General features: G+C 48.7%; 15 protein-coding genes, 1 long non-coding RNA gene and 4 other non-coding genes across 48 annotated transcripts in view; 14 read left to right on the forward strand and 6 right to left on the reverse strand.

The window, feature by feature from the left end:
* Positions 1-8,622, forward strand: part of NDRG4 (NDRG family member 4) — a 25,319-nt gene extending 16,697 nt beyond the window's left edge. For 4 of the 7 annotated variants that reach the window (XM_068693189.1, XM_068693191.1, XM_068693188.1 and 1 more), the window contains 14 exons: positions 1,154-1,259; positions 1,660-1,780; positions 1,967-2,029; positions 2,217-2,277; positions 2,624-2,710; positions 2,841-2,897; positions 3,230-3,333; positions 3,614-3,670; positions 3,758-3,809; positions 4,388-4,435; positions 4,670-4,705; positions 4,900-4,951; positions 5,395-5,433; positions 6,161-8,622. In XM_068693189.1, the coding sequence (XP_068549290.1) occupies positions 1,154-1,259; positions 1,660-1,780; positions 1,967-2,029; positions 2,217-2,277; positions 2,624-2,710; positions 2,841-2,897; positions 3,230-3,333; positions 3,614-3,670; positions 3,758-3,809; positions 4,388-4,435; positions 4,670-4,705; positions 4,900-4,951; positions 5,395-5,433; positions 6,161-6,315 (1,038 nt within the window). In that variant the 3' untranslated portion in view covers positions 6,316-8,622. Of the gene's footprint in view, positions 1-1,153; positions 1,260-1,659; positions 1,781-1,966; positions 2,030-2,216; positions 2,278-2,623; positions 2,711-2,840; positions 2,898-3,229; positions 3,334-3,613; positions 3,671-3,757; positions 3,810-4,387; positions 4,436-4,669; positions 4,706-4,899; positions 4,952-5,394; positions 5,434-6,160 lie in introns of those variants that run through there. The other 3 variants (XM_068693190.1, XM_068693193.1, XR_011099816.1) reach the window with 2 other exon arrangements.
* A 4,091-nt stretch (positions 8,623-12,713) lies between these two features.
* LOC137861750 (uncharacterized) lies at positions 12,714-16,558 on the reverse strand. Of its 2 annotated transcripts, XM_068693194.1 has the most exons (6): positions 16,341-16,557; positions 15,011-15,298; positions 14,455-14,508; positions 13,944-14,048; positions 13,744-13,790; positions 12,714-13,534 (listed from the first exon to the last, which is right to left on the reverse strand). In XM_068693194.1, the coding sequence occupies exons 1-6, from the start codon at positions 16,399-16,401 to the stop codon at positions 13,424-13,426; spliced, it is 666 nt and encodes a 221-aa protein (XP_068549295.1). In that variant the 5' UTR covers positions 16,402-16,557; the 3' UTR covers positions 12,714-13,423. The 2 variants fall into 2 exon arrangements, with proteins under 2 accessions (XP_068549295.1, XP_068549296.1); XM_068693195.1 differs by lacking the exon at positions 13,944-14,048 and having other exon boundaries at positions 16,341-16,558.
* A 1,575-nt stretch (positions 16,559-18,133) lies between these two features.
* On the forward strand, positions 18,134-29,439 carry GFOD2 (Gfo/Idh/MocA-like oxidoreductase domain containing 2). 5 transcript variants are annotated; one of them, XM_068693389.1, is made up of 3 exons: positions 18,134-18,291; positions 21,181-21,524; positions 27,174-29,439. In XM_068693389.1, the coding sequence occupies exons 2-3, from the start codon at positions 21,266-21,268 to the stop codon at positions 28,070-28,072; spliced, it is 1,158 nt and encodes a 385-aa protein (XP_068549490.1). In that variant the 5' UTR covers positions 18,134-18,291; positions 21,181-21,265; the 3' UTR covers positions 28,073-29,439. The 5 variants fall into 5 exon arrangements, with proteins under 5 accessions (XP_068549490.1, XP_068549492.1, XP_068549494.1 ...); XM_068693391.1 differs by lacking the exon at positions 18,134-18,291 and having other exon boundaries at positions 21,330-21,469; XM_068693393.1 differs by lacking the exons at positions 18,134-18,291; positions 21,181-21,524 and adding an exon at positions 21,552-21,671.
* Positions 29,440-30,637: 1,198 nt separating this feature from the next.
* On the reverse strand, positions 30,638-33,087 carry LOC137861844 (uncharacterized). Its single transcript, XR_011099886.1, has 4 exons — positions 32,872-33,087; positions 32,248-32,391; positions 31,747-31,854; positions 30,638-31,273 (listed from the first exon to the last, which is right to left on the reverse strand). It is a non-coding gene; the product is annotated as an uncharacterized lncRNA (long non-coding RNA).
* Positions 33,088-34,116: 1,029 nt separating this feature from the next.
* On the forward strand, positions 34,117-43,094 carry ENKD1 (enkurin domain containing 1). 6 transcript variants are annotated; one of them, XM_068693333.1, is made up of 11 exons: positions 34,117-34,233; positions 35,141-35,203; positions 35,742-35,861; positions 36,400-36,447; positions 37,640-37,740; positions 38,053-38,277; positions 39,157-39,329; positions 40,130-40,282; positions 40,622-40,791; positions 41,567-41,703; positions 42,214-43,094. In XM_068693333.1, exons 5-11 carry the CDS (start codon positions 37,656-37,658, stop codon positions 42,372-42,374), a joined length of 1,104 nt encoding a protein of 367 aa, XP_068549434.1. In that variant the 5' UTR covers positions 34,117-34,233; positions 35,141-35,203; positions 35,742-35,861; positions 36,400-36,447; positions 37,640-37,655; the 3' UTR covers positions 42,375-43,094. The 6 variants fall into 6 exon arrangements, with proteins under 6 accessions (XP_068549434.1, XP_068549431.1, XP_068549435.1 ...); XM_068693334.1 differs by having other exon boundaries at positions 34,191-34,289; XM_068693335.1 differs by lacking the exon at positions 34,117-34,233 and adding an exon at positions 34,351-34,929.
* A 508-nt stretch (positions 43,095-43,602) lies between these two features.
* On the reverse strand, positions 43,603-48,987 carry PARD6A (par-6 family cell polarity regulator alpha). The gene is made up of 3 exons (XM_068693336.1): positions 48,640-48,987; positions 47,879-48,101; positions 43,603-45,261 (listed from the first exon to the last, which is right to left on the reverse strand). Exons 1-3 carry the CDS (start codon positions 48,700-48,702, stop codon positions 44,474-44,476), a joined length of 1,074 nt encoding a protein of 357 aa, XP_068549437.1. The 5' UTR covers positions 48,703-48,987; the 3' UTR covers positions 43,603-44,473.
* Positions 48,988-49,710: 723 nt separating this feature from the next.
* Positions 49,711-55,656, forward strand: HERPUD1 (homocysteine inducible ER protein with ubiquitin like domain 1). 2 transcript variants are annotated; one of them, XM_068693327.1, is made up of 8 exons: positions 49,711-49,871; positions 50,082-50,159; positions 50,245-50,319; positions 51,312-51,433; positions 51,762-51,884; positions 52,505-52,852; positions 53,957-54,062; positions 54,642-55,656. In XM_068693327.1, the coding sequence occupies exons 1-8, from the start codon at positions 49,734-49,736 to the stop codon at positions 54,810-54,812; spliced, it is 1,161 nt and encodes a 386-aa protein (XP_068549428.1). In that variant the 5' UTR covers positions 49,711-49,733; the 3' UTR covers positions 54,813-55,656. The 2 variants fall into 2 exon arrangements, with proteins under 2 accessions (XP_068549428.1, XP_068549429.1); XM_068693328.1 differs by having other exon boundaries at positions 54,645-55,656.
* A 4,667-nt stretch (positions 55,657-60,323) lies between these two features.
* Positions 60,324-69,895, forward strand: CETP (cholesteryl ester transfer protein). 2 transcript variants are annotated; one of them, XM_068693605.1, is made up of 17 exons: positions 60,324-60,551; positions 61,335-61,449; positions 62,190-62,324; positions 62,850-62,920; positions 63,912-63,999; positions 64,100-64,169; positions 64,419-64,479; positions 65,121-65,212; positions 65,381-65,560; positions 65,993-66,043; positions 66,400-66,567; positions 67,441-67,508; positions 67,612-67,654; positions 67,740-67,809; positions 68,160-68,245; positions 68,362-68,459; positions 68,557-69,895. In XM_068693605.1, exons 1-16 carry the CDS (start codon positions 60,332-60,334, stop codon positions 68,434-68,436), a joined length of 1,593 nt encoding a protein of 530 aa, XP_068549706.1. In that variant the 5' UTR covers positions 60,324-60,331; the 3' UTR covers positions 68,437-68,459; positions 68,557-69,895. The 2 variants fall into 2 exon arrangements, with proteins under 2 accessions (XP_068549706.1, XP_068549705.1); XM_068693604.1 differs by lacking the exon at positions 68,557-69,895 and having other exon boundaries at positions 68,362-68,521.
* Positions 69,896-70,672: 777 nt separating this feature from the next.
* On the forward strand, positions 70,673-116,606 carry NLRC5 (NLR family CARD domain containing 5). 2 transcript variants are annotated; one of them, XM_068693371.1, is made up of 48 exons: positions 70,673-70,825; positions 75,243-75,433; positions 75,907-76,207; positions 77,212-77,274; positions 80,188-80,253; positions 81,286-83,041; positions 84,993-85,076; positions 85,399-85,482; positions 85,563-85,646; positions 86,408-86,497; positions 87,350-87,400; positions 88,333-88,398; positions 89,454-89,537; positions 90,486-90,569; positions 90,971-91,060; positions 91,361-91,423; positions 92,260-92,337; positions 93,540-93,623; positions 94,439-94,522; positions 95,743-95,832; positions 95,959-96,006; positions 96,308-96,382; positions 97,287-97,370; positions 98,347-98,430; positions 98,996-99,085; positions 99,195-99,257; positions 100,014-100,097; positions 100,575-100,658; positions 101,226-101,315; positions 102,053-102,118; positions 102,739-102,822; positions 102,907-102,990; positions 103,607-103,693; positions 104,315-104,395; positions 104,959-105,042; positions 105,438-105,521; positions 106,195-106,278; positions 106,902-106,985; positions 107,078-107,161; positions 107,858-107,941; positions 108,679-108,762; positions 109,806-109,889; positions 110,047-110,130; positions 111,063-111,146; positions 111,302-111,385; positions 112,590-112,673; positions 113,329-113,412; positions 114,330-116,606. In XM_068693371.1, exons 2-48 carry the CDS (start codon positions 75,428-75,430, stop codon positions 114,409-114,411), a joined length of 5,586 nt encoding a protein of 1,861 aa, XP_068549472.1. In that variant the 5' UTR covers positions 70,673-70,825; positions 75,243-75,427; the 3' UTR covers positions 114,412-116,606. The 2 variants fall into 2 exon arrangements, with proteins under 2 accessions (XP_068549472.1, XP_068549473.1); XM_068693372.1 differs by lacking the exon at positions 70,673-70,825 and adding an exon at positions 72,183-72,332.
* Positions 116,607-119,048: 2,442 nt separating this feature from the next.
* Positions 119,049-169,290, forward strand: CPNE2 (copine 2). Of its 2 annotated transcripts, none has more exons than XM_068693754.1 (16): positions 119,049-119,209; positions 130,919-131,115; positions 137,420-137,599; positions 141,068-141,142; positions 144,140-144,211; positions 148,715-148,798; positions 150,694-150,783; positions 151,127-151,225; positions 153,974-154,060; positions 154,331-154,390; positions 156,556-156,689; positions 157,231-157,285; positions 161,896-161,947; positions 163,339-163,472; positions 167,835-168,071; positions 168,689-169,290. In XM_068693754.1, exons 2-16 carry the CDS (start codon positions 130,948-130,950, stop codon positions 168,794-168,796), a joined length of 1,635 nt encoding a protein of 544 aa, XP_068549855.1. In that variant the 5' UTR covers positions 119,049-119,209; positions 130,919-130,947; the 3' UTR covers positions 168,797-169,290. The 2 variants fall into 2 exon arrangements, with proteins under 2 accessions (XP_068549855.1, XP_068549854.1); XM_068693753.1 differs by lacking the exon at positions 119,049-119,209 and adding an exon at positions 120,183-120,203.
* Positions 169,291-172,425: 3,135 nt separating this feature from the next.
* On the reverse strand, positions 172,426-186,004 carry PSME3IP1 (proteasome activator subunit 3 interacting protein 1). 5 transcript variants are annotated; one of them, XM_068693757.1, is made up of 7 exons: positions 185,856-186,004; positions 183,429-183,574; positions 183,150-183,248; positions 180,164-180,286; positions 176,418-176,550; positions 174,345-174,409; positions 172,426-173,194 (listed from the first exon to the last, which is right to left on the reverse strand). In XM_068693757.1, the coding sequence occupies exons 2-7, from the start codon at positions 183,556-183,558 to the stop codon at positions 172,977-172,979; spliced, it is 768 nt and encodes a 255-aa protein (XP_068549858.1). In that variant the 5' UTR covers positions 183,559-183,574; positions 185,856-186,004; the 3' UTR covers positions 172,426-172,976. The 5 variants fall into 5 exon arrangements, with proteins under 5 accessions (XP_068549858.1, XP_068549860.1, XP_068549857.1 ...); XM_068693759.1 differs by having other exon boundaries at positions 183,429-183,569; positions 185,856-185,936; XM_068693756.1 differs by lacking the exon at positions 185,856-186,004 and adding an exon at positions 185,426-185,504 and having other exon boundaries at positions 176,418-176,546; positions 180,160-180,286.
* Positions 186,005-186,065: 61 nt separating this feature from the next.
* RSPRY1 (ring finger and SPRY domain containing 1) lies at positions 186,066-222,393 on the forward strand. Of its 5 annotated transcripts, XM_068693764.1 has the most exons (17): positions 186,066-186,209; positions 196,532-196,718; positions 197,061-197,105; positions 198,864-199,357; positions 203,189-203,241; positions 204,691-204,803; positions 207,481-207,607; positions 209,011-209,069; positions 210,133-210,199; positions 210,887-211,018; positions 211,896-212,011; positions 212,592-212,735; positions 213,773-213,884; positions 214,855-214,957; positions 216,467-216,619; positions 218,973-219,077; positions 220,024-222,393. In XM_068693764.1, exons 4-17 carry the CDS (start codon positions 199,011-199,013, stop codon positions 220,118-220,120), a joined length of 1,728 nt encoding a protein of 575 aa, XP_068549865.1. In that variant the 5' UTR covers positions 186,066-186,209; positions 196,532-196,718; positions 197,061-197,105; positions 198,864-199,010; the 3' UTR covers positions 220,121-222,393. The 5 variants fall into 5 exon arrangements, with proteins under 5 accessions (XP_068549865.1, XP_068549861.1, XP_068549863.1 ...); XM_068693760.1 differs by lacking the exon at positions 197,061-197,105; XM_068693762.1 differs by lacking the exon at positions 197,061-197,105 and having other exon boundaries at positions 186,097-186,243.
* Positions 222,394-222,684: 291 nt separating this feature from the next.
* Positions 222,685-231,168, forward strand: ARL2BP (ARF like GTPase 2 binding protein). The gene is made up of 7 exons (XM_068693765.1): positions 222,685-222,964; positions 223,052-223,170; positions 225,024-225,085; positions 226,275-226,381; positions 226,753-226,838; positions 227,733-227,829; positions 229,031-231,168. The coding sequence occupies exons 2-7, from the start codon at positions 223,130-223,132 to the stop codon at positions 229,109-229,111; spliced, it is 474 nt and encodes a 157-aa protein (XP_068549866.1). The 5' UTR covers positions 222,685-222,964; positions 223,052-223,129; the 3' UTR covers positions 229,112-231,168.
* Positions 231,169-233,073: 1,905 nt separating this feature from the next.
* Positions 233,074-236,539, reverse strand: PLLP (plasmolipin). Its single transcript, XM_068693671.1, has 4 exons — positions 236,291-236,539; positions 234,117-234,290; positions 233,807-233,926; positions 233,074-233,731 (listed from the first exon to the last, which is right to left on the reverse strand). The coding sequence occupies exons 1-4, from the start codon at positions 236,426-236,428 to the stop codon at positions 233,618-233,620; spliced, it is 546 nt and encodes a 181-aa protein (XP_068549772.1). The 5' UTR covers positions 236,429-236,539; the 3' UTR covers positions 233,074-233,617.
* Positions 236,540-236,947: 408 nt separating this feature from the next.
* On the forward strand, positions 236,948-237,030 carry TRNAL-CAG (transfer RNA leucine (anticodon CAG)). The gene has a single exon. It is a non-coding gene; the product is annotated as a tRNA-Leu (tRNA).
* Positions 237,031-237,166: 136 nt separating this feature from the next.
* On the reverse strand, positions 237,167-237,249 carry TRNAL-CAG (transfer RNA leucine (anticodon CAG)). Its single transcript has one exon. It is a non-coding gene; the product is annotated as a tRNA-Leu (tRNA).
* Positions 237,250-247,277: 10,028 nt separating this feature from the next.
* Positions 247,278-254,980, forward strand: LOC137861924 (fractalkine-like). Its single transcript, XM_068693546.1, has 3 exons — positions 247,278-247,651; positions 250,800-250,920; positions 251,803-254,980. Exons 1-3 carry the CDS (start codon positions 247,486-247,488, stop codon positions 252,995-252,997), a joined length of 1,482 nt encoding a protein of 493 aa, XP_068549647.1. The 5' UTR covers positions 247,278-247,485; the 3' UTR covers positions 252,998-254,980.
* Positions 254,981-262,788: 7,808 nt separating this feature from the next.
* Positions 262,789-264,221, forward strand: LOC137861866 (C-C motif chemokine 14-like). The gene is made up of 3 exons (XM_068693435.1): positions 262,789-263,046; positions 263,416-263,527; positions 263,894-264,221. The coding sequence occupies exons 1-3, from the start codon at positions 262,980-262,982 to the stop codon at positions 263,997-263,999; spliced, it is 285 nt and encodes a 94-aa protein (XP_068549536.1). The 5' UTR covers positions 262,789-262,979; the 3' UTR covers positions 264,000-264,221.
* A 4,338-nt stretch (positions 264,222-268,559) lies between these two features.
* Positions 268,560-268,631, forward strand: TRNAH-GUG (transfer RNA histidin (anticodon GUG)). Its single transcript has one exon. It is a non-coding gene; the product is annotated as a tRNA-His (tRNA).
* A 2,064-nt stretch (positions 268,632-270,695) lies between these two features.
* TRNAH-GUG (transfer RNA histidin (anticodon GUG)) lies at positions 270,696-270,767 on the forward strand. Its single transcript has one exon. It is a non-coding gene; the product is annotated as a tRNA-His (tRNA).
* Positions 270,768-273,750: the final 2,983 nt, after the last annotated feature.

A 273,750-nucleotide genomic window follows, 5' to 3' on the forward strand; every position in this document is an offset into this window, starting at 1 on the left:
TGGTCCCTGTATGGGGCACAGCCGTTTCAGACCGATGGGTTCTGAGGTTATTTTCGCTGTCATTTGCAGCTCAGGATGCGTCATTTCCTCGGGCGGTGTGTGAGGTCTGCCCTCAGCCTGTTTGCGCCATGCACGGTGAATCCAGGCCAGCTGGGCCGTGCTGCTCTCTCTCATCCTGTTGCCAAAACCCTCCTGGTCTCAGGTCCTCTAAGACCTCCTGTCCCACCCTGTGAGCCCATCCCATCCCAAACCTCAATCTCTTGACACCATCCTGTGCTCCCACACCATGATACACCTCTCAAACCCTAAATCTTCCATCCTAAATTCCCATCCCAAGCACGCCATTTTTACTCCGTGTTCCCACACCACCCCAAACCTCCCTTCCCATCCTGCGATCCCTCTGTCCCACCTCAACCCTCCTGTGCCATCCCTGATGCCCCAACTTTCTCAGATCCCCTTTCTGGGGCATGGCAGCACCTTTGCCAGCCGCTGGCTCCTGGGCAGTGTCCCGTGCCTCAGTTTCCCTGTTGGAAGGGGTTTGTGTGGTTTGCACGGGCTGTTCACAGCCACTGCCATGTCGGGGGATCCCGAGCTATCTACGTGAGTGAGATCTGCTTACGACCACACTGAAGGCAAGGGTGTAGCTGGCACATGGGTCCCATGGGAAGCCACAAAGAGGTGTTTGAGTCTGCAGAGTGACCATCCAAGGGCTGCTATTAAATATGCAGATGCCATTAAATGGATATAGTTGCATCCAGCCTGGGAAAATCCCACCCTGGGGCGAGTCGGTGGAGGCTGGGAGTGTTTACAGGGGCTTGCTTGCTCTGCCCTCTGCTGCCAGCCAGGACATGAGGCTGCCTGGAGCTTGGGGCTTTCCCGAGGCAGCTGCTCCCCTGCCTCCTGCGCACCCAGGGGCCCATCCTGTGCCAGGTCCCAGCCTGGGGGCTCTCAGCCCTGCTTGCTGCGGGCATGGGGCTGTGGGGCTGCATTGGAGGCATCGCTTCTCAGCCTTTTGGCTAAGATCAAGGGCAGTGTGCAGTGTATGGGGCTGTGTGTAGTGTATGGGGCTGTGTGTAGTGTAGGCAGGGATGGTGGGACAGGAGGAGGTGTCTGGGGCAGGGCCAGCGTCACCCCATCTCTCCTTGTCCCCCAGGAACATGACATTGAGACACCCTACGGGCTGCTGCACGTGGTCATTCGGGGCTCACCCAAGGGGAACCGCCCGGCCATCCTGACATACCACGACGTGGGCCTCAACCGTGAGTGCTGGCCTCCAGGAGGGTGGGGAGCAGGGCAGGGTGGGGGCAAACCGGCGGCTGGGACATCAGCCAAGGGTCCTGGCTTGGCATCGAGGTGCCGAGGGCTCCCTCACGATGCGGAGGGTTTCTGTGGCATCCAAGAAAGCCGGGAGGCAAGTCCCAAACTTCTCATCCTCCTGGCTGCACCCGTCCCTCCCCATGTCTCCCATCCCCATAAGGGTCACAATCCTTGCTAACAGCGGCCACGGTCTCTGTGGAAGGGTACGGAAGGGCTTTGGTGGCACATCAGCTCCGGGATTAGGGGCAGTGGGACAGCAGCGACCCCTCTCCATGCTCCCCTGGCCCACCAGGCCCTCGTGCCGGGGTGCTTGGTCTCTGATCGCTGCCTGCCCTTTGACAGACAAGCTCTGCTTCAACACCTTCTTCAACTACGAGGACATGCAGGAGATCACAAAGCACTTTGTGGTGTGCCACGTGGATGCGCCAGGACAACAGGCAGGAGCCTCGCAGTTCCCGCAGGGGTAGGTGCCAGCCCTGGGGACATCCTGATGGGATGTCACCTCCCTGCCCACCGGGATGTCACTGCCCGGGCCATCAGCTACCTGTGGGCCCCTTGAAGCCGTGTCAAAGCCCGGGGCTGGTGGGTGAGCAGGCGGGTGGTGTTTCCCTGCCCCACATCCACCTCCCCGTGCCTCCCCATGCTGCAGGTACCAGTACCCATCCATGGACCAGCTGGCTGCCATGTTACCCAGCGTGGTGCAGCATTTCGGGTGAGTCAGCTCTCCTCCGAGGGGCTGGGAAGGACCTGGGGCTGGGACTGGGGCTGGAGGACTCACCCCGGGTACTTGGCACCCTGTATGGCCTTTTGGGCCCCATCCTGGTTGAAGGCAGAGGGGTGCCCCGGGGAAGGTGTGCTGGAGCCCACCGTTTCCCCATCCGCGCCTCTCTGCTCTCCAGGTTCAAGTACGTGATCGGGATCGGCGTTGGGGCAGGAGCCTACGTGCTGGCCAAGTTTGCGGTGAGCCTGGGGCCGGGATGGAGTCACCTGTGCCTCCTGCCAGCCTGGGGCCTGGGGCAGAGCAGGAGCTGATGGCCTGGGCACGCCGTGCCACTGCTAAGGCTCCTGGAGAGAGGGGCAGGCCAGGATGGCCGTGCTGTGGTCATGGGGCTGGGCAGTCCCGTGCCTGCTGCAGCTGAGCCGGGTGTCCCGTCCCACCACGTTGGCCCCCTTTGCCCTGTGCTGCCCCGATCCCAGGGCTCCCGGGGATGTCCCTGGCCTGGCTGTGGTGCCCACGCAGTGGGCAGTGGTGCTGGTGGGCGCGTTGCCCCTTCCCGCTGAGCATCACCCCTCTTGCTTGGTGCAGCTCATCTTCCCTGACCTGGTTGAAGGGCTGGTCCTCATGAACATCGACCCCAACGGCAAAGGCTGGATTGACTGGGCAGCTGCCAAGGTGGGCACGGCCCCAAACCCCTCCAAGCCCTGGCGGCTCCTTGGGGCTCGGGGTCCCCATCCTGTGCCGCCCTGCGGGGCCAGGGCAGGAGCCAGCCACGGTGGGACAACAACTCGTGTTCCCTCCACAGCTCTCAGGACTCACCAGCACGCTGCCGGACACAGTCCTGTCGCACCTCTTCAGCCAGGTAAGGGCTGCCCACCCTGCCCTGTCCCCCACCGTGCCCCCTGCCCAGCATCCTGGCCAGGTGGCTGTGCCCTGTCCCCTGTGCTGGGTGCTGTGGTGCCACCAGACCCGGGGATGAGGTTGGAGAAGTCCTGCTCGCATGCGTCCTGCTTGATCCAGGGCTCAGCCCCAGCTGATGCCATGTCTGACCTGTGTCCTGCCCAGGCACGCTGCCCACAGCATCCTCTTGCTCTGCTCCATCAGCGGGCAAGGCACGGGCAGGCCTGGGAGAGCAGAAGGGCTCCACAGCACCTAGCGGCCTCTGCCCTGATTTTCTGTCCCCTGTTGGCGCAGGAGGAGCTGGTGAACAACACAGAGCTGGTGCAGAGTTACCGGCAGCAGATCGGCAGTGTGGTCAACCAATTCAACCTCCAGCTATTCCTCAACATGTACAACAGGTGAGTGGCACCAGGCAGCGTGGCTGCCTTTGCCATGCTGATGAACTGCAGCAGCGGTGTGCCTGTGGAGGGAGTTGCTGCTCCGCTGAGTGCTGCATCCCATGGCGTGGGCTCTGCTCAGGGCTCGGGGGTGCAGCAGGGATCGCAGGGTGCTGGGATGCTGGGGCTGAGAGACACTTTCCAGAGCCATTCCCAGAGTGGTTCCCCCTCTCTGTGCTATGATGTCCGTGGCAGTGCCTGCCTAAGGGCTCACACTGGCTCTCTCCTTCTTCTCTGCCAGCCGCAGGGACCTGGACATCAACCGGCCTGGGACTGTGCCCAACGCCAAGACTCTGCGGTAAGAGTCGCTCTGGCACAGCGCGGGGGATGCAAGGTGGCAGAGCCCTGCACCAGCCCTGACCGTGCCCTTTCCTCTCATTTCCAGCTGCCCCGTGATGCTGGTGGTGGGGGACAACGCGCCTGCTGAAGAAGGGGTGGTGAGTAAGGGCGTGGGGCTGTGGTGCCTGCAGGGTGGCGCAGGGATGGTGGCCCTGTGTGGGTACGCTCCTGTGCACTGCTCAGACATGGAAACTGCCATGTGCAGGAGCACTCCGTGCACCCAAAATGCTGCTTGCACACGTGTGTGCTTGCACGTGCCTGCATGGTCAACATTTGCACAACCAGCTGCAGGTACTGTGCAGGTGGCCCTGCTTGTACACGTGTGTAACTGTGTGTGCACACTCCCTTCCAGCACATCTACGTGTGTGTATGTGCTTGTAGACACGTGGGCACACACGGGTGCCTCACAAGACACCCCTCCCTCTCCAGCCCCTCACCTTGAGGTGGGGATGGTCCATCCTGCCCAGACACTGTGGAAGTGGAAGGTCCCTTACGTCCCACAGCAGGTGGTGGTGGTGCAGGGGGCTCAGGGAGCCTAGTCCTAGATGTGGTGTCCTGGATGTGCCAGTCCTGGATGTGCCACTCACAGTGTCAGGGATCAGTGGTGGTATCCACGGGCAACTTCTGCCAGGCTCAGGGCACCCCAGGGTGCTCATACCGTCCCTCTCACCCGCAGGTGGACTGTAACTCCAAGCTGGATCCCACCAACACCACCTTCCTGAAGGTAAGCGGGTGGCAGGGGGGCAGCAGGGTGGCTCCCGCTGCATGTGCAGTGCCCTGTCACCCTGAGCCCCAGCACTGCGGGGTGTCCCTGTCTCCCTGTCACAGGTTTGTCCTGGCTGTGGGGCTGGGGTGAGTGGGGAGAGCGGGGTGGCCTTGGCAGTAGCAAGTGGTTACCAGAGGATAGGGTGGGGGGAAGAGGCATCCCCCCAAACTAACCAGCGCCTTCTCTCTGCAGATGGCAGATTCTGGTGGGCTGCCCCAGGTCACACAGGTGAGCCTCCCCAGTTTCCTCAGTCAGCTGCGTGTACTGGGCCCTGAGGCACGGACTGGTGCTGTCCCTGGCTAGCAGGGAATGGGCTGATGTGGGCACAGGAGTCCTGCGTGGGGGATAGAGGAGGTGGCTTGGGCCTGGGTGGGGATCTCAGCCCTGCTGCTGCCTCAGCTCCTCCTGCTCTCTCCCCGCAGCCCGGCAAGCTGACTGAAGCCTTCAAGTACTTCCTGCAAGGCATGGGCTACAGTGAGTGCCAGGGCTGGGCACAGGGCTGGCCTGGGCGTGTGCGTGCACATGCGTGTGCGTGTGTGTGCAGCCCCTGCCGCAGAAGAGCCTGGCACCCGCGTGTGCCCTGCCGGAGGGCTGCGCGTGCATCGGTAGCGTTACCACGTGTGGCTGCACAAGGTGCCCGTGCGTGTGCCAGGGCTGTGTGTGTGTGTGTAGGTGTGTGAGCAGGGTCTCTATGGATGTGTTCCTACATGTGTGTGTGGATGCGTGAGCAGGGGCTGTGTTTGCACAAGGATGTGGAGAGTTCCTGTGTGTGTGTGTGTGTGTGCAGGTCCATGTGCACACCTACAGGTCTGTGTGCACACATTTGTGGGGCCAGGCGGGGACTCCTGGCCCCACGGAGCCACCGGCATGGCTGACGTTCTTTCTCTGCCCTCCCTGCCCCTGTCCTGCCCCGCCAGTCGCCCACCTGAAGGATCGGAGGCTGAGTGGAGGCACAGGTACCGCTCAGTGCTGCTCAGCCCGTGCCCACCACTGCATGGTGCCCTCCTGGCCCTGAGCCCCCCGTGGCAGGACACTCCTGCTGGCCGGCGTCCCCAAAGCTGCCCGGGCACCTTTGGGAGCAGTCTGGGTACAGAGCTGGCCCTTCCCAGCCAGGCATCTTCTGTCTCGCTCTGCTTTGCTCGAGATGATGGGCTGTCCCCACGCTCTGCCTCACACCCTGAGCCGGGGCTGAGAGCTGAGAACTGGCATTCAGAGAAGTATCCCCATGCAGGCACGGTCTCAGCAGCATGCCCACCGTGCCCTCTTCCAGCTGGACAGGAGCTGGGCCACCCTGCCTGGAGGAGGGCCTCACCTCCCCCAGCCACCCTGGGCAGCCAGGAGAGCTCCCATCCCCACTTACACCCTCCCTGGAGCATTGAGGCCTCTTGGGGCTTCCTCTGGCCTCCTTCCCGGTGGCCACCCGCCCAGGAGCTTTACCAGCTGTGCCTGGTATGCAGCCTGCCCCAGGGCTCCCCATCCTGCCCCCCGTCCTGTCGTCAGCCTGGAGCTTCTCCTGTTGTAGCACTGCATGCCGCGAGCTTGTGCCGGGGGCCGTTTGCATTGGGGAGCGGGACCTGCGTCCCCACCAGCGGCTTTGCTTGCGTGAGGTAATGTCAGCTCTGTTTCCTTCTGGACCTCGGAGCGAGCCGAGCACCCAGGCCCTTTCTCTCTGTGCCCGTGCAGTGCCGTCCGCCAGCATGACCCGCCTGGCACGCTCCCGCACAGCCTCCCTCACCAGCGCCAGCTCGGTGGATGGCGCCCGCCCACGTGCCTGTACCCACTCGGAGAGCACCGAGGCCATGGGGCAGATCAACCACACCATGGAGGTATCGTGCTGAGGCCCACGGCCGCCGCCGCCGTTTCCTCCAGAGCCATCTCCCATCCGTCAGCATCCCGCCAGCACTCACCCGCCCCGCAGACGACCTCTGCCAGGGCCCTCACTCCCTTGGGGTGGATTCATCTTCTTTGCTGTTGGCCTCCCCCCACATCGCTGGGCACCAGAGAAGGAGAGGGGCTTCGCCTTGTCACCTCCAAGCTCTGGGTCCTGGCTTTGCCCAGCAGTCCCACGTGGCTCTGCCTCAGTCCTCACCCTCCCCAGCACCGGCTTGGCCCTGGCTTGGGAGGGAGGGTGGTGGAGGGATGTGGCCGGGCTGGGTGAGCAGGGTCGGGGTGGTGGGATGGGGGCAGGATGGTGGGATGGAACAGGACAGCCATATGTGGGCAGAACGGTGGGACACGGAGAGCACCCTGGAGGTAGGTTGGTGTGCCAAGGTGATCTGATGGCTGGCCAGGCTGGAAGAAAGCCAGAGGCTGGGAATGGCACTGGCTCTGCCTGCAGCATGCCTGGGCGCTTGATGGGGGGGTGGATTTGTCGGGTGCCTGCAGGGATATCACTGCCCTTCCTGGAGCAGTGGCTCCCATTTGTTTCCCTGCTGCTATTCCTTGGGGACCACATGGGATTCCCTGGCACAGACAAGCCCTGGCACAAGGTGGCCGTCATGAGAAATCACACACCACACCGTACCCTCACCCTGGCCACGCATCCCGAGGGCTGCCCCAGAGCAGGGGGAGAGGCCCTGTCTTGCTCTGCTCCAGGAGCCATCGGGGCAGAAGGGGGGTCATGGGCATCCCTTCCCCAGTCCTGCTGTTGTTACAAGAATGACGATCACTGCCTGTCACCAAAATCACACCCAGGGGCAGGTAATCCCTGCACCTTGGCTTGCCCATTCCCTGCCACTCTGGCAGTCTCACTTTAGCTTGGGCTGAGGCCACCAGGGCTCGGAGGCTGCTGTGTCTGGGGACATTGTGAGGCAAAAGATCCCGGAATCCCTCCTCCAGTTTCACCGCAGCCCACAGGTGTCCCTGCAGCAGAGCCATTAGCAATAAGATGAGACACCCCTCGCCCCAGGAAGCCCCCAGCACCCTCTGCCCTGCAGGGCGCCCCAGCCTCAGCATGCGGCGTGACCCACGGGACATGAGGAGCATCCCCGTGTCTGGCTTTGTCCACAGGGGTGCACAGAGCAGGCCAGTCCACCCCACACGCCCCCATAGCCACTACAGTTCCTCCCACACTCTACCTGTGCACTGAGCAGGCCATCTCTCAAGGGCTTGGCTCCCCACGAGCTGCAGGGCCCCATCCAGCCACCGGCTGCGGGTGGATTTGACCTTGCTCTCGGCACGGAGAGCCCCGTCATCGTGTAACCCTGCCCTCGGCTGCTGCCCCCAGCCCATCCCGGGCAGCAGAGCCCAGCTCTTCTTGTACGCAGGGTGAGGGAGCTCCCCGTTCTGGCAAGAGGGGTTTGGGACTGTTTGGGTAGCCCCTGTGCAGGGTGGCAGCAGAAACCCATTGAGGATCCACCAGGGGCCATCACCTGGGCGAGCAGCACCCCAGTGGGTGCAGGGACAGCGGCGTTGGGCTGTGCAGCCCCACGGGGAGCAGGTCCCACACAGCACCCTTGAAGCAGTCCCCCTGCAGGCCCTGGCCCCACACCTTGTTCCCCCTCCATCAAGGGCCTCCAGGGCTCCCAGCCGGTGTTCAGGGGCTCCTGGCCCTGAGGCCTGAACCCTGGTCAGCACCCCTATAACGAACGGCCACCCTGAACGTGGCCAGTGTCCCCATTTTCCCCCCATTTGTTCTGCCGTGTGCTTCCTTCTCGGTGTGACTCTGAAAGCTAAGTAGATCCTTTTTACTGTAGATACCGCTGTGATCACCTGTTTTCTCAGCGTGTCCTTCCAGATGATATATATATAAATGCCTATACATATTATATATATGGGATTATCCGGTCCCGGACCTTTTGGGTTTGTTCTCCACGTTTTCTCGTACAAGCGGTGCCGTGTGGTTCCCTTTGAGGTGGTCTGGTCATGCTTGCCTTTGGTTTCCCACCTGGGTTTTGTTGGTTGGTTCAGTTTTCCCTGTGGTTCGTTCCTTTGAGTTTGGTTGGTTTTCCTCTTTTCCTGGTCACAGCAGAATTTAATGGATTTCCCCCTTTCTCTGTCTGAGCGCAACCTGGTTTTGTCACAGTGGTGTCGAGGCCACAGTACTCACACAAGATGGCAATATGTAAACCAGATTTAACTAACCTGTCACTGTAGAGAGGATTTACTGTATCAAAATAATAATAATAAAGACAGCAAGAACCTGCTGTGCTCTTGTCATATGCTGGCCTAACAGCAGGGGGAAACATGTCCAAGCTCTTCCCAGCCCAGCCTGTGGAGATGGGGTGTGCAAGGAGGACAAGACGACCACCATGGCCACCGACCTGCACCCAGGTGGTCCACCACTGTGGTAGGGGCACGTTTGGGCTGGGGGCTGCACAACTGGGCTAGGGGAGCCAGGGAGCACACGGAGGGGAACTGAGGACTCCAGGGTGCACGTGGAGGGGAGCAGTGGGGTGCTTTGGCATCAGGGCAACGGTAGGCCCCATATTTTTGGGGTGGATGGAGACTAAAAGTCACCAGCTGTGACCCGACAAAACTGGATCCAAGGAGTGCCCACTGGGGAAGTGAAGACCCATGGCTGCGTGAGTCTGGAGATGGGTCACTAGGGATCCACAGGACAGCCATCCTCCCTGTCCTGCTCCAGACCCCATCAAGATCTGAACATCCCAGGCCTCCCCCTGCCCACGTGCATGACCCTCTCCTGGGGAAGGATCCCCTCCCTGTGTCCCAGCCTTCATCTCTGCTCCAGGGAGCCAGTGTCTGCTTTGTATTAAGCTTATCCAGACTGGTCCCAGACCCAGAGCATGGTCCACTGCATGGTCCGTGGTTGCCTGGGGTGCAGGAAGAAGAACCCAAACATGTGGGGTGGGAATCCAAAGCCATGGGACAAAGCTGAGATCTGAGCCAGCAGCCTGGGAGCCTTTCTTGGCTGGCTGGGATGGAGGTGTCTGCTCATCTCCCTGCTTTTGGTTCTGCTTTGGGCCACCTCCAGCCTTGGGTCTTCCCCCTTGCTGCTCTCTCTTGCACATGAAGCTCCGCTTGGGAATTTCTGGACTTCTGGATTAAGATTAAAAAGACGAGAGGTAAAGGAGGTATAGGGGACCTTATAGGGGGTGTCTGCTGCACGCCACCACACCAGGCAGAACGAGCAGATGAGGCCCTCTACAGACAGACAGAAGCAGCATTACATTCGCAGGCCCTGGACCTCATGGGGGGCTTGAACCACCCTGAGATCTGTTGGAGGGACAAGACACCAGGACATAAGCAATCGAGGAAGCTCCTGGAATGCGTTGATGAGAGCTTCCTTCTCCAAGTGACAGAAGAGCCCGTGAGGAGAGGTGGTCTGCTGGACCTCATGCTCACCAAAAATGAAGGGGTTGATGGCAGTCTGAAGGTATGACACACCAGGACAGGGTTGTCCAGGGTTTCTTTCAGATTTGGGGACTAACCAAGCAATTGACCAAGGGAAGCATAAATCAAGTTCAAAACGGGGAGGAAAAAATGTTGCCGGTAAAGGAAAAGGGGATGGAAAACAAGAGTTGTGAGGAGCCACTGAGGGCACTGGGGTTGCTTAATCTGGAGAAGAGGAGGTTGAGGGGAGACCTCATGGCTCTCTGCAACTCCCTGGAAGGAGGTTGCAGCGAGGAGGGCTTCAGTCTCTTTTCTCGGGTACAAGTGACAGGACATGAGGGAACGGTCTCAAGTTGTGCCAGGGAAGGTTTAGATTGGACATTAGGAAGAATTTCTTCACAGAGAGGGCAGTCAAGGATTGGAACGGGCTTCCCAGGGAAGTGGTGGTTTTCCCATCCCAGGAGGTATTTAAGAGACACGTGGACATGGCATCAAGGGATGTGGTATAGTGATGGGACTTGGTAGGTCAGGTTGGCTGTTGGACGTGATGACCTTGAAGGTCTTTTCCAACCTAGAGGATTCTATGATACTATGAAAGTGAGTTGGTAGCTTCCTTGGCCTGGGTAATTTTTCTCCCTCTTCCCCTTCTTCTGAACCTTCTGGTGTCTCCTCTTCTCTTTCTTCACTACACCTTCATCCACTTCTCTTTGATCTTCTTCCCCTAATTCTCTTCTGTTTTCTCTCTTCTCTTATGTGCTAGCCTTTCTCTTCTTATTCTTGCCAGCCATGTGTACTGATGTCCTCCCACTCCTCACCACATCTTCTACCCTCGCTCTTCTCCATCCTTTTCTGTTTCTCCTCTTTTTATTTTCTTTTTCCCTTTGCTTTTTTTCTGGATTCTCTCACTGCAGTTTGGGTCCCTTCCCCTGCTTTATCCCATGTGGTCTCCTACTGCCTTTCCTATTCCTGGTAATGGAGAGTTTGCAGAGGCCAAGCCTCCATTGTGTCTTCTTCAGGCCCCAAGGGGTGTGTTTTGTGGTTGGGGATGAGGAAAGTGACTGGTTCTTGTGGAGCAGCTGATGGGAATGTCGGTCCTCATAGCCTGGGTTATGGTCTCCCTAACGCCCCCACCACCGGTATGGCTGGGGTGTAGGTTTGGGAGAGACCTTTAGTTGCATCTCACGCATCCAGCATGACTACAGCTTTGCTCAAGACCTTGTATCCTGCAGAACTCTTTCTGCTGGAGATTTTACTGAGGAAAGTGTAGTAACCATGGTTACAGCAACTGCAAAGCTGAGTAATACCAGGGTGAACCAGTTCAGCGGTGCCCATGTGCCCAAAATCACCATTGCCAGCTGCAGATGTGATGAAGGACCCCATGCGTTAGGGATTAAAAACTGTTAGCTTGATCCAGTGCGAAACAGGCATTGTTGTAAGACTAGCAAGGTGCAGCTCTGACCTTGCAATGACACATACTGCTTGTTCAGCAATATGTGGAATCTAACTGGAACACCCCAAACCCAAGTGCTGATCTTTACAAAACAACCTTCACCAATGATGGTGGAAGCTGAGTGGCTCCTCTGTCACCAGGGTCCCCAGACACTCACTGGTACAATTCTGACTGAAAAATAATGGGAGAAGTAGCACTTTCAGATCCCTTTCCCAGTGTGACTCTAGCTCCCTCTGTGCAGGGAGCAAAGACAGCGGTGCAAGGAGGAAGTCCTCCTGCTCCTGGTCCTGAAACCCGGCCTACTAAGCACAGATGTCTCACCCACCAGGCTTGAGAGTACATGGCCATGACTTGGATGTGGGTCCCAGGGAGCCAGAGGGAACCATGGGGCAGGCTCCCAGACACCAACAAGCATGAGGGGACAGGGAGGCAGCAATTACGTGCATGGGGAACATTGCATTTGTTACCACTTGGTCTCTACACAGGCACTTGTGCACTTGCTAAATCACCTGTGATAACATCTTTCTGAGAACTGAAATTCTGGCACTCAGCTCCGGACGTGCATACTTCACATCTCCAAAAATAGCCAATCTACAAAGACGTTTCCCCACGCTTCCTGTACGCCCTTGCAAAAGACCCAAAGATCTCAAGAAATTATCTCAGCCAGTTCCTAACGTGCTCATGGGTAACTTCATCTCTTGCTCACTACTCTCATTGTTTCTTTTCTGGTTCTGGCTTGCTCCTGGGTGTCCTTCCTAAAAACAGTGTAACAGCTCTGATCCCACTAACCTCAGGTGTGGGGCAGGATGCAAAGATAGTGCTGTGAATGCTTCCACTTCCCTCTGGTTGTGTGTTTATGATTTCTTCTTCTTGGTGAAACAACAAACCAAACCTTTCCTCTTCCTTCCTCTTGTGTCTTTTATGCAGTGACACAAATACAGAGCCTTTTGCACCACTTGTTATTTCTAACTCATTTTGTACCTTAGCTTTCTGATTCTACCTCAACCATTTAGCTGTTGTGTTATTCTGCCCACGTCATTGGTATTTCTCCTGTCTTTGTGGCCATTTTGTTCATCTGTGGGATGTTAAGGAGGTCCTCTGCAGCCCTTTTTGCCTCCTCTGAAGCCTCCCCACTTGCCTCTCCAACATGGCCAGTAGACCCCTCGCTGTCCTCTTGCTGGGCTTCAGCCCCTCCAGGCTCCCTGCCTGCCCCAGCAGGAGGGAGCAGGGTGGCTGGTGCTGCATTTCGTACCTCCCCACGTAATTTCTGCCTTCTCCTCAAGCTGCAGCACTCCCAGCAATCCTCCTCTTCCTCCAGGTCTATGAGTGTCCAGGAGGAGGCTGGTGAGGAAGTTCTGCGGTTGGTGGAGCCTATTTGTGCCCCTCATTCCCTGGCTACCTCAATGCCTTTATTAGTGTCACTCCCCACGCCCTGGCAATTCTTCCAGTGCTTCAGCTCAGTCCCCACCAGCAGCAGTAGGTAAATGGCAACACTGACAGCAAAAAACTTCACCTTTTATTTTTATTTTTTCAGATTAAAGACAGTATTGACAAACATACATGTGTCAATTCCTGGTATAAAGCAAATCACTTCAGCTATAGCCACATTGGACCTCTGCAAAGCAAACTATTCCTTTCTGTCCCTGCTTCTTGTGTTGCAAGTGAGTGAATCAGACAAGGGTGAAATTTGTCACAGAAGATGCCTGCTCTGGACATAGCAAGGAAATCCAGAAAACTGCTTCAGGGCTTTTCACAGCGCATACATCACCCAGTGCTGGCAGGAGAGCTTCCTAGAGGGCCACTTGCTCCAGCACTACTGGGACACTGAGTGCTTCCCAGGCTGGGGCAGCCACACGGTGCCTGCTGCTGCTACTGAGGCACGGCACAAGTTGCTAGAAGCAGTCACCAGCAAAAAGCTGCTGCGGCCTTTCCGCGGGAACACAAGGGGGACCTGTCCCAGCTGGAGAGCTGGCTTCTACCTGGGAATGTAAAGTACCACCTGGGGGTAAACAGAAGGTTTTGTTGGCCAAGATGGCACTGCCTTAGAGCAGTGGTTTCAGATTGTGAAAACCAGATCCCTTGTTTTCAGGGGTCGCAGCTGTGGCAAGCATGTGACAAGCTGTTTGTCCCTCCCTTCGCTCTCACTTGCCCTGTCCCCAGCAGAACCTTCCCTTTGCATCAGCAGCACCGGCATTTTCAGCTCTCTACTTCTGTTGTGATTTTATCTCAGCGTAAACAACTTCTGAGGCAGCAGCAGGTTTTGTCTCCGTCTTTTCAAACTTCAGCTTCGCGTACATCACCTCCTCGTTTTGAGGCTGCAGAGGAAGACAGCAGTGAGCAGGCCTTTGGCTGTCAGTTCTGTACATATCCAGATACTGGCACAAGTTATTTCCCACTGACCAAACACTGTACGGGAGGCCCTGGCTTGCTCAGAAACCGTTGCTCTGAAGCCCTTTAAAGGGGCATTCAACTGCTTTTTGTTAGAGAGAACAGAGCAACGCATGAAAAGCTCTCCCCGGCTTACCGTGCTGAGCTGACTCATCTCTTCCACATGCTTGCTTTCAGATTTTCCTGAAAAAGAAAATGTCGTTGACTATCATTAATTTTAATGCAGAAAACACCTGCACAGCAGGCGTCTCACACGTCTCAGTCCATCCAGAGGTTGTGAGACAGCGCTCACCAGCTCCCACTGGAGACAGTGGTGTAGCCCAGGCTCAGCCTTACCTTTAGCATTCCTTTGGTTCCTTCTGCACAAACACATCAGAACACAAATCAGGAAGAAAATCAACAAAACCAGCGACCCAGGGATGATATACGTGTGGATGATTCCTGTGTTGCACAGCAAGCACAGAATGCACATGAGCTGCTGTCCCCACACCGCAGCTTGCAGCCCTGCAGCAGGAGAGCTCCCAGAGCACCCCGCTGGCTCATGGTCTGCACCCCAAAACACCCACCACCCTTACTGACAAAGCCCTGCTGGGGAAGGTCCCCAGAACCTCATCTAAAAGGCTCTGCCAGCTGGGGGCTGTGCGCGGCAGCAGCTTCCCCGCATTGCTGGTGCTCATGGCCTGTGACTGGCTGGTGCCCACACCAATTTGCCAGCAGCTCAGACAGGAGAGAACAGCAGGAGCCATTCCCCCCCTTTCTGCCCCTCTTTCTCCCTAAGAACTCCTACAACCCCCTCATAGCTGCGGGCAGTTCAGGCTCCAGCACCTTCAGGGCCATGGTGCCTCACCTTCATAGGTCTTACACTCAGGGCTGCTGGTCGGAGACATCTCAGGGCCCAATTCTGGAAGGCAGAGACACAAGTGAACGCCCACGTGGAGGCAGCAGGTGCTATGCTCATTGCTCTGCTTTCGGCGGGGACACCTGCAGTGTCAGATCAAAAACTGCAGAGGACTTGGGGAGACACCTGCTCCTCCTGCAGCCTAGGCAGAAGGGTGTGCAGGAACCCGCAGCAGGAGGTGCTGCCAAAGCCCTGGGCTCAGTCCCCGTTGTTTCCCAGAGCCACGTGCATTGGGACCGAGGGCTGGCTGTAGGGAAGCTGTCAGCCATAGGGAAGCAGAGATAATGTAGTAGTTGTCCCGTCCCGTCCCCCCCCAAGCCTCTATGGCTTCCTTCCATCCCCCAAAGCTCACTCTGGCAAGGAGCTTCTGGAGTAGCTTAAAAATTGCTCCTGAACCTCAGAGCTGAAGTCACTTCCCACCTACCAAGCGAGGCCCCCTCTCTGTCTCTGCCTCACCCCTTCCCCTCTGTGCTGCCGTGGGTGTTGGTGGCCTTGTGGCTCTTACCATGCTGGGTCTTGTTGGTTTCATCTTTCACCCCAGTTGTGTTGCTCATCTCACACGTGCATGTTGCTGTTTTTGTTTCATTCATACTTCCAACAGCAGAAGGTTTTTCCTCATATGAAATACGAATCTCAACTATCTCTTCCTTCTTCTCCATCATGTTTTTGATCTGGTCTACAAACTGTTTCACTGTCTGGTCAGTGCAGTTTGACACCATCTGGAACAGACACTGCAAGCTGAGCTCTGACACATTGATTTTCATTGAGGGGACTGAATGCTGTTGAGTGAGTCCTGCAGAAAAAGAAACATGGAGGGCTGGCTTTGTGTTAAGAAATACCCACTTCCTGCATATGAAGCCCTGAGGATGCCAGCTGACCCCCTTCCCAGGCATCAGGCTTAGGGACATCTCCAATTCTTTCTTCCCCTGCCTGTTTTCACAGAACAGGATCACAGAATCGCTTTGGGTTGGAAGAGACCTTAAAGACCATCCAGTTCCAACCCCCTGTCGTGGGCAGGGATGCCACCCACTAGATCAGGTTGCCCAGGGCCTCGTCCAGCCTGGTGTTGAAAACCACCAGGGATGGGAAAAAAAAAAAAAAAGCACCAAGTACCTCAGCCTTTTCCATATCCTTTTCACTGTGTCCTCTGCCTCTCTCTCACGAGTTAACTCATAATCCTTAGCTTTACTTTTGCCCTCAATGTACTTACAGAAACCATTCTCTCTGCCTCTTCATGTTCCTCACAAGGTGGAACTCCAGGTGGCATTTGGCTTTTCTAACACTACCTGGGTGTGTTCAGGCAGTGTGTCTGCGTTCCCCCAGGCAGTCTGTCCTTGTTTCCACCTTTGGTGGACTCTATGTGTGTTTGGGATGAGTTACGAGCACACTGTTTATCCATGCTGATATCTTCTGCGTTATGTAAGGTGTTTCCTACTTGAAAGAGCTTTCAATTTCCTGCTCTGAAGATGAGGCTGTTCTGAAGCCTGGCGACCAAAACTGGGGCCCTGCAGGCAGCTCCTGGAGCCTGTGCCCAGGCAATGGCGGGGGGGGCACTGCCAGGCACCTGCGGAGGTGCTGGTGCAAAAGGGGTGGTAGATGCTGCAGGAAGAGCAGAGCCCAGAGCAGATGGCAAAGCTCTGTCCCAAACCTCTTGCAGGTGTATCACCCACACACAGGGTTCAGAGAGCGGGCAACTTTCCTGCAGGCACTGGGAGGGACTGGTGACAGCCCTGCGATGCCCTCCAGCTGCCTGCAGGCCACGGTCCCCAGTGCTGGTACTGCCCCTCATCCTCATCCTCCTCATCCTCACACCCCTCCCCAAAGCGAGGACTCACCTGCAGGCAGCCAGGCGAGGAGCAGCAGGGGCAGAAAGGCTCTCAGCAGCAGGGTGCTCATGTCTCCTTCCTCAGGCAGCTCTCCAGAAAGCCTCCCAGCGCTCGGGGCGGAGGGGCTGGGGCCACGTCTTTTCCTGCGGCACCGGGGCGGTTGCTCTGCACCGCTCACCCGTGCTGTGCAGGCAGTTCCTCTTGCACACCAGGGCTTACCCTCTCCTCAGTTCCCTCACTTCAGGCTGACGTTATCTCCTCTCTTTGCTGCTTGATTCCATCTCAGCTCAGCCACGCGCTCTGGGCTCTGACACAGCACCACACCCATGTGTGTTGGTGCTTCCATGCTCTTTCCTATCCCAGCCTGCTGGCTCGCTGTCACCAGCACAGGTGGGTGAAGTGCGTGCCCCATGGGTCCAGGGGAAAGGGCTTCCCAATTTCCCTTGCCCCTGGAGCCCTTTTCACAGTGGGGGACAGACCCCTCTGAGGAAGGAGTGCTCCTGCTGCTGGGGGACCAGGCGTGTGTTGGCCCTGCCAACCCCAAAACACCGCGGCCACTCTGTGCGTGGTTTGACACGGGGTCACCAGGTTGACCAGGTGTCACCAGCTGCCCACACATGGGCTGCCAGCACAAGCTTCTGCTTGGCCAGGACAATGCTTTCTGGGTGGCCTCTCATGCAACCCGGCTGCCTCTGGCTGCAGGGATGCCAGGACAAGATCCCCGGGGCACCACGATTGCCCCTCTCCTCCCCAGAGCTGCTCCCTGCTCCCGAGTGCCAAGGAAGCCTGCAGCTGCAGAAGAGCAAGAGCAGGCACTGCCAAGTGGCCATGAGGAAGAGTATCCACAGCACAGGTATCCTGCACAGCCCAGCTGCCTTTTGGGGTGTGTTGCTGAGAATCCCAGCTGGGTCTTGGGAGAAATCATTGGCATGGATGCTGGAGCAGCCTGCCTTGCCTCTCGACATGAAGTGGTCGGGGCTGGATCTCTCCGCACCCATAGCATTTTTTGTGACCCTTGGGTCCTGACTGATGCTCAGTGCTGCTGCAAAAGCGGACGCCAGCGACTCGGTGTCCGTACGGCTCAGACAGCCCTTGCTGGACCTCTGTAAAGGGCTGTGCAGGGTCTGCAGTCTCTGGAATTGTTAGCACTGCCTGGAGGGCCAGGGTCACGGTCAGCTAGAGGATGTCTGGATGTAGACATGCCTGAAGGCACGGATCTGCCATCGGGTCTGTACCCAGCAGGTGAGGTACAACGACCCCAAAAAGCGGATCCCCCGGCTGCCTTTCTGAATTTCGGAGCGCTGTGTGTTTGCTCCACTCTCTCCATTTCTGTTCCCATAATAACTTTTGTGTTGGAGTTAATATCATCGTCACCACTTGTCACACATCACAGGAGGTTAGAAGCTCATGGCATTCTCCAGCAGGGACCGTGTAAACGGGGCTGACAACCCATAAGCGGTCACCGCCTTATGTAGTTCTTTAATAAGATCCCAATTAAAGGCTTTCCAGCCATTTTGCCCACGATCCCCAACTTGGACTGGGAAATCGAGCCCTGTGGGCCCCCTCCCTCTTTTATTGCTTCTGTCTGAAGTTGTTTCCAACGATCCCGGGGCTCAAAGGGACGCGGCCTGGCCGGGCAGCGCCCAGCCTCGCTGCCTTCACCCCTGTGCCCGCCCACCCTCAGCCCAGCCGCCGCGCCGCCCTTCGATTGGCTAGAAGCGCTGCCCGTCAGCAGAAGACCCTCCCCCTCCCTCGAATCCCGCCTCACGATTGGCTGCGCCTCCCTCAACCTCCGAAGGCGCTCAGGGCGCCGCCATTTCAAGCGCCCGTGCCCGCCCCGGCTGCTGAGGAGGCGGTGGGGCCGCTCAGGGCGTCGCCGGCGCCGGGAGCGAGCAGCGGCCGCCGCCGGGATGGAGGCGAGGCGGAGCCGCCGGGCCCCTCGGCGAACCTCCGGCGGCAGGTAAGGGCTGGGGGGGACTCTCCGGGGCTGGGAGCCGCGGTGCCCGTCGCATTTTCCGTCCCGGAGCGCCGGGGCCTCGGGCACGCCGCGGGGCTGAGCGGGGCCGTGAGGTGCTGAGGGGCGGTGAGGGGCGGCGAGGGGCGGCTCGCCTCAGCCGGGCTGTGCCTCTTGTTGCAGTCCGGCTGCCCCTCGTTTCTATGTGAGGGCTCTCAGGAAAGCGTTGCCCAGCCCTGTGACTGGGGATACTGGTGAGCGATGGCTCTCCTTTCCAGAAAGACTGGCCTCTAAAAGGCTTTTTACGATTTTAATGACTGATCCCCACAGGCTCCTTAGAAGCTTTCAGGCTTGCTGTGACCTGGTGTAAATGGCACCCGGCTTCTGGATGGAGCTGAGGGTGCTGCTCGCAGTCAGGCCTCTTTCCTGCGGCCAGGAGTGCTGCCACACGCTCCGGCTGCAGGCTGCTGTCAGGATGGGACCAGCGGACCTCCTGGGGACACCCGGCCCCGTGTGCCCCCTCGTGCCACTGCCACTCTGCGTGCCCAGACCTCAGCGAGACCCTCGGAGAGACCACTCAGGCTTCCCAGGCCTCCAGTCAGCACGTGCTGGCCTCCGCTCCAAGTCACGTTTCCAGATCAGTCAAGCTACAGAGGGACACCACCGTGTTTTCCCTCTCCAAACAGCATGGCCAGACCGTGCTGGCCACGAGCCTGAGGAGGAGGGTGCAAAGAACAGGACGAGGACGTGCTGAAGCCCCTCTCCATCTCTTGTGCTCTACCAGCTCTGCTACTTACTGCACTTGGTATGACCTGTGCGTATTTCACACCCCTTGAGGCGTGCCTTGAGCTTGCTTAGCCTCCCTTTGACTTCTCATTAATGGTTAATCATGGCTTTATTACCCTCCATGACATCCTGCAGCGATGTCTTTTTCGGGTTGAGGAATCTTTGCTTGCTGAGGTCTTCCTTGCATAGATGTTGCGTGCTTTTTGTCACCTTTTTCTGAGTCTTTTCAGATCTGCTTTTTTTTCCTCTTGGATGAGAAGCATCAGAGAGGTTTGCAGTGTTTCCAAGAAAGGTGCTTTGGGGACTTCTGCAGGGTGACAGCGCTGTTCTCCTGGAGCTTCTCTGTGTTCTTAGTGGATGTAATGACAGCTGCCTCTTGCGGCAGCAGTGGCTGCATCCTGACGCAGTGGGGTTTGGACTCCGCTCCAGCTGTGCAAGCCACATCTTCACGTGCTGGGAGTGTGGCTGCATTGTGACAAGTCACTGCTGAGGCTGGGTTTGCTAAACATTGATGACACAGGGCTTTTGTCGTGGTGCTAGTGGTGAGCAGGTGTCCTTGTCTGGTACCATCCAGAGCTGTATCTGTGGAGGTAAAGCAGTGGGATTTGTGGTTGTGCCAGTATCTGTTAGCAACAGTGATGCAGCAGCGCATTTTGGGAATACAAAATTTCCAAAATCAGAAAATGAATTCCACCTCCCTGAGATTTTAAAGAGGTAGTTGGATGGGAAACAGGAAAAAAATAAAGCTTAGAATAAGCAAGTGTTACGGAAGTCAGCTTATCTGTTGGGTGTGTTACGTGCTGCAATGTGCTCTTAATAGCATTCTCAAAGATTTCGTCCTCTCCTAAAGTCTTGCCGTGCTGTGTAAATTTGCCATTGCTGAGCGTGGCTGTACAACCTGGTGTGAGCATGCACGTACCTGGTCTGTGTTCTGCATTGTTCAGTTGATGTCTGTTCAAAAGAATGTGGTGCTCACTGTGAGTGGTTTTTCTTCTGGCCTGTAAACCCCCAAATCTGTATGTGGGGGGCTTCAACGTGTATCTTTGCATTTTGACCGGTGGCAGGATCTTATTCTTCTTCACATTATTTATAAAAGCCTGACTAGAAGCTGTATTTCCTGTCAGTACGTTACTATTTCATGCAGAACGATAAAGATTGTCTAGATCGTCTTGGTACCGTCCCTATTTGTGTGTGCCTCTAAGTGTTGAATAACAGGGAATTAATTTCAAATAGCAGGCAAGAATGGTATGACAAACCTAACATCACACTGAACATGGGAAAAAACATACAGAATTAATTCAGTGAATATTTCATGAGATGTTTTACAGCATCTGTAAATATTTGTCATGAATATAAAATCAAGCAAACTTTCCTTAGAAGAAATGGCTCACCGCCGGGGTGCAGGAGGTAGGGTTCCCAAAGGCATGACACGTTGAGGGCCTCTGACATCCTGGGGTTAGCGCCACAACCATGCGAGGAAATCCAGCCAGATGTGGCCAGTGCAGTCCTGAGACACTGGCAAGCAAGGATCAGAGGGGATTTATTTACCAGGAAATACTTGCAAGAACAAAAGTGTGACTTAACCAAATGAACGCGAGCTTTCCTCACAGGACGTGTTTTCTAGATATCCTCTGTAGTGGCTTAACTACCTGCCGTAAGTTTAAGGTCCCAGTAGCTGCTTTCAGTTTTTATATTTGGGTAGGAATAAAGACGTGTGCACCCACAAGCTTGCTACGTTTTTTCTCAGTATCTGTTTGTCTAACAGAAGGTACTACCTCATCTCACAATCCTTTATCTCATTTAGGGGCTTGCATCATCACGATGTGTGCTCCTTTGTGAGCATTTCCTGCATTTCGAGGCTCGAGAGGGCCCCGTGACTTGTCAGGCTGCTTGCTATCCATCCTTCCTGCCTTCTGCAACAGGGCTCTCTGGCTTGTCCCTTAAAACTATTTCTCCAAATATTACAAGGTGTTTTTTTCATATAATTTTTTTTCTTCAGGAGAATCTTTGAAACTTTTGAAGGATAAATGCTAGCAGTCAGGCTATAGATGCCTTTGACTTCAAAATACAGTTTTTGTTTGCATTGACTTGTAACTTTCTGTGTTTTAGGAACTGTGGATGGAGCGGAAAGCTGAGGAGCTGAGCACTTCCTTGGAGGCCCACATGTTGACCCTGATGCTTGAATGAACGCAGAATGAAAATGCTTCCCGGAGTGGGTGTGTTTGGGACTGGCAGCACCGCCCGGGTCCTGGTCCCCTTGCTGCGAGCAGAAGGCTTCTCTATTGAAGCGCTCTGGGGAAAGACTGAAGAGGAGGCGAAGCAGCTGGCAGAAGAAATGAATATCTCCTTCTACACGAGTCGGACTGATGATGTCTTGCTGCACCAGGACGTAGATTTGGTTTGCATCAATATCCCTCCACCCCTAACCCGGCAAATTGCTGTGAAAGCTCTAGGTACCTTTTCGTTTTTAGAGTTGGACCAAAAATTCATAACTAATTGGCAGATTGAAATCTGAAGCTCTGCACGATTCTGGTTGTAGCAGGGTGCAAGTACGGTACTAAAGGTTTTGCTTGGAATTCGTAGCACCATTTGCAAGAAAGGTTACCTAGATTTTTATTTCTTTTTAGAATTATAGCATTGAAAATCTTGAATCAATTGGGCTAAAATTTTCCATGTATTCTTCAGGCTGAACTTGCAGTGGGGAGATTTTTAGTAAAGTAAGCTACTTCCAAAAACATGCTGAAGTAGAAAAATCTTTTGTTCCCATTTGGGGAACAAAAACCAAAACAACACTAACCTTGTAGTTTAATTCATTTCAGATCTTCCCATGCCTTGGAATGGGAACCTGAAATTTGTTGTGGGGAGAGGGGGAAGGGAGGGGAGATTTTCATCTCTGCTTGTTCCTCCACAGAACCAAACTTGAAAGGTAAAAGCCTTTGAATAAAAAATGTGTGTACGTGTTCAGTAGGACTGTGTGAGTTAAGACCCAAATCCTCTGCGGATGCTGTTCTCAGCATGCGTGCCGTGCCCCTTGCCACCTCTTGGTGATGATTTTCTCAGTGTCTGTGACAGGCTGCTGTTTCCCAGGGTGCAGACTTGCTGGAGGAATCCTTCACCTGGCGTGGAGGAGAGGGTAGGTGACAGCTGGGGACAGCAGGTGGAATGCAGCCAGGTGAGCTGGGCGAGAGCGGCTGCGAGAGAAGGGAGAACGGGCAGGAGGCAGCCGCCCGGGCACCCCGGCGTTCCTGGTTCTGCAGGGCACAGCTTTGTAGTGCTAATGTGCCTTCACCTCACCCAGCGTGGGGTGTGCTTGTGTGTAATTCCGTAAATAAGGAGTGTGAGATTTTTATTGTGTTTACAGCAGATCCCTGTGAGATAATTTCAGGATGGGTAATGTCTCAAACCATGCAGGCGAGGGCGGTTTGTTGTTCTTAGCCTCTTTGCTCTGCAGTAATTTGTTTTGGAAGTAAACAACTCCTTACACATTTGCAATGCCATAACGCTGCTTAGATATGCAGAGAGAGATCTTAGGTTTTTTTGAGTGTTAGATTTCTTTCTTTACAAAGAACTACTGTTCTCTGAATATAAGGTATTTTAATTTTTGAACACTTGAACTGTAAGTTAGAATTTATCTTTAAATATGCTAGAAATTCCTTTAAATGATAGTAAGTATTTCAGTAGTTCTCTTGGCTCTTGATGGTCAAGCATGAAGTGTGCTAGAAGGAGAGGATGGCACCTTCTCTGGTGGATTTTTAACTAAAATGAATAGTCTTTGAAAGCTGACATTGAACGGTGGAGGCAAGGTGGTTAAAGCTGCTGCAGAAGTACAGAGGTGAGGTGTGTGTGCTTGACTGCAAGTATAGAGAAGTTGGAAAGTTGAAAAAGCAAGGGAAATCGCTGGGTGAAGTTGTAAAGGGCTATTTATTCTTTGCTTCTGTTTCCCAAAATATTCTGATCTGCGAAGTGATGCAGGCAGCTCAGAGCAGTATGATTCTGGCCAAGTCTTTCAGCTTTCCCGGGAGGTTAGTGGCAGCAGTGTTTGTGTACCTGCTACCAAGGATGTTGTGCAGTATCTTAAGCCCATATTGGATAGCTTGCTATAATTCAGTGCTCTGGAGGAACAAAAAGTGAGGGGAGTGCAGGTGGCAAGTGTGTTTTTTTTTTTTTTTTTGAACATTCAGGTTGATGCAGTCATATTTGCAATTGGAAAATCCTTGGCTGCAAATTGTGATAATAGATGAATAGCTTGGTGTATCACTAGCTGTGACTGGGCTTTGGGAGAGATCAGATGTGGTACAGTGGTAAGTCTTTTATTCAAAAGAGGAAAAGAATGTACACTTTTATTACTTATTCTTATACTTCTGTTTAAAAATGTGCTTAGTTTTTTAGTACTAGCAGAATGGAGAGAGAGAGACCCGGTGTTTCCTGCCTGTGCTATTTGTTTAAGTTCCTTACTGACAGGCATCCAGAAAGAAGCCTTGGCATGACAGAGATGAAGTTGTAACGCTGGATTGAGTTCATGAACCAGACATAACAGATCAAAGCCTAGAGCATAATTCAAATTAAGATGAGTGTAATCTTAGGGTTTATCTCACTAACAGGTAAAGCAAGAAGCTATTCTAAAATTTGTGCTTCCTTTGATCTCAGAGGAACTAAATTAACTTCACAAAATGCCTGTTCTGTGGTTGATGTCCCACAGCTGACATGCATCCACCTCTGTGTGAGGTGCGCCCGGCGCCGAGTTACTGGCTGGCTCAGGCTGTGGAGCGTGTGAGGTGTGAGTGAAGCAGAGACTGGGGAGGCAGAGCACTTGAAGTCCTTAGAGGAGGATTTCCTTAAGACTTTAAAGGTGATGCTGCTGCACGTACTGAGCCCAGCCTTCAAGCAGATGTCTTGCGGAGTGGCGACAGAGGAACTTCTTACTAGTTCAAGGAAGCTTTCCAAAGTAGCTTGCTTGGCCCCCTGATTTTGCAGAGTCCATACAAATTACAGCATGTGTATGTTAATTGTGGAGGAAGGAGTTGGAAAGGGCTCTATCACGGCCTTGTGTTGTGACAAATGCAGATTTCCTGCTCTTGAACAGGATAAACAAGCGTGCTGTGAGGGCTCTTTGCATATTGTGCTTCCCATGTTTGTAAGGAGTTAGCAGGGAGGTCCTCTCCAGCCATATGCAAACGGGACGTGAAATGAAGGAATGCATTTGGGAGTGAGCATCCATTCACTGGGAGGCTCCTGAAGCCAACAAGTTTGAACCAGATGGTTATTTGTGAAGAATCCTCAGACGCTCCCAGCTGCTTGTGATGGACACAGGTGATCTGGTATGCTTCAGCAGTGTTTAGGTGTACGTGGTCCTAGGTGCAACCTCAGGTTTCTTACATTATGCAGGGAAATCGAGAGCTAGGGCTTCTGTTTGGTGGAACGGATACAGTTACACGAGCTAAGTAGGTTTAGTAGTTTGAATCAATGCTGTAATTCATCTGGAGACAGGTGGGGCTGAGGACTGCAGGTGTTGGATGGGCAGTGGTGAATACAGCAGCCAGGCAATAAGCTAGGAAGCAGAGCTGCAGAGTAGTGGCTGTCATCGTGAGGCTGCTGCCCCAGCCCAGGCACACTGCAGGGATGCTGCCCTGCACGGGTGCCCCTCCTTGTCACGTTCCTGGGGACGCAAAGGGCCTTCTCAGTGGGGTGTGCTGGGCCACTGTGTTGAGTGTCCTTCTCCTGAGTTCAATGTCAGGCTGCAGCCCCCTCCAGAGCTGCCTCTTTAAGGTTTGTGTTTCACTTCTCCCATTTTTAATAAATATTCCCCTCCAAGGGGTTGTCCTCCCTCCCTCTTGGCCTGACTGCCACCCGCCCTGCTAGGGCACCCTGGTGTTGCTATCCCCTGCTCCTGCTCATGGCTCTGGGCAGCCTCGATCAGACAGAGTGGGTTTTCTGTGCTTGTGCTTTATTATTCCCAGCTGTAAAATACTTTGAGTATGGCAGGTTTTGGGTCTGGTATGGCTAACCAGCTGCTAGAGAAGCAGAGACCCTGTGGCTGATGGGCTGTGTGGATCTGGCTAGAGATGTAAGATTGCTTTAGGAGGCAATGTTCTATTTTATTCTGCTGTCCAGGAAGTGTCCCACCAAGAAATGCTTTCTGAGGAAGCTTACAGGGCTCGCGGAGGCACGGAGCTGGTAACGCAGGGAGCACTGGCTGAGAAACGGCTTCCAGGACACAAAGGAGCACTGGATTCTTTCAGTGGAGCAGGACAGGGCAGAAGTGAAGAGCAAGAACTAGAAGAAAGGCCCTGCTGCAAAGAGGGTGGAGAAGTGAAAGTTTCAACGTTCACTTGGTTTTGCAGCCTGAGTTGGCTGCTGCATTCAATTATGTGCCAGAGGGTGGAGGGTTTGCACAAGGGGGAGCAGCACTGGCTGCAGCGCTGTACCCCCAGCATATGCAGCTTGAAAGTCGCTTCCATTGTCCATTTCCTTTGAGAATTACATGATTTGTGTAGGATGCTGTCAAGATCATCTTACTTTTACTTTTTTCATCTGTATCTTGATGTAACCTGGCTTGAGATGAATGCCATTTAAAGGTACAGCATAATGAGAAGGCAGCTAACCCCAGCACTGAAATATCTCAAGAGGAGCTCAGCCAGCCCTGGGGAACATTGAACAGAGAGCAGTGCAGGGACTGGTACAGGAGAGTCAGAAGTGATTCCTGAAATGGGTTTGCTGGTGGGCAGCCAGGAGCATTTGGCAGGCTGAGAGGCAGCATCAGGGGAGTGTGACCCTGCCCTTCTCTGCCCATTAAAGCTTCTGCTGACTCGTATGTGTTCAGGTGCTTTCTTTGGAAGAGGCCACTTAAAAATTGTAGTTCTGTTTTCTGAGTGGATTTTGATTTTATTTACTACAAAGGCATGTTCAGAGCTTCCTTTCCCACTAGTTGTCCCAGGCTGAGCAGGGCAGCAAGCTGCGTTGCAGGAGCTTGCTGGCCCCTGGACCACTTGGCTGTTCCTGCATCAAGTCTTGCTTGGTGCAGCCAGGAGGTGGAGTGCTCAGTGCAGCAGCTGCTGCTGTGCGGAATCTGGCTTCCCCCAGTAGGCAGGAGTCTGATTTAAACACTTGTGCTGCTGTCACCTCACCCTGCAGATGACAGAAGCAAGGAGCGTGGTCCAGGAGGAGCTTTGAGTGAGGCACCTGCTGTCGTGTTCCCTGTGAGAAACTGCAGTATGACTAGGCTGAGCTTCAGACCTGACATCCTGAGTTAATGTCTGGAAACTTCTAGGTGTGTCCCTAGGTACTACATTGAAAAATGCTGTGAAGCATTTTATCAGGCATATAGGGAAAAGTAAAGCCATGCTGTGAGCGAAGAGTGAGAATGGGGGAAGAGGGAGTACCAACAGAACACTGGGTGTAGGCGTTTGGTTGAATCTTCCATTGAGATGCTCTTTTGGATCATCAGCTTATTTATACCTTGTATCTAAAATAAAGACTATCCACACTGATTCAGGCTGGGCACAAAATAAAGCACTTTACTAATAACCAAAACCACAGCAGGTCATCTTGCGAGTGCTGCTCCACTTGGGTAACTCGTGCAGTCGCCTTTGCAGTCTAATTGTACATGTAGCTTGTATGTGCAGACAAAAATGTTTCACTTTACAAAACCTTATTTCAATTTTTTTTATGCTGTACACAGGCCACCAGGTACCTTGTATTTCTATCAATCTATTACAAATAATAAATTTGTAGTGATGATGAAATTCAAAATCAAATCTCCTTCACTCACTTTTTCCCTGCAGAGTGCATAGATCTCCGCGATTTTTTCCCTTCTGGCTGTACAGGCATTCAAATAGTTGTATAGCTACAACACTCAATTGGCATGAAAACATGACATGGTTCATCTCTCATGATGTGGAAATGCTCTGTATTTATTTAGAGCTGCTCTCTGTGGGAGTTTGTCAGCTCTGCGACGAAAGCATCTTGGAAGGATTCTTATTTTAGTTCCTGAACCTTTGCCTTTGAAAGCCTGACTCTTAAAAGCTCTACTGATAAACGCTGGGACCTTGCATCATGTTTTGCTCATGAGTGCTATGTTATTTTTTGGTGTGTTTGTGCTGCAGGAATAGGGAAGAACGTGATCTGTGAGAAAGCTGCTACCTCTGTGGATGCCTTCAGGATGGTCACAGCTGCCAGATACTACCCCAAGCTGATGAGCATCGTGGGCAACGTCCTCCGTTTCTTGCCTGTCTTTGTGAAGATGAAGCAGTTGATAGAAGAACACTACGTGGGCAGCGTGATGATCTGTGATGTACGAGTCTACGGGGGGAGCCTGCTCAGCCACAAGTACAACTGGATCTGTGATGAGCTAATGGGAGGAGGCGGTCTGCATACAATGGGGACGTACATCATTGACCTTCTGACCCACCTCATCAACAGGCGAGCAGAGAAAGTCCACGGTCTGCTCAAGACTTTTGTCAAGCAGAACACGGCTATCAGTGGGATCCGCCATGTTACTAGTGATGACTTCTGCTTCTTCCAGATGCTGATGAGTGAGGGTGTCTGTTGTACTGTGACTCTCAACTTCAACATGCCCGGCTCCTTCATTCATGAAGTCATGGTTGTTGGGTCCGCAGGTCGCCTCATAGCTCGTGGCACGGACTTGTATGGGCAGAAGAACACTGCACTCCAAGAGGAATTACTGTTTACGGACTCTCTGACTGTCAACAAAGGCCTTTTGGACAAGGGGTTTAAAGACATCCCGCTGCTCTACCTAAAAGGAATGGTATACATGGTGCAAGCCTTGCGCAAGTCTTTCCAAGACCAGGAGGATCGTCGGACGTGGGATCACAAACCTGTCTCGATGGCAGCCTCTTTCGAAGACGGTCTCTACATGCAAAGTGTCGTAGAGGCCATCAAGAAATCCAGCAGGTCAGGGGAGTGGGAGGCTGTGGAGGTCATGACCGAGGAGCCAGATGCCAATCAGAACCTTTGCGAGGCGCTTCAGAGGAATAACTTATGAACATTCCTGCTTTGGAAAATAGGACAATTGATACTTCGGGCTGTAACTGTACAAATTCTCCCTGTTTTTAAGATATGTAGATTCTTATTTAATAACGGTTCTTGTTTTTTTTCTTTAAACATGTAAAATATGCCATGTTCCGATAGAAACGGTTCTGATTTAAATTGTTTAAAGAGTTTTAAATATTTCCGTTTTTTGTAAACGTTTAATTTTTGTCTTGGAGACTTAGAAAAACTTGAATTGCCCTTTGCACTTGCAGTAGCTGAAGTGAAGCATGGATCTCTGCCATTGCATGGCTTGGAAGTGGGACACAACCCCTCTTGCACAGGTCGCTTATTTTAACAGTTTTAACAGGAGATTAAGTAGAGCAAGATCAGGGAGCATCTGTTGTTTAGATGCCTTTGCCTTCTCTTGGAGATGGATTTAGTTTCACTCCTCAGTTGGTAAAATTTTATTAAAGAGTTTAGTGATGTAACACGTCTCTAAACTCACATAGGACAGAGTAGAAGAACAGAATAAAGCTTGTAAAATAAGGATCAGCCTTTGGCTTTCTGCACATGTCAAATGTTTTTCAAAGTAATTTAAGCTGGTATTTTATTTAAATAATGCAATGATGCTATGAATTCCCTGTTGACGGTGTCTTGGCAGTTATGAGGAAAATCTTTGGGAAGTCTGCGATGATACGTGTTATTCTTCCATATCTGCAAACATTTTCTTTCTACTCAAGAGACTGACTGCATCCAGCAGTTTTTTGGTTTTTTTTTGGCATAAGCTCTATTTCCATCAGTTGTGTTTACTACCCAGCAGCACCAGGACCATGACTGTGGGGCCACATTCTGATTTCTGCGACTGTTATTAAATGCCTCACAGGCAAGGCACCTTTCCACAACCTTCCAGGGATCTGCAGATGGAAGTAAGGAGGTATTGCCTACCTCTTGCAGCTCCTCTGTGTGCTGACTAGGAAACTGTCACACTACACACACGCTGATACCTGAAGAGAATGGGGACTTAACTGTCATGAGCAAGTCTGCTTTGAATCTCAAACACTGGATATTAACTCTCTGGTCCTGCCCACCCTCACACCCTCCTGCAGCTTGTGCCCAGTGGAGATATCTGTTGGCAGATCATGGGTGGAAGTTCATTCCATTTGAGAAGTATTTTTTCTCCAAAGCAGGTATGTGGAAGGAATAGTCCATTTTTACTACATTTATTTTGTGTACTTGAAAGCTTTTTTAATGTATTATTTCCCACTAAGTTGTAACTGTGTATTTATGTATGTTAACATGCAAACCACTGTTTCATAAGCTGGTCCTTCCTGAAAAGAATCTTACTTGTTTTCTACAAAAATAAAAAGTTGTTTGAGGGCATTCTTCAGGCAGCTGTGTGCTTGTGTTCGATTTGGACAATCTGAAATCATCACAGTAAATGTCACAGCTGGGGCTAATTACCTGTTGAGTCATTCCCTGCCCCTGTGCTGCCAGCTGGGCAACCTGGGTGTGATAGAGTAGGAGATAACTCTGTGCTGTCCTTGCCAAGGTACTTGTCATCCATTTATCACCAAGGGAAAGTAAGTCCTACCAGAAAGTCTGTTTTCCACCTCCTTGCTATTTTCTTCAGACTACGGCTGTTGAGTAGTTGATTTTGGAGATACTCCTGTTTATCTTAGGTTTCCCACGTCAACTTTTGTGATTAATGGGATCTTTATTTTCTGCCTAACTGGTTCTAGGAAGTTCTGGAAGATGCAAACTAAGAAGCAAAATCCCCATGGTAAGGATAGAACCGTTCTCTAGCCAGTGTATAAATGAGGTACTTACCTTCAACTATTTACTTTCAACACACTTTAAAATGATGTATCAGTCACTTCTAAAGGTTAGGAACTTGGCTGGTTCTGTGCTCTGAACAATCTCATCTCTGCTCTAAGATGGATGAAGAAAGTGGCGCTGTTTTCAGCTCTAGCAGGTGGGCCAGTGAACGCTGTGTCTCCCCACAAACCTTCCTTTCCTGCTAGAAGGCTGTTCTGCCATAGCTCTGAGCATCTACTGTCTGTGCACTATGTAAAGCAGGTGAGTAATGTCTCCTGAGCTCACCTGGGACAGTCACTACACGCATTCAGATAGAAAGCTCTGGCTTCGTTCATGCCAGTTCTGGATCTGTTCTAAAGCTGTTGTCCCTGAATTGAGCAGCTTCCTTTGTGCTACTGTCAAGCATCTGCCCAGGGCAGAAAATCCTAAAGTATGACTCCTGTAGGAGAAGAAAGCACTGAGTATGTCCTGTTAGGCCTTGATCCCAGTGGAGGAAGGGGGATGCCAAGGCTCCTGGGTGAGCAGGAGCACATCTTACAGCCTGGCTAGAGCCTGCAAGAAGCCGTCCTGCACAAGGGGGGAATGGTGCCAACGGAGCACTGCTTTGGCTAGGGTGGGTTCCTGCTGTGAAGTCTAGATTCTCCTATGCAATCCTTCTTTGTCCAAGGCAGAGGTGGTGGAAACACCTGCTAATTAACACTGCGCACAGAGCTAATGCCTATTCAAGAGGCTTTAGAGGCTTTAGCTGGCCAGCATGAGCGATGCTTCCTGCTGTTGCCCCTTAGCATCTACCTGGGTCTGCTGCAATGCAAGCACATCGCGTTTCTCAGCTGGATCTGAAGGGTGAGGCTGTGCTAGATGTTGCCCTGGGCTTACATGAAGCCTGTTGCCACGATGCTCTGAGTTTCTGGACAGCTCATGCCCTAACTTTTCATCTTGAAAATCAGTGCAAGGGGTGCGGTGGGATGGGGCCGTGTTCTGCTGTCTGCTGGGGTGAGAAGTGGTGGCGCAGGGTGATCGCCAACTATGGGACACGGCTGGCCCCTGGCTCCTGCTTTTCATAAGTAAGGAAGAAATTATGACACGTGCATCCTAACAGCAAGCAGGTATATTTTATAATAAAAATTGTGGTGTTGTCCCCCCACTCCTCAGGTAAATCATCTTCTCTGCAACCAGGAAAAAAAAAAAAAGCAAACCAAACATGGGTGAGGTGCTGATCACCACCATCCAAGCCAGGCTGTAGTGGTAACACAGGAGGCAGACAGCTTGTGAGGATATCTAATGACGAGTGGTGACACCAGGTAGGCCGTGCAGCCGAGCGTCGTCTCATTATCAACCTGCCTGGGTTTGTCATCCAGTGCTGGGGCTGGGACCTCCAGAGCGCTGCTGGCCCAGGTCCCTGCAAGAGGAGGGAGTGGATCAAAAGCCTGGCCACTTCTTTCAAATAAAGCAGATGGCCTGAATCACACCAGCTCTTCTCCCTCTCTTTTCCTTATTTATAGCTGGTCACTGACAGCCCAGAGCAGCAGGACTGCAGAGCCTGGCTGCTGCTGGGTCTGCGAGCAGCAGCGTAACTGAGGTTAGGAAGGACTGAGTATTTGGGGATTTATAGGAGAGTTGTGTCTGACCCTGCTGCTTTGGGTCTCTGGGAAGCCCCAGAGTGGCACATGCAAGGACAAAGCCCCCATTTCAGGGGAGGTGAGCTGTGGGGACCTGCAGGTCTCCGGTCACTGGCAGGACAAGGCCAGCTCCCCTCTCCCAGGCCTTCTCAGCCTTTCACCCTCTCCCTGCCTCTCTGTCTGACCTGCCAGCAGGTCGTTCCCTTCCTTGGTGGCCTGCTTGGCTTGGGGTCCGCGTTGCCTGGCGCTGTACCTTGTGGGTTACACATGAGAGAGGCCGCAAAAGGGCTGTCAGTAAGATGAGTTCTCAATCCTTGGCTCAGCCAGTTTGTTAGTGGCAGATGATGTTGGGAGCCAAATGCTGCAGAACAATGAACAGAAAGCTCATTTTGGTAATTACCCCATTCTGGTGCTTTCTCCTGCATCCGTGGAAGGCCTACAGCTGCTTAGTAGTGCTGCAGAGCAGCATGGGCTTTGGAGAGGGAGCAAGCTGATGGGTCCAACTTGTGCTAACAAAAGTCCCCAGGCAGGAGCTGTGCACCAAGGGGGAGGCAATGCCCTGTAACATCTCAGCAGTGTGCAGACTGTGACCTGCAGCAGGCTGTGCTGTGTTGCCCAAAGCTGGGGATCAACAGCAGAGCAGCAGCCTCTCCTTTGCAGCTATTTGAGCTCACACGAGCACTCTGCCACAAGGAGCAGGCATACGAGCTGCTAACCCAGTGGGACTCCAAATAACCCAACAAGCACACTGAACCTTGTGGGAGCTCTCCTTCCAGCTCCGGACCAGTTGCTGTCCCTGCCGGCCCTAGGGTTTCCTCTTTTTCTTCTGATGGGCACATCAGCTCCGGCATGTCGAAGTTGATGTACTGGTACAAGGGCCGCAGGCGAGGCAGTCGTCCTGGAGAGGTACAAGAAGAGGCCAGTGCTGACAACTGCTCCCTGACAGGGCTTTGCTGTAGCTCAGGGGTAGCACTAGTCCTGGGAGGAGAGGGAAGATGATTGCCCCTGCCAGGACAGGAGCCAGGGACTGCAGGGGAAGGCATATGCCTTCTAGCCAGGGCTGCCTGATGGTGTAAAAGCCAGGGATCTGTGGCCACATCCCAGGGACAAAATAGCAGCTGGAGGGAAGAGTGAGGGCAAGTCCGCCTGAGCATCACAGTGCCCAGCTGAAAATTCACCAGTGGCAGAGCCCCTGTCATCACCTGGCCCACAGGGACGTTTCCAGCTCTGGGAGCAGCAGACAGGCTGGGGGCCATGCTGACCTACTAAGGACTAAGCCTTAGCAGAGCATTCATCCTGAGACAACTCGGTTAAAATCACCTAAAGCACGTGGGCTGCCAGCCCAGACCACACGGACACAGATACCCACTGTGCTCACCCAGCGCGTCCCGGGATGCGACCTTTCTGCACGGCTGCAGGCTGCTCCTGCTTTTCCTTTTCTTGCTTTTCTTCTGCTTGGCAGAGGGGCTGGCATTACCCGGGGGGGCGCCCGGCTCCATGGCAGTGGGATTCACCCTCTGGAAATCGGCGTGCTGCAGCACAAGGGCAAAGGCTCTGCACCAGGGGACAAAGGTTGCTCCTGTGTCAAACATGTCATTGCCCTCACCTCCAAGGCTTTGATGTCCAGGCTCTCCAGGACTGCTGACAGCTCAGCTGGGATGCGCCCAGGCTTACAGCCTCTGCTCTGCTGCCCCGCAGGGCTGCCCACCGCGGCTGGAGGCTCCATCACAGACACCGACCAGCATCTGTGTGGAGACCAACGTCTGTAAAAACTCACCCCAATCTGTGGTGCTCTGTGGTGCCCGCCACACAGGCCTCTTGTAGGGATGAGCTGGATGTCCTGACGCATTAAGGACCATCACTTTCTTCTCTAGCCTCCTTCCTGAATTAACTCCTGGTTTACGTTTCAAACAGCCAGACAAACTCCGTTTTGTCATTTCCACGGACTGTCCGTGACCCTGAGAGGCAGCAGGCGCTGATCACCCGCCCTGATGAGCAGTGCACCTCAACAGTGCCCCTCACTCCTGCTCCTACCCGCTCCCTCTGCCATTTCCAGCCACAAAATCCCACATGAGCGGCCCCACGCCCAGAAGGCAGCACAGGGAGGAGCAGTGTGCGTGATGGCTGGGACCTCAGAAAGCAGCAGAAGCCAGCCGTTGGTGTTTTAGGCCATGGTAACCCATGAGCAGTGGTAATTGAGGCCCATCCTTCTTCTGAAGTCTCACCTGAGCCCTGGGCTTGGCTTGGCTCTGGATTTGGTTTTGAAGGTGCCAGTTGGGAAAGAGATTCTGGAAGGCACCGGGGGGGCCGTTACACCCTGCAGGGACACAACAGCTGCCCGCATAAACCAAGAGGTGGAAAAAACGGATGGGGATGAGGCAGGGCTGGGCTGACCAGGCTGGCTGCGGCAGTCCCAGGTGGCAGAACAAGAGATGGCGTCGGGATTTGTGTGTTGGGAGGTTCGGGGCCCCAGGGACACTGCAGGGCTGGGAGGTGGGGGTCTGCGACACCCCCAAGCTGGGCTCCACCGAGCCTGAACACATCAGCAGCAAAACCATGGAAGGGAAGCTCTCCAGCCACCAAAAAGCACGGGGAAGCTGTGGTTATGGGCGAGCACATCCCCGCCACACCGCCTGCCCTCCTGAGGCACCAAAGCCGCCCCCGGGCCCGTCCCGGCCCGCCCCTGCCGGCGGAAGCGGCCGTTGCCGGGATGGCGGCGGCTCCGTGCGGCCCGGGCCGGGTGCGTGCGGCCGGGAGGGGCCCGGGGGCGGCGGGGAGAGGCCCCGGGGCCTCGGGGTGGGTGTGCAGCCGGGGAGCAGCTCGGCTGAGGCACCGGGAGCGGCTCCGGGGAAGCCCCCGGGGGGCTCCTGGCGGCCCCGGGGCGCTGCGGGTTTGCCACGCTCCGGGGGTGGGTGCTGGGGCTGCGCGGTTCCCGCTGAGCTCTGCCCTCCTGTGTGGGGCCAAAAAGGGCCAAAAAGTGGATTTCTGGGCCGCCCAGGTGTTGTGCGGCGGAGATTGGTGTCATGGCATGAGGCCCCCGTGGCATGGCGAGTGGCAGTACCTGTGTTGGGAATAGCATTAAAAGGGGAGAATTAATCTCTCCCCTTGCAATTGGCAGCGAGTAGCAAGGGGAAGGTGTTGGCACAGACCTGGGTAGGCTTACGGTGCATAAATGTACATTAAGCATTGTCTGGACTCCAGGGGTGGGGGAAGCTGCCCAGTTCAACCCTGCCCTTCTCTTCTGTCTTCGTTTCCCTTTTTCCCCTTCATGTCAAATACGTTCGTGCTGGGTGCTGGACCTGCTCATCCTGGAAGCAAGGAAAGGTTTCAGCCCTTGGCTGAAGGAGGGGCAAATTCAGTCCCTCTTGTTCTGAAGTGTTTGCTCCTGTGACCGCTTTTCCAGACCCCTGGTTTTACCTTGGAGTTCCTGTGCCAGGTATCTGCTCAGAGCTGTGTGCCACTGGTTTTAGCACAGCCTCGGGGCCCGGAGGTCATTCCAGTGTTTCTGTCCATTTCAGCCAGAAGTGGAGGGAGAAAATAAACAGCCAAGAGCAGCTGAATTGAGATTAGCCCTTTGATTTATTTCTGACGAATTGCTCTGCTTATCACAGTTCATTGAGGGATTTTTCTTTCTGTCCTTTTTGCAGAGGTGACTTGTAGAAGCACCAAGCTTGTTTCAGCTCTGCGTGTGGCAGGAGCTGCCTGGCCAGGTGAGTATCCACTGAGCTCTTGAACACTCTGAGAAGATTTAGGGCTGGAGACTGCATTTTCCTGACTCCCAGGTCAGGATTAAGTTGTAGTCCTGGAGGGAAAGGGAGGGAAGCCAGCTGGGCTCAGACAGGATGAGTAAGGAATGCTGTATTCGCTTGGTTACTTTGGAGACTGGTGACACCTCCTCTGTAGCCATGCTGACTTCAGGTGAGCCCTGTGGCTAGGAGCGGCGTTGCTGCTTCCCTGGCTTGCTCTGCAGTCTGGCACCGGGTTAAGAAGTTGCACTCACGAATTTGTTTACCTGGACTTAATTGGACTGAGTTTGTGGAGTCTGCCTACATTCCCGAGAGGCCCTAGCCTGTGTAGAGGCTCTAAATAGTGTCTTTCTAGTGGCAACAGGTCAGATATTTTTGCTGTTTCAGTTTCTAACACACTGATAGGGATGCTTTTCTGCGTACAAATCAGTTTGGCTGAGCCAGCTGTCAGGTCACAGCTGAAAAGGACTGGTCCTGTTTCATCCTCTGTGTTCATACGTAGATGTTCCTGCTGCTTCCCTTGTGCTTGCCCCAGTGCTTCTCTGATCCTCTTGTGGAGCCAACAGCCAGGTTACATTTGGGAAGAACATTAAACAGGCTGAAAACTAAAACAACAAAAGAAGTGAGTTGTTTTTGCAGGTGTAGTGAGTTAAGTTGGCTCAGATCAGGACCGTCTCAGCTACAAGAGATGAAGCAAAAGGGTGGGAGCAGCAGTGGAGGAGGTCTGCACATCCATGCAGAGGGAGCTGCTTGGTTCTCAGCTCTGTTCAAATGCACCCGTGGTCAGCAGGAGCAGAGCAGCCACCTAGAAAGTCTGTGCTTGGGAGCTGGAGGCTTGGCTGCTTCGTCCTGGGGCCAGGTGACATGGATGCTGGTGGCTTGTGTCCTGCATGGGTGGGTGCGCTGGAGGTGCCTGGATGGGCAAAACACTTGCTATTGTAATAAGGCTGTCTGATCTTGCAAGATCCAAATCCAGAGGCGATGTGACTTGCAAATCAGGGAGTGGGTGTCATTTGCAAATTCCCTGCAGCAGGGCAGGGTGCTGTTGGGATGTGAAATGTGACTTGTTTTAAGGTATAAATGAGCCTTCCATCCCCCACCTCCCATCAGCTTGCCTTTCCTCCTTCAATCCCCCGCACTAATTGTCTGCTCTGTTACAGGTCCTGCTTCCAGTCTGTCATTCTGTGTGTAAATCACTGTGTTTGAAGGTGAGTTCAGATCGAGATCAGATGTGAGTGTCAAGGCCAGTAGTTATTCTGGAGTAATCTCTTGGTAAACAGATCCTCTAGAATGAGAGAGCCTGTTCTGGCTTAGTTGGATTCATTTTAAAGGATATTAAACAATCAGAAAACAATTTTTTATTGCAGTCTGAGAGTCTGTGTCTGAAGCTCTTCAGAAATAGCTTTTCCAGCGTAGCTGGGCACAAACAAGCCACTGGACATGCTTACTGGTGTGCAGTACTCAGCATTGCTTACATTGCCTCTGCAGTTGTGTCTGGCAGATAAGTAATAGCTTTTTGCTAATGGGTCTCATGTCAACAAGGGTGATTTAACAGGGAAGACGGCAGTGCATTAGTTGCTATGACTCAGGCTCACTCAGCCTTGTACTGATCATTTATTGGTTTATAAATTAAACTGAAGATGCTGTGTCCCATCAGTGCTGGCATGCTGAGGATACTAAAAAGGGGCTCTTTCAGCGGAGTTGTCTCTGAAATCTTTAAATTACTGTCTCAGGAGTCAGGCTGTGCAGGCTGTAACCCCAGCTCTTACAGCAATGACTCCAGTCAAGCTGCCATGGCTCCTGTCAAAATTGTGGCATGACTCCAATGACTTATTGAGCTCTAGTGGCATCATCCAAAACACCATCAGCCCGTGCCTGTCCGTGCAGCATCTCAATTTGAATCCTCATATTCTGAGCAAGGAGCAAGTCCCTCAAGTTTATCTGCTACAGGGAAAAGGAGCTATCTGAAAGATCTCAGTGGGCAAGGAAATAGGTGTTGGCTGCTGCCTGCCAATTTACCTTGTTTTTTGTGTGCACTAAAGGCACACAGGGCAGTTAGAAGAGCTTGGCTCATGCTTGTGTATGTATATCAAATTGTCCTGTGTAGAAGAGCAGAGTCAGGAGAGATTTTCCATGCTGAAGATACCGGTATTACAATAACCACAGACATTTCAGGATCAATGCTGGTTGGTCCCACGATAGTGACAGTGCTGCTCTATCCCTTGCCTCACCTGCATGGAGTCCGTTTGGGGTTGTTTTCTACTTGCAGGTCATCTGTGCAGCTGGGTTTGAGCTGTCTAAGGAAGGTCAGAAATTCACATATAGACCAAATGCAGCTTTGCTGTGGCTCCATGAGCCCTGTTCAGATCCATTCTCAGTGACAGTTGGTTTCTGTTGCAGAGACAGAGAGAGCAGAATGTGCGAAGGGCCATCCAAGATTTCTGGGCCCATTCCTCCAGACCCTACGCTCTTTCCAAACTGCTATAGACGCCCTTTCTCAGGTGAGTCCTCGAGTGCTGTGTTATGGATGTGCATTTTTGGACTTCAGCGTGATGCAGCTTGCCCATTTTCTGTCCTTATTCTTTGTTGTGCTCAGTAGTCTTGGCCTGTAACCCACACCAATGCAGGGTGCTTCTGCTGCCTCACCAGTGAAAGTGAGGTGCTCTGTACAGCTGGTTGAGAGATGGGAAAACATGAGGCAGGGGTGGAGGGGGACCTTCAGCATTGCTTGCAGGCTGCAGTTGAAGAAAAACATGAGGTAAAATCCTGATAATCTGCTTCTCTCCTTCCCTCTCCTCCTTCTTTCTGTGTAGCTCGAGGGAGGCTGGAAGGAAATGCTCAGAAACTGGATTTTAACTCTGCCCCCCTGGACCTAGCTCCCAATTCACATCATGCTTTGAGCAGTGCCCGCCAGCTCCAGCCAGCCCCTCGCATTCGGCCCAGTGGAAAGGACTTTCTGGAGAAGGGGCAGAAGGGGACGCTCAGCCTCCTGCTGCAGCTCGAGGGGCTCTCTCTTGGTGGGGGGCTGCCAGTGAAGAGTAAGTACAGCAGAGCCCTTGCTGGCATGACCTGCACTTGGAGCCAGGGATGATGCACCAGGGATTTGGGTGGATTCCTCAGCTCTGCTGCCCAAGGAGAGCTCGAGCTTCACAGGGCCAGTCACCTTATCTCCTGCTACCCCTGGGCCATTGCCTGTGCTGCTGTGGCCTCCCTCGGTCCAGTCTGGCCAAGGTCTGCAGTGGGAAGAAGGACTGCAGACAGACACTTTAATTTGGAGTGAGCAGCCAGTCGTAGATGAGAGACTGTTGAGAGATGCTAGAAACAAATCCATACTTCCTTGTTTGTTACTAGTGAACTTTGCTGCTAGTTTGCTACGAGTTGGTTTTGAAATCTCAATGTATGAAGCATGTTTAACCCAGGGAATTCCTTGTTACTGAAGCCAGGCAGGATTCAGGAAGATGGCTCATACATGTGGCTACTGAGGACGCCTTTGCAAAAGGTGTTCCCTTCTTCAGCGAAAACACCTAGAGTAAATTCAGAGGTCCAGAAAGGAGGTAGAGCTGAGCACTGGCTGTCACTTAATTGGCTTCATGTCCTGGTGCTGCCCCAAGCTCTACCTGGTGCGAGCGTGGTGTTTGCCAGCTGGTGGCTACCACAAGTGCTGTGCCAAAACAGGAGGGGAATGCAAGAGGATTTGTTTGGGCCAGTTGAGATCTTCCCAGAATAGGGTCAGCACAGGAGCTGTGTCTGACACTGGAAAAATGCACAGATTGTCTAGTCTGCAGGAAAGGGGAGAGCTTGTTGTTTCTGTGGGCAGCTTTGGAGATGGAGCTGTCAGCTCTGGTGCCATGCTCGAAGAGTCCATATCCACTGGCAGTGTTTGAGGGCTGAAGGCTGCATCTCCCCTTGCTGTGCAGGGAAGGAGTCCAAGGACCATGAGAAGGAAAATGTGAGGCGAATAAAGGAGATTCAGAAGAAGTGCAAAGAGAAGGAGCGAGCCCGGGAGCACAGCCAGCCCAAGCCTGTGAAAGCTCTGTGGAAATCCCAGAAATACGAGAATGTGGAGTCAAAGGTGAAGGCCAGACTGCAGGTGGGTACCCACTGAGCTCTTTTTATGGAGGTGGGATGTTGTCTTCTGGGAGTACAAGTTCTCTACTGCTGCCAACAAGGGAGACTGGCGTGTCTCTCTCTCATGGTTTTGGCTGGGATAGAGTTGATTTTCTTCATAGAGGCTTGTATGATGCTGTGTTTTGGATCTTTGGTGAAAACAGTGGTGATAACACACCAATGCTTTTAGCTATTGCTGAGCAGTGCTTATACAGAGACTTTTCTGCTTCTTGTGCTGCCTGGCCAGCGAGGGGGCTGGGAGTGCACAAAAAGCTGAGAGGGGACACAGCCAGGACAGCTGACCCCAGCTGGCCAAAGGGATGCCCCACACCATGTGGCATCACAATCAGCAATAAAAGCTGGGATAAAGGCAGGGAGGGAGTGATGGTGTTTTTTTTTTCCAATAAAAGAAAATATCTGATGATCCCTGCTTTACTGGAAGTGGCTGAACACCTGCCTGCCGATGGGAAGTAGCAAATTAATTCCTTGTTTTGCTTTGCTTGCGTGTGTGGCTTTTGCTTCACCTAGTGAAATGTCTTTATCTCAACACATGAGTTCTTGCACTTCTACCATTCTGGATTTGTTGCCATAAGCAGCCTGGGTTGGCCTTTGCTGGCTGTGATTCGTGTACGGATTGCCTTTTCCCAAGAGCTTCTGCCAAATTGTGGAAGGAAGAGCATGTTATCAGTTGTCAGCCGGAAAGTCATGGCTGAGCTTGTGGTTGACCACAGCAACTTTGCTCCAGCCTCCCTCCAGTAGCCTGTCTCTTCTCGCCTTTCCCAGGAGAGTTCCCCGCCTCCAAATCCAGAGGCTTTGAAGTTCCTGAGGGCGTATTCTCGCTGTGGCCCTGGGATCAAGCCATGCAGACCACTTTCCGCAGACCTTGCCAGAATGAAAGCAGGTGCAGGCACAGAGGCACTCTGTGCTGAAACCAAGGTGAGTTGCGAGCTACCTATGGGCTCCCAGGGGTTTCTGTCACTTGTGCATTGCTCCTGCTTTGTACACTTCATGTGGGGTCAGCTTTAGGACTTCAAAAAGGCGTTGTTTAGGTTTTGGGGTTTTTTTGGTGCCTGCCTTCTCAAACCATGGCCATAGCTACTGCCTGTCCAGGGCTCTGCCTCCTGAGATGGCACAGACAGGGTGCGTCCATCCTGTAGTTTAGCATCGCATGCAAGTTATTCTGTGATACCCGTTTGCTTTCTCCCTTACGGGGACAAGGGCAGCTCCCTGTGTGTGCTGAGCCAGCTCCTGCTGCCTCCCCCTTTCTCCTTTCAGCTGCAGGTGGAGGGCAGCAGCATCGACTTCATTAAGCACAACGCCCGCAATGCCAAGCGGGCCCCGCTGCGGCGCTCCCAGTCCCTGCAGGCGATGGCTGAGCTGCTGGAACAGAGGCACCGGGAGCAGGAGGAGTACAACGCCAAGCAAAAGGGCCACGTCCCCCAGTAGTATGTATGCCCCTGGATCCATGAGACTTCCTGCCATGAGCCCACCTCCCAACTTCTGCGTGACAGAGGCCTGGGGACCAGGGACCAGTCTCTCGCCATATGCTGGCAGTGTGATTGATTATGGCCTGGGGGAATAAATGCAAAACTTGCTGAATTCTTCATTTAACAAGTATCCCATGGCCGATGTGAATGGGCTTGGAAAGAATTGTGTCTCCTTCCTTGCTAGCCACTTGCTGGCCACTGGTACAATGATGCTGACTTGGATGCTCTGTGTGCTCTGAGAAATGTGCTCCTGCCCCTTTGCAGGCCTTGCTTCATGTCATCTTCAGTGTTAAAAGGGTTGTTTTCAGAGGCAGATAGTTTGGTTTGCTTTGCAAGCATTCAGCCTGCCTTGGACCCGGAGTCTAAGGAGCACCCAACTAGTGACCTTCAGTTCTGGGGCCCCCAATAGCTCCTGGGTGACCCTTTTCTAGGACTGGCCCCTGTATGAGCCCTATGGTTGTTGGCTGTATCTGCCCTTCTCCGCCAGCATCCACTTTGTCCAACTTCATTCCATCATTGGCCCATAGGTGTTTTGAGAGGACTCCATGTTCGGGACCAGGAGCGAGGAGCAGAAGCCCTGAGCATGTTCCAGCAGAGGGGTGGGGGTGCTGCCAGCCTTGGCTTCGGTAGTCCTCTGGCAGCAACACGGAGACCAGCGGGGTTCAAAGGGCTCGATCCTTGGGCAGTCGTTCTTGCCAGATGTGCTGACGTGGGCTTTCATTTGCCTTGGCAGCCTGCTGGAGAGGAAGGAGCTGTGGCGCAGACAGATGGAGGAGCAGCTGCGAAGCCAGCCGGATCCTGACACGCCACCTGGCCACACCATGATGCCGGAGGGCCAGCGGCTGGAGACGCTCAGCAATCTGAAGCAGAGTAAGAGGAAAAGAAGCGGGGATTCCAGCTCAGGAAAATAGTTAGGATTAGGGGAAAGCAGAGTTGTGGGGCACTGGCTTGCCACCTGATTTCCTGCCAGTTGGAGAGATGCTGAAATAAGGCACGTTTCTGGGGTTGATCTGTGTGTGTGGAAGGAGCCATCTCCTTCAGCTTGGTGGGAAGAGCAGGTTACAAGGCTGGCTGCCTGGAGCAGGCCTGGCCCAGGGGACCTGAGCGTAGGGTTACTATTGCTGTTAAAATGAAAGAACGGTTTTGTTGGAAGGGACCTTCAGAGGTCTCTAGGCCAACCCTTGCTCAAAGCAGAGGTTTCTCAGAACTGTGGCTTTGGTCCTCATCTGGTTGTTTTTTGAAGCCAGGGATGGGTGTTCTCTCAAGGTCTTTGTTCCACTGCTGCCACCGTTTCATGACTGAAAATGAGGGTATAGCATTAGGAAAAAGACAAATTCCTTTCCTCTTCCACTCATCCAGATTTATTTTTTCTCCTTCCAGGCCAGGAGCAGCTGATAAAGGACCTGGTGATGCTGCCAGTGCGTGCAGACACCCTCAGCATTCAGAAGAGGCGGGTAGAGCTTGAGAGGAAGCTCTCCCAGATAGAGGAGGCCCTCAAAATTTTTTCAAGGCCCAAGGTCTTCATCAAGCTGGACTCCTGAGCTGTTGGGGCTCGGTGTGTTGTGCTGCTCTGTGCAAGCATCCTTCATCCCTGGGACTCCCCTGAGAGTTTGGGAGGGAAGGAGAAAAACACAGGTTCAGGACTTTGGGCCCATGGGGGTGCCCATCTGTGTTGAACTGTGGTTGGCACCTCTTGCTCTTGCTTCCAGAGCTGTGTCTCAGCCAGGAAAAGGGAGGGAGATGAGCTCATTTGCTCTGTTGTGCAGCGTGGAGGAACAGTTGCCTCTGTGCTGCTTGACTTCTCACAGAGATCAGCTGTCTGCTCTGAAGCCGTGGCACAGATCTCATCACCTCTTCTTTTCCCATCTCTATAAACTCATAGGAGGTCTCCCATGCTCTGCAATTTCTTGTCCCTCTCTTCCTCCGAGGTCATGGCTCATTCTGGGCACTTGCAGACTTGGCTGCACAGAGCAGCCCGACCAGCAGCCGTGCAGAGCCTTGCACTGTGTGGCTGCCACGTGTGCCCAGAGCCTCTGCACTGACCCATCCCCAGCACGCAGCCCGTGCCTCTGCACCCTCTGACCTGCTGGATGCGCTCAGCAGCTCGAGGACAGCCAAGAGGAACAGAACTCCAGTCCCTCTTACCCATGAAGAGCTGGAGTGGCAGCAGGACGATCTGGTAGGGTATCTGGAGAGGTTTTTGCTGTCTGTGGGTGAAAAGGAGGTAAGGATGCGCTCCAATAAAGCATTGGTTTCCCTCCGCTGGTGTGTGTGCAGCTCCCAGTGGGCTCAGCAGAGCCTGAGGGGTGGTGATGGGTGGCAGAAACCAGCAGCATGGATGTGGTAAAATCAGGGGGAGGCCTCCTCACCTTCACCATCCACTGCCCCATGGGGAGATCAGCAGGCCTATGCGGGGATCCTGCTGCACAAAGCGTAGGAAGATTTGGGGTAGAAGGGATTGCTGGAGGGCTCTAGTCCACCTCCTTCCCCAGGAAAGGACAGCTCCAAGGGTGCGGGCCTTGTCCAGCTGGGTTTGGAACATCCCCAGTCATGGGGTTTCCACCACCACTGCACGGGGTGGGGAGTGAATGCTGTATGCAGCTGCCTTGTTGCAGGGGGTGGCTCGATCCCTGAGCAGGATTTGGGGCTTGCTGGGGCAGTGGGATGTTGCAGGGCAGCCTCGCCCCGTGTCCGCAGCCCTGCAGTGCCCTGGGCTGTCGGGGCTGTTGCTTCTGCCAAGCCCCAAGGAAGCTTTCAGCGCTCGGGGGCTGGAGGGGGCAAGGTGCCAGCTGGAAAATGGCCTCATGCTCCCATGGGGCGGCTCCTCAGGGCATCGCTGCCGCGAGGCTGAGCTGGCTGGATGAGGGCTGTGCTTAGAGCAGCCCTGGCCCTGCTGTGGGTAGCCTAGGGGCTGTGTGTGCCAGTCCCTGTGCACTTCCCTGCTGTAAACAAGCCCGGCCTAACCAGCTCTGCTGTCTGGTTTGCTGTCTTGCCCGTCTAGGGCCTTGCTCAGTGGCCACAGGGAGCTGCTTCCAGCTCAGCCCTCCTAATCCCAGGGGGCTGAAGGTCCTCCTCCTCCTCCTCTTTCTCCTCCTCCTCCTCCTCCCTAGCTGCTGCTAGACCAACGCAGACTAGGGAGGACCAGGTGAGGAGGACCAGCGGGACAGAGAGACGCAGGGAGGCGATGTGCCCCAGCATCCTTCCAAAACTCCCCACCATGGCCCTTACCGGGGCCACCCCAAGCAGCAGCAATGCCACAGCGCATGAGGGGGGTTCTGTAGGGTTATTGCTGTCCTGGAGGGGGGAGCAGCACCTCAGGGTGTTTGGGGCCTGGTGCTGACCCCTGCGGAGACGCCAACGATGGACAAGTGGGGTGCTTTCTATAAAAGGTTTTACTGTCCATTGCAATATATTACTCAGTGATGCGTATTCTGATAAAACAATTAAAAAACCCACTCGTTCAGAAGAAGTGGGGTGGGAGGCGGGGTGCTCAGGTAGGGAGCACCCAGCGGGAGCAGCTGCTGCCGTGGGGACCCAGGGCAGGGGCAGAGGACGGGGGCAGCCCCGCTGGGCCCCCGCCATCCCCCAGGTGCCCACAACCAGTCCGGCCGTGCCAAAACCCGGCCGGCTGTGTAAGTGGCTATAGGGTGAGCAGGGTGCCGTCCTCCCGCACGCTGCCCCGGCCGGGGCTGCCATCGTGGCTGCCCAGGGACTGCAGGGAGCCCCGCGAGCTGTGCGGGGATGGGCTGGGCAGCAGGGGTCCGTCCGTGGGGCCCCCGTTGGGGCAGCCCCCAGGGATGTAGTGTGGCGCGCTGTCGCTCTCGATGACCAGGTCTCCCTCCTCGTCACTTTCGGCCGTGCTGTAGTTGCTCAGGTACTGCGAGGCCGGGCTGGGGGTTTGCTGGCTGGGGGTGCTGTCCGTCGACATGCCCGAGCTGCCCGAGGCCTTGCTGCTGCGGATGACGTTGTTGCGCTGGTTGGCCGGCTTGACGGTGATGATGAGGTTGTGGCTGTTGGCCACCATCATGTCCGTCACCTGGTCCAGGGACTTGCCGGCCACATCGATGCCGTTGACCTCCAGGATCTCGTCGCTCACCGCCAGCAGCCCCGTGCTCTCCGCCAGGCCGCCCTTCACCAGGCGGGAGATGAAGATGCCGGGCACCTTCTCCACCCCTTGCGGGGCCACGCGCACGCTGACGCCGTCGCGGATGTAGAAGCCCAGCGGCTTGTCGGAGCCGTGCTTGTGGAGCCGCACGCGGCGGTGGGTCTCCGGCAGGATGTCCACGTCGATGATGGAGGAGATCTGACGGAAATCCTGGGGCATGCCGATGAGGAGGTGAGGCTTGGCCCGGTAGTGCGCGGGGCGCAGCAGGCCCTTCTTCTTCCGCTGCAAGGAGTTGGAGGCGAAGACGCCGGCATCGGACTCCGCTGTGGGAAACAAAGGGGACGTAGTAAGGCAGTGCCCGGCCAGCTGGCACCGTGACCTCCTGGGGACACGGGTAACCGCATGTCCTTGGCCCCAGGTGCCAGAGGAACGGGCAGGAGAAGCTCCCTGCTCCCCTCTCACCAGTTTTTCCCCCCCTGATCATTGCCCCCGGCTCTTCCCACAGCTCGTCTCCTCCAGGCCCATCTCCTGTCCCAGGATTACCCAGCGTACACACAGCCGGGATTAGTGGGATAGAGGCAGTGATTCAGCCTTAATCACGCTTTAAGCCAAACTCTGCAGCTTAACGCTGGAGCTGCTGGCTCTAACAGCCCAGGAGCTGGTGCCCTGCCCTGGTTTGGCTTTGGGGAGAGGGAATCCAGGCGTCAGCTCTCCCAGTATGACCGGGGGATGTGACAGCACCCAAGTCCCCTGTCCTTGTTGGAGCCGCACCTCTCTCTCTTGTTTAATCACCACCAGACAGGGGTTGGCTCCATCCTCCTCAACCGTGCCCTGGGTGACCTCCCTGTGGGTCCCAGCTCCACCACATCCCCCCTTGGCCATGCCCATGGGTGCCAGGGAACATCCCCTAGGCCCTGTTTGTTTTTTCCCCATCCGTTTTCATGGGGGAAGCCCAGATCCGCACACTGCGTTGCCAGCACATCCCTCCAGTTCTGCTCAGGGGGTGACAGCATCCTCAAGCTGCTGGCCGCGCTCTTCCTCCTCGCCAGGCCCATGAAACGCTTCATTTGCCAGGAGAGCACTTGCTGGCTTGGGTTCAGCCTGGCCCCAGCAGTACCCACCCCAGCCAAGCAGCCCCAGCCCATGGCCAGCACTGCAGCAAAGCACCCTGCTCCAAAACCATCTCCAGAAGGTGCTAATGGGAATGGAGAGCCTGGCCCCGGTGACACAGCAAGGGGAAGGGAGCAGAAACCCCGTGCCACCCAGGTGCAGCACCCACGGAGGGGGTACCGTGCTCCAGGTGCCCCCCAGCAGCACCCAGACCCCGTTCCAGCCACAGGGGCACCGGGGACACCCCACACCCAGGGGACACGGGGTTTCTCCCAGGACAAGCCAGCCTGCCAGGGCTCCTGGGTTATAAATATCTCACTGCCTGGCTTATTTTTAGCTCGGGGAAGGGCGGCGGAGGCTTTCCCACAGCTATTTCAGCATGCAGCTCCTCTCCGAGGGGTGCGGAGCAGCCACACCGGGCAGGTCAGCACCCTGCAGGCAAGCCCTGGGGACGCGCTGGGCTGTGTCCTGCCCTTCCAGCCCGCCCCGGGCCATGCCCAGCCGGGGAGGGGAGCTGTCCCCAGCCAGGCTGACGGCACTGCTGGGACATCTCCACCACCTCTGCGCGTGAGTCTGGCCCAGGAGGCACCCGAAGGGGTGACGGCTCTCTCGCAGCATTTGCTTTTTGAGCCCCTGCTGCAGGACCGGCTGCTCCCGAGCCCCCCAGCGTGCACACACACACATGTATGTGCACACGCGTGTGCGTACTTCCCACACTCAACATGTGAAAGAGGCTCTGCAGCCGCCTTCCCCACCAACCTGGACTGGTTTGACTACAGCCCAGCCCTGGGATGACCTGGATCCATTTTAAATCAGCTGTGACTCACCCGGGGCTTGCTCCCAGCCTCTCCACAGCCCCTCTGCCGCGGGCACAGCCGGGAGCCACTGCTTGTGGCACTGCCTGCCTGCCCTCCTCATCGCACTGCCCGTGGTGCATGGCCACGGACACCCTCTCCCCGCACTGTGCCAGCTCAGCACGCTCACCCACGGACCCTCACAGACTTTTCCCAGCAGGAGAGGCAGCTCTGGAAGAGGAGCGATGCTCCCACGGAGCACCCCATGGGCTCTGCTCCAACCCAGTCACCAGCCTGGATGGCCTCTGCTGGCTGCGTGCCATATTGCCATGTGGGAAACAAGTTTAGGGCATCCACCACCAGCAAGGGGCCAGGAAAACCCGGCTCAGCGGCAGGGGCAGGCTGCTGAGACCCAGCACAGCGTCACCCCTCGCCCAGGGGCTTTGCACCAACAGCATGAGTGAGAGCCGGCGGGGTGCTCCAGGCGCTGCGCCAGGGACACGGGGACTTTTGGAGCAGGCTCCACCTTCGTGCACTTCTGCTTAATGCTAAAAAGCCTCGGTGCTATTAACTGAGCAGGAGGGGACCTCGCAAGGAGGGCTTGTGTCCATCTCCCCGGCAAAGAGGTGACATACCCAAGGCATTTGTCACCGGGAGGCTCTCCAGGTGTGCACTCCTGCAGCCAGGAAGGGGGCGAGCCCCTTCCCCTTGCAAAGCCCCCGGTGCTGCCCCAAGAGCCCTGACAGCGCGGTGGCTTCCCCACCTTGGGGCAGGGAGATGGATGGGCTCCGGCAGCAGCTGCTGTGTTTTTGGGGAGCCCGCATGAGCCCAGCTGGAAATGCAACCTCAAAGGGGCAAAGCACGAGGATCCCTTTGCTGTCCGGGCTGGGTGGCAGCGGTGTCACCTCCTCCCGAGTGGCAGGAGGGAACAGAGCCAGCCCCGCGGCCAACCCAAGAGCCATGGGCTGCTTTTTGCCCTGCTCATCTCTTTTCACGGAGGGGACGGATCCAGCGCCCTTCTCCGGCTGCTACTGACCCTTTTTCTGGATGATGACCCTGAGCAGGGGGTTGGCGGAGGACAGGGCCTTGTGGTAGTTGTCGTCGTTGTTGATGGGCAGCAGGTCGCCGTGCACGTCCGTGTAGCCCAGCAGCACGTCCACGCGCGGGATCTGGTGCACGCTCTGCAGCAGGCGGTAGAAGTCCTGGAAGGTGCCCACGCTGGAGCGCTTGATGGCGAAACGGCGAAACTCGGCATCGAACTGCGGGGCAGGGGGAGGAAGAGGAGGGAAAGGCGCTGGAGGAAGGCTCAGTGGGACCTGTCATTAACGGGGCGCTAATTTGGGGACAGGGCAGGGGCTGAGCCCCCATCCCCACGGGGGGACCGGGACACCGGGAGGCCGTGCCGGTGACATGCGTGCTGCCGTAGCACACGGCGAGCAGCAGCGCTAATTACAGCGCTAATTAATTACCGCCTCCTTCGGTCACGACAAACGCGAAGCCGATTAATGACGGGAGGCAGCGGGAGGGACGGCCCCGCACCTGCGGGACGGGGGCACGCGGGGGAAGAGAGCACCGGGGCTGCGGGACCGGGCGCGTCCCGGCGCTGCTCCCACCGCCTGCACCGGCGGCTCCGGCCCCGCGCGGGGATTCTGCGGCGGCCGCGCCGGGCTCGGGGCAGCGCCGCTGCAGCACCGGGAGCATCAGCGACACCCAACGCGCGGCACCGGTACCGGCACCGGCAGCAGCAGCGGCAGCAGCAGCAGCGGTCCCAGTCCCGGTGCCGGTGCCGGCGCTTACCTTGCTCTTGACCTCAATGACGGGCTCGGCGGAGCGCGCCGGGGTGCGGTGGTGCTTGGCCATGCTGCGCCGCCAGCGCTCCCGCGGCCACCGGGGGCTTTTCAGCGGCCGTGACGTCACCGGCAGCCGGCCCGGCGGCGCCGCGCCATTGGCCCGGGCGGGGCGCGGGGGCGGGGCGAGGCGCGAGGCCGGGGCGGGGGGAGCGGGGCGCTGACAACGTCGCCATGGCAACGGCACCGCCAGCGGGGCGAGGCCCGGGCACCGGCACGGACCCGGCACCGGGGAGAGGGGATCCGGGGCTGGGGCGGGGGGGGGGGTCCCGGCCCCGTGCCCCCCCCCAGAGCTGCCCCCGGTTGATCTTCGCCTCCCGCACAGCCCCCTCCGGTAATTAACGGGAGATTTTAGCCCCCGGTTTAACTCTGAAATTGTCTTTTTATTTATTAATTCCTTTATTTATTAATTTATTTATTAATTTATTCACTTATTTATTCACTTATTTATCCATTTATTTATTTATTTCATTCTCAGGCTCCCCGCGCTGAGGCCAGGCCGCTAATCCCGCTGACCTCAGGGCTGACGTTCACGCAGCCGCCCGGTGACGGAGGCCGCCCGGCCGCCCTCCAGCTCGGATTTAGGGCTAAACCGGGAGCTAATTACCGGGGGTTAATTGCGGTAAGGGCCGCGCTCCCGCCCCGAGCGCTGCCCCCGCACCCGCGGCCGCGGAGCAAGCCCCGAGATGAGGCGGCAGGGCCGGGCCGGTGCTCGTTGGCGCTCCGGGAGCTGTGAGCCGCCGCCTTTCCCCCCCTGGGCGGCGCACGGAGCCCCCCGGCCCCGCTCCGTGCCCCCGGGGCCCCCGCCCCGGCCTCGCCCCCACGGCCCCGCACGGGCGGGGAGGGGAGGGGGGGGCGGGAGGAGCGGTCGCCATGGCAACGCGGAGCCCCGCCCCCTCCCCTCCCTCCCATTGGCCCACGTGTCCTCCTCTCCCCTCTTCTCAGCCAATCGGCTGCGGCCAACGAGCCGGGGCGGGAGGGCGGGGCGAGGCGGGGGGGTATAAAAGGGGCGGGCGGCGGCGGGCGCCGCCTCAGGTGCGCGTCATGGCGGAGCGGCTGCGGGTCTCGCTGCTGGTGCGCAGCCCCGCGCGGCGCCACCCCGACCTGCGCCTCAGCGCCCAGCCCGCATGGACCGTGCGGCGCCTCAAGGCCGAGCTGCGCCGCATCGTGCCCGGGGAGCCGGTGAGGGTCTGAGGGTCGCTGGGAGGCGGGGGGGGGGGGGGGCACTCGGCTGACGCAAGGCCCGGGCGCGGTTGCGGCGGGCCCTGCTCCCGTCAGGGCCCTGCGGTGACCGGGGCCGGCCCCTGGTAAACGGTAACGCCGCGGGGGTGCTGCTGGCCTGGGGCTGCGGCCGAGCAAAAAAATAATCCTGTGTTTCCTTCTCCTTCCAAGCCCGAGGAGGAGCAGAAGCTGATTTATTGCGGGAAGCTGCTGCTCGATCACCAGCATCTCGAGGACTTCCTGCCACAGGTACAAAAATATTTTATTTTTTGTTGTGCTGAGGTGTGCCAAGTGTGTCACGAGAGATTCAATTTTCCGTGTACTTATTTTTTAGCAGGAGGAGTTGCATGCTCTTCATTTGGTGTACAACCTCAAGGCTCCTGTGAATGTGCAAGAAACCAGCTCAGAGGTACTAAGCTAATGCCCTGCTTTGAGTCTTCGGGCTGTAGAAGTTTGTTGATGTTGCAGGTGTTTCCTGCTAATGCATTGGCAGTATTGCTGGTGATTAGATGGGTTTCGAGTGTGAGAACGTATTTGGATCAAGCTCAAAAATAACTTGTGGTTTGTTGGTAAAGATCAGGATTGCACCTGTTAAGAAATGTCTCAATTGTAGTCTAGCTGTAACAATAGTGCTTAGAGGGAAACTGCTTTTTGGTAAACTGTTTTGTTATGTAGAATGTGACCTGTCATATCCTGGGCTCTTTTGTAAGGAGGCTTTTTGTGGGCAGAAGATATAGTTAATAGAAATAGAATTAATAGAAACAGAAAATGGTTCTGATTGCTCTATCAGTGTGTGGGGAAGGAAGACTGTTGGTTGAAGACACTCTTAACTGTTCATGACTCTTCCTTTAGAGGAAGCTCAAGATAAACATTCGTAATTGATCTGAGTACTTAGAGTCTTAAGTGCAAATGTAGAAACTCATTTTTATTTTCAAGTATCTTGAAGTGTTTGTTGCCCAATATAGACATTTGAACTTATCTTACCCATGTTTGGAGCTTGCCAGTTGTGAGTCACCCTTTGTCTGAATATTACACAGATGTATCACTGCAGAACAGCTCTTGAATTACATCTGTGTACAGCAAATGTGTAAGCAAGCAGAAAATCTAGTAGCTAAAATTGAAGTGCACTTCTTCAGTGCACTTCTGACGTTTTTTTTCCAGTTCTTTAATCCCCAGAGGGGACTTGACTGTTGGCAAAAACTGAAAATACACAGTAATACGCAGTAAATACAGTATTGCAATGGCACCTGGAGGCACCTGGTGCAGAAAGTGCATGAACTGCGTAACGGTGCTTCTAAATTAAGAGCCATGTTCAGTGTGAGGTAGCCTTTTTGCATAAGACGTTAATAGTAATTCATCACTAGAATAGTAATTCGTCACTAACTGTGTTGATGTCTCTAGGTTAAAACTGGTCAGCCAAGGCTCATGTCAGAAGCTAGTCAAGAACCAGCTGCATCTTCCTCAGATGGCGGAAGACTGAGATGTTCTTCGGGTGGACAGACTTCAGCGGAAGCCAATACTAGGTGAATACATCACTAAGATCTTTAAAATATGGACCTTTCTGGGGCAGACTAGCCCCTTATGCCATGTCTCAAGACAAGGACAATGCAATATAGGCCAAAGGTCATAAGGGTGTATGAGCTTTAGTGGGCATGGAAGAATTCAAAGGAAAATGCCCTACTGTTAGAGGAACATCTTCCTTTTATTCATTTGGGTAGAGAGAGATGGCTATAATGGAAAGAAAGAATTCATTTTGTTTCAGTGCATGAAATGGTAAAAGCTATTTACACATGTCCTGTAATAAGTAACTGTCTCGTGCAGTATTTGTTAACAAGTGTTTATTTTGAACAGACCTGAAACAGCTCCAAATCCTTTCCAGACTGTGGCCCCAGGGTTTTCTGCTTATACGACCTATAGCATGCTTCAGATGTCCTGGCTTCAGCAGATATACGCAAGACAATATTACATGCAATAGTAAGTCTTTGTGAAGCTACTGGTAAAAAGCAGAAACTGTAATACAAGGAAATGGAGAACTTCTTGTAGTCCTTCCTCTTTTGGTTTAGTGTGGTCAGACTTTTTCTGTTGGACTTTGCACTCTGTGGTGTGGAAATGCAGCTCTGTCATCTGGTGTTTGGCTTACTCTTTAGGCTAGTGATTTGAATCTTGCAAATGGCAGATCTCTGCCTGCCTTCACTGGGGGCAGGCATCTCTAGAGTAAATCTAATTCTGCAGATAAGCCTTAGCTCCTTACAAACTTTTTTGACGTTTTAAATTATCCTCCAAACTGGAAATCCTTGGCACATGTAAGACAATCGTGGCAGCCTTCCAGAATACTTTAGATTGCTCCAGAAAATTTTCTTATGAAGTGTTGAAGTTGCTAAAGTGAAGGCGTGTGGTTTGATTTGAAGTTGTCTTGTAACTGTTTGTCATAGGCAGAGCCCAAACTCATATCTTTAACCCATGGAGTCTCTGTACTTATTTACCACTTGTATGTGACCTGACTTTGTAGTTCTGTACTCTGAAGATGGACAAGCTTTTGGTGTCTGTTCCCCATGATGGGATTTGAGTTAAGCCTTACTCTTTCTGCTTTTCAGCTTGGCCTCTACTGCTGCATCTGCTGACCAGTCTCACCCACGACGTTCTCAGGAGATACCAGTGGCACAAGTGACACCCCCGGCTCCTCTCCCAGATCCGTTTCCTGCACAAAATCCACCTGGAAACCAGAATGCTGCTCCACAGGTTAATGCAGCAGCCAACCAGAACTTAAGGATGAATGCCCAAGGGGGGCCCCTCATGGAAGAAGAGGAGGAGGGTGGCAATCGGGATTGGTTGGACTGGCTCTACTCTGCAACGCTGTTCTATGTTTTTGTCAACATCATCTATTTCTACTCCAGTATCAGCAGATTCCTCCTGGTTATGGGCGGCACTGTTCTGATGTATCTGTAAGTGCATGGTGTTGATCTCTAGCATTGTCAGAAATGTTTCATAGAAGTGCTGTGCTCTGCAGGGTGGTGTGAGCTTTCTGGTCTTTGAGCTTAGAGAACTCTTACACCTAGAGAAGATGAACTGCATGTCTCATCCTGGTGTTTAGCAAAAATATAACGTTGGCCTATGGGTTCCAAGAAGAATGAATAGGTGATAGTGGAGCCTCTCGCCCCTTGTACTATAGCTGTTGTAGTTGACTTGCCTTTTTAGAAAACCGTTAGAAACAAAGAAAAGGCTTTTCTGGTGTGTTGCCTTTCAGGAGAAAAGACAAAAGCAAATGAAATTCAGTGCCCTAAGTTGCTTTTGAGCCTCTAGAGGGGGAAGAAAGTTGGGATAAATCTTTTACAAGTAAAATAAAGATAACAGGCCCTCTGAAATGTTTGGGATGTCTCAGAGATGATCTGTCCGCCTTGTAAATTTTTACCACCAGTGAGACAAGCGATCTAGACCTACAGACAGGAATTCAGAGGCCTATCAGTTGAGACTGGAGCAGCTTAAATGCTCAGCTCTTCCAATCTCTATGCAGATTTGGAGGGGTAAGATGAATCGCAGCATTACAAGTCCTTAAATTTACTGTCGATAATCCTAAAATGCAACTTTAAACAACTTAGTTTGGGTTACAAGCTGTAGGCACTGTAGAGATGCTAACTTTCTAAGTGGGTCTGCATGGCCTGCTGTGTTTTGGTTACATGGTGCCATTTCTCCTGTTCTTTGTGCCCTTTAGGATCAGAGAAGGTATCAAGGGGTAACATGGTTAAGATGCGGGTTCCAGTTCTGTACCTGTAGCAGCATTTTCCAGCAGCCTTCGTCCTGATTAAACAGTTATGAACCTAGGTGCAGTGCTGCTTATTTTGAATACTAGCAAGTGTTTAGCTGTGTCATCCTATTCCATGGTTTGCCTGCTATTAGGAGACTTCAAAATACGTCCCCCAGGTCAGGGCAAAAATGTTGAATTTGCTGTCTGCTGTGATTAGAGCAGTCAGGTGTTACTGAACTGTCCTGATGTAACAGGAAGGAGTAGTGGTTAGCCACTATTAATACAAATATGTTGGCTTCCCCAGGCATCACGTTGGATGGTTTCCATTTAGACAGCGACCGGTTCAGCCCCTCCCAGATAACGTTCCTCCTCAAGCTGCTGTAAACCAGGACCAGAACAATAACTTACAGGTATCGTCTTCTGCTTTTTTTTCTAAAATAGCAACATGGAAACCTTGTGAAGTTTCACTTCTAGTTTTGTAATTACAATTTAGCACTAAAAATGACTAACTTTTGTGGAGAAGCATCTTCTGTGGCTGAATAATTGTCAGCATGCTGCTTTTGGTGTAGTTCATTCTACAGAATATTGCAGGCTGAATGCTGTTTTCTAGTTATTTGTTTTTTGGGGTGTTATGGTGGAAAATGGTCTGCCAAAGACCATGCAAATTCTGTAACTGAAGACGGATGGCATATGAGTCCTGCATTTACAGTTGACACTTGTGGCTGATGTCACTGTTCACTAAGATGTAAATGCTTACATAGTTCACCTGATCTGGTGCTTGTATCTGTCCCAAGCAGTCCTCCTGGACATACAGCATGAGTTAGCCACAACATAGTGTGCGACTTGCTCTTCTCACTTTGTGGTTGTTGGGAGATACTTTGGTGCAGGAGTACCACATGGGTTTCATATTCTGACAGTGAAATTCAAGTAATAATAATGCTGGTTACGGGATTCTTCTACAACGACTCACTGAATATTCTCTATTTCAGCAGGGAGGAAATGTGGACAGAGCAGATGACAATGAAGCAGCACCTGATGAGGGACAAGCTTTACCAGAACTGCAGCAGGCCAACCCTTCGTTTATGAGCACAGCATGGGTTTTTTTCAAGACTTTCTTTGCATCCCTCCTTCCAGAAGGGCCTAGGGTGACCCGCAATTGACACCGGTCAGCTTGTCTGAAATGTCGTTGGGCTTTAGTCTCCCTGAGTGAAATGGATAAGAACTCCGGCACAAGTGCAAATGTGTGGCATTTCTCTGGCCTTCACTGAATCAAACTTCTCCAAACTTCTCCAAGAAGCCTTAAGTTGTGGCACAGAGACGAGATGATTCTTCTCATTCCAAAGAACTTTCTGTAGCATTTAGTAGAAACCTACATAGAAGCTTGGCATTGTAAACTTGTGCACTAAATGCACAGGCTCTAAGCAGGTGTGCGAAAATGTTAGGGAAGCAAATTGCTTCTTCTGTGCAATGTGATTCCTGTTGGAATGTTTCAAATGCTATTTAAATTACACTGAGTGTAGTATCTTGAAACAAATTGCTAGATATGCATTAGCAGGTTTTTAGGAAGAATCTATTGTTAAATTGCTTCAACAATATTTTAAACTTCATGTAAATATTTTCCTATGAAAGATGTATTGTGCAATTTCCTTGGCGAAGTGGGGGGACTGTGAGACAGTGACCTCCTGATAAGCAATTATTTCAGTGGAGTTGCAGTCTAAATACTAAGCTGCCAAATTCAGATACTTTAATCTTGAGACGTAATTATCCCCTACTTCCAAATCATGGGAGAAGAGTAAGTGCATTCAACTTTATTTAGCAAGAACTTATGCAAGATGTAAGCGTACCATTTTCAGATGTAAAGTTAAAGCAGTCTAAAACCTATATTCAACTTAGTTGGCTCTGGAGTGAAAGATGAATCTATTTTGTATTTGATTTTCCTTTTGATTTCTGATATGGTTAAGGGCTTTGATTCAATAAAAAATTGCAGGCATGTCTGTACTTGTATATGCTCATCATGGGCTCTTTTTATTTAGAAATGATAAATGAGGGTAAAAAGATGCTTGCAGAAATATCAACTCAACTCTTTAGCTAACTGTTTTCAGCAGCTTTCAGTACTCAGTGCCTTGGCTCGCTCACTTGCTGGTTGGAAGCTGTTGGCACAAAGGCATCTTGAAGCGGGCAGGACTGTGGGTGTCTGGAAAGTCTGGTGTCTGACCTCTCGAGTCCGGTGGGTGACTGGTGTCTTTGCAATGTGTGATTTTGGTTCAGGGATTTAACTCCTCAAGGTGTGCTGTGTCCAGGGACAGTATTCATGCAGCTTCATGTTTTTCCTTGGAGCAAGTTGGCAGAACTGTTTAAGGCTAAAGTGTCAGGATTCGTGTGCATGAGTTTGTGCAAATAGCCTAGCAACCTGGAAAGCTCCATCTTCCCCTTCAGACCATCCTGGTGTTAGGCACAGTTTGGAGTCACCAGCTGTATCCAGTTGAATGTTAGCAGCAGTTTTTTGGCTTGGAAAGAAAACCTGTTCAAAGCCTTATCAAGTAGTTTTTTTGCCACTGGAGACATGGGTGGGGAGGAAGGGTAGCACCAGGTGCTAAAAATTAGCAATAAAGCTGCCTGTACATACTTAGTTCTAAGTAATTTGAGAACTGAGTTTTGTTACTTAAGGTGTATATTCTTGCATAAGCCTTTGAGGCAAGCGTCCTCTCTTTCTTTCTCCACTTGTGGTGAATTGACCTGTGCTCAGCACTTCTTTTTTTTGCATATTATGGATTTTTTTCTGCTAGATTTATCTTAATCATCATTTGAGTATCTCCAAGTGCCTAAATCAACTGAGATGTTGATTTTAGTGTTGATCTTAGGGCCTAAACTCAAAAGAAAAGGCTACTTCTTGGCAATGAAACTGTTCTGGTAGTGGTGTAGGCAAGCCTTGAGTGCTGGATTACTTCTGAAACACCTAATACAACGATTTTCAGAGGTATAGCAGGGCCACAAACATTGAGATCTGTAAGCAGTGACTGCAAGGAGGAGGATATGTATGCCAGCTGTGGGTGAGACAGCAAACCCCAGCTTTAAATTAGTTGAAGTTAGAAATTAGGCAAAGATGAACATTGCATCCTCCAGAATAAGGCTAAGAAGTCTAAGAGATCTGAAGTTTTCTGGGAACTAAGTATTAATGTGGTCCTGTGCTGGGATGAGAAGAGCTGGTGGTTCTTTCTGAGGCTGTTTGCTTTCGGCAGCTTCAAGGATACGGGTTTAGGAAGCTGGATGGGGAGAGCGAGTTTGTCTTGGCTCACACTTCTGGCTGAATGAACCAGCTGCTGTTTTACATCATGCTTGCAAGCACAACTGCAGTGCGTGTTCAGATGTGGGTAAGCTGTGCAGTTCCTCAAAACCAGGCTGGTTGTGCAGGTGGTGACTGTCCACAGGGTGGCAAAGTGAGCAGCTGAACAAAACCAGCTTCCCTGGTGCTCAGCGACAAAGCCAGGAGTGTGGTGGCTCTGGAGACAAAGAGGAATGTCACCTGTGTGCCTGCAGCAGATGGAGACATCCCAATGGTGGTGCAGTTGCCCATCAGAGTGTTACAACCTCCCGTTGCTTTTTGCCCAGGGATGTACCTCTTGCTGTTTGAGGCCAGTGGGATTTGAGGAGCTGGAGCTCAGAGCTGTGGGGCCAGCTGGAGGCCATCCCATGGCCATTTACCCAATGTCACAAGCATGCTGACTGCCCCTCATCACCTCATCCCTGCCTCTCTGGTCTGTAAGAAGAGCTTTTGAAATGCTTGCTAGTGTGTCTGGTTATTAAATGTTGTATAAAATAAGCCTGGTCTATAGCCAGGCTTACAAACCTGTGTTGTAAGCGAGGAGCTTGAAGCGAGCTGATGCTCTGCCTGCCAGGGAGGATTGAGCAAATGCTGGAGGATGATGATTCCGGGCGTGTCTTGTGATTGCTTCTTGACATGTTGCAGAGAAACCACCTAGATTTCTTATATTAGCACTGAAACTTGTGTCTGATGCCTTTTTCAGCCTAGGTTTGGCAGGGCAGAGTCAGTGCTGAGAGACAGCTGGCTGCTCTTGTGGCCTTCAACCCAGCTGTCCTCAGCCTCAGCTACCTGGTGCCAGCATTTGCTTTATGGAGATCTTTGTGGGTGGTGCTGGCAGGAGAAAGTAGGTGGACTTTGGTACAAGTTCATGGAAGGCATTCAAGTCTTCATGGTTCAGAAAGTATTAAAGGTTGTTTACCTCCCAGGTGATGGTTTATCTCAATTCACAAATGGGTTTGTGGTTTTATTTCCTGTGTAATGTTCAAGCCTGTTGTGGTACCAATTTGACTACATTTTTGAAGCTGAATCTCTCCAACCAAAGACTCCTGCTGCTGGGGACTGACCACAACCCTGGATAATGCAAAAGATGCACAACCACAGCCTCCAAGGGCTGGTGCTGGATGCTTGTTTGTCATTTACCTACCCTGTGCTGGATCTGTGTCAGGCAGGAGCAGCTGGGCTTGTGCCTTCCCTCGGGGCCATCCTGGGGCTGAGCTGCTGGAGGAGTCCTGGAGGTGGTGCTGGAACCCGTCTTGCTGACAGCGCAGAGCGTGGCCAGGCTACCTGGAAGGCTATCTCAGGAAGCAGCTGCAGGGTAACACCGAGCATTCAGGTCAATGCAGTGTAAAGATTACCGGCACCACCACAAACCCCTGGATATTGCGGGGGGGGTGGAAAAACAACCCCAGCGTACAGCCCCCAGCCAGGTGGTGAGTGCACAGCTTCCAGAGAAAACCTGAGGCAGCAAATACTTATCAAAAACATCTTCCACCGTTCCCTTTGCAAGCACTAGAGCAGCAGCTTGGGAGCTTAACCTTTCTTCGGGTTTTTAAACCTGCCCTGCCTGATGCTAGCACAGCGTGGCCTTGTGTAGAGGGCAGGCAGGCTGCTCTGTTCCCCCTGTGCTGGCCTCTGCTCTGGTTACTCCAGGGCAGAGATGCTCGTGGCACCGCCACACGCAGCGTGCTGCTGCTGCTGTGGGTGGAAATTGGCTTTTCCCTTCCTGCTGGAGGTCAATGCCCAGCAGTAGTCCCCTGTCCTTGCCTGTTCTCGCTGCAGGAGCCATCGGTTAAGGAGGCTGCAAATGCCTCAGTTACCAGGACCAGCATCTTGGGGCTGGCTCCTTGCTCTCACACACCCTGGGCAGCAGCCCCTGTACCCAAACGCCTGATTTTTGCGGTTCCTTTTTGCTGGTAGCAGTTCCTGCCCTGGGTGGAGGGGTGGCTGTGAACTCTGGGGTGCTGCCCTGCTCTCATGGTGACTGCACGGCTCCTGCTGTAGGTGTGGAGCAGCAGGGCCTTCCTCTGCCAAAAGCTCAGCCGAGGGTGCAGGCGGTGTGCTGCTGTCACCTCCGACAGCTGAAATCACCTCTGATGGTTTAAGTGTCTCGATGCTGAAGGATTTTGCCACAGTGTGGCTGGAGGAACCCCCCTGTGCCAGCCTTGGCTGCTGTCCTGGTGTCCCCCAGGGCTACTGGGGAGGCCGTGAGCTGAAGGACAGAAGCCAGAGCCACAGCAGGAGGAAAGTCTCTTGAATCAAAATGACACGTGAGCACGGGAGCTCACCTTGTGATGTGTCCGTGCCTGGTGCAGCTTTGGTTCCCTGTTTATAACACGGTGGTGGGGAGCCTGTCCCAGGCCGCTGTGCTCCTGGGCTGCTCGGTGACCGCGAGTGCCTCCGGCAGGGTACCCAAGGCCGTTCACTTTCTCAACTCAGGAAGAAAACAAAGTGGCAGGGCGGGGGCCGCCGGACAGCAGGGCTCCCCGGAGGAAACGTGCTCACCCGCTGCGGGAGGACGAGGTGTCCGCCAGGGAGAGGAGGGAGGCCGGTGCCTCGCCTCACCCAGGGGTGCTGACCGCTCCCCGCATCACTGAGGTCTCGCCTTCCCTTTGCCATCCATCCTGTGGGGAAGCTCCTTTGTGGGAGTCTTACTGGGGAAACAACCAGGCTTTTTTTTTTTTTTTGGCCCTGGATCTCATTTTGTGGTTGGCCCCGGCACCACAACGAGGTTCAGTCAGTGGTGTGCAGGGTGTGGGTGTGCGCAAGGAGCAGATTTGAATGTGGGTTTTTGAGGTTTCCTAAATAGCAGCTGAGGAGCCAGGTGCATGATTCATCCTTACCTGGAAGGCAGCAAACTAGAGGCAGTCCACAAATCCCTCTGAGGGGCAGAAAGCCTCAGCCCTGTGCTCACGGAGCGCTGCAGGGATGTGGTCTCAGCACAGCGTGCCTCGATTTCCCCACTGTGTGCCTAAAACCAGGGGGTGGGGGGTGGCTGATGATACAGGCTGGTGTCTTTCCAAGAGCGCTTTGCTGAGACATTGCTGCGGGAATACAAAACGTGGAATGCTTCTGTGCCAAGAGCAAACGATGAACTGAGCATGGGGCTGCTCCCTTGGCTTCGTCCCACCCCAGCTCCGTACCCAGCCTTCCCCAGCACCCCGACGCAGCGTCCCCCGAGCTCTGCAGTCTTGGCAGGACAGCCACGTCCTGCAGCCCAAGCGCCAGCTGCGGGAGGAAGACAACGTGCGACTTGACGGGGGCTGAGGAAGCTATAGGCAGATTAGGAAATGTGTGATGAGTTTTGATAACCGGAGGAAGCAGGTCATGTCCTGCTTTGAACGAGCTCCACTTGGAGGTATGAAAGCAGCCTTGGCCGGGAGGGAATCAGTCACTTCTCAGCACGCTCTGCTCCGTCTGGGGATGCTCTGGGCTGGCAGGATGAGGCTGGGATCTTCTGGGATCTTCGTCGGGATCTTGCTGGTGCTCGTCCACACAGCAGCAGCCTGCGAGTTTGGGCCAGTCCCTGACAGAGCCACGGGGATCGTCTGCAGGATGACCAAGCCCGCGGCGTTGCTGTGTAAGTGCCCGCCGTGCGGGACTGCGTTTTCCCCCTCCGTCAGAAGGTAGTGATGGCAGATCAGCCAGGTGAGGGGATTTCTCGCTTCCCTGGCTCTCGTGGAAACTGCTCTTCTGGCAAGGTGTGCTGCTGCCTGCCTGGGGGGTAGGGATGGTGCCCAGGCTGGTGGGACAGAAGATCTGGAGCTAAGCAGTGATGGACTTTTTGCCTCACGGGAATCTTGCCTCTTGGGGATCAATCTGCAGAAGGGGAGAAGTGAGGTTTCACTGCTGTTTTTTTCTTTTTTTCTTCTCTTTTTTTCCCCCTCTGTTTATTTGTTGTCGCTGTTTTTTCAAGGGCTTGGGGGCTTTGTGGGTGGGGGAAGAATTTCTGCAAAAGGTGGACTCAGCTCTATCCCATCCTCTCTGATGATAGTGCATAAATAAGAGCGGGTATTTCTGGAAGGAAAAATGCCTGCCCAAAACTCATCCCCTGGCTAAGATGTGTGCCTGAGGCTGGTACAGGCTGGATAATTTTAGGAAAATGGGTGCAGAAAGTTCAGTCTCAGAAGCTTTTCTTTGGAGCCCCAGCAGCTGCCGGTAATCTCTGCAAGCAGCAACAGAACAAAGCCCAAGGGTAAAGTCAATGGCTTGTGCAGCACAAAGAGAAGAACAGCTTTGACCTTGCCAAAATCTGCCCCGATGGCACAGATGTGGCGTGTGCTTTAATCCCAGGTGCAGACCTGATTCTGCAGCTCGAAGGGACTGCACTTCGGTTATCTTTGCTCTTTTCTTCCACCGACAGTGAACCAGGAAACAGCACAGGTCATTCAAGCAGCCTTCAGGAACGCCAACTTCCCAAATATCACCGGGGAAAGGTCCGTGCGGCTCCTCGGCAAGGTGGCTTACGGGCTAAGCAAGTGAGTATCGCTGAGCCCCTGGGCTGGGGCACCGCGGGCTGGTGGAGGGCAGGGAATGGTGGCCTGGGAAGGGAGCTTTGGTCCAGTAATTACTTGAGAAAGCAAAGGCAGAGATGCACTTTCTTATCCAGGCCTTTCAGACAAGTCATTTCCATGTGAAGGTTTAGGCTGTTCGTGCGTTTTTTTGGAGAGCTTTTCCAGCTCCCTGGGAGGACAGCGAGGACGCAGAGAAGAGCAGGTCTCTGAAAAGCAGGACAGGGAGTGCGGTCCTGGGGCTGGAAGGGGCTGTCCAGCTCTCGGGGCTGTTGTCGATAGGTGGTGCCAAGGGCTCGTCCTGTGCTGGAACACCCCTCAGCACAGGACCTGCTCTGTGACAAGGACAGCTGGGCTTCACCGTGTTACCAACAGGGGGATTATTTGGAAATGACAAATGCAATGATGCAAACACGGGGTAGATTTCCTGCTGTGACTGCTACTGGAAAAAAAGAGCACTACAATCAAATAGAGGTTTTTACAAAGCACGCTGCTGTGTGTTCCCAGCTTCAAGTGTTCAAGTGATCCCTAAATGTGTATGGAAGTGTGTGGCAAGGGAGGAGCCATGCACCGAGGCTGAGCTCCCTGGTGCTTCCCAGAGCTGGCACAAATCCCACAGAAACCTCAGGAACAAACCTGGTGCACCCAGTCATAAAAAGTGCCCACAGGGAACAATTCTTTTTTTTTTTTTTTTTGGTCATTTTTAGCATCCAGGTCAACGATTTGTCCATCGAGCAGAGTGAGGTGGAGCTCAAGGAGAACGATGCCATTGACATTGCCATTAAAAATGTGACGGCCGTCTTCAAGGGCACCCTGACCTACGGCTACGCTGGGGCCTGGTTGTAAGTACCTGGGGGCTGAGCACCGCAGCCCTGGATCCTGCCACTGCCCCCAGGCCGAGGCAGCCCACAGCGTGGGTGAAGGTAGAGGGGCCGTGCTCTTCTGGCTCCCTTGCAAAGAGAGCCTGAGCAAGGCAGTATTTTATACGCCAGCAGTGCTGCTTGCCCCCATCGCTCTTTTTCTCATCTCACTTTTTGCCTCTCTGTCCTCACCGTTTCCTCTTGCACGAGATGAAAAGGCTAAAATGTACCAGCTGACTTTTTCCCTCCCCATCGTTGCTGTGTAAATGTTATCTGCGTGCAGTACAAATGGTCGTAATGCTCCCGTTCTCTTAAGTGGTGGCTTGCAATGGTTTAAAGCCGGATTATTTGAGTGGGCTGATGCGTGCCAGGGTTTTGCACCGTGGTGCAAGGAAAGATGTAAAAGGTGCTGCGAAAGAAACCTGCCCTGTGGCTAGAGTGCAGTCAGGAAAAGCTGCTCCCATGTGTATGTGGCATTGATGACTGTCCTCTCTTCTGCCCCTACAGCCTACAGCTTTTTCATTCAGTTGATTTTGAAATCGAGTCTTCCATCGACCTGCAGATAAACATTAAACTGAGTAAGTAACAGCTGGGAACCACGAGCCATAGGGACCTTTGCACAGTTGTTTCCACCCAAGCCACAGCTGGGGCTGGGAGTGGCAAGCAGGGGCTGGCTCCATGCACCTTGGTGGGGACCAGGTGGCACCTGCCTCTGCCACCCTGCACACCGGGCTGGAGCCAATCTGGCCCTCAAAATGCTCGTAATCCTAACAGCCCGAGAGCAGCGAGCTGGTACAAACCATTTCAGCAAGGTAATGCTGGGATGCACCAGCAAAAAGTGAAGGAGTGCCTGGCCTTCTGGGGTGTCTTCAGGATCAGCCGTTCGTCTCCTGCAGTTCAGGATGACTTGGAAAATAAAACACACATTGGGATGTTTCAAATGAGTTTGCCAAATTATGGCTTTGTTGCAGGAGGCTTGCACATCTGTGCAGTCTGCTTTTCCAGCTGTCCCTAGGTCAGGCCCAAGGAGTGCTCAGGGGAATGAAGTGTTGTCTTTGGGAAGGTTGATAGTACAGGGCTTCCACCAAGGGGAACAGGCAATCCATACTCCTCCGCCTCCCATAAGGAGTGAGAGGGATTTGGATTGCTACATGTGCATCAAAATGCGTCTCCTGTCTCTGGTAAGCTCCTGGGGAAAGCAGCATGAAGCCACACATATTGCAACATATTGCAATTTCCAAACTTTTTTTGCAATATGACTTAACCTGCCCCCTGCCCCCTGGTTGCGGGCAGCATGCGGCTGGCCAGGTCCTGCCGAGTGATGTTAGGACACAACTGAGTCCCCGACTGCAGGACTTGGCTGGACTCTGGGAGCTGTGAGCAGAAGCCTCCCTCTGCGTGCAGTGTCCCCACCTGCCCCTGCTCTGCAGGGTCCCAGATCTTTTGGAAACCTCCAGCAGGAGGTGCAGGGAGCTCTGGCAGCCCTCATGCAGCTCCAGGCCAGCGCTGTCTCGGCACTGTCCCAGGAGTATGTCAGCCGCCTCTCTTCTTTTTCCTTATCCCGTGCAGTGTGCCAGGAGGACCAGGTGGCTGCTGATGCTTCAGACTGCTACCTGTCGTTCCACAAACTGACACTTCACCTCCAAGGAGACAAGGAGTGAGTCTGGTCCCCTCCAGAGCAGGGCCTCAGGTGCTCAGCCCCAGGTCCTGCTGCGGGACCCGGGGCTGTCCCTGACCACGCTCCCTGTTTCCCACAGGCCGGGCTGGTTGAAGCAGCTCTTCACAGATTTCATCTCCTTCACTTTGAAGTTTGTTCTCAAGAGAGAGGTAATACGGAGGAAAGGTTGGTTTGTGCTATGTCTTTCTCTGTTCATATGCCTGTAAGATAACAGCAACACACATAATGAGAAATAAGAAAGGCAAAGAGGCTGTGCTGATGGTGCAGACCCTGCCTCCCAGCCCCCAGATCTCGCTGCCATGTCCAGCTCTGCCTCACCTGCCCAGAGACCCCCTCCTGGCCAAGTGCCCCTCCAAATCCACCTTCCCCCTCAGTTTTTCTTTTCTTTCCTCTTGTAGGTGTGCAATGAGATCAATTATCTTGCCCAGGTGCTGGCCAATTATGTCCATGACCTAGCAGGTAACTGGCCTTGTTTTTCTGCTTGCTTTCTTTACATATTGCTCTTAACGTCCGAGGCCCAGCAGGGCAGGAACCACATCCACCAAAAAAATGTATTGAAAAGTCTGTATGGGATGCCAAGCTCCCAGACAGCAGCAAAATAAACCTTGGCTATCTTATGCTATGATTTCCTACATCAGGTTGATGTTAAGGGTGATTGCACTGGTCCAAAGACATGTTTCAGTTCCTAATGTATTTCTCCTTCATTATTTAACAACAACAGATGCAGGATAGCTGCAGGACTGATGTTAGTTCGAATAGGAACATGCTTTGGAAACTAGGGCTGAGATATTGCAGCATCTTTATCGACCTGCAGAAGATTTTTTGACAGTTCCTAGTCCCAAATGTCAGAGAAAAGGGGCAAAGTATGAAACTGAGTACCTATCTCTGTGTCCCAGTGGCAAAACTAAACCACAGTGAGCAGTGGAAGGATCAGCACTAGCATTTAGAGGAGTGGGACCCCCATCCACCCATCCCACCCTTGTGCACATTCCTCTTATAACTCCCCAGCCACCTTCTGCAGCAAGCCCCGAAAGAAAATGTTGCAAGTTCTGCTTACAGTGGTATTTCTGATGTGAGCTTTTTGTGTTTTATTCTGGCAGCAAATTTTGTCCGGGATGAGGATATCGGACTTGATATCTCCCTTGCATCAGATCCTTTAATAAAAGCAAATTACCTCGAATCACACCACAAGGTAAAGTACCCCAGGCTGCTCAGACAGAAGGTTTTCTGCTCGTGGTGTTAGCTGGAGGGCTGGGAAGGGCTGGGAAGGGCTGGCTCCTTGCTGCAGGCAGTGCTTCTGTGCTGCAGCCAAGGGTATCTGCAGCAGGGGCAGATACCTTCTCCTCGCTTTCTTTTAAAGGGCCTTGTCATGTACAAGAACTACTCTGATGTCTTCAGTGACTCTGTTTTCTCCCCATCACTGCTCTCCGAGTCCCGAATGCTCTACTTCTGGCTGTCCGAACACATCCTCAACTCCCTGGCTTCGGCAGCTTTCCTAGATGAACGCCTGGTGATGAACATCAGTGGGAAGAAGCTGCAGGTGACTTTCAGGGGTGGTTCCCTCCTTACCATTGCATAGCATTGTATTTTGGGGGGAGAGTAAAAATTCTCTGAACTTCAGGTTTTGGTGAGAGCCGATTTTTGTAGATTGAAATGCACAGCCAGTCACTACATGTGGACCTGATCAGAAATGGGTACCTTCTTAGCTACATGCTACCAGGCAGTGCTCTCCCTTAGAGTGATAACATCAGCTGATAGAAAACTTCTTTTGTGAGTTGTAAAGTGACATGAATTTATGTAGGAGTACTGAGGTAGAAAGGGGGTGAATTCAGGAGAAACCATTCCTCTGAACATGCTGCAAGCCACACATCCATGGTCTGCCCCATCCAGGCTGGATTGGGGCTAACCATAACCTCCTCTTCCATTTTTTTTTTTTTTTTTTTAACAACCTGTTTCTGGTTTGTTTCTGAAGGCGCTGTTTGAAATTGAAGACACTGAAGTGCAGCAGAAGGCGGTGCAGTTGGTAACTTTTGATTCTATTCAGAACATTTTGTCAAGCAAAGAACTTTTCACATTGATTCATTTAAACTGTAACATCTCGTGTCCTTCCCACAACAACTTACGAGTCTTGGCTGATGGTGAAACAAGGGGTTGAAGGAGAAGTTGTTGTGCTTTTTGAGGATTTCTCCACCCTCTGTGTTGACACAGCTTCCCTGAAACCCATCAGAGGTGTTGGGCTTAGAACAAGTGGAGTGGGACTTGGGAACTATAAAGTGGATGTAGATGTGTTTTAGATGTGTAGATGTGTGGCAAGGTTTTACGAAACTGGGAAGCAGCATGGCAAAAACCTTACTCTTTTCTTGCTCTTTATTTGACCAGATTTTTCAAGGCACCTCCTATAATGATTCTGTGGCCAAGGTGTGGAGTCTCACCCATCCTGAAATCTCTCTCCAGCCTGAGGGGACAGTTGTGAAGTCCTTGGTAGCAGTGGAGATCAACATCTTTCCCCCAGGAGAAGAGCCCCTGATGGTTCTGTACATGGAGAAGGTCTGTCCTTGCTTCTCCTGACCATGAAGACCTTTGGAAAAGCTCTGTCCTGAGTTTGCACCATGCTGGGTGCTTGTGGACAGTAACAGCTAGGAACACTTTGGGCAGGGGTGGTCGCTAACCCATGGGAAGTGGAGAAGGTATATTAATTTCTTTCAGCACAGCAGTCTCTTCCTGTGACATTTGGGGCTGGGAATGATGATAGTGACCCTGTTGGCTCAGCGTCTCTATTAGACCAGCCCACTGCTGGTATGCAAGGTGGTAAGTGCAGCACCACAAAGCCCTGGTGAGTCCCTATTAAACACCACATCAGAACCTTTATCTGCGGTATTTTAGGAGAGAATGAAAGCACCATGGGAATGTATTTATTTTCTGAAGTCTCCTAGCTTCCCAGTTCTAGCTCTAGCCCCTGCCTAGAGGATGGTTGCCTCTGAAAGAGAAAATAGAGCTGTGAAGGATGCAAAGCTTTTCCTCTGTGTGCCTGTGTGAAAGTTCCTGGTTACACTGGTTTACCCCAAAGTGCTTTATACTGAATATACGGAGGTAGCAAAAAAAAATGCCAACACCCTTGCTGTAATTGTAACATGACAATAAGACAGCATGGCTTGTGCAGCCTTGTGATTATGGGCTGGTATGGGCACTAAACACTGCACAAAAGCAAATCACTGTCTGAGGGTAGACCAGATTCTTTTTGAGGAGTTGTGGCATAGAAATGAGAAGGAAAACATAGACCCCCCTGGTGATATCTGGAGGTGAAGCCAGAAGGATGGTAAGCTCTGGTTTATAGCAAGTAAACCAGAATTTCCAGCTAAGACCTCTCAGCTGCAAGGCAGGTGGACCTACATCTAAACTTCACTGTTCATCTCTGTGCAGGAAATCACGGTCACTATACAAGCTGCCTATGCAGAAAAGAAACTCATTTTGCAGCCTTTGGATTCCAGGTCAGTACTGAGGGTTCCTGAGTGTTCCATTCCTCCTTTTAGCCCATGTCTGAAAGCAGCACAAAAATATATTTTTTTTTGCCCTTTTTTCTCTCCCCTTCAGGATAGAGTTTAAAGTTTTTAAATGGGCAGCTGATCCAAGTGAGGTAAGTCCTAAGCAAGTATTCTTTAGGGCATTTGTTGCTAAACTACAACTTGATTTTTTTTTGGTATCAATTTTATGACTTTCAGAATGACCAGTCCATAAGAAACTTCCTGCAGAAAATGATCTCAGTTGTCGGGATCCCAGAAGTGATTTCAAGTGAGTTTTCCCTTGAAGGAAGTGCCAACATACTTTGTAAAGCATCTATCGTCAGATCTTCTAAACCCGTGTACTGCAAAAGTCCAGTAATAATCCTTTCAGCCTGGGGTACTTGAGGAACATTTCACATCAATGGTGCAAGTTTCTGTTACATTCACATGGGAAATAGGAAAAGTTTCACCTTTGTAAATGGGTGGGATACAGGAAAATCAGTTTTTCATCAGGCTGAAGGTCATGGGGCGTTGGGGCACAATTAACTTTTGGCAACAGACAGACAAGGTCACAGTACATTATAAGCAGCAAGCCAGGAGAGCTGTAACCATAACTGGATGGTTGTACTGATTCCACAGGGATTGAACCAGCTTTGACCTCACTGATGAACAGCAAAGGGCTTCATTTATTTGAGATCAGAAATCCTGAGATCATCACAAGAAAGGTAAGCAGAGTTCAGAAATACCTGGCTCTAACCCTTTGTGGGAGCCTGGTAGTAATAATATAATACTAATATGTGTAATACTTGTATAATACTTTTTTCTCTCCCCCTTTTTTTAGGGATACCTAATTGTACAACTTGACTTTAGCTTCCCAAATCATTTGCTGCTTGACTTTCTTCAGAAAGGATTTTAGAACTGATCTCTTCTTGAAGGAGCGTAGGAAATTGTGTACAAACAGTGATTGCGTGTGAAATGATTAAAAGACAAGCTGACTTAAATCAGCTTCTGCTGATTTTTTTTTTTTCCCCCCGAGAAATGCTCCAGTTTCTGTGCAATTGTATATCCACTAACCAAAGATCTTGAAGTCTGCACCTCCACACATGCTGCTGTTTAAGGATCCTTCAGGATCTTTAAAGGAGATTCTGAGGAGCTTACAAGTAAGGGTTGAATTCTTAAAGGCCATTGGCACTGGGTTAGCACTCAGAGAAGACAGCAGAAACAGGCTTTACCAATCATTTGGTATCTCTCTTGTTACACTTTAGAAACCTAGCATCTTTTGTGCTGATTCTGTGTTTGTGTTTTTTTTTTTGTTGTTTTTTTTTTTTTTTGGCTCAACTATGAGCCAAAGAGTTCATGATTTTGGCATACTTCAGCCATTCACATGACATTACCAAACTGTAAGTAAGCTCAGAAGCAGTGATATTACAAGACCTGGGTATAGCTGAAGACAGTGGAATGTGAATTTGGAGAGCAGTTTAATAAGAGATCTCATGTCCTGGCTACTTTCTTTACAGAGTTCAAAACATGGTGTAGAGCTCTGGGCAAATCATGTTCATGTTGTGGGGGTACTGGCCAAGCAAACTTAACAAAAGTAATAAAAACGGTGAGGAAGCCAAAGAGATTATAAGAGAAAGTGTAAGTATCTATTCAGACATCAGGTTCCTGTTTCTTTCTACTATAATGCAATCTTGAAGCTGAAGTGGCTCAGTCATTTTCCTGTACCGATTCATGCTTCCTTTCTTTAAAATTCATCTTATTATTAGGAAGACAGCTCAAATGACAAATATAAGAATGTAATGATCATATTAACAAAAGCAGACGATGACATTCTCTTGTTCCAGCCTGGTGTGGAAAAGGAGGCCAGGATATCTTCCATGCACCAATTTTATAGTTTGGTCCATGGCACCCACAAGAGGTTATCATAGAATCATAGAACAGCTTGGGTTGGAAGGGACATTAATGACCATTCACTTCCAACCCCCCAGAGATGCCATCCACTAGATCAGGTTGCCCAGGGCCTCATCCAACCTGGCCTTGAATATATCCAGGGATGGAGCTTCTCTAGGCAGCCTGTGCCAGGGCCTCACCAGGTAAAGGATGTTGATTTTGCAGGTTTTAGCTAATACAGCTGTATGTTGTGTATCAACCACAAGGACAGGACTGAGACAGGGACTATGCTGTCAGGATGACCCTAAAGACAAGGGAGGGAAAGGCTGCATGCACACAGGTAATAGAACCAGCAAGAACTGGATTGGGCTTTTTAAGTCTGTCAGAGAAAGGAAGGGTCAGAAGTTTAGCAGCGAGGAAGATTTTTGGCCTTCATCAAAAGACCACCAGAGTATGCTGGATGACCACCCAAGGACTCTATGCGTATGTGATTGAGTCTGTTAATGAGACTCAATCTATGTTAATGAGACTCTACTCTATGTTAATGAGTCTGTGGAGACTTAATGAATATGCAGGAGACACGAAATGAAATGAAAATGTTTATATATATGTATATATGCCATTGACATAAGCACACTGCCAGTAACCCTGTGTGTGTTAGGCGGAGCGATCTGCCACACACCTGGTGCTGTAATAAAGAATACCTGCTTAATTACTTTTTTTATTGAGATTTCCATGTGTCACCACTAGAGGTGGCAACTTTCCACCTCCCTCCACCCTGCCCACTGCTGCTGCTGGCAGGTTTGGTGCTGGCCAAAGGCTGGTGGTCCGTGCTCCCAGCTTTCCAGAGGTGATGTTTCCCCACTCTTTGTGACCATGGGGAAAAAATTCTGACAAGCTGGAGCCACCTGCTCTTCTTGAATGACAACCCATTAGAGTGATGAGTACTAATGGAAAAGAAATGGTTGAAAATACACTTTTTTTGGAGGCGCCTCGCCCTGCTGCGGTGTGCCACCTGGGGACATGGGGTGTGAGGGCTAAGCCCAAACAGACAACCTAAGCAGAGAGCAGGCACTCCAGTGCTGAGGGAAGGAGCCTGAAGCACCCAGCCCTCCTTCGCACCACAGGGTGGTTGCCAGTGAGGGCTGCGGCCCCTCGCCGCCAGCCCCTCCGCAAAATGGCGGCCCCGCCCGCCGGGGGCTGAGGGGAGCCCAGCCGCGGGCAGGCTGTGAGGGCAGCACCGAGAGCCACGCGTCGCCAGGGCCGGCCCTGGCGGGGAGCCGCAGCGGCAGCCCCACGTGCTTTCCTGGAAAAGCCTTTTCCCCGCAGCTTTCGCTTTCGGACGGCCGCGGTGGGGCAGCCCCGAGCTCACGGCGCGATGCGAGCCGGCCGGGCAAGGCAGGGCAGGCGGCCGGGTGAGTGCTGCGGGAGGGCGGCCCCGGGAGGGACGGGGGGGCTCGCTGGGGTGCTGGGTTGCCCTCCCTTTCTTATCACTATGTGGGGTCCTGGGTGAGGTATCTGCGCCCCTCGTGTGCGGCAGCGTCGTGGCACGGATGTGAGGGCGGAGGTGTTGTGCTTGGTGGGTGCCCGTGGTGTCAAGCTGGGGAAGGGCGAGGGGCTGGTGCCCACTGTGGCTCCCAACTCGGCTCCTCGCTGTGTTGGCCATCCGGAGCAGGGGCGAGTGTTGGGGCGCAGACATCCTCCAGCAACTCCTGGGCCTTTGTCCTGTCGCAGCATTGTCTGGAAAGGTGTTGGGGCAGAGATCCTGGCCAGCCGCGGGGAGCCCAGCGCAGCCCCAGCTCGTTCCTGGTGGTCTAGGGGCTTGGGGGCCTGTGCTGGCCCCCAGCTTTCCCCTCTCCAAACCCGAGGTCGGACCTGCTGCTAGAAGTGGCTTTTGTGCTTAGGTCAAGCTTGACCCCTTTGGGTCAAGCTTCCTCGGAGTGCATCGTGAGAAGTGTGTCAGAAAGTGATTCATTCAGTAAGCACTGAAATCGGTTGCTTCAGTCAAACAGAAACAACACAAGTGCTGCCGTTTTTGCAAGCCAGAGCAACGTATCAGAGAAACACGAGAGGAGGAATTTTTGAGCACATAACTGCCAGTTTGCAGGACGAAGGTTTGGTCCCCTCGCACTGCACGGCTGCTCTGTGTGCTGGCAGTCCTGCTGCAGCTGCTGGCCTGGCTGGCACCGGCCACATTTTGTGGGTATTGCTGTGTGGGGCAGAGAAGGCAGATGGGGCCGTGCACTACCCAGGCTGGCTTTCTTGGGCACTTAGAGGGATTTTAATAGTACCTTGTTTGTCACCATATAGGTGGCCAGATCTGTAGCTCTCTGTGCACACACAGAAACATGGAATTTTTCTTCAAAACATCCATTCTCACATATTATATTCTCACTTAAACCTGGTCCAAAGGAAATACAGGTCACTTTTTTTCTCTTAGGCACGATGCAAATGTTAAATAAATATTTTTTCCTTATGCCAGAATAATCAGACTAATTTGCTTAAATAAAAATATCTCTATTGTAAGAGCCTTAACCAAACCAAGTGAGAGCTTACTCCAGTGAGAATATTTGCCCTCAAATCCGGTTTGTTTGGAGCAATCCCTAAATATTTTACCTAAATTATCATGTAGCTGTAGATTTTAGAATAGGATAACAATTCTCGGTTGTTTTTGTTGGGTATTTTGCATCATCTGTTGTTCTTTTTTTTATATCACAGTTGAGAAGAGGTGGGGTTGGGGAATTCCTGTCTCTTTACTTTCATTTTGTACTTTGTTACTCACCAAGTCCCAAAAGACACGGAAAGACATTGTGCGTTGTGAGAGCAGTGAATTCAAGGCAGTGGACGTTGTCCCCCAGCTCCCTTGTTTTTTGATTCCCCCTTGATTTTCGGTGCTGCTGCTGCGCCATTTCTGGGCTTTTGGTAAGTAGCACAAGCTACTCAGGGCACGCAAGAAGTTAGCAGATTTGCAACAGGGAGCTTCACATTTCAGTTTTATTTGTCGTATCTGGGAATGGTGTGAATGCCAAGGTGTGTGGGGGGGTATTTTTGCATTTTGTTTTAGTGGGGTTTCTGCTGATGCATTGTTTTCTGGCTCTTGGGAGGGTAGTTTTGTACTTCATACCGAGCTGAGAGGCATTGTGCTGCAGGTTGCCGCCCATCTTTTCTGGTGGTCTGGTGATAGTGGTAGAGCTGTGTGGTATAGTATTGGCTTTCATCTGGCTTTTCAGGGTTGTTTTGTCCTTCAGTATGAGTCTATCGTTAATTCATGTGTCTGCTCTGCCTGAATGACTTACAGTTGTCATTGGTGTTAAGGTCTGTTTTTTATTTTAGTTTTTAATATGGTGTTAATAAGCAGATAGTTTTCCATCGTATTGGGAATAAAGCCAGGGCATTGCTGTCTACAGATTTCTAGTTTTTGGCCAGAGAACACATAAAATGATAATCACTAGTGTTAGCTTGTCAGGCTACTGGATTTTAAGTTTGCTGTGCAGGAAGCCCTGTCATTTTACAGTTTGTTTCAAGTTTCAAGTCACAATTTGAATTTGAAGCATTTATATTTTGTCTTTTTAAGCTTTCCAGTTGAGACATGGTTTCCTTCGTATGTTTTAAGTGATAGGAAAAGTGTTCTTGGTATAATCGATAGTGTAAAATAAGTTTCACAGTAAAACATTTTGAACGAAAACTTGCAGAGTCATTTCTAGCAATATTCACGGTTCTTCCATTTTTGGCATCACAGAAATAGTCCAGGAAGAGCGTTGGTTCTAGCTAGGCTCAAGTTTCCTGCCATTTCATCAGGATTTTTTTATTGTTGCTTTCATTTTTCATTAGAATATGAATGGCAGGCATTTAGGGTATTTTTACAAATCGGTATGTTTGCCCCCATTTTGATAGATCCCAGAGCCTCCTCACACTTTATGTAACACATCTCGAAAGCATGAGCTGGAATGGGAACCCAGATAGTCTTTTTTTTCGGTGATGCTGCATTATCACATTTTACGAGGATATGCACAACAGCCAACCATTGTCACAGGTTGACTTGAAGAGTCAGAGACTAGCAAAAGAGCACACGGTATCATCGGCTCTGCTCTTACCAGGCGTCTGCTTGGCTGTTGGAGCAGAGGAATGGAAGAGACCAGCTAGACCTTCCCCACTCTCTTAAACTCGAGCGGGGCAAATGGCTTGAGCACTTCGATCTCGCGTGCGCCAGCCTGGAGCCCTGCTCTTTGCTCCTGGGTGCACGCCATGCCCAGCAGCGAGCTGGGAGGTGATGTTCTCCCCGTGCCACGTCCCCAGGGAGCGGCAGGGCTCTGGCACCAGCGTTAACTCCCCAATGAATTCAGTTCTCCCCGATGGAAAGAGAGGAGACTCTCCCACCAGAGTAGAGTGCCTTTCTGTCTTCCCCTTCTCTTTGAGTTCCCTGCTCTGCTGCACAGAAATCTCCCACTTTGCTCCTTGGCTGGGTCAAGAAGAAGGCAAAAATAAAGAGCCTGAAACCTGCGGCTTACATTTAATGAAGACACCAGCATGATCAGAGCGGAGGGCTGAACGCTAAGGTGGGCTCCCCGGAACGGCTCCAACCTGGTGGTGGTGGGGTGCCTGCTTGCTGCTGGGTTGCCCAAGAAGCGACACCAGGGAATGGCATCGCACGCACCGTGTTGGATTGATGAGGCAAATATTCCACCCAGCAAAATGCTTCTGCTCAACAGCGTTACCAGCTCTTTGCCTTTGTGCTGAACTAGGTTGGCCGCTGTCCCATCCCCATTCCTCTGCATACCCACTTAAATGCAGACCTCCTGGGAGGCACCACTGCTTGGTTTCGGGGCCTTCTCTCAAACCCAGATTTTTGCATGTGCAGAGCAGAAGGAGGATGCTCATTGTGTCAGTGGCTAGAAGCTGGAGCTCTTTGACTCACTCTCTTTGTTTTGCTGCCCTCAGGCCGGAAACAGTTGCACATGCAGGCTCCCTGGGGCTTGCGGGAGATGAGGGGCTCCTTGCACAAAGGACATCTATCAGATCTGTCAGTGTGATGGTGCAAGACTGGGCATGGGCCAGTGTCTCATTTGCCCCGACCCAGAGGACTTTCCAGCAACTGGGGGTATTTTTCCACACCAAACATATTAACGTGCAGCAGTCTTGGACCTGGAGGGATTATCCCCTCCAGATAGCCAGGGAGTCAGTGGGGCTTCTGCTTCTCAGCCATTCTGCAAAGATGGTGCTGGTACTTGCAGTTGGAGCTGCCTTTAGACTTCGGTGTAGGCAGCCTTCCTGGCAGCAGGTTGCTGGGCATAGTGCAGTGGCATGGTCCTGAAGGTGCCTTATCCTGTGCCGGGCATGCAGATGGTAATCTCCTTCCGCGTTCCTTTCCCTGCAGTTGCAGTGGCTGGACTTCAGCCAGTGCCATCCCCAGGGCAGGGACAAACAGCTCCCTTTGCTGGCTCTGCTGAGAGGCCTGGGGATGGCACAGGAGATGGCTTCAGCCCCCTGCACCTGAAACGCTCTTGAGAGAGCTGCATAGCCTCAGAAATCAGCTTTTCACAAGCGTTCTGGTGTGACCGCCTGACTTGAGCAAGCTGTTGCTGCTCTGAGTCACCTTCTGTGGAGGGGCTGACAGCAGCAGGTTGACAGAGATGACCAGCTCCAGCCAGGCTAGTAGATCCTCAAATATTCACATGTCATGGTCACTGTGGATTTGGGTTGAGGTTGCAACCCAGAGATGGAAAGCTCCACAGCTATCTCAGGATCAAAGACAGACTTTTTCTAGATTAGTGACCTGTGCGATTGCCTGTGCCTTTTCATATCTACAGACTGACCTCTTGTTATTTCTCCTAGGCATCCCCACCAAGTCAGGCTGCAGTGTACAGGCACACGCCATGCAGTGGGGTGATGCTGTGTGCTGAAACCCTGCCGCTAACAGATCACTCCTTTGGCATGGTATGAAGCAGAAACCACCTTTGTATTTGAATATGCTGCTGGACTGCACATAGGACAGCTGGAAGGAGGCTGACCACACAGCAATGCAGGTAGGAAAATGTTTATGCATGGTTTTGCTGCTGGAAGGAAGTGGAAGAGGTTGGTCACAATGTCACCAAGGCAGAAGTGTTGTTTATCCCCATAAAATGAGTAGCAAGAATGACTTCCTGAGCCCTTTGTGCTGGGAGACACCTGGCTCTTAGAGTCAGATCACTGCATCAATACAGGTGTCAACAGAGCTTCTCCCTGGCTGCCTCCAGAGAGACCAACTCTTGTTATTTGCCTCTGACCCTTGAATTACCACAGTGTGCAGGCAAACACTGCAGCCCTTGCACCACCTCTTGTCTGGGCTAGGATTTTCCATGTAACACCATCAGGGTAAGGCAGATAAGAAACCCTAGGTGGACCAAGGGGGTAGACAGAACCAGCAAGGGCCATGCTGGCTGAATAACAGCAGGACCGTGTGGGTGAGCATCTCTTGTTCCCACGCCCATCACTACCCTTTCTGCTTTCATCCCCCTAGCCCCTACTCCAGAATGATGGTCTCAATCTGGAAGCAGCCATAGCAAGCATCCGCCCCCAGCTGGTGGAGTTCCTCAGTCACCATCAAGACTGGCTGCTCACGACCTCCCAGCACTTCCTCCCAGGGGCCACGCTGAGGGACTTGGATGGCATCACCGACCACAGAGAAAAAGTCTCAGAGCTCCTTGACCTGCTGGAGAAAGATGGCCCTGACACCTGGAAGCAGTTTGTGCAGCACCTCTGCATGGAGCTCGACCTCCCCCTGGAGCTGGAGATACTGCTTATGAGTTCTGCAGAAGAAGGTAATGGTGCTCAGCCAGCTTTCTTTGTCTGTCTTCAGACAGGAACAGCACCTTGGCCCCCCTGAAGCCACCAGACAAGGCTAGGCCGTGATTCTGCCAGTGCCCTTGCTTATGCACTCAGTGCTTCGTCAGTGAGAGGTGACAGTCCCTCTGTGCTGCCCCAGCTGGCTCATGTCAAGCTTTTCATCCACAAGAACCCCCAAGTCCTTCTGTGCAGGGCTGCTCTCAATGAGTTCTTCTCCCAGCCTGTCCTCCAGTCTGGGATTGCTCCCACCCAGGTGCAGCACCTTGCTCTTGGACTTGTTGAACCAAAATACCAGAGTACAGGCCTGCACTCCCAGTTGGGAAATGCTGGAAGTGACAGTGAAAGGAGCTCGTGTACAAAGGCTTCCTGTCTGATTTTTGTGGAGCCGTGCTTCAAGACGTGATTTTGTCTGAACTGGTGTTATGCAGATTTCCGCTTAGTTTGAGCGAGATCTTCTTCTGAAGTTTTGTCGCTGTATTCTGTGGGGCTGCAGTTGCTGAGTGGAGGTTCCTGGCAGCTTGAACCTCCCTCTTGCAATACACATCTGTGTGCTGCTGTGCAGTGAGGCAGAAAGGGGTCCTTGGCTGGGCTGCCAACTGACTTCGCTGAGGGTTTCATCAGAGAAACACCTCCTTTGCAGGACCAGGGATGAGTAGGGCTTCCATTTTTGGCTGCAGTGTGGGTTTAGATCAGCCAAAGATGCTCACACTCCACGTTTGCGTGTATCGTACAGAAGAGCTGTTTCACACCTCCCGTGAAAACAGAGATTAACTGTATTTTGGGGCAAACTGTGAGGAGATCAGACAGGGAGCATGAAACCTGGCTGTGCTGCATCAGCCTTTATACTGAGTCTTGTTATAAACCACTCTATGTGTTGCAAGCTGCTTGCTGTTTGATTTCATCAGGTCAGCAGCACCCCAGATCCCAAAAGCAGGGTGCTGACGATAACTGTGTTTAATTTCCAATCCAACTCCTTTAGGTAACTTGAGCCAGAAACAAGAAGCACGGATAGATGTGAGTGCCAGGTCTTCTGTGCCAAAAGGTAAGGCTGCAACAAACCACAGCACTGGCAAGGTGTGGGAAACCACTGCAACTTCAGGTTTTATTTTTCTTGTTTTGTTGCTTTTCAAATGAACTTCCCCTGCTTCATTTTCTTTCCCTGTGTTTCAGAAAAGCCTTGTTAGCACTGACTCTGCTAAGGAACCCACTCAGTTTCTCTAGCTGAGGGAATCTCCCTCTCACCTTCCAAAACCCCTACTTTTTGCTTCTATACTGTGGTTGGCTCAGTGATAGGTGGAGGAAGTTGGTTTGGCTTTTAAAGAAAGCTCAGACAGACAATCTAGAGTTGATCCACCAGAAACCATTCTAGGAGTGTGGGTATCCAAGCTTAAAAGAAGAGGTAGTAGTAGTTCTAGGGCTTGTTTCAGGGATGAACTTAGTACCTCTAACTCTTAGCCTTAGTACTCGGCCTTCTAACTCTGCAGATAATGAAATGAGGGATTTGTTTTCCAGATCCCTCCTCTTCCCCTAGTGCTTTGCAGTGACATCAATCCCTGAATGTCAGACAAAAGCCTTTGGTGCGATGTGAAGATGCTGAAGGTGTGGGCCACTATGGAGTGATGTCCCTGGTCCTCCATTTAACAGCTACTGGAAGAACTGGAGGCTGCTAAATTCTGAGTTGCCACCTCAGTCACCAGTCTTTCAACTTCCAGAACTGAAAGACCAGCCCAGGCCCTCCCCAGGTGAAGAATCTCACAGAAGAGAGACAGAATGGATGTTACTCTAACATCCAGCTTTCCAAGTGGGTAAATGGAGGAGACTGCAGCAAAAAGAACCCAGGCCATCCACCGATTCACATTTACACAGAAAGCTGCCATCAGGTTTCTGTGTTCTGCAAAGTGTGTTGAGAGAAAACAAAGCAGCAGGAAATGAAGCCTTGTGTTCTGCAGGCTGCAGAGCAGAGAAGCCACTGAGCCATCACCCTGGCAGTGCAAAGAGCGAAGTGCAAGCCTTGGGTCCTCTAGAGGTGCTTAACATTGGTGTCAGGGAGCGGGTTTGGTGCCGGATTGCCCACTGGTGAAAAATAGGCAATTTGAAGGAAAAGATGCTCTTAGTTTTGCAGGGAGTGCTCCTGTTCCTGCTGTGTGAATTTGGGCGCTCACGCTCACAGCAGCAGGAGCTTCTTGCAGAGCTGCCTGTCTTTCTTGCTGAGGTTTGCCAGTGTTCTCAGTACCTTAGACCTTGCATCTTGCATTTCCTGCTCCTGGCCAGAAAGAGGTAGGCTTTTAGCACTGCACTTCCTGAGCAGTGATCACTTCCTGGCTTGTCCAGCTCTGCTGGCATTACTCATTTTAATCCTTATCTCCCAACCTGCCCTTTGCAATTCCAACCATTCGTGTGGTCACAGAGATGCTTGTGCCTCTGTTTTTTATAGGCTGTTGATCTCAGCAGTTGCTGGTGGAACAGAAATCTGAAAATAGTGCTGAAAGGTATTGGGACTAATTAAGAAAAGTAGGATTTATCCCTCTCTCAGCTCTCCACATTCTCTGTATCTGAGAGAGCTGCATAAACAATTGGAGAATTAACCAGGAAATCTGTGGGCTGTGAGTTCTTCAGAAATAACTGTTCCCTTGGGATAACAGAGCTGTTTTTGTGCATTCCTGCACTCAAAGCAGATGCATCTTCTGGCCTACGAAAAGACTTGCCAGCGAGGTTGGTGTGGTCAGCCTTGGGAAATGCCAGGCAGCTTTTCATGACAGCTCCGTCCCCCAGTGCTCCCTGCTGGTACAGTGCACCACTCCTAGGAGTGTTTAAGGGAAGGTTGGACCTGCTGCGTAGGGACATGGATTAGTGGGTGACATTGGTAGTAGGGTGATGGTTAGACCAGATGATCTTGAAGGTCTTTTCCAATAATAATGATTCTATGATCTGTCTCAAATCTGCCAAGCTTCTTCCGTATGCTCAGGATCACTTCGTCCATGGTGTAAATCTTAGATTAGGCTGTCTGCAGACCTTAATGTTTTATCTACTTATGTGTCCTACCTTGAACCCAGAATTGAATGCACCTATTTTTTTTTTTTTTGTTTGTTTTCATTACAGCATCTGTGGTGCCAATAGGGTCACTTCCTAGAATGCTTTTTGACAGGTTGTTATGATACTTCTTAGCTAAGGTTCTGTTGTGGTTTAGCACTTACATTTCTCAGCAAATGGGAATTGATCTAAACATCATTTACTAAACATCACGCATCTTGCAAAATATGCCTTTTAGTATGCACATTGTTTCCTGTTGAACTTCAAAGTTAGGTTTCCCCAAGGAACTTGTACCACTGCATCTCCTTACTTCTGATGTCCCAGCTGTTTTTAACTGAGAATGATAAGATTTGGTTATTCACTGCTCTGTGAAGTGCAGTCAATGTTCCAGTGTCAGATAAATGTTGAATCCTTGTATCTAATCATGTGTTCCTTATGGAGGAGCAAGGCCCTGCTTAAGTTCTCTGCAAAGACAATCAAGTAGGTTGAATAGGAAAGTAGTAAATCACACTGGGGTAGGCAGGATTGATGTTATCCCCTGGGAAAGCCTATATAAACTGAAGTGTTGGAATGAATTGCCTAGAGAGCTCAGGGGGCTCCATTACTGAAGGTCAGTAAACCAGCCCAGACCCCTACATCACCCCTGAGAGCTGTAGAGTATCCAGGCTTGGACAAGGGGATGCTTTAGCCTCTTGAGGACCAGTCCAAGCTGATTTTCTATATCTAGATGCATGTCTGCATTTACTTCAACAATTGCAAAAACTGTTTTGTAAACTCAGCCTGAATTTGCAAATAGTTTTGTCTCTCCGATTTTACTTTTTTGTTTTTAGCTCCCTGAATGCTTTGCTGGAGTGTCTTGCCCAGCTCTAAATAAGTTGACATTGGAAGTGCTGTTTTGACGTATTTCTGACTTTTCACGTTTTAGGATTTGCTCGCCGCCGCCGTAGCAGCAGCGCCATCTGTGATAAGGATGCTAAACAGAAACGCCTGGGTATGTAGATACTCCAGAAGTAGAACGATGGTGTGGTTCCCTCCAGGGAAGGACCTGTTAAACTTCTTTGCAAAAGCACTCAAAAAATCAACTTCCTGCATTGAGGGAAAATTTTGTTTAGTGACTGCATAAACTCAATGCAACAGGCTAGAAGATGTATGGACAGTGGGACCTAGCAAATAACAAGAAACATCCACGTCCATTTCAGAGGTGTATTAAATCTACCTGAGGAGAAGAGATGTGTATAGCATATGCCATCTCCCTTAAAGCCTGATACGCCTATAAAGCGTTCAGCTGTTGGTCATCCCTTTATTATTATTTTTAAGCCAAATCAGGAGACATAGTTTAATTTAAATACAATTTATATCCCACGGTTTGTCTAGCGTGTTAAAAATGTGTGTGGTTTCTTAGGAGAACAGCAACACATGGTTGTGTGTGTATACAAGCACAGCTGGTTGCTTGTGCTGAATGGGGACTGCTGCTTTGTTATTGCTTTGCTGCCTGGCTGGAGGTGCTGATGTGCTTTTGCAGCATCATTTAAGTGCATGTATGTTGGAAATGAAGTGGCCTGCGAAGTAGGTCTCAGTAGAGAGGCAGGGGAACAAAGAGATATCCTGTTACAGAATCTTAAAAACACAGCCTCACAGCACAGGAAGTGTCTGTTGTGACATTCAGAAAGTTGAGCAAGTGTGGCACAAGGCCAGCATGGGCAAGCAGAGGGCTGGTGAACAGCCCACATATGCATAAACATCAATAACTAATTCTCATCTTAAAGAGATAAGACTTAGTGTTTATATGAAGCTATTTCACCTTGTTCCTGAATTTTCTCCCCGCTTTGTCAGCCCCTGTGCAAAAATAGGCAAAATTCCGTGTTATTTTTATGCTTTCAAAATTGTTCATCTCTACCTCTAGCTCTGTGGAGCAGCCTCTGATCAGAGTGGTGTTTCTCTGTAAGCGGCAATATTTTTGATCTGTCACATCTCAGAACTACCTAACCTTTTCACCCTCAACTCACTCTGTCTTCTCTCTCAGATTCAGCTGAAAATTACCGGCACCTTCTCATTGATACAGTCCGTCAGAGATACGGAAGCAGGAGAGCAGCAGGAGCAGCAGCACAGGAACAAATGCAGCCTCTGGCTTTCAACCAAGCCTTTGTCAATCTTGTTATTCGACAAAGCAAAGCCTCCCGATTAAAAGAGAGAACAGATAAACCCAGAGAGGATCTGCCCAGTGCCCCTGAACCAGAAGAATGTGTGGATACAGCCATGAGAGTGTCAGATCTGTTTAGCAGTGCGGTCCGATCGGGTACAACTAAGTTGATCTTTTTGTTTGGTAGACCGGGTACAGGCAAGACCATGCTGATGCACAGGATTTGTCAGAAATGGGCAGAAGGTGTCTTACATCAGTTTCTCTTCACTTTCCTTTTTGAGTTTCGTCAGCTGAATTTATTAAAAAGAAAATTGACTCTGAAGGAGCTTTTGTTTGACCTGTTTCTTCATCCAGAAGAGAGCCCCGATGCAGTGTTCCAGCACCTCCTGGAAAATGCACAGCATACATTAATCATCTTTGACGGGCTGGATGAGTTCACAGGTAGCATGGACATGTCATCCACTTCTAAGGAAGGCCTGACACTTCCCTCTCATATGTCCATATCTGAGCTCTTTGCAGACCTTTGTCATGGGAAGCTCCTTCCTGGTTGCACAGTGTTGGTTACCAGCCGACCTAAGAGACTACCAGACTTCTTATTAAACACAGTAGATGTTCTAGCAGAAGTTTGGGGATTTGATCACAAGAAGGTTGAAGAATATGTCAGCCACTATTTTCATCATCATTCATTCAAAGAACAAGCCATTGCTCACCTGAAGAACAACACTAAGCTCCTCAGCATGTGTCTGATCCCTGCTCTGTGTTATGTTGTCTGCATCTGCTTGGAGTATTTGCTTCTTAAACATCAGATGAGTGTAGAGCTTCCTCAGACTATGACACAGTTTTATATAAAAATGCTTCTCATCTTCATAAACAAACAGCAGGGAGAGCATGCAGTTGATGAGGAAACTCAGCTGAACTGTAACAAGAAGGCTATTTTGGGTCTCTGTGATCTTGCACTGAAAGGCCTGGAAGATAAGAAGCTTGTATTTTATGTCAGTGATATTCCAGAAGACGTGAAAGAATTTGCTTCCTTGCATGGTCTGCTGACTGTCTTTGAGGTGAAGACGAGTGGCACTCACCCAGAGGCTGGTTATGCCTTTGTGCACTTGAGCTTGCAGGAGTTTTTTGCCGCACTGTGTCTCATGATAAACAAGAGGGTGGACAAGAGCTACCTGAAGAAGAAATTCTCTTTGAAGTCAAAGTGGACTTTAAAGAATGAAGCAAAGACCGAGTTCATAGAGAGTTTTCACATCTTCCTGTCAGGCCTGTCATCGAAAGAGTGTAGGACGTTTCTCATGTTGCTAGCTGAACAAAATGAAGCTTGGGTGCAGGATAAGCAAGATGCAATCCTGCAGTCTCTCAAGAAACTGGCAGCCACTCATCTGACAGGGCCCAAAGTCATTGAGCTCTGCCATTGCACGTTTGAAACTCAAGACCTCAAAGTAGCGCAGCACATTGGGAGCCTACTGAATTTCAAGTACGAGTTTAAAAACTTCAGACTGACACCTCTCGACATGTCGGCTCTGGTTTTCGTCATCAACTCGGGCCAGGATTTGACTCATTTGGATTTTGCAGGATGCCTCATGGACGCTGGCTGTTTGGAGGTTCTGGCCAGCTGTAAAAACGTGGAGCATTTGAGGTAAATGTACTGCATGCCCGTGTGTTGGTAGGTGGAGAAGCTAAGGGGCTGGAAGGGCAAACCTAGTGTTTATGTTTTAAAAGGAAGGGAAAGAAGGTGTGAGAAGTTCTGATCTGAACAGCATAAGTTTGATACTGAAGAAATTTAGTAAATAATGTATTTCTGAGTGATTGGTGGATATTAAGGGGATCAATCCATTACGGCTGTTTTTTGTTTGTATCTTTGTTTTGACTAAACCAGTCAAGGAACAGGGTAGTTAGCCTAATAGATAAGGGAGAAAGTTATAGGTATTTCCTGACGTTAGAAAGGTAGGATGAAACTCGAAAGCAAATGAGAAACTTGTGACCTAAGTGAAGTCATAGAATCACAGAATCAAATCACCAGAAACCAGATGAACAGATCACAAATGTATCCTGAGTGCTCTGTCAGTGCTCTGCTGTAATGCTGGACGGACTTTCCAAGGACGGTCTCTTGGGATAGCGTTGTGGGATGGGTCTCTTTCTGTATTGCTATGAATAACTCAGAGGAATATATCTGGAATTTACTCACGGGGAGCAGTCAGGGTGCGCACTGCTGATGAGCTGACATGCTGTGGGAAGGCTCTGAGGAGCACGTCTGGCTGCCAGGAGGTTTGCCTGGTGAGAGCAGCAAGGATCACTGGCAGGGGATCGCATCCAGGCTGTGGGAAACGGCTGCAGGGAATAGCATTGTCTGCTCCCAAGTGAAAACTGGTATTTTTGGGTATTGATATATTTGCAAAAAATGGCAGTAATTGAGTGTTTTCTGTCTCCACTAAGGAGAATAGGAAATACTCTTTAATTTACTGTTAGGAAAGCTGTCTGATGGTATATCCCAACTCTAAATGGCTGACACAGGCCACAGGGCAGTGTGCAGAACCTCCTGCTCTCACAGAGCAGATTAGGCAGACTCCTGAGCTTGGCTGGGCTGTTACCTTCCATTAGGAGAAATGAACAGGGTTTTGGGCGGGTTTCTTCCACAGCTCATAAACTCTCAAGCCTGTGCCTGTTTAAGGTTACAGTCCGCTTGATGCAAATGCTCTGAGTGCTGTTTCAGCTGCATGTTGCTTGTCTAAAGGAGCAGTGTTGCCTCAGGTGTGTTACCAGGGACCTCAGGCCATGTCTTCAGTCAAAAAGGAGAGTGATGTTCCACCACATCCCTGCAGCTTGTTCCTGAGCCCTTCTGGTTTCAGAGAAGTTGGTGGAGGCACACAGGCAGCAGGGCCAGGGATGGGATTCTGCTCCCAGGGCTCCCTCCATGCTGTGGGAGATGTGACTCAGGCTGCTGTGCACTAACACACCCTGTAATCAGTACGTCCTGAAGCTGGTTCGTAGGAGCACTTCTGTGCCTAAAAGCTTACCTGCTTACCTGTTTAATTTTTCCAACATCGGTTACTTCTATAAAAGAGGTACTTTTCCTTCAGACTTTGTCTTTTATATTCTGGAAAACTCTGGCTAGTTTGCTACCCAGACTTTTACAGCATCTGTACTGAAGTCAACCCTCTTGTAACTCAGGAACTCTTTGCTCAGGAGCTTTTAGATATTCTCAGTCTGCACGAGCTTGGTTTGTCCCCATGTGACCATGAGCAGAACCTGGCCTTGGTCCCATGATTAGATCTCCATGATTCATACTCTGTTAGGACATGCGATTGTGCTTCCTCTTGGTGTCTGTGGCAGCAGCTACACATAATGCCACTGTACCAAAAGGCCTTCTCTCCTTTAGATACTTGCAGTTGATGTACAAGTTTCATTTTTTTTTCTTTTTTTCTTTTTTTTTTTTTCCAAACAGATGCTGCAAGAAAGAGCGTAACACAACAATGGTTATAAAATACATTCAACACATACAGTTTGTTGTCGTATTTTAACCTGCTTTGTGGACTAGCTGATTTTGTTCTTTGTTGTGCTTACCTTTTTCCCTTTTCTTTACGTTTTAGCTTTCGAAGTAGGAGATTTGGTGATGACTTTGCTGCTGCTCTTTCAAAGAGCTTACGAGAAATGGGGAGCCTGAAGAAACTAGAGTAAGTCTTTGCTTGTAAGGTTAGAGCCTCCCCTGCTGTGTTTCTGACTGGCAGGTTAATCACTCAAGGATGCAGAGCCTTGCACAACAGCACAGATATGTGTGGCTCTTGTTTTATACTGCCACCTAATATCAAGAGGAAGATTGCATTGTCCTGGTTAAAGAGCAGCAGGAAGTCGGTTGTAGGTGGCAGTCGGGCTGCATCTGCTCTGTGTTGGTGTGCTAAAAGTGCAGCACAGGCACACAGCTGAGACGGGCTTGCCACACACTGCATAGATGCTAGTCTTCCTTCTTCTTGATTTGAACAATTCTTCCTTTTTCAGGTTGACAGGCGGGAACATCACAGCTGAGGGGCTGACTAATTTGGTCCAGGCTTCCTCACAGTGCCTCCAGCTCGAGGAAATAAAGTAAGTTTTTTGTGACAATGTGGCTGAAATCAATTGCTCATTCCCTGGGGCCTGCGGTATTAATGAGAATCTGTGTGCAGCTTGCAGGACAATCGGATACGGGATCTAGAGGTAAAGAGGGTGTTGGACCTGTTTTCCAGAATGGAAAAGCTAAAGAAAGTAGAGTAAGTAAAAATGCAATTAACATATTAAAAATGGTAGCCACTATGAAGCCAAGCATAGCATCAGAGAGAGTTTAAGTCCTCATCAGAGTGGAGCTGTAAAGATGTCTTTGTAAGGGTTGATACTTGCAATTTGTAAGTCACATTCACTCGCACATTTCTGTTACACACAGACAGTGTTATTGTTAGGGATGACTCCTTTGAGGTCCATAGGAATGGTGCCCTGTGGTCCTGAGAACATGTAGAGGATCTGTAGAAGCAAGACCTTGTGTTTCATGTTTAGTGAGTTGCAACAAGTAATGAAACAGCATAAATGTACAGTTAAAGAGTACATCCTCAGAGGCTGCTAGTATTGTGGTTTCAGGAATGTTTTATGTCTGAAGGTTTAGACCATGCTATAATACGCCCTACATAATTGAATTATTTGTTATAATAGGATTTAATTGTACTGTGTAGTCATGCAGTTATGAAGTACAACCCCTACATTTTGGACCAAAGATAGTTAATGGTTCTTTTATTGCACATAGCAGAAGGGTATCTGATGCTATATGAGAGCATAGGAGCTATAGCTTGCGGAGAAAACTATGATGTGATTATGCTTTTGTTGGGTCAAAATGCAAAATTCTGAAGTTTTGGAGAAACCTTGTAACTAAAAGAATGTGTACTTTGGGGTATTTGGGGTGTGCGGCAGAGAGCATTTGTGTAACAAATAACCATGCTGTTGGGTCCAGCATCTGAGATTGTATTCTTCCTGATATTCACAGTCTGAGCAACAACAATCTTTCCTTGAATGCTGTTCTCATTTTGGCAAAGGAAGTTGTCACGTGTCAAAATGCTACAGAACTGCACGTCAGGTACCAGTACATGAGAGCTGTTACAAAACAAATATGTTGTCTCTTTCAGTGATGACTTTATAAATGAATGGACACAGCTTACTTGTTTGTTAATCAAAATCAATGAAGCATGACTTTTATTCCTTTGTTTTCTGTGTGAAACAAAATTTGATTTGATTATATTATAGACTTCCTGTTTGTATTTTTAATAGGGTTCTTTGTCTATAAATTGATTTGCAAGTGTAATATTTTTTCATATACAACAGAATCTAAACTTGCTTTTAAGCTCTGCAATATCTCAACCAGGAAATTCTTTATCAGCTAGAATAAATTCACTACAAACCAGCTAAGCTTACCAAAAAAGTGTGTCTTACCAAAAAGTAGCAGTGTCTATGTGTTCTTTAGATTACAGGTTTTGGTGCTTTCATAGGTCCAGAATAACAGAGAAGGGGGAAAATTTTTAAGTCCTAGCATATGTGCTTAGACTGTAAGTTTACTAGGCCAAGTTAATTGTTGGTGTAACTCAGGGGAAGTCAAAGTGCATACAACATTTATTTTTCCGGCTGGGTTGGAGTTTCTACAGAAACTCTTTCCAACAAATTGCTGGCCTCAACAAAAAAATCCCCACCCATTTCTCCTTAATCATGTTACTCTTCTGTGTGTACTGCAGCCCTAGTTCAACACATGGGCTATCCTGCTGCCTTCTAGCCCCATGGCTGCTTTTTGACTTGCCTGTGGAAATGTGCTGGTATGGCAGACATTGAGGCTCTCTTTAGCACACAGGCAACAGCTTTAGTCCTTACTGAGCACCACTACAAAAGAAATGGCATCCTTCCACCTGCGTCCTAACATTGGCTTTGATCTCATTTTCAGGAAGGACGTTGTGATAATAAATTTTTCTGGCACGTCTGGAAAAGTTCAAAGGTAAGAAACTATATGTGTTATTATGCTTTTTTCTTTCTTTTTTTTTTTCTTTCCAATTATGCTGGTTTAAACCATCAGCTTGGTGTCACTGTAAACCACTCTAGGAACAGAACTGATTGCTTCTGCTCTTGCATCTGGCAGAGCTGGAGCCACCTGAGCAAGGAGAAAGGTAAACAAAATCACTGGTCTTTGCACAGACCTGTTAGCCAGTTCCACGAAGACAGAGCCGTAGCTCCTGCATAAGCTTGAAGTGCCGTCTTCATATTGCAAAACTGCTGATGCTGAAACCAATGGGCAACCAAATGTGAGGATAAACAAAAGGAAAACTTTGCCATTATCTGGCTGGCTCTTACGTTCTCTCTGCTTGTGCATCCATTTGAGGGAAGGGTAAATTTGACCATAATTAAGAATCTGCAAGACAGTCTTGTGTTCTGTGATACGGAGCTCCTTTTGCCCTGTGTCTTGCAGTCCTAGAGAGACCTCACAGTATTTCACACGTATATGTGAACTGGCTTAGCCTGGCTCTGAGTCAGCTAGGAACTTCTCCTGCTCAGATGTCTGAACAGCCTTGTGCTGTTGTAGGCAGCCTGGTGCCCGTGGGTGTGTTTATCTGTTTCTCTGGTGGAACAAACCCCTGTGCAGGCAAAACATCCTGCATCTTAGTAGTGCCTTTGCATGGGAGTTCAGTTACCCAGTTGATTCAAGTATAGCGAAATCCGATGTGGACACCCCCTGTGCTGGACTGCTCCCATCTCCTGATGGGGATGTTCTGTCTCTTGAAAATCATTTAACCTTGCTTGGAAGGGTTGGGCGGATCACAGACCTTGTGTTTTTTTTTTTCCAGAAAACTTGCAGAAAATACTAACCAGCTCCCATGTCCTCAGATATTCTATGAAGGCATACTAAAGACCAAATATTTTGCTTGTTTGTAGATCTTTGGATTTGAGATGGGAAGAAAACAAGAAATGTGTGATTCCAACTAGACATATGAAGTTATGGTAAGAGAAGGCACTGAAGTTCCTGCTCATTAATGTGATTTGCAGATGACAGGTACTACAGAAGAACAAGAATAGGAGCTGTGTTGGCGATTAAGGAAGGAGATACAAGAAAATATTTTAAATAAACCTGATTCAGTAAATAAAACTAAAAATCTCTGTCTAGCCAAACTAACAGCCCTGAAGGGGCAGAGTTGCCTTGATAATTCCCAACTTGCCCCGTGTTATCAAAGGCATGAGCCATGTAGTTTTCTTTCTTCCCTGTGAGACAGCAGAGTACCAGCTTTCTCAGAACGGGACTCAGGTATGCTGCCCAAGCATGCTAGAGCTAAGAAACGGCTCTCTCATGCCTCTTGTTCTTGCCCTCACTGTTCTGTGTAACACAAGCAATCACATCCATCTCTTTCACGTGGATGGAATGGCGGAGCTGGGCAGTTCCAATGCAAGGCACTGCACCCACAGAGCACTTTCCAAGCATGGCCCTCTGAACTCCTTCTGTAGCAAGGGGTACAGAGAGATGGAGCAATGTGCCCAGAATGGTGTGGCAGAGCAGGGACTAAAAACTGCCTCTCTTGACACTGGTTCTTTGTGTCTTTATCCGGAGAGAGACTCCAGAAATGCCTGGGTCCCACTTCCTCCTCCCTGCTTGTTATAGGCTGAGAGAGTTAGGGTTTTCTGGCCTCGAGAAGAGAAGGCTCTGGGGAGACCTTATGGCAGCCCTCCAGTACCAAAAGGGGGCCTACAGGAAAGCTGGGGAGGGACTCTTTCAGGGAATGCAGCGATAGGACAAGGTGTGATGGTTTTAAACTAAAAAAGGGTAGATTTAGCTTAGATATAAGGAAGAAATTCTTTACTATAAGGGTGGTGAGGCGCTGGAACAGGTTGCCGGGAGAAGCCGTGGATGCCCCACGTGTTCAAGGCCAGGTTGAATGGGGCTTGGAGCAATCTGATCTAGTGTAAGGTGTCCCTGCCCATGGCAGGGGTTTGGGATTAGATGATCTTTAAGGTTCCTTGCAACCCAAACCATTCTATGATTCTTTAACCCTTTCTGTTCACAGCTTACGGGATCGCGGCCTGTCTTTGCAGCATGCAAAGGAGATTGTGTCCATTCTCCAGAGCTGTCCCCATCTCTCTGAAGTGGAGTAAGTGCCTCCTTTCCTTCTTGTTGTGTCACTGTGGGCAGGAGACAGGTACGGTGGATTTAGATGTAGAGGGCAGTGAGTCATGGGGTTTGACCCCAAGGAAGGATCCCAGCACTCTGCATTATATCTGGTGAGATCCTGATTAGGGGTTTTTGGTGAGGTTCAGCAGGAGATGAATGCTGAACAACTTTCAGTTCCTGTTACAACTGCAGCTTCTGGCTCCCTGGGGCTGTAGTTAGAGATGACAGTTGCAGAGCAGACCCTGCTAATGAAGGAACACTGCATGCTGGAGGCAACGCCAAGCTGTATTCTCTGAGCCAGTAAAGGGACACAGATGGCTTCTGTGTTGTTCCTTTTGTTTTTTTAAGGCTGTCCAGCTCTGCTGGGAGAAGTGAGAGGAGAGTTCCACTTCGTAACCTACCCACTGCAATGAGCATCGTCCCTACAGTTCCTTATTTGTGTGTATATGAGGCCAACTGATTCTGGCTGTAAACTCTCCTTCTAGCCTGTCTGCACTGGAAAATGCAGGAATAACTGTTGCAAGACAGTTCACTCCAGACTGGGTCTTAAACTCAGCTACACCCTAAACCAGCTCACAGTTTTCCAGCTCACTGATTTGAAACTGAGGTCTTTGTTATCCAGTTTTCCTTCCTTCCTTGCTTCCTTCCAGGAGGATAGGAAACACTCATTCAGTTGGTTTCTTGCTTTGCACTTCCACTTAGGTTTTTCTAAAGATGTTTCTGGGGCTAAAGCATGAGTTATGTTTCTCTAGGGATAAAACTCTTGGTCTAGAGTTATTTCAGTGCAGAGGGAAATGGGAGATTGCTCTGGGACAGAAGAACAGTCCAGGCAAAAGAGCAATTGTAACAAAGGGAAAGCATGCAGATTTTAACAGCTTTGCTACTTACACTGTTCAAAGCAGTCCCCGCTAACTGGAAAATGTCTCAGTTTATCAGGTAACAAGCTTGGAGATGAAGGCTGCAGTTGCCTGCTGGAAAGCCTTCCTTGGATATCAATGTCAAAGCAGCTGGAGTAAGTGTTGCCCTTTTTTCTTGAGCCTTGACTGTACAGAGATGCTGAGCAGGGGTCCAGGAGGCAAAAACCTCACCCAGGCCGGTGCTACAGAAGTAGCTCTGAGCACTATAAGGATGAGACTCATCCCATGAGGCTGTTCAGGGTGAAGTTGTTAATTTGCTCAGAGCATTTTACTCAGAAACAGATCTAAATGCATCTGAAGTGCTGAAGTGCCCTTTAATTAAAACCCTTTCTCAGAAGAAGCAGTGATCCAGTGTCTTTTGTTCCATGCCACTTCTGAAGTGCAATGAGCTCAAGCACACAGTGCGCTCATGACCACTTCCACAAGGACAGTCCTCCATGTGCTTGCTGCATGTGTGATTTCAGTAACCAGATATTTGCATTTTTCTTTTTCTTAGCCTCAGTCACAACCTCCTCTCTATTAATGGCATTTACAGTCTGTTGAAGTCAGTAAATACCTGCCAGAAGACGATGGAGGTAGAAGTCAGGTATGTATGTCTTGAAGAATCCTGTTTGAGGTTAATCCCAAAGTACAAGTCTGAGAGTTAAGTTCTGGGATTTTTGAGTTACCTCAGAATAGGGGTGGGTGAAGAACATGTGCAAAGGAGATATACACATGGTGATGCATAGCTGCAAGCAGATTCTTTCTGAGCCATCATCCAGAATTTGAGAGGGTGCAGATACTAAAATACATGGCAAAACAGATCACCAAAATGAAGCATTCATAAAATAATTAATTTAAATATCCAGAACGTGACATTGATTGATTGCTTTTCTTCTTCACTTAGCCTTTGTCATAAGACTGCAGTCCTGAGGTTTACAGAAGACAGAGAATTTGCTTCCCCTCACAGGTAGAGTATGTGTGGAGAAACGTGTTGTGTTTTTTTTTCTCAGCATCTCGTTTAGTTCTTATATCTTGTTTACGTACCAAGGGTAACAGTTCACCTCACTTTCCCCCTTCCCCTGGAATCTAAAATTAGTACTCTCTCCTGGTTTTCTTAGCCAGAAAGTTGGCTACTAACTTCTATAATGTATGATTATGTTTTGTCTCTAGAGGACATTTCAACCCAGGATCCTAAGCAAAACAGGCTGTTTAATGACAGCCATGCTCTCTAACAATAGTGAATAATAAAAAACAAACAAAAACACAAGCAAGCCCCACACCTCCAAGCAAAAATCCCAACAGATTCACAGATCTCTGTGTGTTTAGAACTATTTAGTTCAGTACACTGTGCGTTTCCTATCATGGTACTCATAAATCAAAATGAATTTGGAATTTTGTTTTTCACCTTAGAAAACTGTGAGTAAAAACAGCTCAGTCCAGATGTTTTAACTGAGAGGGGTTTGTTGTTGCTCTTGGAGCCCTAGGTTCATTTATGTATTCCCTTGTTCTCCATGAACTCCACTGTAAAATAGCATTTCCTGTGGTACACTTGAGTCCCACTTCTTACCTGGAGAGGAACATCAGGACTGTCTTGGGAGACAACCCAGTTGTTATGGGAAATCTGTCTTGTTCCCCTTCTCCCCAGTGGTCCACACTCTCTATATTTGGATAATTACTGAAAGAAAGAAAAGTCTGCTATTGGCAAGACACTGGTTAGGGTAGTTCCAGGTAAACCCCAGGGATCTGCCAAATTACTGAAGCATTAGTGTTTTATTCTTGTCTGGTTTTGTGCACACTTACCAGGGAGGAGCCTTTGTACCCTACTGATGACCAACAGGTTGGAGAGGAAAAACAAACACCTACTCTCTCAAAAAAAATAAGGTATTGTGTCAAATGTTGATTGTATTTCATGTATTTCCTATGTCTAGATCCTTTAGCTGATAAAAGCTGCATCTCCAGGTTTGAATGGTGAATCACAAGAGATCTGGTAAAGTCAAACATTTGTCTTGTGCTCACAGTCCTAGCTTGCAGCACTAGAAGCTCTGTGGTTAGTGTTTGTGCTCTTCTACAGTAACCAAAGTAGATTGTTCTGGGCTCCCCAGTACAAGAGGGATGTAGAACTTCTAGAGAGGGTCCAGCGTACAGCCATGAAGATGATTAAGGGATTGGAGCATCTGTCTTATGAGGACTAAGACTAAGCAAGATGGGCCTGTTTAGCCTAGAGAAGAGGAGATTGAGAGGGGATCTTATCAACCTCTATTAATACCTGAGGGGACAATGTAAAGAGGATGGGGCCAAGCTCTTCTCAGTGGTGGCTAGTGATAGGACAAGGGGTAATGGGTATAAATTGAACTACAAGAGGTTTCATCACCAAATGAGGAAGAACTTTACAGTTCGGGTGACAGAGCACTGGAACACTCTGCCCAGAGAGGCTGTGGAGTCTCCTTCTTTGGAGATATTGAAAACCCACCTGGATGTGATCCTGTGTAACACCCTTTAGGTGACCCTGCTTGAGAAGGGAGATTGGACTAGACGATTTCTGGAGGTCCCTTCCAACCTCAACCATTCTGTGATTGTGGAATGTAGTCTCTCATTCACAGAACTGGTATGATGATTGTGCAGTTACTGCATCAGCTTCTGCACGGTAGTCAGGAGAGCTGGCGGTGGCAGAGCTTGTGGCACAAGACGAATTTGCTGCTGTTCTTTGGAGAAATGCATCCTAAGATGGACCCTTGTTCAAATACATATCTGATCATGCTCTGACCACAGCATGCATGTCTGTTTTGTAGCCTGTGGAGGAAGATGAAGAGGTTGTGCCTGAAGCCTTCTATCCAGGATTTGGGGACCTGTTTTTTTTCTGTTGTTGTTGTGATGCATTTTTCCTTCACTTTGTTGTGTCTCTTTATTCTGTTTTTGAAGATGAGCTGAAAGTACAGATTATCAGTTGTTGCTGACAAAAAAAAAAAAGGGCAAGATATTTAATTGCTGTCCTCATTTTTTCTCTGGCTTTCTGAAGGGATGAAGTTTACGATCTTGTTTGCAATCCTGAAGGCCTGGACTATTGATTTCTTGTTTTCTCCTAGACTGACAGACTGTTATTTTCAAGCCAGCGACCTGGAGAAGCTTTGTGCAGTCCTGAAGGAATGTAGCAGCATCTCCGAGCTGGAGTGAGTCCTTCGTAACTTACGGTCTTTATCTGCATTTTGCAGGGACATTATGAAAATGGCATTTTTCTGTGCCAGAGTGTTGTACAGAGCATGTGGCAGAGAGAAAGGCCTATCAAAGACATAGCCTTACATGAACTAGTATCCTTTGCCAAGAAGGCATGCAGTTCTAGTGCTCCCTTAGGGCAAAGGTCACAGCTTAGAAATCCAGAAAGGGGCTATTTGATCACATAGCCTTACTCCAGGTGTTACAAAAACTGTAAAATCAAGGACCAGCAGAGGCGTGTAGTCTGTTTAACACAGCCTGAGGGCTGGCTATTCCCTTAGGCCTGGCAACCAGTGAAAGAAACTTTGAGGTTTTGCTCTTCATAAGCAATCATATCTCTTGATTTAAATGAACCATAGCTCTTACAATCCTTATGTGTTCCTTCTCCAGGATTAACCCATGCTCTATCTAACAGCTTCTCTGTTGGGCTCGTCCAGGCTGATCTTTTCTCAGAGCTGTGACCTCCTGGTCCCTGGTAACTGCATTAAAAAGCCCTGTCAGTGTACTTGGCAGATGTGAGAAAAGGATGAGCCTCGAGCTGGGTTTCTGGCTGTCTTGTGCTGGTTAGTGCCAGTCTGTAGTTTCCTTGTAGGCTTTAGTTGTAAACAGAGAGGGGCACTGCACATGATATTTGTATTAGGGTGCCAGTGTTCTGCTTCCAGAGCTTTTGTTACTAAGAGCTGATTTTAAACAGTTTTGTTGTGTTTTTTGTTTGTTTGTTTGTTTTGTTTGTTTTCTCTATGGAAATTAAATGCCTTTCTTTAAATCCTAGCTTATCAAATAATTCTCTGGGAGACGAGGGACTTTCGCTGCTGTTTCAGTTCCTCCCAAATTTGAAAATGTTAAGGTCGCTCAAGTGAGTAGCTCACATTTCTCCTTACTCGTGGATGTGGTTTTATGGGAGTATTGATAGTGGAAGCACAATGACATTTAGGAAGGGCTGTGAGGATCAAGGGATGTTATAGTATGTGTTTGTTGAGGGTGGTAGACCCACTGAGCTCTCTGGTCTTTTCCCACCTTTAGTCCAGCCAGATTGACTCCACTTGAAGCTTGACCAAGATCAGTGCCTGAAAGGCTGCATACTCTGTCCTCCATGAAGGAGATGGGTGGTTTTGTCTGCAGGTGTCACACCTGGTTTCTAAAACAGGCTGAGATCTTTAGCAGGCCACTGAATTTTTCCTCTCTCTCTCCCACATCGGGAGAAAGAGCAGTCCTTCCTGTAATGTGGTGGGCATCTTTGGATAAGAGATGCTGGGGAGCTCCAGCTTCAGCAGTGAAGTCTGAATTCAACCACAGTGGTGTGGATTGCATTAATCTGAGCATTCTACCTGGCACTGCCATTGCAAGTGCATCGTGCAGGACTCTGCTGTAAAGTGTATACTATCGTTCTGCTTTATTGTCCCTGTTTGATTAATTGAACTGCTCTCAAACCAAGACCATTCCATTTACTTCTGTGCAATGAAACACACTGCTATCTGTTTGTTTTTTTTTTCTTCCTTGCAGCATCATGCAAGATGCCCACTATCATACTAGGTACTGTAATAAACCTAATAGACCTGACCATGATCTTAGTTACTGTGGGCTTTGTACTGCTACAATTGCAGTTACATCCAAAGAGTTGTTATTGCCTTGCATCAATATCTTAAAACACAAGGAATTTAATTTAAACATAAGAAAAAAATTGTGTATGGAGCATGATCTAGCACTGGGTCAGGTTGCCCAGAGAGACTGTGGATTCTTCATCTTTGGAGATATCCAAACCCAGCTGGACAATGTCCTGACAAGTCTGCTCTGTTTGACTCTGCTCTGAACAGTAGGGTTGGAGTAGGTCATCTCCAGAGGTCCCTTGCAGTCTCAATTATTCTGTGATTCTCTGAACTCTAAAAGTGAGGGATGAATTTAACAAACACTGGAGTGAGTCTTGTCTGCAGAACTTGGAAGTTCAAAGCACAAGCAGGAAGGTGACAGAGAAGCAGGCTCTGGGAGTGTTGGACAAGGAACTCTATTATCAGTTGACACACCATAAATCATAGTAGTTTTGCTTGCCACAGCTGATTTCATCTCTTCTTCTTGTAGGCTTGATAACAACTGGATCTCCCTGAACTCTGTGTTTTGCTTAGCTCAGTCCTTATCTACACTGGAACGCATTAAAACAATGAACCTCAGGTATGACCAAGAGTACTTTTCCTGTGTTTTTGTGCTATTTAAGACCTCAAGCCCTGGTTTTCAGGGAGTGATACAGGAGCACTTGTCTTCAAACTCCATCCTTATTATGTTCTTTTCTGGTTACAGCTTAGGACACATGCAGGTGGTTCATCTAAGCTTCTGGGAAAGAATCAGGTAAAATCATACCCATTGATCCATCTAAGCCCGATGTGTGAGTCCCTGAGATGTGCCAAGTAAAGGTTCATTTGTCTCCAAACTCCAGCGAGGGCGGTGGGAGCAGGATGGTCTTTTAGGGCTGATTGACACCAGCTTGAATCCATAGAGCAGCCAGTAGTATCCCACTGCTTGTCAGAGCTGTAGTCATCTTGCTCCTGGGCCAGAGCATGAGGCCATTGCCACCACCTCACCCCCTTCTGCAGTTAAATGGGAGCAATGGCATCAGCATAAATGATTGAGGAAACTGTTCTTTCCCCAGGGACAGAAGTACCGGCAGATTGAGAAGAAATTTCCTGGTGCATCCCAAGCACATAGAAAATGGACAATGCTTTCGGTATGGTGGTTCTGGCTTTCTCATGTCACCCGGGAACATAGGGTCTGTATCTGTAGTGTAATGTGTGGATCAGACGTGTGCCTCCAGCTGTGTCTTCTCAGAGGGTTCTCCTGTGCCCTGCCTGCCTTCAGAGGCAGACTCCACTCTCATGGGAAACAGCCTTTTCTTTCCCCTGCTTGTATGTCACTGATTGACCAGATGCAGAAATGGGGCTGGGAGGGGAAGATGGCATCTTTTCCACATGGAGTCGCCCCTGTGAATAAGGTCTGTCTTTTAAAATGTCCCTCTTCTACCCCCTTCCCTGCTGAAATTGGTCAGGAAGGCCAGTCTCTGAAATAACACACAGTTACAAGGGAGAAGGTAATTTGGCAAAACCAAACAAATTGGACTAGCTGGTGTCAACCCATTCCAACAGGTGTTCATGCTGTGGGGCCACCAGAGGGTCACAGTCATATCTCAGAAGCAGCTGGGTGAATAACATACCCTCTTTGGATAGACTTGGGATGCTACAAGTGTATAGGTGAAAATACATAGTGTCTTTTGCTTGGCTGTGCTGTGTGGGGGTAGCTTCTACCCCTAAATAATGGTATACAGACCAGGCTGGCTACCGCATTCATCCCATGGAGGCCTGCCAGCTTGTGTCTCGGGAAGGTATATGCAGTTTCTTTCTTGGTGAAAGAGATGGGAGGCACCTCGTTGATGAGCCTTGTTCTGGGAGAACTAAGACAATGCTGAGCAGATGAAGATGCTGTCCAGTGTCCAGAGACAATTGATGTGTTTGTATCATAGTAACACACAAAATGATAGAGTATTTTGGTGCCATGGCTCTCTTAAATCAACTCAGAGCTGGTAAAATCCTCTGGTTGACACAGGTTTTGACTTCTCAGTGCTTTGTTTGCTTCAGTCTCAGGGACTGCACAATGGGTCCTGAGGACGTGACCAGGCTGTGCCAGATACTGGTTCATTGTACCCAGCTGACAGAAATCGAGTAAGTTTCGTGCACTCAGCAACCTTGTCTGTCTGTCTGTCTGTCTCTCCAGCCCACAGATACAGATTCAGTGATCAGTTCAGCAGCTAATGTAAATCAGCTGTCCTTGGTTGAGCTGTACCCACATCTCTACAGCTGAAGAGCAGGCAGAGGAGGTCAGGGCCTGCATAACAGGGTGTGAAGAATGAGCAAGTGAGGTCTTTTTCTCCAGGTGGAGTCCATTACAGGACAGGAGATCATCATCTCCTGGCAGGGCTGCATCCTTGGGCAGCTAGCTGGAAAACAGCTTTTAGAGCAGGCCCTGTGCAACGTAATGGATCTCTGAGTAGGCCTTCCACAACCTCCTAGAAAACCCCCAAAGCTTCACCCAAAAATGTAGATAAACTCACACCTTCCACTGTCCTCTCTGTTTCAGTTTGGCCTTTCCTAAGCCTGTCTGTATGTAAACGCCCCAGAATACTTAAGGATCCTCACAGTCTTCCTCAGTAATATGGCTAGACATATATTAGTCTCTACTCCTTGAGGCGCAGACTTGCAGTACAGCCAGAGCAAGAGCACATGGCCCAGTAAGCCACAACCAGCTCCTGGTCGCTCCAGGCAGGAGATGGACACCAAGAAAATTGGATGAATAACACTGAGAATGAAAATTGAGGAATAACAAATAAAAATAGCATAATACCAGTACTGCGTGCAGGAAATACATCAATAGCACCATTGTATGAACTTACAATAATAGAAAAGTAAAGCTTTTAAAACTTGTTTTAGAATGTAGAGATCTTACACTTACAGGGATTAGCCTATAAGGACTCATATCACTCAACTTCCACAGCATTCCAGGACCTTTATTGTATTTACCCTGTTATGGTATTTGCCCTTAACGCCCACTTGTGCATGTTCACATCCATGTAGGTTTTACAGAAATCCTTACAAGTTGTCTAAGTTTCCCCTGTAAGCTGTTTTCTTCCTTGTTTTACAGTCTGTCTGGAAATCCACTGAGTGACCAGAGCATTGAGAGATTGCTGAGCTTCCTGCCATACCTCTGTCATTTAACACTACTGAGGTAACGTTAACCCATGTGTGTGGTCAGCACCTTTCAGCTCTGCCCCTGTAGGGATCTGGCATCCAGCCACACTTGGGACCAGAAGTGTTTCCTGGCAGCATATTGGGCATTTAAGCTTGGAATTTAGGTTGGAGAGGTGCTGTCAGGGGCTAGGTCAGTCTTACCGTGTGGATAAAAAGCCCAGAAGGATCTTTGCTATCTCCTGCTAGTGGTTGTAGCATGGAGGAGTTGCAGTGGCTGAATTTGCTCACTCAGGAGGTTCTTTCCAGTCTGGAGTCTCCCTAGTCCAAATGGCCACCCTTCACCACCTGAAGAGGAGGTGTTTAGTGGATGCCCTTGGTCTGTACTCCCTTTTTAGTTAAAGGAAACTAAAAGAGACCCTACTTTAGTCAAAAGAATGCTGGATTCCCGTGCTCAAAACCTTACATCCTTGCACAGCGATACTGAATTAAATGGGCTGGATCCAGGCTTTTGCATCACAGAGTTGGGAAAATTGGATCATGCGTATAGAAAATGTTCTTCCTGGACCCGATTTCATTCTTTTTTTATTTCCTTTCCTTTTCAGTATTAAGAACAGCACATTTTCACCACGTTGCGCCATCTTATTCACCAACTCTGTCAGTCTCTGTGAGCGGATCAGAAAGGTAGAAGTTCGGTAAGACACTCAGATCACTTGGAGCCCAGCAGTTCAGCTTTAAAGAAATTACAAAGCTTGCCTTCTTTGAAGACCATTGCTGAAGGATTGTCTTTTCTCTTTGCTTCAGGTCAAATCAAAATGCTTTTTTGCATTTAGGAACGAGCACACACAGCCAGAAGACATCCTGCAGGTACTGGCATAAAACAATTATAATTTGCTTGTTTTGATTAGGCTTGAAACATTAGTGCAACATTTGAGATGTACCAGGATAGCAGAGGATCGAACCTTTCTTGAGTGGTAACTGGACCATTCCTGGTCATATCATAGAATCGAGGAATGTATGGGTTGGAAGGGGCCTTAAAGATTATCTAATTCCAACCCTCTGCTGTGGGCGGGGACACCTTCCACTAGACCAGGTTGCTCTAAGTCTTCCAGGAATGGGGCATCCATGGGTAATAGACACTCTAGATAATCATTTGTGTGATGTATACGTGTTATCACAGAATCACAGAATTGTCTAGTTTGGAAGAGACCTCAAGATCATCAAATCCAACCTCTGACCTAACACTAACCAGTCCTCCACTAAACCATATTGCTAAGATATGGCTTGGTGTTGTGGTTATGGTTATGTGTTTGCTTCCTCCTGGGAGCAATGGTTGCAGGGTGCCCCTGTAAAGAAGACTGTAACAGTAGAAGACTGACAGCTAGGCAGTGCATAGATGGGAAAAATGTGAAGAGATCTGCTTCCCACCTGCAATGTAGGGTTTGTCATTACCAACCTCAGGGAGGTGTTTCAAACACTGGCAAGCTAAGGGCATTCGGTTCACCTCAGTAAACGTTTCACAGACACTGCTGTAAAAAAGCAACTGCTGATGGGCAGCTGTCAGTGTTCAGGCTGAACCTGATGGCTGAACGTGCTTTAACTCTCTTCCTGTCTCTTGTGCAGCCTGACAGACTGTGCTATCAGTCAAGGGCAGATAGAGGAGCTCTGCGGAGTCCTGGAGCAGCATGGGCGGCTGGCAGAAGTAGAGTAAGTGGGGCTTGGGTTGTCACCATGACCTTGAGTAGAAGTCACTGAGGGAGAGCTGGGTCAGCATGGTTCAGCATTGCCCTAGGTTTCCCAGCTTCTCTGCCTGTTCATGTGTGCTCCTTCAGGCTGTTTAGAAATTGATTTAGAAATTGATTTAGAAATTGATTAGTAATCACACAGCTCCTTTATGTATATTAAAGAGGACTTGAGATGGAATTGGACAGTATCCTTGGGATTGTGACTCTGTGGTCATTTTGAGTTATTGGCTACTTTGTTTGAGCTCTTCTCTCAGACTGTGCTTGGAGCAATTCGTTTGAGCTTGCTATGGAGCCCATGTATGAAGTATTTTTTTTAGGGCAGTTGTTTGTATTAGACAGACCTTTAGAGGCTGAGCTGTGTCCTTTGAAGCTTCTCAGAGGAACATTGCTGCTTAAAAGGCTGAGTTTTGTTTTTCCACCTTGTTCTTTTGCCTTTCAGTCTCTCCAGGAATCAGCTAGGTGATGAAGGCCTGAGGTTCCTCTTGGACCACTTGCATCAAGTGCATGTTACCTGTTCCCTCAAGTAAGAAAACACACTGTGAATCTGTGGGCTCAGGGAAGATCTTGAGCCGTTCCCTGAGCACAGTGCCCCAGTGGAGCAGAAGGTGCCCTAATGGAAAAGTGCTCATGCAATCCCTCCTGAAGCTGGTTATCATGCTTCTTGCCCAGTCCTGCCATAGGAGGTAAGGTCTGAGTGAGTCATGAGCACAACTCAAGACCTTTCTAGGCCAGGGCAACTCATGGGTTGATCCAAAAGCTGCTGAAGTAAGTAAAAGTCTTTCTATTAGCATCAGGGCCCCTGAGGCCCTGAGAGTGACAGCATGACAGAAGTTGATGTAGTCCCCTGAGTCTTCAGTACATTGTCCTCTCTGAGTGCAACATGCAAGTTGGCTGTCACCCAAGTTATCAGTGCTTTGTCTTGGAGGGGTTTCATGCATTTAGCACTAGCCAGAGGGGACCAGCACCCCACAAATTGCTCTACTTTCAATGCCGACTTGAATTTTGAACTTCAATTTTGCCTCTCTGGCTAAGTAACTTGGGGACAACCCTGATTCTTACCACCTGAAAAACCTTTCTTTTCTTTTTGCAGTCTCAGCCATAACAGAATTTCTCAGGATGGAGTTCTGCATCTCATAAATGCCTTTGCCACATCTGGAAATGTCACTGAAGTTCTGGTCAGGTATGTGTCTCCTGACTCTACCCTGCATTTTTCCTCTTAATTGTCCTGGACTTTGTGGTCTTTAGGTAATAATTACAAGGACCATGTTCTGAGCTGACTTTATGTATATGTGCATGCAAAGGTTTTGCTTATGTCTGTTTCTCCAGCAAATACAGCCCATTGACTCTGTGCTTGTGCTGGCAGGAACTGCTTTTTCTCACAGATTAAAGTCACAAAGACCCAGCTTTGTGACATTAATGCTGCACTTCATGCACTTCATGCTGCACTTCAGCACTTATCATTGTTTATGTTTATGTGGAGCAGCTGGTCCCTTGTGAACCAAATTTAACCATGGTCACTTTCATTCATTCATTTCATTTCATTCATGTTGTTAAATGTAGGTGCCAAATCTCTTGGCTGAGTCATTTTCAAGAAGCTCATTTTTCTGTTGCAGCTCTCCCCAGAGCTTGGCAGAGAAGCAGAGAGTGCAGGGACAGCTGGAGGCAGACAAAAGCAGGGCAGATTAGGATTGCTTCTGCAACCGCTAGTGCTGGTTTATGCCAGTTTAGCATTAGTGAAACCTTGTCAAAATATTCCCCTGGGTTGATTTATCATACTGAGAGGTGAGCTGGCCTAGGTCACTGTGTCACTGCTGTGCTGCGTTGCTTTGTGCAGTTGAATGTACTGTTAAATTCTGACCATGGGGAAAATAATCGTTTTCTCTCCAAATCATCTACTCACATGTCTTCTCTGTGCAGTTTGTGCTCCAAAGCAACTTTACTCATGAAACTGACAAGCAGAGATGACCCAAGAAAGATTTTGAGGTAAACAATACAGACTTTTTCTTTGGTGATTTATTTGACAAAAATGCTGTCTTGTTTGTGTAGGGAGAGCCCCACATCCCCTTCTCTTACTGCTTCCCAATGACTGTTCCTCATCTCCATAGCCTGCTGAAGGTGTCACACAGCCTTGTCTGCCTTCACAGCTCTTATTCAGTTGTCACCTTGTTTGTTAGATTGGAGTGAGACCCAGCTATCCCACCCCACTACATGCTTTGCTTTCCCCAGTGAAGGAGACAAGGAGTGCGCATCAGAAAGGACGTATGGTGCCCTCTGGGGGGGTCTCGTCTGGATGACCACAATCTTAGGGTGTTCTGTGGTGTATCTGCTTGGTGTCACTACAGTCAGTGGGTTCAGTCACAGGACAGGGTGCTACAAAAAGCTGCACCATTAGGATGCATGTTATGGAGGCCCCTGTGTCAGCACATGCAACAGGTATTTTTGAAGTGTTGCCAGAATTGTTTTGGAAGACCTGTGAGGCATTTGAAGTTTTGGTATGATCCTTCTTTTTATGTGAGTAATGGTTGTGGTACCTGAGATTTCTGGGTCAGAAAGCCTGGATTGTTCATAAGGAACTAAGACCATTCTCTTTTGCATCCTTTCAGCCTCACAGAGTGCAACTTTCAGGCAGAGCACTTGGAAAAGCTATGGTTAGTCCTGGAAAAGTGCACCAGTCTGACAGAATACATGTGAGTTAACGGCTGATGAAAAGCTTGCTTGGACCCATTGGGCTTGTTTGTAAGCTGTTCATTATAATGGTCTTTTTTTTCTAGATCCTCAAGTAACAACCTGACAGTGCATGCTGCAGAGAGGCTTTTACATTCATTGAGGAAAACTTCAGGTCCTCTAAAAATCAGGTACAGTGTCCCTGTGCTGTTTTAGATATTAATATGGGACTGGTCTGATAATCTAAGATGTGCTTTCATCAAAAGTAACAGTGAACTGTACTTCTTCAAGAGACAGGTAGTGTTAGCCTGAGAAATTCCCATGGATGACTCTAAGTTGTTTGTATTTCAGCTTTATCTCCTTGATTCATTACTAAGCATCATGTAAAGCTGCGGCCACAAACTGTGCTGTTTTTGTAGACTTTTACCTGCTTTACAAAGAAGGGTTCTAATTCTGTGTGAACACTTTCATACCATGATCCTAACCAAACCTCACCAGAGCATCCTACAGTTCAGCTGGGTAACAAGTTCTTTACTTCTCCCAAAATGTGTTTTCTTAGAGCCACAAGGGCAAGGCTCCTTCTCATTGCTGTCAGTGGTAAGCAGACAGAATAGAAGTTTGCATCCTCCTCCACAGGGGCTGCTTCTCCTCTGTTCTCCGTTTGCATCCTGTTTCCTATGTAGACATTACTTTGATGAGCAAAGAGTCCCTGCTGTGTATATTAGACTGCTGAGCACTCAGCTGACGGAGGCAGAGAAGGATCTGTGCATGTGAATAAAGCAGAGCTGTCTGTTTTGTGCTTTACAGCATAAAAGAGCCATGGGTATGTAAAAAAAGTGTCACAAACCTTCTTGAGCTGGCTGTCCAGGCCTGTGGAAACATTACTGCAATCACGTAAGTAGCACCTCAAGTTCTGGTATCTTTTAGATATTCTAATTTAGCCTGGGACTTGTAAAGAAACAGTATTGAAGCCAGCACTTCAACTTACTCTTGTTCTCTATGCTCTGACTCCAGTGCATTTGTAAGCCATTAACCACCTTAAGTTGACTTAGACCCAAATGCCTGGAAGGTTGAAGTTCTTACAAAGTTTGTGGTCACACAGCTTAGAGGTTCAGTGGAAAGGAGACCCTGTTCTTGGTCTCCTTTGGGAGAGAGGATGCCCAGGTATGTAGTCTGTATTGGGCACAGAGAATTCATGCAGCAGAGGTGTGCTCTCCCCATCGCAGAAAAAGCTGCTGACCGAGCTTGTGCTGTACTTGAACATCAAAGGATCCAGTCACAGAACAGGGCCATAGGAAGCAGCTCTGTGACCTATGCTGCCCATGGACTGGCTCATCTACAATTAGAGGCTGTTTTTTTAGTTTAAACATTGCAAACCTGTTCGGAAATGTATGGTTAGCATTCATATAGCAGCATAGTCTTGTCCCATCCCGTGCTCTGTTTTTCTTCTTTAAAACATCATTTGCTCCCTCAAGAGTGCACAGGTTTATGATGTTCTCTAATCTCTATCTTCAGGGTATGTAAAGATAAAAGCCTCTTCCAATTAGGCATAAGGTACCCATGCTGCCTGGAGAAGGTGGAATCAGTCGTTAGCAGGTGAGAAAGCATCTATTTGTCATTTTCCACTTGTTCTGCTGCTCACCATGGGATGAAAAACATCTTCAGAGTGTCTGAGGCTCTCATCTCCATACATTCAGTTTCAGAACACCTCTGTGGTGTTCTGAAAGGCAGAGGAACCTTATTTGTGCACATGTGATTTGCAGGACACCCATACTGGAACTACTTAAGGCTATAAAAATCTTCTATCTTCCCTGCAGGACCAGGGGTGCTTGCTCAGAAGACTTGAGCACTTCAGAGACCGTTACAACATGCTGGTTTCTGCATGAACTTGTAGGGCAAGAACAGCATCAGTGTCTTCTTCCCTTTGTGTAGCTGAAGAAGGCAGCACTGATCTTGTGCAGTTGGGGAGGGCTGTGTTTCACTGTGCTAGACTGTGGTGTAGACAAGACACAGGAGAGTCTGGAGAGGGCATTTCCCAAGCCCCGATCTGTTCCTAAGCTTGGCCATAAAGGGCACCAGCTGCTGCAGTGGGAAGGCTGTGTATAACAATGGGAATTGCTGATCATCACTGTTAACTTCTGTGTGTTTGTAACCTGCAGATTGAATCTCCATGAGCCAGAAATCAAGCATGCTTGCTTCTATCAAAGGGTTCTTGAAAAATGCATCCAGCTTCAGGAACTGAGGTGAGTTGCCAGGCATCACAGATGATTTTGGGGGGAAGAGAGTAGCTTTTCTTTTTCTGTTTGTGAGGGCACGCAGTGGGTCGGGGAGAGGCCAGTGCAAGGTAACAGTCCCTACCCTCTGGATCGCCTACCTTGAGTGTTTGAATGGAAAGCAGAAAAGACCCATAAACCTAATAGTTTCCTGGGGTATCCCATGAAGGTATCTAAATCTCCCCTGTAACCAACTCATCTGTGCTCTCCCATCATGGCTGGGAGCTATACTGGGACCTTGTCAAGTGTCAGTATCTTGACAATTCTTGAGTGTCCCAGCACTGGGGTGCGTTAGCTGTAGGCTTGGTACAAACTTTTTGTCACCAGTGGATCATCAGCTCAGATCTGTTGTTCTGTTCTTGCAGATGGTCTCATGTTGAGCTCCACGATGATGACACAAAAATTCTAGTCACAGTTTTGCTACCTCTTCCAAAGCTGAAGAAGTTTGAGTATGTCCCTATCTGTGGTCGCTTCTTTATGCTTTATGGTTTGCTCAGCCCTGTGCCTCTGACCCTGATGCTCTCTGAATCGCTTTGTCTGGAATATGGCCATGAGCTTTGTGATCTCTGCTGCGCTATGTCTAGCTTGTGAACTCAACAGCTCTGTGTAGCCTGTTGTAGGTGGTTGTAGAGCCATCATTTGCATGTTTCGAGGTTTTCCTCTTTTCCTTTTGGCAAATGAAAGTGGCTTGAGATGGAGACCTTGGCTTTTGTTTACGTTGTACGTAATTTTATACTGCCCTACTATGTAAAAGATTTTTCTGGTATGAGTATCATTCAGTCCTTTTCACAGCCCTCTTCAACTGTCTGCTGCAAGTTCATAAATGAGAGGCAAGCTTATAAAGGGTATCTCTATCCAGTAGAATGCTGGGGGGATTGGTTAGCCCAGAGATGGTCTGCACATGTATATCCTGTGTCTTAGAGATCTGTCTGAACTACCCACTCCTCATAGTCCTGTACACTGGAGATGGGGAATTCTCTCCAAACTCATTGGTCCCTGATATTGGTCCCTCTGCCGGCCAGAGTTTGGACTGGGACAGCAGGCCTGTCAGTGAAGAAGTAAACTCCCTTTTCTCACTGTGCTGAGAACTGACCTTCTTATCTAATCTTCGCTATTTCTCAGGCTGACCTCTTGCAGTATTATGCCAACTGGGATTGATTACTTGATCACAGGCTTGCAGAAGTGCCAGGCCATTGAAGAGCTCAGGTGAGTGTACCAGGCTGTCCAGTGTCTGCCAGGTCTTTCTCAAAGCTGTAGTTAAACTACACACTCTCCTGTTTGTACTATGTAGAGACGTAGTTTTCCTTATGGCTAGAGGACTTCAGATAGGGAAAAAGCAACAACACCCTCTTATATGCAATGAAGGATGGATAGGAGAAACAGAGATCAGTGGTCTGGGGCAAGGAACGTCGAGTGAAGGAATCAAGTGTTTTGGTAGCTGGTATTTGCTGGGAGGCAGTGATTCCAGTGTGGCAGTTCCAGAGCTAACAGTTTGCTGCTGGAGGATGATCTGGTGGCCTGCATGCAGAAGTGGCTTTTCCAGGCACCTACATGTGAGGCATCCTTCTGTTACAAAGCGCCCCTGGACCACAAGGGCTTTGCCATATTGTGGGCACGGTGGCACCCTGCTCCAGAGGTTTAGGATTCTTGGTGTTTTATCAGCATCCAAAAGCATCCAGTAGAATTGCTTTAGGGAACAAAATTGAAAACTACTCACAAGGACTAGAATACACTCCCATTTCTCTTCGCCCTTGTACTGCTGTCTTCTGCTCTGAATGCTTTCATAGCTGCTGGGTAATTAGTTGTTCCTGTGTTATTTTGTCTTTTAGCCTGGGCCACATGAAACTCAGTGATGCTGCCATTCCTATGCTTGTGCTGGGCCTCTGTAAAATGCCATCTCTGAAAAGGCTAATGTAAGTATGTGACTGCAGCTCACCTCTAGCCCATCTTCTGATATTGAATAACACGAGCTTTATGTCCTTTCTCCTGGGGATGTCTTTTCCAGCTTGAACCATAACAGTATCGGTAATGATGGTTGCTCCAGACTCGCAGAAGCCTTGAGGAACATGCACTGTATGGAAGAAATCAAGTAAGTTCTGTCTTTCTTACAATCTCACATCAGCAGAGTGGTGACCCCTAGTGACAACATTTGGAGAGATCCAGATGTGCTCATACACGACGTAGTGAAAGCAGAGAGGTTACAAAATGCTCATGTATGAGGTAGCTGCGGTTTGAGGTAAATCAGAGCCTGATGTTGGGAAGGTGAGAGTTTGGTCTAATGTCATTCTGCTGCAGTTACATAGAAAATGTGTTAAATTGAGCATCTGGGTTTAAATATTTTCTGAAAACCCTGTTTAGAACAGGGCCGGAGTCCCCCTTTTCTCCTGAGAGAACCTCAAACCAAGCTGTTCCCTGTTCTGAAAATATCTGAATCTAGAGCTAATCCCAGGCTAGCTCTGCTTTTTTGACCCCCTTCTTTCTACCCAGGTCCTGTCCCTCCTCGACCGTAGTGGTTTGGAAGATTACAACCAGCTGTGTTTTGGGATTCTGGCTGAAGTAATTTTCCATCCATTAACAAGATCTAGTGATTTTGATTGCTGTTTGTAGTTTTTAATGCCTCATTAACAGCTTCAAGTCTTTCATGAGAGAGTTAAGACAAGCAGCTCTTTATTCTCCTGTCAAAGTCAGAGCTATCATCCAGCAGATGGGAGACATTAAATAAGATGTCATACTGTGATGCTTGGGATTTTCCTTTGCAACACAACCTTTTTTCTCCTCTTTAAAGTCTAGCCCACAACAAGATTGGAGATCCAGGCCTGATAAATATAGCCACTGTCCTGCTGGAAATGCAAAACCTGAAGAGAATCAAGTGAGTCACTTTGTTTGCAGTGATTTTGGGATATTGCTGCAGTTGGTGGGAAAGCCTGTGTGGGAAGCCTTCAGTACTTGTTGGCCTTTGCTTGAACAGAGAGTTGTGTCCTTGTGTCCTGGAAAGTAAATACACAAGTTCATGGGGAATCTTACAAGTCTCAGATCTATGCAGCGTTTTCCCTTGGGCTGTGTAAGGTTTCCAGAGTGGTGTCCCCCACTGTTGCTACACTGCTTTTCTTTTCCTGGTGGAAGTAGAGGTGAAATTGAACATTCATCAGGGCTGTCTTCAGACTGATATGGCTTCTACTGTTTTCAGACAAGGCTCTCAGTCAGAGACGTGGATTCAAACAGTCTTTCCTAAGAGGGAACAGATATGAGAGCAACCAGGTTGTATTTTAGGCTCAGCTCTGGAGTATGCCTTGAACTTTTTTGAAAGTAAAAACCTGATAATGACTTGAACAACAACCAGGAATTCCAAATTCCCTCTGGAAGAGAGAAAACTGCTCCTTCCTCCCAGTATCTGCCGAGGCAGGAGAGACTCGGTAGGTGAGGTAAACACATGACAAATCCCCAGGCCATTTTCCAGAGATTTATGGGGATATACCACTGCAGCCCCAGGTAGCCCATCACTGCAGTGACCCAGGTCTTCCCTTAGACCAGATCACAGTGAAGTATCTTAAGCAGGTACATTCCAGTTCTTGTGCAGTCACTGAGAATCTTTCATGCTTATTTTAGCCTTTCAGGGAATAGTCCTAGTCCTACTGGAGGGGAAAAGCTGATGGAAGCTCTTGCCTGTTGCAAGCACATCGAGGAGTTACTGTAAGTGTGTAATTTCCAATGTCCCATCAGGAGGTAGGGCAAATAGCAAGGCATAGAAACCAAATCTAATCTGGCTCCACTAAAGCTAAAGTCAATTTTAATATTGATTCTTGTGAAAGCAGAGTAAAAACTCACAGTTGAATAGGACAGGAATGTGTGGTGCTGGCTGTGGGACGTCTGGGGATTTCATGTTCACTGCAATATCTTGGAGATTCCCAAGAACTGTACAAACTGTATCAGTGGAGAAGAGCTGGATCTGCAGTTTGACAGCACGTGTCATAGGCATATAGACTGTGCAGTGCGTTTTTTGCCTAAGAAATCAGCTTTAATCGCTATGGCTACAAAAATGGAGGGAAGATGACAGATAAAGGCTTTTATCAGCCATATTTATTGTCAGTCATTCCATTTCAGACCGCTTTATAGAACAAATGTACCCTGACATATTAAACAAATAAGAAAATTTAAACAGAACAAATCAGAAGAAACTATTCTGTTCCAATTAAAATGCTGAAGCTATTAAAATAACTTTCAGATTACAACATTCTGGACTAAGGACGCATTACAAAGTGCAATTTTGGTATAATTCCAGCTCAGGACAGCTGTGGTGGTTTTACTCGGGTGGGCAGACAAGTTCCACCTGGCTGCTGTCTCACCTATGTCTCTCCTATGCTTGCCTAGATAGTGAGATGAGGAAGGTTGGCTGCTCTTGTAGCAGACAAATCTTACAGCAAAGATGAGGAACAGAAAATAGGAGTTGTTTAACTTTGTCTGTCGTACCATTAAGGTGATATCATCACCACAGTGTGAGTACAGCACATTTTACTTCACTATTTAACTTCTGCTGTAGGATTACAAAACCTCATTGTTATTTCTGCCCACCCTCAGTGTCCTTTGGATTGCGGACATTAGCTTCTTTCAGTGCAGTCCCATGCACATGTGGGTGAGGAATGGGGGTCACAGATATGGGTAGGTGACAGGTGGGTGAGGAATGAGGCCCCGTATCTCACTGCCAGTAAGTAACATTTTGTTTCTGCCCCTTCCAGACTATCAAGGAATGTTTTTGGAGATGGGGTAGCAGTGAAACTTGCCCTCTGTCTGCCTCATGTGAGCAGCCTGAAGATCCTGCAGTAAGTATCAGCCTCTGCTCAAGGAAAGCAGGATGTCCTGGGAACATGTGAGATGATTAAAAAAATGTTGCACCTTTCTTCTTGGCAAGTTACATATGAGCTTTTGTTACAGTTTTATTCTAAAATAATCCTCAAATGCTTGTGTTTCTTTTGCTAGCTTACAGAAAAATAACATTGGGCCAACAGGAGGGACAGAGCTGGCCAGAGCCCTGGTGGCATGCGGGCTATTGGAAGAGATAAGGTAGGTCGTGGCAGGACTACTCAGGATGGTGCCAAATGTATGGACTGGTATCGCTCTGCAGGTGGGAGGCATTTCAGCTCTCTGGCCTGGGGCTGTTATCTAGGCTCTTTCCCTGCGCAGAATGGTCCCATGGAAGGCCACCCCTCCACCCCTCCTAGACGTGTTTCTTCGGGTGAGAGGAAACGTTGTTTGAAGTTCTGCTGGGCCTTTTGTAGCTATGTGCCTTTAAACTATTTTCTGCAGTAATCTGAGGACTGATAGAGCTTCTAAATATGAAACTGAAAGAACGGAGGCAATATGAATTAACTCTTCCACCTTCATCCTTGATGCCATGGTTCTTTGTTATGTGTATATGGTTAAATAATAAAATTAATTAAGATGTGGGTAATTTGGATGTGAGATATGGTAGAGCAGGGTAGGTATTGCCATGGCTCATGCTGGTAAACAGGAATGGAGCAGCACGCCCTGGTGAAGGCTGGAAAGCAGTTACTGCTGCTCCTGAGCTTTTGAGACCCATGTCTTCTTCCCATTCTCCCTTTGATGTACAAGCTTAACGTCATTTCCTCAAGAGGCACACCAGTCACTAACTGTAGTACAACCTCTTGTTTCCAGTTTCACGTGCATCTCATGATGTGCTGCAGATGTGTCTATCTCAGCCACAGGTATAACCCTGCATTACTCCCTGCAATAAATTAACTGGTGAATGGATTTAGGTTTGTAAGTTAGAGCAAGGCTGTCATTCCCATTTTACCAAGCAGGGAACTGACCCTGAGTTGACATGTCTGGCCTGTCGTTGCTGTCTAGAGTCCTCACTTAGTCTGGGTACTAGTAACTGATTTGTTAATACACCTAGTTGCATGTTGGTGGTGGGTCTTCTCTGACAGCAGCTGCTTTTTCTGCTACCACTTAAAGCTTCTCCATTATTCTTATAGTTTATCAGAAAATGACCTTGGGGAAGGGAGTATCCATGCCCTGTCTGAGGGACTGCCACGCTTGGAACACCTCCGGAAGATTGAGTGAGTACCAGGGCACTGAATGCTCCTGGGGCAGATTGTGGCTGGCTTTCTTTGTAGCATCACAGCAGATGGTGCTGGTGTTGTATTCCCACCAGTTCTGAAACCAGCACTTTGTGCTCTTTTCTTTTTTTTTTTTTCTTTCTCCCCTGCTTCAGCTTGAAGCTGTGTGGAATCACTGATGATTCTTCAAAATCACTTTCTTGCGCCTTCCAACAATGCCCTGCCATGGAAGAAATAATGTGAGTATGGAAGTGGATGGGGAGGTCCTTCAACACGCAGGTGACGCTTGTATTGATGTCTGCTCTTACTGTTACCTGCAGAACACTTCTGATCCTGCTACAAATTTATTGATGCTTACCACTACGGAACTTTTTAGTGATAAATTTGCTAGTGATCTATCAACTGACTAAATTCAATGCAAAAAATCACAGGTATAGCTTGCGTTTTATTGGAAGTGAAGTGCGAAGAGCTGAACAGAATATGGAGGAAAACACTTATCTTCAAACTTTTCCCATTATCCTTTGCCTTCTAGCATCTGCTCCAAGGGGCAGGAGAAATTCCTTGTCTTGTTCTTCATGGCCAAGTCTTGTCTCCATTTTTAAAAAAGATGGCCACAGCTGGCTCTCAGAGCAGAGCAGGAGCTTTTCTGTTTAATTGTAGAGACTGAACTGAGAGCTCAAAGCAAAATAAATTCAGCCTGCAGATGAGCAGGTGGTACCACCAGCTTCTAGAGGTCACTCCTCTACCAGGCTCTCCAGACATCTTTGCTGTGGCCAGCTGGGTGACACTTGACTCTCATGCTATTCTGATGTGCCGCAGGTCTGCAAGTACTTGTGAAAGGTTTGAATAAAGTGGTGCATGGGTCATAAGCCCACCAGACTTCCCCCTTCCTCCCCCGGAAGGTATTTGTGTGGAGATCACAGGTATTTTAGGACTCAGGACATAAAATAAAAGCCAGGATTTCATTACCAGTCCCAAAAGAGGTGAATTCTGGTGCTAACACCATATAATCTAGTGGAATAATAGGAGGAGTAAAGCAGTATGCATGACAGTATGCTGATACCCATGAAATCCCAGAACAGTCCATGAAGTTGTTTGGTAGAGGGCCCCTATTCTTGGACTGGATTCTGTCTTGCCTTTCTTTTTTTGGCTCCTATGCGCCATACAGAAATTCTGGAGTTCCAGAGTGTTTTATCACATAAATACGTGATAATATATCACGTATATTATATATACGTGAAAATACGTGGTGAAACTGAGGAAACCCCTCAAAATTGATCTTTGTAGAGTAGGGAAACTTTTACCTACCATGATAAGACAGTAATAACCTCTTGTAAGTGGTCGAATCTGTGAGGGGCTTGTAGCGTAGCACTAATGTTGTTCCCCTTGTGTTCACCATTGGTTGGGCTTGGCTGACTCACCTGCTGGGGTTTCTTGTCTTAGATTGTCTTGGAATTCCCTTGGGGATGGAGGAGCCCAGGAGCTGGCCAGTGCCCTCCCAGGGATGGAAAAGCTGAAGATGTTAGAGTGAGTACAGCCCCAAGAACAACACCAGGAAGACCGGTATTTGTGTCATTGAGCCTTCAACTACAGTACTTCTGTGGGATGTATGCTAGGAGCAACAGACAGACATACTTCTGCAATTCTCATGCAGAATTCAGATGCTTACTTAGCCTGCTGTATACACTGAGCCAGTCTTGCTTAAGTGATACACAGAGCAAAGTGCTGTTGAAGCACCTCTTGCTTAATTTAGAGTATTCTCTGGCTGTGGAGATATCTGAGAAGAATCTAGTCTGCCCAGGCCTCCTGTTTGAGTCCTGAAAGACAAAATGGTATCTCTGGGGCATGAGTCATATCATTCAATAGCCTCAGGTGAGCTTCTTCCTGGAGGCTTTTTCTAGCATTTTTTGGCACCAAGCTCATGGTGAGATCTGTTAGAGCACTCCAAAGGCAAGGGAGCTCTTACAAGTCCTGTTGCTAGAAGGAGGTCATGGGGAGCAGTACGTGCTTCTTGTATAAGTAGGGCCATGGGCATCAAGGTGAAGATGATGTTGGTTGTGAAGCATTGCTGCGCTTGTACAAAAGTGTGGCTTCTGGGATAGGAGAAGGAGTCAGTGATTGTTCTGCTGTTTTCTGCTCTTAATGTCGTTTTGCTTTTTAAAACGTTTTGCTTTTAAAATAGTCTGGAGAAAAATCGCATTGGTGCCCGTGGAGCCGTGAAGCTGTCGGAGGAACTTGTCAAGTGCCCGGAAATTCAGTTCATAAGGTGAGCAGGTATCACAGGGGGTTGTGGCTGCATGTTGGGTCAAAAGGACTGCAAGGCTTTATATGAGGCAATAATAAAGACCCACTTGTGTAATTCCCCTGTAAGTTTTCTTTCTCCAGTTATGTCTGGTTTCACTTCCAAAATATTTCCCTGCCCTGTCCCAACCTCTGTCCTGGGATCCATGTCTTGCAGATACCCGCTCTTTGTCATTGCTTCTCCAAACCATGCGTATCAAACTCCACTGGAAGCCTCTTGTGAGAGACACCCGTTCATCCATCACTCATTGGAAAAGTCACTCTTCTCAGAGTGCCTCTGATGATTTTTGGTAACACAGGTCCCAAAGCCAAGTATCTGCTCCTATCTAAGCTGTCTCTTTGACCCAAAACCAGCCTCTGTCTTCCCCAGCAGTTAAAGCATCCGCAGAGCAAACACTGAGAATTATTTCTGGTTCCAGCTGAAGCTTGGGGCCCCCGTGTTCTTGCTCAACGTGGTGCAGCACAGCACGCAGCCCCTCTGGCTCCGTGGAGCACTCTGCTCCACAAGTTAAGGGCCTGGTGCAGGCAGCGTTGGGGTAGACCCCAACAAATGAGGCAGATGAAGGAGGGTGTCTCACATAATCCAAGTTGCTTGTGTAACTCAGTTTTTCCTCCCTTTCCTGAGATCCCAGTGGCCTGAGGATCTTTCAAAGCTGTAATCTTTCTCCCAGGATAGTTCAGTGAGTCCGTTTCAGGAGGCAGGAAGCTGCTGGGTTGCTGCTATGTCACTGAGATACGGCCACACCTTGCTCTTGTCTCAATGTCGGACCGGCTTTGATTAAAAACCTAAAGCTGCCTCTTTGAGTCAGCCACTGTGTTGGGCATGCCACCTCCTGGCCCACCACACCAAACGCTACAGTAACACGCTTGCTGTCGTTACAGGCTGTGGGAGAATCCGGTGCCCAAGGGCCTTGCTGCAGATTTGACAAGCCAAGACCCAAGACTGTGTTTCTCCTTCTACTAGCAAAGAAAAGACATTACCTGACTAGGAGTTGCTTTCCGTTTTCCATTGACCTCAAAAATTGCACTAAAAAAAAAAAGGAGATTCTGAAGAACGCAGGAAACCAAAATTCCTCCAGCTAAAGACTGTAATTATAATGTCTTCTTTCGTTGCACTGAACCAAGTGTGAGCACTTACGTGTGTTTTGTTTCTTGTAAGCTTTTACTGTACAGAAGAACAAAAAGACTAAAGAATTGCTGCTGAGCAGGCAACGTTCTTCATGTACCAACACTGAAACTCTCTTCAGGATGATGAGATGCATCTGCTCATGCTTTCAGAAAACCAGCAGAATATTTCATTATATTTAATCAAGATTACAACACCTACAGGATGTTTCAATAAAAGAACGAACATCCTCCAGGAGAGGATGTAACATTTGTACAAAACTGTAAACTGTTGATGCTGTTACAAATGCACTGGAACAAGCTGTTTGAAAATTGTATATAGCTCTGTGTGAAATACCTCTATGATTTTTAAGAAGAAGAAGAAAAAAAATATTTGCTTCATAGCGGGCTTCTCTGCATGCAGAATTGTCTCAGTGTCATAGCAAAATCTTCAGAACTTTGGCGATTTCAAATCATTGTCCAACAATGATCGATGTTTGTGCTGCAATAACACAACCTGCTATTGCCGTAAATTTCAGTGAGAAAACTTGAAGTACTAAAGGTGTAAAGCAATTTGTAAGAAAACTGACTATTATATGTGAGAAGATATGCACCACTGCCTACTTTACTGTGGGGTTTTCCAGGGCTTTGTTGGATTTTTGGATGGCTGCTTCTCTAGTGGCTTCCCTTTGAGGTGAAGGGAAGGATAAATTAGCTTGAAATGCCGCAATTTAGACTACATAATGGATTCTGCAAGCTTGTGCATTGCCTGGCCATGAATGCTGCTGGACTGGAGGGAGAAGATCCCAAGCACTGAGTTTTCTACTCTGCAGAGGAGACAAACCATGGCAGCTCCTTGCATGTGCAGAATGCCAGTTTGTGTTGCAGGAGAGCATGTCATTCTCATTATTTATTAACTTGTGTTATAAAGTTTTCTTATGTGCTTGTACTGTAAACATTTAATCTTTGTGGTATGTGGGCAGCCAGTGGGTGTTCCTCCTGGAGGAGGAACTGTCCTTATTTAAAGATCAGCATCAAGGTCTGAGAGATACCAATGCTGTTGTATAGAGGTAGGACCCATTTTGTACAGAATGCACTCTGAAAATGCTTTAAAAAACACAACAAACAAAAAAGGTGGTGAAATTCCTTATTAGGCCATAATTCATTAAAGTAATCAAGTATCTGAGATTTAAACACTGGAATTTAAGATTAGGCTTTTCCAAATGTGGCCTGTATTTTCGTTTTGCTTTTTCAGATCTAATTTGCAGATGCAAATCTTTGTAGTGCCCATGAGAGGAACAGTGCGGTGCAACAGGCGCTGTGACCACAGGCAGAGAGGTGCCTCAGTGCTGTTCGTTCCTCACAGCTTTCGAGGTGAGCAGTGCTAACGGGGCTCTGCTCTGCCCCTGGTCTCCCAGGACTTCTGTTGGAAATGCAGCAAGGTGGACAGACTTTTACAGTCCACCCTGGTCCAGGCTGTGATTTGAAAAGCCATTTTATCCTGCATTTTCAACATCGTTTTAGAAGGACTGAGTACTGCGCCTCATAAATAATGAGGTATGAAGAATGAAATCACTGGGGTGGTACTCCTTAATGCACCTCGTGATGGCCATTTTGTAATCTTCAGTAGCAGCCACCGCCAGAGCCTTTTGCTGTTACCACAGTCCCATGCAACAGCAGGGACAGACAGTGATATTCACTGTCAAACAGAGGTCTGTCCAGCTCTATGGTGTCATCTCCTTGATGCATTCCTGCCTTTTAATTTGTTCTTGTGTCATGATAATTTATTTTCCTCTTTTACTGGTGTGAAATGTACTTCCTTGCATATTGTTTTTCCTCCTTTTTTAATGGGAAAAATAAATGTGCTCTGAGTAATTAAGAAAACCACTTTGATGAGTGCTTGACTTTTCAGTTCTGTTTTTTTTTTTCTGTGTCTGGGTTGCTAACCTCAGATGGCTGCCTTTGCACAGGGATCTCTTGGGTTGCATCATATTGTTGGATTGTTCTTCCTTGCAATGAAATGCAGTATTTAAAAATAAATGAAATCTGTGATTATCCTTCACCATTCCCCTGACTCCTGAAGTTAGGAAGCAAGCGCTGTATGCCATGAGGTTTGTAGTGACATGAGGCATGCTAAGAACATCAGTGCAGCATTCCTCTTGACTTTAGGCATTAAAGAGTGTCTGTGAAATCCCAAGGCACCCCTGCAGTTCCCATGTTCATTCCAAAATTCAAGATTAGCTCCCAGACTCCTGACGGGCATCATCGCATCATCTCTTCCAGAACACCAGGTGTCAGCAAAACCCCAGGCATGAGACACAGTTGTCTGTAGCCCAGGTATCCCTGGCCCAAACCAAGTAATTGGGCTGAATTTCAGTGTATGGGTCCTCCCTGGTGTGCCCAAACACAAGGTTGCATGTTCTCTGTGCCTAGCTGGCTTCGTTTGCTGGATTAGGCCTTTAAGTATTCTACTTAGCTGAGGCTTTGTGGAAATGTCACTGCATTTAGAGAAATTGAGGTCTGGGTTGAGTTATGTGTGAAGCAGAATAATAAAATTGGTCCTGAATTTGTTTCTTACACTGAATAGCTGGAGCCATCAGGCTGCCCTTCCCCAGCGTGCTTCCCATTGTCACTGCGATGCTGATTTCCGTATTCTCAGCTTGCAGCCACGTCTGAAAAGTTTCCAGGGGGAACCTGGAGGCTTCATCCAGTACCAAGGGGTAGCGTTAGCCTTATGGCACACAGGAAGACATGAGAGGCTGGGGGGGATTGCACGAGATGGCTGAGTACTGGAATGATTCCCAAATAGATGGTAATTAACGTGGGCCACTTTCAGAGCTGTCACTGTGAGGTTTCACATCTATCATGGTCCAAAAATGGAAATCTGTCGGGACTTCCGCACACCCCTATTGTTTCAGGCTGCCTGCAGCCTGCAGAAGACAATGAACGCGCCAGTCAGGACTGGTTCCACGCACAGAAGGGATTTTGCCCCCTGAGACCAGATCTTTAGAAATAAAAACACTGCTGTAAACAAACATACTGCTGGAGGGTGGTGAGGAGCCCAGACTCTGTGCTGTGGAATAGACGGCGCAGGGCTGAGCCAGGCTTTTGCATGCAATGGCTGCTGTTTCGTAGAGCTGGAAATGCAGCTGCAGTTTCCCCTCTGATAAAACCAGCTCTGAACCCATTGGGGCTCCAAGGTGTTGTGTTGGATGGAGAGAAAGAAAAGGAAACACTTATTTCAGGGAAAACAAAACAAAACAAAAACTGCTATGTTGGCATTCATGCAGTATTGGCTTCTTGTCCCTCCAGAGTGACACTTGGGGACAGTGGCATGGAGGTGACAGGGCAGCCCCAACACAAGGCCCATTTCTTGTGCAGATCCCAGATACTGGCTGAATGCCTCTTTTGGGCACAGCCTCCTTCCTTCCTGCGCTAGTTTCTGGCTGGGCTAACACAGAAGGAAGGATTTTGCTCCTAAAAACCTGCGTTTGGGCTCAGCTTTTGTTTGGATGTGCCCCCAAAAGGCACACTGCCTGGGCAGAGCAGGAGCATCCTGGTGGCCAGGCAGTCAGGAAAAATACAAATCTGGGGAAGGGAGGGACACCATCAGTGGGGCAATCTGCCTTAGTGCCTTAAAATTCATCTGACTTTTAGCAATCAAGCTGCAGGAGAGGGGAAAGCTGGTGAGGGGGACACTGGGACTTGCTCTTGTTGGCTGTGGTCTTTAGAAGTATGAACAGAAGCTTCACTAAAGGGCCTGTACAAATAAAGGTGACTCGTTTCATCTGAAGCCTCAGAGGGATGCTTGCAGCCTGATTACCCCAACTTCATCTCAGAAATGGGGCATGACCTGGTCACAGTGAGGCAGGGCCGACCCGGTGTCCGTCAGAAGCGAGGGGTGCTGCTCCCACAGAGTTGTGTTTTCCTCATGGGTATATAACACGGGAAGTCCTCTGCCAGCCTTCCCCCTGCTTTTCTCTGAAAGCTTTTCCAGCCGTGTTTGCAGAGCGAAAGGCCACGAAACACAGCCAAAGAGGAAAACTTCGAGTGGATCCTGCTTCTCCTACTGGAACGCGTTCCCTTGGCGTGAGGCGTTACTGCAACGAGAGCCTTTACTGCAACGTATGCGCGGAGCGGGACGCTCCCTTGGAGCTGGGTTAGCTCCAGAGAAGGACTTTGGGAAATGAGGACGGCAGAAAACACCCCCAAAACACCCAGAAGACGATGCAGCACCCCGGATGCCAACGAAGGCGGTGCTCGACGTCCTGCCTCAGCGCCGCGAGCCCCGAACCGGGCTGGGACCCTGAGGCACCCTGAGGGATCCTGAGGCACCTTGAGGGACCCCGAGGCACCCTGAGGGATCCTGAGGGATCCTGAGGGACCCCGAGGCACCCTGAGGGACCCCGCCTGCCTCACGGGCCCAACTGCGCCCCTTCCCCGCCCGGGTCAGGAGAAGAAGCAGAAGGAGGAGGAGAAGGAGGAGAAGGAGGAGGAGGAGGAGGAGGAAGGGGTGGGGGTGGCGCTGCCGCCCCCGGTCCCCGCCCGCGGGCCGCGCCCCCCGAAGGCGGCGGCGGGCGGCGGGCAGCGGCCATGGCGAGGCGCTGAGCCCGCGCCCCGCGGGAGCTGCTCGGCCCGGCCCGGCCCGGCCCGCGGCGGTGAGCACGGGGCAGGGGGCGCTGAGGGAGGGCAGGGGGCGAGGGGTGGCAGCGGGGAGGGGAGGTGACAGCCCTCGGGGCAGGGCGGGGACGCCCATCCCGCAGCCTTCGCGTTCCCCGTTCCCCTTCCCCGCCTGTTGCTCGAGCCCACTCCCAGCCCCGGCCGCTCCCGAAGTCGGCAGCCCGGGGAGCGCCGAGCCCCGCCGGGGGGAGCCCGGGTTAGGGGACGAAGGCAGCGGACAGAAGGGCAGGGGTGGAGCGGGAGGAGAGCAGAGCTCCGGGCAGGACCACCGCCGAGGGGCTGCACCCCTGCTGCTGCCTCTCCAAACCCCCAAGGGGCTGGGGAGGTCCCCGTGAACCCGAGCTCGGGGCTCGGAGCCTCCTGGAGGGGCTCCCGTGGGGCTGGGGGCAGGAGCAGGCTGGGACGGGCGCTGTGCGTGTCCCGCAGCGCTGCCCCGGCTCCTGCCTCCTTGTATCTGCCTCTGCTTGGGGTCCCTGGCCATGTGCAGGCGTCCCCGAGCGCAGGGAGCTACGGGGGGCTTGCTGGTAGGAAGGATGGAGTCAGGGATTTCTAGCAGTAGGGCTGGTGCTGGGGCTTTCTTACACGCTGCGTGGTGTCCCCGTGCTTTTCGGGGGTCAGAAATGTTTCATCGTGGGTCCGGCATCGCCTTGGAGTGAGCCCTGTCGGGGGGACAGGGAGCAGAGTGATGAGGAGGGCTGGGAACCAAAGCTCGGGGTGCGGGGAGAGGATCCTTGCTGGAGACCTGAGGAGGAGGAGGAGGAGGGTGTTTTCATGGAGTAGCCTCCGGGAAGCGATGCGTTTGCTTCGGTTACAGCTGCGTGACAGCCTGGGATGCACGTCTTCTGAGGAGGTTCATTTTTGTTTCTCTGCTGCGACATCTGCCACTGCTTCCAGGGCATCCCAGCCAGGACAGTGTGGAGGGAAGGTGCCAGGCAAAGTGGCACAGGAGGTCCCCAGCGCTTGTTGTGGGAGGTGAGAGGTCCTGGAGCTGCCTTCGGAGGCTGTCATGGAGCTGTGGCTCCGGGGGCATGGGCAGGAGGGTCGGGGCTGGTGTCCTCAATCCAGCCATGGAGCTGCTCCCTCCCCGCTGCCTGTCTGAGCTCAGCTGGGTGGTCCAGAGGGAAACGAGATCACCAAGGGCCACATCACTGCACCGCCCCGGGGGTGTCCTTGTTCCCGGGGAGGGGACAGAGCCGAGGACCTTGCACCGGTTGCTCGCAGCATCTTTCATTCAAGAACCCATTGCTCCCAGGGTTTGTGGGCACCACGAGCAGGGCACTGGCCCTGTGCACCCAGATTTCCACCACAGAAAAACCCTTCAGGAGCTCAGCTGCTCGAGCTGCTGGTGAGGATGCTCTTTGTGCCGTGGGGATGTTTCTGCATGCTGTGAGCCAAGCGTTCCCCAGCAGTCCAGCACAGCACCGTCTTCCAGCTCTCTCACCCCAAAAGAGAGGAGCTGTGCGGTGCTGGAGCAGCTGCTAGCTCCCCCATGATCACCAGTCTGCCCAGCTGTGCACTGGAATTGGATGGGTTTTGTCTGCCTTTTAGGGCTTTTGGGAGTCTCAGTGTGGCATATGAATGGTCTGTGACCAATAACCCACCTTCTTACTTCTGTTAAACCCGCTGGAAAGAATTTCCCACTGACTTCAGTGGAAACCTCTGCGGGCAGTGTGTGCCTCTGGGGAAAGCTGCTGGGCATCGGCTGTGTGACCGTGAAGCGGGGTTTGTTCTCCTGGAGCTGTCAGAGCGCCGAGGACATAATGCTGGCTTAATTGGTGGAAGAGCAGCACTGGCAGCCTCCTGTCCCAGCTCAGGCTTGCCAGCCCTCATAAGGAGCTCATTATTTGAGAGCTTTGGATTTTATGCAAAGGCAGAAGAAAAGGTAAATTTTGGCACTGGGGAGTGGGCAGGTGTTTGAAACTGTGTTCCTGGCAGGAGCCAAACAACAAAACGGCATGAAAAAAACAAACATATCCCTCCCCCCAACCCCCCTCCCCCCCCCCCCCCAAAAAAAAAAAAAGCACAACGTTATGGCTTGTCTTAAAACCTCTGTAAAATATTTGTTGAGAGACCTGAGTCGTCATTTTATCTTTAGCTCAGTCTCCTGGCTGTTGGTGTTGTTCTATCCAGGCGGGTTGTTTGTTTTGATCACAGGAGCAAGGGAGAAAGTAATTCACGGGTACTCAGGTGAGTTAGGAGGCCATGTGCTGTCATAACAATGTCTTTAAAGCACCAGAAAAATAAGCAAATGTAGCCTTCAGTAACAGTGACTGCACTTTTTATTCGCATGCTGCCTTTTCCTGTGGCTTTGGGTTTGGGAACTGGCAGATTTTCTGCCTCTTTCCAGCATCCAACAGGAAAAAGCTCAAGTCTAAAATAGGCACTGCCCCCCAGCCCCAGGTTTTCCATGACCAGGCAATTCCAGGCGGTGAGGATTTAAGAAGGAACATCAGACATTGAGAGGCTTATTTTAAAAATCCAAAGAGCTGGGAACATGCGTTTTGCTGTTAAATGGCAAGTCCAGTGCTGTGCAACCATGTAAAGCAAATTTTATGTTCCCTCCAGCAATTTTTAAAGCTGTTGGAAAGGAGCTGAAAATTTATCAGGCTTAACTCTCATTATAAGCAGTGTTCAGGGTTTTGTGTCCCTGTCAAACAAATCCACATCAGGGCGAAGCTTTGTGCGTCAAGTGCCAGCCTGGCAGCATCTCTGCTGTGAAGCAGGCAGATGAAATGTAATAATTCTGGAAAAAAATGGATTTTCACGATGAGCATGCGGCTTCACCTGTGTGCAGCGTCAGGGTGAGCTCCAGCCAGGGGAACATCACTGGCGCTGTCACCAAAGCGAGGACTTGGGGTGCTCTTTGCTTTGCTTGCTGGTGGAACCCAGCACGTGCAGTGCTGGTGGGCATCTGCATCCCTCTGCTGCTGACCTGGTTTGTACCCAGCTCCTCGGAGTTGTCATGAGTTGGTGGATGGACAGACTCTCGATGTCATTCAGCAGAGGGAAGGACGAGTTCTCGCTGCTCCTCCTGCACCCAGAGCATTTCTTTCCTTGGTGTCAGTGTGGCAGCGCGAGCAAGCGTTGCACAAAACTTAATTAATGCTTATTTTTAGGATCAGGGAAGAGGCTTTGAAGTTCTGGCTGCTCAGCAAACACCCAGTGCCGCCACCGGCCTGCAGTGGCGTTGGTAAATGCTTAAAGGTGTTTCTCATTACTGAAGTAATGCTTTTTTCCCCTCACCCGTGATGCATGGTATTGGCTAGAAATAGGAATTGGCTAGAAATAGGAATTCAGCTGAAATTCAGAAAGCCAGATATTTGGTTTTAACACATGAGATAAGCCTTTAATAAGTCAAATAGGCAATACATGCTAGGTATGCTGGTATAGAAGGAAAAAGTAATTTCACCCCCAGATATTTATCAGGGGTGAGAAGATTCAGAAGCAGTGGCTGGAAGTTCAAACCTGCCCACAGTCCCCAGCACTCTGTGTCCTCCCCCCAGCATTTCCCAGCTCGTTCCTCAAGGCGGATGCCTCCGAGAGGAGAATCCCTGCCATGGGGTTCGTGGTTTACGTTTGCTCCTCTGTAGATGCAGCTTGTGGAGGGTTTGACGCTAGCTCCAGGATTCACAGTGACATCACAATATTTTCTGCCCTAAATCACAGATTTTCCGAAATTGAGCCCAAGGGGAAGGCTGTATTCAAGCAGCAATATGTGGTTGTCGTGGTGTGTCTAAGCCAAACGTGCTTGCAGATGGCAACTGGAACTGGGTCCAGCCATTGCGGTGTGTTCGTGGTGGAGGATGATGCTCTAGTGATCCCGTCTTGCCCTGCCTCTCTTCCCCCTCTCCGTCTCCGAGCAGCATCCCTCTGCTGCCGTGCTGGGAGCCAGTGGCTGATCTGTGAGCAGTTACCGAGCACCGAGTGTGCAGCGAGCTGTGGGTGCCTGGTGCCAGCTGGGGCTGGGCTGCCTCCTGCTCCCAGCCGTCGCAACCTGCCTTTTTTTCTCTCAGGTTTAGAGGAAATGCTTTTTTTTTTTTTCTTTTTTTTTTTTTTTTTTGTCTTTTCCCAGCGTGTGATTTTTCTGAGCGCTCTTCTGAACACGCTAGGTCTCTGCGTGGTCTCTGTGAAGCGTGGCACTGGCAATAAAGCCGCTTCCCTCTGCCTGTCACCGCAGGGGTGGAGGAGCAAGCCTTGCCTCTGCCTGCCAGGACGAAGCCTGCTGCTTCCCACCAGGTGAGCGCCGTGCATACACGCTGCCACTGCTGGGAGCGCAGCGCTCGTGCTGTCCCCGTGCTCGTCGTGGCAGGTGACTTCCTTCCAGGAGGCGAGGTTTTGCCCAGCCCGGTCGCTTTGGGGGTGAAGTTCTGGGCGATGACGCTTTTAGACTTCATCCAGAGCAGGCTGGAGAGCAAACCTCGCTGCCCTTTGCTCCCGAGTGCTGGGACGGACTCTGCTCAAGGCTCAGGGCAAGACGGGTGGTGTTGCAGGCTGCCTGCTGGCCAGGGGCATGTTTTCCTTCACACACCCAGCTTTCCGAAAACTCTGCTTTCTGTGGGTGCGGGACCGCTGCGAGGACGTGGGTCCTGTCCTGCAGTCCTGCAGCAGGGACGATGGAGGTGCCAGGAGAAGCAGGCTGCTGCTGGCGTGTCTCAGCTCCCAGCTGGGCTTCTCAGTCGCTTTTTAGGTGCTTTTGGCTGAAGCTGAGCCTGACTGTGCTTGCAGGGATGGGAGCATCTCTCCCACCTGCCCAGCTTGCTCAAAGCATCCCCTGACTGTTGCTGGCCCTCCTCACCGTCCTGCATCCCAAACAACAGTGGGGTGCTGGGCATTGCGAGCCAGCTGGTGACCAAAGGCAGGGCTGGCAGCGTCCCCTCTTCTCCAGGCAGGTCCCCGGGACTGCTGCCAGCTCGGGACGGCCTCGTGCTCAAGTTCACGTGCATTGTCCTGTTTCCTTGCATGTAACTTCTGCAGGCAGAACTAGGCAGAACCCAGCTTTGACCCTTGAAATTAGAGAGTGCTGGAATTCGTGGCTGCAACCACGCTCACCTCTGTGGCTGCGCTAGTGCCAGCCCTGCGCCCCGCAGCACCCTGGTGTGTGGGGTGACGTCCCCCCCTTGGCTCAGCTGGTGAGCATCAGAAAATCCGCAGTGAGAATTAGTTCACCAGCACGTTAGCTTGCCCCTTAGGGTTTCCATCCCTCTGATGGCCACGGCTGTTTTGTGGTGTGCTGTGATCTGCGTTTCAGCTGACCCAGCTGGCCCACCTTCGGGGTGCCGCGTCTTCAGGGTCCGCTGTGGCCTCAGCTTCTGGGGATGGCCCAGGGCAGGGAGCAGGAGCAGTCCTGCAGGCACAGAGGTGCTCTCTCAGCCAGCCCTGACCTCTCTGAGCAGTGGGATTTGCACCCCTGGGGACCGAGGAGCCCACGCTGCCTGTGCAGTGAGGGCTGCCAAAAGCCACCGTGCACATTCGATCATTTCAGAGCAACCCAACCACAAAAAAAAGGTGTTTGAACCCTTTCCCAGACCACTAAAGATGCCTTTCACTCTCTCCCCTGTGATAAATTAATTTAGATGCCACCAAAAGGCATTTGGCTGTATTGAAACAGAGCGTGTGTCTGGGTGAAGCAGCGGGTGGCAGGGCGATTCAGCCTCTCCCTGGTAGCTCCTGGGGACAAAAAGCGGTGCCAGGACACATCTGCATTCAGAGCATGGGCTGCAAACCTGCGAGGGCCACTGGGCTTTTTATTTAAGAGCTGACACTGGAGAGGAGCTGGACGTTTCGGGTGGCTTGTCCTGCCTGGATTTGGGGGATCTGTGCATGGAATGAAGGAGGCAGGAGGAGGACTTCAGTCTGCCTGACATGCAGCACCTCGGGGCTAAGTCAACATCGAAACTTCAGTGACAGCTTCACCTTTCTGTGCTCTGAAGGTGAGCTGGGACAGTGCAAGTGAAGATTGACTTCAGGAGACAAAGCAGTCCCTGGAGATTGAGGGAAGCCAAATTTTCTGTGGCTCCTGTGCCCAGTGGCCAGGCTCTGTGCTGTCCAAGAAGAGCTGAGGTTGTGTTGTGGTTTTCCCTGGCTAAAATCTGCCTGGAAAGTCTGTTTGGAAAGTACTCTAGGGAGAGGGTTTTGGGGAAGAAGTGATGTAAATAGATAAATTGTGACCACGTAAGCTTTGTTTCTTTAGAAAGCCTCTCCAGGGGGCTGTGGGGCAGCTCCTGGTGCGGTCAGCCCGTCACATCACATCGCGGCGAGGAACCACTGAGCGAGGGCAGGCAAAGGAGAGGAGAGAGAGGTGAGATGCACCCAGGGTCACGCTGGAGTCAGCACTGAGGTGGCCCCAGGCCGCTGGCCATCGTCACAGCTTGCTGGAGACAGGATTTTTTGCAGCAGCGGTGCGAGAAAACCCTGCCGTCAGCACAAGCAGCAATTACCTGGCAAGGCAGTGTTCGGGATGGTTTCCATCGAGAAGGGCTTATTTGGGAGATGACACATTCATGTCATCTTGAAACCTTTTTTTTTTCCTGCTGTGTCAGGCCCCTTGTGCTTCCCTGGTGGGCTGGGCTGAGGTTTGCATTTCCAGAGGTGCTGGTCTGGGGCTGCCTGCCTGCCTCTGTGCTGCCGATCCGCAGGGCTGGAGGTTTGGTGCTCCCAGCAGGGGCGTCCACAGCAGAGGTATTTGCAGAAGAGCCTTGCTGCCGACTGGAGAGGCCAGTGCTGTGTTTTCCCATGCTCTTCTTCCTCCCTCTGCTCTCCCGCTGCCTCTGCTGCCTGTAAGCTCAGAGGTGTCAGGAAATCAGTGATCTTCCCAAAGGAGGGGGGTGGGGGGGCTTCCAAGAGGGACCCAGAGGGACTTGCCATGAGTCTGGTACTTTTGGGGCTGTTACAAACATACCTTGTGCTCTCTGTGAAGTTTGTTGATTTTTAGTTTAAAGGAGAGGAAATCACTGCAGTTTGAGGGTGTTGCTAACATTACAAAAGCCCCCCAAAATGTTTTGCTTAAAATGCTGTGAAAAAGGTGGATTGGGGTACACAAACCCAAATTCTGGCTGCTCACCCCGCTGTGGCATCACCTCGAGACCTGCAGAAATGCGCTGCACGCCCGCAGCCTTTATGCTGTCCCCAGTGTAAGCCCTGCTCGCCCTTCATCCCAGTGCCGAGGAGTTATTGTTCTTCTGCTTCCCTAAAACCACGCAGCTGTTTCCTGTAGTAATGCAAACTCTGACCTGGTGTGATGGTGAGAGAGGGTTTTTTTTTTTCCATTCTCTCTCTTTTTTTTCTTTTTTTCTTCTCCTGTTCGTGCTTAAAACCACCTTACCCTGGCCATTTGGCGTGCTTCTCTCCCGGAGGAGGGAGGAGAGGATGCGTGCATCGCCCTGGGGCTCCCCTTTTTTCTGGGTGGCTGCAGCGCTTGCTGGGCACCAAATCCCTTGCTGCAGGGCGCTGTGCACACAGAGCAGCCTTGGGGGGACACAGTCACGTAGGAAAAAGCACTCAAAATTATGAAGTGCAGAGATGTGTCCATCTCAGGAGGTCCTTGAGGCGTGAATTGCTGGGACCGTGTGATCTGAGCGCACCTCTCCACCCTTCCCTTCTGAGGGCTCTTCTTCAAGCACCTGCTGTGGCCAGTGTCAGATGTTGCAGGAACACCTTCCCGTGTTCCCGGGGTGCAGCGTGGAGCTGGGGAGCTGGGACGGGGCAGATGCACGCCCCCGCTGGGGCTGGACCCGCGCTGCTGGGAGCCGGGCAGCCGCAGGCTGGCGTGCCTTGCAGCAGGAAGCCACGTGGCAGCGCGATAAGCACGAACCTGGCAGCTGTGATTATATGTTAGGAGAATATTTGGCTGCGGATGCCAAGTGAGTCGGAGGACTTAATTTAGGGCAGCGAATGCAGAGAGACGAGAACAAAAAATAAAAAAAAAAAAAAGGAGGAGAGACTGGAATGTATAACGATGGAGAGCTGGCTCTGCTGCCAGCCCCGCTTCCCCCGAGTTCAAAGCATCCCATTGCCCCGGGGGAGGTACTGGATGTGTGCCATCGCCCAGCCCAGAGGTAGGAGCTGCAGGGTGGCCAAGACCCGTTTCTTCCCAATGTGCTTCTGCCCAGAGACTGCTCCCGGGGCTGGACACTGAGCAATTGGGCTGGTTGTGATGCTGGGACACGCAGATGTGTCCGTGCCCTGTTATGGCATCACGGATGCTTTTGGCCTCCTGCCCCATCTCTCAGTGTTACCGTTGGCATTTCCGTGGGTACATGGTGAATTGTTTGGGGAGCTTACCTGGCTGAGAAAAAGACTCTTTCCTTTTATATGGGTTGGTTGTCAGGTGAGTCCATCCCCTAGCCTGGTTTGCAAGCACACAGCTGCTGTGCCTGCAGAGGAAGAGGAGCAGCCCTGCAGGGCATGGGCAGCTTGGCCCAGGGGAAAGCTCCACATCCCTCTTGCTGACTCTTTGGCCTTGGTGAGAGGTGCTCTCAGGAGCTTCATGGGCCCGAAGCTCAGCCACGCGCTGACCTGAGGGTGAGGTGCTTGGAGTGCAGCTGGGGACATTTAGGACGGGACCCCTCTGCTGTGCCCCAGCACCACGGTGTTGGCACAGGGCATGGGGTGCAGCCACCTGGGTGTATCCAGAGGGACCAGAGCTGGCGGGTGATGTGAGAGGTCCACCCGTCTCTTGGGCATCTGCATCCTCAGTGGAGAGCTGGCCTCTGAGGGCCAGATAGATCAGCAGCTCCTTGGTGGAAAAATCACCTTTATCAGGGCTGTGGGGAAGGGGCTGGTGGCATCGTCCTGCTGCCTTTTGCCTTGTTGTTAGTTGCATGCTGGGTGCCTGTGTAATGACACCAGGATCCCACGGAGGGGAGGAAGAGGCCAGTGTCCCAGTCCCTGATTTTGGGCACCTGGTCTGGGAGCAGGTCCCAGTCAGCACTGGCCACCTCTCCTCTCCTCCGTGGATGCTTTGGCTCTGAGCTTCCCGCGCTGCCGGCGCTCTTGGAGGCTCAGCAGGGGCTGGAGTGCAAGCGATGCTCAGCATGCTCAGAGGATGTTTTAGTGCCAGTCAGCCCTGGGAAAAAAAGCTTTTTCCACTGAGTCATTTGCTGCCTCTGTTTTGTGTGAGGCAGCGTCGAGATCTGGGGGGAAGGGGAGATGGAAAAACCCAACCCGGATCTCCCACTCCAGCAGGACCCCATCCACATCAGCACAACTGCACAGTTTGCTTTTTGGAGGGAGTAGCAGGCAGATCGCAGCATAAATAGAACAGGACTGGCTATTTTAAGACATCAATTGCATGATCTGTGTATTAAAAAAATAAATAAATAAATTTGTTTCAGCCACAACTGGCAGTGTGGGCTCGGAGAGGAGCAAGTGCCTGCAGGCAGCAAGGGCTCCAAGGTGGAGGGGCCAGGAGTACTTCTTCCACCTAATTCTGAAGCCAGTTTAAGAAGCCAGTGGGTATTTCTCCTTGGGGTTGCAGCGGATTAGGGTTCCTCACATACACTGTTTTATTTCTTGTTGCTGGGAATTGGGAAGGATGGTGCTAGATGGAGCTGTTCTGGAGGGGAGCAAGTTCTGTGTGGGGCTGGGGCTTGGTGGCTGTTCTGGAAAAGGGATGGACACGTGTGTGCACAACCAGGGATGGAGCTGCCTTCTTCTGGAGAGGTTTCTGGGTTCCTCTGGAGCTGAAACAGTTGTGCCACTCCTGCCCGTTCCATGTCAGCTGGATGAGCAATGGGTTGTGATAGAGCTTGTACCACCGGGACTTAAAGCCAGGCTGCTGTTCAGCAGAAATCTCAGCAGACAGGGCAGGAAGGCTTAGCCTTGTGAAGGAGAGCTGTTTTCCTCCTTCGTGGGACTCCACAGCATGGCTGTGGCACGCGAGGCTGGGTGCTCAGAGTGACATCCCTGCTCCCTCTCTGTCAGCAGCGGCGCCTGCTGAGACTTGTGCCCAGGGAGAATAAACAAATAATATTAATTGGGGTTTCAATGCCAAACAGCAGCAGATGGCTTATCAGGGGGAAGGAAGGTGGTGTTTGAGGTTTTGAGATAAAGCGGATGAGCCAGGAACACTCCTGACGAAGAGGGCTATGGAGAAAAAGTATTGAACCAGCTGACGGGTAGAGCTGTCTTTCCAATAGCAACCCCAGCCACAAGCATTTAGGAATATAACTTAATCTGACAATGCTACGACCTCGCTTTTTTTTCCCTTCCCTTTTCTCCCTTCTCTTTTTTCTGCTGAAGGCATCTTATGTTTTTCACAAGTGGACTGCACGTCAGAAAGCGAACCCGTCAAGTGGGAGGTATATGGGGTTGTCATATTAATAATGGTATAAAGCTCCCATTTATCTCAGTGGAGTAGCTTTGATTGCAGACTTTTGGTAAGCTCTTCTTATAACAAACGAGTTTTTATCGAGGTCCTGTAACTCATCCTGTGCACCAGGTCATACGGTTGTCATATTGGCCTGGCTCTTCGGTCAGACAGCAAATGCTGCTTTGGAATTGCTGCCAGAGCCCCTGCCACCAGCCTGGTGAAAGGCTGGGAGCAGGACTGAGCCAGAACCCAGGGTCAGAGTTTCCCTGCACCTCACCAGCCACAAGGTCTCGCCCCTTTCTTTATGATGATTTGGGGCAGAGCTCACGTCTGGCCATGGTGGTTTGGGACAAACCCATCCATCAGCAGGGACAGCCTGGGAGTGCAGGGCTGCTGCCGTGGGACTGCTGGATCAGCTCGGGGCAGTCCAGGTGCTCCCGTGGGTCAGCTCACAGGACCCACACGTGGGAGCAAATCCTGCACTTTGAGACTTGTTACAGCTCCCCAGCCATTCCGAAAGTGCCAGCCGATGACCAATTTTCGTGTTGAAAAGTATAATGGAAGTGTAATTTCTCCCCACAAAAGACAAATCACGCTGGAGAAAGAGACTGGGAACACCTCCCGTGCTGGGATTTGAAACTATAATTTGGAGATGTCAGCAGGGGACCTGGCAGGGTACTCGGTGGCGTGGCTGTAACCTACAAATACCTCAAGTCATGTTTCGCAGCACCCTGCACAGTCAGCTCCCTCCTGTGCTGGGAGGCCTTCCTAAGCAGCCCCCAGGGTTTGTGTACCCAAGGCGTGGGTACGTGCCTGAGGCTGGCCGTGTACCCCTGGGTGGCTCCAATAATGCAGAGGTGAGGCAGGCAGGAGGGGACACCTTCTGTGATGCGGTACGGTGAATTTGTTCCAGCACAGGCTGGTTAGACGAGTTCAGTCTCCTCTCCTCCTAGTATTTGTCCATACTTGCTGGTCCTTCCACCTTCCCCTCTCTCCAGCAGAGGTGAGATGTCACAAAACCAAAGCCGTCTGTAGGCAGAGGCGATGGCTGCGATGGCCATGCTGGGCTCGCTGCCTTCTGCCAGCTCTGCTGCTGTGCCCAAGATGCTGCCTCGCTTCCTCCTGCTCTTTGGGGACTAAACAGAAGACGTCACCTTTCCTTGAAAACCTATTATTTGTGGAGCAAAGCCATTTTGTTGTTCTGCTGAGCTCCCACTCAGGAAGCCTGGTACGGCACCTGTGTGGGGGTGATGACCGGGCAGGGCAGGTGCTTGACTGCCAGGAAAGCCTTGTAAATGATTTTGCATCCAGCACTTTGTGTGGCTGCCTGCCTTTCTGCTTGCCCTGAGGTCTTTTTCCTTTCTCTCGTGTCCCACAGACTGCCTGGGGTTGCTGCTGCTGGAGTCCATGGCGTACACCGGGACTCCCTCACCAGCGGGGCCTATCGGCTCCCAGTACTGCGTCTGCAAGGTCGAGCTGTCCGTCTGCGGCCAAAACCTTCTGGACAGGGATGTCACTTCCAAATCCGACCCCTTCTGTGTCCTGTTCATGGAAGTCAATGGAAAATGGGTGGAGGTAAGTCCTGAAGCTGGGTGGATTTCTGCCTCCTGTGGTTTGCTGCTCCTGATGTCTCCAAATGACGCTCGTGTTTTGGGCACAAGGACAAACCTGGATTCCTAACCAGAGCACAGACTCTGTGTTGCTCATGGTTGGATCAAGCTGGGTTAACATTTCTTTCAGCATCTTTATCTTTTCCTTCCCTCTGTGCCAGAGCATAGGAGTCCTGCGATAAGGGCTCTTGTGAGGTGCTTTTAGCAAGACATAAATTCGTAAGGGTGAGCTTGCACTGAGGTCTGTGCAAGCTTTCAAGCTCCCTGAGGTTCTGCAGGTCCTGTTCCTCATCACGTTATCTCTTGACCGGGATATGCCTGATTTCCAGATGCTCCTCCCTGCAGTATCACAGTGTGTGTGTGTGGCAACCCCTTTGTGTGGCCTGAAGTGATCTTGCCATGTGTGAACTAGTCCCAGTCACTTCTCAGTGTGCAGTAAGCTGGGAGCACTTCAGATCTGGATGTCTGCAATGCTAATCCCAAGGGACGGTTAGGTATGTGAGGTCCTGCTTGGAGCCAGGCATATTTAGGGCTGAGACAGGATAAGCTGTTTCTTGGATAGGTCACAGGTAAAGTTGTTCCTTGTGCTTCTCTTGGAGAGTTGTTCTTCTAGGGAACAGGAATGTACTGGGTGAAGGTCTGGCAGGCCAGTCCTGTGGTGCAGAGCAGTCCAGGGCTGCTTGTTAGGAGTACCTCCAAAAATCATACCAAGGTCAACAGGCCTTGCTGTGGGCATTCAGCAGGCCTCAGTACAGGCTTTCAATGGGCTGAGAGGGCAGGACGTGGGAGAGGAAGGAGAACATTGTGAGCTGGGTGCACAAAGAGATGTGGATCAGTTCTGATGCAGAGAGGCAGCGACCAGCTGGCAAATCCGGAGTGAATGGGAAGACTTTACAGATACTCTTCTGATGTTCCCAGCCCTCCACTTCAGCAGGATGAGGCTGCTGCTAATGGGGTTAATGGATTGAGAGGGAATTTACCCTCTGGCTGTCTGAATTATTTCATAGCATAAATGAAATGGTCTGATCCCCAAAGTTTGCTTCCAAGCAACCTGCCAGCTGGATGTGATATCCCCCTCCTGCTGGAAGTAGCACTGGAGTACACACCCCACTGCAAGCCACTTTGGGGACTGCACTTGTGCATGTTGATGCACTGTGGTTCATCCAGAGATGCTCAAACTGGCTTTAAAATTGGCTGGTAGTGACCAAGGCTGCTGCCAGCAGTTTTACTGCAGTGGCAAGAGGTTTCACTCAGGGAGGTCTCCCTTTTGGCTACAGAGGGATAGGTTCTGGGCCAAAATGCCTGCAGAAAAAATAAAAATAAAAATAAAAATCACAGAATCACAGAATTAACTAGGTTGGAAGAGACCTCAAGAACATCGAGTCCAACCTCTGACCTAACACTGACACACTAAAAAACATATGTGGGTTTTATTTTATAAGTGTGATTGTAGTTAGATGGTATAAAGCTTTTTTTAGGTTTGTCCATGAGGAAGCAGATAAGCAGCACATTGAGATGTGATGGATGGGTGCAAGTAGTGGTGTTGGATACAGACCTGGTCAGCACAGCACAGAATGAGCAGCCAAGGGGTATTAAATCACCAACCTGCAACAAAAATGTCCCAATTCCCAGGTGGTCTCATTTTTCTGATATCTGAACTAATGAACTAGTGCCAAGGAGCTGATGAATCGAGGTGCATTGGCTAAGGTGTCCTACAGCTGATCTTGATGTCAGCAGGGAGGGTGTGGGAGCAGACCTTGCCTTTGCCATGGTCTGTAATTAATTTTGCTCATCAGGTTGGATGAGACTAATGAGCTTTCCCATCTTGATAGATGTCATCTCTTTGACCTAGTTGTGCTTTTCAGGAATTCCTCTTTTGCTGTCAGCAGTGTCTCAGTCCAGCAGTTTTGATTCCAATGCTTCTTTTGCAATACAAATGTGTGGTTTTGCTGGTTTTGCTTTTTTTTTTTTCCCCTTTCCTCTGCTATTTTTAGCTTCTTTATAATTGACGAGATAGGTGCTGGAAGCCAGCCTTGAATGGCAGATTGCTCAATGCTCTGCTGCTGTTTCAGTGCAGGTCAGCATGTGGCCCAAGCTGGAGATATGTGGAGCTCTCCAGTGGGAACGGCTGCTTCTGGTGTCCGTGTGCAGGGGATGTGTCTGGTCCCAAGCCTCCAGTGCGCTGTGGGAATGGCCAGCACCCAAACCCTTGTGCCCCCACAGCCTCCTGTGCCCCCATGGTGTGGTAGCAGTGCACAGCAACAGGACCTGAGGGAATGGCACGGAGCTGTGACGGGGAGGTTCGGATCCAATTTCAGGAAAAGGTTCTTCACTGGAGGGTGGTTGGGCACTGGAACAGGCTCCCCATGGCAGTGGTCATGGCACCGAGCCTGCTGGAGTTCAAGAAGCATTTGGATGCTGCTCTCAGACATCCTGTCCAGTTTTTGGGAGGCCCTGTGCAGATCCATGAGTTGGACTTGATGATCCTTGTGAGTCCCTTCCAACTTGAGATACTCTATGAATGTATGATACTGGACTGATGTATGGCAAGAGGAGGGACTGGTGATTTGAGGGAGTTGTCACAGTTGAGGCAGTTGCTCCAAGATGAATCCGTTTCCTGTCTAAAGTGTTGTCTCGAATAGCAAAGCTGAAATACAGGGGATGGACAGGGACAGGCCACAATGTGCTCAGCAGCATGCCCTCATCCCATAGCATGTGCTGGCAAGCACTGACACTGCAGGTGCCTCCTCTGCACTGGGGAGAGTGACATGAGTGACATGTTGTGGCCTTGTTTAGAACAAGGGCCTCCAGGATCCTCCCAGCCATCGTCGTGCCAGCACCCGTCCCTGGGTAGTGGGGCTGCAGTGCCTGCAAATGCTGACAGCAGGGGTTCTGTTCTTCTGGCTGTCATTTTTGTTCCCAAATACAATTATTTTGTCTCACTGAGCTTAAGAAGAATTAAAAAAAATATTAATGAATCAGCCTTGGAGGGGGTGGTGGAGGGAGGGAGGAACAAAAAGCACAGGCCCAGAAGTGACATAACGATGGGTAATGTGTCAGCCTTCTGCCTGGTGCTGTCGGCTGGCAGGAGCCAGGAAAGACCTGGCCCATGACTCAGCTGTGCCCTTGCTTTTGTGCCAGCCTGAGTCATCCCTCCTTCCCGAGCCTCGGTGTGGTGGCACTGGGCACCCCTCATCTCCTCTGTTGCTGTGTCTCAGAGGGGTATGGAGGCCGTCAGCTGCCAGCCTGGGGCTCCTAGGGTGTCTTTGGAGGGGAGGACGGCAGTATGGCATGGAGTCTCTGCTCCCAAATGTTCCATCCCGTGTTCCCTGCCCCTCAGGAGAGCATCTCCCAAGTGCAGGGGATGCCTGAATGCCTCCAGCAAACCTCTCCTTGGAAACTGGAGGGCTCTTCAGCTGCGTTAACGCAAGGGTTGCAATTAGAGAAACTCTCCCAGATGTGTGCTTGTTTTGTAGAACTGAGACTCTTGGCCAAACAGAAATCTTCAGTTAGCCCGGTTGCTAACCGAAGGCTCTTAAAAACCCTTGTGCTTTTCTGCTCCTGGGTTGCAAAGCCACTTCTGCTCTTTGCAGGGCACACAAATGTGTGAGTGTCCAGGCGAGAAGGAGGAGGCGGGAGCCCGTGGCCTGGTTGCCTCCTGGTGGATGTTGTGTGAAAAGCCCTTGTGCACGATGGTTACCAGCAGGGTGGAAGGAGAGAGCTGTACCTAACTGAAGACGGAAATATGTGCAAGAAAGCAGCTGAAGCTTGTGACTTTTTTGTGCTTCACACAGTAAGCAGGCAGTTAAACACCTGGTCAGTTGGGTGTTGACAGAAGCCTCCTCACTATGCAAGGGAGAACTCTCGACATGCTCACTGTGTTCCTCTTCCCCTTCCCTGGCCCACCCATTCCTGGTAAAGCTGAAGATGGGACCTCAAGTTATCTCCTTCAAAGCTTCACCTGGTGCTCAGGAGCTGGTTTTATTGGGGAAGGCTGCTCTTCCCTCTCTGCTGCCTGCGTGACACAGGACTCTTGCGGCACAGCCTCAGAGGTGGTGCCACAGCCCATGATCAGCCACGTTTCTGTAGCTCTTCCTTAGCAGTTTGGGCCAGGGAGTGGGCACCTGGCATCCCTGTAATGCACGTGTCCTCAGACCCTTGATGAGGTTGCCCAGAGAAACGGATGCCTCAGCACTGGAAGTGCTCAGAGCTGAGTTGGATGGGGCTTTGAGCAACCTGATGTAGTGAAAGATGTCCCTGGCCATGGCAGGGAGTTGGACTGGGGGATCTTTAAGTGTCCCTTCCAACCCAGACCAGTCTGTTATTCTCCAGTCTCCCAGCCTGGATGTCCCCTTTCACCCAGCCCAGCAGTTTTCGTCGGGCTGGTGTATCCCTGCTGGTGTGGCAGCGTGTAAGAGCATTTGAGCAGTAATAAGTGTCTGATTTCAAGAGCATCTCCACAGTGCAGTTCCTGCTCTTTCTACATTATTTTATTCTCCATTTGCACTCAGAAAAAGGCTATTTTTGTTTCAGTGTAAGGCACAGCTCTTCTTGCAGAGACCTGGGCTCTTTGTATCTTTGGGTGCCCTACAACTACAGCACCCCAAAACAGCACACCACTTGCCTCCAGCCTTGCCATGGATGCATTTTGGATAATGGCAGGGTGGGAAGAAGCACAGGCAGTCTGCTGTCCCCTTCTCAGCTATCCATTATCCCAAAGGGGAAGCAGCTGCCTCGTGAGCTCACTTTTCATCCTGATTTGACTTGGTCCCTGGCTTCCCAGTAGCTCAGGGAACATGAAAGGAGCTAAAATCCATCTCTGATGGACTTAATCTCATATGCTAGCCTCAAAAGGGAATTTGTATGTGTTGTGCTTGTTTGGACAAGCTCAGCACTCATGGATGGCCACTGTTCCTGGTCCACCAGACGTGTCTCTTTCAGCAGATGTTTGGGTCCCGCAGCACAGGCAGTGGCAGAGAGGGAAGGATTTGTGTGAAGCTGCATTGCTCTGACTGGTGCACAACCCGCTTATGTTGATTTATTTGATTTCCATCTCCCCGGAGGGTGAGGCAGGTGGCTATTTTGAGAATACAGCATTTACTTTAGTCTTTTCCTGGCAATTAAGACAGACTAAGTGACCAACTTTAAAAATACTGCGATAGTTGGTATATATAGCAAACTTACCACATTTCCACTCAGTCCCTCCAAAATCTCTCCTCTATGCTGAATGAGTTCCATTGGGACTCAGAGGTACGCGTTTTCATTTTATGCTTTTTCTGTCATGGTGTACTTATTTCTGGCTCTGCTGCTCTGGCAGGCGTCCATCCGTCCTGCAGTCCACGGGTGCCAGTGCAGGAGCTGCTTTCTGTGGAGGTGTTGCCCTGGGACCTGGGTCGCGTCAGGCAGCTCAGCCTTCTCCGCTGGCTGTGTGGACTGCAGGATGAGAAGTGATGCTGGCCAGGGCTGCAGGATGCTGCAGGTGGATGTGATGGTTTTCCTTGGAGCGAGCAGCACTGAGGGAACCGCCTGGTGAGATGTGGTACAGCTGGGCTGGAGGAGAGGAAGGAGCATCTCTCCTTGTCCTGGTGGGTGCTTTAAGTGGCTTGGGGGAAGGAGAAGGGCAGATTTCCATGTTCTGGCAAAATATTCAAAGTGTTGTGTGGAAGGACAGACCCAGCGTGAGGAGATAAATGTGAGGTTTAGTCTGCTCTCTGCTCTGATCAGCTCCCACAACTCATGCCACGTATGTGAATTCCTTCTAAGCACAGCACTTCTTAGTCAGCAGATCTGAGATGCTCCAGGTCATGCTCTGCTGGCTGGGCTCATGCCCTGTGGGTGAAGGCCGTCTGGCCCTTGGCTGCTCACAGGATGTAGGAAGCCAATGGGCTGGTCATGGCCACCTTTGTGCTGGTTCAGGAGGATTTTTGGGGCATCAGAGGAGGGCATTGCACCCATCAGCCTTCCTCCCACTTCTTCCTCTGCAGGGTGCGTCCTGGTCATCTCCCTCTGGAAGGTTGTCTTGGAGAGCAGCGCCAAGTGTTTTTCATGGCAGTGGGCGGACACGGACATGAAGTCCACGTGTCGTATGGTTAATTATGTGTCTCAGGCTTGTAGGGTGTCCAAGCCAGGGTTGCTGTATTACTGCAACTCCTGCCGCTGCCAAAACACCTGAGAAGGTGCAGGTTATCCTCCAGCTGAAGTCAGAAGAGACATTGTGGTGACAAAGGTGTGAGGTACGGATGTCTAAATGCCCCCTTTTTTCTTTGCAGCTCGACAGGACAGAGACAGCGGTGAATAACCTCAACCCAGCTTTCTCCAAGAAGTTCATAGTTGACTACCACTTTGAAGAAGTGCAGAAGCTCAAATTTGCCCTGTTTGACCAGGACAAGTCAAGCATGCAGCTGTATGAGCATGACTTCCTGGGTGAATTTTCCTGCACGCTGGGCATGGTGAGTCTCTGATGTCCTTTCCCTGCTGCTCGCTGTCCTCCAGCAAAGGGACCCCAAATCACAACAGCTGCAGGCAAGCTGGGGGGACAGAGATGCTTCTCTTCTTTACTATGAAGTTTGTTGGATGCTTCCTGGCAAATAAAAAAATAAAAAAATAAAAATTTGATTGCTTGTTGCACATTTTAGGTCAAAGTGTTCCATTTCAGGGCCATTGGTTACTTGCTCAAGTCTCAGCTGGTCATAGTATGGGCTTCTGCTGTTGACTGCAGATCCCTGGGAAAGGTGTGTGAGGATGTTTGCACCCAGTTACTTTGGTCACCTGCGCTGGAAGGTGTTGGAGATAACTGTTTCTTACCAAGGGTTAATAGTAACAGCCCTGATCACCAGCTTGGATTTAGACTTCAAACTTCCAGATGTTTAAAGTTAGGATACGTTGCAGTCTACCTTCATATCTATTTTTTTTATTATTTTTTTTGCAAAGCTTTTGTAATAAAAATTACTGCTTTTTTTCTGTTTGAGAAGAAAGCATTCAGAAAACACAACCTTGGTGTTGTGAAATCATATCTCCTCTGTAGCATGTTGGTGCAGCAATGTTGTCTTTGTGTTCTTGTGGAAGAGCTTTCAGGACACATGCTGTTTATAAGTCTTTGGAAGGTCTTTGCATTCATGAGCCCAGACTCAGAATTGCCGGCTAAATTCTCCAAACTTCTTTGTCTTCTGAGCATGCTCTGACTCAGAGGTGAGAAATGAGGGAGATTTTTCCGTTCTTTTTTAGCCTCCAGCTGCCTGGGGCTGCTGTGGTACCTGGCATGAACGTAGGGACTGGGAGAAGCTGCCTCTTGTATGCTCGGTGCTGGGGGAAGCAGGCACTGCAGTAGGTGCGTTGGCATGGACAGCCAGCCCGAGGTGTGCAGGAAGGCTTATGAACGTGGTTGCTTTATTACACAGACTAATCTGGCACCAGATATGCCAAAGGGAGCTGAATAACTTTGTTATTGCCAGCTAAAGAACTTGTCAGAAGATCACTGACATTTACGGTCTGAGGTTTAACGTCGGTGTTTTTGGAAGAGCTCTGTGATGACCTAATTCTGATCCTGCAGAAATTAAGAAACAGCCCAGGCTGGTGCTCAGTGATAAAGGCCAAACCATGCAGCATTCATTTTCCTGTTGTTAGAATGCAGCCATCCCTCGTGTGGGACAGTTCAGCAGCGCTCATTGTGAGGGCTTGATGAACACTGCAAAAGGAGAAGAACTTAAGGACATAAGGAAACAGAGCTGGAACCTCGCCGTTACTAATCCTACCTCTGCAGAAGTCCAGGGCTCTGATGGAGAGAAGCATCATCCATACACGCTGGGGAAGAGGGTGGAGGAGTCAGCCCCCTCTCTTCCTGCATGTGAGGTCTCCTCTAGGAACCTGTGTCTGGTGCTTTAAAAGGTGATGAGCTCAGTGCACCCCTCCGCTGGGGCAACAAAGGCAGATCTGCATGGCCTCAGTGGCAGCATGAGGTTCTGGCTCTAGTTGCGTGCTGCCCAGCTCTCTTGAAATCATTTTGTGTCCTTTTCACCAAGAAGAGAACTCTAAACTTGTGTGACCTCACGGAAGTATTTGTGCTCTGTGGAAGAGAACTTGCCTTATGCACGTGCTCAGATTTTGATGAGCTTTTGTGGCAGTTCTCGTAAGTGATACGTGAACTTCAATGGGACACCAGCTTGGAACAGAAAGATCTTCTCACATTCCCATTTTCCCTGAAAGCCTCTGCCTGAAAGGTTTTTGTCTTCTCCCTGTGACCAGTGCAGCATCCCTGTGTGGCAGAGCCCAGGGCAGAGGGGGGGTGTGGGGAACCACAAGGGCCTGGGGAGGAGAGGGGTGGAACAGGGAGGACTTGGGCTTGTGGGTTCAGCCACGCTGCTGTGGTGTTTCTGAACTCTGTTTTTTATCTGGTGAGATGTTTTCCTAAGCCCACCTATTTTTGAGGCACGAGCAGCTGTTAGAAGGGAAGGAGGGCAGTCTCGGGCAGCAGTAACCTGCCTCTGATGAACTGCACAATGAGCACCTGACTTTCCAGCTTTGAGTTTGCATCAGAGCCCTGTCAGATCAGCTGGATTGTTTTACTGCAGCTAATTAGGTCTGTGGCGAGATTTAAAAGGATGTTGGGATTGCTTGGGGGCCTGTAATGACCTCTGTGGCTGAGTGAAACCTTAGGAGGGATCAAATTGCAGGCTGCTTGGTGTCCATGGTTGCTTCTTGCCAGGGTTGCAAAGAAATCTTATGCCACAGCAAGGCACAAGTATCTAGCTGTGTTATATGGTGATTCGTACATGTTTTTGGAGCAAAAGCACCAGGATATGGCTGGATTGACGATTCCACCATAACTTGAGGAGCTCCAGTGCTGCTAGCCATGATGGGAAGGGTTTTGCCTCAAAATTGCAAAAAGGGGAGGGAAAAAAAAGCATTTCTGGAGAGCAATAGGAAGAATCCAAGTGTGGCTGAGTCACCTGGATGGTGGTAGCAAGAAGCTAAGCCATTTCATTCGTTCATATTTATTTATTTATTGCTGACTGTGGTATAGGACCAAGGTGGGGCTGCACTTTTTAAATTGTAACCCATAGATTTTGAAGGGGGCCCTGGTAGGTGTGGGAGAAGAGCATGGCTGGTTCCAGCAGGTTGCAGTATGGGGGTCTGCATCCCATGTGGAAGACTTACAGGATCCCCAAATCTGAAGGCACCTAAAAGTCATTGAGCTGGGAAAATCGCAAGGGGTTTAATTCAGCTCCCAGAAGCTTCTTACAAGCCAGAGCTGAAAGGGGAAATGCCTGGAGGGGGGGTGGGCACCACCCCCTGTGCCTTGCTGTGCAGCCTGTAAGTTTAGGAGGATGCTCGGGGAGAGCATCTGGCTTGTGTCGTGGTTTCTCCATGGAAACATGCCCTGGAAGCAAGTTGCTGGCAGGGATCATGTTGGCTGAAAAAAGATTCCGTTTGTGGTTGAAGGGAGTATTTAATGCAGTGTTTGAAAGGTTGAGTTGTGATTGTGCTTGGGACAAATCACAGCAGCTCTGGCTTGGTGAGATCCCACTGATTCGCACCACACAAGCACCTGGTCCGTGGGTTAAACGGGGGGTTTGGCATTGCAGGGGCTGCTCCAGCCTCTTGTGCTGCTGCTGCTGCTCCACACTGTTCAAAAGCCACCTAATGCCCTATGGACTCGGTGGTGTTTTGGGGTTGCTGCATCCCACTCTGTGCCATGGGGCTCTTTTGACCTGGGAAGAGCTGAGCTTCACCCAGGTGCCTCCAGTGATGGTGGCAGCACTGACATCATGGTCATCTCTGAATGTGACATCTTTTTTTTTTTTTTTTTATTGCTGTGAATGCTTAATGTGAATTAACCAACATGAGCAATGATCAGTTGCTTATGAGTCTGCTTTTGATCACTCGTACAATCATGACTTTGTTTTCTTTGTCTTCTCTAGATCGTCTCCAGCAAGAAAATAACAAGAACTCTCCTTCTGGGGAATGGCAAGCCAGCTGGGAAAGGGATGATAACGGTACAGTAACTCATTTACCTTACCTACAGAGCATTTAAATACACGTTATAAAGCAGGGATGATGCAAGACTCTGAGGGGCCCAGGATGCTGCAGTTTGTGCCACAAACTTTTTTTCTTTCATCTCCCACTTTCCTGCCCACCTCTGGTCTGTTTGGAGGATGAGGTATTTGGGCCAGGGACCATCTCATCCAGTCTCTGTCGGTGTCCAGCTCTGTGAGACTTCGATCTGTATTTTGGTCTGTGTGCACTAAAATAAAAATAAATAAATCTGGAGAAGTACAAAGTAAATAGATATTGTTTATTATCTTGTACATAATGCCTGTTCAGACCTCCCCATAGCAGATGGAGGTAAAAGGGCTGAATTCTTTGCTGACAATCAGTGGTTTTGTTTGTAGGAAGAGGATAGGAGTTATGCCGTTAGCAACAAGTCTCATAGCAACAGCCTCTGCTCCTGCTGCAGACCCCTTCGGGCAGTGGCATTCCCACTGCAGATCTATTTAGTGATTTATTTATTTATTTGTTTGAAGAAAAGGCTAAATTTAGGCTCATTTCCCTTATGCCACGTCTCCCATCATTTTCGTTTGCTTCTTCATCACAGTTTTTGTTAAACTTCAGCAGAGCAACAAAGGCGTGGAAGAAAAGGCCAACCAAGAGTTAAAGCACAGTCAGGGTTTAAAAGCACTGAAAGGGTTTAAAAGCAGTTTGAAAGACCAGGAACTGGCTGCTGCAAGGGCATCTCCACTGCTGTTTGCTCTAGAGACTGGGAAGATGCTATTAGCTTTTCTCTCTTAATTGCTGCAGTTAATCTTTAAATGCAAGAGGGAAAGCCACAGCAAAGCTCTTATGGTACCCAATGCCAGTGTGCCTTCCTCAGGAGAGGGCTCTTGCCACCCTGTGCTTGAATGGGAGGGACTGGAGCAGATGGAAAGTTCCCAATCACTTCAAAGTTGCCCACTTTAAAGAAGGAACCTTCTGATCTGTCCACTAATGCATCATTACAATGAAGGGGTCTAAGATGTCTGCTTCGTTTTGTACCATTGGTATAAATATTTGATTTTTTGTTTTAATTATTTATTTATTTTTGCCTCTGCTAAAACCAGGTGATGCAAACAGGCTGTGGTGGCTGGTGTGTGCTGGAAGGACCTTGTCCTCGTAGCCTGGCACCATGCTGGAGAGCAGTGAGCCCCAGGGATAGCGCGGGGCTGCCAGCACTAACTGAGAAAGGATCTTCTGCTTTGGGCTTACAAAGTGTGGGGTTCAGAGCCAAGCCCTGCCTTCCTTAACAGTATTCCCTTAAGCTTTTTCCGAGTTTCCATATTCTTAAATGCTGCACACAAATGTCATTGAGGGGTGAATGCAACAATAGTACCTTGGCTTCATTGCTGGGATTGAGTGAGGGTCCTGAGGTTTAAATAGTTGGGAAAAAATCCCAAAGCATGGCACTGTGCTTATAGGAATTATTATCAAGGTCTGTCCACCAGACAAAGTGGTAGGGAGGTTGTTATTGTCTGAGGGGAGATGCCACAGCATACGTGTTTGTTCTGCACAGCCTGGCTTTTCCTTGGCCTCTGATGATCCCCAAAAAGCAGGGACTCCACACTGGGTCTGCTTTTGATGGGAGTGTCATCTGCAAAGGGCAACCTCCATCTGCTTCCCTACAGCTCCAATCCCTTAAATATGTGCACCCACCAAGGTCTGGGTGGAAGAGAAGAACGATGCTCTGGCTCTGTTAAAGTGAATGGAGAACAATCTGCCTTTCTGCAAACAATGTTCTTAAAGAAATCCAACCCAACAATCTGCCTTCTGAATACAACGCCCTTAAGGAAATACAAACTTATTGGGTGTGTGGGAAAGAGAGCCCCTTGTGGAGCCTGCCCTGAGCTTCTTGTACTCACGGCATCTCACGGGGCTGAGGCTGGCTGGTGTGGGAGCAGCACATCCCTGCCCTGATCCACGTGGAGTCACCTTCCCCTCCTCAGCTGGGAACTTGAGGCTGTGCCTGCAGAGCTGTGTGTCCGTGTGGGGCAGGGGGGATTCTGGTGGCAAACAGATCCCCCGGGGACTGGGCAGAGTGGTCTCTGCTGGGCAGGCTGTGATTCCAGGGCCGTGACTGCCTCCTCAGCTCCGCACGTTCCCCACCTCCCATTAGTGTGAATAACCCTCTGATTGCTCATTCTGAAGAAAATTGTCCCCTTGATTTCACTGTGTTTTTGTAAAGGCCCAGCTGTAATTATGCTACGTGGCCAGTGAAGGACGGCCTCCCTGAGATCCAGTGCAGGCAGTGCCCCGGGGAGGGGAAAATGTCCTCACTGTGCTCCTGGGGGGTCCCCAGCTCCTCAGGCTGGGGGTGCTGAGGAGCACAGCCACGGCTCGAGTCCATGGGGAGGAGAAGGGGGACAGGAGGCAGGAGGTGGAGAGCAGATGTTCAGTCAGGACAGAGCCTTGGGAAGAAATTGAAATGATTCAGAAAACGGCTGCTAACAGAAATGAATAAACGTGTGGGGTTTTTTGGTTTTTGTCTGTTCTTTTTTTTTTTTTTGTTATAAACATTCCCTTTCTTAAAATACCAAGAGACTCATTAGACCGTGTTCCAGACAAAACCAGCCCACTGGTCTTTGGCAGTCAAAGCCATTTTGTTGAAGCATGTGTGAGATAAGTGCCTTAAGCTGAAGTAAGCCAGGCTGCGCTTGTGCCTGCTGTAGCTAGCAGGAGCCACGGTGGGGTCTCCATCCTTGGGCCATCTCTTGGTGGAGTCTTCATCTTGGGTAATGCTGCAAAGATGTGGTGCCACCAGGATTACCCCAAGGGCAGGGACATGGGCACACCATTGTGTGTGATCTTCATTAGATCTTCAAAAGCTCAGGAATGGGTTTTGTAGGAGTTGCACGGTTATCTCCAGCACGTGCGTCCTCATGTGCTGGATTCTTCTCTGGCTTTTGGCTTGCTGTTCACTGACTTCACGCTGAAAATGAACGCAGCTTCCCTTTGTCTTTCAGATAGCTGCCCAAGAGCTCTCTGACAACAGGGTGATTACTCTGAGCATGGCTGGAAGGAAACTGGATAAAAAGGTGAGTGGTGATGTGTCAGAGGATGCAAATGTTAAACTTCTGTCCTTCGTAGGCTGAGGGATCTGAGGAGACCTCTCCTTATGGGTATGGGGGTGTCAGAAAGTAGTCCCACAGCAGAAAGCAGGAGGCTGGGACTGGAGGTCTGGAGTCAGGTCCTGGCTGTGCCACTTGCTGCAGGGTAAGCCTGTGCCTCAGTTTCTCTGCTGCCATCATTTCACCTTCTTTGTGATGCACATTTAAACGGAAAGTTTCTGTGTGACACCGGGCCTGTGTCTTAGAGTGTTTTAAGCTGAACTTATTACTTCACTGCCTGCTCTTTGGAAATACCTCCTGACTGCTCTGACGGTTTTGATACCCATCAAATCAATAAGTGCTCCTGGCCTGTTGCCTTTAGCCCTCCTCAAAATTGAGTGAATGTTTGTTTATATATCAAACAGTAGGGCCCATCTTTTCCAAGGAAGAAGCACTGACCTCATGGAGGTAGATAACGCAGGTGTTGGCTTTGGGTATGACACACAGGGAACTGTAAGCCTTTCTGAGCAGAGCAATCTGACCTTATTTACCAGGCAACCAGAGCAATTCTTCTTAAACCAATTCTGTTGCTAAGCAATCGATGGGACTCCTTTTTTTTCCCTCTTCGTAGTGGGAAAAATGCAGAGCTTGCATTGTTGGCAGGATGGCCCTTGGTTTTCAAACCACGGTAAAGCAAGCATTTAGGCAGAAGGGCATTTGCTGGGGCAGAAACTTTGGGTTGTTCAGTCCCGTTGTCCAAACCAGATGGATGCCCAGTTTATCTGTTTTTCCAAGCTGTTGGGAGTGGCTGTTTTCTCTCCTTCCTACTTACCCTATCTAGTACTCTGCAGTGCAAGGAGCCAGATGCCCCTGCTGAGGAATCCTCAAATAAATTCATTTCCTAAGTGGGCTGAAAAATGTCACTGAGCTGGTGGCTTCCTATGAGATCTGGCTGAGAGTCAACCCCATGCATGTCAATGAAGAAATCTCTGTTGCAACAATTTTCTTCCCGTGAAAAAGCCTCTGTTGTCTTTCAGAGCCAGGGATGAGATTTCATGGCAGGTGTGGTGCCATTCCTTCATGCTTCAGGGTCTCTTTGTGGCCATGGCCATTACGAAGAGCAGGGCCAAGGACCTGGGTCTTCACACAGCCTCCTTGCAGCACTGGGACTTCAGGCATATGTGCACTTCTCATATTGTCAATTTAATTGGTGGCATCACTTGCCCTGTGGGCAGGGGTTGCCTTTCTAACCTGGTTTCCAACCAGGTCCCTCTCCAGCTTCTTCAGATAGGGCAATATACATCTGCCCTTCAGACCCATGGTCAAAAGACAAAAATTCATCATCTGCCTGCAACACTGAAGGCAGTTTGTGATGTAGATGTGTTTGCACAGGAGTAAGGACTGCAAATAATTCTTTTCTGGGTCTCTCTCCAGTTTATCAATAGACCAATTTCCAATCACCCAATTTCCATCAGTCTCTCAGCTCGGAAGCCCAGGTCTTTATCAGCATGAGTGAAGTTTTAAAAGCCCTTCCCAGGCTGAAGTGAGCTTAGCTTCCCTTTCCCATCCTGCTCCTGCTGGTCTTTCCCACTCAGTGGTGTGTGATGAGGCCATGTAAGCCCTGTTGAAGTTGTACAGGGAGTAGAAAGCCCTGGAGGCAGCACTGCCCTGCCCTGTGCTGCTGGTGGTGACCCATGAAATAAATCTTCCAAACAGCCACTGCCCTCATGCTAACTGTACCTTATGCTGCCTGTGCAAAACCCCAGCCCTGGCTTCTCAGGCTCGTGATCTTGCTGAGAGAAGGAGGTACCTTGTGCTGTGGTGCAGGGGGTAAGTGTGCGAGAATGGCAGGAGCCTTCAAAATACAGTCCTGGACTGAAAGGAGCTGCTATGTGGCTGTAGAGAACTTGCTGATGGGCACTTACTGGTTGTGGATGAAATGCCGCCGTGAGAGCTGCGTTAAACAAGTATAAAAGAAAGAATGGAGAAGCAGCAGCCAAGAAAAAATGTGGGGATAAGGGACCAGACTGCAGCTGAGAGCATGGCACCCTCCTGCACCATGCAGTGTGTGGCGGGGGCTGTAGGTCTCATGGGATTTCATCTTGCTGCATCTCAGCTGATCATCCCTTACCAGCAGCCATGCTGCAAACCAGGCCTGTGTGCAGTGACCAACCTGGCCCCAGGACCTCTCTCAGGCCAAGGGCAAGTTCTCCCCATCACACCCCCCCGGTTTGGCCAGGCAATGCTCCCTGCCTCACTTTAAACAGCGAAGCTTCACGGTGGGGAAATACCAGCAGCAGAATCAGCCCGAGGCTTTTGTGCCTTGTGTCAGATCACTTCTTGGTGGAGTTTTAAGAGGAAGAAACTTGCAGAAGAGAAGACATTTGTACCTAGGCTCAGCCCCGGTGATTCCCAGTCCTGTGGCCATTCATGACAGCACTGGAAGCTGTGTTTTGGGGATCTGCATCCTGAGGAACCTGCATCTCTGCCCTCCTTGGCTGCAGTGAGCGAGACCCAGTTTGGATGATGTAGGTGCTTGGACCAGCTTGCAGATCGATCTGGTCTGCTGAGCTCTTTCAGTTGCTCAGTTTCTGTCTCCTGCCAGGCTTGCGTGGGTGAGATGTTGGTGGCTTTGACATTTTAAAATAGCAGTCCACAATCTTGTGGCTTGGAGGCATCTCCCACCCCACTTCGAAAGGAGCAAGGCTGCCTGGGCTTGCAGACTGGGTTTTGCTGCTCCTGGCGCTGTGGGTAGGACCCCTGCGGGCATCCTCCCCTGCTCCCTGCTGCCATCTGAGCTGAAGCCTCCACCAGCTCCCGTGGGCTCAGTGCCAAAGAAACCGCTTTGGGCTGCAGGTTAAGCCAGCACAGGCAGGGACAGGGTCTAGAAGAACGGGTATGTATCAGTGGTTCTTTAATTCATCAGTGAAGCTTTGAAGCACCGAGTCCAGGCTCTGGCTAAGCATGCACGGAACTGCACCACAACCAATTCCCCTGCAGAAAGAATGGCTTGTTCTGCTTTCCTGCAAAAACGGTAGGAGAAAAATAGCATCGGAGCGCCTCCCTTCAAGCTTTTGCTCTTTGCTATTGACTTGCAGCAAGTAATATAAAATAAAATGAAAGCAGTCATCAGAGGTGACTGTGAGTTTTGACTACAGCACGTTACAGTTTCTCCAAGCCAAAATGCTTTGCAGTGATTTACATTTCCAGCTGGCTTTGGAAACAGGATTTGGGTAGAAATGCTAACGGGTTTTCCTCTGGGGCCGTGCTTGAGCCTGCAGCCACACCAGCTGCTGCCTCCTGGGATGGGACCCCCCTGTGTCCAGGTGTACCCTCGGCCCTCTGCATCCCTGCTCCATCACCTGGAAGCCCAAAGGGTCCCTGCCAAAACCCATAGGAAGAAGTTCCTCCAACTGTTTGAGGATTCAGGCAGCCACCTCCATCTGGGAGAAAACCCAGCTGAAACGGCTCTAGTTCTCAGTAAATAGGAAATAATTTGGAATATTTTGGGTTGGGTTCCCTTTTAGCCACATCCTAGTTGTTTTTTTTTTTTTTCTGAATGGGAACAAAGTTCTGCTTGCAAGCACTGGGGCTCCTCTCATGAGTGCTGCCTGCGCCGCCCGCTTGTGCTGCTCTTGGATCTCTGCCCGCCAACAGAAGTTGCCCCCATGCAGATGCCCAGCGGGGAAGTGTGCTTGTGTTTCTCCTACACCAGCAGCCCTTTATCAGGGGAATATCTAAGGAGGTGCTGGCAGGAAAGCAAACACACGCTGGCTGAAGTCTGCGTATCTCAGAGGGTGTTGCATGATCTCTGTCAACACCCGTGCAGCTTACTCCTTCAAGATTTGCTCTGCTCATGCCTCCCTGCTGTGTGTAGGAGGGTTCCCCCTCCCACACCCCCGACACTTGTGCGCTTCATAATTGCGTTTTTGCTTTGAAGCTCTGGATGTTTTTCTAACCCAAACACAGCTGCCTCCCAGCTGGGGCTATTTTCCGGGGCACTGGTGTCCAGAGAGCATGCCAGGGATGGGCTCCCGTGAGCAAAGTCCCACGGGCACGCTCCTGGGCATGGAGTTGCCCAGTGCAAGAATGCCAAGATACCGCGTGAACGTCGACAAGATCTGCATGTCCAGAGCACAAACATTTGTGGAATTGGCATCCCCATGGACCACTCACGCTGGGGATGCAGAGGGAGGCTGGAAGGCACACCCAGTCCTCCCCTCCCTGCGATGGGACCTCTCCTGAGCGCTTTGGTACTCAGTCAGCATTGTGTGTACAGCTCGTACAGCAATAACCATTGTTATTTCTTGCCCGTAAGAGTTTGTAAAGTGTTGCTGTGCTGGGGAAGACAGAGGTGGGTGTTTAAGGTGATTCTTCAAACTGGCCTATGCGCACGCTTTTTGACTGGTTTACAGAAAAAATGATGGGGGAGGAGGGGTGGAGTTCTCTCTTGCAAATCCCTGTGTAACCTGTCCTGTTGTTCTTCCCCAGGATCTGTTTGGAAAGTCAGACCCCTTCTTGGAGTTTTATAAACCCGGTGACGATGGGAAGTGGATGCTGGTCCACAGAACAGAGGTAAGCGCTACTGCAGCCTGAGCTACTGAAACACCACAATCCTGAAATCAGCTTCTTTTACCCTTTATGGCATTATCTCATAAATCACTGATAAAGTTGTGTGGGATCCTGGGAGTGTCCTTTAAGGGTCTTGCTAGGTTTTCTTTAAGTGATGGGGCAGGGAAGGAGATGTTGCCTGCCTTACAGGTGCTCCAGCAGCCTCCTCCTATTAGCCAAACATAAAGCATTGCCCTCGTGCCAGACGAGCAGCTTCATGTTTTGAGACCAGGTACAAAGAAAGGTTTCCTCTTCTTGCAGCTTCGGGTGTATGAATGTAATCAGCTGTTAGCCTGAGGCTGCTGTTTGTCATGCCAAAAGAGATGTGTCTGTTGGGGAAGGATTAGTGCTCTCATTACAGCCTGTTATTTAAGAGAAGGTGTGAACGCTCAGCTGGGTGCGTGAGGTGAAGGAGCAGGATCCTCCTGCACGCCCACCCTTGGGACCTGGCGGCTGGCAGCATATGGGCACCACATCCCGTGCCCGCCTCCCTGTGTGGGCTTCTTGCTCTCCCAGCCTCCTGGAGGAGGTGTTTACAAATTCTCTACTAAACTGTGCTCGCAGTGTCAGGTTTTTTCCTGGTCTGCCTGTAAAATAAAAGCCTGTTGCAAGCCCTGCGTGGTTATTTGCTATCTCTGTCCTGCAGCAGCGGGGACAGACCTGCTCCTCACCTGGTTGAGCAGAAATCTGAGTGCTTTGGAGAGGGCAGAGGGCTGCTCTCACCTGCTGGCAAAGCTTCCTGCATGTGTCTGGCATACTGGGGCTGTGTGTTTGTTCCATAACACAAACACATGCCTCAGCAAGGAGCCTGGCACTGCCTTGTCTCTGCCTGACGCACATCCCTGCGCCTCCTCAGCTCCAGCTGCAGAGCAACAAGGTCCTGTACGGGCAGGTCCCCTGCTCCAGCTGCCCCCATGTGTGCCTTGGCACAGAGCAGGGTTGCTCTGTGGTCTTCCTTTTTTTTTTTTCCCCCTTTCCCTTTTCCTTTGAGCCAGGCTGCCCCCGTAATACTGTACTGTGGGCACAGCCCCATGGAGCAGGGAGATGAGGTGTTGAGTACAGCCTGTGCGAAGGCATGTTTTGGGATAGGAAGGGGCTGGAGGGTTCTTCCATCATAGTAGTGGCCTTTGTCCTCTTCATCAGGCATCTGACTTGGATCACAGTGTATAAATCACCTGCCCGTCTCTTCCACCCTTGCAGTTGTTGTTACAATTCATGTTCCTCGCTTTTCCCTATTAAAAATGTATTAAAACAGCTTCATGGTGCGAATAGTGCTGCTGGTGCTTCACTGAGAACTGCTGTCCTGAAAAGTCTTCGCCAGGCCTGTATTTCTGGGCACCTCTGAGCTTTGTGCCCCTGAGATTTGCATGAATCTTTCTTTCTGAGCAAGGCACCTTTGTGAAGGTGACTTTTCACGTGCCCTTCAAGCATCTCTGATGTCTGCAGCACATGCGGTTTGCTAGCACACCCAGTTTCCACCGAGCAGTTGCATTCTCTTAGTAAATGTCAAAAAGCATCAATTCCATTTCTCCAGCTCAGGCAGCAGATGTGACAGGGAGGAGGTGAGACCCAGGCGTGCCAAGGGCCGTTCAGCTTTCCTGGCCAGCTGTGCTGTCCCACTGCTCTGTCTCCTCGGTGGGCAGACCCTGGATGGGCGCAGTGGTGGCAACCAACAGTCAGCAATGGCTGGGGTGAGGGATGCGGAGTCAGGTTTAGGAGCCCACCGGTTCTAAAGTTTGAGATGTGGCTTTCTGCAGCTCATCTGGGACAGAGTCAGGGTCTCTTGGGAATGTCCCCTGCTTTTTGCCTGTCTCCTGTTTCGCTCACTGTAACCGTGTCCCTCTGTCCCCACCCTGCAGGTGATCAAGTACACGCTGGACCCCGTCTGGAAGCCGTTCACTGTGCCTTTAGTGTCACTCTGTGATGGGGACGTGGAGAAGCTGATAAAGGTAATGGCTGTTTTTGGCATGTGTCATGATGAGATCCATTGTTAAACGTCTAAAACCCCATGGGTTGCTTATTAAAAGAACAATAACAACAACAAAAGCAACAAAACCCCAAAAACAAAACTGAAAAAATCTCAGTTGGAGGTCTCCAAAGCGGGGGAGGAGGGAACCTCAAATGTCCCCGCAGAGGTGGGAGCATTGGAGGGCTGTGGCTGTCTTGTGCTGCAGCACGGAGGAAGAGGATGCCAGCCCGTGGGCAGAGCAGAGGGACTCCGTGCCCTCGTAGCAGGGGTGTAAGGGGTGTATTCACTGCGTCTGAGGCTGGCTCGTGCTCCTTCTGCCGCAGGTCATGTGTTATGACTACGACAGCGACGGGGGACATGACTTCATCGGGGAGTTTCAGACCTCAGTGGCCAGGATGTGTGAAGCCCAGGATGCCTTTCCAGTAAGTGCCATCACGTTTTACAGGCAGAACAAGGCAGCGACAGCAGAGGGGCAGCTCCTTGGGGCTAGAGGTGGATTTTGCTGCTTGCACCGAGACCGTCAGCCTGTTCTGGGGTCCAGGGAGGCTCAAAGGAGTGGAGAAACCTATTTATTCTCCCACCGACACCATGAATAACTCAGGCCACTGTTGTAGCTGAGCTATCTGAGTTACAGAGCATGAAGGCAGTCTTGTCTGAAAATCTCAGATACCTGAAGCAGCATCTGTGGCTTGGCGGATGCCCTGTGATTTGGGGGGCCAAAGCGAGAGGGGCTCCCTGCCTTCCCTGCACAGTGTGCGGTGCTGCTGAGATTTTGTCTGCTGCAGGGACAGCCTGGCCCCAGGAGGCAGGGACATCTGCCATGGGTTTTGTGGCATAAAGCTGTCTCCATCTTCCTGGTGAAATGCTGGCCAGCAGCCTCTGCAGATGCCACCTGATTCAAGGCATGTCATGCAGGGTTCTGAATAGACAGTGTTTTCCACTGCAGTGTAGCTAGGACTACAAAAATAGGAAGTCTTGGCTGGGAAGTAGGTATATGTAAAGTAACGCACAGTATAATTAGAAAAGTTAATTAGTTTTCTGGGAAATGTAATGGCTGGGACACTGAGGCACAAAGGCATGAAGTGTCCTGTCCGAGACCACACGAGCTGATGGAGCCAGAGCCCGTTTTTGAATTTGAGAGGATTTGGGAGCCGTTTTTTCGTTGTACGTGCAACCTGCAGCCTAGCAATAAAATCTTTTCTCTCCATTGGACCCTGGGAGATGCTGGTCACAGGAGAGTTAAGCTCTCCTTGCTGCACACTTGTGCCGCCGTGCCTCTGTGCACGTGCCCGAGCGTGTGGCGTGGGTGCAGCTGGGGACGTGGGGACGAGCTCTTTCTCTCTGCCTCTTCCCCTTGGGTGGCTCGGCTGTTGCTGCCTCTCTTGTGTAACTCCCAGTGCCTCCGGGGGCAGCATCTGGGCAGCGATGAAGGCTGCGAAGGCTGCGTGGGGAAAGGCCAGGCGCCCTCCATCCCCGCTCCATCTGCGCCCCTGCTGATGCTGCTGTGCTGGGCTGAGCTGCCAGGGGCTGTGGCAGAGGAAGCTGCTTCCAAAGCAAGCAGCCACTGCTCGTCAGCACTGGGTACCGCATGCCAGCACCCCTTCTCCCCGAGGCAGCTCCTTGTGAGCTGTCTCATCCTTTCATCTGGCCACACTGATGGGGGTAAATATGGAAACAGGAGCAGAGGGATGCTCTTGCTGCAGACAAAGCACTGCACGTTTGCAGATGGGAATAAGACGAGAGCTCACGTCCCCTCTGCTGCCGTACCCTCCCTCTATTTTTGGCAATGGTGACCAGGGCAGGCTGCATCAGACTGTAGCTATCACCCCTCCTGCCTCAAGGCTTTTCTGTCTTCCTAGTTTTCCCCTTGTTGTGCCTGGAAAATGCCTCTGGCTCCAAGCTGCTGTAGCCCCAGGCTGGTTGCAAGCTGTGGCTGTCTCCAGGACAGAGGGTTGGTGGCTGAGGACCTCCAGTACTGGGATGGTTCTGTGGCCAGGAGGCAGCAGCAAAATGCCTGTATTTATTGTAGGGAGTTGAATGAATTGCAGGGAGCCATGAATTCTCAGCTCTGAGATATGGAGGGAAAAAATGCTGTTTGCAGCCTGCACATTGTCGGCTTCTTCCAGACCCACTCTCCAGGCTGAGGTCTCCTGCTCTACGGAATCCCCCAGGGCCTGGCCACTTCCCCTGTCAGCTGGTGCCGCTCCTACTGTAGGCTTGTCAGCAGCATTCAGTTACTTGATTTCTGCCCTAGAGGGTTTTTTTTGTTTGTTTGTTTTGTTAATGTTAGTTCTTGTTTTTTTTTTCTTGGGCATGCTGGTATTTGACCTATGCTGCGACATGAGATGGCTGAAATACTCAGCCAAATATGCCTTTATTTATACACGCTGCCGGAGCTGCAGTGCAGCAGGCAGCTGAGTTTTGAGCCTGTTTGTAAGAGGCTCCGTCTGCTTTTCCCAACTGGCTGGAAGCTGCCCAGCAGTGCTGCTTCTCTCCCCATCCCTTGCAGTCCCATCCCTTCGCTGGTCACACATTCCCCTGCAGTACAGTGGCAGTCCCTGGCCTGCCTGTGGTGCTGGGGTTTGGTGGTTACATCCAGGCTCCATCCATCACTGCCATGAATCTCCGAACACGCTGAGGGCAGATGGAGAAGGACAGATCCAGGGCACCTGCCCTGGTGCTGAAGACACCTGGGACCTGCGGGGGCTGCAGGGGTTCCTCCGCGACAGGCACCAGTGGGGTGGTTGCTGTGGATGTCAGATGTTGGGGGCTCACCTACTTCTGTCCCTGTGCACACGTTTTCCTTTCCTTTCCTTCCCCAAAGGCCTCCTAAGCCATGCAGTGCTGGGCTTTGGGTGACAGCTCCTCTCTGCCCCTGCTGCAGGTGACTCCCACCTTAGAGTGGCCGTTTGCTGCTGTTAACCCACCCCCAGAAAGGAAAATCCCCTTCCCACAGGGATCCTGTGCCTCGGTTTTCTTTGCTAAAAAGCAGCAGCTCACTGTAGCTCATTCATGTGAGCACTTTGAAACGCACAGAGGGAAGGAGCCTGGCAGGATGTGGCCGCTGCAGAAGGGCAGGTGGTTTGCAGCATCACCAACATTTAGCATTTGCGACCACCTGGGACAGCCCAGCACTGCTTTCACACCAGCGTCCATCTCGTGTCTTACAGCTAGAACTAGAGTGCATTAACCCGAAAAAGCAAAAGAAGAAGAAGAATTACAAGAACTCTGGGATCATCATTGTCAAGTCCTGCAAGGTGAGCACAAGGCTGGGATGTTTCATTCTGCTCCTTGGCAGGGACTTCATATTGCACTGAGTTCCCCCATCCCTGCTGTTTCCAGTCCTCTTGCATTTCCAAGTGTGCATCTTATGGGCCATGAACAAAAGGGCAATTTTCTTTCTACTTGGGCTTCTGTCCCCTTAGAGCACAATTTGCACCCCTGTGCTCTCTCTCTTGTGCCGGGTCAAGTCTTTTTCCTGCAATGGAGAGGATTGCTGAAACACGCTTCTTTTTGCTTTCTTTCAGATAACCAGAGATTTCTCCTTCCTAGACTATATCCTGGGAGGCTGCCAGCTGATGTTCACTGTAAGGACTTCTGCTGCTCTTTTTCCAGTGGTGGTAACAAATAGGTCATGGTCAAAACTGTGAAGGGAGGTGCTGCAGGAGGCTCTGCCAAGGCAGGCGTGAAATAACGTGCACAGGAAGCTGCCCCTGAGCCAGCTGAACCACAGAGCCGAATCCTGCTGCCTTGGCTGGATGTGGTTTCACAGCAAGGAGGAGCTGCCTCGTTTTGCTGTTAAGCCACGTGGCTTTGGGGTACCACGATGCTCAAGGTGCATCACAGCCTGCTGGTGCTCAGGAATATTGCTGAAGATCAGAGTCCCACAAAGTCTTCACGAGTCTTCACCAAGTGGTACCAACATATTTCCCCATTACTGGTTTTAACTAGCATCCAGATGATCCTTTGAGCGAGGTCTCCGTATTTTGAACCCTGCTCAGAGGCTTTGGGCTGTTAGCGAGACACTGTGTCTTTATTTGTTTTTTGGAATCCCACCCTCACTTGATCTGGAACCACGATGGTTTGTCAGGAGTAATTAAATGAGGACGTTACAACCCCAAGTGAAACCATCACAAAACAAAAGTGCTCATGTTTTTTTTTCCCCCCACTAGCTTTCTAATTTCTGAAAACTTTCCTGATTCAGTATCCAGAGTGCTCTGGGCACGCACAGTAATTTCAATTTTTATTTTGTTGTCTTGTCTCAAAACATGGTGGGGAGAGGAGGAGGAGGAGGAAGAGTTGCCATAGAAACAGGAACAAGTGTGAGAGCTCTTTATGTGCCATTCTGCTGCTGTGAACCGAGGTCTCCGTGCTGAAGAGTGAATAGAAAGGGAAAATCATTAAGATTATAGGTAGCACGGAGCTCTTGCGTAAATTAGTCTGAATGCTGAAATTGCCCCTCCCTGTTTAAAGATCTGCTGGTAACGGGGGCACTGGGTTTCTCCCCTTCCCAAGGCATCTGGTTAGATCTTTGCTCTGCTGGGTGGGTTTTGACGTGTTGAGCAATGCGTGCAGTGAGGTCCTGGTACACCAGGGACAAAGCTGCTGCATGTACCCTTGCCGTTTGGGAAGGCAGCTGGTGTCAGGAAGTGCCTCAGTTTCCCCTCTTGCTCTCTGTGTTATTGAAAGCAGCACTTTCCATTCCTCCAGGTGCACCAGGGCAGGTGTTAGGGCAGTGAGCTGTGACTCTGACGTGCCTGCTGAAGAAGTCAGGTTTTACCAGGCTTTTTTGTGTGTTCCTCTGCCTCCATCCTGCTGGGACGAGCACAGGGAGGGCAGTGGCTGCTGGGACCATTCCCAGCCCCTGCGCTTCCCAGCGGCACAAGCAGAGCGGCAGCTGCCCCAGTACCGAAGGAGATGTCTCATCTTCCCCACCCCTGGCTTGGACCCAGCCGTCCGGGGCTGCAAGCCCAGGAGCTGAGTCTTCCCTCTCTCATTCCAGATACGGAGCAAAATCCAGTGCAAATCCCCTGAGCTCAATTTAGCCACCATGGTTATTTTTATTTTTTTTTTTCCTGTTTGCTCTGCAAACAAGGCAAACGCAGCCACACCGTCTGCTTGTCTCTTCCTCGCTCTTCCCTCCGAGTCATTTCAAATCTGGTGGCTCGTTACCTCACCGCGTTTGGCCAGATTTAACTGGGTCCGAGATCTGGGATACGCATTCCTACATGTGTCTTTAAATAGCATGGAGGAGGGAGAAATACGAGTGCTTTGCTGACAAAGCAGCATCTCAGCCTGCATTGCACCCAGGGGAAGCACCATGTACAGCAGCTGCAGGGAAAGTCCCCCTCAGGGTTGCTTTGAGATCCAACAAATCCCGGGCAGCCCTGGCCACTTTGGTGTCCATGGGGCTACTTGTTCCCTGAGTGCCCAGGAGATGGGCAATGACAGTCCCAGGCATGAGCCCCAGAAATGGTGGAGGCTTGCTCCAGGAGCAGGAGGTGCTCTGGGACACCTTGTGTGTGATGCTCGATGGTGAAAAGATCGGGTATCACAGCGGATCGCTTTGTCTACCTGGGTATTTCTTTTAGGGAAGAGCTGAATTTTGTTAAACTTTCTGAAGTTTGAGGTTTGGGTCGTGATGGGGCTGTGTCTGAACCTCATGCAGTCCATTTGCAATAGAGAATCAGTAGCTGGGTGTGTAGTGGTGACCAGTAACAGAGGATGGCTCTGTGCTTCTCTCGCACCTCAGGTTGGGATTGACTTCACAGCCTCCAACGGGAACCCGCGAGACCCCTCCTCTTTGCACTATATCAACCCCATGGGAACAAACGAATACCTGTCAGCTATCTGGGCTGTCGGGCAGATCATCCAGGACTACGACTCGTAAGCACTGTGCCCTTTGGGCTCCCCTCTTGTTTTCCATACGTTTCCCTGGTTCCCTAAAGGGGTGCCGGGACGCTTTTCACCTGCTTCCATGGCTTGACTTCCCACCCCCAAAGCAGGCGTAAATATGGCCTTGCTTTTGAAAAGCTCCTGAGGAGAAAATTGCCTCACGCATCGAGATGCAGACGCTGTGAGGAGGAGAGCATGTAAGGACAGTTTCTCCTCTCTCCCCATCACCACTGTCGAGCACGATGATGTTCAAGCAGCTGCGGCGCATCCTCCGCTCGGTGCGGCTGGTGACCACTCACCCGCTGTGTTAGCACAAAGGCAGATGTCCCCAGCTCGCTGACATTTGCTGCTGGCTGCTGCTTTGTCCCAGCCACATTTTTAGCCTCCAGAGTTGGCTGCACAGCGGGTGCTTTCACTGGAGCTGGCGGGATGGGGAGGCTGTTGGTTTGCAGAGGAGCGTGCCTTCAGCAAAAGCCGCGCGAGCATCCTTTGTGCACGTGTCCGCCAGTATGTTTTCTTCTTCTCTTTTCAGAGACAAAATGTTTCCTGCTCTGGGATTCGGTGCCCAGCTCCCACCGGACTGGAAGGTAACGTGCAACAGCAATCCACGTGTTTGAAACATGTTTGTCCTGAGGGCAGGAGCAGAGCCGGAGCAGCAGCAGGGCACCGGGTGCACTCAGGCTCGCAGGGAGAGATGTGGCAGCGCAGGTGGGCAGTGAGGCAGGGATGGAGCACAGGCAGCCAGGCCCTCCAAGCCAGGCTGGAGCTAAGGCAGCAGCTCCCTGGCACTGACGGGCAGTCAGCTGTTGATCGTTTTGCTGGTAGGAGGTGCCCAGAGCCACCGCTGACCCCCTCTGTGGGGAGTTCCTTTCCTCTGACATTTTCCTGACACCTTTCTTCAGCCCCTGAGCCCGCTCATCCTCTCCTTTGTGTCTGCAGAGCGCTTTGCACTGCAGGGCCCTGGTACTTCATGGGGTGCTGGGTGCAGTGGGGCACACGGAGGGGTGGCTTTGGGCTGCTCCAACTGTCCCCAGGTGTGATGTACGGCCTTGGTTTTCCCATAACACAGCTGAGAAGCTGCTCTGGGACACAGCAGTGTCCCCCTACCAGCTGGGTCTTTTGACTGCTCTTGGTGCATGTTACTTCTGCTTGTTGCTGAGAAGTCCCCAGCTCGTGGTGCAGTGCTGGGGTTGATCCAAGAGCCTTTTTTTTTTTTTGTCTCCTTTGCAGCAGGAGGGGAGCACTGCTCCGGGCTGAGCAGAGCAGGGCACGTACATCACAAGCAGCTGGGCAGGGGAGCTCTGCACTGCCGGCCTTTGGGGCTGGGGATGTTTTCCCCCTCAGGCCTGCTCAACACCTCCTGCTCCTGCATCCCACATCTTCCCCAGAGAGAAGGACCATTGTGGGGGTCATTCTTAATCCATGCAGAGGCCCCACAGCACCAGTCCCACACCGCTCATCACAGCCACCAGCACGGTGGCTCCCACCCAACCACCACCTTTCTTCGCACCCTCGGCTGGCCATGACCGCAGGGCAGATCCCAGTTCTCGTGTTTTCACCATTTCAACCCAGACTCTCAGATCTCCCAGCAGCCCAAAGCCCTGCAACTCAAGCGGGAGCTGTTGCTGGTTGCCACTCACGAGAGGCCATCCTTCCCTGCACAAACCGGAGCTGATTCATCCCCCTCGGCCGTGAAATGCCTCTGGTCTGTCATTTCACCAGTTTCTGCGGGAAAATCTTGGTGAGCAGCTTCCAAGGAACAACAGTTGTCAGCTGTCAACTGGGGATTTATTGTTTGTGGGGAGAAATGGAAATGGAAAACGCAGCCAGGCTGGAAGGAGCCTGGCAACCTAGGCTGCAGTGTGGGGTGGAATGGGCAGGGCATTAGGTGAAGCTGTAAGGCAGGAGGAAGGACCCTGAGCAAGGCAGGGAGAGCAGGCCTGTGCCCCACAGGGACTCCTGGTTTTACTGCCTGTGAGCCTGGAAATTGTCTGTCCCATCAGGAACCCATCTCACGTTTGCAGTGGAGGCTGTTGGCACCGGGGCCAGGCACAGCCGCCCCAGCAGCCTGGCTCAGGGACAACATTTACCTGCCTTGTGCTGGGGACAGCCTCCCCAGTGCCCGTCCCTCCAGTCCCTGGCTCGTTCAGCCTCTGGGCCCCACGTGCCTCCCCTCTTGGCTCTGCTCCATCCCCACTGCCTTGTCTGGGGCGCGTGTCCCAGGGGTAAACTCACACATTTGGGGATTTTGGCAGATGAGGCTCATGGGGTACCATCGAAGCCCAAATTGCTGCTCTTGTTGAAACACAAGATTGGTGTTCAGCAAGCACTCAGTGGGAGCTCTGCAGCTGATCCCCCGGGGTCGCAGCACCTTGTCCTGGCAGCGGGTGAAACTCGGCCGTGCTGACCGCCGGGCGCTGTACACAACAGGCGAGGGTAAAAATGGGGAAGATCATTAGAGATAAGAGTCGTATAAATCGCGCTTTGTTCCCGTTGCGCTCTTGTTGCCATGGCACTGCCAAATGCTTTCAAAGAACCGGTCGGAGTGAGATATTTTGCACACAAAAGTCTCGTTGGAAATGTCAAAGAACATCTTGCAATGTAACAGCTCTGTAAAGAGCCTCGAGCAATTTCCCAGTAGGAAGCAGGAGAAGGAAGCAGATGGGTTTTGGTTGCTGTGGGATGAGGCAAAGGCAAGGAGGCCCTGGAGGGGCTGATGCTTAAAATCAGAGCCCCACCGGCTGCCCTGTTCTCCTCCTGCCTGGGCTTGGGCACATCCGCGGTTCCTGGTGAGAAAAGATGGAGCAGAAGAGGGCACAGCTGGGCTGCAGGTGCACGTCTCACCCTTTGGAGCTGCTGGGAAGAGTTTCTTCCTGCTGGGAAAGGTCCCCCTGTTGTTGGTGACCTGGGGGCACTGGATGTGTTTCATTGTGATCTGCAGGAACTAGCCTATGAAGTATTGAGCTGAATAGGGAATGAGTTTTTTGGGTGGGGGGGGGTTGTTGTTTTCAAGCCGTCTTGTTGAATTTTCTAGCAGAGATATATATAATCTGTAAAAACTCCAGAGGAGGTTTGGAAACATTTCTGCCGTGCAGGGAGTCTGCTCTGTAGATAATGCAGCAAAAAGTGAGGAAAGCAGCTCCAAACCATTTCGCTGGTGCTTAAAAGAAAGAGAAAATCCTCTCTTTCAGTTGCAAAACATGGAAATATTTTTTGCTTACCTGGTCTATAAATACCTATATGGCAGAATTTTGAACGTCTTCTAAAAAAAATACAGTGGGCCCTTTATAACTGAAAATCCACAAATCTGAAGTAGGACATATTGCCCAAAATTAAGGCTTCCACCAGACATGGTGTGTGAAAAACAAGTCATGCATTTGAGAACATGTCTCCAGCACTCGAGTTACTTACTGGCATGAATGGGAGCGTTGCTGGTTCTGCTCAACAGGCATGGAGATACCCAAGCAGGCTGTTAACATCGGCTGGTACGGCAGCTCATCAGCTTTGCAGCGCAGAAGAGTTTTAGTCTGACCTACTTTTGTTTGTTTGTTGTTTCCCACCCCGTGGTGCCTTGCAAAAATAGTTTCTGCTGCTTTCAACACAATGCCCAGTATAATTGGAAAGTCTGAATCAGATGCGTGCTGCTTTCCAGTCTCGGGAGGACTTCGGCTTCACACGGTGCTGTAGAGGACATTCATTCTGCCAGCGGTATGAGTACGCATGTCCTGAAGCAATCCCCTGGCTGAGAACCTCAGCAAACCACCACCCTTGCGAGAGGAAGAAAATAATCCTTGTTGTGTAACTCCAGCACGAACAGAGTGAGAGCTTTTTGTTTGGGAGTCCTTGAGCCAGCAGGCTGAAATCCCAAATCATGCCTTCAACGTCCAGAGGTGCTGAAAGAAGGAGCTGTGTCCTCGGTGCTGCTGAGAGTCCGTTCACTCCTTAACGTGCCTGAAATGCAGGTAGCAGAGTGAGGAGTGCCTAAACCCCCTGATCTGATGATTCTTCCCCAAGCAAACAGCTGACCCACACCAACCCTGGCAAGGTTTCTGCTGGAGCTGAGGAGTCCTGAGCCTCTTTTGCACCTCAGTCACTGAACCATGCTTATCTTTGGTGGCAGCGATGGGTTCAGAGTGACCATTCCCCATTTTTTTTTTGGCTTCTGTCTGCAGGCTCTTTCCATGGAGGGCTCCATGATTCCCAGTCAGTGCTGCTGTTTGGTTTCTCTGGCTGGGCTGATGCACCAAGCCAGGGTGTGCAGGGCTATCTGCTGTCACCAGTGTCCCGCAGGATGTCCTCCTAAGAGCATCTCCCTCAGCTTGGGAGGAGGTGATGGAAAACCTGGAGGCTCTCGCACCTGCACTGGACAAAGGATGGTTTCATGGTCGATGAAAACCAACCCAGTCTGTGCTGGGCCTTGCTGTGTTCCTGTCACCTCTCCCGTGTGTTCCTGTCACCTCTCCTGTGCTGCCTTTCACCCGTGATGACCCACTCATGAAGCTGGGCATCTGCTGGCTTTGTCACTGCAGCTGATGTGCCAGCTCAGGTCTTCAAGCCAGCTTGCTCTGTGGCTGCCTGGGTGCTGGGGTGGGCACAGGGAAAGAGGCAGGAGGTTCTGCTGGGAGGGCTGGCACCTGCACAGGGTGAGGGACAGGGCGCTGGCAGCACCTGCAAAGTGCCAATCCTCCATTTGGAGGCCAAAGGAGCAGTTTGTAGGGCTCTTCCTTCAGTGCAGAGCAAAAGGTCCTCCCTCCCACTCTGCCGTGTCACTTGCCAGGAGGTGGAGAGCCAGGCTGCTGCCAGAACTGGGGTTGCCTGTGATGTTAATTGAGATTTTATAACATGCACTAGGATGAAGTCATTTTTCCTCGTGAACAGTGAGCAGCCAGCAGGGAAGCCAAGCGGAGAAACCTGCTGTCACAGCTGGAAAGGAACTGATGTGATAATTTGAGGTGGATCAACGATGGGGTGTGGAGGCTCACAGGAACCAGTCCGTGCTCAGATACTGCTCAGTCCTGACCACGTTCATCTGCTCTGCTCCTGGTTGTGTTGCAAAGGGCTGGGAAGCACTGCTGGCCCCTCAGGATGAACTACCACGTCTGCAGCACCTGTGTGACTGCTGCGTTGGCTAAACTGGCAGAGAGCATCCTGTTCTGCGCTCATCACCGTGTTAATTCAGGTCTTTTCTTCTCCACAGGTATCCCACGAGTTTGCCATTAACTTCAATCCCACCAACCCGTTCTGTTCAGGTGAGCACCTTTACGTGCCTTCAGCGTCTTCTGCCTTTCCTCTGCATTTCTCTGGTAACGTGTCTCAGGAGTTTTTCGAGGTCTGTTCAGAGACAGCCTTTAACGGTGAAGCAGAGCAAGTAATAAGGGTGCACTCAACAGAAAGCAGAGAAAATTTGGGGGTGTGTAGGAGGTCCCAGGGTAAAATGCAACTGGATTCAGACAGCGTAAAAATACGCCTTCGTTCTGCTGTCTGATGTGTCCTACCAGCCGTCTGCTCCTACAGCAAGCCCGTGAGAAACACAAGGGCTGTTTAGCAGATGGGGAATTCGGACTTAACGCTTCTGTATCTCATTTAGCAACTGCGAGCTGATCGTAGTCATTGTTAAATTGTTGCTCAGATCATAAATGGTATGGGCTACCATGAACTGCGAAAGCTGTCCGGGCTGACCTCTGCTTCACCCCAGCAAAACTGGAGCTCAGTCAGCTTCCAGACTCATTTACTAGTCACTAGGTTATGAAGGCTTGTTATGAGCAGCTGCTTATCTGCTGTATTTGCTTCATTAAATCGCTCTCCAGTAGCTGTGAGGCTTTGTGTTTGACCTGATTTATTACAGGGTGCAGAGGCCACAGTCATGCAGCTCTGTCAGTGACGATTCCTTCCCAAATAATTGATTATCAGCTGATTAATTGCAGAATTGCTCATTTTTTTAGTTACACACAGATGCACCTTTTCAGGAGATTTTTTTCTGGGGAAACTGAGGCCAGGAAGGGAGGAGCGATGTGACCAGACACCACCCAGCTGCCCACACGGCGGGCAGGCAACCTGCTAGCATGCAGGCAGTTGTGGAGTCAGGGCTGAAAGGCTGGGGGAACAATGCGTAAATCATGCATCAGCACTTGGTCTGGTGTCATAGCACAGCACCTGAAAAAGGGCTGGTGCCATGTCACGACCTCCAGGTAGGACAGCAGAAGAGCCTCTGATGACTTGCAGGTCTGAGTGGTGCTTTCCAAACACAGCTTGGGTGCTCTGAGGGTGGTTCTGGGGCATTTCGGCTTCTGCACTGCCTCCTCTGCCCTGTGTCTGTCTGCTTTTGGTTATGCTCAGAGACCCCAAGTTGCTTTTTGCTCCTCCTTTTTGCCTGATTTTGAGTTTTTTTTTTGCAGAAACAAGGCCTCTCTTATAAGAGAAGGTCTGAGGATCTGCTACTGAGGAGCAATGCTCTGCTTTTAGAACATTTGAGGAGAGAGAGATGGAACTTGATGAGCTGGATGAGTTTTGGGGAAAAAATATTTCTAAGTTCAACCCCCACGGTCCTACTAGCCTGTCATGCTTGGAGTGTGGTATTGGGCTTGTGGCTGGCCTGGACTGTTGCGTGTTGTGACGTCTGGCTTCTCTGTTTTCCCTGCAGGCGTGGAGGGCATTGTCCAAGCATACTCGGCCTGCCTGCCGCACATCCGCTTCTACGGACCCACCAACTTCTCCCCCATCGTCAACCACGTGGCGCGGTTTGCAGCTCAGGCAACCCAGCAGGAGGCTGCGTCCGTAAGTCCATAAATTCGGCTTTTCTCATGCTGCCGCGTTGCATGGCTGCCTTGGGCTGGCATTTCCAAGCCAGTCCTTGGGTTTGGTGTCCCGAGCGGTGCCAGGTGGCTGAAATGCCAGGTGGAGAGGACACAGCAGAGGATTTAACCCACCCAGACCCCGCGGCCAGCAGCACTGCTCTGTGCTCTCTGCTGTTCTGCTGCTTGCCTTTGGGACTGCGGGGTGGCTGACCCCATGGTGTGTTCCTGTCCCCTGCTTTCACATCAGGAGAGTTGAGGCTGCAGGAAAGCCACAAGGCTGTGGGAGAGGTGGTGCAGAGCCAGGCTCAGCCCTGGCAATTTGTAGGAGAAAGTGCCTTGCTCGGGTTTAACAACTCCAACGTGTCGCCAGGTGGGAGGAACAGCCAGGAGGGTGGCGGGTTGTGTCTGCCTGAGCATCTCCTGGCTGCTGTGGTGTCACAGCTGATCTTCCTTCCCCAGCGACATGACAAGTTCGGCAGACAAAGCTGGCTTGCGAGACCAGACTATTTAGGGGAGCCGGGATGAAAGCTGCCTGCGAACAATTGTGGGAAGAGCTCCCCACCCCTCGTGGCTCACATGCATCTGCTGTTTCTTTGCCCCATGCTGGTGAATGGAAAGGACTTGAAGGAAAGTTAAAACTAACCCTGTCTGTGAAGCCCAGCCGTGGGCTCTCAGCTGGCTGTTGTCACTTCAGAGAATGTCGAGTTGTTGCAGATGCTTCTTAGGAAAAAAAAACAATGCAAAAAGCCTTTAACAGTCAACAGAACTGCAGCTGTAGAAAATCAGAAATTACTGGGGAGAGAACTGAGACAAGGGAGGGAAATGCCATGAGGTGGGCAGCCCTCGGATTGATACAAATGTCCTGAGCTCAGTGTGAAATGTTGGTCCCCTTGTCTCAGAAAGGATCCGGGAGCCCTGGAAATGGTGGCAAGAGAGGTGGCCAGAACATTCAGAGGCGTGGAGCAGCTCCCATGGGAGAAGTGGCAAGGCTGGGACCTTGGAGCAGGTTCCAAAATTGGGCTTTTGTGTGGTGTGGCACTGACAGGACTGTCATGGGGACCATGAGGGAATTAGGTTGGTGGTGCTGACGTAGTGCAGACGGGAAATGAGAGCAACAGGGCTGAGGTTCAGAGAGTGTCTTCAAACCTTTGGCTTACGTTGCTTCAACACAAGCAAATGGCTGGAGGAAGATCCCCTTGGTTAAAGCACCTCTGTGAGGAGATCTGGGGAGATCTGGTGGTGCACACCCAGGCTGGCAAACCGAGGAAGGAGAGCACCAGCCCCAGAGTTTCCTCTCTGGGAAAACCCCCACAGCATGACCAGCCCACAGACGGCTTGCCCGAGCCGTGCCATGCCACAGGGCGTTATCTTTCTCCTGCGGCCAAATCCCAGCCTTGTCCTGGGAGGAGACCTTTGTGCTTTTCCCACTCGGATGATGTTGGGTGGCTCGCTTTTATCGCTGCTTTTCACAGCAGTTGGAAAAACCGTGGGCTCCGAGCCAGGACTGGGGTTCCCGCGCGGCCACTCCAGCCGCTCGTCGGGCCTTGAAGTTGCAGTTAATTAGCCCAGCAGACTGCTCGCATCCATATGTCAAAAATATGCTCGTTAGCACAGGGGCCCCCTCCTACCAGGCTGCGAGGCGGCAGCAGCGTGGCGTTAGGAGGCAGAGGCTGCAGCGGGGTTGTGGTTTGGAGACCTCCTGCCGGGGGCTCTGGCCTGCTGCTGGTGGCTGAGGAGCCTTCCTGAGGGCTTGGGGAGCCGGGTTTCTCTCAGAGCCAGCTCAGCTGGGGCATCGTCCTGTGTGCAGACAGAGCTGGCTGGGGTTGAAAGCTTTCCTGAACACAGCCTCTCTGAGAGGGCTCATTCTTCTGCCTTGCCTTCTGTGCTGTTGCTCTTCCCAGCTCCAGACACAAGGCATTGCTACCCTATTGTCTCTTTTCTTTGTTTTCTTTCTTCATTAAAGGAAGCCACTTCCTGCTGCTGCTGTTTTGAGGGGGTCCTGTTGCTGCCCACCGCCCCCTCCCTCATCCTAACACCTCCTTTTCCATCTGCCCCCCTTTGAGACCTCCTCCCGGGAAGGCCGTGGGCTGCCAGTCCCCACGTCCATGCCCGGCGCTTGCGGTGGGAAGGTCCAAATTGGGTTGAATTCAGTACACATCCAGGTGGCTCCTCAGCGTTCATTTTCTCTGCTTGTGTCAGTGGGGGAGGGAGAAGCCCACAGGCCTCGCAGCAAGCCGAGGCACTAATCATATGCAAATTGCACCCCTCTGCTGGCACTAATAGTTTAATCAAGGGAGATTTTAAATAATGTGCACCAAAGTAACAGCTCCGTCAGAGGCTGGAGACGGCTCTTTTTTGGAAGCACAAAGCGTGATTGATCAGGGACCTTGCTCCCCCGGGGGCCTTCTCCTCATCCAGCTGGTCTCAGCTGTGTGCAACAGCACCACCCTCGGTGGTGCCAGCAGCAGCCCCATGGCATGGGGACAATGGGGACAGCAGCCCCACAAAGACCTCCCGTGGGCTGGTGAGCCACCACGAGGTTGTCTTCTGTGTGGTGGCCAGGCAGGAGGCACAGTGGGCCCTCACCTGGATCTGCACGCTTTGTCCTCCTGCTCTCACCTAATGTGGTCTTTCTGGACAGGCTGATTTCCTGCTCCCTAGCGGGTTACTCTGATATTGTCTTAATTCATCTGGAGTGCATCCAGACAATGCTCTAGTGCAGTGCCTGCTGGGGCCTTGCTTGTGAAGATGCTCCCCAGCCAGCTCGCTCTGCTGCAGAACCTCCGGGCTTTTAAGATGATCCCCAGCATCATCTCCTTGGCCTCTGAAATATGCAGTGAGAAACATTTGGTGAGCTCTGTTCCCTCTTTTCCTGCATACTTTCTAGTGTGCTTTTCTCTGATCCTGTTATGGATTTCACAAACACACACACACAAAAAAAGAATCAGAGAGAGAGCTTTCTTGTTTTATTCTTTGACCATGCTCAGAGGCCAAATTTGCACTGATTTACTCAGACAAAAAAGCAGGAGGAGGAAGGATGGAATAAGCTGGATTTTTGCCCATTATCAGCTGCTGTCTTATGAATTTTACTTTCTCCCATTCAGGTTCACAAACAGGGTCAGGCCCAGCTGCTTGTCCTGCTTCCAGTGGCGACCAGTGCTGGCCAGGAGTATGAGAAAATGCTGGCATTTAATACCAAAAAAATGCGTTGATGCTAGTTCTGGAATCCAGATACTTCATTCCTGTATAAATCTTCCCCTAGAAAACATTTCATTTTTCCCCCAGCTGAATTTTTGCCCTGTTTCAGATCCCTGCTTCCCAGGACATGTCCAGTGTCCAGCTGGCACCCCCAGCCTGTGATGCTGGGGGCAGGGAGCTGGTCCTGCTGCTGTGGCACACACAAATCAGAAGCAATGCCACAAACCCACCCTCATTTGTGCTTGGAGCATCGTGCTTGCTTTAGCACAAGAGAGCGTTGAGGGAAGAAAGCACTTAGGGAAAATTTCGGGAGACAAGATGTGGGCTGGAGAAAAAAACAAGAAAATGGGCTTTGGACTGTGTTTCTTCTGCTTTTCTAGGACGTCGTCACTGGTGGTTTTCAGAGGAAATGGAAAGAATGAGGAGAGGAACAAAGAGCTTTAATGCTCCTAAGTGCTTGTTTTTCCTCATTTCTCCACCACACGCAAGATGTGTAATGTGCCAAAATTGAACCATTACTTTCCCCTGAGGGGGAGGAGATGGAGGAGCCTTCTCAGGGGTCCGCGTGCTGCAGATTTGCTGTGCTGTGTCCAGCAGGACTGTCCGTCCGTCCGTCCGTCCGCTCCCTCAGCTCTGCAGGGCACAGCAGCAAGCTGGGCATGGGCTGAGTGGGGAGGAAGAGACTGCATCGGACTTGTGTCAGGACTTGTGACACTGAAGCGCTGCAAAAGTTGGAGCTTTTTCCATCGCTAAGTAGAGTAAATGAGTCAGTGAGACCTCCAGCAGGCGGTTCAATTAGATTATGGATACTTAGATCACATTAGGTGAGATTCAGTGGTCTGCACCAGCAGGCGCTGCAGGGAGCTCTCCCTCCTCCACGCCAGGTCCTTGCTGCGGCCACCTCCCAGTGGCGAAGCACTCGCAGGCAGTGCTGCCACACGTCTTTGTATGGGAAGGTGGTTTGTTGTGTGGCTTTTGTCTTTCAAAATCCGGAGGGAATGGGATCACCTGAGATTTCTGGGTGCTGCTAGAAGGGGGCGACACCCGCAGCGAGTGCTCCCAAATCCCTCGTGTCGATGTGTTCCCCTGGCGTGGGCTGCCTGCAACCCCGCTGAGCTCTGCCCCTCTGCTCCCCTCTCCGCAGCAATACTTCATCCTCCTCATCATCACGGACGGGGTCATCAGCGACATGGACGAGACGCGCCACGCCGTGGTGCAGGCTTCCAAGCTGCCCATGTCCATCATCATCGTCGGGGTGGGCAACGCCGACTTTGCTGCCATGGAGTTCCTGGACGGGGACAGCCGGGTGCTGCGCTCCCACACGGGCGAGGAGGCCGTGCGCGACATCGTCCAGTTCGTGCCCTTCCGGGATTTCCGCAATGTGAGTCCGTGCCCCTGCCCTGTGCTGTCCCCACCGCGGTGTGCTGCTGGCAGGAGGCTGTGGGAGCCATGTGCAGATGAGGGGATGGGGGCAGAAGCCTGGTCTCACATTTCGGGGGGTGTCTTTAGTCAGCCTGAAGTAGTGAGAGATGTCCCATGGCAGGGGGGCGGGCAGGGTGATCTTCAAGGGTCCCTTCCAAGCCGAACTATTGTGTGGTTCTCACCTTTTGAAGTGAGGCAACCCCAGCAGATGCTGAAAGGTTTGGGAGCCATTCAAGGGGCAGCCGGAGGCAAAAGGGTGAGCACTTGGCACGCTCCCACTGGGCTCTGCCATCTCCCAAGCTGCCCGCTTTGCCCTAGCTCTAAACCCCATATCCCATGGAGACGCACTGCCGCTAACCGCCTGAATCAGCGCTCCAAGACATGCAGGGGCAGCAGCCAGAATTATCTCCTGGGAGGCAGACGTAGCACACAGAATACTCCCAGGTGTACAAAGTGCTGACTGTCACAGAGCTTCAAGGGGTATTAACCCTCTCCTGCATGGCAGAGCTTGGCAAGCCCTCGCCCAGTCCCTGTAGCCATCTTATGTTGGTGTTTCTTTTTTCTTTTTGCCTGCAGGCCCCCAAGGAAACACTGGCCAAAGCTGTGCTGGCAGAGCTGCCCCAGCAAGTTGTGCAGTACTTCAAGCACCAAAATCTGCCCCCCATCAACTCGGAGCCTGCGTAGCGCCGTGCCCGGCGGCGCCATCTGCATGTCGCTGAAGTCTGTTGGTGCCACCGAGAGCGCATGTGCCACATGCTTTTAAATGAAGAATACCCTCCCTGAAACACACGGTTTTGTACTTTTTAATTTAATTGTTAAGTTCTTAAAACTCATCCCAGAGAAGCATCTGGATTCATTTTGTACAGTCCCAGCCTGAGGTAACACCAAGAGGCCAGCCGTGCCCTGGTCCTGCTCTGTTGAGTCACTTTTCAGTATTGAATGTACTTTGTATAATTTTAGTGGAACAGGATACAATTTTTACAATCAAAACTTGCTTTTTCCAAGCAATGAAATGCTTAATATATTATTATTATTATCATTCAATGAACTGGTCATTGTATAGGTCATGTATCTTTGCTGTACCTGTACCTCTGTCATGCTCTATGTTCATTTTTATACTGTGTACATGTTATATTTGTTATACTCAGGTTAATAAAGAAACTTGGACATTTAAAAAAGTGTCTCCCATCTGGACTGGTCTGGGAGCACCTTCCAAGGCCCAGAGGCCAGCGATTCGGGTACTTGGTAGATCCTGGTCCCACAGCCCTCATTGGTTGCGACCAGGATATTTGGCAGCCCTGTCAGGTGAGCAGCATGGTGTGGTTTGCAGCCTCACAGGTGATGGTCCTTCCTCACTACCCGTGGTTTAAGGCCAGCTGTAATTCTTTTTTTTTTTTTCTTTTTTTTTTCTTTTTTTCAGCCACAGTTCTCTCAAAAGTCACAAACTCTCCTGGGAGCCAAAAAAAAAGCAAAAAACCTGATGGGCACGCCGATGGCAAACAGGGCTGTTCCTCCAGGAGCTTTCACAGCCCCAGCGATGCAGCAGTAAGCGATGGGGCTGCTCCTGCACCTCAGCACAGGCAATGACCCAGCAGCACCACTCACCCCACGCTCAATGTTTTTGCTCGCTGTGCCCCAGGATCGCCCCCGTGCCATTAACAACGTGGGACCCTGCGGCACCTGGATTGATTCACCAAGGGTGGAGGTGACCTGCAATGTCCTGTGGGGGGGCAGAGTCCCCCCCACCTCCCCGTCAGCACTCAGTGCCCGAGCCAAGGTGTGCGTGGGGAAACCGCAGCAATCCTGCAAGCAACACAACAGGGTATGGGAGGTCTGCCAGGTCAGAGGCTCACCCTGCTGCACAGAAGATGGGTTGTGGTAGTGCACAAAGAGAGAAATCCTGCTCCAAGCAGTTCCTTTGAGCTACCAATAAGCCTTGTGCCATCTTTCTAATTGTGCTAAAAGTGCTAATTGTCGCTTTGTTCTGCTGTTAATTAGACTGGAGCCCTTTGAAGTTGACAGGTAAAAAGCTGAATATAGTACAGGCATGGCCAGTGATTCAACCTTATTTCGGACTCAAGTCGATGACTTCCATTCTCCCTAAACCCCTTCCACCTCCAACTGAGTGAAGACTGGAGCCAATCCGTGTGTGTGTGAGCATGAGGCCCCATGCCAGCCTCGGCCTTGAAGGGAGGGGCGTTCTGCCTGGTGAAATATTTGCTTTGCAAAGCTCTCTAGGAGGAAAAAAAACTGACATCAACCCTCATCCAAATGGGGAAGCAGCATTTGAATGGTGACTTATTTAAAAATAACCCTGTACACAGCTCAGCTGCTGGCCATGCAGGCTCTGAAACACTCAGCTTCCACATCAAAGTCTGTAACCCTGGAAAAATATTTTCGTAAGAAAACCTTGTATACAGCTGCACTAGCTAGTAAGCTCCTCTGCTAGTAGCGTGTTTGTGGGGGTTTGTCATTTTTTTTTAACACCTCTCTGAAGCATTTAACAACGAACACAGACAACAAGCAGTTCATGAAGCTGTCCCTGGAGAAGAGATGAAGCACACGCTACACGGTCATGCCTAAGAGAAGAAAAATCCTTAAAATGTATCTTAAGTAAGTCCCCCATGAAATGATGGAGCTACTGGATTCCTTCCCCAGGGCAGGGTTACTGCCACAGCTGCTACTTCCAGTTTGCCTCTGTGCTATCTGTCCCTTGCACGCTCCAAGCGCCAGCTATCTCGGAGTGCACTTAGGTATTATAACACAAACAACTTCCAACTGTCAGAAGGTGAATGGGCCCGATGGACTCACTGTCTCGCTTGGACTGCAGTTTGCCCAGATGGGCCAGGCCACAAGAACAGCTTGCTGGAGGCAAGTCAGGCTCAAAGGTTGGTGCTCCCCAAGTGCTGCATTCCTGCTCTTCTAGGAACAAGAGGAAAAAGGGTTCTCTCATGCCGGCTTTTACTGAATTATGTCCCCTCTTGGTCATGTAGGGTCCAGCATGATCGCCAGCACCCCTTTCCTGCTTACACCTGCAGTCCCTGTGGACCACCACATCTGCGCACAACTGGCTGCCAAATCCCACTCCATATTTCCACCTGAATCTAACAGCTTGGAGAGCAGCTGTACCAAAAAAAAAGCATTTATGAAAATGGCCCCAGTATGCTCAGACAGGGCAGGCTGTTCTGACTTTCTAGAGCCATTATCTGTCTAGCTTAACACCAGGCACAGACACCTCCCCTCTCACTCCAGCTACACAAGGCTCTTGCACCTGCAACTTTGAACAGGCTTTTTTCAGTGCACCACTTCCATTTCACTCTGTCGTTAAGTGTGATGAAAGTCAGAGGCATCAAAAGATCTAGGTATTTTCCACATAGAAGTACCATAATTATAGTAGCTAGGAAAGGTAACAGCAATTCTAGAGCAAACAAAAGAGGTGCCAGGTTGCCCAAAACAACGAGGAATTATTATCTTACACTCCTGATTGAGGGACAGTTTTGCAAACAGGAGGAGTATTTGGCTAAGGGTAGCTTGAGCATGAGCATAGCTCTCCTTGTTTCCTTTGGGAAAGTTTAACACGTGAGATAAGGCATGAAGCCCTTTGGCTTTCACTGCTTTTATCCCATCTACTGCCCTCCACATCGCTTAGTGTCACACACACATAACTGCCCTTTGATATACACAACAGTTGTATTCACTGAAGCTCATACACTTCTGAGTCTAGTAAGCAGAGCAGGACTGCCGTGAAGGAGACTGTCATAAAGACATTTCCACCTTTGCGCACTCAAGTCCAGCTGTTCCAACCCACCGACTTCCCACTAGTGCTACGTGCATGCAGGGATGAAGAGGAAGGACCCTTGCCCCTCAGACTCGACGTCTTGCTCAGGTCTGTCTCCCTCATCCACACCACCTATAAACCATGAGAAGGTTTCTTAAATGCAACAGAACTTCAACAGCTGCCTGCCTTGTTACTGGAAAGGATGATGGAGTTCTCCAAATTGTGCACAGAGGTTTGACTGAACTGGGATATCCCACCCACTCTTGTACTCACACTTCAGGATGCTCTGGCAGAAGAGCTGAATGACTTTTCAAGCACTGATGCAGGAGCAATGGGCTTTGAGTAGAACAGCCAACGACAGATTCTCTGAACTCATTCAGAACAAGCGTTTTGCATCACTGTCTCTTCATTTGTAGGAGGCTGGCTTGCACTTCTCTTGTACAGCAGCAGTTTGAGGAAGGGGCTGGCTGAGTAGAGCAGAAATTACTTAATGGAATGGGAACAACTATGAATGGCACGAGCCAAAGTAAAAAAATGCATTCAGAATGTCTTTAATCATGTAACACGAAAACTTCTTTACAGTGTCATGGCAATCTACACTTCACCATCTGCTTGATTTTTGTTCTGCCCCCATTTCTCAAATACAGAATAAAAATGACATTTTAAGAACAGAACACATGGCCGTTTCTACAAGACTTCAGTGCTTCAAGTGAGTATTTTTTTTTGCCTGTTAGTCTTGTATAAACCTCTTAGACCATCAGAATTCTTTCCTTCCGTAAGAATTTTAAAAGATAAGGCGCTCTCCTCCCTACTCCCAGACCTTAATTGCATTTCAAGGTGTGCCTTCTGGTTTAGGGTGGCAGCCTTTCTACCTCAGGCTCAGTATGAACCCCAGAAATGGAAAGTTGGGGAAGAAAAAAAAATATTTAACAAAAAATAAATTCAATGAGTTATTTTAGAAGTATCTGAATGTATTAAAGTTGAGAGGTTAGCTAGAAATATTATATCTGGGGCAGAAGGATGCATCAAGCATCCATCAGGGCTTTGGAAGATACTCTGCACTACATTACACACGGAGGGATTTTGTTATGGGCCATCAAAGAAACTGTTGCTACGAAAGACAGAAGAGACGATCTTTCCAGTGGAATTAATAGTGCCTTCGCTATCCGAGCTGGACTCCGAATCGCTGCTGCCCGAGTACGCGCCCAGGCCAGGCAGGATCCCAATGCAGACTGCTGCTGAGGGACAGTGGACCGTGGAGCCTCCCACTGAGCTGCTCCCCAGGGGAACACAGGACGGTTTTTCTGGAAGAGAGGTACCTCAGTCAAAAACAAGAGTGCATAAAATATCTATATCTATATATATGTATATTGTTTAATCAGCCCAGGAATTGCTGCATGCTATTACCATATCAGTGGATGATTGCAGGATTTAATTAAAGCGTAAGGCAGCTTTACACTGCACTAAAGCTATCCTGACAGGAAGGACTTGCTACCTCAGGAGATTTTTTTTTTTTTTCATCATAGTTATGCCCAGCTCTACGCTGGCATTACATATTTTTATTCTAAAGTTGTCAGTTTGATGGTTGTCAAATGCCAAACCCACCAAATAAGAATAAATAGCTCTGCTTTGTGTAATAGATTTTTTTTTTCTAATATAACAGCATAGTTAGGAAAGTTTCATTCCAGTGCTGTGCAAAGTCAATGTCTTCCATCTTCCACAGCTAATTAATTTTTTTCCAGTGTTCTGAAAGTTTACTGAACAGAAGGAGATTCAGGAAGTGCATTGGGTTGTCATTACACAACTGCAGCTCACCCTATTTGTGTCAGAGTACCTTGACAGCAAATCAATTGCTGCCCTGACAGCTAAGACTGAAATGCAACTTAATTTTTCTTCCTAGCTGCTCATAACTTTCTGAAATAAATTGGTTTCGGGACGGACAAGATCTCTTTGTAGCATGAGGAGTTAACAGTGGAGGTGTACAAATACACCAATTGCTGTGAAGAGGAAGGCAATGATCTGTTCTCCACACCTCTGGCTGATAGAGAAGCACTCGGCTCGTAACGCAGCTAAGGAGACTCCTACGAATTTATCAGGTAAAACACTTTAAGGGTAAAATCAGTTCAGCATTAGAATAAACTGCCTAAGGAGGGTGCACAATCTCTGTCTGTGGAGATTTAAGAGCAGCTTAGACAGTTGCCTGTCAGAAATGGTTTAGGCAGGGGACAGACCAGTAACCAGCAGAGGTTCCTTCCAGCCTTACTTTCTACAAAGGCTGTCAGTGCCTATAGTTACCATTTCTACTGCTTTAGGAGGTAACATGCCAACCAAAGTCTGTGCTGCCTGGCATAATGAAGGAGCAGAAAAGCAAATCCTCTATCAGATTTAACACTAAGTCAGTTGCTGTTCAGCTGAGAGGCAGACAGCTTCCCGACTGCAGAAACCAGAACGTACCTTGATTCTTTTCTTCATGATCAGTATCTAATTTCAACCTCTTCACGCTATTCCCACCATCTGAACTGTGGAAAAAATAAGAAATCGTCTTGTTCCTCATAAGCAATCATTTCATTACTGTGAAGTTAAAAGTCACATTTTCGCCTCAAACACTACAGTGAATTCCAGCAGGGTCCCCTGGCACCATCACCACTGCTAACTGCTGTGAACTGGGGCTCCTCGGGGAATATGGCAGGATCCTGGAGTCAGCACCCTCACTGCATGTACCCTCTGCTCACCCAGGAAATAGAAACACGCCTCTGGGAATCCAAGCCAGCCCTCTTTCCCAGTAACCAGAGCTAACTGCAGGACTCCTATGCAGAGGGAAAACCCTAGAGGAGATCAGGAATGACTACATGAGTTTCGACCACCCCACGTAATGAGGGTTGACAGTAGCAAGCAGACAATTACCACACTTGCAGGTCCAATGTCTGTACTTCCCCTTCCAGGGTTTCTTTCCCTCAGGCACGTAGAGACCCTGTTCTAAAACATCTAGAAATCTCACACCCAGTAAGCTTTTCAGCATTTCTCAGACATGTGCAGTCTGACCTAAAAGTATAAGGGTGACCCTTTTGGTTCCAAAGCAGTGCTTGGGGAAGGGAGCATTATTTGGGCTTCTGTCTCATCAGAGCTTCTGTAGCTCCTCCTTGTCACTGCCCAGTTTCTCTTTCATCCTCTTGCACGTTCCTGACTCTAAGCCATCCATATAAACAAATGCTTCCCAGCTTCAGCTGTGATGAACTGAAGTGATGAAGTACCAGCATATTTGTATTGTGTATGTATTAACTCTTTTCTGTCCCTGTCAGGACACGAAGTCCAGGTGAAAGGTCAGTCTGTGCAGGGAGGTTTTATTAGTAAAAGTCCTGCGCAGGCAAACTACAAAACTCTGAGAGCAGATGTTGAATTCATGCTATGCCCGGTTTTGGCTAGTTTGCAACGGAAAATAAGACAGCAAAAATAGAAAGAAAGTCTGTGATGGCACTGACATGTCACAGCTAAGATGCTCTCTCCAAATAGATGCCATCTGCAGGCTTTAGATGTGCCATTAAGCACACACCATCTCCTTCCCTACATCCCACTGTGTTAAGCAATAGTAGTTACAACAAAAAAGCATTGTTGGCTGCTTTCTATCACTTAGGTTGTTTTGTTTTTGTTTTCCCCTCCCCCTAAAAAAGCCAAACTACCCAAACCCCCATAGACTTAGTGTAGAAGAGCTTAACTTCAGTTTTCACAGACACGCAAGCACTGCTGTACTGGTAGCTAAACATTACTCTGTAACTGAAGCTTCTAAAATAATCTCTCATTCTCTGGGACAGATTCAAAATCAATGCCTGAATTTCTAGATGTCAGATTTGTTTTAAGTACTAGATGATTCGTCCGGGAGAAATAAGTCTGGTCCCAGATGCCTAATTTTAACACAACCCATAGCACATCAGCAGCTGTGTTTGCAGGCTAAGATCAAAATAGCAAACAGATCACACAGCCAACTGCCGTTCCCTCTGGGAGGGAAAGGGTGCTGATGCATCAGTGCATGTCAGTGAGGAACACGGGAAGTTTGTCTGATGACCTTGGGATTAAATTGCTGCACAAAGTTCTTCTCTCACAATGTACATCCTCCCCACGCTGCTCCCAGCAATAACTAAGATAATAAATTTTCAACACAAATAACATAGGTTGATAAAATATGCAAGTCTGAGTCAAATTGCACGAGTGGGGTTAACACTGATATTTTCAAAGAGTTGTAAAACAGATTGCCTCTAGGAACCCATAGCAGGATTGCCCAAGCCTGGCAGTCTAGAATGAAGAGCCTACCCACTTGCTTTACACATGCTTATCTATTTGAATTGCCTCATGTTTCTCCAACAGTTTGTGAGAACCTATGGAAACAAGGCTGGTCTTTTCTTGTACCTCCCCCCTTTTTTCTTTAGGGCTAAGGTTCACACCTCATTCTCTGGAGGCAGTTTTGGCCTGCCTCCCTTTACACTGCTAACTAGGTTCCCATTCCTCATGCTTTTATAGAGGTGTGAAACTAACCTTCTGTGTTTCACAGCTCCTGCCAACAGCTTTGCCTGAGAGAATTTGTTCTTGTTTTCCACTGACTTCATGGGCAATTTCTTCTCAGCTTCCTTCTTTGGGTCCATACTGACTCCCACTTTGGTGAGAGTGCTGTGAATTAAGGGTTAAGGATCAACCAGGAAGGAAAGGAGAAAACAGACACTTTCTCCCTGACATACTTAGCCAGCACTGCTGACAGCAGCAAGTGAAGTTCATTCACATCTCCTATCAAAAGCAAGTTATTTGTAATGTCATTTAGCTGGCACATTCAGTCAGGACAGAAGAGACTTCACCCTCTGTGTATCAATACCAGCTCTCCTCTCAAATACCCCCAGGCAGCAGATTAGGAGCTGCTGTTCAGGAGTCAGAAAGGGCAAACACACAACACATCCAGCACCACAAATGTACGTTGCCCTGTCTTTTCCTGAAGGTCTTAGGAAAGAAACGAGGTCAGACTGGGCCAAAAACAAAAAAGAGAAAAGGGCAATCCAGTACTTCCCCCTTCAATCTAGATCAACCCATTTGTAATTCAAATTTGCTGCTCCGATCCCTAATCCTTAAAAAACACTAAATAGTAATACGTGGTCTCAGTTTCAATGCTCAAACCTCTCCTAGGCTGAACCCAGCAGACTTCAGCCTACCAAAGCGAGACAGCTGAACTTTCTGCATCAGTATTTATCAAGATAACTTTTCAACCCATCTCTGTAAGAGTCACAAGGCTGCCAGTAACAGCAACCTCAAAAGGAAGGAGACAGATCTGATTACGGGTGCACGTGTTCGAACATTCACCCAAAAGACTGCACGTAGCAAAGGAAAGTTAAGCTAATTTAAAAGGGTATTTGTTTACACCATTAAATCTAGCTTTCCACCAGTTTATTCTCTGACTACAATTCCATCGACCAGCCAACATAACCACAAGCCCCGAGTTTCACAGGTGTGTCCCACCTACTGCACATAAATGCTGAATGGTGAAATTTCTATTTATGGACCATATAGTTAAGGTCACAGCCCTTTCAACTCCCCCTCAACATCTGCAAATTAAAAATCAACGCCTTGTTTTGAAGTGGCACACTCAAAGTCACCAAACACTTTTAGATTTTGCTTACTTGATTTTCCTAAGGATACAGCAGCAACCCAGACTGTTCCCTACCTCAACTAACCTAACTCTCCTCAGCCCAAACCAGACTGTTCCAATGCCTATCACGGCACAGGAGTGCCATCCTGTGGCTATCAGAAGCAATCTGAAAGCGCATTGTGTCAGAGTTTGATGTTGCAATACACGATTCCACACACCGCAGCTTTCAACTTCCACATTTAAGTTAATGACCATATTACAGTCTAATATTGCACCACAAAAGCCTGATTGACAAACCCAAAAACTTTTAAGAGAGAGATCTACAGGCTTTTCACTTCTATCCAGGATGCCATTCTCCTAATACTCCTGATCTACCAGAGACAGCACGTTTTAAGAGACTTTATAAGTACTGCTGTCATTAACGGATGCAACACTTTACCTAGCCAAGAAATGTCTCAGGAGAACTACATTAAAAATAAACAGCTCAATCAAATATCATCTGCATTTAAAAAAGCTGTCCTACAATAAGGCCTGCTTCTTGGAGGGGATTTCTACACTCGGGATATAAGACAAGATGCTGCTCTCAAACACTTATTTGAACTGGCTTAAAATAATCAATCTTTAAATGTTTAAACAGTCAGACCAATGCTGAAAGGGCAGGGTAAGGAGCAAAATAAACCTAGTTATTCATATAAGAGGAAGCAAAATTCCCATGCATCCATGCACATGAACTTCTTATGCCTGAGAGTGCATTAAAGTATTCCAAGGCATGTTTAGCATTAAGATGTATGGTTTCATGATTGTCTGACCTTAAAAATGTAGGGGGAAAAAGAAAGGAAAAAGCTCTGTGGTACAATATTGATGTAGGTTTTTACTATGGAGTTAATGCCTCTGGGTAGCTTAAATTGGATCTTTTACCAGGAAAATGACCATATAATCAAACCCATTGGGTTGACATTCCATTTACTAGTTTGGAGGAACTCCTGCACAGTGCCTAATGACCCAGCACATTTAGCAATGCCCACTGCATTCTGTCACCATGGTGATAAACCAGTAGTAAAAGTCTACACGTGCTCAACGCTGAAAAAACACCTTTTACATTTTGAAAGAATGCCACCAAAATTTTTAAACCCACACGCCATTTTGCAAGTTGCTCTGGAGGTGCTTGCAATATTATGTTTAAAAAAGTCAAAAGGAACAAGTTAATGAATGGGAAAAACTCAGCTTCTCACAAAACGAGGTGACTATAAAGCATCCTCTCTCTCTCCCTCCAGCCCATTAGCAGTAAGTCCTACAATTTACAGCAAGACTTTGGATACAAAGCTGGCTGATTCTACTAAGACTGCAAAGATTGAGGTTCAGTATGCATGTACGTCTGGAAGAGGCCCTGCTCTGTAAATTCAGGGATCAGTGTATTATGTGGCTAATTCAAGACAACAGCAGATTCCTTCTGGGCTGGTATGGTTCACCCCTGGATGTATGTGACCTAACTAGAGCTGTCAGCTGCTTCCACAGCACGATCTTATACTGCACATCCCTGCATTAGCCAGACCCGCAAGCAACTGCCACAGAACCTAAATATATCCCATGAATACCCCATCAGCAGATCCAACAAGCCAAGGAAATATGCCAAGTCCATCAGCCAACTATGGCCTACTTCTGAAGTTTAAAAAAAAAAAAAAAAGTAATTAAAATGCATCTGTATTGACTTTTCATAAATGAATTTCTTTGTAGCATTGGTGCTATTTCGCTTTATTTGCTGAATATTTTGCTCACCTCATAAATATGAGCTGTTTGCTCTTCTTTCAGTCTTCAAACTCTTTCATTTACACTAAAGAATCCTGGAGAACTTGCACTTCGTTCACTGATGACTGAAAGCAACAGCTTTCATTAGAAAGCAAAGGAACCATCACAGATGAGGTAAAACCTCATAAAACAGCATTGAGCTCAGCGCAGAGAGCAATCCTAAAATCATTCCCAATGTTCCCTGTTTGGCACTAATTAAAGAAAAAGCACCCTATACTGCTCTCTAGCATGTCTTTGTGAGGAGCTGGCACTTAACAACAAAATGGAACTGGCCTGTTCTTAGTACTGCCTAACGTCTGTATTTCCCAGAGCAGCTGAACCTCCACAGCCACTGCCTTCCCTGAAGAAAGTCAGTGAATCCACACAGCTGGTTCACTTTCATTTAATTTCTCATCCTGTAGCTACCAGCAAGGGAAAACAAAGCTAATACTTCAAGAAGAATAACAGAAAGAGCAACTAAAATGTTATTTCAAACAGGTACATTAAAAACAGCCAATATGCAGTTGGCTGCAAGACAAGAATACTTATGGGAAAAAAGCAAAAGATGAGAAGCAGTAGGCTTTCTGCCTTTATGTTCTTCTCTTTTTAGCTACGGTATCAGTAAGAAAAAAAAAAGTCAACGGGGAGGGAGAGAGTGGGAAAAGTGTTGAAGACAGAGAGTGGGAATCAAACATTACTGCGGGAGATCCAAGCTACAATAAAAACATTCAACTTTAAAAGGCTATCATTGCTCATGTTCTGTAAAGCAGCTGTATTTATATACAGAATGTGAATGACAGACCAAAACTACAGCCCAGACTCTTAACCCTCTATATATAGCTGCCAGCTATATTAGCAAAGGATATTCTGTATTCATTTAGTTCTTTCATCTCTTCTTCTCTTCGTTGCTTTTCTATTAGCTCTTGCTGCCGAGAAACCTCATCAAGGAAATTTGTCTCATCTTCATCTAAGCCTCTTACCATATTTTCTGAAAAAAGAAAGAGAATGCATATTAATAAACTCAAGCCATCCGGGAAGCAGCCGTTCACCTTGCATCACTTTGCCATTCTTTTAGGACAATTTTCATCCGGCAATTTCAAACTGCGCCGTGAAATTTACCAGCCATACCCTGCAGATGATATTTCTAATATTGTGCAAAATATTCTGCCTCAGCAAAGTCACTGGGAATGCAGGGAGTAGAGTCCTGGGTGACTGAGTGAGGTGTGTGCTCTAGCACTTGCACTGTCTTGCCAAGTAATGGGTACAAACCAGACCCCACAAAGGACAAGCTACCTGCTGCCTTCTCTAATTATGGAGTACAAATACTTTATAGTTAAAGATACTGGATGCTAACAAGCCCAAACTCTTAAACACTTCTACAAGAAAAACCACAACAGACTAACACAGTTCAGCCACAACACTATTACTACAGAGAATAGTAAGGCAAAATGTTAGGAGCAGTATAATACTATTAAACTTGCTGATACAGTTTAGGAAAATTGATGGTGTTTTCACAAAAGCAGCCTTTTCTTAATGCTGAAATGTTATTTGGAATAAGTTACACGAAACAAATAATAACCACATAAAGTAATGATATAATTATTGTTTTGGTTTCAGACATGAAGTTTTAGGCTGTCTCCTTAGAGTCTGTTCTTAACCCAGTAAATGGAAAAAAACACATTACTTCTTCCCCAAGATCTCACCTCCAATAAGACGTACATTTTCTTAAAGCAAACAATTATTTACTTAACTGATGTTGATGCCTGTTACAAACAAATAAATAGACACCAGACAATTCTTATCTTCCTATTAAAATTGAATTCTCTCTAAACATGCTACCCTACTTTAAGTAAATGCTACTGCAGCAGGAAGGTCTTTCACTTTGATCTGCAAATGCTCAACATCTCCCCCATCAAAATGATTTATTTAGAGAGGTAGTAAAAATTACTAGTTAGAAAGACCAAGTCTTGCTGCTTGTAGTCAGTCTGAGAAAACCCAAACCCAAACACCACCTTGTATTAAATTTCATAAGAGGATTGTTAGGCCTTTACATGAGGCAGATATGAGGAAACATATCATTACATGAGGAAACAATTAATTTAGACATGCCTAGGCTGGTAGCAGTCAGATTTCTGGTAGACAATTAGACAAGAATTGCTTAGTCACATCACCAAAAATGACCTGGATCAAACGTTACTGAAATAAAATCTAAACTCTCCATTTGAAAAAATTCTGTGGGTACAGTTGAAGACTTTAATGCAGTGATGCTCCTACCCGTACTTTCCATTTTTCACCACTAAAAACTACAAAAGAAAATTAAGAGACAGGAAATGGCTTCCATTTATCATTATTTTGGTTACCATCAGTGTTCAAAAAGAAAAATTGTTAAATAGCTTTTCAGAGGATACTCCTATTATTTTTCATTTAAAAGACTAAAAAATGTAAAGATAAACATTGGAAGACATTCTTTCAATACTGAATAACCTAGCAAAGAGAACTGCTAGTAGGCATCCCTGGATTTTATCTACACAAAAGGATTAAAGTTTGTGTTTAAACAGACACAAGTATTAGTATTAAGGTGCTTCTCTCCTATGTCGCGTCATCAGTTCTGACTGATGAGAATGCAGGAATGTAAAACTTCTTCCCTACTCCACTAGAATTCCTATAGATATAGAAAATATTTATGAATGTTTTATGGCAAAATCAGAGACAAATCTTGTCACAAATGGCCAAACTGGTTTGAACTCTGATGAGGTAAACAAGTGATCCATAATGCACCCATCACTGATCTTTAGGTAGCTCTTCCCATTTATTTTCTCCCAAAGAAATTTGGATTCTGAGGTGGTTCCAAAAGCATCTGCTACAACACTGGCAAGGCTGTTACAGTAATTAGTAACGCACTTTACAGCATCTGCGCCACCAGGGAGCGTTACCTCACAGGACTCAAACATTTTGCCATCGCTAGAGGTTAAGCATAGTTTTGTTGCATCCCAAACACATAATCTCTAGACAGAATCCAGTCCTGCAAAATGGAGCTTAAAAAATACAATAGCTTGAGAGTAAGGATTCCAGCTAAAGAACCAGAATTGATCAGAACCCACCTTAAAATGGAGTCCCACAGTATCATCCTCATTTCTCTTTAGATAAAGCCAATAGCTCCCTTTTTCCCCAAATGGTTGACTAATAATTTTCTAGTTCTCATTACCATCTTTGTATTCATCAGCACATATACAGGTGATACAAAGCAAAGGATTTTTCTGTAAAACTAGAAATTCAAACATCAGTAGAAATTAGGTTTTCAATTCACTAGAATTTCAATATCTACTTTTTGAAGAATCAACTCCTGTATATTTACTTCTTCCGAACACTAATTTTGAGCCTCAAATCACTCAGTAAACTTTGAGTCACCTAATTATGGATAGGAAATGTAACACCTGTTGCAACAGATTTTTATTTTTTTTTATTGATTCAAATAGGATGGTCTTGTGTTAAAGCATGAGTTCAGGTCACAAAACCACACTGCATTGCCACTTCTCCATGAATTGGCACCAGAGCTTTTTTGTTTTCTTTTGGTTTACATGCAAAATAAGCCTCATATTCCAGACTTTACAGGAATGCAGCTTAAAAAAGGCAACCGACTTCTGAGTTTCGTATGTGTGCAGTGCTGTCTTGGTGCATAGAACAATATGTTACCTGCAGGAATATCTTTGAATACTTTCCTCAAATCTCAGTTTCCCTCTCAGAGAGGGACAAGACATGCAGACATGTCCCTTAGATGCTGTATACAGTTGCTGCACAGAAAACATACAGTGAGCTAGGTTTTGTTCAAAGTAATAAATATTGGTGCTTACTGAATTTAAACTGCTCCTCAAACTCCTGCTGCTTCTTTTCTCTCTGTTCCTGAAGTCTTTCATACAATGAACGTGGGTCATATGCCTCCTCTGGGCATTCTGTAAGGAAGGAGCAAATCAGGAAATTAGGTGATGTGTAAAAAAACAACAGCTCTTAGTTTCTTCATGTGAAAACCTTTTGAACTTGTACAATACAAGCTACTACTTTTACTTCTGTTCTCCGTGTAAGTGAAACATTCTCTGATCTCTTTCCTTCAGTTATTAAAATCTATCCGATACCTTCCGGATCTTCAGGTTTTCGGACCTTTTCCCATTCCTCTTGCCTTCTCTTTCGCCGCTCCTCTAGCTCCGCTTCAGATACAAACCTCTTGTTAATCACAAGGTCGGCAGTACCATCTCCCCCATCCATTGTGGAACAGCCTGTCCTAAAAACACAACACGACATTAGGACACCCCCTGAAAAGAGACCCGCTACACTCAGAAGGTTCTTTGCAAGAGAAAACAGGTGGAGGCTAGAAACTAAACACGGAGAGCACTTGATACTGATTGGTAACGAACATTCCTCAGCTGCACATCTGCTGCAGGGGCTTTTTAGAAGCAGGGACATGAACAGTATACCACAATGTAAAGCAGATATTACTACCACATTCTTACACCATAGTCCAAAGTCTCAGAGGCACACTTTATAGTCAAATAAAATTAGAGGATGAATAACAACTGCAGCTGGCTGAAGACAGTAAGTGCCGACTGAGATAAGCACAAACTGCGTGAGTGATAGCACCTAAGGCTGATGGCATCACCTATTACTCCTTCTTTACTCTTTCTGCTAATTACATCTTTCCTGTTAGTTGCCTGCCTCAGGCCACCTTTCCAGAAGTCCTATTTCAATGTAATTTTCCCCACACCGCCTTGGATTTACCTTGTTTAAAAAATAAAAATAAATTTACAGAAAACCACATCCCTGCTCCTTTAATTTCAGTTCTTGTACCCCTCTACTCCACGGAAAGGATATGACATTTGTTACATTCGCTCATCCTGTGAAAACTTGAGAAAGCTTGCCTATTTTCAATTAATTCAATACATGAACATATTTCACATTTCTAAGAGCTTAACAGTGAGACTTCAGCAATTACCAACTACGCTTCCTAATCTTCAAAAGCACCCTGCAGCTCTGCATCAAGCAGACTGTGCACATCATCCCTGAAGAGCACATGGACATGCCCCAGTCCAAGCCCATCCCAGGCACAGCTGCAGGCACCCTCCCGTGCTCCGACAGCTCACCAGCAGAACGCAGGCAGTGCAGAAAACAAATTTGTGAAGCAGGGTGCCTGGAGCCAGACCTGCCCACACTGCACTGGGGGAGCTAGCAGGGAGCAGGGTGTGAGACCAACCTGTGTCAGCTCTACAGTGCTCAGCAGGTGAGGGAGGGAATTCCCTTGGGCTAAAATGCGGCTGGGATTAGAAATCTGGACAGACTCTTCACATGCTGCACCCCCTTCTCTGCTTTGAGCTCCTGATACCCAAGGACTAGGCCCAGGGTGGAGATGCACCAAGGAATCAGCCTAAGAAAGAAACACAAGGTCTTAACACCCACAACCCCAGGATGAAGTAAGGCCAAGCTGCTTGTGCTACTCAAGTGGCTCCCGACGAGATTTGTTTTGGCAGCTCCATGCTAAAAACTAGAGGAGGAACAAAACTTGTTTCTTACATCACGCCCCTGTACACAAGCACAATATAAACGCAGCACCAATAGCTATTCAGCCAAAGCCATGCTAACACCGCAGTTACTGTCCAGTTCCTTCATATTTCCCTGATGTAACTTCAACAAGTACCTCAGGACTACAGATAATTGCCCCCCGCACTGCTAATTACTGTCCATTTCGGACCTCACCCTGCTTGCATTTCAGCGCTGGAAGAGAACCCAGTCCATTTATTCTTCCAGGAAGGGCGGGATGCAGTAACTCAAATAATGGAAGGAACCAGTTTACCGCCCATCTTCCACACCACAACAAACCCACTCCAGCAGAAAGCAGTCCTGAAATTCTCACGAAAACTGACACTTCTGTGGGATATTGCTTGCAATACAAACAAAAAATTGAGATCTCAGAAAGCCAGGTTGGAGCACCGTACAAATACTTGCTAGAAGCGTGATGCATTTTTAAGGTGGGAATTATCAAAACGAGACTAAAAAGGATTTTCTTTTAAGAAGTGGGGCAAGGAAGGCCTGACTGTGGGGTGGCGATTTTCCTTTTTTTTTCCAAGTATCTCACAAATACCTGCTACTAAGATGGGTCCAGCTTCCAGAACACATATAACGCTTGCTCTTAGAGCATCACTTCTGACAGTGGCTGGAACTGGAAACCTCTGGAGAACGAGAAGGTTCGATCTCCCTCCTGAACACAGGCCCTCAGCACAAGGCTTCAAACACCGCACAAACAAGGCAGCCCGCATTCCCACTCACCCCACCTCACCCTGCCCGTTTGGACAGGAACCCAAGCGCTCTGACAGAGCGGTGACAGCGCCAGAGAAACGAAGCGCAGCAGCCCCCCGCCGCCCCGGCCCCGCGCCGCCAGCCCCGGGCAGAGCCTCACAGGGCCCGAGCCTGCTCCCACCCCCGGGGCCTGCTCCCAGGACCGCTCCTCAGCGGCCCCGCGCCCCGTTCCCGGCCCTCCCCCCCCGTTCCCGCTCCCGCCCCCGTTCCCGTACCCGTGCCCAGGCCCCGTCAGAGCGAGCGGCGCGGCCGAGCCCCGAGCGCCGCCATGCAGCAGGCCCAGCCCCCCCCCACACCCCGAGGCCCCGCCCCTTCCGCCCCCAGCGGCGGCCAATCAGGGGAGCGCTTCCTGAGGCAGAGAGGAGGGAGGGGGGCGCGGGTGACGTCACACGGGGGCGGGGCGGGGGCCGGTTGCTATGGAAACGGCGGGGGGCGGGGCCTCGGGGCGGGGCGGGGCGGGGGGGGGGGGCGGGGCAGCCTCCATCTTAGCGCGCGCCGCCGCGGCACAAAGGGAGCGGCGCCGCCTGCACGGGGCCCTGCGGCGGGCACGGGGCGGACGGCGGCTACGGGTGGGCACCGCGCACCATTACCGGGGGCTGTCCCGTAAGGGCTGGGCTGGGCCGGGTGGGGGGAGGCCGGTACCGCGAGGCTGGCACCGGGAGGGCGCTGCCCCGTCGGTTCCCGCTTGGGGAAGGGCACCTCGGGGCGGGACGGGCTGCCCGGCCATAACGGGAGGTGGTGGTGGTTTTGGGGGGGGTGCTCGGTAGGGCCGGGCCCGGTTGCGGGCTCCCCGGTTGCGGGAGCCCCGCCCCGAGGCCCCGCCGGTGGCCGGCAGGAAGCGACGGGAACGCCCGTGCCGGTGGCGTGAGGCCGCGGAGCCCAGAGCCCCGCACCGGCACCGCGGGGGGAGACCGGGGCCCCTCCGGTACAGCCCCGGGGGGCAGCGGCTGGGCTGTGCCTGTGGCTCGGTGCCCGGCGCTGCCCGTTACCCGGCCCCGTGCAGCCGTTCCGCCGGTAATCCCGGCTGTGCCCCGCTGGTTCCTGTCCCGCCCGCCTTCGTTTTCAGCCCTTTTGCAGCTGCTCTGCCTCCTATCCTCATACCGGTGGGTGCGGTGCCCCTGCCAGGTAGGTTCCTCCCCGGTGTTGGTGTCTGGTTTTCCCGTTCTGGTGTCACCAAGCCTCGCTCTCAGCGGCCACCCCGGCCCCATCGTTATCTGGGCGCTCAGTGGGGTCCCTCAGCATCTCCCCCAGGGGCTCTGGGCTGTGGGAAGCACAAGGATAAGAGCTGCCTTCTTCTAAACGTCTCCAGCCTTCCAGGCACTTCACTGCTTTCTGAATGTTGATTTATTTTTTCCTTTTATGTTCATGTCAGCATTTGTTACCCTTGATACAGGAGGCTTTTTTCCGCTCTGCAATGGTTTTGTCTTAGGTCTTTAACTTTTGCCTGTCCTCTGCCAGCAGTGCTGTTTTCCATTATTTTTTTTCTTATGCCGATCCTCAGTTCAGTTCTACTTTACTCATCGTTTTCTACATACCCATCCTGATCAGTGCCGTGACACTACCGTCACATGAAGACCCGCGTATGTTTGTCTCAGTTATTCTCACCACCACCAAGTAATCTGAAATACCCTCTCAGCTTTTTGTCTACTGTTGGGCACGTGTCCTTGGCTGTGAAGTTTGTGAGGACCATGCATTCTCAAAACTTGCCCATCATTTTTCAGGGTTTAGGATGCTGTTAAGTGTTTTGGTTGTTTTTTTATTAGGTTCATCCAAAGGCAAATAATTGATCTGTTCTTTGATCTATATCTGGCCTCTTCTTCTATGAGTGGTTTTGCATATGGCTTTGTTCTTGTCTGCTGAAGCACACTCAGCAAGAGTTCCTCTGTCCTGATGGCACCTGGGTGTCTGTTCCCTCCTTTAGGTAATTTCTGTTATTGCTTTGTACCTCAGTCAGTTATCTGTTCTGATGTACACGTCCAACTGAATAGGTTGTGTGTTTGTCCCGGTATCTCTCTCTGTGTGTGCAGCACAGATGGAGCTATATGATTGCTGCTCGCTGTCTCTCCTTCTCATCCAAGCAGTCTCCTGAGATTCCTGCTAATTTCAATTTCAGCATCTGCTTACCATTACTTGTATAGGAAGCTCCTCCAGGATATTTTAATGCAATGTTTTGGATCATGCACGATGCTTCTGATGATTCTCGCTATTCCTGATTGTTTTTCTAGCTCAGTTTCAGTTTCTTATGTACTCTTACATTGCTAATCTCTAATTTATCTGTTCTACATGCTTTGCTTATCTTCAGGTATGATCTTTTGTGTGTTTCTGGGCTGTATGGATTCATTGATTTATGTCAAGTCTTTCAGTTTCTGTTTTGCTTACCTTCAGCTCTATAGCGTGGTGTTCAAGTGCAACACTTCCTGTTAACTGCTTCAGTATTCTGCTCTCTGGCCTCAAAACAGAGCAGCTGGTCAGTGGCCTTTAAACTCACTGTGATGTCCTATGCTTTTCTTAACTTTCCCTTTTAGAAAGGAGATGATGTTCATAACTCTTCCATAACTGCTGGCAGTCTGTCACGGTATGTTTTCAGTATTTTCACATCAGGGGTCTTGGCTCTCAGCACATTTCACTTGCTGTGAGCCTCACGGGTGGACTGACAGATGACTCCTGGAATTCTGATTCCCACCTACATCTCACTGACATCTCTAAATTCTGCCCATCAGGCAATATAGACATACATTTTCCTCAAGCTTTTTGCTTGTTTGTTAAAAAGTAAGGAGTAAAAGGAAATACTTAGCAATTTAACCAGTTAGCGATGAGTGTGGTGGTCTGCTATGGGATGTTTACTGACTCTTTACTATTTAGGCTTCTTTATTTAAGCTTCCTTTCACATTAGTACCCTCCTGTAGCTGATAACGTGCACTGTATTATGACCCATCTCCTATGGGTATCCCAGATATTTGGTGATACCGTCATAAGGTGGAGATCTTGGTGTACGCTGCTGGGTTTTCTTCTCTCCACAGAGGCAGCAAATTAAAATACCATTACCTTATAGTAATTGAAGACAAGCTAATAAGAAAGCTTGTTGTGTTTTGCTCCACTGATGATCTGTTGAGTTCAGCATTTTTAAGCTGTTTCGGTTTTGGTTTTTTATCTCCTGAGCATATGATTGCACGGACTTTGAATTCATTCTTTTCAAAGCAGGGCAGGCGCATGCGCTGCCCCGAGCCTTGCTGTCTTCCAAGTATGACACGAGGATTCCGTTGTGTCATTTTGTGCCTTGCATTTCCCCATGTCCTGACAATATACTTTGTTTTCCATTCTAGGTTTATATGCAGTGACTATAAAGTTAGTATGTCCTGTCAGCAGCTTTGCCAGCATGATTTTTATTTCCTTTTCTATTCTTCATGTCCTTGAGGTTTAATACAAGTCAGATGTTGACATATGACTCACAGGCTTTGTGACTGACCAGTGCAGTGCCTACAGTAATCTGCTGCTGTGATCTACCGTTAGTGTGGCCCAACTTGTGCTCTTGAAGTTTTTTTCAACTCTGCTATGGGATCTCTGTGTACTTGATGTGTCACTTTGCCCATTCAGTAGGCGTACTTGTATGCTCAAATTCTGAGGTGAGATCCCACCCATCAGTCACTTAACTGGTGTGTGGTCACTGATCACAGTGACTTGCGGAACCCCCATCAGTGACAACACATCTGTCCTCTTCCTGCTTCTTCAAGGGGAGAGATGTATCAGTAGTTTCTAAGTATGCACAACTCTTGGAATTGCAGGTATTTTTTTTCTTCCCTTCTTAGACTTCTTGGCTATAGGAGGTACTTCACTTCTGCTTTAAGTTTCTGAATATGTTGGTGTCATACTTAACATGAAGAGAAAGACCAGGGTTGGGGATGTTTTAAGACGAAGTGAATTTTTGGACTGTTTTAGTGCATGTGCACAGACTGCTTGGAAACAGTTTGAGTCCTCAGCTAGAGGACAGCCTGAACTACAGATCAGAAGGTTGTGGTACTGGTGCACATCTACCTTCCTGTGGGCAGTGGGATGTGCAAGATGGCTTGGAAAAGAAAATCCAGCAAATACCTTGATGCTTTCTTTTTTTTTCTCTAACATTGAAGGTGCCTGATGTGAAGAAAGCCCAGACTTCTTCACTGCTTTTAAAAATAAAGCTAATCTAATAATAAATGAGAAATGATGCGTGTTTGCTCTCTGGGAAACTCTGATCAGTGTATCAGTACTGCAGCAAAGGACTTAAAGGAAAAGATGAGATGAAGTTGAACAACAAAAAAATTTTACTCTTGCTTAGAGGACTACCCCTAGATACATTTGGTGAAATAGTAGTTTTGATAGTTGCACTTAAGAGAAGTAAAGTTTAAGGATCTGAAATTCTTCAAGAAGTTACCGAAGAGAAGCACCAGATGACTATGACTCCTGATACCATTAAAGGCTTTTTGGAAAGCTTCTTAAATTGTTTTTCAGTCTTCTGCCTACTTGATGTGCAACTGTAATGAAATAAAACAGGCATGTTTTTTCTTAAACCACTCGTAGTCTGCCTTGTGCAACATGTGGATTAGGAAGAGGGCCAGGTACGTGTACCTGAGCGGCTCTGCTGCTGAGCTGTCCATCCCCTTCCTCCTCTTGGCCATGAGAGCTCTGAAACCCCTTGTCCAACTTCCTCCAAGTTTCCTCATGGAGATATACAGATGTGGGACTTAAGATACTGTATGTTTTGTTGCAGGGGAAGGCTGCTGGACAGAGGGATGTGTCCCTGTTAATCCTTCCAGCTGTGGGTGAGCTGTTACCTGCAGGGTCTGGTCAGGAGCTCGGTGGTGGGAGGAGGTCCATGAGGCCTGGTGCCTGCTGCTCACTTACGTGCTCATCATGCGTGATCACCTGCCCAGCAGCAGCATCTCTCCTGCGCCACATTTGTACAGCAGACTTGTAACAAGGAAGAACCTAAGTATGGAGAAAAACCCAGCTGGGGTTTTTAAATTAAACTGTGTTCATGTATGATTTCCTGTTTTTCTCTTGAATGGGTCAGATGAGGGGTTCGAGTAACCTTTCTAGAGCTGTGCATCAAGTTCTGCAGGCTGTAGCAGTCCTAGATCAAGAATGAAGCTTTCTGTGAGTGCCTTCAAGGCAAGCTTGCTACCCTAGTGACCTATGTGTTACATCTGACTCAACAGCTGTCATTGCATCAGCTTACAGGAGGAGACGGTCAGAAGGACATCTTCATCTGTCCCTGGGCAGTCCAGAGCCCAGAGCAGCTCACAACTGCCCGTGTGCTGTGGCTGGCCAGGAAGGCTGTTAATCTGGCTTTCAGCTGCCATTGCTCAAAGATTAGTCCACCCTCTGCTTCTTGAGTTAACAAGAAGTGAAAGTTTCTTCGTCCTGTTTCTTGCCATGTTGCTATTTTTTTGTTTGTGATGATAACCATTGTCATAAAGTGACAAATGTGGTGGTGAGGCTGCGAATAGGAGGCTCTAGACACTGTCTGCTCTGCGCCTTGCTCTCAGAGGCAGTTGTCAGCCGACAAATGCAAGCTTCCAACTGAGGCATCGCTGAATTTTTCAGCAATGTTATCAAAATTTCTCACACATCCTGTACTTCTGTGTGTTTTATGCATTCATAACAGCTTAGTCATACCAGCTAGCTGGGCTCTTTTCTATGGTCTAGAGCAGGAGACTCTCCTGCCTTGTATGTGCTGGTACCTAATCTTTCTCTGAAAACAAGCCCCAGTTTTGTCTGTTTCCCGCATTTTGTTTCTCCTAAGATTAGCTTACAGATGAGAAACAGTGCAACACTGGGATTTCGCCATTTCAGCTCAATTGCACAAAGTTGGTGGTTTGACAAGAACCTGACCCTGCTTTCATCAGTCCATGCCTGTAGCATCTTTCTGTAGCCAGCAGTGTGTTTACTCGGCTGGCGCTGCGCTGGCATAGCCCTGGATTTAATTCCTATGGCAGGGCTACTCTGTGTGACTGTTTGAACTGCTCAGTCTCTTGCTCTGTGCCTCGGAATCCTCTCAGTTTTTGTTCATGTACGAGGTGCTTTAAATACTTATCTTTGTAGTCGACCACAATGAACCAATCTCTCCACAATTTGCGAATACTTCTATTGATAACATTTCTGACTGAATAATACAGGTAAACCATTAACCTGGTATGAATTACTAAATTTACCTGAAAAAGCTTAAATAAAACTTGGCATTTTTGCTGTGTTCCTCCACAATCCTATACCTCTGCTTGGTACTCAAAATGTTTGTGCTTTCTTCCCAACACTGTCTGTTCTGGAATTTCTTAGTGGATTCTGACTTGTTTTTTTCTTCCCTCAAAATTTAGCAAAGATCTTCATTGTTGATATCTGAAGCTTTAAGAGCAGCAAGGAAGATCAACCTGAATTAACTGAAACCTCTGAATGAATGCCCATACCAAATCTAAATGGTATAGCTAATCCACTTCAAATAAAACTGATCAGCTACTCTGTTGTGCTCGTGTGTTTTCAGCTTGCAGGGCTAGTGCTGCCTGGCCTCCACAGGGCACTAGACTTATCTTCCAGCCACTTTGGAGCAGTGCATTACACTCTGCTCCTCGGGCACTGCTGTGCCTGTACTGCTCTGCCACGTCAGCCTGCTGGAGGCAACCTTGTCAAACACCCTGGAGCTTTCAGATACTACAGCCTTTTTAAGATTGGTATCTCAGAAGTGCATTCATCTGCCTCAAAGCATGAGAGCAGGACCTTTCCTTCTTTCCTTGTATCTTTGTTTGAAATGAAAAATCATGACCCCTGGGAGGAGAAGAACCTGGAAGTCATGTTCTGTGTTATTGATGCTTGTGCTGGAGAGCATTTAGAAATTCAAAGTGTTAAAGCAAAATTAGCCTTTTCTAAAGGCCTAGAAACAATTCTATCCAAATCTCATCTCATGATCATTTAGACATCTGAGATGTGCAAGCTAGGAGGTGGTAATGACTTTGGTTTGTTTCGGAAGGCACGGCAGCAGGGCCCTGTGATGCCTGGTGGCCCTGGGTGCTGCTCTGTCCCTGAGTCCAGGTTGGGCCACGCTGGGGCAGGGTTCTCTTCCCCCTGCTGCTGGGTTTGCCAGGCCTGCTTTGGAGATGCTGGTTTAAGAGAGAAAGTGAAACTGGTTTAAAATCCATGTCATAACTAGTGTTTCTGTACTAGCTTGAAAACAGATTTAAAGGAAGAAAAAGAAGTCCAATGTACCGAGGACTTTAAAACATGACTTTGATAGCAAACCTACAGGGGGAAAAAACCTGTTAGAATCGTTCTTCTTTCTCCTTTGGCTGTTACCACAACAAGTCCAATGAGAGATCAGATTCTCAAGAACAGTGTGTTTCTTACAAAACTGGAGTTGCAGGGTTAAAGCCCAAATTTTTGCGTAAGCCCTGCACAGCCTCACAACAGTTGACAATCACTTGGGTAAGAGCTGGCAAGTTGGAGAAGTGATCTTTCCTCTTCTGTGGAACAGGGGCATTCAAGGTCAGTTTGCTTTTGGTTTAGGGTGCTTTTACTACGACTACTATGAAACCAAATAACTGCATCAACGGCTTTGTACTGCAAATGGTGACACATTGGGTGCCAGTAAATGCTGTTTCCCATAGCATTATCCTCTGGGATATTTTTAAAGAAAATAATTGTGTTAGGGTTTTGCAAGTGGTTTCTACAAGGTGATGTTCAGAAGAATCAACACAGAATTTACTTGTTCCTCCTGAATCCTGCAGTCCAGTTCTGCATCTGCTTGGTCACTGTGCTGGACACTAAGCAGCTTCTGCTCTTCACTTGCTGAAGTCTTTCAGCTGAGAGGTTTACTTCTTACATCAATGTGATATCCTGAGAAAATCTTAATTTCACGTTACAATTGTATTTAATTTGCTGGGAATTCTTGTTGTTTTTCTTACCTACCCTAATCATTTCAAAGCTGTCACCTTCTCCATGTTATTAGCTTATATTTGCAAACAGGACTTCCCTCTTATTCTGAGTTACAGCAGTTCAGAGCTGTGTCTCCTCTTGTAGCTTGAACTCTTTCATCCAATTGGCATCACAAATGTTTCAATCTCTTCCTTTTTAGGAGCATCATTTCTTTGGGAAAAAAAATGCTGAGGGAATATTTCTAATTAATTTATCTCCATAATAGGAAATTGCTGCCTAAAACTTAGTTTAGCTCTTGAAAAGCTATCAGCTTTACTGTATCACTTACTGATGGAGCATCTGCATTATGCTGCTCTTAAAAGAAGAAAACACTGCTCTCACTTGTCATAGTGGCAGGAGCTGGAGAAGTGGTTCTAGTAGCTGAAACAGTCCTTACTCATTTGTGTATGAAGTTTTTTTTGTTGTTTTCTTGGCAATGTGCTCCATTTCATGGAAAGGAGAGGCTTTTTTTCCATCATGAGGCACTATTATGGTTGGCTGTAACTGAATATTTCAGGGGATGAATCACTGATGCTTGGGCTGTGTATTACAGAGACAATGAGACTGATGCCACCTCCAGCTGCCTTATGCATGGGTGTGCTCCATCAGATGATCAAGAGGATGCCTCTTGGGGTGGGCTTACCACTGGTGCCACCAGGCACACGTAGATCCACTCAAATAGTATTCAGTTCAATGGCTTTTGTTTTCTTTGGTTGTTTTTTTTTTTTTTTTTTTTTCCCCATTGGACTTCCAGAGCTGCGGCAGGCTGGTCAGTTTGCACAGCTTGTCGCTCCTTGTGCCTCCAGGCATGTTTCTGCCAGTCTGGAGGGTGGCTGCTGTAAGGGAATCAGTCCCAAAGGCTGGTGGGGATGAGCAGGGGCCCAGAAAGCTGCTGTGGGCTTCAGCTGTGCCCAGTGGCTGCTTTGATCCCACTCAGGTGGTCAAATGGCATCTGAGTGGCTTGCTTAGGGCAGGAGGCTGTTGCCTTCTGGCTGAACCTCCAAGCAAGCCTGGGTGGCAGAGATGTGGGCTGCCACGTGTGATGCTGGTGAGAGAAATTTCAGTGCTAGTTTCTGATAGAGCAAAAAAATACGTCTTTGATTATGTGTTTGGCAACTTAGTAGTCCTGCATCCCAAAATAACAAGTGATGGTCAACATTCAGAGTGGATGCGGAGAGCTTGCCCTCTTCATACTATAGCTCAATCACTGCTGGTATTTTCATGCACAGTTGCTTCATCTGAACACTTTCAGTTCTAGTTTGACTTGCACAAGCTGTTTCAGAAAATGGCATTCCCATGACGTCGGGGTGGCTTGGACAAGAGGCAACAGGTTTCTGTTCCTGTGCCTTCCCGGGAGTCTCGTTCTGGTTCTTGTGCTGTTGCTGAGGTGGATCTTAGCTGTTAGCTCACAATGGTTTTGGTTTAAAGAGTGGTTTGATTTCATCACAGCATTATAATGGAATGTGGCTACATCTTAACACCTGTTGCACAGACTCTTAGCCGTGTAACTACTGAAAAAAGAATATAAATGGCTTAAGAGACATTGATTCTCTTCCTTTGCTGTGTTTTGACAGGAAAACAAACATGCAGTCTTTTGTCTAAGGAGACTGAGCTGCTGACACTGGGGCGAGTACTCTAGGAGAGAGCCTGTTTATCTCTAGTCCCATGCTCGTACCCATGTTTCCCCTCCATGTCCATGTATTTCCTAAGGTTAGGTTTGAAGTTAAATTTTCAGTCTTCCAAATTTTTGTGTATATATGAGTAGATTTTTACCTCTCATTGGAAAACAATATATTTCATCCTTTGAGATGTGCAGAACATCTCTATCATGTTGCAGGATCTGTCACTAAGGTCTCAGGGTCTGGACAGAAGCAAAATTGATCATCCTTAAACTTGTTTCTCTCTTACAGAAGTGAAGAAAACGTATCCTCAGAAATGTCAACTGCATTTGAGTTGTAAAATGTCTTTTTTGCCAAAATTCTTCCAAAAGTGTTGGTGTTTATCTGTTTTAGAAATGCCTTTTTCTCATGTAAAAATCCAGTCTGTATGGTGAGTTCTCTCCTTGACTGGCTTTCTTCTGTTTTCTTGCACTAGTGGCACTTTATTCCCTGACGAGCATGCATGTTGCAGATGTGCAGAGCTCAGTCCTCTTTATTTTAACAGCAACACAGCTACCAGCAGCCCAATACTAAGCTCATAGTTGACTTATAATGTTGTAAATCGTCCCTTAAATATGCTAACTCAAACGCAACCTCAAACACCACTGTTTGAAAAGATTTTTTTTTTTTTACTTTGCACTTCAGAACCTCTCTTCCTACATCTGCACCGTGTCCAGGTGCGACTGCTTTGCAAGGCAGATCGGTAGCAATCTCTTTCTCTAGCTTATGTGCTGAAATATTTGCTACCTTAGGTTTTGAGGCATGGAAACGAGCTCCGTGTTTGTTCCTTACTCTTATGTACAAGTGGATGCTGTCAAACTCAGCTGTTTACTAAACAAGGGGAGTGTATCCTGGCATTTCATAGAATCATAGAGTATCCCAAGTTGGAAGGGACCCATAAGGACCATTGAGTCCAGCTGCTAAAATTCTCTTCTCCTTTTATCTAACCAACTTCTACAGTGTAGTTGCTTTGATTTCCTAGTGTCCCTAGCGTACATAAGGGTGATCTGGACCAGGTAATCTGCAGCAAGGTATCGGTCACTGCTCTGCACTTGCTGTGGTGTCTGGTGCCTCGGCTGTAGCAACAGATTGGGGTTTCCGTAGCTGTGTCTGGTCCTGAAGCTGGTAGGTGGCAAACTGCTTTTGGAGCTGTGAGAGAACTTCCCCCGTAAGGGCTGACTGCAGCTGAAAATAACAGCATGACTTGATGTCATTGCGGGTGTGGAGAGGAGGAGGAACGTGTCTGTCTGGGAGGCAGTCTCCAAATGAATTGTTCTTTCTTTTCTCTCTGTTTTCAGGGACTCTCTGGCATAGCTTCTAAAAGCGAAAGCAGTTTACTGTAATAACTCACTGCCCATGATAAAGGCATATATACTGCTGTTTTTCTGGATACAAATGCATCTGTGCCCTGAAGAAATACAGTCCATTTCTGCTACAGCGCTTTATGAGCAAGCCCAATTGTTCCTGAACCAAACGCACTTAAAGGTGAGTTGATCATAATCACTTGTTTTTAATCATGCTTAATGTTGCCAGGCGGAAAACCCAGGTCTCAGTAATCAGTCTTGATCTTGACATCTCTATTTTTGTTTCCTTTGGTAGGCTTCTGGTCCTTGCTGATCACTAAAATACAGGTTTTTCATACTCATTTTGATGGGGTTTGACAAAGTAGATTCACTGTGTTAACATTTTCATATGTTATGGAACAATCTTTACACAATGTTTACAGATTCTTAATCCATAAAACTAATAATGCCATTTTGATCTTCAGAATTGTTATTAAAACACCCTTACATTATTTGGATACCTAAATACATTTTTTTTTCCTAGGAAGGCATATTTTACATTTAGTGTAACTACCTAATCCTTAAATAGGTGAGATTTTCTTAGTTTTGTTTGTTTTTTATGGTGGGGTGTGTTTTTTGCTTGCTTTCAAAAGTCATTTGAACAAGTCTGGCTGTGATCTTACACAATTGAGCTTAAGATCTATGCAGTCTCTATTGGCACTCTTATGTCTACAGTTTACTTTCTGACTGAGAAGGTAGCAAATGTCTTGGCTCAGGTGGAAGAGCTGAGCCTGCAGTCCCACCTCTTGCTGTGATCAAACTGCTTAAAGAATAAGGCAAGCGTGCTGTGATACTGAAACCGTTTTAATGATTGGTGGTTTAGAAGCTTCTTGAACCGGAAATCAAGATCTTGTATTTATGATATTTAATGTCACTTGATGGGCATTGTTTCCCTAGTTATCCTTCAGTTACCTTAATACTGAACTTTTCAGTGAAGGTAATGTACTTAAAACATATAGAAGAGTGTGAGAGCTTTTTTTGAAGTGCTTTTTCAGTGACAGCTTTCCATTCAAATACTTGATGTTATGCTTACTCCTACAACTGGTGTCTGGCTTCCCATATAATATGGTCATAATCTTGCCCCGGATGGCAGCTAGCAACTGTGCAATTGCCTGTTGGCTGAGGTGGTAAAAGGCCTTTTGTATTTGAAAGGCTGTAATTGCCTTCAACTGTCTTTTGGTTTTATGCTGCTACACATTTGTTATATGATTTTAAAACAGTAATAACCTGATAATCATCATTCTAGCTTTAGTGTTAGTGTACGTTATTTTTTTAAAAAAATAGTCTTGAAAGTAACTTTTTTATCCTGACATGATTGGAGTACCTAAGCAGTGAAAAGATGTCTTTAAGGCTTTATTTTAGTCAAGTTTTTATATAATGTTGTATACAAATATACCCTATGGCTTGAAAAATCACCTTATGATCAGGCAGTATTTTGAACAGTCTTGATCTTGCTAGCATTCTTGATTCAGTGATGTGTAGGGACTGTGCTACAATCTTTGTTACTACTGGGCCTGTATTCTATCCAAACCCTTTGAATTAAGAACGTAAGAATGATTGAATTATTCTTGATTCTCAAAAATGGAAGACTGACTTCGTGCTAGAACTCAAAAATCATCCAACTTGCACAGAAAACACCCCTTTACAAATCTCAGATTTGTAGGCATTAAAATGGTCCTTGTAATACTTTGGGGTCAGTACTTGGTGCATCTTTGGATGAGGATCCAATTGATGTAAGCACGTTCTGAAAAAATGTTTACACACAGATGGACTGAACACGTGGTCACTGCTAAATCTGTACTTTGTTGTGATAGGCCACAACTGTATGTTTAGTTCTGTAGAACTGCATCTGTCTTGTAGAATCTGTCTGGAAATCATGTTGAATATTCCTAGTATGAAATGAGATTCTTAAATGTGCAGCTTTTAGTTGAGTCGAACAGTATGTCTCTATAGACGGTAAGAGAAAATGAAACTGGTTTGTTAATACTTAAAGAGTGGTGGTGCACTAGGCTTAAGGACAAAACTGTACCTCTGCAGCCAAAAAAATGGAAAATAACAGGTTGTATAAAAAATGAAGGGGGTAGAGGGAATGGGCTACTTAACCAGTGATCTTCCTGCTCTTCCTCATCCATCCTTTTTCCCTACCCCAGTAGACTTCAGATGCAAACAGTATGTTTCCAAGGTATTTTCCTAGGTACACCAAGACTAGTTCTGTTTACTAATATGAGAACTCTATTATTTATTAGAAGTAGTAACACTGACTCTTGTTTTGGGTTTGCTTTTTCAGACCTCCTTCTGGATGACCAATGTGTATTTTAACCAATTGTATCGGAAACTAAGCCTCCAACTTCCCATTCATTCCAGCTGATAGCAACGCATATAATGCAAACACAATTCACAGGATCACACAAACATTACTCTTAAAACTTTCTAGATGATTGTAGTTGCTTTCCTTGTGTTCTATGCTAGCAGAAGCCTTTTTCAAGGTTTACTGTTGACTCTAGAGCACCGCGTTCCCCGTTTACTGGGAGCTTTGGGGGCTTGCAATATGGGAAACTCGTGTGTTTGCCGTGATGACAGTGGAGCAGAAGACAACGTGGAATCTCAGAATCGACAAACAGAGAGCAGTAGAGTACGTGTACCTGAAGCAAGAAGCCACCCAAGGGACCCTGTCCGGCCACCTAGGAGAGGTCGAGGGCCTCATGAACCAAGAAGGAAAAAACAGAATGTGGATGGGCTAGTACTTGACACACTGGCTGTAATTCGGACGTTAGTAGATAAGTAAGTACCACCTCAAGGAATAATTCAACATGAATGAAAAATACAATGTTCTTGTCTCCTCTCAAACTGTGACTCCATCCTCTCACCGATCTGCACCTGGCCCTCCCTGAAGCAGCAGCGTGTTTCCATCTGGAGGCTTAGGAGAGCAGCACCTTTCCTAGGTAATAGACCTAGCTCCTGAGCGTCCAGGTACAGACTCTTGCAGGAGCTGAGGAGCTTTCTCACAGTTCCTGTGCGGGCCTACACCCAGATGGGATGAGGAGCGGGCTCAGTATTGCTTGCCTGGTATAGGTATACAGGTTAGGAAGCAAAAAAATCTTCCAGAGCTTGAGAACTTATGTCCTAAAAATTGATTGTTAAGCGAAGTTTCTGTTTTCAGGCTGTATTTACTACTTTGGAAATGATTAAGCAAAACTGAGAGCTTTGTTTGATCTTTGTTAGTTTGTGTAAACAGACCAAGGTTTTCTTTCTGCCTGTAAGTCTACTTCTTAAAGACTGCACATTGTGACTGTTCAGCTTATGATCCCAGTACTGCATTCCTTGCATGCTCAAAGCATCCACTGAGGGCATGTGGGATATTTATGGATAGATCCTTCTTTTAGTGTTGTTTTTTCTTTTGCATTGCTTTTTACAGACTTCTATAAAAGGACCTCAAGAGTGAAGGATTAAGGTAGCTCATCACTTTTGGTTAGATGCAGGTTAGGAACCGGAAAGACTACAACAGAAAGAAAAACACTCTTGTAGCTTTGTAACGGGATTCAATTTAAGTTGGATGAGGCTCAGGACAAAATGAGCCGTGATTCATATACCTGTATCCTTGTTCTCAAATATGCCTGTAGAGGAGGAGCCTTCCTGTTGTAAAATGCTTTAAATGAAAATACCAGGACTTTTATCCTGAAAACTTGCATTTAAGAGGGAGTGTGTATGTTTTGGGATTTTGGTTGTGAGTGGTTGGGGTTTATTTTATTTTTTATCTTATTGTTGGGGTCTGTCTTCAAACCATTAAGTCAAAATTGTGCAAAAATTTTGAAAACCTTTTCCTAATTTCAAATGCCTTTTCCTTTCAGCTAAGTTCATCTCCGTAAGCTGTTTCACAGCATTTTTGTGCATAGTTGATTCTGTTGGTCTTACAAACAATTCTGTTAATCTTGTAAGCACTTTGCTTTGATTCTGAACAGTAATAAGCATAGTTATGTCACTGATCCTAGAGTCCTGTTTCTTACAAATTCTTGAAGATATATCTCTTTTTGATATTAACTCAATGAAATACTTCCTTAGACTCTCATAATCGTGTAGGTTGGAAGGGACTCCATAAGTTCAGCTACTCAAGCCTGCTACTTAAAACCCAGCCCCAGTTAGAGCAGGTGACTTGGGCCACTTCAAGCACTGAATGTTTCCAGAAAATCTCAATTTCTTACCCTTCTTTAGGTCCCTGTTCCAGTGTACCCTGACCCTCCTAATGGTTTAAATAAATCTGCTTGTATACCATGTTCTTAACCATCACAGCAGCCCTTTGCTCGACACACTCTGTTACAATGCCTTCTTCATACTGAGGAACCCAAAAATAGGCACAGTACTCCAGATGCTGTCTCACAAGCACCATATGGCTATAGTGGCATATTGGTTGCCCTCGTTTAATATTAAGGCTGTTGATAAGACACATCTGTCTTGCAAATAGTCACAGCCAAATAGTACAAGGTCTTGCAGACTCTCTTCTATGTGACAAAGACCTATGGCTGTGAAGTATGGGGGAACCTATTCATGAGACAGATTATCTAAATGTTCCTGAAAAAAAGCTTAAGGAACCTTCCTGTGAGACTTCATCATGGTCCTTTTTAGGTTAATAGGAATAAACAGTGTGGGGAGGGAGGAGGGATCCATTTCTGGAAACTGTTTTTCTGTGTGAGTTTGTAGGGATAAGTATGTGCCATTATCACCTGTTCCTCCTAGAGCTGGATTTTTTTTGGAAACACTAAAGCTGAAACAGAAGGAGATGGTAGGGAAAATGACAAACTTCGTGTCAAAAACCATGCCCAGATAAATCAAAATGGAAACATGTCAGTAACAGTAGTTGGAAATACAGACTTCAGTGTGATAAGACAGATGTAAAGAGGCAAAGATATGAGCCTGGAGAATGGAAGACAAAACCCTTTTTATTTTTTTTAATTCTTTAGTGAAAATAATAGATGGGGATGCTCTGAGATAAATTGTAGATTAAGTTGTTGTTCTGTGATCTACAATGAACCATTGCTTTCTGTGTTTATCGCTTGGGATTAAAAAAGAAAAACAGTCTGGATTCAAAGTATATGGTGGCTGCTTTTTGTTCCTTTTGTCTAGAGATCTCCTTTCTAGAAGGAAAGGAGTGAGGTTTCATTTCCTAGCCTCAAAAGAATAAATACTTATTTTTGGAGTTTATCCCAAGTGCTGCTTTACAAATTGAAATATTGGCAAAATTGCTTTGTTTTGTTTCCAAATATGAGGAAGGTGGGTGCTGGAAGGGATGTTTAGAAATTCAGTGGTTAAAATGGCAAGTGAGTTGAACAAGACTCCTTTGCTCAGTGCTAGTAATGTTAACACCTGCTATGCATAAGAGAACCAGAAAATCTTGCTGATAAAAATGTCATTCTTTTTTTCACAGCCTTTACGTGCAGTCTGTGGTGTTTTTTTTCTTTCTTTAAAGAGTCTTAACTGTTTTTCTTGAGATAATTCGGCTTGCATCATTGCACTACTTTTTCCTGCTGGTGAGATAAGTTTCCAGATGGAAGGTGAAGAGATGCTTGGGGGGAGAAAAAAAAATGTTTCAAATGTTAAAGCAATATAAAAGTGTAAAGTTTCACATTTGCATTTTCTTGTGGAAATAATGACTAGAGAATGTTGAGGTTTTGCTAAGAAAAGCATGCATTTTTATCCGATAATCAATCAAACCTAAGACTTTTCTATAATTAATTCCTTCAAAGTAGGTAGCTTTGTTATCTGTATAATTAACCTGTGTTGAAACTTTCTAAAATTTATCAGTGCTTAGCACTTCCAGTTTCATTTCAAAGGCATGTAATAAATTGATTGTGGAATGTATCATTCTGAGCCTGGGATTAGTTCATAACGCTTAAGTAGCACTGAGCAAAGTGTTCAGGATATGCTGCTGCATAAACCTTTCTGGTACTGGAGATACCTAGTTAATAGAGTTTTGGAGACCTTGCATTAGGTACTTATTTGAGCAGGAACTCTTATTAAAATAAGAGGACCTGGCAATAGGTTCTTGCCCCTGCTCCGACAAACCAAATTGAGAAATTAATCTAATGGATTTTTATTTTTTTCCTATGTTGGAAAAGGAATTGCATTAAATATCCTCTGTTAAACTGTCTTAATGATTTCCTACTGCTCTTGTTACTGAGTTTGTAGTGTATGATGCTGCTAAACGGTAGGCTTTTCAGTTTAGGGGGAAAATTCAACAATGTTTCTGGAAAAAGTATGTTTATGGTGTGTCCCTTGTACACTGCTCTTGATATGCTTCAAGACCTCTGAAATGGTCTCTTGTTACATATTCTGAGGAACTTTGCTGATGAATAGCAGTTAAGTCTAGGTATTATGTTTAGCTTTAGACATCTAAGTATGGATAACAATTTCATGTATCAGCTATTGTAGATAGGTGGATGTTGACTTTAAACCAGATGAAGGCTTAAATCTCATCTTTGTTTTGGATCTGAAAATAGCATTAGCACTTTGCTGCCTATGTAACTTTCTCTTTGTTAAATATTTACGGGATTAATTTTCTGTCTGTGTATTACATTGATGGTTGTGCATAAATTTTGACCTCTGTAATATCTCTTTCAGTGACCAGGAGCCTCCTTATTCAATGATCACGTTGCATGAAATGGCAGAAACAGGTATCAAGGCACTGTGTTGGGCATTTCAGTTGTGACTCCACAGGAAAAAACAGCACTGTTTTCTTTGCAAAATAATTGTACTGCTAGCATGTATTTTATCAATTTGCTGTAGCTCTAGGAACTCGGACTCCAAAATGTAATTCTGTCCTTCTGAAGATTCACTGAGCTGACGGTATCCGAGTTTTTTGAACTCAGTTACACTTCCTGCAAGAGCTCCCCAGAAGCAGCCAACTGGCTCCCAAACACACTGTAACAGCATTAAACCACAAGCCACAAAGAATCTGTTTGCACTAGGGCAGAACCAGCCCATATACGTAGACATCGTTTAAACGCTTGGGTTTCGGTGTTGCCAAATAGTACATTCTTTAATAGTACATATTTTTTGTCTAGGGTTTTTACTGTCCTTAGATCTCAATTTTATTGATATGTTTGTTCAAAGTCCATACCCAACTTCTTCTGCTAGCCAAGCTGTGTCCATATGAGGGTTGCTTTACCTCTGTTATGGCAGGTGCAGCTCACCCAACGCAAGACCTCCACCAGAATTCTGGTTGAGGTGAATTATGGCTCTTAATAGAATTGGTATTTTAATACAGTAGCATTTTCTGGTACCAATAAGTTAACCTCGTTAACTGGTACAGGAATTAAGTAAAAAGTTTTTTGGGGTAATGCGCTAACAAATTTCAATACTTTGTTTTATATTTACTTATCATTGTGGAAGGCAACACAAAGTCTCTTCTAACCTCACTCGCTTGTATGCAGATGCAGACTCAATTACCTCTAATTTTACTCCTAATGCAACTTTTTTTCTTGTAAATCCAAATCTGTTTACTTTTTTTTAGTAGTTTAACATCTGTAGGTAGACAACAATTTGCATATAAGTAGAATGCCTTGGCCACTCACTAAACAATGAGAGTTCAGTTTGAAATCAGATTTTCTTTGGAAGTCCAGGCATAGGACAAGCCAATGCAGTTCCTCCAAGGTCTTGTGTTACTTGAGGGAATTCAGGAAGGATGCTCTTTCTCCTGACCACAAGTGTCTTTTCAGTGTCATCATGAGTGCAGCATTCAACACTTAGAGTTGATGTTGCACACTGAACTCCTGAGTTACTACACAGGAGCAAAGTGCTTGTCCATAGTGGTCATGAGTGTTTCTTTCTAATTTTAGTGGAAACTAAAGTATGCTCTGGCCTGGGCAGGACTGTTCTCCAAACAATGGCTGTATACTATTGCCCAAGCTGCTGTAAACTTTTTTCTCCCCTTGAAATTTGACATCCAAGCTACTGCAAACTAAGACATTGATGCAAAATGTAAAGCATTTTTTCCTAGTTCATGTAAAATCACGGTGTAATTTTAATGATTGAAAACTTAAATTTGCATATGCTGATGTATATTGAACGCTTCAGAATTGCAGTGTTAATTCTAAATGTTACTTCTGTTTTGTGGTTGACAGATGAAGGCTGGTTGGAAGTTGTCCAGTCTTTAATTAGAGTTATTCCACTAGAAGATCCACTGGGACCAGCTGTTATAACGCTACTACTTGATGAATGTCCGTTGCCAACAAAAGTAAGTTGAAGCAATATGTGTTTATCTGCAAATGAATTTCAGTTATTCATGGTTGCCACTCCCATGATAGCTTCTGGGTGGGTTTAATCAGTGATACAAGACCGTTAGCCGTTCAGAAAATGGGTGTAACTTGTAACTTTGAGTAATTTGTGGTGGCTTGTTATCTAATTGGTATTTAATGCTAGAAGCAGTGTAGAGGAAAATGAAAAGGTAGTGGTCCCCAGGGAAAAAGAAGGCATTTGGTCCTTGGCTGCTTCAATTGTTCTCCTCTCCTGCCATGTGGTATGCATACTGTACAATAAGTACGTATGGATGCTGCAAAAGCAGGACAAGTTCTGCTGTTTTTTCTCAAGTTGTGAAAGATGCATATGTACAAGTCATTGTTTAGTTGTTCCTTCCCTGCTATGTGCAGCGAATGCAACGTAACTGGGTGTCTGATGTTAAATGACATTTTAACTATGTTATGGTAGGTGCAACTAGCCCAACTCAAGACCTCCACCAAAATTCTGGTTGAGGTAAATTATGGCTCTTGATAGAATTGGTGTTGGTACCAGAAAATGTTACTGTATTAAAATAAGTTAACCTTGTTAACTGGTACAGGAATTAAGTAAAAAGTTTTAGATATGGTTTGGCGGATTTGAACACTGAACTGGCTTTGGATGAAAAGGTGATCCATGGTCTTCATACTTTGCTGGTACACGTACTTTCACAACTCATTCAAGGTGCTAACTATTGAACATGATGATTTTACAGAGCACTTGACTTTCTTTAAATGCTTGCTTCTTTCTCATTTCATCTGAAACAGGTGATGACATTACAGCTTTCATTGCATCTACTACTTATGCTTCCACTTTTAGTTTTCAATTTGCATTGTTATGGATATGAAGTGGTAGCTTTTGTCTTGCATAAATGTGAGTGGCTGGAGAGTTGGTGAAACTCTAGTCTTCAAAAACTTTTTTCCTATAGGTTATTGGGGAAAGTCATCTGAGACTTAGTTACATGTTAAATATTGTATAATTGCTGTCATAGGCAGTGAAATGATTACTGAAAACAAAACATGACTAGAAATCTTGCCTGGTTTGAAAAACAAATTAGGAAATTGAGACCACTGAATGCTTTATATGACTTTTTTCAGCTGTACAATGTACTTGTTATCATCTGATTTGTGTTTCAAAAGCCTCATCGTTTTTATTTAGGTACTTAAATTTTAAGGACTTGGCTGTGAAATAGTTGACCTTAAGACAGAGGGAACAAGATGCCGCCTCCTGGGGTTACTCAGGCCTCTTTCTTGTGCAATCTCTTTACAGCACAATGAAGTGCAAGGAGTAACAGCTGTAGGATCTGCAGGTCATGTGCAATCTAGTAAAGTGTTTGTTCACTTTTTGCCTATTCAGAGTAAGTTTAAGTCAGTGCCCAACTTCTACTACAGCTAGAGAACAGTAGCAAGCTGTTTTTAGTTTTATTTTGTTACAGTGGGCTGTAAAGTCTGTAGAATTAAAATGGCAGCACAGTAAGCTGTTTAGACTAAAGTCTTTATTTAACTCAAAGTAGTTGATCTCTGTGAAAGTTCTAATAGTGGCTAAAAGCAGTACAGGGTATGTCAAGAATCTAATTTTAGTTAGGCTTTTCCATCCTGAGTCTCTAGCTCAGTCATCCTTTTCTTTTTTGCCTTCTTTCCACTTACTGTCAGTCCTGTTCATCGCTTCTGTTTTTGTGGCTTTTCTTTTGGGGAAAATAACTACTACTCTGTTATCACCGTACAAATATCAGTCAAGTGAAGAAAATTAAGTGTGGATCAGAACACAGGTCACAAAGCATGTAAGCATCCACTTTTGGCAGTACTGTTTCTTTATTCAAATGGCCTTCTGATGACTTCAACATGAGAAGTACTATTTTAATTATATCATAGCCTGAGAATATGCAGTTTATATCTGAATCAGCTGAAACTTTTATGAAGTCTGGAAAATTGAGGGGAATTTGAACATTCGGGGTGGCAGGGTTCTCTGTATGATAACTTGACTCTAGATTAACCCCTACCTACCCTGGAAATGAGGGCTGTGATCTAGACTTATCTTGAATTTTATCCATACCATGCTGTCTGAATGAAGCAAGTCAAAGCATGGCACTTTAAATTTATCACCTTCATTGTTATTGTTTAGTGTGACTATAGGACTATAGAAAGACATTTATGTTCTGAAGGATCTGTTTATGACATCTTGTGAAGCTGACAGCATCCTAAATTGTTGATGGGGTTGTGGGCTTTCTTTGGCAGGTCTATTTTAGTCCTGAATTATTTATTCAAGAAAAGGAGTGAGTTTTAGGGCACTTAAAACTGATTAGGTAGCAATACTGCCATAGCTGCTGAATGAATACTAAGCAAAGAAATAATACCAAAATCCTCTTGCTATAGGAGCTCATATATGTCTGAAAGTATCCTATAGTTGTTAATCCAACAACTTAAATGGCCAACAATATGGTGGCAATTTTAAAGTTACAACTCTTGGGAATATTGAACTTCTTGTCCTATCTTTTCTTTATTATATTTTTATCTTTGATAACATCCTATGTTGCCTCTAATGTGATGGTGATTTTAGCAGTATATTGTAAAAAATAATTCGTAGTGTACAACATTACTGACACAGTTTTCCTGAATAAAGATTGGATTTTTCTTTTTCAGGATGCATTACAAAAGCTAACTGAAATATTAAACTTAAGTGGAGCAGCTGCTTGTCAGGATGCTTGTCACCCTGCCAAACATCGGAATACAACTGCAGTACTGGGCTGTTTAGCAGAGAAGTTAGCAGGTAAAGTGATGGGATTATTCTGAAAGCTTGCTAAGTGCCTATTGCTTTAGCACCCATGGTGCAGACAACTCCAGAAACGTTTTTTAGAACCAAATAATGTTCTTCATGTGGGGGGATATTTTGTCTGACAGGTGTGACCAATTCTACTCCTTAATTAAAATGTTCGATTCAGCCATCAGTCACTAGCTTGGGTCTGAATGAGCCATTTACAGTCCCAGGTAGTTGGAAATTAATTATTTTGATGTTTGGTTATCAATTTGAAATGCATATGTTTGTGGATTGACACTTACGCTTACAATATGTGATTTAGCCCTGGTAATTGGTCTTCTCTCAGCATTTAGTCTGGCCCAATTGCTGTGAACACACAGCTCTTTACTGATTTAATACTTCTGCCCATTGACTAGTCTTAGAGGCAGTGGAGAAAGATAAAAGAAAGATGCTGTTGCTGCTAAGGGTGTGTTTTATTGTAGTTAACTGAAAATATTCACTGCTGTTACTTAGAATCCCAGCAACATTGTTTTAAGGTGACTTTTCATATGGAACACTTTATGCCCTGTTACTTTCTAGTACCCTGCTGGAAAATGATGATTACATTTCCTTCCTGCTGATGGTCATCTTTCTATGTAGTTTTTAGCTTCTCCTCTGAAAGTGGACAGGAAAAGGAAATGAAGAAAGTGATTGTTCGGTATCACCTAATGGTTCTTAAAAACATAATTTTAGTATTTCTGTCAAAGTAAAGAACAAGGACAGGAAACATTTTATGTTGTAATACTTCCACTTTCTTGTCATAGTAAGTCACAATGAGATCCAATACCCTCTTTTTTTTTTTTCTTAGTGACCCTTGAACTTATCTCATTGCAGTAGGTCATACAGAAAACTTGGTAATGTCATGGTGGAGTCCACTCAGTTTCTTGGAGTTCAGAGATATTAGAGTTTGATTCCCTTGCAACTCTTTTGATTAAGCAAGCAGCATTTCAGGACAGTTTTGTTAATTGGCAGCTTTCCACGGGGCTGTTGCAAATTGTATGATTAACTATCAAGTAGGCTATATTAGACACTTAGTTTTGCTTATTTTGAACTACTGATGAATGGAGCTAGTCTTTACACTTTCCCTGTGGAAGTAAAGGGGAGCCAGACTCTTCAGAAAAAAGTAAAGGGGAACTAGACTCCTAAAAAATAATGAGCATAAAAGTGTTAAGCAGAGGCTGATGGAGTCTTATTTCAAAAACTAAGTGTGGCTAGAACTGTCTCTCTTTATAGCAGGTAAAACAAATGTTTGTGATTTGGTAATAGTGTAGTTATTTGTATAGCAAATATTTGGAAACAATATTTCTTATACTTCTGCGCAATGATAGATATATGATAGTTCCCATGGATGGACTTAATTTGTGGTATTTTTACAGGTCCTGCAAGTATAGGCTTACTCAGCCCAGGCATACTAGAATATTTACTTCACAGCTTGGTAAGTATCTTTGATCTTAATATATGTATCTTGTATAGTATCCATACATAGCAATTAGAATGTTGTTGCTTGTTGGTTTTTCTGATTATTGTGAAAGGTTAGTTTAAAGAGTTGAGATTTAAGTTCAGAAAGGCCTAATGAAAATATTCCCCCCCAAAAAAATAAGGTACCTTGCTGCTACCTTTGAAGAAGTAATTCTGCTATTTGGTCTAGAAATGCCAGGCTTCTATTCAGTGCTCTTGAATCAGTGCTGAGGGCTAATAACTTAAAGGCAATTCTGATTCCACTTGTTAGGTCAGTGGCTTAGGTCTGGCACTGATGCATGTTGAAAAGATGGCCATTTTGAGGAGTCAGTCTAATATTCCTGGTTGGTTGACTTCAAGCTATTTGTTATGAACTCTTGGAAGGTGAAGCAAAAACTAGCACACCCTGTTTTGTACTTGGTCTGTTAGTTACATTTACTCTATCAGCTAGGAATGCTACTTAACGAAAGTACATCTGTGTATCCTGTCCCTTTCTCTCTCCATGCTCTCCCACAAACCTCCCTATTACCATGCTACATGAAGACTTTTCTTGTGTAGGGAACTCTGAAAACATAAGCATGAGATGAAACAATTCTCTAACCTTTTCTGAGAGAATTGGGTTTCTTCAACCTGGAGAAAGAGGAGGCCAAGAGGGATGTTATAGCTGTCTAATGGCCCAATAAGAGGGTGTGGAGAAAATGGAGGCAGGCGCTCCTCAAAGGTGCATGTTTGGACATGAGGTAAAAGGCACAGGCTGGAACATAAACTGGAGACGTAAGGAAGAATATTCCATCATGACGGTGGCCAAATATTACACCAGGGTGTTGCAGTGAGGCTGTGTGTTCTCAACCTTTGGAGATACTCAGAAGTTCATAGGAAAGGCCCTGAGCAGCCTAACCTATTTGAACCAGCTGTTGACAGAAGGAGGGACTAGATGACCTGGGGAGGTATATTTCAACTTAAGACATTCAGTGAAAAATAGCTCTTTGTACCCTCTGTCATGTATTTATTAAATAAATTTTATTTCTACCCATATTTAGAATTTCCAGTCTCACCCGACAGTGATGCTTTTTGCACTAATAGCACTGGAGAAGTTTGCACAAACAAGTAAGTATTGGCCTGATACTGCTCTTAATGGTAATAGAATGGCTTCTGCTGTGATTGTCACTTGTTTCATCTGATCGCATTTGTTGTGAGTGTGAGAGACTGGAGCGGTAGGAACAAAAACGTGGAAGAGAAATGTTGGTACACTTACAGGTCAGAAGAAATAGTTATTGCTGTAGTTGTCACCTACCCCTTAACCTTGAGATTTTTCTGGAACTCGATACAGTCTGCATCAGTTAGAAATAGCTGCATAAGGACTTAAGACATCAAGGCCTTTGTTGCTGAAAGAAATCTATATTAAACAGATGAACAGCTATGATTGGGTGTCTACAGGCAGGAAAAAATACTGATTTAACGACACCCCCACCCAGAAACTGAAGAGATTTGCTGAAACTCAGTCTGTCTTTATGTAGCAATTGCTACCTAAAGACTTACACTACATGAAATGAAACCTTTGGAAAAAAATGTATTGAGAACAATTGTCTCAATTTAATTGTCTATTGATGGTGTGGCTCCATACAAAGATTTTATATATGTAATTGCAAAGTTAACTTCATGTCTGCTTGGGAAAAGAACTTGATGCTGTTTGTAGTGCTGATTTTTTCCTATTACATTTACTCAATGTTACTCTTTTTAAGTAAACTTTCTGGTAATTTATAGAAATCATTCTTTTTTGCTTTTAAATTGCAGGTGAAAATAAAATGACAGTTTCTGAATCCTGCATTAGTGACCAACTGATCTTGCTAGAGAAATGGACGGATCATCCAGACTATTTAAAACGCCAGGTTGGATTCTGTGCCCAGTGGAGTTTAGACAATCTGTGTAGGTATAGTAAAGGGATAGATTCATTTAATATTAAGCAATTCTCCAAAGGCATAGAGGAGTGCTCTGCATTTTGCTTTGTATAAGCTCTTTTTATAAATATACCTGACAACATTTGTAACCGCTATCGAAAAAAAAAAAAAGAGGTGAATATATCCAGACTAATTGAATGGAAAATAAATTTTGGCAAGGAAAGCTTTTGTGAAAGGAAGTGGCTTGTACTCTGCAAATTGGGGCTGGAATGAAACTACTTATTTTAACCATGTTTCCTGTAGCCCACATTTCAGCGGAGGTGCCAAGTAGCTAAACAGTGCTAGCTCTGTGTCTGGAACAGCTGGGTTACTGATGATACCATGGTGGCAGTCACTACTGTGATCTTAGGCCAGCAGGGTCAAAGATTCTTTAAAGACACTTAAAGAAAATGTTCTTCTGATTGAGCATGAGAAGTAATTTGTCAAATCACTAGATCCATCCTTTAGGATGACTAAAAATCATAAAATTCACTTGTTGAGTTGTGATTTGGAGGGCCCAGTAACTCCAAGGGCCTTATAGTTTCTAATGTGTTTTGGGACTTCTAAGGATGGAGAGTGACTCTTTGCTTAATCACATAATGACAGGACGAGGGGGAATGGTTTTAAACTAAAAGAGGGGAGATTGAGATTAGAGATTCTGAGGAAATTCTTCCAGAGCTCTGATGTTTAGAGGACATTTAACAGTATCATTGAAAGTGATACTCTTTTCACGGAGGCAAAATGTCAATATTTCATTCCGTTATGCCAAAAATGAACTGTGTCCCAATGCAATCAACTGTCACCATATGAAAGGTTCAAAATGAAGCTTTACTGCAGCAGTGATTCAAATTACTTTTATTTTGCAGTTTTAAAAGAAGGCAGGCAGTTCACATACGAGAAGGTTGACTTGACCAACATTAGGGCTATGCTGAACAGCAACGATGTCAGTGAATACCTGAAGATCTCACCACATGGATTAGAGGTAGGATGTCACATCGTGGTTTTGAATAAAAAAAGTCTGAAGAAAAAGATGGGTTTTAACTACTTTTTTGGCTACTTGCTCCTGTGGTTTCCTAGAATTAAACTTCTCTGCCAGCTTTGTATAGTAAGCTTATTTAATGATGTTACAAACCTCTGATCAAGCTGACCTCTGTTGTAGAAATGTTCATAGTAGTGCCTATATTCAGAAAAGTGAAGATGCTCGTCAGCTCATTTTTCATTCATTTAAACTAAAACTGGTCACCAAAGTCTAATTCCTACTTCTTGTCCTATCTAATCCTGAGGAGTACAGAACAGCAGGATCCTTGTCTCAGCCATGTTTTTGCTTCCCATGTTACTTTGTTTCTCTACTTTGTAGATGAATTTCCATGTAACAGTGAATACCTTTAAGTTCTTCCTACCAAGTGTTAGCTAACAGCCCCTGACTCAGGTCTTCCCACCTTGGTGCCTTAGCCTAATTGCGCTGGTGTATTCTTACACATGAGAAACTTGGTCCAGGAAAGGAAGGAGCTTATTTAAATAGTTGTTTTGTAGAAAATTAACTTCTGGTTTGGTTTTGGTAGGCTCGATGTGACGCCTCATCCTTCGAAAGCGTTAGATGTACATTCTGTGTTGATTCTGGAGTCTGGTACTACGAAGTTACAGTAATTACTTCGGGAGTGATGCAGATAGGATGGGCTACCAAAGACAGCAAGTTTCTCAATCATGTGAGTACACGTGATATCAGCTAGATGACAATGTAACTTCAGTATTTCTCTACTTCCAACAGCTATGAAAAGAACACTGGTTATTCTGTGGCAGTAAGTGTGCACTCCTTTCCTTCAATTTTTCTGTACATTTGCAAAAATTTATTATTTTGAATGTAGAGATGAGCATTTATACTGCTTATTTCTGATTATTATAGAAAGTCATTCTATAGCTGTCAAGTTATACTGGAATTACTGATGGTGTAATTTAAAATCAAACAACCCAAAAAAACTGTACAGACCTGTCCTGGGCACAGGCATTGTTGATATTGAGTGTAATAGAAACTGTTTGAAATAAAAGGCAGTCTGTCTGCCTTTAGAATGCTAAGAGGCTTAAAAGATTTTTCCCAATTACTATAAATGAGATTGGTGTGTTTATGTTTTTCTGCCTGCTTCCTGCTCAAGGTATGAAGACAGGAGATGTTACATCTGAGCTGGATGATTCCGTTGCAATGTTTGTTTTACTGGTGGCTAAATACTGATGGCATATAATTCCATCAGGCTTACACCTGAATGAGGGAGGCTGTCACTTGACAGGGACAGAATGTGACACAGCTAGTGAAGGGTCTGTGGGACTGTTCCTTGTGCTCCGTGTGTGCTGGTGATGCTTGGTTATCTTGTGAATGTCTATTACAACAAGCCTGATACTGGGACTTCAGGATAGGAGAGAAGTTGCACTTCTGTTGACTTCTTAAGCTACAAAAAATTAACGTAATTATTTGGCTACTAGATCTGTGATCTTTAAATATAGGACAAGTTAGTAGACAATAGAAGTTGAGCTCATACAGTCTGAGAAATATTTCAGGGGGTGAGAGGGGGATGTTGTCTCCATCAAACTCCATTTGATGTGAAAATGAAGCCAAGACTTCATTTAAAAAATGATTTTCAAGGGAAGAGATGGATGGGAACCCTTCCTGCTCTTGGATGAATGGTTTAGCTGAATAAAAATAAAACTTAGTTCTTTTCAGACTGAAATACTTCCTTTTTTTTCCCTAAAGGAAGGCTATGGTATCGGGGACGATGAATACTCCTGCGCATATGATGGCTGCCGGCAGCTGATTTGGTATAATGCCAGAAGTAAACCACATTCCCATCCCTGTTGGAAAGAAGGTATTTGGTCCTGTCGTGTGCTTTTCATCCTAACTGGATTTCTGCACAGGGCTTGTCCTCTCGCAGGCATCTGGAGTACATAGTATGTTAGTGGCATGAAATAATTTTTGATGACTGATCCTGGTGATACTAAATGTTGAATAATTATGCCTGTGCTGTAATTTGTGCTATTAATTTGCAGTGTTTTAAAGGTATAAAACAGGCACCATGCTCTTGTTCCACCATGTGCATAAAGAGGGTCTTGTTAGCTAAATGCTCTTTATTTTCATAGGCAGAGTACAAATTGTAACACCAATTAAAGCTGCTGGACTTCTTATTGTAAGACTTCCTGGTGTTTGTAGTGCTAGGAGAGAATTGAAATGATTCTTTCTGTGTTGAAACAGTTACTTAAAAGAAAGAAAAAAAAATCTATTTTAGAGATCAAGGTTAAGGAGGAGTTGTATAGTCTTACTTGCTTTAAATTCTTGGATAACTACTTGGACAGCAAAGCTGTGTTCTTGATCTTAGCTTTAAAATCTTGGTAGGGATCTATGTGTAAGCAATGCTTCTGTAAACTGTACCTTCTATTAAAATTTTCTCCCAGTTTCTGGCTAAATTAACACATCTCTCAAATACATGGCACAAGCATTTAAAAAACTTAGCAACTATGTGTTCTGAAGGTATCTTCAACTGATGTTAAATTGTCCAAGACAGATGGGAAAAGCAGCTTTTTTTTGCTGGCTTTGGCTAATGCTCTGCAGTGCTCCTGCAGCCATGTAATATTAGTGCCCTGGCAGACTAAAATACTTTTTTTAGTATATTGTACTGCTTGTTTCTGCTAGCTACTGCCTGTACCACCTTGTGCTGTGTGCTTTCAAACAGTTCCTTCTTAGACAACTCAGAGTGAGATGTGATACTTTAAAGTAACTGTTTCAGCTATTGTCATTTAACATAATTGAACTGTTTAAATTATCTTTATTTTGCATGTAAGGAGACACAATAGGATTTCTACTGGACTTGCAAGAAAAGCAAATGATCTTCTATTTAAATGGAAACCAACTTCCTGCAGAGAAGCAAGTATTTTCATCAGCTATGTAAGTATGCGTTCACTTGGAATAACAGTGGCCTGTATGGATAATAGTTTTAATTATGTGAAACGTTTCCCCTTTGAAGTGTAAATTCATATTTGCTTACCTGAAACAATTGTTAAGCAGGCCTCCCAAACAAAAATTGCTTAGAAATTTAGTGACTAGGATAACATTTTACAAGTGGATTTCAGGGTCCAACCAAATGCTTTAGAGTGCAGGTTCAACCCAAGCTTTTGTACTATCACACTGTAACAGCACTGAGGTGATACAAGATTGTAGCAGAGATGAACAAACGTCTAGTAGTGCTTGGAACTTTTGATCTTTTTAAAAATAAAAGCCTTAGCCTTGTGAATTCTGAGGAGTGCATAAGAGCTTGCTGCAGTGCAATGAGGCCAGATCCTGTAGCAGTGCACTGAATATTCGTGGGAGGATGTCTCTAACAATACTACTGGAAACTGTTAGACTTTTTTTTTCAATCTCTGTTAAAATTAGCTTGTGGCTAATTGCTCTGTCATGGAGAAGGGGTGAGCATTTCAGCTCTGAAAAGGTAAGCTGGAGTGATACTTGAGAGAGGGTTTTTATACAGCTTCATTAAACGTTAGTACAGTAATATCCAGTTAGAAAGTATTGTAATAATTTCACTTATGTGTTCTCGTCAAAGTGAAGTTCAAGGTACAAACAAGATAGTAGCACAGCTTTGAAGTCCAAAATATATTCAGTCTATTCAGTTTGTAGTGCTGTTTTTCATGTGGAGTATGGCATTTATTACACTTAACAGATTTTGTTACACAACTTAAAATTAAGGTATTACCCAGCTTGGGTTCTTTCAGTAAATAAAACTGAAAGGGATGATAGCTCTGGTGTTTTTATAAGGTGTCTGTATGGCTGTGATGAGGACAGCTGGCCCAAGATAATCCTGCAAGGGCAAGGAGAAGCAGATGGACATGGGCTAAAAGAGCTCACAGACCTGAATTTGTCGTGTGCTTAGCTATGTGCATGGAACCTGTACAAGTGTTACGAGTTCCCCAGAGCAGTGCCTGATCAAATAAAGCAGCAAGGAGTGGTGGACATCTAGGTGTCCCTCACAGCTGCTACTGTGCTTTGCAACTCCGCTAAACAGCAGGTTTTTTGGAAGGAAAACACTGTGCTGAAAGAGAGGTCTGAGCGGATCAGTGTAAAGAGGATCAGGCTGTGGCCTGTTAAGATGTATGTGTTTGCTCTTAGTGTAAAGTGCAACTGTTCCTAACTGTAGAGTAAGCAGCCTTTATTGGTTGACTTGGGAGTAAATTGTCAGATAAATTCTGACAGTAAATTCCAAATCTGAGAACTAAAAAGTATGAGTGACTGAAACTGGATGCGTTAGAGGTTTTTCTCCCAGCTAGCTTTATTGAATCTCCATTGAAGAAAACAATCTTTGTTTCAGGGTATTTTTTTGTCTGGTAATAGAAGTGCCATGTCTGGCAAAGTCTACTATTGCTTTAAGTCATCCTAAAACGTGTTTTCCTCATCTTGCAGATCTGGCTTTTTTGCTGCAGCTAGCTTCATGTCTTACCAACAATGTGAGTTCAACTTTGGGGCAAAACCTTTCAAGTACCCACCATCAATGAAATTTAGTACCTTTAATGACTATGCCTTTCTGACAGCAGAAGAGAAGATCATTTTGCCAAGGTAATCCTTCTGTCAAGTGTGAGAATGTTTGCATATGAAGAAATTAAATAGCTCACTTCTGAGTTGCATAGTCTTATGCTGTACTTACAAAAGCTTTGTTTTATGAGGTCGTGCCTCCATATGTCTTTTAGAAAAGGATTAGACTATAGGCTTCAGTGCAACTTAATAGGTAGAGCAGGGGATAAGCAGCCAAACACCATTACATTAAAGTAATTGTTTGCAATATTAAGATAATTTTAAATTAACTGCTATTGCACATTAAACTATTCATACTAAACATACCTCATTCTGTTGAACGATTACGTTTGTTGAGGAGCCATAGTTCTAATTAAAAAGGGTGTCTCACTTAAAAATGACCTAATTTGATTTTGGCAGTGTGAATGTACTGAATGATTGTAAGGCTTGAAGTTGTTGGGCTTTTGGGGGGAAATTTTCATCTTCAACGCTTATGAATGCTATCAACAAAGGTTATTCAAATTTTCAAGTGCTTATCCACCTAAATATAGATCCAGCCAGACAAAAACAGATTTGGGTAATTTTTTCCTAAACTTCCTGTATTTCTGGCAGGAATGAAATATAACAGCTTTTCTAGATTTGGTCACTAGTAATTAAATTTTCTGGAACACAAATAGTAACAGGAGAATGGAGTGTACTCCACATTTCCAACTTTGCCTAAAGATGGCCATCTAGACTGATGTGTATATATATATATATATATTGTTGAAACATTCTTTTGTTTCTTTTAATTAGGTTGGAGGTGCATATCCCTGGCTATAACAAATTCAGAGATAAATAATCCAAAACCAAGCTGATTTTTTTCAGTGAATTAGGTGCTTAAGTAACTTTAATTTTCTTTTTTTTAAAAAAAAAAAAACACTACATCACTTATGGATCTGAGTCTCATGTTGTCAAAGCTTGATGTATCTGATACTGAGTTCATGCAAAGAGCAAAATTAAATCCAGCCTCCAAGACCATTTACATTTCCTTGTAGCCAAAGTAATTCACACCTGCAGCTCCTTTGAGAGTCTGATTTAGTTCATTAAGATGATTAAGAATTTAACATTCTTGATCAGCCCTTTGTTCACAGTACCTAGTATCATGCTCTAGATGAGAGGTTTTGTAGTTTTTAGTGTGTGCTGTAAGGAGCTGATGATCAGGTGTGATTGACACCAGTGTCACCTTGGCACTGGTCTCACGTTGTTTCAGCAATAGCTGCAAGAACTCATCTTGACAAGTAGAGAAACGAGGAGAAACTGGCTTCCTGTTGAGTTCTGACTGGAGAAATTTTGCTTCTTGAATTGAAGCTTATTTCAGTACTACATGTGATAGCACTGAAAGACTCCATTCAAATTTGGACAGTCTTTGTATGGAGGAGATGATCTTAGCTTACACAATCTAAACTATTTGGAAGCTATAAGCTTATCATAAATTACAAGATTGCTTTGATCTTAAAATGGATAGGAAAAAAGCAAGGGCCAAATTGGCCGCAGTTATCCATCATAGGAATTAACGAACTTTTATAGAGTTATATTGGATTTAATGCTGTTAATGTCAGGACGCAGTCTGGGCTAGACGCTTCACCCTGTCACTAACCAGTTTTGATTAGCATGCATTTGAAATCTGAAATATCATATTTCAAAAAAGGCAGGATTCCTACCAGTTTCTGGCCAGAATGTGATATTAGAGCAATGTCATGTGGACTTCTTTCTTCTTTAAACACACTTGACAAAAATTTACATTCCTCATAATAACAAGCATGATTTTTTTACACATGCACTCATATGCATGTGTATATCATATATATGATATTTATATATGCTCATATCTTATATATTTACATATGAATACACAATGAATATACATATATACAGCTTGTGTACCTGAACTATTCAGGGCCTCCTTGGTATAACATAAATGCTGGAGAGAATGGAGTGCATGTCACATCTTCTGTTGTGGCAGTTGTCACACTGGGTTTTTGGTTTTCTCATTTGTATTTTTCTAAACCGTGTTGCAGCATTACAGGGTTTCCAAGTTTCACTGATACATACATGTAGGTGTTATTTTCCTCATCTGTACTCTTTAAAATACAGATAGTAAACAGCTTTATGGAACCGTTCTTGAGAACAAGAACAGTAATCTAATCTGTCGCTTTCTGACAGACTAGAACAGGGAGTCAGACTGTCCTGAACATCTGTGTTAAGTTTCTTTTGTGAATAGTTTTTGTTGTTTATCAGTGCTAGTGTTGAGTAGTGCAGATAAGTGTTGCGTTGGTCTTGGTGCAATACTCAGAATTGTTATGAATCTGTCATTTTTGAGTAAAACTAATTGGGGGGGTTGTGGTTATTTCTGCAGACACAGGCGCCTGGCTTTGTTGAAGCAAGTGAGTATCAGAGAGAACTGCTGCACACTTTGCTGTGATGAGGTAGCAGACACAGAACTCAGGCCGTGTGGACACAGGTAAAAAGCATTTAAAAAAAAAAAGTGTTGTTGATATGCAGCTTAAGTGAGATTAGATACAGTCCCTGCTTATCTAGATTTACTCTCTAGCATAAAGGAAATAACTCATCCCTTTAAGGATGTGACTGATGGCAGTTAAACATAGATTCACTGTCTGTCTTCTCCACCCTGTCCCCAAACAGGTTTACGCCCCAGCTGTGTGTGTCTGGGGTTAGAGAAGTGCTGTGGCTATGTGCATATGCTGTCCTTGGGCAAGGGACATAGGCATAAGGGACATAAGCAGAGTGTAGCCAATTCCTTGATCTCAAGGGATTTGCTGAGTACTGGCTTAGTACTAGTGCTACAAAATCCAGATCATGTGCAGGGAGCAAAAAACTCATGTATCCAAATATTCATTAAACATTCAATAAATGGATTGTCTCGAGTCACAAATACCTTTTTAAAAGATAAAAATGGGGCAGCAATATGAGGAGTACCATAGCAGGCCTAACTGGGAAGTTAATCCAACAAAATCCACTCCTGTAGTGTTTTTAGAGCTCTCATGGGAGCAGTCTTGCCATGGGTCTTCCAGTCTGGATGCCACAAAGTTTAAAAAGAACAGACATGTTCAGTGTGCCTCAGCCAGAAGTTGAGACAGATTCATGCAGGCTCTGGGACTCTTATTCTCCAAACCAAAGCAAATATTGAGATGAACAAAAGTGTTCAAGTGTAATCCTCACCAACTGCAGATGCAGTTTTAGGTCTGTAAGATACGGAGCAGCAGGACCTCTTCTCAAAGCCTGTGGATCCACAACACCAGATTTGCAATTCCTAATCCCTACACTGAAACACTTATCTTGATTGCTTTTCTAGCAGGCTAAAGAAACTACTTAATGCTTGGATTTTTTTTTTTTAAAGTTTTTCACATTGTGAATACAGGCTTTAACTGTTTTTCTTTCTCCTCTAGTGACCTGTGCATGGAGTGTGCCTTGCAACTGGAGACCTGCCCTTTGTGTCGACAGGAGATACAAACCCGAGTCAGACAGATCTCTCACATTTCATGACACGTGGAGAAATACCACAGACTTGTTTTTAATCGACTCCAACCAATACCGAAAGGGGAAAGCATCTCTAACCAATCTTTACGCACATAGAACCATAGCCACGGCCAGATTTCATGCTAAAGTGTAATCTGTTTATCTTAAAAATGAAATCTTTTTAATAAGCTATTTCAGGTTGCCAGCAATGTGAACTGGTTTCAACAGTAAGGAAAGCTGGTAGTTCAGTGTGTTACGGCTATTGGTTACTCCAAGGAAAAGCATAGGAGAGCATCTCTCTTCCACCCCCTTTCCTTTTCGCCTGTCACAAGTGCTGAAAAAATTTGCACTGGAAGTACAAATACAATGCATTTTAGAAATACGAGAAAGCATCTCCTAAAGCAGGGCCATTCTGTCTTGTGCTTGAAAGTCTCTATTTTTGGCAGAAGTCAGTACAAAAAAAGAATGCCAATGTTTCTTGTTTAATGTAGCCTCCTGCTGGTCAGAGACTCTGTATTTTCCAACAGTGGATATTAAACTGCTCAAAGACTTGATCTGTACACAGACTGGTTTGAAAGGACAGTGTGGAGACTATAAAGAAATTCACATTTTAATAACTCGGTGATTCCAAAGAAAGTTCTGATTTGTTTTTAACTGTTAAAAAATTGGTGGTATTTTCAAGTACATAATATTTCTGATGATTTTAACTTCAATACCCACATTTTTTTGTGAGGATATAATTTTCAGGAGCTATTATTAACTAATTATAATGCTGGACTGGAATTAATTTGATATTCTGGGTATTTTTTAAGGTATCTGCAAACATCTTTTCTAATCAGTATTGTTTTTGAAAGTTATGTTCACTTTGGAAATATTGAGCTATCTTAAAGGATTGGAGAAGAATTCTGAGCCAGTTTATGTGAGGAGAAAAATGTTACTTGGAGAGCAAGTTCATTCTTACTTTGTAACTCTGAAAATGCACCTTGATTGCCATGTGTCAGTCCTGTTCTGATCAGGTTTGGGGCCATGCTTTGTATTTTTGGTAGGGATCATATGGGGGGATCTCTGCTCTACTTCAATTATACATTTGTGACATTTGTATGTTAAGGATGTATTTCAGCAGGCAGCTTTTGACTGTTTTATTTCGTTTCGACGAGGAATCAGGGTTCGCACCTAGTGTTGGTGAAGTAGCACAAAAGTCAGTGGAATTATACTTATTTTGCACCAACTGAGGCTATGAGACTCTTACAAGGCTTGTACAGGTTGTTTTTTTTGTTGTTTTTTTTTTTTTTTGAAAATGATTTGGATATATATTGTAGAACTCTATTCATTCACACACGGTTTACACCAGAAACATCTCCCTTCTTGGCAGTGATTCAATAGCAGAGATTACTGTAATGAATTCTCATGCTGGGATGTATTTTATTTTTAAAATCTTTTTATCTTTACCGTCAAGTACTAACAAAGCAAAGCTGAGGCCTACTCCTTATGCTGAGTACCGTTGCTTCCTACTGACCTAAATAGAAACTGAGAGCACTGCATGCCATGCAGCACCCCCAGTCAAGCTGCATAGCAGCTCCTTTAACATTTTGCCTTCGTTAACTTCAGGGTGCTGAGTTTCTGCCAGAGGAAGGAGAGGGAGAAGTCCCCAGAGCCTCAACTGTGTTAATTAGGAAAATTATCGGCATCCTTTTCTTATCGATTTTTTTTTCCAAATGCAGGCTAATTCTTGCTTTTTATTATTCGGTTGTTTTTATTTGTTTGTTTGTTTTTGTTGTTGTTGTTTTTTTCTAAAACATGGATTCTTTCTCACAGTGGAAGCCTCTGTTGATTAAAGTCAGAAGGGCAAACCTATGCCTGGGGGCCTTCCTTTCCTCCCTGCCTACTTGATCATGTCCTGGTGTTCTCTACTTTTCCAATTAGGGCTGAGTCCCTTCGCAATAGGCAAACTTGTGAAGACAGTCACTGCCAAAAGGCTCTTTGAATTCCAGAACCATGGAAAATGAAATTTTAAATGCTTCCAAATGCCACACTAGGCACAAAGCTATCCCCCCCCCTTCTGAACTCTGCCTTAATGGGTGCCAGGAACCTCAGCCCTTTGGTTTCCCTGGTGAGGATTAACTGAGTAAAATGTTCAGAAGTGCCCGGGCCTCCTGCTTAACAGCAGCTGCTTCTTGTGGGCAGGGTCCCTAAAGCGGTCCCTAAAGGCTTCTTTAAAGGGCAGGAAGCGCGAGCAGCCCCAGAAGGGAGACGTGAGCTGTAGCGAGATGTCCGTTCGCAAATAAAACGTCTGTAAGACTGCCCAGCCTTCGCTTCTTTCGCCTCTCGGGGCTGCGAGGAGGCAGCGGGCAGGGGGCGGCCGCCCCCAACCGGGTTCCGCTCGGGGCCCTGACGGGAGCTCCTCCCCCTCCCAGCGCCCCCCCCACCGCCATGGCCCGGCCCCGCGGGGAGGCAGCGGCGGGAGCGGCCCCCGCCGCCCGCGCTCTCCCATTGGCTGGTCTCGCGAGGGGCGGGCCCTCCGCCACCGCCTCCGCTCCGCGATTGGCTGAGGCGCGGGCGGAAGGAAGCGTTGCCATGGTAACGGCCGGGCCGGGGGGATGGAGGCGGGCAGCGGGCGGGAGGCGCGGGCCCGGCCGGGCTCTGAGGGGCTCTGAGGGGTGCAGGGCCGGGGGCTGGGGGCTGGGGGCTGGGCTGGCCCGAGGAGCCCGGGCTGGCGCCCCGTGGGACGCGCAGGGCCCTCGCACCGCCCGGAGCTCGCCTGAGGGCCAGGCGGAGAAAGTTCCTCGAGAATTTGGGTCATTGCAGAAAAAAAGCGGCGATAATTCGGGGAAAACTTGAAGCTTTTGACATTCCCGCATCTAGAGATTAAAGGTTTACTGCTGGTTTGTTGTTTGAAAAACCTTGTGGTAATTTAAAGATTGAGTTCTTATTAATGCAACGTTGCATATTGTTCTTTAGCTCTTCCTCTGAAAATAAGGAGTGACCACTGACAGCAGCGCAGCGGATTCTCTCCCCCATCTGGTAGGGTATGCGGTAATGATGGAGGCCTCGGATGAGGAAGACTTTGGTGTAGCCATGTAAGTATGCTGTGTTCTGTACAGATTATCAATAAACTATTTCCTAGTTAAAGTATGGTAATTGGAATGTGATTACGAGAATTAATTGACACCACAGTCATTAGCAGGTACTGCCTCGTAGGAGAACGTGGACACAGAACAATGCAAAGCCCCAGGAGGGAAAAGTTCAGAGTTTAGATGAAGAGCAAACAAACAGAGCTCAGTGAGTGCAGAACCAGACAGACCTTGCTGTGTGATCCCAACAAATGCTGAAAAATAAGGCTGAAAACTGTCCTCTGCCTTCACTTTAAATTCATAATTTCTCATTCCTTTTCAAGTCCATATATTGTCTTATTTCACAGATTTTAACAAGACAGTATTTCTGTGAGTTTGAATGTGCCTCTTAGATGCTTCTACAGGTGATCTCAACCAAATTTTACTGTGGTAGACTCTAAGATGCTGCTTTGCCCCACATCTGTCTGGCCAACTTTTCTCCTAAAGCCTGTGGGAGAAGGGAATGTGTGCCTATGCCTCTGTCACTCAAGTTCATAGATTTGGTTCATTTGTCAAACCCCGTGGACTAAAAGGCCACGCTTTCCCTTGCTCACACGTCAGCAACACAGGTTGTGCTGGCCCAGATGTGACAAGGTTTGTGAGCATGTATTTGCTGTGCAGCTGTAGGTGTGTTGTACAGGGAGATGCAATCGCTGCTGTTTTGGAACAGTTAAAATTCACAAACTGAAACTGCAGCTTAAATTAATAGAATAAGCTATAAAATCTAAGCTATAAAAATGGTGGTAGTGCTTATTTGCAGAATAACAATATAAATTATCCATTGCAAAGTCTCCTATCTTTACACATAAATGGAAAGTGATAACCCCTGTTGTCTGAACATGATGCTTAGGCACATGTATGTAATGCTGTGGCTGCTTTGTGTAAACTCCTCTTTTGGTGGTGGCGTGCCCTCTGGTGGAGGAGCATGCTTTTCCATTCGCCGGGCTTCTACTCTTCAGGGTTTAACAGATCGCAAACGTTGCTAGAACATCACCTGGTGATCAGACTCATTCAAACATTTTGCCTGGTCAGAATGAGCCCTGTGGCTAGGCGGTTAAACTGCTCTTGGATTCATTTTGCTGATTGTTGTTCAACAGCAAAATAATGAGGTTTTTAAAAATTAGTCTGAAAACTTGGTCTGAGTGGTCTGCTCTGATTTATTAATGAAATGTTTGAGAGATAATAAATTAATTTTAAATTTGTCTTTAAACGGTACTTACGCTGATCAAAGTTATTTTTTTTTCTTGAAGACAAATGTCCTGTGGGGTGATATTTCAGAAAAAACTTTCATCTGCTGCAGAGTGTAGGGAGAGTTTAGTCCACTACAGATGAGTTCTGAATGCGATGCCAAGGAAATTCTGTGGATTACCTGATGTGTCTGAGCAAGCTGCACAATAACAATAAAATAAGCAGAGAGATCTGGGGTCCTGAAATGCTGGTAATAAAGGCTTTTTCTCTGGATGACTTCAGATCCATACCAGGATTTAACACTTGCTCGTAACAGAAGGGCCTTATGAGATTGTGCCCTTTATTTGTAGCAGGGAGAGATGTTTTTTGCGTAAGAAAAATGTTGAAGTGTCTTCCATGATATAATACTTGTACATGTTAAATGGTTCTAGAAGATCAAGTATTGCAAAACATTCTCTAGAGTGCCTAGAGTTCCGTCATCACCACGTAGAGTTATGCAGGGAAGAGAGCAGAAATAAAGCTTGTGGTAGCAGCCTGGATTTGTGGGATGGATAATACTTAATTTGCTGTTATAATTATTACTTATATATTGGAGTATATGCTTATGCAATACGGCCTTTCTCTGCTTTCAGCTCCTCCCCTTCTGATGCGGAGTTTGATGCAGTTGTTGGGAATCTGGAGGATATTATAATGGGTAAGCTCTGCAAGCAGTTACAGACAACAAGATGGGTGCTAAAAATACAGCGAGCTGCTCGTCTGGTAGCCAGACTTAGGGAGCCAAAATAGCCCCTGCCTCCTTTAGGGCAACTTTCTTCCTTTCTTCTCAAGATCAGTAGCTTGGTGCTGTAGTACCCGGCACCTGGTACTGCTGCCTTCTGCAACCGTAGGTGTTCTGTAAGTGAAGATGGGTGCCATCATGTTTTACCACTTTTCCCTTTTGAAGGCTAACCTGAGCTGATTTTGTTTCACGTAACTTCCATGTACGTGTGCACCTGTAATGTGGCAGAACCTGTTGGTAGGAGGAATGTTGAGTGGTGCCAGTCTCACCATGTGAGCTTAGGCAATGAAAAGTCCTAAATTTTCAGGACTGTAGTTTTGACCAAAAACTAGGAAGTGTGCTCGGAAGCTGAGGATGCCGAGAGAATTTATGCTGATCAACTGCTGGCTGCTTCATAAGAGCAGTATGTAATATTTCTTGCCCAAATCCTTCACAGAGTGATTGTAGTTTCTGCAGCCTCAGTTTGCCTGGCGATGCAATTGAATCTGAAGAAATGATAACAAATCATATTGAATGTGATAGGGTTTAGATAGCTGATTCTGGTGTATTTTGTGTAAATTTGATGCTTGTTCCTCTTCTGTTGAATTTGGTGGTAGCCTGCCAAGTTCATGTCCACATCTAGAAAAAAATTCTTCAGTAATTGAAAATAAATCCGGGAGTTTCCCTGGTGCTCCTTGCATTCAAAGGAAAATACAGTGAATTTTTGTAGGGGAAGAGGTATTCATTTTATAAAAAATACAAGTTTTTGATGACTCAAAATCCTGAACTAAAGGTGGTTGCATGTAAATAACCTTATTAACAAAACAGAAAAAAGTCTTCCTATTTTAAGACTGAGTGGAAATGAAACTTACAAGGAGTGATTGTAGATGGTGATGTGGCTCCCTTCACTGAAGTATTGCTGCTCTCTCTTAGCAGCAGCCTCTCTCTTACCGCAGATGGGTCAGACACTGGCTCAACAGCAGCTGTGGTACTGGTGTGAGTAACTGCACATGTGCAGGGCTCTCTCGTTGTCTCAGGGAAACAGGGGACTGGTGAATGTGGGGTTTGTGTTAGAAAAAGAATGACTAAACTCCTAACTGTATGATGTCTTTTTGTTGTGGTCCAGATGATGATTTCCAGTTAATACAGAGGACTTTTATGGAGAAGCACTACCAGGAGTTTGATGACTCAGAAGAAAACAAGCTCATCTATACTTCTATTTTTAATGAATATGTAAGATACTTTTTCCTATTCTTTGCACGTATTGCTTTTTTGTTACTCTTCTAAGGAGAGTGTCAGGTTTTGTTTCCCCCCTTTATAAAATATTGGGTTTACATGGAGCAAAGCCTACTAACCGCCCTCTGTCTCTTTTTTCGAGCACTGTCAGGATTTGTGATCCAAAAAGATTCTTTCTGGAGCCTTAGGTTCTTTTCTCTTTGTTCCACATGAAAGTTTACAAAACTTTCATCAAAACATCTCTAATTCTTGAATAGAAGTCTATTGCTGTAGTAAACAACATATGTTTTAAGTGTGCATTACAAAGTTTACTCTTTTCCAGTTGAATTATTTAGTATATTGGGGTGTGTATTATTTATATTTTTTAGATCTCATTAATAGAGAAATACATTGAAGAAAAACTACTTGATCGGATTCCTGGTTTTAATATGACAGCTTTCACAATGTCATTGCAGTAAGTCTTCTGCTTTGATTTTTCTTGGGTGTGGATTATATACATCTCTCTCTCTTTTTTTTTTTCCTGTCTAGATTAAAACTTAGGTTTGACAGTTCTTCCGTGAGAAGGAGGTTCCTTCTTAGTGGTAGTAGTAATACAGTTCATGTATGCAGTGCTACTGACTGACCCCTTTCCTTGTTTCCAGCATGTTTTGCTATTCTAAATTTTAGAGCTATCATGCTGAATATGTTGGGTTTTAAGGGATAAGACTAGAAATCAGTATGAGAATACCAAATATGTTTTTTTCTATAATTTTTTTCTACAGACCACTGGTAGACTAAAAAAAAAAAGTCAACAATAACAGCTGCAACAAAAACAAAACAAAACAAACAAAAACAAACAAACAAACAAAAAACACCCTTATCCAAACCTTCTTTTACTTAGAACTTTAAAAACAGACTTTCACATTGCCCACCTCCCTGCTGTATTTTTGTTATTCTCTCTGTCTCTGTGGGCTATACCCTCTTTTAATTAAATCAATTACTTTACTAGTAGTTGTTTATGAAACTATCAAAAGGACAACTTATATTATTTTTCTAGTTTTGAATAACTAAAATAAATGCTAGTTGAATATTAGTTCTTTTGACTTATAGGTCATGTTCTTTGTCTGGTTTCCTAGGACTGGTTTGATACCCTTACATCTTGTATTTAGATAAATATATTAATGCATTTGGTTTGGAAATACTACACGGTAATATTTGTCTAGAATTTTGCTTTATGAGAGGTGTATAATATTCTTATTTAAATGTTGATACTGTTCTACTTGTCCTGGTAGCACTTCTAATCTCTATTTTAAAATAAGAATTTATTTCACAGACCATTTTCTAATTCCCCAACTTCTTCCGTCTATAGACAGCACAAAGATGAAATGGCAGGTGATATATTTGACATGCTTCTCACATTTACTGACTTCCTGGCTTTCAAAGAAATGTTCTTGGATTACAGAGCTGTAAGTATTTCACATTGTTTATTTTTATTGGTTTAACGGCTGTAGTTTTTGTATAGCTCTGCCTGAGAGTACTGAAGACACTATTACTAAAGCAGGAAACAGCATTTATTCAACAGTTATACAGGATCGAAAGGAAAATAACTGAGTGGCTATTGAACTCAAACTGCACATTTAATAACTTCTACAAAACATGGATTAAGTTGATATGTGGAGAAACTCAAGCTTTTGCATCTTTGAAGGCTGATTTCCATCTGAACATAAAGAAATGCTTTTTTATTGTGAGAATGACCGAGCACTGACACAAGTTGCCCAAAGAAGTTGTGGAGTCTCCGTCCTTGGAGACATTCAGAGGCTGGCTAGACATGATCCTGGACAGCATGCTCTAGGTGGCCTCACTTGAGCAGGGAGTTGGACCGGGTGACTGAGGTCCTGGCCAGCCGCAACTGCTCAGGTGTTTTGTGGTATTAATTTTTTGCAGACAATCCAAAGTTAGCTTTCTAAACTTATTCCAAATGTATTTCTCCTCTCTGGCTGGGCTGGAGAAACAGCTGACCAAAGAAAAATATTAAAGGATTTTGGGTGGGCTCTTTCCTAAGGCAATGAAATACATGCAAATACTCTCCAGTCACATTTGACAAAGGAGCAAAAGAGTCAAAGTTGTTGTCAGAACTGTCTCGTTGTCTGCCTCCTCCCCTCACCCCTTCAAGTTTTGCAAAAATGGAAGCAGGTTGAGGAGACGTTCTGTGTCTCAGCAGCAGGAGTAATTTCAGTTGGGATTTGTGCTTTTGGAGACACCTGAGAGGCAAACTCACAGAAGCTAGATTTCACTAGTTTCTCAAGCACTGTGTAAATCTGCTGGCTGGGTATTCTTAACCAGATGTAAGCAAGATGCTGCTTTGAGCTGACATACAGCTGGCAAAATGATGCAAAAGTACTTACTTCAGGTTTTCTTGCACAATCTTATGCTGAATTTTGGATATGGATAGGAAAAAACAGATATGAATAGGAAAAAAATGCTCTGATAAGGATTTTTGAAGTCTCACAGCAAGCTGCATGCAGTCATAGATGCTCAGGTAACATGCAATTTTATATTGATTTAACAGGCAGAATATGAATTTCCCGTTTTATCTTTTGAATTTAAAAGCCTGCTTATTCCAATGCAGCACTGAGTCAAGGATTTCTTTTTCTCTTATTTTTATAGGAAAAAGAAGGTCGAAGTCTGGATTTAAGCAGCGGATTAGTGGTGACATCATTAAACAAATCATCAATATCCTCCTCCTAGAACAGTTCATGCACTACTTTCCTTTTCCAGATGAGTGCTGCTGCCTTCATTTGGACATTAAAACACTAAAGGTCACAAGAATCAAGGTGCTGTTACACGATGAAAACTCTTTCATCCTCCAGTCTCTGCTGTCACATACCTGATCCTAGAAACACGTTGGTATTCAATAACCACAGAAGAAAATTTCAACCTTACCCCTGTAATTATTTTTAATAAGCACATGGTATTTGTGTGCCGTTCTAATTGTTGCACATAGTGAGAAGCTCAGCTGAGGACAATAGGTAGGGCTGTACGTGTGTTTTATGGGTTGACATCTTAATCATCTTCCCAGAAGGCAGAACTTCTCAGAACCAAGAAGGCAGTGTGTCTGTCCAGCTCTTGGAAGGACAGATGCAAATACGTAATGCTGAGTTTCTCCTTGTCAATGCCTTTTTTTTTTTAAACTTTATATGATCTTGTGTGCTACGGCTTTCTAGCAGAGGAATATGTTTTAGTATGTAGATGTTCCAGCATGAGACAGCCTCTCTGCTCTGTGAGAATTGATGTGCTAGTGTGCAAATCTGTCTGCTCTTTGGCTAAAGTCTCATCCTTAATTTTTGAAGTTCTCTGGTTCACTTTTGTTCAGGCCCCAGCTGTTCTACACTGAAAAAATAACCGTGAAAAATCCAAATCTGGCCTATGTCTGTAGTTTCTTACCTTCTGTTTGGCAGTGGCAGAGCTGTGTTCGTTCTAGTACTGTAAGCATGATGGTAGATTGGGCACAGCCATGTTTACCATCATGTCATTTACAGCATTTGATGCAAATGCATGCGTTTGCTCTTGAACTGTTGGCAACATTAACAAAGCAACACATTTTTCAACATGAGTTGAAAAATAGATGAGTTGTTTGCTAGTGGAGCTGTAGCCTTAAGCCTGTCACAAAATCCCAGCTGCATCTCTGATGGCGCTTGGAATTAAAATGTATTTGGAGCTACAATGAGCTGCTGTTCTTACGCTGTTCAGACACATTAAGCAGCAGATTAATGACATGCTCAGGCAAAGCAAGTCCATCTTTAAAAGCGTAAGAGTAGATAGAAACACAGAGTGTATGACCGATGCCACAGGGGAGATGTGCTGCAGTGATGGTGAAGGTGCTGGTCGGCAGCTGTTGCCTGATGAGAACCTAGATGGAGCTAAACTATGGCCGGGCCATTACCAGTTTTTGTTTGTGGACAGGATGTCTACCAGAACAAATGAGATGAAATCTTCTTCCTGTTGACCTCTGCCAGACATTTCAATGGTACTAAAACTAAAAATGCAACTAAAACTAAAAATGTTCCTGATGTTTTTTACGGGAAATATTTTTTCTTCTTTTTCTGTTACAATTGCTCTAGATGATTATGTAAAATAACAGCAGTCTGAATGAGTACCTCAGACAGTTCCTTACTGGAGGGAGTTTGTTGTATTTTAAGCAAGTTCTCTTGTAATTGTTATGGTTGAATTCATATATTGACGGGAACTTGTGTCTCAGTGTTAACTGTATACCAAAGTCACTATTCACCATTTCACAAAAGTGTGGTGCTTCATTTCTTGCTCCTGATAAATCTGTACTACTCTGCTTTCTTAACTCACCAATTCACAATTTAGCATTTTCAGATTAATTTATTTTGTGAAGTAACATAAGTAGCATGTTAAAATAGCTTTACCAGCTTAGTTGTGAGGTGGGGGTGTAGTTAAACTTTCTGTATTATGAAGGTTTTTCACAACCAAATATTCATGCTGTTTGTAGGTATTCGGGTGTATCGATAACAACTCATAATGAAATTTTTTGTTGTTGCTCCTTTTTCAATTTTAGACCACAGTCTTCACCACAAAAGTTTGCAACAAAACTCCCCCAGTTTGAGTGGAGCCATTCAGACCAAATCCTTTCTGCTTCTATACTGCTCTTCTACATGTGAAGAATATACTCTGTATTTCTCATCTCTCTGTGACGCTTCCATGACTGGTCTCTGCCTCGATGTGTTTTCCATCAGGCAGAGGGTCTTTTTTAAGAGATTAAATTTCTATATATGATGGACTATCTGTGTGCAAGTCTGACTTTACTTTTTAAGAGTTTTAACTTTGTCACAAAAATTCATAAAGATGCTAATTTTCTCACTGATTTTTTTTGACATGTATTTATAGCTGGTAAAACCTGACGCTTCATTTACCCCACTCTTCTTCCACAGAAAATTAAAGCAGACCTGTCAGAGGCTAATGGAGTTTATTCAAGCCCTTTTAAATTCCTGCCTTTCCAGTCACTAGTGGCGTCCCCCAGGGCTCGGTGCTGGGGCCGGTCCTCTTTAACATCTTCATCAATGATCTGGATGACGGTATTGAGTGCACCCTCAGTAAGTTTGCAGATGACACCAAGCTAGGTGCGTGTGTCGATCTGCTCGAGGGTAGGAAGGCTCTGCAGGAGGATCTGGATAGGCTGCACCGATGGGCTGAGGTCAACTGTATGAAGTTCAACAAGGCCAAGTGCCGGGTCCTGCACCTGGGGCGCAATAACCCCAAGCAGAACTACAGGCTGGGAGAGGAATGGTTGGAGAGCTGCCAGGCAGAGAAGGACCTGGGAGTGATGGTGGACAGTCGGCTGAATATGAGCCAGCAGTGTGCTCTGGTGGCCAAGAAGGCCAACGGCATCCTGGCTTGTATCAGAAACACTGTGACCAGCAGGGCTAGGGAGGTGATCGTCCCCCTGTACTCGGCTCTGGTGAGGCCGCACCTCGAGTACTGTGTTCAGTTTTGGGCCCCTCGCTACAAGAAGGACATCGAGGTGCTTGAGCGGGTCCAAAGAAGGGCGACGAAGCTGGTGAGGGGCCTGGAGAGCAAGTCCTACGAGGAGCGGCTGAAGGAGCTGGGCTTGTTCAGCCTAGAGAAGAGGAGGCTCAGGGGTGACCTTATTGCTCTGTATAAGTACATTAAAGGAGGCTGTAGCGAGGTGGGGGTTGGCCTGTTCTCCCATGTGCCTGGTGACAGGACGAGGGGGAATGGGCTAAAGTTACGCCAGGGGAGTTTTAGGTTAGATGTTAGGAAGAATTTCTTTACTGAAAGGGTTGTTAGGCACTGGAACAGGCTGCCCAGGGAGGTGGTGGAGTCACCATCCCTGGAAGTCTTCAAAAGACGTTTAGATGTAGAGCTTAGGGATATGGTTTAGTGGGGACGGTTAGTGTTAGGTCAGAGGTTGGACTCGATGATCTTGAGGTCTCTTCCAACCTAGAAATTCTGTGTGATTCTGTGTGTGTGATTAATGTAGCAAAATTTCCTGAGCCTACCTCTGTAGACCAGTTAAAATTAGATCCATGCAAACAGGGTGTGTGGTACGTTTGCAGCATAGCTCACTGTGTGACAGCCTTCTGTAAATAGATGAAATTTATTTCATCTGTTTCTACTAGCTTGTAGCAGAAGGATGCGAAAGGAAACGTTGCTGTGTCTGGCTGATCATCAGTTCTAGTTCTGACAAGTGCCAGCCCATCTCCAAGATACTACAGCTGAACTTCAGCGCGGCATGGTTCTGTGTTCAGGTATGGGTCAGCCTACTCTTAAGGCTCTGACCTTGTGTTTGCTCCCAGAGCATTTGCAGCCTTCATTTAGCTTTTTGAAGACCACCTGTAGCTAACAGACATAACTGCCCTGCTAATGCAAATTCTGAAAGGGAAGTGGTGGAAACATTAACTGAATGCCTTGTGTGGCACCGAGACCTTTGTGTGTACAGGAGGGAGCTCAGCAAAGTCTTTGCACTCCTCATGTTCTTGTGCTCATGGTACGTGCATGCAGCAAAGCAATGCACCATGGCCTTTGTGCCTTCTCCCTGTGGGCTGGGTTGTAATGCCCGTACACGCTAGGAAATGGTCAGTGAAATCTCCACTGCCCATTCTGTGGATGTACCTGCCATCTTCTTTCTCATAAAAAGAGATTTATTTTCTTGACAAACTCAAATGTTGGATTTCAGATTTTTATTTAAAGCATAAAATTTCTGCTTCATTTTTTTTTTTTAAATCAATATAGTAATAGTTTAGACTTATTCCTTGGCTTAGCTCTGCCCCCATCAATACAAGTTAATTGCACTTATTTACACTGTGACTGCAAATGACCAGAGACAGGAACCCAAGCTTGCTTTAGTGAGTTCTGGTACTGGAGTCTGCCAAATGAATCCCCTCAGCAATGCTGCTCCAGTGAGGATCAGGTTCCTCTGGGGTGTGTGAGGGCAGGAACAAGTCCCAAGGACACACAGGAGCTTCAGCTTCCAGTGAGCCCTCAGCCTCCTGGTGAGGCTGCTGGTGATGGCACCAGTCGTGGTGGGTCTGCGCTGTGGACACATCAGCTAGAAGCATCACCTGAGACCACAGAACAGCTTCCACAGGACCCTGGCGTGTGGGCCAGCAGCACTGGCTGCTGCCACCACTGTCCAGAAGAAGCCCTGGTGGCACGAGTGGCTCGGTGACGTGCTGCACTGAGCCACCCTGCCCGGGTGCACGCTGCTCTTCACGCGTGGTTGGTCACTTGGCTGGTGGCCGCGTTGCTGCCGAGTCCTTTCCAGGCACGGAAGCTGAGGAAGGTGCTCACCCCGTAGGCGAGCATCACGAGGCAGGCGAAGAACTGGAAGAGGAGCACAGTGACGTGTGAGCGCGGTGTCTTAAGCACCTCAGCCCTCGCCTGCGTGCTTGTACTTACGGACGCTGCAGCTCTTCTGTTGTAATCCCACTGGCGCCACGAGGTAGGCTGGACGGCTGCGGAGCATGTGATGAAGGCGGTGATGTACAGAACGGTTGCTGTAGCGTTGAAGATCATCAACTGGGGAAGACAAAGAAGAGGCGGTGAGGTCTGCGCTCTGCCTTACACCCAGCAGCCTGCGCTTGGAGGCACTTCCAAAAGCTTAAAACGCAAAAGGTCAAAAGCAACGGCCTATTGCAACAGGTTGGGTTGGGGCTGTCCTGAGGCATTTCCCAGGGGGGATGCCCCTTGCTCATGCTCGGTTACATACCACGAGGGGCCAGGGGATCACGTAGAACTTCAGAGGAAGCTGCAGGAGGTAGGTTATGAAGAGGAGGACTGTTGCTATCCAGAAGAAGATGGACACAAACATCACCCAGCCGTACGCCGCGTGGAGGTGGTAGGTCGTGTTGGCAATGAGTGTCCACACCAGGAGGCCGAGCACCTGCAGGGTGGGAAGGGGAAAGTGTTCAGGTGGCCATTCCTGCAGGTGCAGGAACTGGGTCTGCACATCCCAGCTGCTGCCTGAAAGCGTCACCATGAGGAAGCTTGGGACAGGGTCTCCATCTGGGACTCATCACTTGGGGTCACCTTGCTGCAGGTTTTGGCCCCAGGAACCAGCACAGGGATGTCCTGCAAGGCAGAGTCAGTGAAACCTGGGCATCCCTGCCACCAAAGGTCCCTTCTTGCCTGGCTGCTCCGTACCAGGCTGGCACTGCACTGGGAATGTGACCTGGGCTGGATAAATCCAGATGTGTGGTGGCTCCTGGGGCCCCAGCCAAGCCATGACGTCCCCCAGGTACAGCATCACTTGAAAGAAAAACACAAAAGCAAGCTTCTTGCTGCTGTTCAGTTAGGTGTGGACTGGTTTGGTTCGGTTTTCATATCCTGTACAGCTTCTAGGGCTCACCTTTTGCATCAAGCAGGTTTAACTACATAATTGTCGCATCGTGTGCCTGCAGGCTACCTGCAGTGTAATCCAGAAAGAAGCAGGTAGCTGAGTCTGTTTCTACTGCTCAGCAAGAAGTAAACAGCGAAACAATTCCCGATGCGCATACAAGTGTCAAAAAACAACACGGGATTTATGTTTGCATTTCTAAGGGACCACATAGACCCTGCATCTGGGGCCTTTTATACCTCATGAGCTTCGTGCTACCTTATTGCAAGCAACAGCTTTAGCCAAAGAACAGAGATGGTCTTTTCCTCGTGCAGTTCCCACTTTCCTGCTGGGGAACATCCCAAAGACTAGATGATCTTAGAGGTCTTTTCCAACCTAAACAATTCTGTGATTCCAGGTGCAGTTGCATGCACGGGCTGTCCAGCTCCTGTACCACTGAAAATCATGGTACCGAGGGAGAGCTCCTGCCTGCAAGGGCTTCACCAACCATCATCCTCACCCTGGCATGACTGGAGACTGCATTTGATGGATTTCTCGTGGGATTGGCTGGGAATGGAGGTGCCAGCCTCTGTTTTGGCAGAACTGGGTGAAGCTGGCAGGGAGCTGTGGGCCCATCCAGGGCGAGGAGAACGGCCCTTTGAAAGCAGCTGGCAGGGCGCTGACGCTACCACCGTCTGCATTGCTTATTGTCATGCTGGAGACACAACAGCCTTTGTCCCCCTGTGCACAAAGCCTTGGTGCTCGGCTGCTGTTGCCTCCATCGGGACAATGCCGCCTTTCTTTCATGTTGGTTTCTAACACTCGTGATCGCAAAACAGGCGTTCAGGAGAAACTTGGATAGGAAAAAACAAAAAACAAAGAGCCTCCCCTTGCAAGGCTCTTCCCTGACCCTTCCCAGTGGGCTGAGATCCTGCAGCTCAGCCCCACGGTGCCGGCCGGTGGGGCAGGGGGCAGAGGGGCATGCACCACGCAGCTCGCCCACCGGCACGGTGCTGTCCCATAGCCCACACCCTGATGGGGACTGCGGGTCCATCGGCTTGTGCCCCACGGGGCTGCGTGCATCGTCCTGTGCCCGGCACCGAGAGCTGCCGGGTGTTGAGCCCAGGCCGTGAGGACAAACAGAAGAAGCTTCCTTCAGCTTTGGAGAGGGGAGAAGGGGAGAGGGAGTGAGGCTGCGGCATCTCGGGGTTAGGGATTCATCAGAAAGCAAGGACGGGGAAGGGCAAAGGGAAATCCAGTCTGCTTTCGGCCAGGGCAATGCCACTGAGTACGGGGTAGGACTATCAGCCACTATCAGCTCCCCAAACCCTGCCTATCAGCCTGCAGGGGAAAGGAACCCATTCCAAGGACGTAGGTCACTCAGGTTGCCTGCACCAGCATTCAGGAAGATTTGGCAGACGGCAGCTCCCTCAGAAAGCCCCCCTACGAACCCATTTCCTCGCCGACGGAAAGCGCGGGCACGGCGGCGAGGCCGCAAGGAGCGGGCAGCACCCGAGGGGTCCACGACCGAGCCCCCCCTTCCCTCCTCCCGGTACCCCGGTACTCACGGCCTGGGCGCCCATCAGCCCCCCGAGCGGCGAGCAGACGAAGGCGCCGTCGAGGGCGGCGAGGCGCGGGGCGGGCAGCGCGGCGGAGGCTCCGGGGGAGCCGCTGCGGGGCCGCACGGTGCCGGGCAGCCCGGCCATGCTGCGGGCACCGGCACCGGCACGGCTCGGCACGGCTCGGGCCGCCCCCAGCGCCGGCTGAGGGGAGGAGGTCCCGGGGGAAGCCTTCCCCCCCCCCCCCCCTCCCCGCTCCGGCTCTGCGGGGCACGGGCCCGGCCCGCCCCGTCGGGGCGGGGGCTCCTGGGGCTGCCCCCGGTACAGCCCCACGGAGGGGAGCGGGGTTACAATCTCCTTGTCGCTGCAGACGGTGTCTGGAGACCTGGTTCTTGCCCTTGTTGAGCTGCAGGAGGCAGATTTTGTCTGCAGCCTGCCCAGGACCCTCTGGATGGCACCATGACCCTCGGGTGCCTCAGGCACTCCTCCCACCTCTGTCAGATTTTCATTAATGCAGGCCCCAAGCGGGACCGGACCCAGTATCAATCCCTGGGGTGCACCGCTCATCGCTAGTTTTTGGCACTGCTCCTGGGGACAGGGACGGGGTCCCCGTCGGGGCTCGGCGGCGTGGCACTAAAGGGGCTGCAGGGAGCGCTGCAGCAGCGGGTCAGGATGGCCGAGCGGTCTAAGGCGCTGCGTTCAGGTCGCAGTCTCCCCTGGAGGCGTGGGTTCGAATCCCACTTCTGACAGCTTCGCGTTTTGCTGCGGGGGGGGCACCTCCCGCCTTTTGGCGCTGCGGAGAGAGCCGCGAAACGATCGTAAAACGACAACAGCAAAAAAAAAATAATAAAATAAACGTAGGGCGCGCACAAAAGATCCGCGAGTTGTCAGAAGTGGGATTCGAACCCACGCCTCCAGGGGAGACTGCGACCTGAACGCAGCGCCTTAGACCGCTCGGCCATCCTGACAGCGCTGGGTGCTGCTGCCTGCCCTGTGCTACACAACATGGAGCCCGCCCTGCTTCCTTCCCCTTCACCCTTTCGGTGTTCCTCAAGGCCCCTCAGGTCACCACCGACCCCCTGGGTGAGGGCTGAGGGTGTGGGGAGCGCCACAGCTCCCCTCCAGCCCTGCCCAGCTGCTGGGGCTGTCAGCAGCCGAAAGAGCTGCCACCCACAGGGCTGCCCTCCTGCTCCAAAGCCGCTTCACAGCAAGGGAACCTTTTCGTAATTCCCTCGCCACCGCTTGTGTCTCCCGTGGGGTTTTGCATGGTGTCTGCGAAAGGCAGGGCAATCAATTACGTGCCCCAAAGGCGTCACACTGCTGCGGCTGCCCTCGAAGTGGTTAAACCTCACAAACAGCCTCCCCCCCCCCCCCCTTCCCCCAAAAGGTCACTATCAAAGGCAGCGGTTTCGGTACTGAGACAATGCGCTCTGTTTTGCTAAGGCTAAATCTGGCTCGTGAGCTGACCTGCCCACACCACTTCCACCTCCAGACAAAAACACCCGGTGGAAGTCCCAGCCCAGGGCCTCGCGGGGCCGCCTCAGGGCGCTGACAGGACTGCGCGGCGCCTTTGTTCTGCTGACCCGAGGGCTGTGAGGGGAAAACCATGGAGGGCCGCGGCCTGCTCCATGCAATGGTTGCAAGCGCGACTTGGTACCTCATGCGGTGCCGCCATTGGGTACCGCCGCCTGGCCTCACAGCACACCTTGGCCTGGTTTATTTTAGGGTGTTTTGTTTAGTCAGAGGATCCGAGTACATTTAATAGTGGTTTTGTACTAAGTGTGATGTGGTGTGTTTTGGAGAAGTGAGGACTTCTGTGGTACTGGAGGAGGTGGCAGGGCATCTTGAATAATACCACATGCCACCAGCCTGTGCTGCGGTGGGAGGGTGGTCCATGGTTGCAACTCCCTTCTTGAGCTGTTTTTGTAACTTTGGGACTTTTGGGACCAGCACTTCCCCAGGGGAAAAAAATAAAAATGTTTGGAATACTTGAGTTGGCAAACTCTGTACTGAGTCTGCCTTCAGCTTCCTACTTTGCCTGCCAATCAGACAAATGTCCCAATGTCCCAGAAGAATTGTTCTTAGCCACTTGTGCATGATACTAAGAAAGAAAGTTGGGAAAGTAGCCAGTACAGGGAAAAGGGAATGGGGGAACAGAAAGGGGAAAAACTACTTCCAGAGGAACAGAGCCAAGAGGAAAAGTTATTTTTTGGTCAGCCCATTGTTCCGCAGTGAAAGTCCCAGCCGCCTCAGAGTGGGCTGCATGGAGCTGTTTGTAGCACCAAGGCAGGATGTTTTTCCTGCACCGCAGTAAGCAGGAAATGATACAACAGCACTGAAATCACGGCCTCGTGATCCGTGGAATTTGTGGGTGGATGCAGCTGTGGTGGGATGCGGGACCCGCAAGTGAGGTCAGTGCTTGGCAGCCCTGGTGCTGCTACTGGCACCCAGTTAGGGGATCTCCCGCTGGCACGGCAGGAAGAGGCAGCAGCGTGCTGTGTTTCAGCAAAGTCACAACAGCCACATGATGGCATTGTCCACTGCAGCAAGAGGCAAAGGCCCTTCCAACTCGGGGAAATTCGGTGGCCTGCAGACCTAGGGCAGAGTGCTGTTTGTGCCCCTGGGTGCGAGCAGGACCCTTTCAAGGAGTAGGAGAGAACACAAAGCGGCTGTGGCCCGTGTCACCTTCAGGCCAGCAAGGCTGGGGGGTTGCAGCCAGCCAGGAGCCCTGGGCACAAGCCAGGAGCTGTGGGCATCGGGGGTTTTATGTCAGCCATCAGGTGGTGGCCAGGGGCTCACAGGCTGGTGGCACCACCAAGAGGAAACCTTGCAGAGGTGTTCACTGCTGGCAGTGCGTCACCTTTGCTCGAGAGCTTGCCGTTGGTCGCCTGTCCCATCTGTCACAGATCTTGGTGTCCTGGGGGGGTTGCTGCCTAAATGTCACCTCTCCTCCAGAGCCTTGCCAGCTGAGTGAACCCAAGGTGCCTGAAGGTGCACGCTGGACATGGAGCTGGGACAGCTCTGGGCTGCAGCCCGGCTCAGCAAGAAGGGGCACAGGCAAGTCAGCCCTTGCAGCACACTTTCTTTTTGTCACACAGGTACAAGCATGAACGCTATTAGTCACAAGCCCCACTTTTCAGCACATGATGCAATCAGCTCTGTCTCAGGGTGAGGAATTATTCCCCAAACAGCATTTTGAATCCCAGACATGCCTCGTTAATTTTTTCTTTCACTCTCCCCCTCTCTCCTGCTGCATGCCTAGTGTTAACATGAGAACGATGGCCCAGAGCTGGAAAATCCCTTGTCGGTAGCCCCAGCAACCTCTTTTTTAGCTATCCCCAGCCAACACCAGCTGGGCACTGTCCCCAGTAACAGCCACCATCTGTAACCTGTTGCTCTTCTAGGTGACGAGTCAGCTGCACTGTAATTGAACACTCACTGCACATGGACCACAGTAAGGAGACAGAACTCTTGCACCAAGCAGAGGGTGGTGAGGGAAGCGTGATGGTCCCAGAAAGAGAGTTTGGCAAAGACAAAAACATGTTCCCCAAGGAGCAAGCTGACTGGTCCTCTAAATAAGCTGATGAGGGAGCACATCAATTAGCTGAAAGACAGGGAGAGCACGGAGGCTCTAGGCAAAAGCAGAGGACAGGGAGTTGCCCTGCTCTTATCAGGTGAGGTTCAGCAAGGCTGGGGTGGAAGAGCTGTAAAAGCAGCCCAGTGACTCTGGTCAGCCAGCTGAGCCAGAAAGCCTTGAAAGGGTTAAGAGGCTGTGTGGAGACACGCCTGGTAGAGTTTATTTTCCTGCTGAGCTGTGTTTGTTGTTCATGTAAAGGCTTGTCACCTGCCCTAAGCTCTACAGGCTCCTGGGTTTTTCCTGCAGCTCGTGTGCCTCCCTGGGTACGGGCTGTGAGCCCGGTGCAGCGCTGTGGCTTGGTGCAAGGAGCTGCGTAAAGAAGCGGGGTGCTCCGAGCAGGTTCGGGGGCTGACAGCTCTGGTCTGGAGGGCCTGCGGGTGCAGGGCTGTGCTGTCCTGCTTCTGTGAGCGGCTGGCAGGGCTCTGGAAGCTGGTGGGACAGGAAGGCTCAGCTTGGACCAGAAGGTGATGGTAGCCCAGCACGGGGACGTCTGTCAGGGCACAGCACCACTCCGACCCTTTGGGACTGTCCCACGGGTGCCATCATCTCTTGTGGGGACACTGCTGGAGGTAGGATTCAAAAGGGCAGAGGCCAAACAGTGCCAGCCCTCCCCCAAAACCCTGGTAGCATCAGTAAGGGTCAGCCCCAGCAGCACCACAGGACAGAGGCTTTCTGGACCCCTCCACCCACTGTCACTGATTAATGGTAAGCTCATGCCAAACTGGTCCCATAGCCACCAGTAGAAGGCACATGGCTCGCTGCCCTAAGGAGACAGATGAGCAGCCTTTCTGAGAAGGCAGTGAAAAAAAGCTGCTTCTGGTAAGCTACCTTCTTGGACTGCCAGCAATCATGTGCAAACAAGTTGGTTGGAGAAGCGGGAAGTGACACGGTGGAGAGGTGGCAGTCGTGTTGGCCAACACAGGCTGGTGGAGGGGGGAGCTCCCTGCGGCCCCAGAGCGCAGGGCTGAGGCCAAGACCTGGCCGTGCCTGCCAGGAGAAGGAGCTGGCTGGGGGGCTGGCATCGTGTGCCCCCCGTTCCTGCTGCCATGTGAGGGAGGAATGGGATGGGGGAGGAAGCAGGGCTGCTGCAAAGAGGCACATGCTCATCCTCTTCCAGATCCAGAGCCTGGTCCTGGGCTCTATCAAAGGTAACCCAGCTGAACAGCAGCATCCTCCTGCTCCCCACCTCCTGCCTGTGCCCATGAGGGCCTTTCCAAGACCCTTTTCCAAAGAGGGGAGACCCCCCATGTACCACCGTGGCGTGAGACACAGCACAGCCACGCCAATGCCAGTGGAAATCCTGGCACCAGCGCCTGCAGCAGCCATGGCCTCCCGTGGGGTGTGAGGGTTTCTGCTGTGACCAGGCCTGATGTCCCTCTCCCCTCTCTTGCCTGCAGTGTGGTGTTGAAAAAACTGCCTTTTTGGGGGTAATATGGTATTTCCTTCTTCATGCCAGCTCTGTGGAAATATTGCTTTCGTGGCTTGAAGCTACTCAGAAGGATTGCAACATCAGGGGATCTTTCCACCTCCATATGAACTGAGCAGAAGCCAGGGGCCTAATGCTTTCTCCTGCATTGCTCTGCTGGGGACAAGGCACTCTTCTCTGTTTGGGAAGATCTTAAGTGTGTTGTTCTGTATTTGTTTCTTTGCATGCAATGCTTTCAACCAGCTTACATCTTGTTTATTGTACTTCTCCACAGGACAGCTGCAGAATGACTTCTGCTCAGTTTGCGCTGCTCTGGCTGCTGAGGAGAGGCACGGATTCCCACTGCAGGCATGCACCTTTCCATGCCCCGTGTGCAAGCAGCACAGACCAGACCCTGCTGTGCCCAATGTTTACCCACACCATGGGCTGCCTTTGCCAGAAATGTCCCACTGGGATCAGCCAGCAGCTTGTGGGGCAGGGAGAGGGACTTGGAGAGGGACCCTTTATCGGGGAGTGTAGTGATAGGACAAGGTGTAATGGATTTAAACTAAAAAAGGGTGGATTTAGATTAGATTTAAGGAAGAAATTATTTACCTTGAGGGTGTTGAGGCACTGAAACAGGTTGCCCAGAGAAGCTGTGGATGCCACATTCCTGGAAATGTTCAAGGCCAGGTTGGATGGGGCTTTGAGCAACCTGTTCTAGTGGGAGGTGTCCCTGCACGTGGCAGGGGGGGTGGAATTAGATGATCTTTAAGGTCCCTTCCAACCAAAGCATTCTATGATAGAGATGCGGCTCATATATGATGCTGCCAGGGAAAGAGCTGCATCCCACAGACTGCAATACACAGCCAGATCCCTGCTACCCACCCGCATGTTGTTGCAGGGGTAAAGAAGACACTCCAGGTGTCTGCTTTGGCCCTGGGACACCTGCCAGTGACTGGAGCCAAGCTAAGGCCGGGGCTCCCACACGCATTCAGGGGAGCCCACTGCAGCCAGGCTGGCTCGGGGTCCAGACCGGTAGCTGTGGGCTGCCTCGTGGAAAAATACCGAGCATCAGCACTTTGCACTGTGTGCTGGCGTCCTAAATTGTTCTTATTAACAAGGAAGGAGGAAGCCATTGTGTTCAGAGAAGTGAAAGCTGGTGTGATGTTCTCTGCTACTTTTAAAAATTACATTTTCTAACTAAAGCAGTTCCTTGAAGACATAAACCCTGAAATTGGTAAATACTTCCCAAATAGGAGTTCTGCCTCTGTGAAGACGCTGACTACAGACAGCCCCAAACAGCTGTTCCTCATTTGCTGCCCCTTTTCATATGAGAACATTCAGCCATGCAGTGCCAAACATTTCCTGGTCCTCTATTGTTCAATTCTCTCCATCATCACACTGATGTCTCAAGAGCTCTACATTAGGCATCGACAGAGGGTACCTCCAAAATGAGAGGCCACCTTTGGCTCTAAGGATCTGTTTCCTGAGTTGCCTTGGCCGGGAGAGGTGAGGTTGGGTTGGTTCTGGACTGCTCCAGGCCATACCAGCCTGTGCTGTGACAGACACATAACAACACTGGAAAAAAAAACACTGCATTTCTGCAGACTGAAGTCTTTCATTGGCTTCTTGGAGCACGAAGTGCTCTGGGGGAAGGCAGCGTAGAGCACCAACCATTTCGGGTAAATCTGTTTTGTCAATGAGTGTTGTGGAAGAGCGTTTTCTGCACCGGTTTAGCCATACCCCCAGAGAGCTTCATGTGCAGGGAACTGCGGTCTTTGTGTAAGTGCAGGGACCTGCACCGAGGGAAGAGTAACCCCAGGCACCAGTACAGGCTGGGGCTGACCTGCTGGAGAGCAGCTCTGTGGAGAAGGACCTGGGAGTCCTGGTGGACAGCAGGTTAGCCGTGAGCCAGCAGTGTGTCCTTGTGGCCAGGAAGGCCCATGGTGTCCCGGGGTGCATAGGAAGAGCGCTGCCAGCAGGACGAGGGAGGTGACCCTGCCCCTCTGCTCAGCCCTGGTGAGCCCGCACCTGGAGCTTTGTTCAGCTGGGCCTGTTTAAGAGAAGATGGAGAGGGGAACTTAGTGATGTGTGTAAATATCTGAAGGGAGGGTGTCAAGAGGATGGGGCCAGACTCTTTCCAGTTGTGTCCAGTGGCAAGGCGAGAGGGCACAAAGCAGAGCTGGCAGCAAACAGAGCGTGAGCATGGCTTTGATGTTGGTTTCCCTTACACCAGAGGGGAGGTGAGAAACAACGGTTCCTCAGCAGCCCAGTTTCTGCCTAAGGCTCAGGACCCTCAGGGTGGGTTCGTGTCAGAAAGTTGGAAAGGAGAGGAAAAAGAATCTCATCGTATGTCCAGAGTTAAAGACCTGGGTCATCTTGTCTCCTTTGCAGTACAAAGACTGTCTGGCTCTTCCCAAAAGCTGTGTCCCTGCTCCCTCTTTCCAGCAAGCTTCTAGGACATAGATGAGGAACTCGGCACTACGAACAGCAAAGGATGCTGTTAGTACCTGCTACCAGAGGTGCTGGGCTTCCCTGCTCCAGTTCAACCTAAAAGACCAGCTCTGGAGGTCTTGGGAGCTTCTGAATAGTGGGAAATGCAGTGGGAATCATCAGCAATGTCATTTGATCAGCACTGGGCTACATTTCTTCCAGGTCACACAAAAGAATAGACAAGGAGCATGAATTTCCAACACAGAAACACCCTGAAAGAGAAGGGCCATATTCTTGGCTCATTTCTTGTTGTTTTTTTTTTTTTTTTTGTTGTTGTTGTTGTTGTTTTTTTGTTTTGTTTTGTTTTGTTTTTGTTTTGTTTTGTTTTGTTTTGTTTTGACACAGCCCTCATTCTGATTGATTTGCATATCACATTTGCAGGGTTATATTGCTTGTTGTGTTCCAGGTAAATTCCCCAGCATTAGTCACACCTCCCATCCACCTCCGCGAACCTCGAACCTGCGCAGCGCTGCAGCACTTGCCTGTGAACTGCCTTGGCAAATCTGCAGTAGGTGGCAAATGCTGAGAGTGGTGGAGCTGATTTTCTGTTCCTCACGGGAAAGATGGGATCTGCCCCTCCAGTCATTTGTGGTTTGGAGCACCAAGCATCCCAAGGTTACGGATAGGGCACCAGATCAGGCTGTTTAGCCTGCCTTGTGCTGTCACCCCCATCCAACCCACACCAGGCCTTCTTCTCCCTTTCCTGCAGCAGAGGCAGCATTTAATAGCAGGACATCCATCCTGATAATGAAACTTTCCTTAGAGTGGAGCAGGAAATGGAGCCAGACAACCCAAACTCCAGCCTCGCCACTGATCTGTCTGGCACGAGTCTTGGAGTCTTTTTGTGAGTGCTAAACACTGAACCTGCAGCTGTGTTAGCACAGTCCCAGGCCCAGCACAGTGCGCTGTGCAAAGTCCCTCCGCCCATACCCAACATCAGATGTGCAGAGATATGTTTGTTCATGTTTTTTCCTTGGCCATGTTTCAGATAAGACTGAGGGCCTTCCTTCTCTCTAATCTTTAAAAGATTTAATGGACCCTGGCAGCAATCCAAGCTGACACCACCTCTGGGTGCTCAAGCTTGCTGGTTTATAGCCCTGTGCAGCACGGACCTACGCTGCCATGCTGACTGCTGAACCTCAGGTAGTCCCTTACAGTGAGAGGAAATGTTGTTTTCAGGAGAAGGCTGTTATTCATCTGCCTTCATAGCAATAAAGAACTATGGTCTGCTGTAGATGCACTCATATCTGTACGAATCTGACTGTGGAAACGGGATGGTGCTGCACCAAAATCTTGTCATTAGGAAAGGTGAATGTGACGTACCTACAGAGCTGAAAAATTATTCTTTGTCTCGTTAAGTCTTAACAGCTGAATAGTCCAAATCATCTACATAATGCATAAAAGCCTTGTTAGTACTACAGTCAAAGTTACACAGGGGGGGAAAAAAAGACAAAACCAAACCAACCAGACAACAATAAAAACAAAACAAACAAACAAAAAACCAGCCCACCTTCTTCCTAGCATCTACCACCTTTCTTTGGTATTCTGCAACCCTCTCAGGGTGCCTCTGCATGCTAAGGGCAACCCGACGAAGTATCCTTCCAGTCCTCCTACAGAAGAAAGGGCTGTGCTGATCTTTCCCAGCCTGTGGTCTTTGCTGGAAGAATATGACGTGCTGTTCATGGTGGGCTTTCTCCCTCCCCAGCCTTACTCCGCTTAGTTTCATTTTAATGCGTTTTCTTAGCACAGCCTGTGTGTGATTTTTGTGTTCCGGTTCCCAGTTATTCATTTTTTCTGTTCTTTTTTTTTTTGTCTTGGAAGTTGGCTGTTGTCAGTTGAAGCCAAGCCAAGCCCAAACAAGTCCTGAGAACTTTCACCATCGAATCAATACAGGGCAGGAGGTGTAGGAAGCAGGCCAGGCATTAGGAGGGCAGTTTTCTGCTTGCTGCAGCCCGGGTTTGTCACAGCTCATTGGAGCTGAGACAATCGCTCTGTGGCCCACTTCCAGCGCTAACGGCAGGTGTGGGACCCACACCTGAAGTTCTGCTGAGCCACACTGGGGCCGGTTCCCTTCATCCTCCAGCTGTGGGATTTCCTTGCACAGGTGCCACCTCCAAGTCCAGCTGCGGAGCTCACTGGGAGCAAATGGAGATCTCTTGGAGGCAAGGATCCTGCGGGAACAAAGTCCCTTCGCTAGTACAAATCACAACCAGACCAGGCAGTGCAGGAAAAGCCACTGCTTTACCCTGCCAGATTGCTGTTTACACCATAAATCTGCCAATGCCTGTGGCAAATTGGGCCTTTAGCAAACATTGTGCTCACCCTCCCACTTGGTGTGCATGCTGGAGCCTTTCCCCGTTTTTATCCCTTGCTGGTGGTAATCCCTTTGCAGAAGAAGCAAAGCCTGTGTCTTCAGGGGAGATGGGAGCTTGTACCCCTCCAGCAGCCATGGTGTCCTGGCAGCCACAGGCAAAGCCATCTCCCAGAAGAAGGATTTCCTGTAAGGCTGTGTCAAGCCTGAGAAAACACCGTCTGGGGAAGGGGGCAGGAAGGCATCCTGATGGACAGACAATGCTCTGTTCCAGCTGGATCAAATAGATTAATTTAAAGATTTGTTGTTAATGTAAAGGTTTTGTTGTTGTTGTTGTTTGTTTGTTTAATTTCAGTTGATATATGAGGTTTGTTGTCTCTCACAATATAACCAAAGGCTAAAGATAGAGGCTGAGAGTTTTTCCACCAAAAGATTTAAGAATTCATCTTGTGGAAACTTAGGGGTTTTCTCTCTACTTGGGAATAAAAACCTAACTAGGATTGTTGGAATTTCCCACAGCACAAAAAAAGCCAAATTTCCACCACCCTAAGAAATCTGTGGGAAAAAGTTCTCAAGAGTAGCCACACTGTCTCGGCCATACTATTATCTTCATTTTTCAGCTGAGACAGTTGGCAGGGAAAAAAAAAAAGTTATGTATTCTCATGGCATTTAAAATGAAAGCGAAAGTAAAGGTGCAGGATATGGCCACAGTGTTGGCATGTCCATGCTGGGCCTGGTGTGTTGCTGGTTTCTGGGAAAGCCAGGGCTGTGCTCGCAAGCAGCAGGCAGGCAGCATGCCCAGGGACCAAGAAGCTGCTTGGGGAGGGCCCTGGAGCTCTGTCGCAGCTCTGGCTGCGGCGATGCTCCTGTCGCCCAGGAGGCAGCCTGGCATGAGCTCACCGGGATAGCTGATGAATTGTGAGCCCAATTAGCAAACGCTGCCTTTTTTGGCCCAACAACCAATTCTGCTGCTCTAAGATGTGTGCAAAAAAAAAGGGAGGGAATAGCCAATTCTGCATTCAGGGTGCATAATGAGCTTCAGGTGTACCAGGGAGCTGCAGGCTGGAGCTGGGGAGAGTGTTATAAGCCTAAGGATGGTGATGCCTTAGGGCTCTGTGGGTAAGAGACACAGAGACACGGGGATGGAGAAGCCAAGTCCTATGCCAAGGAGGCTGGAGCTGTAGTGTGTGTGCTATTAGGAGCCGAGGTAACGGCAGCCGGGGAATTCCAGGAGCCATCTAGCTCTGGAACACAGGCACAATTCTTGTCCCGACTCTTCCGCCTCCTGTCGTCACCAAGAAACGTAGGCGGGGGAGCGAGCCTATTTAAGTCCCAGATCAGAGCTCCGTCCTGGAATGAGCTGCAGCAGCTGCGTTGCTCCAGAGGATGCAGTAGGCAGTGAGGAGCGAAAACTGCTGCCTCTGTGTACCCTCCCTGCTGCTGGCCACGGGAACATGAAGCTTTTTTCTTTCCAGACCCTGCTTGTGCTGAGGGTCCTGGGCCTGCTGACCCCGGCTGGAGGTGAGCCACAGCTCCGCGTACAACCCTCGGGGCTCCCTGGGAGAGCAGAAAGGTTTACGGCGAGGGGCTGGGGAATCGGGAGGTTTGTGCAAAGGATTAGTGAATCCTGCACAGCGGGGAAGTCAGTGCTGGGTCAGGTTACAGGCATGAAGGGACCTCGTGCCTTCCTCGGCTGTGGGAAAAATCCTGTAGCAGGAATGGTCCGGGTGGGAAGCTGCGGGGGAGCCCAGGGCATCATCCTTGCCACAAGAGAGCCTGAGCATCCCCGCTGATGGCTTTTGTCACTCCTGAGGGTAGATGGGGAGAGTGGCGGAGTAACACAAAGCCTCAGCACGTGCCATCTGGGCAGCATCCTGTCCCGGGATGGCTGTCAGCACAGCCAGCCTTTGGCACGTTGCTGCGAGCCGGGGGTGCTGCTGCCTGCAGACGTGATTGCTGTGTGCATGTGCAGCGTGCACAGTGTGCACAGGCAGGAAAGGCTCTCCTGCTCTCCAGATAAAGATCTTGGTATGCTCTGGGGGGGGGGTATGCTGAGCGGGGCTGGAGGACAGGGAGGAGGTGGGTGAAGTTTTCTCTAGGCTGGTCTCGGTTTAAGCCATCTGCACACGGACTGGTGATCACTGCACAGATTGAGCAGGGTGGATTGCCAAGCTGGCAGGCAGCTTCTCATCAGCCCAGGTGAAACTGGACTTTGCCCAGGTCTAAGGGATGATCACAGAAAGGGAAAGAGACCGTGCCCTGCTGCCACCAGATGGGAGGAGCAAAGACAGCAAGGAGAGCAGCTGGGGATGGAGCCTCTGCCTCTCCTTGTGCCTCTGAACAGGTTCTCCAGGGCTGGCCTGAGTCAAGCGGGCAGCAGGGACGTCGGGCAGCTTACCCTGTGCTGCTTCGGCACTGCCTGGCTCTGCTCACGTGGGGACCAGCATCAATCTTCTCTAGAGGGATGAAGTCAAGTTGTCTGTGCAGAAAGAAAGAGTGGCAGGGCTCCCTGGCCAGGGTCTCTTGAGGAACTGTGCTGAAAAACTGGTAGGGATGGCTCCAAGGAGAGGTGGTCACAGCTGGGCAAAGTCCCAGAGCCTGGGTTTCCCTGAGGTCCCTTTGGCAAAGATTCAGATGTAGCTCAGCGAAGCTGTGTGCCCTGGGAGGAGGGGACAGCCAGGGATGGCCCCATGTTCCCCTCAGCTCCTCTCTCTTCTTGGAAAGAGCTTTCCAAGCTCCTCCGCTCCAGGAAAAACTCAGCACAAGTTCAGCTAATTGCAAATCATTCATTTGTGATGTCTATAATTGAAAAATCGGTTATTGGTTATCAATAATTCTCCTCTACCTCCCTCCAAATTTCTCAGAAAAAAAAAAAAAAAAAAGACATTTGAGAAAACTCTAAAGTGGCAGCCCTTCTAGCAGCAGGAGCAACAAGAGACACGTTTGAGATGTATTCCCTCCACTCCCATCCAAAGACGGTCACTGCCCTGAGCAAAACAAGGTGGGGCAAATAAAACGTCCCCTCTTTCTGCTCTGAGCCCTATTTAAACGTTCAGGTTTCCTGCATTTCTCCTTCATGCTCAGGGCTAAGCCTGTCCTCAGCCTTTTTTCCCTTGGTCAGAGAAGGGCATTTTGGAGGGTGGCTGCAGGACACTTCCTTGACAAATCCCACGCTGCTCCAAGGTTGTGGCATGCTGACAGCCCTGTGCCATCAGCTGGGGTAACTGGCTTCTGTGCTGTGCGACCAAAGGTTCGAGCACATTAAATAGTTCTGCGATGTATTGTGGGCCACAGTGGTTTTGTGGACTTGAAGAACTAAATACATACTTTCTGGAGCCTGCTAGCACCCAGGATTAGTCTGGGTTTGTGTACCTGGGCATATGTCTTTGGATTTCTGATTAGCCTGGTGCCTCCAGACCCTGAGTAACCCTTTACTCTGAGCAGCCCCTGGCCACCCCTGCCATGTATCTCCCTGATGTCTGGGGAAGGATCAGGCCCTTGGAGGATTGTTGAACAGGGATCTGAAAGTGGAGGACAACAGCAGCACATTCCATGGTTAATGAGTTAATTGGGAAGTCGGTCACTCCTGAGTGCTTAAGGAGCACGTATTCCTGACCCTGAAGTGCCACCGAAGATGATAGTATCTAAACAAAAGAGCTTTGCTTTGACATTTCTGAGACGTAGAAGCTGACATGCTTCTGTAGCCTTTGGGAATCTAAGGCAACATTTTATAGAGATTGTGTGACCTAAACTAGAATCCAGCTTCCCTCTTCACAGGGGGCCTCGGAGAAATCAGGGTTTGTTGTTCTAAGCCTCGCCCCCCCGGGACAGCAGAAAAAACTTGCTGAGTTGTGCAACCTCCGCTCTCTTGGCAGACGCCTGTTCTTGGAGGCTGGGGGTAAGTGCAGGGAAGGATTCTCCTGTTGTGTGACTGCCTTCACCCCTTTTCTGAATGAAGGTGTGGGAGGAGTCTTTTTACACTTTGCAAAATGAAAACTATTGTCCAGAAGAGATGGGAAACAGATGTTTGGTGAGAGACTGCTGTGGCTTCGAAGTTGGACTGCTGCAATGATATCCCTGCACAGATCAGGGCTCCTTTTCTGCACCTTTTCTCTGAGTCTAAGAGGCATTGGAGGCTATCCAACAACTGAGTCACTTGCCTGGAGGGGACACCCCAGAGGGGAAAGAGATATGACTCATTCAGATAAGGACAGGACAGTCATTCTGCTCTCTGACCTGTGCCAGGACCCAGTTAGGGACAGATATAGTGGCTGATATAGATGAAGATATGTGTCTTCTAGGCACCAAGCTCAGATCCAGCCTCCTGTTGCCCACAGGTGAAAGGTCCTGCTGCTTCCCAAGCCAGAGTTTGCACATCCTATAAGGCAAGCTGCAATGGTGTCTCAAGAGTCACACAATTTTTTTAAATTTTTTTTCTGATTTTCTGGGTATCATATGGTCTGAGTGATGCAAACAATCATGACCTTGACAGGATTTGCTTTCCTAGAAACATCTCATTTTAGCAGGGATTGGAAATTTCCATTGCAAGCTTCAGAAACCTTCTCCCCAGAGGAGAAAAAGAATCAGAGCCAATGTTTATTGTGCCTAATAAAAAATAAAAAAAAAATAAATAAAAACAGTGTTTAATATGTTGAAAATTTTATTTCAGGTCAACCCAAAGCACCTATAAAGTGTTCAAAAGTGTGTAACCGCTTTACGCGCATCTTACCTGAGAAACGGATAAAGAGCTACCACAAGACTGAGCCCCAGTGTGCCAAACAAGCCATCATGTAAGCAGCTTCGCTCTCTGGTTCCCTTGCCACATTCCCTCCACAAATGATTAAGAATCAACACTGTCAGATATCCTTGTTTGGGAGCAAAAACATTCTGGAAACAGAGCCAACACTGACATTTCTTTGAAGGCTGTTTGTTTGCTTGTTTGTGCTTCCTATTTAAATGCCAACATCCTGCAAATGAGAGCAGGTTCCAGTTCACTCCCACACAGTGAGACCGTCACTACCATGAGTGATAAATAGATGAGGAAAGGGAAAGTACACGCTGGCAGAATGGGGAAGTGGAAGCACACAGGGAAAGAGTTTACATAGTTCTGTGAAAGCAGGTATTTTCAGTGGAAGCAGATTCAGACTCATCAGCTTGTCTGAACGAGAGAAGCTGCCTTTTTTCCCCAGAATGATTGCTGTCTTTGACCTACCTTAAAGGTTAGGCACCACTGAGAGCACTTTGTTGCAGGCCAGGAGGTTGCACCAAGTGAACTTGCTGGGCTGACCTTGGAACATCTCACTGTCTGTCAGTAAAACGGGGATTTGTCTTCATGTATTCTTGACCCTGGGCAGCTGGTGCCTGAGTAGCTTCTTTCTCTGAGTGCTGGCGGCCAGCACTCAGCATAAGGACAATGCTTTCGAAAGAGAAAACCTGCTTAAGAGGAAGCCCTTCACCTATGAGTCATGTTCAGCTTTTGCTTATTCACTTTGATCTCAGAGACACTTCCTAAAATAAATAATCCATCCAATGTGATGGTTTTTACTATGGTAGGAGCTCAAGAGAGTCAGCAGTTCTCATCATTGCCACCTTAATGTCTTCTGTATCACTCTGATAATCTATGGCCATGTTTTCTTCCTCTAATAAGTGATCCCTTTTTATTTTCACTTCAGATTTATTACACTGGCTTCCTTGGAAATTTGTGCAGATCCAAAAAATGATCAGGTGCAGAAGATTATGCGGAAACTGGACCAGAAAAAGGCCTCAGCAGCATCACCACTCCCACACGCTGCCACTTCAGCAGCAGTCCCAGAAAAGCCTGGCATTTTTCACAAACACATTGGTCTTACAGTAACAGCTCCGTCTCAAGCCACTGCTGCAACTACTCTTTTCCAAGGGACTGGCACAACAGTATTGGAGAGAACACATGCTCCTGCTGCCATGACAGAGGTGACCAGCAAATCTCCACCAGCCATGCAGAGCACCACACAGTTCTCTGCAGGATCGTCCCCTGCGATATGGGAAACTGCTACACGCTCTGAAGTCAGTTCAGAAGCAAACAGAGACTCCTTAAAACCTGCACATTCGACAACTTCTGCAGCAGGCATGGTCTCCAGTCAGCCTATCTCACATCCCACAGCTCTTGTGCATGGCTTTGACAACACAGTTGGATTGACAGAAGAACCTGTAGGATATGCTGCAAGTGCTAGAGCTGATGTTCAAAACACGTCTTCTCCTAGCTCAAATTCAGACCCTGTGTCTGTTACTAAAGGATTGGACCATCCTGTACTTTCTACAGATGAATCCCTGGGCCCAACAAGTGCAAGAGCCAACACATCAGACACTGCTTCTAGGAGTTCTAATTCAGATCTCCCCTCCATCCTAAACAGCATGGAGATCAGCTCAGCCCCAGCCACCCCTGTTCCACCAGAGACTACTTCAACTTCTACTCTAAACCCCACAACTGCCATAGCCAAAGGTCCTCCTGCCCATACCAACAACATTTTCAGTTCCTCTGCAGATGCTGTTGGTACTAGAACATTTGGTTATTCATCGGCCTTAGGAAAGCAAGATCACCCAGGTACGTTAGTTTTCACTACTCAACCATTCTCAGGCCAAGCCAGAGCGCAGCTGACTACAAAAAGGCCACATGATTCACCTTCACTCAGCTTCTTGGCAAGATCTCAAACACACTTCATCATCCCAGTCTCCCTGGTATGTGGACTGATTGCTTGCACCGTTGCTGCTGTGGGGCTATATACAAAATTTGGCGTCAGAACAGAAACAGTGTCAAGAGAGATGGTACAAGGCTTGCTCTACCAGAAGGAGGGACATCAAAACAATGTCTATCCAATGGAAATAATCTGAGTGCTTTATGGAATGGACATTTTTGGTCTAGAACATTGGTTTCTAGAACATGGGATCTTTCTGGTTGCTGCCAGAAAGCTAAGCTTGTGCAAAACTAGTTACCAGTACGAAGCAGTACAGGAACTAAAAATGCCTAAGAAAACAGATTTTATAGGAGCAGAATGTCCGAAAATGTATCTAAGTAGTCATTGACCAATGACGTTATTTTAGAAATATGTGGGGAGCTTTTTTCTCTGGCACTGTTACATAGAAAGGATATTGCTCTAATAGAGCTGCTTGGTGGCTGTTTGCCTGGTGGTGGGCAGAAAGTAATATCTGAGTTGCTCTTGGGAATTTTTCTGCATTTCTTCATAACCTAGCTGAGAAGCCACCCACTCACTCTCCCACACTACTGGACTCAGGCTCTGCCACCTTGAGCAACTTTACACCAAAACACTGATTTTGCACTTACAAACTCTCTGCTGCTTCTTTCTTTGCACTTCAGGTCACTTCTCTGTCAGGCCTTGACCGATGCTGGCAGTCAGTGGGAGCTGGCTCTCCTTCAGCTGATTAAACATCCCATTTAATTGGGTATCTAATGGCTAGAGCCAGCAGCAGTAGTCTAGCTTTCAGACAGAGGTGGGTAAAACATAAGCTGATTTTTCTCTGTACGTAGGGGACTGAAGGTCAGTGCTACAGGTTTTACTTTTCAGAGGTGCTGGCACTCACAGTCTATCTCCTCCTCAAAGTCAGGCCACTTTTCCCCCCAACAGGCAAGGGCATTTCTTCTCACACATTTAGTCTGAGACCTGATTCTTGACAAATCAACTGCAATAAAACCCTTTCTTCCAGATAATGTACCCTGTGTCCAGATGCATCCAAAACAAAGGCAGGATAATATGGATGAGCCTTTATAAATGAGAGAAAATCTGGAAGAAGGTGCCAGAGGCCTTCAACAATTTTGCTATTACCATGTTGTAATATTTTTGCTGTACTCTGCTGTTCAGCAACCACAAAAAACGGAAAATACACTCCTAGAATACCTAAATGCAATTCTGGATTCAGTAATTATAGGAATTACTACACCACAGCATAATTACCTTCCTTCCCATTCCTTATTCTCTCTAGAAATAAGCACATTTGGTGATCCAGAAAAAAGCATGAAATCCCCATTCATGATCCTACACTTCAGTCCCATGGTAGTTCTTTTTATATAGCACTGATTACAGCATTAAAGCACTGTAACAGTACCAAAGGTGGTTTTTTAACACAAATTGTCTCTGATTTTCACACATCCAGACACTGCTGTATGTAAGCCTTATCTTTTATCTGTGATCAGCTCATCAAAGCCCTTATTTAACATTTACTCCACGATGAATTTTGCTTGAGCAAGTAAAGGTCTTTATAATAGCACGCTTTGTAGGTAAAGTATCAAAGGTTTATATCAAAGTTACATATCAAAGATCCTCTAACCGACCTCAGTGAATCAGATCTCAAACTATGGATACACATGTAGAATAAGAAAATAAAAACATAATAAGCAGGATAACCAAAGCAAAACTGATGAGCCAGCTGTAAAGACAGGCCTGTTAGACCCATCAGATACCACCTTTGGGGCATCCTCCCAGTCCTGGAGGTGGATTGACTGCACTGGTGTTTTGTTTTTTGATATTACTCAGCCCCTTATTTCTGCATGTCCTTGATTTGAGACAGGGTAGACTGAGATTCATCTAGGGCTTTGTAGGTACAAGGGGTAGAGAACGCAATTGGATTATTTGTAATTAAGAACTTTGGATGAAACCCATCTTTGTGCAGAAGCATTCCTGTGCAGCCCAAATCCTGTAAGTATTTGGGGCTGATTTACATGAACTGCAGGAGCCATCAGCAGTGCCTCCCATCTGCCCCGCTCGTGCACAGCTGGAGTTCGTGGCCTTGCAGTTCATGGAGTGATAGACTACAGCATTATTTTTATATGAAATATTAGAAATAATTTTTTGTAGTGAAGTTTTGTAGTGATATGAACGTGTGTAACCTCCCGTCCTTGCTTGTGGCTCAGTTTAGACTATTCTGGGAACACTGGAAAATGCTGTACCTTGGTCTGTTTTCTTGCTGGTCCTGGAAGGCTTGCAGGTCTGGCTCCATGGGAGTGGGGTCGCTCTCCAAGGCACTACAGCAGATGGAGTGGGCAAAGACACCTTTGGTCTCCAGGTGTGCTCGGGAGGGCAGCAGGGCTTTACCCGTGGGTTGTGGCTGCTGCTGGGGCTGTGGAACAGCAGTGGCTGTCACTGGGAGAATTCCTGACCCATTGCAGGCAGGGCAGACTGGGGACCACCATCTCGCATTGCTTTGCGCTGTGTGCTGACGGTTTGGGAAGGCACAAGGGGAATGTATCTGTCGCAGGTGACAGGGGTGTAAAATGTCATTTGTTCTAGTGTGCCAGAAGCACTGGTTTGTGTACTGAGTCTGTATGAGTGTGTGTGAGTAGGATATATACTGTATTTTTTTAGAAGATAATAAAGTTTTTCTGTTAAAACCTGTTGTCCTCAGGGGGTTCAGACCTGGATGACCAAACCGGGTCCCTACGGAGATGACCACATGGGATAAAGCAAGGTGGGGGGAACCACAGCATCACTGAGAGATGGGAAAGCCAGCACAGCTGATGTCACCAGCCTGCTGCTCTGCCTCTTTACTGTTTATGGGTTTGAGGCTTGCCAAAACAATTTTCAGGGAATGAATTTGTTCGCGTTTCCGATTGTGCTAAGGCAATACCGAAAACCAAGGGGGGATTTGCTTTGTTTAAGCAAACCTACAGTCAGACAACAAACCCAGCAAACCTACAGTCAGACCACAGGAAAATATTCTGGTCTGAGCCAGGTCTGTAAGGGGGCAAGAGGCTGAGCTGGGACCTCTCCCAGCCCTAGCCAGGCCCTGGGCTGCTCTTGCACAGTCCTTCATGCTGTTGCACCGCTGGCCAGAGTGTGCAGGGAGGCTGTCAAAGTCCATAAAAACTTCCCCCCGATGAGTCACCAGGCCAGAAAGGTCGTTCTGAGGGTAAGGAGCTCTGCAGAAAGGGAAGTAAATTTTTTCTCCTCTGTTATCAGAGAAGGGGCAGGGTTCACAAATGAGTTCATAGCCTGCCAGAAATAGTTTCCATATGGTGAACACAGGCACCTGTCACCGGCCCAGATGCAGTCTGGGGACTGCGCCTCCAGAGCACTGAGACAGCACTGACATGGCCAGGTACCTTCAGCCAGCTGGTGGCATGCACACACCAGCTTTCCTGCTGCTCCCTGGCTTCTCTGTTGTGCAACAGTCCAAATAAAGACCTTGTGCAAAGGGTGGCCAACCGCTACCCTTCTCTTGCTCCTCCTGGAGAGCCACGGGCTGCCTTCAGGTGCAACAGACTGAGGAATTGGGCCCATGGGTTGACTAATGCCATATCTTTGGTCTCCAGCTCCGTACTTTCTGCAGCACTTCATTAGCTCTGCTTTGATTGACTTTATGAGACCAAGGAGTCACTGGGAGTCCACGCAGGCTCTCTTCCATTCCTTGACATCCACACAGTATCCATCAGACGATGCAGTTGTAGGCCGTCAGTGTACTAATTAGCCTTAATCACCCTGAGCAGCCTCGTTTGTGGATGGTCTCCCACTCCAAGCCCTCTGCCCAAGGCCCAGAAGACCCATTTAAGCTCAGGGTTGGGCCTTCAGCCCTTGCTGTGGGTGCTGTAGGAGTGCTGCTCTGATATCCTCACTCTGTCCGTATTTCCTGGGCGGACCTTGGACCTTTACGGTAGGTAGCTTGTCTCATGGACGGATGGACAGACCTTTTGGTGTTGTAGCTGCACCTCTGGCCCCATCTCCTGCCCCCTTGTCTCCTGGCTCATCCTGCTCTTGCTGCTCCCTGCAGGCTGAGCCTGGCACTGAGACACCTCTGGTGTTGTCTTCTCCGAGCTCTTACTCCTCTCCAGGGTGATGTGTGAAGACTATGGTTATTCCTGTGAAGCAGGGCTCCTGCAGTCTCCACAATCTCAGGGCTGAGACTTGGACTGTGATTTAAGAAATGTCAGCTCTGTCCCCGCTCAGCTTTGTGGTTTTTCTATGAAATGTTATGCAAGTGCGCACACGCTTACGGCAGACTCTGCTCAAGATAGCTCACGAGCCCTTCCTTAACACTGGCTTTGTATAATGTAGCATGACCCCTTCGGTTTTCAAAGGGGTCTCTCACCTCTTCTCTGTGTTTAAGTCTCTGCCAGAGATCCTTTTCTATGTTCACCTGAAGCTGTTGCCCTGGCTGAGCTGAGCTATGTTTTGGAGCCCTGCCACCCTGCAGCTGTGGTCACGGGAGCCAGTTCCTCTTTCTTCTGAATGCCACAGGCACAGTGAAGCTAGCGATGCCCTTGTTTAGGGGTAACCTTATGGTAAAGAAGACACCAAGAGCTTGTCAAAAAAAAGTCCACAGCCATGTAAGGGACTTTAAGGAACTGCACATCTGCACCTTAAGGAACTGCGCAACTGCAGCTTTGTTGTGTGGTTTTTGTTCTTCTAAGGCAGTCATGCTTTAGCCACAAAGCCATGCTTTGTGTTTGCCTAATCAACTTTTACGAAGATTGTGTCCATGCCTGCTTTACTGCAGGGGCTACACTTGTAAATACAGAGGTTGTCAGGCCTCGCCATGGTCAGACCTGTTCAGCGACCATCTCAGATAATGGGGAAAGCTTCATTTCTGAAGCACCCCTGAATTCTGCCAGATGAGCTGCAAGGCCACAAAGCAAATAATTTTTAAAAAGTAATAATAGAAGGAAGTGAGAAGAGTCCTCTAAGAAAGCATGGGATGTCAACTTGACAGCTCAGGCCATATTCAGCACAAATATTTTTTTTACTATAATATCTAGGAAACTTAAAGTATTTTTCTCATTGCATTCTTTCAACTGTCAATTATTGTTCTTGAGAGTGTTGGCTTTTATCCTATTGAAAAACTAAGGAACAAGTTCATAACTTGTCTTCTTGGAGTTATCAGGACTAAATCATTGAAGGCTTCCCAGCTCCAGCTGAAATTAGTTTTATTCTGTTATCATTGCTTTGGTTTAGTTCTCCATTTCTGTCTTTAGCTCTAAGAGCTCAAGAAAGGACAGGGTTGAAAAAAGGAGGTTGAATCCTCACCAAACATTATTCCGCCCCCCAAATTCTACATTTCATAGAAGCTTCCCCAGCACAGATTTTCCCTTGGAAGCAGTGACTCCTCCTGACACCCCACGTCTGTCCTTCATTTAACCTGATGGGTGTTGATCAACCTCACTGGAGAAAAATGGAAGAAATGTCTCCTTTTCAGTGCATGTCCCAGGTATACACATTTTAGTTCACCATCCACACGTCTGGAGGATGTGCACTGAAAAGAGCTTTCACAGAATCATCTAGGCAGGAAGAGACCTCCAAGATCACCGAGTCCAACCTCTGACCTAACACTGACCAGTCCTCCACTAACCCATATCACTGAGCTCTACATCTAAACATCTTTTAAAGACCTCCAGGGACGGTGACTGAACCACTTCCCTGGGCAGACCATCCCAATGCCTAACAACCCTTTCAGTAAAGAAGTTTCTCTTAACATCCAACCTAAAAAAAAAAAAAAAAAAAAAAAAAAAAAAAAAAAAGCTTTATCAGGTGGCTTCTGCTTTATCTTCAGCTATATCTTCAGCTTTATCAGGCAGGATCCTGCATTAGCCTCCACAGTCAGGGCTCTTGCCTGTATGGACATATCCTTCCTCCAGTTCTGTCACTTTCCCCCTGCCTACGTGCCTAAATTTGAAGAAACTGGCATCACACATTTCCCCCCCCCCATCCTCTCTTTTTCTTAGCAAAGTGGCTACTTTCAGTTTCTGGTCCAGGTACCTCCAGCCCTTGCTCTGCTTGGCTATGTTGACTACTGCCTGACTGGAGTGAGTTTCTAGTCTCTGGGGCACAGGGAAGACCCTCTCAGTTCCCGGAGACGATGGGCAAGCTTGCTCAGTGACTCAGTGCAGATAATCCTCTGGAGAAAGGCTCCTGGACATACCCTTCCTGCAGCCTTTGAAACTTGTGACTCTGGGCAGGACTTACCGCACAGGATACGCCTTGGTCAATCACCAGTTTCCAGTGCCTGGTGGTCCCCAGCGTCCAGCTGTAGGAAGCAGGCTTTGGAAAAGACTCTTGTTTTTATCCTTTTGAAGTGTCTTTCCGGCCTCTAGGAGCTGGCACGGTTGTACCCGGAGTCTCAGCATGAACTCCGGCAAGGAATGAGAGCATCACGTTTGTTTTGTGATCACGTTTATGAATCAACCAGGGCTTTAAAATGGATCTAGGACCACCTGGAGAGCAGAGCCTGACCTTCCAAAGCAGTGTAAAGACAGTACGGCTGCTCCCAGCTGTGTGTTTCCAGCAGAGATGGGAACGCTCAGTTATCTGCTGAGACTCCATTTCCAGGTGCGTGGCTCGTTCTGCCAAAATCCTTCTTTCCCACAGTGGCACAGGTGCTGGCAAACACCCTACCCCAAGCTCTTCTCTTCCTCCTTCTGCAGAATCAAGATAACGATGTTTATTTTTCATGTAAACAAGCAAATTCTCCACAGCCTGCTCAGCTGAGAAGGGAACTTGGGTCAGCTGTGGGGCTTTCCAGCATCCCTCAGTTAATGACAGTGCATCAGCCTTTCCCTTCCCAAAAAGTAAAAGAATAGACATCAAGGGATCTCCAGGGAGTTGTGAATTGTCTAGCTGTGATAGGGATCGCTTGAAAACACGAGAAAGGGGAAGTAGAGGAGCCCGGGCCAGCTCTTCTGCCAGAAAAACAAGCACAGCTCTGCAGAAGTGGGGCCACGCTAGTATTTTACTTACTTCTCCAGGTTCTTTCCATCCAGAGCAGCCTCTGGATATCCCTGTGCTGGGTATTCCTGTGCTTGCAATTCTCCTTTGCACGGCTGGTTGGGTAAAGCCCCAGGCCAGGGGAAGGCAGGCAGCAAGATCATTCCCTACACGTTTCCAAAATGTTTCTCTGTTGCCTGGGGTCCAGCCCAAGTGGTTTTGCCCTAGGTGTAGTTAAGGCTGTGCACTCCCCTGGGTGGTGGTGTGGGTGTCCTGGCTGCGGGGGAGCCTGTGTCCCCCCACTTTGGGGACATCTGCCATGGAGATGACAGCAGCAGGCCACCTGCTCAGTGGCCCTGGTCCTACACATATCACAAGCAATATAAAAATGCAGCCAGACCACGCAGCATCAGGAGCTGTGCCATGGTCCATGTGCCCAGCTCGGTGTTACCAGTTTGCAAGACGGGAGCCTGCAGCACAGCAGAAATGGGAAACTGGCTGAGAAGGGAGCACCCATGAAGCCTGTGGGAAGAAGACAAGATGCTTTCATGGATCAGTAGCATGAGGAATTTATTGTAGCCCTGGGAGCTGTTGAGTCACTGGGTTGAAGGCATGCCAGTAGGAATGACACCAATTTTTTGGGTTATGCGATCTATTTACAAATGTGTTATTTTTATTCTAGCCTACCTTGTGCTTCCAGGGTTCTTGGGTTTTTAAAGGTTCCCTACTGGGAACTTTTCTCATTTATGGTCTGACAACACATTGCTTTGGGGGTTGAACCCCTTTTGGTGAATTGGCAGAGTTTGTTGATGAGAAAAGAAACACAAGGAGTTGCGTAATTGCTCTGGCCAGCCGGAGATCCCTGTAAGCTGGTTAACTTAACCATTGGCCAGCATCTTCCGTTTCCATCTGACTTCTGCCAAGGGAGACGTACACACACACGTGCACACCCACACCAGGACACGAGTGCAGGCAATGGCGCGGTGCCCCTGGCCATGGCTCTGTCTCCAGCTTGGAGGATGACTGTTGAAGAGGACGTGTCCTTGTATCGATGGCTGTGCACTCGAGGCACAAGGGGGCTTGCTCTGACCCTAAAACAGCCTGGAGTCATAAATCAGCCACAAATCCTTGTACTGAAAGAGTGGCAGGTTCACCAGCTAGGTCCCAATGACGTGGGAGCTGATGGCACCTCTTGCCACGAGCTGTCTTTGGGATTGGACACCTGGAGGGAGCACAGCATGCCAAACACTGACCTCAGGAGTCTGCTCCTGTGTTGCAGCACCTCTGTGAATCTCTGTGAGCAGGGCAGGGGGCCCTGACCTCTGCTTGTGGCTACTACACGCAGGCTGAGGAGACAGCCCCACGGGTACTGTCCTTCCCAAAAAGAAGGCTTCATCCTTCTTCCAGCCACGCCTGGCTTCGCAGGGAGCTTGGTGAGCACTGTCACTCACTTTCTTTGAATGACAGCTCGCAGGGGTGAAAGAAAAACATAAATTGAGAAGCTTTGCTTCCAGCATCCTGCTTCAGGAGTGCCAGCAGACAAGGAGCAGCACAGCTCTGGAAGGAATCCTTGTCCCCAGCCACCGTGCTGTGCTCTCCTGGCGATGCCATGTCCAGCGCTGCCTTATCCCTGTGCAAGCAGTGTGGTGCCCCAGGGAAAGGGTGTAAATCTTCTGATTTACACCAGCTGTGGGCGTACTCACTGGTGGGGACTTGATGCTGAGGTGCTCCAGCCCCCTGACTGGGGGCCACACAGCATCGGTGACCTCATGGCAGCTCCTCTGGGAGAAGTCACATCTTTGGGATGGAGGAACTCTACTACAGTGCTCTGAGTATTTAATAATTTCTTCTGCTGCCCAATTTTTGGCATACACCACTGGAGCTCCTTCTTGAGTGGGAGATGTGTCTCCTGCTGCAGCTGAGGTCAAGGAGATCTGGGCATGGCAAGAGCAGGCCTTAGGATTCTGCAGTTTTCCCCCAAGTTTTTTAAAAGGCAGCCAGGGACAACACGATGCCCAACACAATAACCTGCTCGAGCCCTGCTCCAAAGCGACAGAGGATAGCTGGGGGGTGCCAACGTGAACAAGGGCTTGTGGTGACCCCTTGGGCAGCGTACAGTGGGTGAGGGGGGACCGTGGTGCCCCTAGGACCTGTGTGGGACCCTGCTGCTCCACACACTCACTCACAGCTGGGCAGAAAAGAGGGAACAGGGAAAGAACAAGCATCAGGGCAGAGTGGGGTGAAGCATTCCCCAAGAAGTAGCCCCCATCAGCAATGCCTTTCTGCATGTCCTTGCAGGATCTGGGAGGCTGCAAGGCTGCAAAGAGAAGGAAGACGTAGGAAAAATACTCAAGAACTCGAAACACAAACTTTTCCTTCTACATCTTTCAGCCTGATTCAGCCTCCTGCTCTGCCCCACAGCCAGAAGGCTAAAGCAGCCTCATCTGCAAGGGAAGACTCTGCTGCACCCAACTCTTCTTTCACCCAACTCTCCTCAATTATAGAAGAGGATTTTTTTGGGAAAACTTGTGTTCCTCTCCATAGGAACAGCTGCAGTTGTGACACACTGTTTGACAGTACTTGACATCTTGACATCCTACAGCTTTTGAGCTACAAAGGACTGGTGGGAGCAGTGGTCACTGCACTCCTGCTTAATGCTCCCCCGGGAATTCAGTCGATCCACACTTTCTCCAGAACTTTTTTTTTTTAAATACTTTTTTTGCTGTCAGGCTGAAAAGTGACTTTGTGCTGAAAGCATGGTGCTGCCTTTTTTGTCAACACAAATCCATTCTCTGTGGGTTTTGGAGCCCTACAGTCTCTGCTTCCGTAGAGGAGGTTTTCACTTCCCTCTTCAGCTTTGTGGCTTTCCCACAGGCCAGTCTCAGCTTACAGAGAAGTTATTGAGGTCTGCTTGTCCTTTCTTTCTAGGGATTACCTCTGTCTGTAACCCTAGAGGTGCCACGTGACATGGAAATTCCCTTCCCCTAAGAAAATGCATAGGGCTTTCACTTGAAGTGGGTGGCAATTCTTTGGAAAAGAGCTAAAATGGGGAGGGGGGACGGGGTGGAGAGGATAAATTGCAGCACCTCCCTGCCTGGGCTAACATCGCAGCTCTTCAGAGGAGGCAGAGCAGCACTGTACTGAGGAAGAGCCCTCGCACAGCCACCATGCTCAGCACAAGACCAGTCCTGCTGCTCCTGCTGCTCCTCACCTTCTCCCAGCACTGCGCCACAGGTGAGGCACCTCGCGGGCTGCCAGCACCCTGGCTGGCTGGGGACCTGGCTGGGGATGTTGCCCTGGGGAGCTCAGGGATGAAAGCCCAGCGGGGACGGTGCTGTTGGCAGGAGGAGCAACCCCCAGGGCTCCTGGCTGGGAGGGGGCTGCAGGTCCCAGTGGTGCAGGGAAGGATGGGGACAGCACCCTGAGCTGGGTGGCCTTGGCATGGGGCTGGTGGTGCCTCCTCCTGCCGTCACCTGGGGCTCCTTGTAGCAGCAGCTGCAGAAATTGAGGGATTTTGTGCATGTCAGCTTTCTTACGGGGAAATGACTTAAAGACTGCTTTCCAAACCAGCATTTACAACCTCTCTTTCTCTCCCTTCTCCAGCTCCGTACTCACCTTCAGAATGCTGCTTTGAGTTCTTGAAGCCAGCTCTCCGGTATGAAGTGCTGAAGGATTTCTACGAGACTCCCAAAGAGTGTTTTTCCCCAGGAATTGTGTAAGTCCTTGTAATTTCCCTACCATTGCACTGTTTCCTGGGATGCTGCAGGTGCTTTATTCCATCCCATCTGGTGACAGGACCCAGTCCCCTGCAGGGGACCAGGATGGGTCTACATGGCCTCTATCCACTGGAGGGGCTGCAGCAGGGTGGCTGATTGGCAGCACAAAGAGGGGAGGACACAACTCTCTGGCCACTTCTCCAGAGCATGGTTAAGGACGCAAGTCCATTGGGGCTCCTGAAGGCTCTTCAGAGCTTCTAGGGCCACAGGGAAGGGAAAAGGATTGCAGGGAAGGGAAGAGGGAGGACATGGGTCTGGGATTGCAGCTGTTGTTTCCCACCAACCTTTGCCTTTCATCTCATCAGGTTTGAGACTAAGAACGGGAACAAGGTCTGTGCAAAACCAAACACACCTTGGGTGAAGAAAGCTATGGAGAAACTTCTCAGAAAGAAGAGGTCTCACACCTCCTGATGCAGAGCAGATGCCCCAGTTCAGGCTACCCAGCTTTCTGATGGGAATATTTCTACACAGCATCCTGCGGAGGACCCTGATGCTGATGGATGGCACGGCCTCCCCTGAGCCCTGTGCTGTACCGACAAGCCAGGCACCAGATCCTGGGATTTTGCAGCCCTGCCAGCTTCCACCCACGGAGCAAATAAATAAACCTCAAATAAAGGTTTAATTCACACACTATCAAGGATTGGTGTCCTTCTCTCTCCCAGTCCCAGCAGAGTGCTGCTGCTGGCTGGTCAGGGCATGGAGCCACTCACGTTGGGGGCCAAGGGGCTGGGGTGGGATGAGGGCTCTTCCACTGCCTCCTGAAGCCTTGTGAGTCTCGCTGGGGCTGGACAGGGAGGGGGTGTACTGGGTTTATGTAGCAAAGTTTGGGAGGGCCCTCTGTGTGGGTTCCAGCCTCAGCAGCTGTGGCAGGGGGACACCATTTTTGTTTCAGCCAAACTGCAGAAACACAGAGTGGTTTGGGTTGGGAGGGACCTTAAAGATCATCTAATTCCAACGTCCTTGCCATGGGCAAGGACACCTCCCACTAGACCAGACTGCTCCAAGCCCCATCCAACCTGGCCTTGAACAACATTTCCAGGAATGCAGCATCCACAGCTTCTCTGGGCAGCCTGTTCCAGTGCCTCAGCACCCTCACGGTAAAGAATTTCTTCCAAATACCTAATCGAAATCCACCCTTTTTTAGATTAAAGTCACTACCACTTGTCCTGTCACCACACTCCCTGACAGAGTCCCTCCCCAGCTTCCCTGTAGGCCCCATTTAGACAATGGAAGGCTGCTATAAAGTCTCCCTGAAGCCCTCTTTTCTCCAGGCCAAACCCCTGCTCACTCAGCCTGTCGTCAGAGGGGTGAAGGCTGCTGCTTGTTGCCCCAGGAATGGAGGAAAGCTGCACACTAACAGCTGCCTAGGTACCGGAGGCTCCTCTGCTCCTCCGCACACCACAATCCCCTGCAGGACCCTGCAGGAAGGACCCTGCTGCTTTGGGGATTGCAGGAGAGCTGGGGGACAGGAAGGTTTGGCAGCCATTTTGGAAACAGAGGATACCAGAGGGGTCTTTGGTTGCAGACACGTACAGCAAGTACTGCTTCAGAAGCCCCTGGATCCTGCAGTCTGCACCCCTGCTGTCGTAGTTGAACTCTGGTAGGCAGCTAAGACCCACAAAGGTTGCTCACACCCCTGGCGGGATGGCGGTAAGAGGACAAAACCTTGTGGGGTGAGATGAAGATGGTTTAATAGGTAAAGTAAAAGCTGCATGTGCAAGCCAAGCAAATTAAGGAATTCAGTTACAACTTCACAATGGCATGCAGATGGCAAACCAGGCAAGCAGAACTTCATCATGTGTAATGGGCACATGGGATGACTTTGGCCAGGTTCCAAACATCGCCCCACTTCCTTCTCTTTTTCCTGGCAAGGTTTCATAAGTAAGGGGGAAAAATATAAAGCAAAAACAAAACACAATCATAATACCAAGTGATAAGGAGGAGAATGGGGGGGTGGCGGTACCCTACCCCCCACAGACCGACCAGGCTTCAACCCCTTAGGGCAAGAAGAGAGTGTTGAGTAGCTGACAGCCTTGGTGCTGGAACTCCTGTCTCCTTGGGAACAGGAATTTGGCAGCAGCACCTTTGGCAGTGGCTTGCATGAAAGAAAAGATTTGGTGCTGACAGACAACTGTGACACACTGCAAGTCTCAGAATCTGAGGGCTCATGGTCATAAAAAGGCAGGTGGACGTTTCTGGGGTGGACCAGAAAGTCTTCAGTTTGAAGAAGTCTTTCAAACTACTACCTGGAGTCTTCATGAGCACTTGGGCCATTGAAACATGCTGTTTCCTTGGTCTCAGAACCCTCTCCTGACAGCTATAAATACCAGCCAGCAGGGCCTGGGCTACCAAAATCTCCAGCCCCATCCTCAGCTGCCAACTGGCCAGCAGGTCCTGTGCTATGATCTTGATTTTGGGTGCTGCAGCCCAGGGAGAGGCAGCTGAGGCTCGTTGCCAGGAGGGCCAGAGCCTCCTGCTGTTCACACTCCTCTTCCTCTTGGGACTCCAGCGACTCTTGCCAGCACAGGGCCATACACGTAGGGGGCATAAAAGCCATAAGCAAAGGGTCCCCATCTTGAGCTGGCCACCAGGACTGGGGGGACTGGGGCCAGCCTGGGGGCCTGGCTGCTGCCCAGGGCTGGGCCACAACCAAACTGAGTAGTTGGGCGCCCATCTTTGGCTGCCATGTGGACACACTGGGGGGAAAAGGTCTGGGGGAAAAGGTCTTTCCTCCAGATGCCAGTGTCCCTCTTGGCCCAAGGCCACTGTGCTGCCCAAGTCTGGCCCTCATCCAGGCCAAGGGGACTCAGACCCCTTTTTTAGCTGCCAGTTGGCCACCAGGCCCATGCCCAGGCCCGGTCCTGGTAGATTCTTACTCAGGGCACAAAATGGCCCCCATCTCTTGCAGGTGCTGAGGCATGTGCATGTAGCTAGAGGAACAGCCTGCTCTGCACGGACAGCAGGACCCTGGTCCAGATCCTGTCTTATGACGGGTGTTGCAGCCAGGCCACCATTAGGATATCCAGGTGGCTGAAAAGTCCAGGAGGGTGGCTAGAAAACCACCCTCTCTGAAGAAATCCTTCAGCGTTGGCAACCACAGCCAAAATGGCAAAGGCAGAACTACAGCAATAAGCCACCCATCAAGCAACGGCCATAAACTCACCAGAACATCTCAGACGTGGCCAGGAAAAGCAACACTATCCGAGTCAGGAGTAGAAATTGCCAGGTAGAGAGGGGCTTCAGTTTGAGGCAGTGTTTTAAACTACTGCCTTGAGGCTTCAGGAACCTTCGGGCCAGTGAAACGCCCAGCTTCCTCAGTCTTACAGCTCTCCTGACTTCTATGAATGGCTCTCCCCAGCCTCCTGCCTAGGGGCTCCCTGCAGAGCCCCCAGCCCCTGGCCCTGCTGGGTGCCCATCTCTGGTCCTGTCTGTGCCCTGCGCCTGGGCTCTGTGATGCGCTCAGTGGTGTCACAGAGCTGGCAGTGACCTCACAGACTCCCTCCTGCCCTTATCCTCTGGTGACAGCAGCCGGAGAGGCCTGTGTTGCATGGAGAAGCATCTCCTGAGGAAGGCACAGACGCTTGTCTCTGGCCCCAGTGTGCTGGATACCCTGGGGCTGGCACTGCATGGCTGCCTCTGCCTCGGCCCTGGCCTTGTCCTGCTACTGGTGGCCTGGGCCACCCTGCACTGCTGCTGCAGCACATCAGGCAAAGGCCACCAGGTAGCAGGGAGGCTCCAGGCAGCCCTTCTGGGGAAGCCTGGCAGAGCAGAGAGGCTGGCAGTTTGTGGAGATCCCAGTGCACCAAGGGATGGGACACGAGGCCTCTCGGTGGGCTCAGCTGGGGTGCTGCTTCTGCCAGCATTTCTGTGCCAGGAGCTGAGGCAGGGGAAGATGCATGAAGGACCATGACACAGGTAGAGCTCTATTCGGCCCAGAAACTGATTCCTGCAGGTGCTGGGGTCTTCTAGGTCCCCTCTTCTGCCCACGGTTGGGCCACATGCTAGACAGGGGCAGCTGGGCCCCATCTTCAGAGGCCAGCAGGCCACCTTGCCCAAGCACAGGGCCCGTCCCAGCAGACTCTTTCTCACAGAACTCCACGTTCCCCATCTCTTGCAGATGCTAAGGCATGTGCACACAGCTGCAAGGAGCAGCCTTCTCTGGATGAGCAGCAGACCCCTAGGCCCTGTTCCTGCATGAGAACATGTGGGAGGCCCTGGAGATGCACATCCATGAGGAGAAACTGTGCCACAAATAGGGCTTGCCTGCAGGGTCCCTGGTAGAACCCCAGGCACTGCCGGCAGTCCCCTGAAGAGCAGTGTGCAGCACTCCACATTCAGCACCGCCCTCGAGACCCAGGGTTGGGCACCAGGAAAACGGGTATCCAACAGAAAAAAAAACAACTGCTGCCTGTGCTGCAAAGGACAGAAGTTGCGAGGTAATGCAAAGGCCTCCCCATCACTGACTCTTTCCCGTTAAATCCATTTAACTTTTTCCTATTAAAACTCCACCTCTTCTGGGCAGCTGCCCTGATATGAGCAGAGACGTCTGGGGCAGCTCTGAGGCTCCGCACGGCGTGTTATAATTACATGCCTACTGTACAACTACTTGAGCTGTACTTTTGCCATATTAGGGTGTCATACCCTACCACATCCTGCCCCACAGCATGATATTCCCTGCTGTGTTGTTGCAGCACATCACATGGCACCGTTGTTTGTAACAGCTTCTGTCCCTGGCTGCCATCCGCCATCTCCAGAGTTTTACACAGTAGCTTTAGGGCCCTGTTCCACATTGCTGAGGCTCCGAGCAGCAGCAGACAAGCCCAGTCGGAGCTGCCCTGATCAAAATAGCCGGCTTTCATGGCCCAGGCCATGCCAGGTGCCCCACAACGGGAGAGGGGACAATGCTGTCCATCACAGCCAGCACGCTCTCCTGCCTCTGCTCCCGGTGCGTGCGAGGCCTCCCACCGCACAGCTGTGATCGTATAGTGGTCAGTACTCTGCGTTGTGGCCGCAGCAACCTCGGTTCGAATCCGAGTCACAGCAATGGTTTTGCAGAGAGCCGGGTGCGCACAAAGGCGACTTTGAAAATGCAAGGGAGACATCTGCAGGGAAGCTCCAGCCGGTGTGTCAGCAAAGATGCTGTGGCCCAAGGGGGAGGTAGCGGCCCTGCAGTGCTCCCTGCTCCTCAGAGTTTGTGGAGGTTTTCCTTAGCTGGGCAGATGAGCTCCACCACAATCTCTCCCCCTCCTCAAAGGAAAAACTACAGTGAAAATGGCTCAAGGGTTGAGATAAGGACAGGGAAATCACTCAACAATTATCACCACGGCCAACACAGACTTAGCACAGGAAGATTAATGTAATTTATTACCTATTACTAACAAGCTAGAGCAGCACAAAAACTACAAATAAATAAATAAATAAAATCAAAACACTTTTCTGCCTTCCATCCACCATTTTCTAGCTCCTCCCCCAAAGCAGCACAGGGGAATAGGGAAAAAAGGGCTGCAGTCAGTCCGTAATGCTTCATCTCCTCACAGTCACTCTCTGCCCCTGCTCCATGTGGGGTCCCTCTCATGGGATGCTCCCCTTCCCAAACCAATCCCACGTGGGCTTCCCACAGACAGCAGCTCTTCAAGAACTGCTCCAAACATGGATCCGTACCACAGGGCCCATCCGTCAGGAGCAAAGTGCTCTAACATGGCTCCCCCATGGGCAGCAGCTCCTGCCGGGCAGCTGTGTGGATTCCGGCGTGGGCTCCTCTCCTTGGGCTGCAGCTCCGGCCTGCAGCCTGCTGCACCAGGGGCTCTCCATGGGCCCCAACACCCTTCAGCCCACATCCACCTGCTCCAACCCTCAAGGTCCAGGGTTGAGCACCAGGAAAGTGGGTGTCCGATGGAAAATATCCCCTACTGCCTGTGCTGCGAGGGACAGAAGCTGCAAGGGAACGTGGAGGCCTCCCCATCACTGATTCTTCCTACTACTGTTAAATCCATTAAACCCATTCCTATTAAAACTCCACCTCTTCTGTGTGACAGCAGTGATATGAGCAGAGATGTCTGGGAGGGCTCTGAGTCTCACCACGGCCGTGGGATGAAGAACATGGCACCCTAACCATGCCACCCACCTCAGCTGAGGGGAACTTGCAGAAAGCAGCCCCTACGCAGGGCTCATGGGACCATTCTGATAACCCTCTTTGGGCTCTTGCACTGTTGTGAGGGCCTGGGAGCACCGGCAGGGAAGTGAAAGGCAGGCGCAGGATGGCTCTGGGAGAGCAAAATCTTGGCTGTCCTTGTCCTCATTAGGCAAGCCCACCTCAGGGTGCTAAAGAGAAGAGGAGGTCCCGAAGGGGGCAAGCAAATGAAGAGGGAATCACACTCACACTGGATGTGTCTCTTTTGGTCAGTGTCCACCCCGGGCCATATCGCGCCACTCCCTCATGCCTTGATGTGGCACAGGCCAGTAAAAAAGTGGGTAAAAAGACAAAAATATTACCCACATGAGATTTTCTTTCCAAACCAGGCAGGAGCAAAGAGTAGGAAGCACTGACCACTGGGCTCCCTGTGTCTGAGCCTGCTGCAAGGGAAGGATTTATTGGCAGGGGCAGGAGTTGGGCCAGGCAGGGAGGTCGCAGTGGGGCTGGGTCTTCCAGTGCCATTCTGCTCCTCCCTTCCCAGACCAGGCCCAAGTCGTGCACGGAGGTCAAGAACATGCTATAATTTTACTAATTACACACCTACTGTACAACTTAGTCCTAGCTGGAACTATTTTAACTGTACTTTTGCTGTATTAGGGTGTCATACATGCTGCCCCACAGCATGATATTCCCTGCTGTGTTGCTGCAGCACATCACATGGCACTGTCCTTTGCAGCAGCCTCTGTTTCTGGCTGCCATCCGCCATCTCCAGAGTTTTACACAGCAGCTTTAAGGCCCTGTTCCAAGGCTCCAAGCAGCAGCAGCCAAGCCCAGTTGGAGCTGCCCTGATCAAAATAGCCGGCTTTCATGGCCCAGGCCATGCCCCACAGCAGGAGAGGGGACGGTGCTGTCCGTCACAGCCAGCACGCTCTCCTGCCTCTGCTCCTGGTGCGTGCGAGGCCTCCCACCGCACAGCTGTGATCGTATAGTGGTCAGTACTCTGCGTTGTGGCCGCAGCAACCTCGGTTCGAATCCGAGTCACAGCAATGGTTTTGCAGAGAGCCGGGTGCGCACAAAGGCGACTTTGAAAATGCAAGGGAGACATCTGCAGGGAAGCTCCAGCCGGTGTGTCAGCAAAGATGCTGTGGCCCAAGGGGGAGGTAGCGGCCCTGCGGTACTCCCTGCTCCTCAGAGTTTGTGGAGGTTTTCCTTAGCTGGGCAGGTGAGCTCCACCACAATCTCTCTCTCCCCCTCCTCAAAGGAAAAGGGGGAGAAAATACGATGAAAATGGCTCAAGGGTTGACATAAGGACAGGGAAATCACTCAACACTTATCACGGATAAAACAGACTTAGCACAGGAAGATTAATGTAATTTATTACCTATTACTAACAAGCTAGAGCAGCACAAAAACTACAAATAAATAAATAAATAAAATCAAAACACTTTTCTGCTTTCCATCCACCATCTTCTACCTCCTTCCCCAAAGCGGCACAAGGGAATAGGGAAAAAAGGGCTGCAGTCAGGTTAGGCCTGAGAAACCTGGTCTAGTGGGTGCCATCCTTGCCTGTGGCAAAGGGGCTGGAACTAGATGATCCTTAAGGTCCCTTCCAACCCAAGCCATTCTATGGTTCCCTCACGAATTCTCAGGTATGGTAAAACTGCAGGCAGTCGAGGCACTAGAAGTGATATTGCCCAGAGAGACCAGCTGTATGGGGGAGCTCCCGCAAGGACGGCTCAACCCACTGACCCTCTAAAGCTCTGAGTAATAAAGGAGAGGAGTCATGAACTATACTGACCAGTGAGGAACATACACATGTTGATAGACTGCAAGATATCATGACTTTTGATGAGCAGCGTAATTTGTTTATTGCCAGGAGGTGCTTTCTAGAATCTATAAGCAGGCTTGTTCGTACATCCCCAAAGCAAACAAAAGCAGAACACCAGCAAAATAACCTGGCTGTTAAACAGATGCAGGCAATTGCCACTGAAGGAAATGAAACTGATTGTAGGTGTCGTTTCCATGGCCCCAGGGTAGCACAAGGAAGCTCTCCTTGGCAGCAATTCCCTTGAACCTGGATGCATAGCTACAAAATATAACAAGAGGGTTTTTAGGCCATTCTCACATTCCTCTTTTTAGGAGACGGGCCACCCTAGCTTTACACAAATTCAAATGAAAACACCCATCGGCACAGAGAAAAGGTGAGGGATGTGCACATGATTGGCGTGCAGACCAATTGCTACCTCACTAGAACTGAAAAAACTTTCAACCCAAAAGTTTTCCTTGACAAAAGCACTACCTTAGAAATCAAAATGGGCTGGTATGGACAGAAAATAATGAATGAATTGGAAATATTCTTGTACTCACACAATACTTCGGGTGTTGAATAGAACAGTAGAGTACTCTTAGTAGCCAAAGATGCTGTTGCCAAGGGCTACTTTTGGCTAGGCAGAAACAACGCTTCTGAAGCCCTAGAATGCAGCTGTGAAGGTACTTGCACACTGGGGATGTTCCTCGAGACTCATGCCACCACAACCCTCTCTGAAGAAATCCTTCAGCATTGTGGTGTAAATGCCTGAAGTAACTAGGAAAATAAAGCTAACATTCACACTTTTAAGGAAAAGGTACAGCATTGAAGAGGCTTTCAGGGTAGGGCATAACTGCATTACCTGAGCGTTCCCTAGGCTCCCAACCTTAGATGCTATCGCGCTGGGGAAACTTGGTGTGCTAGCTCTAAGGTACACCACGGAGCGTGGAGTGGAGTGGAGACACCACGGCTAGGCTCTGTAATCAGGTGGGGCCTCGATTGTTCTTGTGCACAAAGCTGCACTTTTTGCCACCCTAAGCCAAAGACCTGTCATGTTTTGACAAATGCTGTACCCTAGTGTACTTTTTGCTCATTATAATATCATTATAATACCAAAACACACCTCCATCCCAAAAGCTACCCGCCTCCAAGGTGCGACCACCCCTCACTGAGCATGCGCTCTGAATTTCTCGGAGCCTATTACTTTAAATGGAGACGGGAAAACTTTACACCAATCATAACTAAGATATCATAGAATCATAGAATCATAGAATATCCTGAGTTGGAAGGGACCCTTAAGGATCATCAAGTCCAACTCTTGACAGCACACAGGTCTACCCAAGTTCAGACCATGTGACTAAGTGCACAGTCCAATCTCTTCTTAAATTCAGTCAGGCTCGGTGCAGTGACCACTTCCCTGGGGAGCCTGTTCCAGTGTGCAACCACTCTCTCTGTGAAGAACCCCTTCCTGATGTCCAGCCTAAACTTCCCCTGCCTCAGCCTAACTCCATTCCCGCGGGTCCTGTCGCTGGTGTTAATGGAGAAAAGGTCTCCTGCCTCTCGACACCCCCTTACGAGGAAGTTGTAGACTGCGATGAGGTCTCCCCTCGGCCTCCTCTTCTCCAGGCTGAACAGGCCCAGTGCCCTCAGCCGTTCCTCGTACGTCTTCCCCTCCAGGCCTTTCACCATCTTCGTAGCCCTCCTCTGGACACTCTCCAACAGTTTCATGTCCTTTTTATACTGTGGTGCCCAGAACTGCACACATATGCTTGACTAGAGCCACTCAAGCTCCACCTAAAAGATAGAAAATAATATAAATTGGCCCAAGAGAGAGGGGATGTTAGGGAAGATACCATCGTCAGGGGAGATACCATCCCGAGGACATACAACATCCTTAGGACCTCCTGACTCCTGGGATCAGTCGACAGGCTGAGCCTCTCTTCCCCCCCCATTGGGACGCCTTTGGGTGAGATCTGAATATTTGCTTATAAATCTCTATAGAGTCTTTGATCCTTTTAACGCGTTTATTTCTAGGCTGCGCACCTAGAACACCTAGAACACCTAGAACACCTAGAACACCTAGAACCCACACCTAGAACCCACACCTAGAACCCACACCTAGAACCCACACCTAGAACACCTAGAACACCTAGAACCCACACCTAGAACCCACACCTAGAACCCACACCTAGAACCCACACCTAGAACACCTAGAACCCACA

The sequence above is a fragment of the Anas acuta genome, chromosome 10, assembly GCF_963932015.1.
Source record: "Anas acuta chromosome 10, bAnaAcu1.1, whole genome shotgun sequence".
Classification (NCBI taxonomy): Eukaryota; Metazoa; Chordata; class Aves; order Anseriformes; family Anatidae; genus Anas; species Anas acuta.

Coding starts and splice junctions, on each gene's coding strand:
- GFOD2 (XM_068693389.1), top strand. CDS start 21,266: ATGAAAATGCTTCCCGGAGTGGGTGTGTTTGGGACTGGCAGCACCGCC. Junction 21,525..27,173: donor AATTGCTGTGAAAGCTCTAG/GTACCTTTTCGT, acceptor TTTGTGCTGCAG/GAATAGGGAAGAACGTGATC.
- LOC137861866 (XM_068693435.1), top strand. CDS start 262,980: ATGCTCAGCACAAGACCAGTCCTGCTGCTCCTGCTGCTCCTCACCTTC. Junction 263,047..263,415: donor CTCCCAGCACTGCGCCACAG/GTGAGGCACCTC, acceptor TCCCTTCTCCAG/CTCCGTACTCACCTTCAGAA. Junction 263,528..263,893: donor TGTTTTTCCCCAGGAATTGT/GTAAGTCCTTGT, acceptor TCATCTCATCAG/GTTTGAGACTAAGAACGGGA.
- RSPRY1 (XM_068693764.1), top strand. CDS start 199,011: ATGATTGTAGTTGCTTTCCTTGTGTTCTATGCTAGCAGAAGCCTTTTT. Junction 199,358..203,188: donor ATTCGGACGTTAGTAGATAA/GTAAGTACCACC, acceptor TATCTCTTTCAG/TGACCAGGAGCCTCCTTATT. Junction 219,078..220,023: donor CTCAGGCCGTGTGGACACAG/GTAAAAAGCATT, acceptor TTTCTCCTCTAG/TGACCTGTGCATGGAGTGTG.
- CETP (XM_068693605.1), top strand. CDS start 60,332: ATGAAAGCAGCCTTGGCCGGGAGGGAATCAGTCACTTCTCAGCACGCT. Junction 62,921..63,911: donor GCAGATAAACATTAAACTGA/GTAAGTAACAGC, acceptor TATCCCGTGCAG/TGTGCCAGGAGGACCAGGTG. Junction 64,000..64,099: donor CACCTCCAAGGAGACAAGGA/GTGAGTCTGGTC, acceptor TGTTTCCCACAG/GCCGGGCTGGTTGAAGCAGC.
- LOC137861750 (XM_068693194.1), bottom strand. CDS start 16,401: ATGAGCACCCTGCTGCTGAGAGCCTTTCTGCCCCTGCTGCTCCTCGCC. Junction 14,509..15,010: donor AACCAACAAGACCCAGCATG/GTAAGAGCCACA, acceptor TCTGCCTTCCAG/AATTGGGCCCTGAGATGTCT. Junction 13,791..13,943: donor GAACCAAAGGAATGCTAAAG/GTAAGGCTGAGC, acceptor TTTCTTTTTCAG/GAAAATCTGAAAGCAAGCAT.
- PSME3IP1 (XM_068693756.1), bottom strand. CDS start 185,460: ATGTGTTCTGGAAGCTGGACCCATCTTAGTAGCAG. Junction 176,547..180,159: donor CTAAATGAATACAGAATATC/CTTTGCTAATAT, acceptor AATTCACAGCAC/TCTCACCAAAGTGGGAGTCA. Junction 173,195..174,344: donor TCATGAAGAAAAGAATCAAG/GTACGTTCTGGT, acceptor CCTCTCTTCCAG/AAAAACCGTCCTGTGTTCCC.
- HERPUD1 (XM_068693327.1), top strand. CDS start 49,734: ATGGCGGAGCGGCTGCGGGTCTCGCTGCTGGTGCGCAGCCCCGCGCGG. Junction 51,885..52,504: donor AGACAATATTACATGCAATA/GTAAGTCTTTGT, acceptor TCTGCTTTTCAG/CTTGGCCTCTACTGCTGCAT. Junction 54,063..54,641: donor ACCAGAACAATAACTTACAG/GTATCGTCTTCT, acceptor TCTCTATTTCAG/CAGGGAGGAAATGTGGACAG.
- PLLP (XM_068693671.1), bottom strand. CDS start 236,428: ATGGCCGGGCTGCCCGGCACCGTGCGGCCCCGCAGCGGCTCCCCCGGA. Junction 234,291..236,290: donor GGCTGATGGGCGCCCAGGCC/GTGAGTACCGGG, acceptor CCCACCCTGCAG/GTGCTCGGCCTCCTGGTGTG. Junction 233,732..233,806: donor ACAGAAGAGCTGCAGCGTCC/GTAAGTACAAGC, acceptor CTCCTCTTCCAG/TTCTTCGCCTGCCTCGTGAT.
- ENKD1 (XM_068693333.1), top strand. CDS start 37,656: ATGTGCGAAGGGCCATCCAAGATTTCTGGGCCCATTCCTCCAGACCCT. Junction 39,330..40,129: donor AGGTGAAGGCCAGACTGCAG/GTGGGTACCCAC, acceptor CGCCTTTCCCAG/GAGAGTTCCCCGCCTCCAAA. Junction 41,704..42,213: donor GCTCAGCAATCTGAAGCAGA/GTAAGAGGAAAA, acceptor TTCTCCTTCCAG/GCCAGGAGCAGCTGATAAAG.
- PARD6A (XM_068693336.1), bottom strand. CDS start 48,702: ATGGCCAAGCACCACCGCACCCCGGCGCGCTCCGCCGAGCCCGTCATT. Junction 48,102..48,639: donor TCATTGAGGTCAAGAGCAAG/GTAAGCGCCGGC, acceptor CCTGCCCCGCAG/TTCGATGCCGAGTTTCGCCG. Junction 45,262..47,878: donor GGTCATCATCCAGAAAAAGG/GTCAGTAGCAGC, acceptor TGTTTCCCACAG/CGGAGTCCGATGCCGGCGTC.
- NLRC5 (XM_068693371.1), top strand. Junction 111,147..111,301: donor GAACACCTCCGGAAGATTGA/GTGAGTACCAGG, acceptor CCCCTGCTTCAG/CTTGAAGCTGTGTGGAATCA. Junction 112,674..113,328: donor GAAAAGCTGAAGATGTTAGA/GTGAGTACAGCC, acceptor CTTTTAAAATAG/TCTGGAGAAAAATCGCATTG.
- CPNE2 (XM_068693754.1), top strand. CDS start 130,948: ATGGCGTACACCGGGACTCCCTCACCAGCGGGGCCTATCGGCTCCCAG. Junction 141,143..144,139: donor CTGGGAAAGGGATGATAACG/GTACAGTAACTC, acceptor TTTGTCTTTCAG/ATAGCTGCCCAAGAGCTCTC. Junction 168,072..168,688: donor CCTTCCGGGATTTCCGCAAT/GTGAGTCCGTGC, acceptor TTTTGCCTGCAG/GCCCCCAAGGAAACACTGGC.
- LOC137861924 (XM_068693546.1), top strand. CDS start 247,486: ATGAGCTGCAGCAGCTGCGTTGCTCCAGAGGATGCAGTAGGCAGTGAG. Junction 247,652..250,799: donor CCTGCTGACCCCGGCTGGAG/GTGAGCCACAGC, acceptor ATTTTATTTCAG/GTCAACCCAAAGCACCTATA. Junction 250,921..251,802: donor TGTGCCAAACAAGCCATCAT/GTAAGCAGCTTC, acceptor TTTTCACTTCAG/ATTTATTACACTGGCTTCCT.
- ARL2BP (XM_068693765.1), top strand. CDS start 223,130: ATGATGGAGGCCTCGGATGAGGAAGACTTTGGTGTAGCCAT. Junction 225,086..226,274: donor TCTGGAGGATATTATAATGG/GTAAGCTCTGCA, acceptor GTTGTGGTCCAG/ATGATGATTTCCAGTTAATA. Junction 227,830..229,030: donor TGTTCTTGGATTACAGAGCT/GTAAGTATTTCA, acceptor TTATTTTTATAG/GAAAAAGAAGGTCGAAGTCT.